This window comes from Scyliorhinus canicula, chromosome 14 (genome assembly GCF_902713615.1).
Source record: "Scyliorhinus canicula chromosome 14, sScyCan1.1, whole genome shotgun sequence".
NCBI lineage: Eukaryota > Metazoa > Chordata > Chondrichthyes > Carcharhiniformes > Scyliorhinidae > Scyliorhinus > Scyliorhinus canicula.
Genome location: NC_052159.1, coordinates 71,907,178 through 72,138,893, shown reverse-complemented (window position 1 = coordinate 72,138,893; position 231,716 = coordinate 71,907,178). Strand labels below are relative to the sequence as shown.

The 231,716-nt window shown below is 49.0% G+C and overlaps 1 protein-coding gene across 1 annotated transcript; it reads left to right on the top strand.

Moving 5' to 3' along the window:
- The first annotated feature begins 10,496 nt into the window (after positions 1-10,496).
- On the top strand, positions 10,497-182,780 carry LOC119977312 (transmembrane protein 182-like). Its single transcript, XM_038818079.1, has 8 exons — positions 10,497-10,942; positions 34,129-34,290; positions 76,502-76,639; positions 85,704-85,800; positions 93,436-93,531; positions 120,437-120,574; positions 129,039-129,221; positions 182,617-182,780. The coding sequence occupies exons 1-8, from the start codon at positions 10,799-10,801 to the stop codon at positions 182,763-182,765; spliced, it is 1,107 nt and encodes a 368-aa protein (XP_038674007.1). The 5' UTR covers positions 10,497-10,798; the 3' UTR covers positions 182,766-182,780.
- Positions 182,781-231,716: the final 48,936 nt, after the last annotated feature.

Sequence of the window (231,716 nt, the reverse complement as noted above, 5' to 3'; positions counted from 1 at the left end):
TAGATGGATATCAAGTGGAAATTAGGAGAGTCTGAGAAATTGAGTTGGAAAGCTAACAAAACATTGCCCAGTTGGAAACCATGGCATTGTTCCCGAGAAGGTGTCTGAACTGAAAGGAAAAAGTGCAAAAATTGTCAATTCTCACAGGCCATCACAAAAGACGTCTACTGGTTGTAAGATTAAAATGTAATAAGCAAGAGATGGTCAGAGAGTGAGAGGCTGAGAGTGGGATAGCGGAGCCATTGCAAATGACTTTGACCGTGAATATGACTGAATCTTGGGAGGCAAAAAGAAATCAGGAATACGTCATCGCACAAGAAGCAAGTGTGCATGTAAGCATTTACTTCATGTTAATCAACATCAAACATAACCAATTTACTCGTATAAACATTAAAAAAAGGCAATTTTTTAACATTTATAAACTCTAACCAATATTTTATACATTGCATATTGGATGTTTTACAAATAAGCGATTTTCATAATTATGATCATTGTTTAATTAATCATGTAGAACATAGAACATACAGTGCAGAAGAAGACCATTCAGCCCATCGAGTCCACACCGACCCACTTAAGCCCTCACTTCCACCCTATCTCCGCAACCCAATAACCCCTCCTAACCTTTTTTGGACATTAAGGTCAATTTATCATGGCCAATCCACCTAACCTGCACATCTTTGGACTGCGGAAGGAAACCGGAGCACCCGGAGGAAACCCACGCAGACACAGGGAGAAAGTGCAGACTCCGCACAGACAGCGACCCAGCGGGGAATTGAACCCGGGATCCTGACGCTGTGAAGCCACAGTTCTAATCACTTGTGCTACCGTGCTGCCCAAATATCTTGGCGATAAAGTTAAAATTAAATAAAGAGGGTTAATGACATTGATGTACCATCAATTGGACTCGAGTTGTGAAGAAGGTCCATATATCAGGCTTTAATCAACTAGTTGTGTGCCCGGCAGTCGACTTACAGAGAAAGGCCGACTGCCGGGTCCTACGGGTTCTTATACCCCGCCTCGTAGGCGGGACTACTTGCCTCTCGGCCAATGGGTGATCAGTCACATGACTAGCCCCAACCAATCAGCAGAGAGGCACATGACCGACCTGAGCCAATGGGCAGCGAGTGCACTGCACCAATGGCAGATAGGTACCGTAAACCTCCTAGTCATACCACCACATTCACCCCTTGTGGAGAAAGAAGCCGGGGGGGGGGCAGGAGTAAGAAGGGGGGGGGGCTGTTAGACTGGTGGTATGACTAGAGAGAGCGAGGTGTACTGAGGTAAATGGTGGCTGCCCACTGGCTCGCGACGACTGTGCAGATACAATGAACAGCAATGAACAGTACACAAAGAGAAAAAAAAAATGAAAAAATGTGCAACTTGTACATTGGAACTCTGAATGACACGAGGAGTCCGACAAAAGGCCTGTGGAACATCAGATCGACGCGATCAGTCTGTCAGGCGCCCTCCATGTTCTGCTGGACCGTCGCAGCGGTGCCGGTGACGTCGGGCCGTTGGCCGTCCTTGACTCCGGGAGCGGCGGTCGTGATCCTGTGTCCGTACCCCTGGTCGGTGCTAGCGAATCTCTGGCTGGGGGAGGGGGTTCCTGTGCGCTGGGTTGCGGGGGCACCAGGGGGTGGTGGAACTGGGCGGAGGGTGTTGATGTGGGGGATTGGGGCCGCACGCCGGCAGGTGCCAGGTCTCGAAGGGAGACTGTGTCCTGCCGACCGTCGGGACACTCCACGTACGCGTACTGCTGGTTAGCGTGGAGTAACTGGACTCATTCCACCGACGGGCCGGACTTGTGCACCCGCATGTGCTTCCGGAGCAAGATGGGCCCGGGTGTGGCCAGTCAAGTCGGGAATGGGGATCCTGAGGACGACTTCCTAGGGAAAACAAGAAGACGTTCATGAGGCGTTTGGTTTGTGGCAGTGCAGAGGAGAGACCGAATTGAATGGAGGGCGTCGGCGATGACCCCTTGCCAGTGGGAGATAGGGAGATCTCTGGACCGTAGGGCCAGTAGGACGGTCTTCCAGACTGTGCCATTCTCCCGCATGACCTGCCCGTTATCCCGAGGGTTATAACTGGTCGTCCTGCTAGAGGCGATGCCCCTGCTGAGCAGGAATTGACGCAGTTCATCGCTCATAAAGGAGGACCCCCGGTCGATGTGGATGTAAGCGGGGTAACCAAACGGAGAAAATGGAGAGGAAGGCCTTGATGACGGTTGTCGTGGTCATGTCGGGGCAGGGGATGGCAAAAGGGAAGCGGGAGTACTCGTCAATCACATTTAAGAAGTAGGTGTTGTGGTTGTTGGAGGGGAGGGGACCCTTGAAGTCCATACTAAGACATTCAAAAGGGCGGGACGCCTTTACCAGATGCGATTGCTCGGGGCAGTAGAAGTGCGGTTTGCACTCTGCGCAAATGTGGCAATCCCTGGTCACGGTCCTGACCTCAATGGAGTAGGGCAGGTTGCGGGTCTTGATAAAGTGATGGAAGCGGGCTACCCCTGGATGGCAGAGGTCCGCGTGGAGGGTGCGGAGGCGGTCACTCTGCGCGCTGGAGCAGGTACCATGGGACAGGGCATCAGGAGGCTCGTTGAGCTTCCCAGGACAATACAAGATATCATAGTTGTACGTGGACAACTCGATCTGCCATCGCAAGATCTTGTCGTTCTTGATCTTGCCCCTCTGTGCATTGTCAAACATGAAGGCCACTGACCGCAGGTCTGTGAGGAGGGTGAACCTCCTGCCGGCCAGATAGTGCCTCCAGTATCGCACAGCTTCAACTATGGCCTGTGCCTCATTTTCCACCGAGGAATGGCAGAGTTCGGAAGCGTGGAGGGTCCGGGAGAAGAAGGCCACGGGTCTGCCCGCTTGGTTGAGGGTGGCCGCCAGAGCTACATCAGACGCATCGCTCTTGACCTGTAATGGGAGGGACTCGTCGATAGCACGCATCGTGGCCCTTGCAATGTCTGCTTTGATGCGGCTAAAGGCCTGGCGGGCCTCCATCGACAGTGGAAAAGTGTTGGATTGGATGAGGGGGCGGGCTTTGTCGGCGTAGTTCGGGACCCACTGGGCGTAATAAGAGAAGAAGCCCAGACAGCGTTTAAGGGATTTGAGGGAGTTGGGGAGAGGGAGTTCCATCAGGGGGCGCATGCTTTCGGGATCGGGGCCTATCACTCCGTTACGCACTACGTAGCCGCGGATGGCTAGACGGTCGGTGCGAAACACGCACTTATCCTTACAAGTGAGGTTAAGGAGTTTTGCGGTACGGAGGAATTTTTGGAGGTTGATGTCATGGTCCTGCTGGTCGTGGCCCCAGATGGTGACGTTATCGAGATACGGGTAGTCGCCTGTAAACCGTATTGGTCAACCATTCGGTCCATCTCCCATTGGAAGACCGAGACCCCATTTGTGACACCGAATGGAACCCTTAGAAAGTGATAGAGGCGCCCATCTGCCTCGAACGCGGTGTACTTGCGGTCACTCGCGCGGATGGGAAGCTGGTGATAGGCGGACTTAAGGTCCACCATGGAGAAGACTTTGTACTTCGCGATCCTGTTATGCAGGTCGGAAATATGAGGGAGAGGGTACGCGTCCAGCTTCATAAACCTGTTGATGGTCTGACTGTAATCAATGACCATTCGGTTTTTCTCCCCAGTCCGAACTACCAGCACTTGGGCTCGCCAGGGACTGTTGCTGGCCTCGATGATTCCTTCCTTTAGTAGCCTCTGGACCTCGGACCTGATGAAGGTCCGGTCCTGGGCACTGTATCGTCTGCTCCTAATGGCGACGGGTTTGCAATCCGGAGTGAGGTTCACAAACAAGGAAGGGGGGTCCACTTTGAGGGACGCGAGGCTGCAGACAGTAAGGGGTGGAATAGGGCCGCCGAATTTAAAGGTCAAGCTCTGCAGGTTGCACTGGAAATCCAGTCCTAAGAGTGCGCAGAGGCGGGGGAGGACGAGGAGTTTGTAATTTAAAAAAACCCTCCCCTGGACCGTGAGGTCCACTACGCAGCACCTGGTGATGTGGATGGAGTGCGAACCTGAGGCTAGAGCTATCTTATGCTTGACTGGGTGAACGGGGAGTGCGCAGCGTCTTACCGTATCGGGGTGGACAAAACTCTCTGTGCTCCCGGAGTCTAGTAGGCAGCTCGTTTCATGTCCATTGAGAAGGATCTGTGTCGTCGCCGTGGAGAGCGTGCGTGGTCGCGACTGGTCGAGAGTCACTGCAGCGAGTCGTGGCAGGTGATCTGGGTTGTCTTCGCTTGCGGAGTAGTCGCTGGTGGGGTCCTCTTATTGGTCCAAAATGGCGGCGCACGTTGGCTGCACGTGGAGTCGGGGCCCCAAGATGGCGGTGCCCATGGCCCGCATGTGGGGTCGGGGCCCCAAGATGGCGGTGCCCGGGATCCATATGTGGCGTCCGGGACCCAAAATGCCGGCGCCCGTGGGTCACTCGTGGTTGCTAGAGGCAGGGGCAAAGAGGTCCGTGGGTCGCTCGTGGTGGCCGGGAGTGGGGACAGAGAGGCCTGTGTGCCGCGTGGGGCCCTGGAGGAGCGTGGGGGGGGGAGGGGGGGGGCGATCCGCAGTCGCTGCGAGGAACAGCAGCGACCGACTTTGATTGGCAGGCCACTGAATAGTGACCTTTCTTACTGCAGCTCTTACATACTGCGGAGCAGGCCGGACAGCACGGGGGTGCTTGGCCAGGCCACAGAAGTAACAGCGGGGCCCAGTGAGCTTATCGGGGCGCCCCGCAGCACAGGCCTGGGGGGGGGGGTTGGAGTCAGCGGGGGACAGGGGGGTTGCGTGCCACGTTGCCCAACGAGCGTTTCGGTCGGCAACCTCCAGAGAGGATGCGAGGGTCCATGCCTCAGCCAGGCTTAAAGTAGCTTTTTCTAATAACCGCTGGCGTATTGAAGAAGGTTGCATGCCTGCAACGAAGGCATCCCGGATTAACAGTTCCGAATGTTCTGCCGCAATAACCTGCGGGCAGGTGCAATTTCTCCCCAAGACAACAAGGGCCCAATAAAAATCATCAAGGGACTCACCGGGGAACTGCTGCCTTGTAGCGAGGAGATGCCGTGCGTAGACTTGGTGAACGGACCTGAGAAAATGTCCTTTCCGAAGATCCATGGCCGCGTCATAGTCTTGTTCATCCTCAATTATCGAGTAGACGGCGGTGCCCACGCACGAGTGGAGGATGTGGAGTTTCTGCTCCTTGGTGGGTTGGCTGCCTGTGGTGGAGAGGTGGCTGTTGAAGCACGCCAGCCAATGTTTAAAAGTTGCTGACGCGTTTGTAGCATGCGGGCTGATGCGGAGGCAGTCTGGTTTGATCCGAAGCTCCATTTCAAAATTCTAGTTGATTAAATTGATGTACCATCAATTGGACTCGAGTTGTGAAGAAGTTCCATATATCAGGCTTTAATCAGCTAGTTGTGTGCCCGGCAGTCGACTTACAGAGAAAGGCCGACTGCCGGGTCCTTCGGGTTCTTATACCCCACCTCGTAGGCGGGACTACTTGCCTCTCGGCCAATGGGTGATCAGTCACATGACTAGCCTCAACCAATCAGCAGAGAGGCACATGACCGACCTGAGCCAATGGGCAGCGAGTGCTCTGCACCAATGGCAGATAGGTACCGTAAACCTCCTAGTCATACCACCACAGACATTAAAGTTTTTTTTTTGTTAAATTAAAATCTGAGGAGTCTGGATGATAAGAAACATTTAAGTTACCCACATTCTAAAATAAAGTGATCTCAGCATAAGGGAAGGAGCTGATTTGTGAGTTGCAGGTGATGTTTATTTATTCATTCTGAGAGGTGAACAGTCAGAGATTGTGGTCTATATTGGTATTAAGAGCATAAGTGGAAGTAGGGATGAGGCGCTCTTGGCAGTTTTTAGGAAGAGAGGAAAGAGACTAAAGATGGAGGACGGGATTCTCTGATCCTGAGGCTAAGTGTTGACGCCGTCGTAAACGCCGTCGCGTTTCACGACAGTGTTAACATGCCCCCTACAGGGGGCCAGCACAGCACTGGAGCGACCCACGCCGCTCCAGCTGCCGATACCGGCGTCAAATGGGCACCGCGGGTCTGTGCACGCGCACTGGGATTTGCAGTGAATTGAGATTCCCACAGATGCATGGTGTCATTGACTGCACTCGCGTGACTCTTAACTCTCCCTGGCAACAAAGAGTCCAGTATGGGAACCGCAAAGGCTTTCGTGCTCTCAATGTTTAGATGGCCTGTGACCATAACAAATGAATCTTGCATGAGCATCCACAACTCATACATCCTCAGCAAGTCTCAGATTCCCAATGCCTTACAGGCAAAACACAGGCTGCAGGGTTGGCCCCTCAGGGACAAGGGCTACCAATGAAGAACATGGCTGATGACTCCCGTATGGCCCTGTTAGTATGTCTTGCTGCGATCTCAACATCCACAGCAGAGACGAAGGCAGTCTGTTGACTGTTACACCCTGTCGGCATGGTGACCTGGATTGGTGTCTTCTGGAAAGCTGAGATCTGGGCGGCTCTGTACTGCTTCTGGGGTCCTGCTTTGCGACAGTACCACCCTCTGCGGCCTGTGGAGCAGGAGCTCATTGGAAGAGGGAATTTGGATGGGCCGGATACTCGCGGAGTCAACTAGGTCAGAGGCAGTTACAAGTCATAGGGCCTTGTTCTCAGCTTCATTTTTGGGCCACCACAGCCTTGATGCCCAAGATGCCCTTGATCCTCGCACACATTCTCTCTTTCCCCCACCCTTCGCACACAGCCTTTTGCTTACCCCACCCATCGCACATACTCCTTCTCCTCCTCCCCTCACACACACTCCCTCATCCCCCTCGCATACATTATCTCTTCCCCCACCCCTCGCACACACTTTCTCTTCTCCCCGCTCTCCCCCCCGCTCACACTAGGTCTCTTTCCCTACCATCACCGGTGGAGTAGTTGGAAATTTTGAGATGCGGGAGCTCCAAGAAAATGTGTTGGTTACATAATTTCTCAATCTTCTATTGCAGTGATGGGCAACCTAGGCTAATGACTGGGCCAAATGAGTTGCCCTCCTTCATCTCAGTGGGCAACAAACTGAAATTGAGCATGTTCACTAACAATGACCCTTGAATAAGTTTGAGTACATTTAATACACACTGAATATTTCATGAAAAGTTGAAGAAAATGCTTAATCATTTATATATTAATAGAACTGTCACCAACATCAAGTGGTAGAAACTTATTTACACTTGATTGGAGACAGAGGGACCACACGGCTTTCATAGTCAATGTTGTGTGCACTCAGCAAGCACCTCACTTCACATGCCCTTGCTTTATGTAAATATCACTTCAGTCATACTGGTCGGAAAAAAGTTAAGCAGATGGAAATCAATGGAATGTGGAGTTAGGAAAACCACGGTAGCTTTAAGGGATTTATATTTGTATTGATAAACATTAGAAATAAGGTGTAAGTTGAAGTGGGTTTAATTTGATGTTTTTGTGGAAGGGTAAAACCTATACTTAGATTCATGCTGCACAAAGATGTTTATATGTGTGGGGGCTGGTTTAGTTCCAAATATATTTCTATTGTACTTAGAGAGGGTTATAGCATGAAGAATAAATAAACTTGCAGTGGTTATTGAGCAACAGGGGTCACTTTTCAGAGGGAAGGGATTCCCTTCGTTCTTAGTTTTAGCTGGATACATTGCAGTTGGGGAGAGGACACCGGGGAGTGAACAGCTCTCAATTCTGCCAGGAGAAGCTGGACAGGACAAGGGAGCAGAAAAGAAGCAAGCTTCCAAGGAACCAGTTAGAGTCCAGATAACCAGGGAATTGGGACAGAAAGAATGCCCTAAGATGACTGAACTTGAGAGAACAAAGACCAAGGTATTATTCAGACGAATTCAAGGAAGTGTTCTGAGTTAAAGAGACAATTACACTAACCCGATTTAAAGTGGGAAAGCAGACATCAGAAGTAAATCAAAAGTTTGATGCCATCTTAATAGAGTCTGGGAATCGAGAGTTAAAACAACTGTTTGTACAGAAATCAAGACAAAGAAAGCTTGAAGGGGAGCTGTAAAACCTGGATATTTGGATTTGCTGTTAAAAGTGGAGTGCAATCTGCAACTTCATGGCCCAGCATATCCCTCCCTCTACCACTACTCCACATCAGGGGAATCATTCTGTTTCAACGAAGAGTGCAGGAGTGCACGCCAGGAGCAACACCAGGCATACCTAAAAACGAGGTGCCAACCTGGTGAAGCTACAACACAAGACTACCTGTCTGCCAAAAAGCATAAGCAGCAAGTAATTGACAGAGCTAAGTGATTCCACAAAGACGCATCAGATATAAGCTCAGCATTCCTGCTACGTCCAGCCGTGAATGGTCGTGGATAATGAAACAACTCACTTAGCTGAGGAGACTTGAAAGATATCATGGAGGTAGTGAAGCTTTTAGAACATAGAACATAGAACAGTACAGCACAGAACAGGCCCTGCGGCCCTCGATGTTGTGCCGAGCAATGATCACCCTACTCAAACCCACGTATCCACCCTATACCCGTAACCCAACAACCCCCCCTCCCCCTTAAACCTTACTTTTTTAGGACACTACGGGCAATTTAGCATGGCCAATCCACCTAACCCGCACATCTTTGGACTGTGGGAGGAAACCGGAGCACCCAGAGGAAACCCACGCACACACGGGGAGGACGTGCAGACTCCGCACAGACAGTGACCCAGCCGGGAACCGAACCTGGGACCCTGGAGCTGTGAAGCATTTATGCTAACCACCATGCTACCGTGCTGCCGGCAAAGGGTTTAGGTTTTACTTTTAGCTGAATTTGTGAGCAGTTGGAGACAGGACCTGGGGGAGTGAACACCTACCAGAAGAAAGACGAGACAGGAAGGGAGCTACAAAGAAGCAGCCTTCCTAAGGAGTCCAGATAACAGGGGAATTGGGACAGAAAGACTATTTAAGACATCTGAAGTTAAGAGAACAGAGATCAAGGCATTGTTTGAAGAATTCAAGGAAGAGTAAATAAAGTGCTCCAAGTTAGAGTCAATTGCAATAACAGATTTAAAGTTATTTTAATATCATTTGGGAATTAAGGGTTAAAGCAATTGTGAGCAGTGTGCACGGCAGTCAAGACAAAGAAGTCCTAAAGGGGTTGGTGTAAAATCCTGGCTGTTACAAATGGAGCAGAAACTTCATTTAAAGTGTAATTTGGAAAATCTGGTCTGGATTTCAGAATACAAACCACTAAACAAAGGCGTAGTTATGAGAGAAGATTCTAAAATGTGGTTTTGGGAGTGGAGTTTGGAAACTCTTAGGTGTCAATCATCCAGGGAGATTCCGAGGAGACATCCACAAACATTAACTTGGGGTTCAGAATGGAGAGTGTATTTGCCCACTGTGATGTTGTGCGCTCAAAAGGGACTTTGTGTGAATGGGACCATTGAAACATACAATGTACTTTGTAATCTGTGTTAATCTTAAAACCTACATGCAATTATTATGGGGAAGTAAAGTAGTATTGTATAATCATCCACCTTCTCATGTTAATAAAAAAATATATATTGTTGTTAAAACTAATTGGCAGCCTTGTTGGGAAACCCACAGGCGGGATGCACTGCCGGAAAAACAGAGGATCCCACCGACGAAGAATCCCGCAGATGGTCTTTTGAGTCAGGGTTCCATTCTGGGATCTTCCCGTCCAGTTACAGCATCAAGTCTGCATTGACCCTCCAAAAGAGCACCCTACCTAGGCCCACTCCCCTACCCTATCCCACAAATCTGTCTAATGTGCACATCTTTAGACACCAAGGTGCAGTTTCGCATGGTCTGTGGGAGGAAACCGGAGTACCCAGAGGAAACCCACATAGACACAAGTGCAAACTCCATACCAAAGGTCAACCAAGTCACTGGTGCTGTGAGGCAGCAATGCTAACCACTGTGCCACCATGCTGCCCTTTCTGCCCCCTGCACTTTAGGTAGGATTTGAAAGCTTCAGAGAAGGTACAGAAAATATCCAGCAGGATGGTTCCATGGATAAGGGATTTCCATCACCTCGATAGATTGGAGAAGATGGCCTCATTCTCCTTAATGAGAAGGTTGAAAACTGATTTGATGGATATGTTCAAAATAGGAGAAGGGGATGGTGGGTGAGACGATGTAAATTTATCCTTCAGTGAGACTGGACATCGAATAACTTCCTTCTGTACTAAAGCAATCCTTATGAGAGTTCTGCAAGTGGACTGGGTAATGTTCCATACAAGCCTCGTCCCTTTTTCATGGAAATTACAGAATACCCTTCGATACCTTTCCTGCCTCATGTACTTATCTAGTTTCCCTTTCAATGATTATCTGCAATTCACCTCAACCGCTTTGCGTGACAGCCAGTCTCCGAATAAGGAAGTTTCTGACGAATAATTCGTGACTTTGGACTCTGAGGTAACATTGTCTCTTGGAATCTGACATAATTCTATGTACCGATTTATTTTGGGACATGAAACTGGGCAGACATATAGCGCTTTATCTTGAATGAGAAATACTTGGAACAGATTTGAATTAAAAAGGGAAATTTTGCTGGAATTTCCCAATAGTTGAACCGGTTTTGGCTGCGTGCAGCGCATTGTCACTAAACTTGATTTCGTGCTGGGAGTTAGTTGCAGGGCTGGGAGTTAGTTGCAGGGTTCAGTTCAAGGACGCCGGCACACCCGTGCAGCCAGTTTCTGGAAGCTGCACATCAGAGCTTCAGGAAGGAGTGAGGAGGGAGACAGTGAGGGACGCTCCGCACAGCGGGAACACCATGCAGCAGCTCACAGTGACTTTGAGTTTTGCCAGGCTCAGCGCTGCCATCGGCCTGCTTCTCTTCTTCTTAACTTCGTGCACCAATTACTGGCTCCACGCGATTACCTACCCGAGGGTGAATGGCACCGAGGTGGCCGAAGTGGTGAGTAGACTCTGAGCGTCCAACGACTGGGACCAAGCCCGGACCCCCCCGCCATGTCAGAGCCCCTCCCCCCATGTCAGAGCCCCTCCCCACCCAAAGTTTCCCCGGACCCCTTCCACCCCGGAACCCTTGTCCTTCCTGCGCCCCCCCCCCCCCCCCCCCCACTTGGACCACCTCAGGTTTTCCCGGATTCCCTCCCCATCGCCCCCCCCCCCCCCCGCCGCTCTCTACCTGGGGGTGGGGGTGACAGGGCTGCTCGCTGTTTACCCACAGTCTGCACATTCGGCGCTCCAGATCTCCAGATAAACACAGTCCCCTGCAAATCCAACTTTCAAACATGGAATGAAATCTTTCTCGAGCGTTTGAACGAGTCGTCCAGGCTTTTTAAAGTGTCTATCAGTTCCTGTAAAAAGAGCACTTTAGTGCTTGTTTTTGCCACCGGATTGGTTTGATGTGGTTTTTCAGAGTTTAATGTTGCTGTAAGATCCCGCACGGCACCTGTGGGGTGGGACGCTTGTTTTGCCCGCGCTCCTTGCCGTGTCCAAGCTCCCCCCCGGGGTGGAGTATCTCAGTTATCCAGTGTATATAAGTGTGGTAGTATGACTAGAGGTATTACGGTACCTTAGAAGTGAGCTGCTATTGGTGCAGAGGACTCGCTGCCCATTGCCTGAGAGGTAGGTAGCTCCGCCTACAAGGTGGGATATAAGAACCCGTGCTTCCCGGCAGTCAGCCATTCTTCTGTACGTCTGCTGCCGGGCACACATCTTGTGCATTAAAGCCTTTTGTTTGGATCTCATCTTCGCCTCGTGTCCAATTGATGGTGCATCAATTTAATGCACAAGTTCTAAAAGATGGAGCTCGTATCAAGCCGGAGTGTCTTCGTCTCAGCCCGCACGCAGCAAATGCAACAGCAGCATTTAAACACTGGCTGGCGTGTTTCAATAGTTACTTGAACACAGCCGTAAACCGCCCGACGAGGGAACAAAACCTGCATATCCTCCACTCGTGCGTTGGCACCGCCATGCACACGCTCATAGAGGACACAACAAACTATGACGCAGCTATGGACTTGCTAAAGGGACATTTCATCCGGCCGGTGAACCAAGTCTACGCACGGCACTTGTTGGCCACGAGACAGCAATTCCCTGGTGAGTCTTTAAACAAATTCTACCAGACCCTCCTTGTTCTGGGGAGAAACTGCGCCTGCCCCCACAAGTTTCTGCGGCCGAACACACCAAACTTTTAATTAGAGACGCTTTTGTTGCGGGTATTCAATCTTCCCAGATCCACCAGAGACTCTTAGAGAAAGAAACTTTAAGCCTCGCTGAGGCACGGGCCCTTGCCCCCTCTCTAGATGTCGCTAATCGCATGGCCCGCGCGTACGCTCCCGACCGTGCGGCGGCCCCCTGGGCAGCATGAAACACGACCCCCCTCACCTCCGCAGACTCAGAACCCTCTCAGGCCTGCGCCACAGGGCGCCCCAATAAACCCATGGGGCCCCACTGCTACTTTTGCGGCCAGGCCAAGCACCCCCGCCAGTGCTGCCCGGCCCCCACCCCAACCTGTAAAAGCTGCGGCAAAAAGGGCCATTTTGCGGCCGTTTGCCAGTCAAAGGCGGTCGCTTCTCGGGACACCGCCCGCGCTCCCCAGGGGCCCCGCGCGGCCCGCAGACATAGTTGCCCCCACCCCCCACCGCCACGAGTGATCACCGGGCACCGTCACTTTGGGCCCTCAACGCCACATGCGATCCACGGGCGCCGCCATTTTGGGCCCCTGATTCCACTTGCGAGCCCCGGGCGCCACCATTTTGTTCACCCTCCACCACGTGCGGCCGACGGGCACCGCAATCTTGGAACGGCACCGAGGACCCCGCAAGTGACCACTCGCTGCCGGATGATGGCTCGGAGTTCCTGCCATGACTCGCCTCAGTAACATTGGATCAGTTACGGCCCCGCACGCTGTCCATGGCGACTACGAAGATCCTTCTCAACGGCCACGAGACGAGCTGCCTGTTGGACTCCGGGAGCACGGAAAGTTTCATCCACGCCGCCACGGTAAGACGCTGTGCACTTCCCATTTTCCCGGTAAAACAAAGAATCGCTCTGGCCTCCGGTTCGCACTCGGTCCAGATCACAGGGTGCTGCGTGGCGGACCTCATGGTCCAGGGGAGGAAGTTTAAAAACTATAAGCTCATCGTCCTTCCCCACCTCTGCGTGGCAGCACTCCTGGAGTTAGATTTCCAGTGCAACCTCCAGAGTTTAACATTCAAATTCGGCGGCCCTATGCCCCCCCTTTCTGTCTGCAGCCTCGTGTCCCTCAAGGTCGATCCCCCATCCTTGTTTGCAAACCTCACCCCGGATTGCAAACCCGTCGCCACCAGGAGCAGGCGGTACAGTGCCCAGGACCGGACCTTCATCAGGTCCGAAGTCCAAAGGCTTCTGAAGGAAGGGGTTATCGAGGCTAGTAACAGCCCCTGGCGAGCACAAGTGCTGGTGGTTAAGACCGGGGAGAAAAATCGGATGGTCATAGACTACAGTCAGACCATCAACAGATTTATGCAGCTGGAAGCGTATCCTCTCCCACGTATCTCCGACCTGGTCAACAGGATCGCGCAGTCCAAGGTTTTTACCACGGTGGACCTTAAGTCCGCCTACCATCAGCTCCCCATCCGCGTGAGTGACCAAAAGTACACTGCGTTCGAGGCGGATGGGCGACTCTACCACTTTTTAAGGATTCCTTTCGGTGTCACGAATGGGGTCTCGGTCTTCCAAAGGGAGATGGACTGAATGGTTGACCAACACGGTTTACGGGCAACCTTCCCGTATCTCGATAATGTCACCATCTGCAGCCACGACCAGCAGGACCACGACACCAACCTCCGCAAATTCCTCCGTACCGCAAAACTCCTTAACCTGACCTACAATAAGGATAAGTGCGTGTTTAGCACCGACCGTCTAGCCATCCTCGGCTACGTAGTGCGTAACGGAGTGTTAGGCCCCGACCCCGAACGCATGCGTCCCCTAATGGAGTTCCCCCTCCCCCACACCCTCAAAGCCCTCAAGGGCTGTTTGGGCTTTTTTTCATGTTACACCCAGTGGGTCCCCAATTACGCCAACAAAGCCCGCCCACCCATCCAGTCCACCATGTTTCCCCTGTCGATGGAGGCCCGCCAGGCCTTTAGCCGCATCAAAGCAGACATTGCAAAGGCTACGATATGCGCTATTGACGAGTCCCTCCCCTTTCAAATCGAGAGTGACGCGTCTGATGTTGCTCTGGCGGCCACCCCCAATCAAGCGGGCAGACCTGTGGCCTTCTTCTCCCGTACCCTGCACACTTCCGAAATCCGCCATTCCTCGGTCGAGATGGAAGCACAGGCCATAGTTGAAGCTGTGCGACATTGGAGGCACTATCTGGCCGGCAGGAGGTTTACCCTCCTCACAGACCAACGGTCAGTGACTTTCATGTTTGATAACACACAGAGGGGCAAGATAAAGAACGATAAGATCTTGCGGTGGAGGATTGAGTTGTCCACGTACAACTACGACATCTTGTATCGTCCTGGGAAGCTAAACGAGCCTCCCGATACCTTGTCCCGCGGCACCTGTGCCAATGCACAAGTGGACTGCCTCCGAACCCTCCACGCGGACCTGTGCCTCCCGGGGGTCACCCGCTTTTTCCATTTCTTAAAGACCCGCAACCTGCCCCACTCCATCGCGGAGGTCAGGACAGTGACCAGGGAATGCCACATCTGCGCGGAGTGCAAGCCGCACTTCTACCGCCCTGAACGAGCGCATCTGATAAAGGCTTCCCGCCCCTTTGAACGTCTCAGCATGGACTTCAAAGGTCCCCTCCCTTCCAACAACCGCAACACGTACTTCCTCATGGTGATTGACGAGTACTCCCGTTTCCCTTTCACCATCCCCTGCCCCGACATGACCACAACCACCATTATCAAAGCCCTGCACACCACCTTCTCCATGTTCGGTTACCCCGCATACATTCATAGCGATCGGGGGGTCCTCATTTATGAGTGACGACATGCGTCAATTCCTGCTCAGCAGGGGCATCGCCTCCAGCAGGACGACCAGTTACAACCCCCGGGGTAAAGGACAGGTCGAGAGGGAGAACGGTACGGTCTGGAAGACCGTCCTGCTGGCCCTCCGGTCCAGAAATCTCCCAGTCCTCCCAGACGCCCTCCACTCAATCCGGTCACTCCTCTGTACCGCCACTAACCAAACGCCCCACGAACATCTTCTTGTTTTTCCCAGGAAGTCTTCCTCAGGGATCCTGCTCCCGACCTGGCTGGCTACCCCCGGGCCCATTCTGCTCAGGAAACACGTGCGGGTGCACAAGTCGGACCCGTTGGTCGAAAAAGTCCAGCTAGTCCCCACGAATCCGCAGTACGCGTATGTGGAATATCCCGACGGCCGACAGGACACGGTCTCCCTCCGGGACCTGGCACCCGCCGGATCTCAGCCACACCCCCCAACACCAGCCCCGCCACAACCCCACCCCCGACCCCCACTGCCCCAGCACCGACGCACCCACAGCTCAGCGGACAGGGACCCCCTCCCCCGGCCTGGCCCCCGCTAGCTCCGACCAGGGGTACGGTTACAGAAACAAGATCGTCGCTCCCGGAGTCACGGATGACCACCGCTCTGACGTCGCTGGCACCGTAGTGCAGGTCAAACAGGACATCGAAGGCGCCCACTTGACTGATTGAATCGATGTGACCTACTGGTGGACTTCTGCCTGTGGATGGACTCTTGTGATTTTCTTTTGATCTTTACCTGTAAACCCATTTCCACCCCCCCCCCCCCCCCCCCCGAATTGTGCACACTGTACATAGTTGTTGTTTTTCCTTTTTGCACATAAATTACTGGTAAGTGGGCAGCCATCGATGCAACGGTAAGGCCTAAACATCTCTAGTCCTACTACCAATCACACGTACTCACGGGACACCACCCCCTCTCCTCATGCCAGCGTCCCCCCCCATCCCCCCCCACTTTTTCAACAAGGGGTGAATATGGTAGTATGACTAGGGGTATTACGGTACCTTAGAAGTGAGCTGCTATTGGTGCAGAGGACTCGCTGCCCATTGGCCCGGGTATGTCATGTGCTTCTCAGCCAATCGGCTGAGAGGTAGGTGGCTCCGCCTACAAGGCGGGTTATAAGAACCCGTGCTTCCCGGCAGTCGGCCATTCTTCTGTACGTCTGCTGCCGGGCACACATCTTGTGCATTAAAACCTTTTGTTTGGATCTTACCTTCGTCTCGTGTCCAATTGATGGTGCATCAATAAGGTTGGTCAGTATACTGATCCATTAGACTGAGGATAACACGGGCTGGAAGTAATATGATTGAAATTAATTTCTCTGAAAACTGTGTTCGCTCCCAACTCGAGAAACAAGGACCATTGTCAGAGACAACGTCAAAAGTTATCCCATGGCGTGCAAAAATTGATTTTGTTGCCTTCACCACCGATCTGGCAGTTGAATCGTTCAGCATCATCACTGCAGGAAAGCTGGAACAATAGTTTATGACTGTCAGGTCGTCAAGACCCTTGAAATAGGATAGTTTCATGCCCACTTTGTTCCATTGACTGGTATCAATTTCCGCCTATTGTATTGTTTCTTTGCTCTGTGAAGACTAATGCATCTGACAAATTGTACATGCTCGAACATATTGGTCAATATCTCTGCTTATTCCCGACAAATACAGCCACTGTCTGTCTCTTCTGCAACACTTTTCATTGCCTTGATGACTCTCGTGAATCTGATGCAGAATTCCTAAACGTAAACTGGCAGGAATCACTCTCCTGTCTCCCTTCAGCAGAACACCATCTACTGTGGATAGATGATCTCTTATATCTCGAAAGGCAGATCGACATGCAGCAGGTCATCCTTCTTTTAGGTATTGTTTCACCTTCTGGGTCATCAAATTCTTTTCAGTTTTGGCTTTTATGGTCTGTAGTTTGCGGTCAGGCACTGGTAGTATCTCGGTGATTTGACAAGCTTGAGATTACACTATTTGGACTATCTTGGGTTCTGATATTTCAGCATTAGTGGTTGCCCTGGACTCTGATATGTCAGCATCATTGGTAGCTTTGGAGAGGTCGTCCACAACACCCAAGTCTATTCTTGACTCTTCATCTTGGTCAGCTGAAGTACTGGTTGAGTGAATCCTTTCAACCAGCTGCAATCTTTCATAAGCATCCACTCCAATTAATGATGATTTCTCACCCTCCACCACCTCGAAGTCGATGGGTATCTCGATGTTCCGATTCTTAAAAACAAGACAGCAGAATCCTCTTGTGACTATCTTGTTATCATTGTAATCTTCAGACTTATGGTGGCGGTGATGTGCTGAGCGGATGTACATCAGGTGGCTCTCCTCCCAATCGGACCCAGAATAGTGAATTTTTAGGATTCTTGGCTCAAAAGGCTACCCAGAACTCCTTAAAACCCAAAAGGCATTAGCAGTGAAGAAGCAGAAGAGAAGATGCCAGCAAACAGTGGTTCAAAGGGCCAGCGAGAAGGCAGAAGCGGCGGTAAGGGGCAGGAGCAACGAGCGGATGACGCGGTGGACCCACAAGGCGAAGCGGAGGCCCAGGCGAACCAAGAGAGGGGGCAACCGGTAACCCGAACAGCAGAACATGAACCGGCAGCAATGCCCCCCACCACACCAGGGGATAGATAGAAGACATTCCGAAAAAAAGAACTGACTGCCATGAGGGAGGCGATTAACATGGAATTCCAGCTGGTGGTGAAAGAAAAGAGGTGGTGAAAATGGTGGCGATGGAGCAATGGCCGCCCTCCAGCACACGATAGACGGCTTGGGAAAAAAGGTGGAAGCCCAGGAAAGGAAGATCCTGGACCTGGAAAGGGCGCCAACCGACCAGAGTGATAGGATCGTGGCTCTGGAGACCAAAGTGAAGAGGTAGGTGGCGGTCCAAGGGAATCTGAGGGAAAGGTAGAGGACCAGGAAAAGACATCCAGATGACAGAATGTCCAAATTGTAGGACTGCCAGAAGGTTGAGGGAAGGGGACCAATGGACTACATTGCCCAATTGCTGGACAACCGAGTCGGGAGGGACAGCTTCCCAAAGCCCCCAGAGCTCAACAGGACACACAGGTCGCTCCGACTGAAACCGAACACTGGGGAGCAGCCAAGAGCGATAATTGCAAAGCTGCACCGGTACCAGGACCAGGAGAAAATATCCGAAGGTGGGCCCAACAGACAAAGTCATGCTCGTGGGAAGGATACAGAATAAGGGTATATCAGGACATTGGGGCGGATCTGTCAAAAAAAAGGGCCGAATTTAATAAGGCAATACCGGCACTCTACAAGAGCGGGGTGAGGTTTGGCATGTTGTTCCCAGCTAGACTCTGGGTAACTTACAAGGGGAAAGAACACTACTTCAGCACCCCGGCGGAGGCCGAAGAGTTTGTGAAAACCAACAATCTAGAGAAGGAACAAACGAGGCAATGGTGGGGGCAGTGTGGAAGAAGACAAAAAGCAGAGGGCGAAACAGGACCAAAACCTATTGTACAGACTCTGTATTTGCAGAGGACTGTGCTGCCTCATTCTCAGATTAAAGTAGGAAGACAGAGAGAGGGGAGCAAGGACAGGGGAAATAGGTGAGGGAGTGAAGAAGGGAGCGGAGGCAGGCAGATAGAACAGGGACAGGGCGAGACCAGCCCAGGACGGAGAGCCACCATAATAGCAGGAAGCGCTAGCATGGGAAGACAAGCAGTAAAGGGGTAAGGGGGCTGCGGCGCACCTCTCAGGGAGAGGGAGCGTCTGGCCGGGGTGGGGGGGGAGGACAGAAAGGATGGTGAATACGGGGGGTGGGTGGGGGGGTGGGGGGGGGGGGGGGGGGTGGGGGGGGGGACAGGGAGGGGAAGGGGGGAACAGGGTGGGCGACTCACAGAACAGGAAAGGGGTAGAAAGATAGGGAAGGATTGACGGCGAGAAAGGAACAGGCCTCGGCGGGCATGGAACAGGCCAAGGATCCAAGATGGTGCCGCAAGCAGCCACTTTGGAGGGTCTCTAAACAAAAAGAGACCCCAGAGTGCAGGGCACAATCATGCGGCATACACACAGTTGGCAGCCATGTTGGGTGCCCCTGGACAAAGGGAAACCCCGGAGCGCAGGGGCCCGGCTTCATGGTGAAAACGGCAACCGTGGCCATTTTGAATGGCCCCTTAACAAAGGGAAACCCTGGAGTGCAGAGGTATGTCCACCAGGTAAGTATGGTTGATCCTGCAGCACTGTGGGGGGGGGGGGGGGGGGGGGGGGGTCAGAAGCCCCCACCAGGATAGTCACCTGGAATTTAAGGGGACTTAACGGTCCAGTAATGAAATTCAGAATCTTCGCGCACCTGAGGAGGCTGAAGGTGGACATATTCTACCTGCAGGAGGCACCTGAGGGTGAAGGACAGATTACTGGAAAGGAAGGGTTGGGTGGGACAGACGTACCACTTATGCTATGGAATGAGGGTGAGGGAAGTAGCCATATTGATTAGTAAGAAGATAAGGCTTACAGAGACGAGGACGGTCACAAACCCAGGGGGACGGTCTGTCATGGTCAGCGGTGCCCTGGAAGGGGCACCAGTAGTCCTGGTGAATGTGTACTTTCCCAACCGGGACGGCACAGACTTTATAAAAAAATCCATGGCGGAAATCCCTGACATTGACACGCACTGACTGATTATGGCGGGGGGGGGGGGCGACTTCAATTGTGTACAGGACCCGCTTACTGACCGATCGAGCCCCAGAATGGGGAAAAAGACAGGCATGGCTGAGGAACAGGGAGCATTTATGGAGCAGATGGGGGCGGTGGACCGTTGAAGGTTCTTACACCCGGGAGAAAAAGAATTCTCATTCTTTTCTCAAGTACACAAGGTATATACCTGAACCAGCTTCTTTGCAATGGGGAAATTGGTGCTTCCAGAAATTATAGGAGCGGAATACTCCATGCTAGTCATCTTTGACCATGCTCTACACTACATGGATGTGAGGTTGGACACAGGCAGTGCCCAGCGCCCCACATGGAGGCTGGATATGGACCTCCTGGCTGACAAGGCCTTCTGCCAGAAATCATCACAGGCCATAGGCGACTATGTGAGTAACAGCCGGAACGGGGATTTCCGGGGTTGGCCACGGAATGAGTTGTCACACACAGGGCAGCTCCTGCTTGAAGACACACAAAGGAGTGGGTGGAATTTTGATGAAAAGACGTAGGTGAATGTTGGAGGAGTAGTTTCCCCCGGGAGTGGTATGTCTGCTGGCTAGCAGACCCGGCAGAAAACAGTGAGAGAACAGGCTAAAGAGTTGGAAGCCTGTTCTGCAGCAACAGCCAGAGTAAGCACAGTGTCAGGGGAAGAGCTGATGCAAGCTGGAAAGCCCCAGATGGAGGAGCTGATGGCTTTCATTAAGGAGGAATACCGCCAGCAGAGGAAGGAAATGCTGGAGGATCGCTCAAAGGACATCGAAGGAGCTTTGGCATCCCTGAAGAGTTCTCGAGAACGGGTGAAGTGTTTGAAGGTGCACAGGTCACAGATTCAGCAGATCGCAGGAGTGATCTTGGACCACAGCGATCATGTGGTGGCTCTGGAGGCGGAGGTGGGCTCCTAGGGGACTGTGTAAAATGTTGAGGGCAAAGGTGGAGAAACAGGAGAACGTCTCGAGAAGGGGAAACCTGTGAATAATGGGCCTGCCTGAAGGAGTGGAAGGTGTGAGTGCCATGACGTACGTCTCGAAGATGCTGGTGGGCTGGTGGCAGAAGAGGTGCTAGATAAGGCGCCTGAAATGGACAGAGCGCATAGGTCCCTGAGGCAGAAGGGGAGCCGATGCGGGCGGTGATCGTGGGACTCCACAAATTTGTGGAGAAAGCGAAGATTCTGCGATGGACCAGGCAGAAGCATACCTGCGACTGGGAGGAGAATAGCATCCAAATTTATCAGGCCAATGGAGCTGTGTCGGCAAAGCAGTGAGCAGGTTTCAACAAGGCCAAGGCGGTGCTGTACCAGCCGCAGATCAGGTTTGGGGTGCTCTACCCGGCAAAATTATGGGTGATTTTCGGAGACCGGGTATTATTTCGAGACCCGAGAAGCGGCCAAAGACTTTATTAAGGAGCATAAACTGTGGGAATGGACAATGTTTGGGAACTGGGGTGCTGGCACTTTATAATGGTTGGAAGCATATTTGAAGTGGGGGTAGGGATTGGGGGATTTTTGCCTTATTTGGGGATGGAGTTTGCTGTTTATTGTTGAGATTGTTTGGGGTTGTAGGGGTGAAGAGTTTATGTGGGGATGGGTGTTCCCATCCCCCCCCACCCCCCCTCCTGTTTTATGGGACTGTTTGTGTTTAACATCGGTTTGTTTGCTTTTGGAGAAGGCTGCCTGGAATTCAGGAGAAGTCCTTGTTTGGGTGGGGGAGGGTAAGGTCAGCAAGGAGCCTTCCTCCTTGAGCTGAGGAGTGCGGGGGAGGGAAGGAGATGTCATTGGGTGGTGCCTTTGGGCAGGGGTGGGTGCGCTAGCAGGTGATGCTGGTGAATGGATGTGAGGTGGTGGGGAGAAGGCCGAGAGGGGTGGCCGGGACAGGGAGGGGGAAGGGAGGGATGGGAGGAGGGGAGAAAGGGGTGGAGGCTGTTGCGACATGGCAGGGGGTGAGAGATGTCAGGGGCAGAGAAAGGGGCCATCCGGAATGAGCTAGGTATAGAGGGGAATTAAGGGGGTGGGAGTTAAGTGGGGAAGATGACAGACAGTAGAGAGGATTAGAGGCATAAGCCTTCGAGAAGGCTGGTAACGTGGAACGTCCGGGGACTGAATGGGCCGGCTAAAAGGTCACGGGTGTTCGTGCACCTCAGGAGCTTCAAAGCGGGGTGATCTTTCTGCAGGAGACGCACCAGGTTAGGTTAAAGAAGGGGTGGGTCGGGCAGGTTTTTCACTCGGGGTTTGATTTGAAATCGAGAGGAGTGGCGATTTTAATAAGCAAAAAAATGGGATTTGTGAGTACCAAGGAGGTGAGGGATCCGGGTGGGAGATATGTGATTGTGAGTGGGGTACTGGAAGGGGCACCGAGAGTGTTGGTAAATGTATATGCCCCAAATTGGGATGATATGGGTTTTATGAGGGGTTTGCTGGCAGCGATCCCGGATTTGACCACGCACCAGTTGATCAGGGGAGGAGATTTTAACTGTGTCCTGGAGCCGAGGGTGGATAGATCGAGCCCGAGGTCGATGGGTAGGGTATGAATGGCGAGGGAGCTGGGGGGGGGGGGGGCTGGTTTATGAAGAGGATGGGTCTGGTGGATCCATGGCGATTCCAGATCCCAGGGGGAAGGGAGCTTTCCTTCTTTTCACACGTCCATAAGGATTGATTACTTTGTAGTGGATCGGGAGACTTTGGTTGGGATGGAGGGGCCGTTAAGATAGTTATCTCGGATCAGGAGCAGGACGAGAGGCCGGGGTGGAGGTTTACCTCGGGGTTGTTGGCGGATGGAGATTTTTGTGATAAGGTGCGGGTGATTAAGGAGTATGTGGAGCTGAATCAGAATGAGGAAGTGTCAGCGGCTATTTTCTGGGAAGCACTGAAGGCAGTGGTCCGGGTGGAAATTATTTGTTTAGGGCCCATGTGGATAGGGAAAGGAGGGAGGAACATGAACGTCTCGTGAGCGAGATAGGGGAGGTGGACAGGGAATATTTAAGGGTGCCCACCATGGAGGGATTGGCAAGGAGGAAAAGTTGCAGGGGCAGTTTGACAGGCTGACAACAGGGAGGGCAGATGGGCAACTGCGTAGGGCAAGAGGGGTGCAATATGAGTATGGAGTGAAGGCAAACCGCATACTGGCGCACCAGCTGCAGAGGCAGGCTGCGTCCAGGGAAATATTGAAGATACGGACTGGGGATGTGGGGTCAGAGCCAGGGAGGATAAATGAGGCGTTTCGGAATTACTACCAGAGACTTTATGAGGGCGGACCCCAGAGGGAGAGGAGGGGGACATGAGGCGGTTTCTGGAAGATAAAGTATGAGTTGAGAGGCGCAACAGGGGGTTTGAGAAAAGGTAGGGGATGTTTGTGACCGTGTTTGAGGAACTGTTCGTCGCAGGGGGCTGGTGGGAGGGGGGAAGTGGGGGAGCGTGAAAAAGGGGAAAAATCTGTACAGACATTATTGTTGATTGTTGGAAAGTATGTTTCCCATGGTGTTTATTTGCTGTAATCTGTTTTGATGCAAGTTTGTCAAAAAAAACAACCAGAACGGGGAGGTCTCTCCCTCCATGTTCTGAGGGGCACTAAAGGCTGTGATCAGAGGGGAAATCATAGCCTACAAGGCATGTAGAGATAGGGAAGAGAAGGAGGCCAGAAAACAGCTGATAGACTCCATCCTGGAAGTCAACAGACAGTACTCCGAGGGCCCCACCATAGAGCTACTGGTGGAGAGGAAAAAGCTACAAATGGACTTTCACCTGCTGTCCACTATGAAAGCAGTACACCAACTCCACCTGACAGGGGAGACCTTTTGCGAACAAGGAGAAAAGGCTGGCCGCCTACTGGCTCACCAGCTGAAAAAGCAGGCAGCCACGAGGGAGATAGCGCAGGTAAAGAATGACAGAAGCAGGATGGCTGCGGAACCAAAAGAGGTCAATCAAGCATTTGAGACCTTCTAACGAGGGCTGTACACCTCCGAACCTCCCGACTGGTTCATGGGGGTGAAACAGTTCCTCGACGGATTGAAAATGCCGGTTGTGGGGAAGGACAGACGGGGGGGTGGGGGGGTGGGGGGGGGGGGGGGGGTGGGGGGGAGCTGGAAGCACCAATAGATCTGGGAGAAATAATGGAGAGCATCAGCTCCATGGAGGCGGGGAAGGCACCGGGACCGGACAGGTTCCCGCCGGACTTCTGCAAAAATTCCCACCAGCCCTGGCCCCACACCTAAGGGACATGTTCGCAACTCGCTAGCAAGGGGCATTTTGCCTCCTACACGAGCGCAGGCCACCATTTCATTGATATCCAACTTAATGTGGATCAAATGAGTGTGGAATTAAAAATACTCGCAAAGATCCTGGCTAAAAGGCTGGAGAACTCTGTACCAGAGGTGGTTGCTGAAGACCAAACGTGCTTTATCAAGGGTAGGCAAATCACTGCGAACATTAGGCGGCTGTTGAATGTAATGATAACACCCCGCCCCCTCCCCTCGGGGCGAGAACACCAGAGGTGATCATCTCCTTGGACACGGAAAAGGCCTTCGACAGAGTTGAATGGAAGTATTCCGAGGTGCTGGAACTGTTTGGGCTAGGAGCGGGATTCACCGTCTGGGTGAACGTTCAAACTAACACCACCAGATCTGAATACTTCCAGCTACAAAGAGGCACAAGGCAAGGATGCCCATTGTCCCCGCTCCTGTTTGCATTAGCAATTGAATCCCCGCCGATAACCTTACGGGATGCAAAGAGGTGACAGAGCACAGAATTTCATTCTATGCAGATGACCTGCTCCCGAACGTCTCAAAGCCACAGGAAGGACTGAAAGCAATCATGCGGATCCTAAGAGAGTTTGGAACATTCTCAGGTTACAAATGCAACCTGGTCAAAAGTGAGGCATCCCAGTGAACCCAACCTGGGGATCCAAATAGCCAAGGACTTGACACAGATCCATAAATGGAATCTGACCAGCCTGGTGGAGGAAGTCAAAAAGGACCTACAGAGGTGGGGCTCACTCCCAGTCTGCCTGGCGGGGAGAGTGTAGATGATCAAGATGAACGTGCTGCCGAGATTCCTCTTCCTGTTTAGGTCCATATCGATCTTCATCCCAAAGCCTTCTTCCAGAACATAGATAGCTTAATTATGGCATTTGTGTGGGAGGCCAAAAATCCAAGAGTCCCCAAATAAACACTGCAAAGGAGCCTTGTATTGCCAAACCCACATAACCACTGGGCAGCAACAGCGGAAAGAGTGAGGGGATGGGTGCAAGTAGAACAACTCAGAGTAGGTGCAGATGGAGGAGGCCTCCTGCAAGGGAACAACCCTCCAGGCCCTGGCCACGACAGCACCACCTCCACCCTTGACGAAATATACATCGAGCCCGCTGGTAGCAGCCACACTGAAAACGTTGGGTCAACTAAGACAGCACTTCGGGCTGACCAAGATGTCCTCCATGGCCCCCATCTGCGATAACCACAGATTCCTGCCAGCCATGCTAGACGCAACGTTTAAAAAATGGAAGCAGCACAAGGGAACGCTGACAGTTAGGGACTTCCCTGTAGAACACAAAGTAGCAACGTTGAACAAACTAACGGAGGAATGGGAACTACCGACAGGGCAGGAAATGAGACACTAACAAATAAAACTCTTCCTCTGCAAAGTGGCAGTAGGATACCCCTGGGCCCCGGAGACCACACAATTAGAGGACCTGAAGACCATGGACAATAAGGAAGGGGGACTCTGTGGTAGAATATACGGACAGCTGCTGGACAGAGCCCGAAGCCCACTGGGCAATACCAAACGGAAATGGGAGGACGAACTGGGGACAGAAGTGGGGTGGGGTCTCTGGAGCAAAGGACTGAGCAGGGCCAACTCCACCTCCCTCTGCGCAAGGCTCAGCCTAATCCAGTTCAAAGTGGTGCACAGAGCACACCTGACCAGCACGGTGATGCGACCATCAATTTTACGAGACAATGAATAGAAGTGAACAGTGGTTTTAATGAGCTAAATCTGTGCCTACCTGCGACTGCTCTGTACTGAGTGCCGCCTACAGGCTACAGATCTATAAAACTCTCCCAAGGGGGCGGAGCCATAGGCGGAGCTCACTAGGGCCCCAACATAATACAATACAATTACAGTGGTGAATGGTAGCAGCAATATGTTCACCACATTCACCCCCAGCGGGGGTGAAGGGCTTACAGGTCAAGTCTGTCCGGCGCCCTGATCGTTCGCTGTGATCGCCTCTGCTCTGGCTTCGCCGCGGGCACGGATGTTGGGCTCGTTGACTCCTGGAGCATGTCGTCCGGAGCTTCATCGTGGTGGGTCGGCGATGGGGTGAGGGGGGTGTGTAGGCAATGTAGTGGCGGGGTGGGGGCGGTGTTCGGTGTAGAATGTGATCGTTTCTGGGGAACCAGAGGGTGCCAGATCCCGGAGGGAGACTGTATCTTGTCGGCCGTCGCGGTACGCCATGTAGGCATACTGAGGGTTGGCATGTAGGAGCTGGACCCTCTTGCCCAGGGTGTCGGACTTATGGCTCCTCACGTGCTTCTGGAGGAGGACAGGCCCCAGTGTCGTCAGCCAGGACGGAAGCGCGACCCCGGAGGTGGATTTTCTGGGGAAGACAAATAGACGGTCGTGAGGGGTCTCGTTCGTGGCTGTACAGAGGAGCGACCGAATCGAGTGGAGCGTGTCGGGGAGGACCTCCTGCCAGAGGGAAACCGGGAGATCTCTAGAACGTAGGGCCAGAAGGACGGCCTTCCATACCATCGCATTCTCCCTCTCCACCTGTCTGTTTCCCCGGGGGTTGTAACTGGTAGTCCTGCTCGAGGCAATGCCCTTACCGAGCAGATGCTGACGCAGCTCGTCGCTCATGAACGAGGAGCCCCAGTCACAGTGGACGTAAGTGGGGAAACCGAACAGGGTGAAGATGCTTTGCAGGGCCTTAATAACCATGGCCACGGTCATGTCGGGGCATGGGATGGCAAAGGGTAAACGGAGTACTCGTCAACGACGTTGAGAAAATACACGTTGCATTCAGTGGAGGGGAGGGGCCCTTTGAAATCGACGCTGAGGCGCTCAAAGGGGCGGGATGCCTTCACCAGGTGGGCCTTGTCTGGCCGTTGGAAGTGCGGCTTGCACTCCACGCAGACTTGGCAGTCCCTGGTCATGGCCCTGATCTCGTCTGTGGAGTAGGGCACGTTGCGGGCCTGGATAAAGTGGAGAAGCCGGGTGACTCCCGGGTGAGAGAGGTCATTGTGGATGGCCTCCATTGAAGTCGGTTATCTTGCGCGCTGGCGCATGTGCCGTGGGACAGGGCGTCTGGGGGCTCATTCAGCTTCCCAGGACGATATACTATATCGTAATTATAGGTGGAGAGTTTGATTCTCCACCGCAAGATTTTATCATTCTTGATCCGCTGTGTGCTGTTGAACATAAAGGCTACCGACTGTTGGTCGGTGACGAGGGTGAACCTCCTACCGGCCAGGTAGTGCCTCCAATGCCGCACAGCTTCCACAATGGCTTGTGCTTCCTTTTCGACAGAGGAGTGTCGAATTTTGGAGGCGTTGAGGGTACGGGGAAAAAAAGCCACAGGCCTGCCTGCCTGGTTAAGGGTAGCTGCCAGGGTGACATCTGACGCGTCACTCTCCACCTGGAAGGGGATGGACCCGTCCACCGTGTGCGCCGCGGCCTTCGTGATGTCTGCGTTGATGCGGCTGAAGGCCAGGCGGGCCTCAGTCGTCAGGGGAAAGATGGTGGCTTTGATAAGTGGGCGGGCTTTGTCCGCATAGTTGGGGACCCACTGGGCATAATATGAAAAGAAACTGAGGCATCTTTTCAGGGCCTTGGGGCAGTGGGGAAGGGGGAGGGAAGGGGGAGTTGCAGGAGAGGGCGCATGTGGTCGGGGTTGGGCCCTCGGACTCCGTTTTCCATGACACAGCCGAGGAAGGCTAGTCGGGTTGTGCGGAAAACCCATTTCTCCTTGTTGTAGGTGAGATTGAGGGCTTGGGCGGTTTGGAGGAACTTCTGAAGGTTGGCGTTGTGGTCCTGCTGATCATGGCCACAGATGGTGACGTTATCCAAGTACGGGAACGTGGCCCGCTGCCCGTACTTGTCAACTATTCGATCCATCGTTCTTTGGAAGACCGATACCCCATTGGTGATGCCGAAGGGGACCCTGAGGAAGTGGAAGAGGCGGCCTCAAAGGCCGTGTAGTGGCGGTCTTCTGGGTGGATCGGGAGCTGGTGGTATGCGGACTTCAGGTCTACCATGGAGAAAACCCGGTGGTGTGCAATCTGATTCACCATGTCCGCTATGCAGGAAAAGGGGTATGCATCGAGTTGCGTGTAACGATTTATGGTCTGGCTGTAGTCCACGACCATCGGTTCTTTTCCCCGGTCCTGATGACCACCACTTGGGCTCTCCAGGGGCTATTACTGGCCTCGATGATCCCCTCCCTCAAGAGCCACTGGACCTCCGACAGTCCTGGGCACTGTACCGCCTGCTTCTGGTGGCGACGGGTTTACAGTCGGAGGTGAGGTTCGTGAAGAGCGAGGGAGGGGCGCCTTAAGGGTTGCGAGGCTACATACGGTGAGAGGGGGTAGGGGTCCACCGAACTTCATGGTCAGGCTTCGGAGGTTGCACTGGAAATTCAGTCCTAACAGGAGAGGAACGCAGAGGTGAGGAGGACATAGAGCTTAAAATCGGCATACTCGGCGCCCTGTATCGCGAGGTTCGCGACACAGTACCCCCGGATCTGCACTGAATGTGATCCAGAAACGAGGGAGATTGTTTGGGATGCGGGGGAAATCTGGAGGAAACAGCGCCTTACCGTGTCTGGATGGATGAAACTCTCCGTGCTCCCAGAGTCAAACAGACAGGACGTTTCGTGCCTATTGACCCGGATGGTCATCATGGAGTTCTTGAGGTGCTTGGGCCGTGACTGGTCGAGGGGTACAGCGCCAAGCTGTGGGTAGCCAGCGTGGTTGGTGGTAGTGGGGTGGTCCCAAGATGGCGGCCCCCATCGGTCACACGTGACGGGCGGTGTTGAAGATGGTGGCCAAGATGGTGGCCTCCGTCGGTTGCATGTGTCGGGTGACGTTGAAGATGGCGGCCAAGATGGCGGCCCCCATGAATCGCACGTGTCGGGTAGAGTTAAGATGGCGGCTCCCATGGGTAGCACGAGGCGAATGACGCGTCAGAAGGGGGCAGTACCGGCAGGCACGCAGCCACGCTGCGGGGTCTGTGGGCATTTGAGTCTGTGAGTCGGGCCTGTGATTTTGCAACTTTGGGTCGGGCCAAGTAGACTTTGGCAAAATGTCCTTTCTTGCCACAGTCGCTGCAGGTTGCATTCTGAGCTGGGCAACGCAGACTGGGGTGCTGGTTCTGACAGCAGAAATAGCAAGGCGGGCTCCGGGTTGGGTGGCCAGCCGCGTAGCACAGGCATGGGACACCCTCGGGTCGGGTGATGGTCACGCCACCGGCACCCACAAGGAAGTCGCGTGGTCGGAGGGGAAAGCATTCAGACTCTGGAAGGCTACCTCTAACGAGGTGGATAGTTTTACCGTCTCTTCTAGGTCAAGGGCGCCCTTTTTGAGCAGGCGCTGTCTGACATAGTTGGACCGGACCCCAGCCACATAGGTGTCCCTGATGACGTGTTCCATGTGCTGCGAGGCCGTGATGTCATTGTAATTACAGTTTTGAGTGAGTACCCTCAGGTCGCGTAGATATTCCTCCAGCGATTCCCCGGGGCGTTGACAACGCGTGGTGAGGAGATGCCGGACGAATACTTAATTCACCGGCCTCACATAGTGTCTTTTCAGGATCGCGACCGCGTCTGCGTACGTGGTCGCGTCTTCGAATAGTACTAAGATTCTGTGGCTCACCTGGGCGTGGAAGAGGCTCAACTTCTGTGCCTCGGTGACGGTGGGCGAGGAGGAGGCGGCGAGCTAGGCCTCAAAGCAGCGGAGCCAGTGCGAAAAGGTTCCTTTAGCTTCAGCTGCCTGTGGGTCGTGTTCCAGTTGATCAGGTTTGAGGGCGGCATCCATTGCGATATCGTAACTTATTAAATTGATGTGACCATTAATTCACACGAGACGATGAGGAGAAGTGAACAGTGGTTTTAATAAGCTAGATCTGTGCCTCCCTGCGACTGCTCTGTACTGAGTGCCGCCTACAGGCTGCAGATATATATACCTCCCCCGAGAGGGCAGTGCCATGGGCGGAGCCCACAGGGCACCAACATAATACAATACAATACAATTACAGTGGTGAATGGTAGCAGCAATATGTTCACCACACACGGTAGCACAGGGCAGCATGGTAGCACAGTGGTTAGCACAGCTCCAGCGTCCCAGGTTTGATTCCCGGCTTGGGTCACTGTTTGTGCGGAGTCTGCCTGTCTGTGCGGAGTCTGCACATTATCATAGAATTTACAGTGCAAAGGAGGCCATTTGGCCCATCGGGTCTGCACCGGCTCTTGGAAAGCGCACCCTACCCAAGCCCACGCCTCCACCCTATCCCCATAACCCAGTAACCACCCCAACACTGAGGGCAATTTTGGACATGAAGGGCAATTTAGCATGGCCAATCCACCTAACCTGCACATCTTTGGACTGTGGGAGGAAACCGGAGCACCCAAAGGAAACCCACGTGGACACGGGGAGAATGTGCAGACTCTGCACAGACAGTGACCCAAGCCGGGAATCGAACCTGGGACCCTGGAGCTGTGAAGCAATTATGCTAACCGCTATGCTACCATGCTGACCCATGCCTGCATCGGTTTCCTCCGGGTGCTCTGGTTTCCTCCCACAGTCCAACATCGTGCAGGTTAGGTGGATTGGCCATGATAAATTGCCCTTAATGTCCAAAAAAGGTTAAATGGGGTTGCTGGGTTACGAGGATAGGGTGGAGGCATGGGCGTAAGTGGGGTGCTCTTTCCAAGAGCCAGTGCAGACTCGATATGCCAAATAGCCTCCTTCTGCACTGTAAATGTTGTGATTCTATGAACCCGAATGAGCAGGTTCTTCCCGGGAGTTGGAAGACAAATGTGAACGATGCCAGAGGAGCCCGGCCAACCACACCCACATGTTCTGGGTTTGTCCCAAACTTGCTGGTTTCTGAATAGCCTTCTATGAGGCAAAGTCCAAGATTGTGGGGATGAGGGTGAAGCCATGCCTAAATGTGGTAATCTTCGGAGTACCAGACCAGCCAGAGCTATACATGGGGAAGAGGACTGACGCCCTAGCTTTCGCTTCCCTATTCGCTCGCCAGAGAATCCTGCTCAGCTGGCGATCAGCAGCATCACCCACAGCTGCAGACTGAATTTCTCCAGCTGGAGATGATCAAATATGTCATCCGAGGTATGGAGGAAGGCTTCCTTGCTGCATGGGGGCAATTCCATAGGTCTGTTCCAAAACCTGTTTGAGGCCAACAGCAGCCAATAGAGAGGGAACTGGAAGGATTATAAAATGGGAAAGAAAAAACAAAAGGCAAGGAGGAACGCCAGTGACACACAACCCAGGGGAGAGGGTGGGGGAAGGAGGCAGAGAGTCTGAGATGGACAACACTGGGGGATGGGAGGGAGAGAGGGGGCAACCCCACCTCATCCAAAAAGAACATGGCTGAAGCCGACAAAGGGAGAAAAGAAAGTTGGGGGAAGGGAGGGGGAGCACACCCCAGATCGACCAGGGAGGACATCAAGCGGGGTGGGTGGGATAAGATGGGGAGGGATTAAGGAAAGGGGGGGCTGGGGGTGTGAACCGGGGGGGAGGGGGGAGAGGGGAACACACTGAACTAGACCTCAACAATTTGTAAATAAAGAAACGGCGTTTTTACATTGTACAATAAATGAAAACGAATGGCAATGTACGTAATTTTGAAAATGCCAATAAAAAGATTTTTTAAAAAATCATTGTAATCTTCGAGCCTACAAGTGAATTGTTTTTTTGTGGTTGTCAATAGCTTGCTTTAAAGATTAATGGATGATAATATTTGTGTGCGCTCCTGTGTCAATTTTAAATGATATTCATTTTCCATTTACTTCTAATGAGAGAGTCTATTCCTTAATGATCATCGAGAGCTCTTTTATTGGCCTTTCATTTCAATCCAGTAAATTAATCCGAGTGACTGTTTCTGTCATGAAAGTATCCAAGAGTGAATACGGTGAGAAATCCTCCCGATCAGTTATGATGTTGGATTTTTTGTCTGCACTCTGCACACTGTGGATCCGTCTGAAATCACTACGGTAGCACACTGTTGCTTCACAGCTCCAGAGTCCTAGGTTCGATTCCCGGCTTGGGTCACTGTCTGTGTGGAGTCCGCACATTTTCCCCATGTCTGTGTGGGTTTCCTCCGGGTACTTCGGTTTCCTCCCACAAGTCCCGAAAGACATGCTGTTAGGTAATTTGGACATTCTGAATTCTCGCTCTGTGTACCCGAACAGGCGCCAGAATGTGGCGACTAGGGACTTGTCACAGTAACTTAATTGCAGTGTTAATGTAAGCCTGCTTGTGAGAATAAAGATTATTATTATTAAAAGACTTTTTAAATTTGGTTACTGGAACAGTTGCTGATAAACGACACTGCTGCAAAGTAGTTAAAGTTTGCAACATTTGGAACATTGTTTGGCTTTCGACGGACAATTCTTTTTCATGTGCGTGTATCCACAGCATGTGCACATCATCACACTCATGACGTCACTTTCAAAATGGCCACCGGCCATTGTACCGAGTTTTCTTTGCTGTGGCGTCTGCCATGTTTCCCGATTTTGCGCTCTTTTCTTTTGCCACCAACTCTACATATTCACTCGATGCCTGTTCGCTGGCCTTGCTCATATTAATAGTGTCTTCAATTGATAAAACCAGTCATCTTCGTATTTTCTCATGCAAACTTTGATCATTTATCCCGAACACAACTTGATCACGCAGCATAGAATCGGAGGTTGGGGAAAAATTACAGGACTGTACTCGCAACTTTAGAACTGTGATGAAGGAATCTACTGACTCTGCTCTTGACTGCAGCTGTTTTCTTAACATGTCGCGATCATTGAATTTTCTCAGGATCAGTAATTTTTGTAGCACCGTGTTGTATTAATTTTGTCCTTGTTGCACTGAACTCAAACAAATTAAAAAGTTCTAATGCTTGTGGTCCAGCCACATTTAATAGGAGTGCTATTTTCCTGTGGTGTGAGGCGTTTTCAAGCACGGAAGCAGAAATGAAAATTTCAAACTGTTGCTTAAAGAAAGCCCAATTCTGGCATTGTTTACTGTGTGTCTTGAAGTGATTAGGCTTCTTGAGACCTCACATCTTCTGATTAGTCTTCGTCGCAATTTTTTTTCTGAGTAGTACCTTCTGGATTGCTTCTTCAATCACCTAATGATATTCTTACCTAATCTAACTGCTGTTTATTACAAGAAATAGACTTCTGGTACCATGTGGTGTTCTTTGTATTGCTTATTTCAGGATGCTTGGCGTAGTGTTCACAAAGACCACAAAATAGCTTTAACCAAAACAAAGCTATGAATTTATTTACACTACTAACTTGGATTCGACTCATACGCCTTAAGATTACATAATTGATTAATAACATCTAAACTACACTCATCAACTGCTAATCTCACTACTGGTTTAAACTGTGGTCCACACACACTTGCACTATTTGCTCTTATGACCTTCACTAGCTAACTCCTGCATATACTCATCCTCTAAGGTTTAGCATCACAGCCTTATATAGTTGTAACTCTCGCTCCCTCTAGTGGCTACTCTCGACACTACATTAACTCATGGAATGCTGATAGTTATGACAATACCACACTTATTTCTCTCAGCAATCTCGGTTGCATCTCATCCAGGCCTGGCGACTTCTCACGCGAATTCAAAATCCAGAAAGGTGGCAACACGTTGCAATATGTGTTTGCGCAGCCTGCCATTCTTTCCTCATGCTTCCTCTTAGCCTTTCTTATTTCGTTGGCTGGTTTAGCTCAGTGGGCGAGACAGCTGGTTTGTGATGCAGAACAAGGGCAGCAGCGTAGGTTTAATTCCCGTTCCAGCTGAGAATTCTGAATTCTTCCTTTATGTACTGGAACAGACGCTGGAATGTGACGACGAGGAGATTTCCACAGTAACCTCATTGCAATGTTAATGGAAGCCTAATTGTGACAATAAAGATTTTGATATTTGATTTCACCCTTAGCCTCTCTGCTCCATTAATCCAGCATACATCATATGCCTCTTTATCTTCCTTATTTTATCTGGGCTTTGTTTCCTCCTTATTTTGGCCTTGCTAATCTGTGGCATAACCTTTAATGTTGTACTTGTACTCTTACCTTTGTTTCTCTACCCCATCTACACTTGCAATTTCCTAATAATACACAATCTCTCTATTCTTTCCATAAATATCTTTTATCTTCATGTTTTTCTGCACTACACTGAATTTAATTTGTCAAATATTTGCTGATTCAGCAATTTTAATATTCTAATTTGTTGCAGCGCTCCAATTCAACCGGACCAAATCAGGAACACTTCAACGGGAAAGAGAATTCAACTGGAGTGAATCAACCGGTGCCTACAACTGAACCAGTTGTCCGTGAACGGCAACAAATTGCAGTTCAAAATAGAGAACTACCCAACTGGGATATAAACTTCTTTTGTGTGAGTCCTACATCTAAACCATTTAAAATTACTTTGTCTTACTTAACCTATTAATTTACTCACCGCTGATGTCAGTAACTTACCTTGTGTTGAGGTTGTTAGGACATATGCATGAACGTCCCAGTTAGCAGCTCCCTTCCCTCACAAGTATACATCCATACTTGTGAGCATGTACCTGGTCTGCTTGTTGCTCAAAAGCATTGACACAACTGAAATCAAGTGGAAAGAGGAACTAAGACCACATCCTATGGTACCTGGACTTCATTATCAAATTACTGCTCACAGGCAATATGATACTGCACAATTGTACTTAACTAGAAATCTCATTAGTAGTGGGAAAGCTTCTAGAAACAATTATTCAGGATAGAATTAGTAGTCACATGGAAAATATGAATTAACTAGGAAGAGGCAACATCGTTTTCTAAAGGGGAAATCATGTTGAGCAAATTTTTTGAAGAGGCAATAGAAAGGGTTGATGAGAGTAATGATGTTGAGTTTCATAAGACATTCGGTACAGTGCCACACTGCAGTTGTGGGATTCTCCAACCCCGCGTTGGGTCGGAGTATCGGCGGGGAAGGGGGGGGGGGGTGTGAGAATCACACGCCGCTCCGACGCCGGTCCACCGATTGTCTGATGACCGGAGAATCAGTGTCATTGGTGCCGGCATGGCCGGCGCGGCGCCGGCCCCTTCCCCCGGCGATTCTCCCCATGCGATGGGCCTAGTGCCCGCCGAGTTAGGCCGAGTCCCGCTGGCGTTGTTCTCTTGTGGTCCTACCCGGCAGGACCTCGCCGTTCTTGCTGTGGGGGCCGGCCTGGTGGGGGGTAGGGGGATCCGACTCTGGGTTGGGGGGGCCTCCACGGTGGCCTGGCCCGCAACCGGGGCCAACCGATCAGCAGGTGGGCTTATCCCGGTGGGGGCCTATGTTCCTTCGTGCCTGGCCTCTGTAGGCCTCCGTCATGTTGCGTCGGGGCGCCGTGGAGAAGGCAACTCACATGCCTGCACGAACCCGCGCCGCCTGTGCTGACGCCCGTATCGGCAGCTGGAGCAGTGTAAGGCTCTCCAGTGCCGTGCTGTCCCCCTGTGCGGCGCAGGATTGCTGATCCTAGGGGTCAGATGATGCCGTCGTAAAATGCTCCGGCGTTTACAACGGCGTCAACACTTAGCCCCAGAATCGGAGAATCCCACCCCAGATTTGTGGATTGATTAGGAAGAGCCAGTGCATAATTTGGAAAATTATTGAGGTAAGGGAGAAAAAGTGTGCTTGTGACAGGGATCAGAAGAGAATATAGTTGAGAACCAAGAGAAATACAAAAGGTTCACAGTTAGAGTCCAGGGGATAGTTTCAAAGCTTGTGAATGACACAAAACTTGGAAGTAATGTAAACTGTGAAGAGGACAGTGTAGAACTTCAAATGGACATGGATAAGTTGGAGTGGGCAGATCGGTGGCAGATAAAGTATAATGCAAAGAAGTGTGAAGTGATGCATTTTGGTGGGAAAAACCTGGAGAGATACTTTAAAATAAGTCGTAAAATTGCCGAAGGGGTGCAGGCGCAGAGGGACTTGGGTGTAAACGTGCATTGATCATTGGAGGTTGCAAGACAGATGGAGAGAGCAATTAAAAAAGCATATAGTATTCTTGGCTTTACAAATAGGGGCTTAGAATACAAAGGAAAAGAGGTCAAGTTCCTTTGGAACCCTTTTTGAAAGTCTGTAATCTGGAGCAGCTTCCTTTAAGACCTTCGGAGTGACCTCCACAGCCTTCTGCTGTAACTGTTCTATAGATATGTGAAGAGAAACAGACTGGTGAAGACAAATGTAGGTCCCTTACAGTGAGAATCAGGTGAATTCATAATAGGCAACAAAGAAATGGCACAACAGTTGAACAAATACTTTGGATTTGTCTTCACTATGGGAGGAACAAATATTTTTCTAGAAAGACTAGGGGACTGAGGGTCTAGCATTAACGAGGAACTAAAGGAAATCCTTATTAGTCAGGAAATTGTATTAGTGAAATTGATGTGATTAAAACCCAATAAGTTCCCAGAGTCTAACGCTCTGCATCCCAGAGTACTTATGGAAGTGGCCGTAGAAGTAGTGGACGCATTGGTGATCATTTTCCAGCATTCTGAACTCTGGAAGAGTTCCTATGGATTGGAGGATAGCTAATGTAACCCTACTTTTTAAAAATGATGGAATGAGAATTATAGATCGGTTAGCTTGACATCGGTGGTGGGAAAATGTTGGAGTCAATTATTAAGGATGAAATAACTGAGCATCTGGAAAGCAGGGACAGGATCGGTCTAAGTCAACATGGATTCACTAAAGGGAAATCATGCTTGACAAATCTTCTGGATTTTTTGAGGATGTGATCAGTAGAGTGGACAAGGCTGAACCAGTGGATGCTGTGTATGTGGACTTTAAAAAGGACTTTGACAAGGTCCCATTCAAGAGATTAGTGAGCTAAATCAAAGCTCATGGAATTGGGGGTAATGTATTGACGTGGATAGAGAACTAGTTGACAGATAGGAAGCAGAGAGTGGGAATAAATGGGTCCTTTTCAGTGTGTGCTGTGAGGAGGATGCAAAGAGGCTGCATGGTGTCTTGGATAGGTTGCCTGAGTGGGCAAATACTTGGTAAATGCAGTATAATGTGGGTAAATGTGAGGTTATCCACTTTCATGGCAAAAACTGGAAGGCAGATTATTATCTGAATGGTGGCAGTTTCGGAAAAGGGGAAGTGCAACAAGACCTGGGTGTCATGGTGGAACAGTCACTGAAGGTTGGCATGCAGGGACAGCAGGTGGTGAGGAAAGCTAATGGGATGCTGGCATTCATAGCAAGTGGATTTGAGTATAGGGGTAGGGATGTCTTACTGCAGTATTACAGGGCCTTGGTGTATTGTGCAGAGTTTTAGTCTCCTAGTTTGAGAAAGAATATTCTTGCGATTAAGGGTGCCCAGCGAAGGTTCACCGGACTAATTCCCGGGATGGCACAACTGACATATGAAGAAAGACTGGATCGATTGGGCTTGTACTCACTGAATGAGAGGGGATCTTATAGAAACATGTAAAATCCTGATGAGACTTGTTAGGCTAGATGCGGGAAGAATGTCCCCCATGTTGGGAATGTCCAGAACTAGGGGACACAGCCTGATAATAAGGGGTAAACCATTCAGGACTGAGATGAGGAAGAGCATCTTCTCTCAGAGATTTGTGAACTTGTGAAATTCTCTACCACAGAAAGCTGTTGGGGCCAGTTCATTGGATATATTCAAGAGGGAGCTGGATGTGGCCCTTGCAGCTAAAGGGATCAAGGGTATAGAGAGAAAGTGGGAGTGGGAAACTGAATTTGCATGGTCAGCCATGATCATATTAAATTTATTTTTAAATTTATTTTATTACCAACATGTATCAAAACAGGTTACAACACATAAACACCTCGGGAAACATACTTTCCAGCAATCAACTATACAGTCTATACAAATGTTTTCCCCCTTTTCAACTGCCCTCCCCACGGTCATAAACATCCCCGCCTTTGCTCAAACCCCTCTGCAGAGCCCCTTAACTCATATTTTATCTTCTCTAATTGCAGGAAATCGTACATGTCACCCAAACAAGCCTCTACTCCCGGTGGAGATGCCGACCACAACTCCAGTAAAACTTGCCACCGTGCAATCAGAGAGGTGAAGGCCATGACATCGACCTTCCTCCTCTCCATGAGCTCACCAAAGGATCAGGGTCCACCTCCTCCTCCACTATCCTGGCTCAGACCGTGAACACTGACGCCCAGAATCTTCCTATCTTTTCACAACCCCAGAAATGTGGGCGTGGTTCGCGGCCTCCTCCCACACCTCTCACACTCAGCTGCTACCCCTTGAAATAACTTACTCATTCTCGCCCCAGTCAAATGCACCCTGTGCACCCTGTGCAGCCCTTAAACTGTATCAGGCTCATCCTTGCACAGGAGGACGTCCCGTTTACCCTACGCAGTGCCTCACTCCATACTCCTCAATTTAGCTCCCCTCCCAACTCCCCTTCCCATTTCTTCTTGATCTTCACCACCTGCCCGCCTCTCTGCTACCACAGCCACTTGTATATATCACCACTTCTTCCCTCCCTTTCCACTACTGGAACCTCAATTACTCCAGCAGCATGTATCGCGGCAATCTAGGGAACCTCCACCAGACCTTTCGCGCAAAGACCCTAGCCTGCAGATACCTGAACTCACTCCTCCTCAGGAGCTTTACCCTCTCCAGACTGGCGAAACCTTCCTCCAAATACAGATCCCTCACCTTGGCCAGCCCCGCTTCCCTCCACCTTCGCAATACACTCCCCTCCCGGCTCAAACTCATGAGTCTCGCACTGCAGCGTTAACATCGATATGCCTTCCATCCTCAAATGCCTCCTCAACTGATTTCATATCTTCACAGTGGACTGCACCACTGGACTCCCTGAATACCTACTCGGAGACATGGGCAAGGCTGCTGACCCATAGCCCTCAAACTAGACCCTTACAAGATTTCTCCTCCATCCTTTTAAAAATATATATTTTTATTGGTATTTTCAATTGATACACAGTATCACTTTACGTTTGACATTTACAGCATGTGTGGTTGTTATATGTGTATTGATATTGTCTGCCATCCTCCCCTCCACCGGCCCCTCCTTGGTACCCCCTTTTCGTTCAGGGTGCACTATCCCATGACTCCTATTCTCCCCATCACCCCCCTTCCCTTTATGTTTTCTGTTGCCTGTCTTGCGGGTTTCCGCCCTCCCTCCATGCTTCTCTCTGTAGTTCTCCTGAGCTCCCCCCTCTCTTCTTCCACCTCTCCTCCCAAAGTTGTGTGTTCCTGCCTGTCTTCTCCCATCTCTCACCGTTCTTCCCCCTCATCCTCCCCCCCACTCGCTGTTGGCTTCGAACAGGCCGACGAACAGCCCCAATGCTTTGAGGAAGCCTTCCCCCGACCCTCGGATAGTGTATTGACCTTCTCCAAATGGAGACATTCCACCAGGTCTGCAGCCAGTCCGCAGCTGTGGGAGGTGCTGCTGATCGCCAGCCGAGCAGGATTCTCCGGCAGGCGATTAGGAAAGCGAAAGCTAGGGCGTCAGCCCTCTTCCTCATGTGTAGCTTTGGCTGTTCTGATACCCCGAAGATTGCCACTCTTGGGCATGGCTCCACCCTCACCCCCACAACCGTGGACATTGCCTTGGAGAAGGCTATCCAGAACCCTGCAAGTTTGGGACAAGCCCAAAACAAGTGGGTGTGGTTGGCCGGGCCTCTCTGACGCTGTTGACATTTATCCTCCACCTCCGGGAAGAACCTGTTCATTCGGGTTCTGGTTAGGTGAGTTCTGTGCACTACCTTGAACTGCATGAGGCTGAGCCTTGCAGAGGAGGAGGTGGAGTTGACCCTGCTCAGTGCTTCATTCCTCGGTCCCCAGCCCATCTCTATCCCTAGTTTGTCTCCCCATTTTCATCTGACTTCATCCAGTGGTAGTCTCGCTGTGTCCAGTAGCTGTCCATCTATTTAACTTCAGTTTCCCCGTTCCTTACTGTCCGTGTTCATCAGGTTCTCTAGTAATGTGGTTCCAGGGGCCCTGGGGTATCCTACTGTCTCCTTGCAGAGAAAGTGCTTCACCCGGAGGTGTCTGAGTTCCTGTCCTGCAGGTAGTTCCAGGTCCTCCGTCAGTTCACTCAGTGTCGCTAGTCTGTCCGCCATGTAAAAGTCCCTGACTGTTAACGTCCCCCCGTCCTGACTCCATTTTTTGAAAGTGGCGTTGAGTATGGCTGGTGGGAACTTATGGTTTTGCAGATGGGGGTCATCTTTGTCAGACCCAAATGTTGCCACATCTGGTTCCAAGTCCTCAGTGTGGCTACCACCACTGGGTGGGATGTGTGTTTTGTTGGGAGGGATGGGAGCGTTGCCATGGCGAGAACCCGGAGGATCATTCCTTCGCAGGGAGACTCCTCCATCCGCACTCATTCTGTGGTCATTATCAGATTCATCAGCTGCCTGATGTACACAGTGAGGTGCCTGCCCTTGACAAAGCCTGTCTGGTCCTCTGCGAACACCTATGGTACGTAGTTCTCCAGTCTCTTGGCTTTTTTGGGTCTTTGTCTTTTTTGGGTATCAGTGATATCATGGCCTGTGTTAGCGTAGGAGGCAGGGTGCCCCTCACCATCGAGTCTGCAAACATGTTCCTTAGATGTGGGGCCAGTGTTGGCGCAAAATTTTAATAGAAGTCCACAGGGAATCCATCGGGGTCCCGGCGCTTTCCCCGCCTGCATGGAGCTAATGCTTTCCATGATTTCTCCCAGATTGATTGCTGCTTCCATCTCCCCCCCCCACCTGTCCTCTCCTACAACTGCCATATCCAGATCATTGAGGGACTGTTTCATCGTGAGGGTCAGAGGTGTACAGTCCTCGGTGGAATGGCTCAAATGCCTGGTTGACCTCTTTTGGTTCAGTTACGAGTCTGCCTCTGCTGTCTTTTATCTGCGCTACTTTCCTCGTGGCTGCCTGCTTTCTCAGCTGGTGAGCCAGTAGGTGGCCAGCCTTTTCTCCGTGCTCGCAGAAGGTCCCCCATGTCTGGCGGGGTTGGTGTCCTACTTTCCTAATGGATAGCAGGTTAAAGTCCATTTGTAATGTTTTCCTCTCCACCAGAAGCTCTACGGTGGGAGCCTCGGAGTACTTTTTAACGACCTCCAGGATGGGGTCAATCAAGTGTTGCCCGGCCACCCTCTCTTCCCTGTCTCTGTGAGCCTTGTAGGCTATAATTTTCTTCATGATCACGTCATTCATTGCCTACCAGAACGTGGAAGGTGAGACTTCCCCGTTCCAGTTGGTATTAATGTAGTTGCCTATGGCCTGTGATGTTTCCTGGCAGAAGGCCTCGTCAGCCAAAATGTCCATGTCCAACCTCCATGTGGGGCGTTGGGCACGGCCCATCTCCAACCTCACATCTATGTGGTGTGGAGCGTGGTCGGAGATGACTAGCGTGGAGTATTCCGCTCTTACTATTCCTGGAAGCATCAATTTCCCCACTGCAAAGAAGTCTATCTGGGTGTATACATTGTGGACCAGTGAGAAGAACAAGAATTCCCTTTCGCCGTGGTGCAGGAACTTCCATGGGTCCATTGCACCCATCTGCTCTATGAATGTTCCCAGTTCCCTAGCCACACCTGTCTTTTTCCCTGTTCTAGGGTTTAATCGGTCAGTCAGCGGGTCCTGTACGCAGTTAAAGTCATCCCCCATGATCAATCGGTGTGTGTCAATGTCAGGGATTTCTGCCATGGTCTTTTTTATAAAGCCCGCGTCATCCCAGTTGTGTGCGTACACATTTACCAGTACTACCGGTGCCCCGTCTAGGACACTGCTGACCATTACGTATCGCCACTCTTGGCCTGTAACCATATTGGTCTCCGTAAACCTCGTCCTCTTGCTAATCAGTATGGCTATTCCCCTAGCCCTCGTCCTGTAGCATGAATAGTACATCTGCCCACCCAGCTCTTTCTTACCAGCAGTCTGTCCTTCTCCCTCAGGTGTGTCTCCTGCAGGAGGATTATGTCGATCTTCAGGCTTCTTAAGTGGGCAAAAACTCTGGATCTTTTCACCAGGCCGTTAAGCCCCCTTACATTTCAAGTGATAATCCTGATGGGGGCTTCTGTCCCACGGTTCCTGTGGGGTCAACCATGGTGGATGCCCCGTTGCACTCCAGGGTTTCCCTTTGTTAGGGGGTCGTCCAAAATGGCCACGGTCACTGTTCTCACCATGAGGTCAGGCTGCTGCGCTCCGGGGTTTCCCTTTGTCCAGGAGACATCCAACATGGAGGCTAACTGTGTGTACGCTGTGTGGGTGCACCCCTCCACTCCGGGGTTTCCCTTTATTTATGGACCCTCCAAAGTGACTGCTTGTAACACCGTCTTGTTTCCTCAGCCTGATCCCGACCTGCCAAAGCCAATACGATTGGCGACTCTTTCTCTCAGTTTATTCCCTGTCTGTTCGGTACTCCCCCTCCCCTTGCCCCCTTCCCTGGGTCCCTCCCTCCCTGTCCCCAACACCCCCTGCATTCACCTTCCCTGCCGTTGTGTCTCCCCCCACCCCTGGCCAGATTCTCCCTCTTTGCTAAGAGGCGCGACGTGCCTTTCTTACTGCCTGTCTTCCCGTGCTAGCCCTCCCTGGTAGTATGGTGGCTCCCTTCCCAGGGCTGGTCTAGCCCTCAGACTGTGCCCTCTGACTGCCTGTTTTTCCTCTCCGCCCCTTCACCTGCTTTTTCTGTCCTTGGTCTCTCCTTTATCCAATCTTTCTGCACTGAACAAGTCAGTGCAGCCCCGCACAAATACGCAGCCAAGACTATATGTCTCTGATTCTATCTGTGTCTTTTAGCGGTCCTTCTCTGCCACGCCTGTTCTTTGTCCAGGCCGTTAGTCCATACAAAGTCATTTGCTTCTGTTAGGGTGTTGATGTAATATTCTTTGCTCTGGTACATGACCCAGATTCTGGCCGGCAACAGCATGTTGAATCGCACTCCACTTTTGCAGAGCGCCGACTTTGCCTTGTTAAACCTGGCCCTTTTCTTTGCCAGGTCTGCCCCAATGTCCTGATAGACCTGGATTCTATGTCCTTCCCATGTGCTTGACTTTGTTTGCCTGGCCCACTGCAGGATTGTTTCCCGATCCTGGTATTGGTACGGCTTCGCTCTCGGCTGCTCCCCTGCCTTGGGCTTCGGTCTGAGTGACCTGTGTGCCCTGTCCAGTTCTGGGGGGTTGGAGAAACTGTCCTTCCCGATGAGGTTGCCCAGCATTTGTGCAATATAGTCTGTCGGGTCTCTGCCCTCGAGGCCTTCCGGCAGGCCGACAATCCTTATATTCTGCTGCCAGGCCCTGTTCTCCTTTACCTCAACCTTTCCCTTCAAGCTCCCCGGGTCGCCACTAACCTTTTCATCTTTGCCTCCAGAGTGATGATCCTGCCACTCTGGTCCATCAAGGCATTCTCTCTCTCTCTCTCTCTCTCTCTCTCTCTCTCTCTCTCTCTCTCTCTCTCTCTCTCTCTCTCTCGAGGTCTTGGATCACCTTTGCTTGCACCTCCACTTTCTTTCCCAGCTCCCCTCCTCTGTCCTCCCCCACAACTGGCATATGCAGACCATCGAGGAACTGTTTTATCCCTGCATCTCCGTCGGGGGGTTCGGAGGAGACCAGCCCTCAGTAGAAGCGCTCAAATGCCCGATTGATCTCTTTTGGTTCAGTTACCAGCCTGCCTCTACTGTCTCTTATCTGCGCTATTTCCCTCGTGGCTGCCTGCTTTCTGAGCTGGTGAGCCAGTTGCCGGCCAGCCTTTTCTCCGTGATTTCCCCCAGATATTTAGGGCATTGATTGTGCATTGTAGGGAGACCAGCGCCTCTATCACCACCACCTTCACCGCCCCCTGAATCTCGATTTTAATCGGCTCCTTCTTTTTCAAGAAGGACCTCCAACTGACCCTTGGTAGGGAAGGGGAGGCTGGTGCTGGTGTCGGTGCCGGTGTTCGGGTCACAGCTCTTCCCCGCTTTAAAAAAAAACATTTAGAGTACCCAATTCATTTTTTCCAATTAAGGGGCAATTTAGTGTGGCCAATCCACCTACCCTGCACATCTTTGGCTTGTTGGGGCGAAACCGACTCAAACACGAGGAGAATATGCAAACTCCACACGGACGGTGACCCAGAGCCGGGATCAAACCTCGGACCTCGGCGCTGTGAGGCAGCAGTGCTAACCAGTGTGCCACCGCGCCACCCTGCTCTCCCCCGCTCTTGGGTGGCCAGAGCCTCCTCCTCACCCCGTGGATCCACCGGCTTGTTTGCCCATTGCTCGTCGCCCTTTCCGCCACTTCTGCCCTCTCGTCAGCCCCTCGAGCTTCCATTTACCAGCATCTTCTCCTCCTTCGCTCTGATGAGGGAAGGGCTGTAGATGCCATATACATGGTCTTCAGTAAGGCATTTGATAAGGTTTCCTATGGTAGGCTGATGGAGAAAGTGAAGTCTCATGGGGTCCAGGGTGTACTAGCTAGATGGATAAAGAACTGGCTAGGCAACAGGATGATGTGGAGATGCCGGCGTTAGACTGGGGTGAGCACAGTAAGAAGTCTTACAACACCAGGTTAAAGTCCAACAGGTTTGATTCAAACACGAGCTTTCGGAGCGCAGCTCCTTCCTCAGGTGAATGGACAGGTATGTTCCAGAAACATTTATATAGACAAAGTCAGAGATGCTGGACAATGCTTGGAATGCAAGCATTTGCAGGTAATCAAATCATTACAGATCCAGAGAAAGGGATAATCACAGGTTAAAGAGGTGTGAATTGTCTCAAGCCAGAACAGTTGGTAGGATTTTGCAAGTCCAGGCCAGATGGTCGGGGGTGGATGTAATGCGACATTAATCCAAGATCCCTGTTGAGGCCGCACTCATGCGTGCGGAACTTAGCTATAAGTTTTTGCTCGGCAATTCTGCGTTGTCGCGTGTCCTGAAGACCGCCTTGGAGAACGCTTACCCGGAGATCAGAGGCTGAATGCCCTTGACTGCTGAAGTGTTCCCCGACTGGAAGGGAACATTCCTGCCTGGTGATTGTCGCACGATGCCCGTTCATTCGTTGTCGCAGTGTCTGCATGGTCTCGCCAATGTACCACGCTTCGGGACATCCTTTCCTGCAGCGTAAGAGGTAGACTACATTGGTCAAGTCGCACGAGTATGTGCCGCGTACCTGGTGGGTGGTGTTACCACGTGTAATGGTGGTGTCCATGTCGATGATCTGGCATGTCTTGCAGAGATTGCCCTGGCAGGGTTGCGTGGTGTCGTGGTCGCTGTTCTGAAGGCTGGGTAATTTGCTGCAAACAATGGTTTGCTTGAGGTTGCGCGGTTGTTTGAAGGCCAGTAGTGGGGGTGTGGGGATGACCTTGGCAAGATGTTCATCTTCATTGATGATGTGTTGAAGGCTGTGAAGAAGATGTCGTAGTTTCTCCGCCCCAGGAAAGTACTGGACGACGAAGGGTATTCACCTGAGGAAGGAGCTGCGCTCCGAAAGCTCGTGTTTGAAACAAACCTGTTGGACTTTAACCTGGTGTTGTAAGACTTCTTACTGTGTTCACCCCAGTCCAACGCCGGCATCTCCACATCATGGCTACCATCGACACCGCAAACTGCCGGCTCAAAGTAGAGAGGATCTCCAGGAAGATCGCGCACATGGACACTGACATTAATTTTCTACAAAGATGCAAAAAAGCAGGCAAGATCCCGAAAGGGCTCCAGATCACAAACCCACTCAAGCCGACCTACAACACAGACTACGCTGAAGACCTCTGCCGCTGCACCTCTGTCACACTCCTCAAACACCTCATACACCAGCTCTACAGCAGTCGACGCAACCTGGAAACCAAGATAGAGGCCATATTCTCAAATTGCGCTCAGGACACAGCAGACCAGCTGCATAACACCGCCAAACAGATGAGACAACGATACTATGCCACCTATATGCACACCAAGAACAGGAAGCTTGAGAAACTCGGCATCACCACCAACTGCAACCAAGCCTCCCCCAGTACCACAGTCGAAAACAATACAGGGAAATCTATTGTCAACTTGTCAGACTACACCCTTCAACCAGATGAAATCGAAGTCCTCAGCAGAGGGCTCAATTTCTGCACCACCACCAAAATGGACCCTATCAGTCTCGCGGCAGACACGGAGGAATTCATCAGGCGAATGAGGCTCCGGGAATTCTTCCACAGACCCCAAGAGGCCGACAGCGAACCCAAGGAGACGACCAATGAACTGGAACAGCAGACCGTGAGACCTGCAGTGCAGCAACCGAAAAGGAGAGTCGAATTGGACCCTTCCGGAAGGCCGCTGCCCTAGACTCGACATGTATGCTGAAGCCGTCAGAAGTCGTGTCAATGCCAGATTCATCAGTCGCATTCACAAGGCAGCCCCGAACGTCACCCAAGTACAACGCAACGCCATCCGCGCTCTCAAAACCAACCGCAACATCGTCATCAAACCAGCAGACAAAGGAGCGGCCACCGTCATACTGAATAGAACGGACTACTGCAAAGAAGTATACCGACAACTCAACAATCAGGAACACTACAGACAGTTACCCGCAGATCCAACCAAGGAACACATCCGCCAACTCAACAGACTGATCAAGACCTTGGATCCAGACCTTCAGAGCACCCTACGTGCTCTCATCCCACGTAATCCCCGCATTGGAGATCTCTACTGCCTCCCGAAAATACACAAGGCCAACGCACCAGGCCGTCCTATCGTTTCAGGCAATGGGACCCTGTGTGAGAATCTCTCTGGCCACATCGAGGGCATCTTGAAACCCATCGTACAAGGTACACCCAGCTTCTGTCGCGACACGACGGACTTCCTACAGAAACTCAGCACCCATGGACCAGTTGAACCAGGAACCAGGAACATTCCTCGTCACAATGGATGTCTCGGCACTCTACACCAGCATCCCCTATGACGACGGCATTGCTGCAACAGCCTCAGTCCTCAACACCGACAACTGCCAATCTCCAGACGCAATACTGCAACTCATCCGCTTCATTCTAGATCACACGTCTTCACCTTCGACAACAAATCCTTCATCCAGATGCATGGAACAGTCATGGGGACCAAATTTGCACCTCAATATGCCAACATCTTCATGCACAAGTTTTAATTAGACTTCCTCACCACACAGGACCTGCAACCGATGTTATCCACCAGATATATTGATGACATTTTTTTCCTTTGGACCCATAGCGAAGGGTGACTAGTGGTGTTCCACAGGGATCCGTGCTCGGACCACTGATGTTTGTGATCTACATAAATGATCTGGATGAAGATATAGGTGGTCTGATTAGCAGGTTTGCAGCTGACACTAAGATTGGTGGAGTAGCAGATAGTGAAGGGGACTGTCAGAGAATACAACGGAATATAGCTAGATTGGAAAGTTGGGCAGAGAAATGGCAGATGGAATTCAATCCAGGCAAATGCGAGGTGATGCATTTTGGAAGATCCAATACAAGAGCGAACTATACGGTAAATGAAAAAGCCCTGGGGAAAATTGATGTACAGAGATCTGGGTGTTCAGGTCCATTGTACCCTGAAGGTGGCCCCCCCCGCCCCGCGCCGCGAAACATGGAGGAGCCACATAGCTCGCCTTTTCCGACTGAGCTAATCCGGTGCTGGTCTCTCTCACAAGTTGACATGCATAGAAAGCTTGCAGACATCATGGCCGGGATTCTCTAAAAATGCGGCTAAGTGTTGACGCCGGCGTAAACACCGGAGGCCCACCGATTCTGCAGCATGAAGGATCATGCAGGTTTTCTGGCAGATTTTTCTGGAAATTTTCCAGGGGGTGGATGTGATTACCAATGCAAAAATTTTGCTTGCAAGCTCTGTGTTTAAAAACAAAATCACAGTATTTTTTCCAGTATTTGATGAAGAAGTGGTCCGTGGTTTCTGCAGGCTGTTGTTGAAATGCCATGAGCTTTAGTCGATGATTTGAGAAGTTTCACCTGATGCTGAACCGGTTTCCAATGTAGTCCACACCTTTGCGGACCATTTAGCCCTTCTGCTGTTAATCCTGACATGTCCAACCGTTGTAGACCTTTATTCTGAATTGCTCGGTGAATTTGCTTGTCTGCTTCAGACTAACCTGAATCAAGAAAGCAGAGCTCTGTACACTGTTTAAACATTTTACATTCAGATAGTAGGTCAGCAGCATCCAAATTCAAACGGGAATTTTATGGACATTTTGACAATATCGCTTTGATGTTAGTTCTCTTATCGTACTGGGATGTGTGGCTGTAGTCACTTTGAAACATGTTTTTGAAGTTCCACCCATTATCAGAACAATCTTCTCTGGCCCGGATTTTATGATAGTTTTCTTGTTTGATTTTGTTGATGCTCCCACACTCGTCAATTCGACCCACAACCTGATCACTCGCCTTTCCCGACTGAGCTAATCCGGTGCTGGTCCCTCTCACAGATTGACATGCATAGAAAGCTTGCAGACATCATGGCCGGGATTCTCTAAAATTGCGGCTAAGTGTTGACGTCGGCATAAACACCGGAGTGTTTCACGCCGGCGTCAACGGGCCACTTGGCCCACCGATCCTGCAGCCCACAGGGGGCCAGCACGGCGCCAGAGGGCACCGCGCAGCTCAAGCTGTCGTATGCAGCCCTGCACTGCTCGCCGCATGTCCACACATGCGCGCGGCGGCCGGCCGGGGTCCGTACATGCGCGCGGCAACCACCCCTGCGCCGCGAAACATAGAGGAGCCAAACAGCGGGCCGGAGCGGAAGGAGGTAGGCCCCCCCAGATCGTACGCAGCCGCCCCTGATTGCAGGCCTGGCTGTCGTGGAGGCCCCCGGAGACTGATCTCCCCCCCCCCCCCCCAACCAGGACAACCACCGCAGCCGCGACGCTGAGCTCCCGCTGTGTGGCATACGTGAACCACGCCGGCGGGAACTCGGTCGGTCGTCCACCGAGAATCGCTGTGGGGGCCTCTTTCAAAGGCCCCCAACCGGCGCTGTGTCGACCGTGTGCGCGCAACTGGCACCGATTCTCGGGAAAATCGCGTCCCGGCGTTGGACCCAATTGTGGTTCTGAGGCCCCATTCTCCGCCCTTGCGCCGAGCTCAATTTCAGCGCGGAGGCTCAGAGAATCCCGTCGAAAACTGTGTTCTATCTACTCAGAGGCAAAGGTAAAACTAAAACTGGATTTGCATGAGCCCTATCGAGGCCGGCGCGGAAGGAAGGAGTGCCCTCATGGCACAGGCCCGCCCGTAGATCGGTGGGCCCCAATTGCAGGCCAGGCCACCATGGGGGCTCCCCTCCAGGGTCAGATTCCCCCGCGCCTTCCTGAGGACTGCACCAGCCAACCTTCCTGCCAAGTCCCGCTGTGTGGGACCATGTCCAATCCAGCCCGGTGGGACTGGCCAGAAACTGACAGCCGCTCAGCCCATCGGGGCCTGGAGAATTGCCGGGGGGGCTGCTGTCAATGGCCCAGGACTGGTGCGGCGTGATCCCCACCCAGAAAACCGGCGCCGGAGAATAAAGCAGCCCGGAGTTGGAGCGGCGGGGCGGGATTCACGACGCATCCCTGGGCATTCTCCGACCCGGCGGGTGGTCGGAGAATCCCGCCCTAGAACTGTATCTATTCAGAGGAAAGGTAAAACTAAAACTGGATTTGCATGACACATGTCCCTTCAAATGATATCATGCTGCTTTATATGAAGGCTAGGTACAGTGTTTCCCACTGTAAATTTGACACAATATCCTTCAGTCTATAGAGCCTAATAGTCTATTTGAGCCCTTCAACTTTCGGCAGCCCTTCCATCCTACCTTTAGTTATATTTCCTGATCTAGATAAGTGTAGAAGAAAGAACAGATTAAATGTGGAACATTATTTTGTTCTCTTGTCAGTGTTTTTGCAAAGTCAGCAAAGACATTCATTTTGACTGCTGCATCTTAGAAAAGTGTGATTCAAATGAATGAAACTTTACAATTATTTAATTTTTTAAAAAAAATAATTTTTATTGAAATTTTTTACAGAAAATATAACAACAAACAATGAAAAGCAACAATAAAACACCTTAATAACTGTAACACCCCCAAGACCGTATCAACGCATGTATCACACCCCCCCCCCCCACCCCCCCAAACCCAGTACACAACCAGAGAACTCAAAAATAAATTAAATTAAAATTAAATTAAATAAGCAAACATAGTCAACCCCCCGGGTTGCTGCTGCTGCTGACCCAGCACCCTATCGCTGAGCCAGAAAGTTGAGGAAAGGTTGCCACCGCCTAAAGAAGCATTGTACCGATCCTCTCAGGGCAAATTTGACCCTCTCCAGTTTGATAAATCCCGCCATGTCATTGATCCAGGTCTCCACGCTTGGGGGTCTCGCATCCTTCCACTGTAGCAAGATCCTCCGCCGGGCTACTAGGGACGCAAAGGCCAGCACACCGGCCTCTTTCGCCTCCTGCACTCCCGGCTCCACCCCAACCCCAAAAATCGCGAGTCCCCAGCCTGGCTTGACCCTGGATCCTACCACCCTCGACACCGTCCTCACCACCCCCTTCCAGAATTCCCCCAGTGCCGGGCATGCCCAGAACATATGGGCATGGTTCGCTGGACTCCCCGAACACTTGACACACCTGTTTCACCTCCAAAGAACCTACTCATCCTAGACCCGGACATGTGGGCCCGGTGCAGCACCTTGAATTGGATGAGGCTAAGCCGCGCACATGAGGAGGAAGAGTTAACCCTCTCCAGGGCATCAGCCCATGTCCCATCTTTGATCTGTTCCCCCAGTTCCCCCTCCCACTTAGCCTTTAGCTCCTCTACTGACGCCTCCTCCACCTCCTGCATTACCTTGTAGATATCAGATGTCTTCCCATCCCCGACCCAGACCCCGAAAGCACCCTGTCACTCACCCCCCTCGCGGGAAGCAAAGGGAATCCTTCTACCTGCCGCCTAGCAAACGCCTTTACCTGTAGGTACCTGAACATGTTCCCCAAGGTGAGCTCAAATTTCTCCTCCAACTCCCCCAGGCTCGCAAACCTCCCATCAATGAACAGGTCCCTTAGCTGTCTGATGCCCGCTCTGTGCCAACCCTGGAACCCCCCATCAATGTTCCCCGGGACAAACCGATGGTTCCCCCTTAGCGGAGCCTCCATTGAGCCCCCCACTTCCCCCCTATGTCACCTCTACTGCCCCCAAATCTTGAGGGTAGCCGCCACCACCGGACTCGTGGTATACCTCGTAGGAGGGAGCGGCCACGGCGCCGTTACCAGGGCCCCCAGGCTTGTGCCACCACAAGACGCCATCTCCAAACGTTTCCATGCTGCCCCCTCCCCCTCCATCACCCACTTGCGCACCATCGACACATTGGCCGCCCAATAATACCCCGAGAGATTGGGTAACGCCAGCCCCCCACCATCTCTACCCCGCTCCAAGAAGACCCTATTCACCCTCGGGGTCCCATGCGCCCAAACAAAGCTCATGATACTGCTAGTCACCCTCCTAAAAAAGGCCCTAGGGATAAAGATGGGCAAACACTGAAAGAGGAACAAGAACCTCGGGAGAATCGTCATTTTGACGGACTGCACTCCACCCGCCAGCGATAGCGGCACCATGTCCCACCTTTTAAATTCCTCCTCCATCTGCTCCACAAGCCTGGTAAAATTAAGCTTATGGAGGGTCCCCAACTCCCAGCCACCTGCACCCCCAGGTATCTGAAACTCTTCACTGCCCTCTTAAACGGGAGCCTCCCAATTCCCTCCTCCTGATCACCCGGGTGTACTACAAATACCTCACTCTTGCCCAGATTTAACTTATAGCCCGAGAAGCTCCCAAACTCAGCCAACAGCACCATCACCCCCGGCATTCCCCCCTCTGGGTCCGCCACATACAACAGCAGGTCATCCACATACAGCGATACCCTATGTTCTTCCCCACCCCGCACCAGGCCCCTCCACCTCCCCGACTCCCTCAGCGCCAAAGCCAAAGGTTCTATCGCCAGTGCAAAAAGCAAAGGGGACAGGGGGCACCCCTGCCTGGTCCCACGGTAGAGCCTGAAGTATTCTGATCTCCTTCCATTGGTAACTACACTCACCATCGGGGCCTCGTAGAGCAACCTCACCCATTTGATGAACCCCTCCCCGAATCCGAACCGCTCCAGCACCTCCCACAGGTACCCCCACTCAACTCTATCAAACGCCTTCTCTGCATCCAGCGCCACCACTATCTCCGCCTCCCCCTCCACCGCTGCCATCATAATAACATTTAACAATCTCCGCACATTCGTGTTAAGCTGTCTACCCTTGGCAAATCCTGTCTGATCCTCGTGTATCACCCCTGGAACACAGTCCTCTATCCTGGTGGCCAGGATCTTCGCCAGCAACTTAGCATCAACATTGAGGAACGAGATTGGCCTGTATGATCCACACTGCAAGGGGTCCTTATCCCGCTTCAGGATCAGAGATATCAGCGCCCGTGGCATCGTCGGGGGCAAAGCCCCCCCTCCCATGCCTCATTGAAGGCTCGCACCAACAGGGGGCCCACCAGATCCGCATACTTTTTATAGAATTCCACCGGGCCTCGTAAAAGTCCCTAAAGACCCCATTCACCTCTGCCCCCTTCTGCACCACATTCCCACCTTTATCCGTCACTCCACCAATTTCCCTAGCCGCATCTCGCCTACGGAGCTGATGCGCCAACATCCTGCTCGCCTTCTCCCCAGACTCATATACTGCGCTTTGCGCCCTCCTCCACTGTGTCTCCGCCTTTCTGGTGGTCAACAAGTCGAACTTGGCCTGCAAACTACGCCGTTCCCCCAGCAGCCCTTCCTCCGGGGCCTCCGCGTACCTCCTATCCACGTCCAGGAGCTCCCCCACCAGTCTCTCCCTCTCCCTCCTCTCCCTCCTTTCCCTATGGGCCCGGATGGAAATCAGCTCCCCCCGGATCACTGCTTTCAGAGCCTCCCAGACCATCCCCACCCGGACCTCCCCCGTGTCGTTGGTCTCAAGATACCCCTCAATACTTCCCCGGACCCTCCTACACACCTCCTCATCAGCCAGCATCCCCACATCCAGGTGCCACAGCAGGCGCTGGTCCCGCGCCTCTCCCATCTACCGTGAGGTGATGATGCAGCTGTACAAAACCTTGGTCAGGCCACATTTGGAGTACTGTGTGCAGTTCTGGGCGCCTCATTTTAGGAAGGATGTGGAAGCTTTGGAAAAGGTGCAAAGGAGATTTACCAGGATGTCGCCTGGAATGGAGAGTAGGTCATACGAGGAAAGGTTGAGGGTGCTAGGCCTTTTCTCATTAGAACGGAGAAGGATGAGGGGCGACTTGATAGAGGTTTATAAGATGATTAGGGGAATAGATAGAGTAGACAGTCAGAGACTTTTTCCCCGGGTGGAACACACCATTACAAGGGGACATAAATTTAAGATAAATGGTGGAAGATATAGAGGGGATGTCAGAGGTAGGTTCTTTACCCAGAGATTAGTGGGGGCATGGAATGCACTGCCTGTGGAAGTAGTTGAGTCGGAAACGTTAGGGACCTTGAAGCGGCTATTGGATAGGTACATGGATTAGGGTAGAATAATGGAGTGTAGGTTAACTTCTTAAGGGCAGCACGGTAGCATTGTGGATAGCACAATTGCTTCACAGCTCCAGGGTCGCAAGTTCGATTTCGACTTGGGTCACTGTCTGTGTGGAGTCTGCACATCCTCCACGTGTGTGCGTGGGTTTCCTCCGGGTACTCCGGTTTCCTCCCACAGTCCAAAGATGTGCAGGTTGGGTGGATTGGCCATGAAAAATTGTCCAAAATTCTATGATTAACCTAGGACAAAAGTTCGGCGAAACATCGTGGGCCGAAGGGCCTGTTCTGTGCTGTATTTCTCTATCTATCTATCTATCTATCTCCAGATCGACCCAATGCGGAGCATGGTCTGAGATTGCTATGGCCGAGTACTCGGCACCCTGCACCTTCGGGATCAATCCCCTGCTCAGGACGAAAAAATCTATTCGGGAGATAACCCTATGTACATGGGAGAAAAAGGAATACTCCCGCGCCCTCGGCCTCCCAAACCTCCAGGGATCCACCCCTCCCATCTGGTCCATAAACCCCCTCAGCACCTTGGCCGCCGCCGGCCTCCTACCCGTCCTTGAACTGGACCGGTCCAGTGGGGGATCTAGCACCGTGTTAAAATCTCCCCCCATGATCAGGCCCCCTGCCTCCAGGTCCGGAATGCGGCCCAACATGCGCCTCATGAAACTTTACAATTATAATGGCCAATTGTAATGATGTTTTATGTACGTAATAACCATCAGGCTGATAACAGCAAAAGTGACTCCATTTGATATATAAATCTCAAAGGATAATATTCCACCATCCAAGTAATCTAATTCCATCGAAACAGTTGGCTGCAGGCCACCCTTTTATATTATGTTTATATAGCCAGCACCATGACAGTCAGACAAACAGTGGGATGCATTTCATGAGGTATTTAAAACAACACAAGTCTAATACCTATCGTTAAAAGGCAACTAAAAGGCAGCATGGTAGCATAGTGGTTCACAGCTCCAGGGACCCAGGTTCGATTCCCGGCTGGGTCACTGTCTGTACGGAGTCTGCATGTTCTCCCCAAGTCTGCGTGGGTTTCCTCCGGGTGCTCTGGTTTCCTCCCACAGTCCAAAGATGTGCGGGTTAGGTGGATTGGCCATACTAAATATCGCCCTTAGTGACCAAAAAACATTAAGTGGGGGTGTCTGGGTTATGGGGACGTGGTAGATATGTCGACTTCAGTAGGAAGCTCTTTGTAAGGGCTGGTGCAGACTCAATGGGCCGAATGGCCTCCTTCTGAACTGTAGATTCTATGATTCCCCCATATTGACTGGGAAACCCTCACAGTAAGGTGTTTGACAAAGTGCCACATGGCAGCCTGGTACAAAAACTAAAATCACACGGGATTCACGGTGGACTGGCTAGATGGATACAGAACTGGCTTTGTTATAGACGACAGAGAGTAGGGGTGCAACCTCACCCATTTGATGAACCCCTCCCCGAATCCGAACCGCTCCAGCACCTCCCACAGGTACCCCCACTCAACTCTATCAAACGCCTTCTCTGCATCCAGCGCCACCACTATCTCCGCCTCCCCCTCCACCGCCGCCATCATAATAACATTTAACAATCTCCGCACATTCGTGTTAAGCTGTCTACCCTTGACAAATCCTTTCTGATCCTCGTGTACCACCCCTGGCACACAGTCCTCTATCCTGGTGGCCAGGATCTTCGCCAGCAACTTAACATCAACATTGAGGAACGAGATTGGCCTGTATGATCCACACTGCAAGGGGTCCTTATCCCGCTTCAGGATCAGAGATATCAGCGCCCGTGGCATCGTCGGGGGCAAAGCCCCCCCCTCCCATGCCTCATTGAAGGCTCGCACCAACAGGGGGCCCACCAGATCCGCATACTTTTTATAGAATTCCACCGGGCCTCGTAAAAGTCCCTAAAGACCCCATTCACCTCTGCCCCCTTCTGCACCACATTCCCACCTTTATCCGTCACTCCACCAATTTCCCTAGCCGCATCTCGCCTACGGAGCTGATGCGCCAACATCCTGCTCGCCTTCTCCCCAGACTCATATACCGCGCTTTGCGCCCTCCTCCACTGTGTCTCCGCCTTTCTGGTGGTCAACAAGTCGAACTTGGCCTGCAAACTACGCCGTTCCCCCAGCAGCCCTTCCTCCGGGGCCTCCGCGTATCTCCTATCCACGTCCAGGAGCTCCCCCACCAGTCTCTCCCTCTCCCTCCTCTCCCTCCTTTCCCTATGGGCCCGGATGGAAATCAGCTCCCCCCGGATCACTGCTTTCAGAGCCTCCCAGACCATTCCCACCTGGACCTCCCCCGTGTCGTTGGTCTCAAGATACCCCTCAATACTTCCCCGGACCCTCCTACACACCTCCTCATCAGCCAGCATCCCCACATCCAGGTGCCACAGCAGGCGCTGGTCCCGCGCCTCTCCCATCTACCGTGAGGTGATGATGCAGCTGTACAAAACCTTGGTCAGGCCACATTTGGAGTACTGTGTGCAGTTCTGGGCGCCTCATTTTAGGAAGGATGTGGAAGCTTTGGAAAAGGTGCAAAGGAGATTTACCAGGATGTCGCCTGGAATGGAGAATAGGTCATACGAGGAAAGGTTGAGGATGCTAGGCCTTTTCTCATTAGAACGGAGAAGGATGAGGGGCGACTTGATAGAGGTTTATAAGATGATTAGGGGAATAGATAGAGTAGACAGTCAGAGACTTTTTCCCCGGGTGGAACACACCATTACAAGGGGACATAAATTTAAGATAAATGGCGGAAGATATAGAGGGGATGTCAGAGGTAGGTTCTTTACCCAGAGATTAGTGGGGGCATGGAATGCACTGCCTGTGGAAGTAGTTGAGTCGGAAACGTTAGGGACCTTGAAGCGGCTATTGGATAGGTACATGGATTAGGGTAGAATAATGGAGTGTAGGTTAACTTCTTAAGGGCAGCACGGTAGCATTGTGGATAGCACAATTGCTTCACAGCTCCAGGGTCCCAAGTTCGATTTCGACTTGGGTCACTGTCTGTGTGGAGTCTGCACATCCTCCACGTGTGTGCGTGGGTTTCCTCCGGGTACTCCGGTTTCCTCCCACAGTCCAAAGATGTGCAGGTTGGGTGGATTGGCCATGAAAAATTGTCCAAAATTCTATGATTAACCTAGGACAAAAGTTCGGCGAAACATCGTGGGCCGAAGGGCCTGTTCTGTGCTGTATTTCTTTATCTATCTATCTCCAGATCGACCCAATGCGGAGCATGGTCTGAGATTGCTATGGCCGAGTACTCGGCACCCTGCACCTTCGGGATCAATCCCCTGCTCAGGACGAAAAAATCTATTCGGGAGATAACCCTATGTACATGGGAGAAAAAGGAATACTCCCGCGCCCTCGGCCTCCCAAACCTCCAGGGATCCACCCCTCCCATCTGGTCCATAAACCCCCTCAGCACCTTGGCCGCCGCCGGCCTCCTACCCGTCCTTGAACTGGACCGGTCCAGTGGGGGATCTAGCACCGTGTTAAAGTCTCCCCCCATGATCAGGCCCCCTGCCTCCAGGTCCGGAATGCAGCCCAACATGTGCCTCATGAAACTTTACAATTATAATGGCCAATTGTAATGATGTTTTATGTACGTAATAACCATCAGGCTGATAACAGCAAAAGTGACTCCATTTGATATATAAATCTCAAAGGATAATATTCCACCATCCAAGTAATCTAATTCCATCGAAACAGTTGGCTGCAGGCCACCCTTTCATATTATGTTTATATAGCCAGCACCATGACAGTCAGACAAACAGTGGGATGCATTTCATGAGGTATTTAAAACAACACAAGACTAATACCTATGGTTAAAAGGCAACTAAAAGGCAGCATGGTAGCATAGTGGTTCACAGCTCCAGGGACCCAGGTTCGATTCCCGGCTGGGTCACTGTCTGTACGGAGTCTGCATGTTCTTCCCGAGTCTGCGTGGGTTTCCTCCGGGTGCTCTGATTTCCTCCCACAGTCCAAAGATGTGCGGGTTAGGTGGATTGGCCATACTAAATATCGCCCTTAGTGACCAAAAACATTAAGTGGGGGTGTCTGGGTTATGGGGACGTGGTAGATATGTGGACTTCAGTAGGAAGCTCTTTGTAAGGGCTGGTGCAGACTCAATGGGCCGAATGGCCTCCTTCTGAACTGTAGATTCTATGATTCCCCCATATTGACTGGGAAACCCTCACAGCCAGGGGCACAGATGGAGATCAATTTATTCGATGTGTCCAGGAGGGCTTTTTGATATATTCACAATCCAATGACAGAGGGGGCCATACTAGACTTGGTATTGGGGGATGTTTCCATGGGGGAGCATTTTGGGCTTAACGCCCATAATTCCGTAAGAATTTGAGTAGTCATGTATCAGGACGAGTATGGCCCATGGTGAGGGTGCTTAATTGGGTGAGCGCCAATTACATTCAAAGTAGAAAGGAACTGGGGAATGTAGATTGGGAGTGGCTATTTCGGGGCAAATCCACGTCTGACATGTGGGAGGCTTTTGAAGGCCACTTGATTGAAGTGAAGAACAGGCATATCCCCGTAAATATGAAGGACTGAAATGGCAAGATTTGGGAAGCGTGGATGACAAGAGAAATTGTAAGCTTTGTGAAAAGGAAAAAGAAAGCTTACAACAGGTCGAGGCATCTAAAAACTGATGGCCCTTGAGCAGTACTTTGAAAGTAGGAAGGAACATAAAAGTGGAATTAAGAGGGCTAAAAAGGGCCATGAAATGTATTTAGCAAGATTAGGAGCAAGAGGGTAGCAAGAGAAAGAGTAGGCCCACTCAAGGATAATGGAGGGAGGTTATGCGTGGAACCACAAGAAGTGGGTGAAATCCATAATGAGTACTTTGAATCAGCATTCATCAGGGAGGACATGACGGATATTGATCAGGGATAGGTGTGTGAATGCTCTTGAGAACAAGATATCAAAGGAGGAAGTGTTGAGTATCCTAAATTGCATTAAGATAGACAAGCCCCCAGGGCCGGATGTGATCTATCCCAGGCTCCTGCCTGAGGCAAAGGGAGAAATAACTGGGGTCTGAACATGCATCTTTGCCCTCTTTGACCACAGGCGAGGTTCCAGACGACTGGAGAACAGCCAATGTTATTCCCCTGTTTAAGAAAGGGAGCAGGGATAATCCTGCAAATTCTAGGTCAATGAGCCTGACAACAGTGGTGGGGAAGCTTTTGGAAAAGATACTGAGGGACAGAATATAGGCACATTTGGAAGAAAATGGACTAGTTAGTGACAGGCAGCATTGTTTTGTACGGGGAAGGTCATGTCTCACCAACTTGAGTTTTTTTGAAGGGGTGAAAAAGAAAATTGATGAGGGAAGTGCAATGGATGTAGTTTATGTGGGCTTTAGTAAGGTGTTTGACAAAGTCCCACATGGCAGCCTGGTACAAAAACTAAAATCACACGGGATTCACGGTGGACTGGCTAGATGGATACAGAACTGGCTTTGTTATAGACGACAGAGAGTAGGGGTGCAACCTCACCCATTTGATGAACCCCTCCCCGAATCCGAACCGCTCCAGCACCTCCCACAGGTACCCCCACTCAACTCTATCAAACGCCTTCTCTGCATCCAGCGCCACCACTATCTCCGCCTCCCCCTCCACCGCCGCCATCATAATAACATTTAACAATCTCCGCACATTCGTGTTAAGCTGTCTACCCTTGACAAATCCTGTCTGATCCTCGTGTATCACCCCTGGCACACAGTCCTCTATCCTGGTGGCCAGGATCTTCGCCAGCAACTTAACATCAACATTGAGGAACGAGATTGGCCTGTATGATCCACACTGCAAGGGGTCCTTATCCCGCTTCAGGATCAGAGATATCAGCGCCCGTGGCATCGTCGGGGGCAAAGCCCCCCCCTCCCATGCCTCATTGAAGGCTCGCACCAACAGGGGGCCCACCAGATCCGCATACTTTTTATAGAATTCCACCGGGCCTCGTAAAAGTCCCTAAAGACCCCATTCACCTCTGCCCCCTTCTGCACCACATTCCCACCTTTATCCGTCACTCCACCAATTTCCCTAGCCGCATCTCGCCTACGGAGCTGATGCGCCAACATCCTGCTCGCCTTCTCCCCAGACTCATATACCGCGCTTTGCGCCCTCCTCCACTGTGTCTCCGCCTTTCTGGTGGTCAACAAGTCGAACTTGGCCTGCAAACTACGCCGTTCCCCCAGCAGCCCTTCCTCCGGGGCCTCCGCGTATCTCCTATCCACGTCCAGGAGCTCCCCCACCAGTCTCTCCCTCTCCCTCCTCTCCCTCCTTTCCCTATGGGCCCGGATGGAAATCAGCTCCCCCCGGATCACTGCTTTCAGAGCCTCCCAGACCATTCCCACCTGGACCTCCCCCGTGTCGTTGGTCTCAAGATACCCCTCAATACTTCCCCGGACCCTCCTACACACCTCCTCATCAGCCAGCATCCCCACATCCAGGTGCCACAGCAGGCGCTGGTCCCGCGCCTCTCCCATCTACCGTGAGGTGATGATGCAGCTGTACAAAACCTTGGTCAGGCCACATTTGGAGTACTGTGTGCAGTTCTGGGCGCCTCATTTTAGGAAGGATGTGGAAGCTTTGGAAAAGGTGCAAAGGAGATTTACCAGGATGTCGCCTGGAATGGAGAATAGGTCATACGAGGAAAGGTTGAGGATGCTAGGCCTTTTCTCATTAGAACGGAGAAGGATGAGGGGCGACTTGATAGAGGTTTATAAGATGATTAGGGGAATAGATAGAGTAGACAGTCAGAGACTTTTTCCCCGGGTGGAACACACCATTACAAGGGGACATAAATTTAAGATAAATGGCGGAAGATATAGAGGGGATGTCAGAGGTAGGTTCTTTACCCAGAGATTAGTGGGGGCATGGAATGCACTGCCTGTGGAAGTAGTTGAGTCGGAAACGTTAGGGACCTTGAAGCGGCTATTGGATAGGTACATGGATTAGGGTAGAATAATGGAGTGTAGGTTAACTTCTTAAGGGCAGCACGGTAGCATTGTGGATAGCACAATTGCTTCACAGCTCCAGGGTCCCAAGTTCGATTTCGACTTGGGTCACTGTCTGTGTGGAGTCTGCACATCCTCCACGTGTGTGCGTGGGTTTCCTCCGGGTACTCCGGTTTCCTCCCACAGTCCAAAGATGTGCAGGTTGGGTGGATTGGCCATGAAAAATTGTCCAAAATTCTATGATTAACCTAGGACAAAAGTTCGGCGAAACATCGTGGGCCGAAGGGCCTGTTCTGTGCTGTATTTCTTTATCTATCTATCTCCAGATCGACCCAATGCGGAGCATGGTCTGAGATTGCTATGGCCGAGTACTCGGCACCCTGCACCTTCGGGATCAATCCCCTGCTCAGGACGAAAAAATCTATTCGGGAGATAACCCTATGTACATGGGAGAAAAAGGAATACTCCCGCGCCCTCGGCCTCCCAAACCTCCAGGGATCCACCCCTCCCATCTGGTCCATAAACCCCCTCAGCACCTTGGCCGCCGCCGGCCTCCTACCCGTCCTTGAACTGGACCGGTCCAGTGGGGGATCTAGCACCGTGTTAAAGTCTCCCCCCATGATCAGGCCCCCTGCCTCCAGGTCCGGAATGCAGCCCAACATGTGCCTCATGAAACTTTACAATTATAATGGCCAATTGTAATGATGTTTTATGTACGTAATAACCATCAGGCTGATAACAGCAAAAGTGACTCCATTTGATATATAAATCTCAAAGGATAATATTCCACCATCCAAGTAATCTAATTCCATCGAAACAGTTGGCTGCAGGCCACCCTTTCATATTATGTTTATATAGCCAGCACCATGACAGTCAGACAAACAGTGGGATGCATTTCATGAGGTATTTAAAACAACACAAGACTAATACCTATGGTTAAAAGGCAACTAAAAGGCAGCATGGTAGCATAGTGGTTCACAGCTCCAGGGACCCAGGTTCGATTCCCGGCTGGGTCACTGTCTGTACGGAGTCTGCATGTTCTTCCCGAGTCTGCGTGGGTTTCCTCCGGGTGCTCTGATTTCCTCCCACAGTCCAAAGATGTGCGGGTTAGGTGGATTGGCCATACTAAATATCGCCCTTAGTGACCAAAAAACATTAAGTGGGGGTGTCTGGGTTATGGGGACGTGGTAGATATGTGGACTTCAGTAGGAAGCTCTTTGTAAGGGCTGGTGCAGACTCAATGGGCCGAATGGCCTCCTTCTGAACTGTAGATTCTATGATTCCCCCATATTGACTGGGAAACCCTCACAGCCAGGGGCACAGATGGAGATCAATTTATTCGATGTGTCCAGGAGGGCTTTTTGATATATTCACAATCCAATGACAGAGGGGGCCATACTAGACTTGGTATTGGGGGATGTTTCCATGGGGGAGCATTTTGGGCTTAACGCCCATAATTCCGTAAGAATTTGAGTAGTCATGTATCAGGACGAGTATGGCCCATGGTGAGGGTGCTTAATTGGGTGAGCGCCAATTACATTCAAAGTAGAAAGGAACTGGGGAATGTAGATTGGGAGTGGCTATTTCGGGGCAAATCCACGTCTGACATGTGGGAGGCTTTTGAAGGCCACTTGATTGAAGTGAAGAACAGGCATATCCCCGTAAATATGAAGGACTGAAATGGCAAGATTTGGGAAGCGTGGATGACAAGAGAAATTGTAAGCTTTGTGAAAAGGAAAAAGAAAGCTTACAACAGGTCGAGGCATCTAAAAACTGATGGCCCTTGAGCAGTACTTTGAAAGTAGGAAGGAACATAAAAGTGGAATTAAGAGGGCTAAAAAGGGCCATGAAATGTATTTAGCAAGATTAGGAGCAAGAGGGTAGCAAGAGAAAGAGTAGGCCCACTCAAGGATAATGGAGGGAGGTTATGCGTGGAACCACAAGAAGTGGGTGAAATCCATAATGAGTACTTTGAATCAGCATTCATCAGGGAGGACATGACGGATATTGATCAGGGATAGGTGTGTGAATGCTCTTGAGAACAAGATATCAAAGGAGGAAGTGTTGAGTATCCTAAATTGCATTAAGATAGACAAGCCCCCAGGGCCGGATGTGATCTATCCCAGGCTCCTGCCTGAGGCAAAGGGAGAAATAACTGGGGTCTGAACATGCATCTTTGCCCTCTTTGACCACAGGCGAGGTTCCAGACGACTGGAGAACAGCCAATGTTATTCCCCTGTTTAAGAAAGGGAGCAGGGATAATCCTGCAAATTCTAGGTCAATGAGCCTGACAACAGTGGTGGGGAAGCTTTTGGAAAAGATACTGAGGGACAGAATATAGGCACATTTGGAAGAAAATGGACTAGTTAGTGACAGGCAGCATTGTTTTGTACGGGGAAGGTCATGTCTCACCAACTTGAGTTTTTTTGAAGGGGTGAAAAAGAAAATTGATGAGGGAAGTGCAATGGATGTAGTTTATGTGGGCTTTAGTAAGGTGTTTGACAAAGTCCCACATGGCAGCCTGGTACAAAAACTAAAATCACACGGGATTCACGGTGGACTGGCTAGATGGATACAGAACTGGCTTTGTTATAGACGACAGAGAGTAGGGGTGCAACCTCACCCATTTGATGAACCCCTCCCCGAATCCGAACCGCTCCAGCACCTCCCACAGGTACCCCCACTCAACTCTATCAAACGCCTTCTCTGCATCCAGCGCCACCACTATCTCCGCCTCCCCCTCCACCGCCGCCATCATAATAACATTTAACAATCTCCGCACATTCGTGTTAAGCTGTCTACCCTTGACAAATCCTGTCTGATCCTCGTGTATCACCCCTGGCACACAGTCCTCTATCCTGGTGGCCAGGATCTTCACCAGCAACTTAACATCAACATTGAGGAACGAGATTGGCCTGTATGATCCACACTGCAAGGGGTCCTTATCCCGCTTCAGGATCAGAGATATCAGCGCCCGTGGCATCGTCGGGGGCAAAGCCCCCCCCTCCCATGCCTCATTGAAGGCTCGCACCAACAGGGGGCCCACCAGATCCGCATACTTTTTATAGAATTCCACCGGGCCTCGTAAAAGTCCCTAAAGACCCCATTCACCTCTGCCCCCTTCTGCACCACATTCCCACCTTTATCCGTCACTCCACCAATTTCCCTAGCCGCATCTCGCCTACGGAGCTGATGCGCCAACATCCTGCTCGCCTTCTCCCCAGACTCATATACTGCGCTTTGCGCCCTCCTCCACTGTGTCTCCGCCTTCCTGGTGGTCAACAAGTCGAACTTGGCCTGCAAACTACGCCGTTCCCCCAGCAGCCCTTCCTCCGGGGCCTCCGCGTACCTCCTATCCACGTCCAGGAGCTCCCCCACCAGTCTCTCCCTCTCCCTCCTCTCCCTCCTTTCCCTATGGGCCCGGATGGAAATCAGCTCCCCCCGGATCACTGCTTTCAGAGCCTCCCAGACCATCCCCACCTGGACCTCCCCCGTGTCGTTGGTCTCAAGATACCCCTCAATACTTCCCCGGACCCTCCTACACACCTCCTCATCAGCCAGCATCCCCACATCCAGGTGCCACAGCAGGCGCTGGTCCCGCGCCTCTCCCATCTACCGTGAGGTGATGATGCAGCTGTACAAAACCTTGGTCAGGCCACATTTGGAGTACTGTGTGCAGTTCTGGGCGCCTCATTTTAGGAAGGATGTGGAAGCTTTGGAAAAGGTGCAAAGGAGATTTACCAGGATGTCGCCTGGAATGGAGAATAGGTCATACGAGGAAAGGTTGAGGATGCTAGGCCTTTTCTCATTAGAACGGAGAAGGATGAGGGGCGACTTGATAGAGGTTTATAAGATGATTAGGGGAATAGATAGAGTAGACAGTCAGAGACTTTTTCCCTGGGTGGAACACACCATTACAAGGGGACATAAATTTAAGATAAATGGCGGAAGATATAAAGGGGATGTCAGAGGTAGGTTCTTTACCCAGAGATTAGTGGGGGCATGGAATGCACTGCCTGTGGAAGTAGTTGAGTCGGAAACGTTAGGGACCTTGAAGCGGCTATTGGATAGGTACATGGATTAGGGTAGAATAATGGAGTGTAGGTTAACTTCTTAAGGGCAGCACGGTAGCATTGTGGATAGCACAATTGCTTCACAGCTCCAGGGTCCCAAGTTCGATTTCGACTTGGGTCACTGTCTGTGTGGAGTCTGCACATCCTCCACGTGTGTGCGTGGGTTTCCTCCGGGTACTCCGGTTTCCTCCCACAGTCCAAAGATGTGCAGGTTGGGTGGATTGGCCATGAAAAATTGTCCAAAATTCTATGATTAACCTAGGACAAAAGTTCGGCGAAACATCGTGGGCCGAAGGGCCTGTTCTGTGCTGTATTTCTTTATCTATCTATCTCCAGATCGACCCAATGCGGAGCATGGTCTGAGATTGCTATGGCCGAGTACTCGGCACCCTGCACCTTCGGGATCAATCCCCTGCTCAGGACGAAAAAATCTATTCGGGAGATAACCCTATGTACATGGGAGAAAAAGGAATACTCCCGCGCCCTCGGCCTCCCAAACCTCCAGGGATCCACCCCTCCCATCTGGTCCATAAACCCCCTCAGCACCTTGACCGCCGCCGGCCTCCTACCCATCCTTGAACTGGACCGGTCCAGTGGGGGATCTAGCACCGTGTTAAAGTCTCCCCCCATGATCAGGCCCCCTGCCTCCAGGTCCGGAATGCGGCCCAACATGCGCCTCATGAAACTTTACAATTATAATGGCCAATTGTAATGATGTTTTATGTACGTAATAACCATCAGGCTGATAACAGCAAAAGTGACTCCATTTGATATATAAATCTCAAAGGATAATATTCCACCATCCAAGTAATCTAATTCCATCGAAACAGTTGGCTGCAGGCCACCCTTTCATATTATGTTTATATAGCCAGCACCATGACAGTCAGACAAACAGTGGGATGCATTTCATGAGGTATTTAAAACAACACAAGACTAATACCTATGGTTAAAAGGCAACTAAAAGGCAGCATGGTAGCATAGTGGTTCACAGCTCCAGGGACCCAGGTTCGATTCCCGGCTGGGTCACTGTCTGTACGGAGTCTGCATGTTCTTCCCGAGTCTGCGTGGGTTTCCTCCGGGTGCTCTGGTTTCCTCCCACAGTCCAAAGATGTGCGGGTTAGGTGGATTGGCCATACTAAATATCGCCCTTAGTGACCAAAAAACATTAAGTGGGGGTGTCTGGGTTATGGGGACGTGGTAGATATGTGGACTTCAGTAGGAAGCTCTTTGTAAGGGCTGGTGCAGACTCAATGGGCCGAATGGCCTCCTTCTGAACTGTAGATTCTATGATTCCCCCATATTGACTGGGAAACCCTCACAGCCAGGGGCACAGATGGAGATCAATTTATTCGATGTGTCCAGGAGGGCTTTTTGATATATTCACAATCCAATGACAGAGGGGGCCATACTAGACTTGGTATTGGGGGATGTTTCCATGGGGGAGCATTTTGGGCTTAACGCCCATAATTCCGTAAGAATTTGAGTAGTCATGTATCAGGACGAGTATGGCCCATGGTGAGGGTGCTTAATTGGGTGAGCGCCAATTACATTCAAAGTAGAAAGGAACTGGGGAATGTAGATTGGGAGTGTCTATTTCAGGGCAAATCCACGTCTGACATGTGGGAGGCTTTTGAAGGCCACTTGATTGAAGTGAAGAACAGGCATATCCCCGTAAATATGAAGGACTGAAATGGCAAGATTTGGGAAGCGTGGATGACAAGAGAAATTGTAAGCTTTGTGAAAAGGAAAAAGAAAGCTTACAACAGGTCGAGGCATCTAAAAATTGATGGCCCTTGAGCAGTACTTTGAAAGTAGGAAGGAACATAAAAGTGGAATTAAGAGGGCTAAAAAGGGCCATGAAATGTATTTAGCAAGATTAGGAGCAAGAGGGTAGCAAGAGAAAGAGTAGGCCCACTCAAGGATAATGGAGGGAGGTTATGCGTGGAACCACAAGAAGTGGGTGAAATCCATAATGAGTACTTTGAATCAGCATTCACCAGGGAGAAGGACATGACGGATATTGAGGTCAGGGATAGGTGTGTGAATGCTCTTGAGAACAAGATATCAAAGGAGGAAGTGTTGAGTATCCTAAATTGCATTAAGATAGACAAGCCCCCAGGGCCGGATGTGATCTATCCCAGGTTCCTGCCTGAGGCAAAGGGAGAAATAACTGGGGCCTGAACATGCATCTTTGCCCTCTTTGACCACAGGCGAGGTTCCAGACGACTGGAGAATAGCCAATGTTATTCCCCTGTTTAAGAAAGGGAGCAGGGATAATCCTGCAAATTCTAGGTCAGTGAGCCTGACAACAGTGGTGGGGAAGCTTTTGGAAAAGATACTGAGGGACAGAATATAGGCACATTTGGAGGAAAATGGACTAGTTAGTGACAGGCAGCATTGTTTTGTACGGGGAAGGTCATGTCTCACCAACTTGAGTTTTTTTGAAGGGGTGAAAAAGAAAATTGATGAGGGAAGTGCAATGGATGTAGTTTATGTGGACTTTAGTAAGGTGTTTGACAAAGTCCCACATGGCAGCCTGGTACAAAAACTAAAATCACACGGGATTCACGGTGGACTGGCTAGATGGATACAGAACTGGCTTTGTTATAGACGACAGAGAGTCGGGGTGGAAGGGTGTTTTTCTGAATGGGGATTTGTAGCTAGTGGTGTTCCGCAGGGAGCAGTGCTGGGACCTCTGTTGTTTGTAGTATATATAAATAATCTGGAGGAAAATGTGGGTGGTCTGATTAGTAAACTTGCGGATGACACGAAGATTGGTGGAGTTGCTGTCAGTGCCGAGGATTGTCAGAGGATGCAACAGGATATAGATAGATTGGAGACTTGGGCACATAAATGGCAGATGGAGTTTAAGAACAACAAAGAACAATACAGCATAGGAACAGGCCCTTCGGCCCTCCAAGCCTGCACTGGTCATGATACCAACCTTTGCCAAATGCCTAAAGGACAAAGAACAATACAGCACAAATATGAGATGATGCATTTTGGAGGTTCAAATCTCGGTCTGAATTTTACTATAAATGGCAGAACCCTTAGGAACATTAACATACAGAGGTACCTGGGCATGCAGGCTGCCATGTGAGACATTGTCAAATGCCTTACTGAAGTCCACAGTTCCCTAAAAGTGGCAAGACAGGTGGCCAAGGTGATTAAGAAGGCTTGCCTTCATCAGCCAGAGCATTGAGTGCAGGAGATGGGAAATCATGTTGCAGCTATATAAAACCTTGGTCAGGCTGCATTTGCAGTTCTGGGGCGAAATTCTCCGACCCCCAGCAGGGTCGGAGAATCGCCTGGGGCTGCCGAAAATCCGGCCCCCGCCGTGGCAGAAATTCTCCGCCACCCGGGAAGTGGCGGTGGCGGGAATCTCGCCACTCCGATCGGCGAGGCCCCTGCGGCGATTCTCCGGCCTGGATGGGCCGAAGTCCCGCCGCTGGGAGGCCTCTCCCGCCGCCGAGGTTTGAACCACCTCTGGTGGCGGCAGGATCAGCGGCGCGAGCGGGCCCCTGGGGTCCTGGGGGCGGCGGGGGGCGATCGGACCCCGGGGGGTGCCCCCACGGTGGCCACGCCCGCGATCGGGGCTCCCCGCTCAGACTCCAGGCCAGTGCCCTGGGTGCACTCTTTCTCTTGCGCGGCCGCCACGGCCTCCGCCATGGCGGAAGCGGAAGAGAAACCCAAATCGCGCATGCGCCGGTGGTGACGTCAGCGGCAGCTGGCCACTGACGTCACCACCGGCGCATGCGCCGACCGGCGAAAGCCTTTCGGCCAGCCCCACTGCCGGGGGCGCCGGTTTTTTGCGCCAGTCTTCTGGTGCCAACCGCTCCGGCGCGGGGCTAACCCCCAAAGGTGCGGAGAATTCCCCACCTTTGGGGAGGCCCGACCCCGGAGTGGTTGGCGCCACTCCCCTACGCCGGGACCCCCCGTCACGCCGGGTAGGGGAGAATCCCGCCCCAGATCACCACAATATCAGAAGGACGTGGAAGCTTTGGAGAGAGCGAATAGAAGGTTCACCAGGATGTTGCCTGGTCTCGAGGGTGTTGGCTATGAGGAGAGGTTGAATAAACTAGGATTGTTTTCATTGGAAAGACAGAGGCTGAGGGGAGACCTAATAGAGGTCTACAAAGAGGCATAGACAGAGTGGATAGTCAGTTGCTTTTTCCAAGGGTGGACGTGTCAATTACAAGGGGGCGCAGGTTGAAGGTGAGGGGAGAAAGTTTAAAGGAGATGTGCAGGGTAGGTTTTTCATGCAGAGAGTGCCGGGAGCCTGGAACACGCTGCCAGAGGATGTGGTGGAAGCAGGCGCATTAGCAACGTGTAAGAGGCATCTGGATGGAGATGTGAATAGGGAGGAAATAGAGGGATAGGGTCCAAGTAAGGGCAGAAAGTTTTTTTAAAATAGGGCAACACAATTGGCACAGGCATGGAGGGCTGAAGGGCCTGTTCCTGTGCTGTACTTTTCTTTGTTCTTGTTATTTGTTCTTGTTCTTTGTTCTTTTCACTCCCCCGGTAGCAAGTTCCACATCCTTATCATACATTGGGAAAGAAGTTTCTTCTGAATTCTTTATTCTATTTCTTGGTGACTGTCAAGTATTAATGGCCACTAGCTATGCTCTTCTCCACAATTGGAATCATTCTGTCTGCCCATTCTGTTAAAACCTTTCATAATTTTAAGTACCATGCAGTATATGGAACAAGGTAAATGAGCTTGTTGCGCACATCGAAATTGGCCGGTACGATGATGTGGGCATCACAGAGATGTGGCTGCAAGGGGATCAGGACTCAATATACAAGGATATGTGCCCTATCGAAAGGACAGGCACATGGGCAAAGGGGGCAGGGTTGCATTATTCGTAAGAGATTAAGTTAAATCGATAGCAAGGAGCGATATAGGATCAGAAGGCATTGAGGGCGGGATTCTCTGATCCAGCGGCTAAAGTGTTGATGCCGTCGTAAAATCCGAAGCGTTTTATCACGGCGTGAATGGGCCGCTGTGAGGAGCGATTCTGGCCTGCAAAAGGGGCTAGGACGGGCCCCCTCCCCCCGAGGTTTAGGGACCACGACCTGGACAAGCTGCTCGATGCCGTGGAGGAGAGGAGGGCGGTCCTGTGCCCCAGACATGGATACCACCACCCACGCAGCACCGTCCGGCGTATCTGGAGGGAGGTGGGCAATGCCGTCAGTGCTGTGGGGCACGCCCCACGTACCGGCAAACAGTGCCGGAAGAAGATGCATGAACGTGCGAGGGCAGGCAGGGTGAGTACACAGTGACGTGCTCCTGGCACCACCCCTGCATATCACCCATATATGTGACAGGTGCCCCCCCCACCACCCCAGGGGGATGGCACAACCCCCAACCTGAACCACATGGGCTGCACCCACCCATACCAGGCACTTTGGGCGGGTGCCCCGTGCTGCCATGCCATCATTTACCCAACATCAGTGCTGCCCACAACCACAGGAGCAGGAGAGAACCGGAGGGTGTAACTCGTACTGTACCCGCTCACCATCCATGAGCAGAAGGCATTGGACCTCGCAGGCGGAGCCGAGCACTGTGAGGCTGCTGGCTGTCAGGTCGGAGGCGAACCAGCAAGTGAGACTTCCCCGCCTGACTCCATCCCCACTGCACCCCCCACACCACTTGCCCCACTGCACCCACTCACCCCATGCCCCACTGCACCCCCTCATCCCATGCATCAGGGCACCCCCTCACCCCATGCCCCACTGCACCCCCTCATCCCATGCCCCACTGCACCCCCTCATCCCATGCATCAGGGCACCCCCCCGCCCATGCCCCACTGCACCCCCTCACCGCCGTCCGCTTGTCTAATGGTACATGCTGTCTTGTGTCTTACAGGACCAGCCGCCGGTGGTCGCGGCCCGTCTGGCATTGCACACCCACGGCCAGTACCAGGTCCAGTAGCACCCAGGGACGCAGACCATGGTGGGAAGGCCGGATGCCATGGAAGCCCTTCCACTGACACAGAGACCCAGGACACTGAGACACAGAGGACGGACACCAGGGACACCAAAAGCCAGGACACAGACACCCAGGACCCAGATGCACACGACACCGAGAACAGTGACACACAGAGGACTGAAAACCCAGGACACTAACTCACAGAGGACTGACACACAGAGGATGGCAACCCAGAGGACTGAAAGACCGGAGAGTGACACACAGACGGGGGCGACTCTGGGCCCATCTGGCCAGCGGTCGACGAGAAAAAACCCCGGACTTGGCTCCGCCGACGACCTCGACGTCTTGGCACTGCTATCTCCCACACCCTCCACCATTGCAGAGACTAGCACCTCGGTTGGGCACTTTAGTGATGAGGCTTCTGGGATACTCACTGGTGCGCACCACACAGCCTACCGGGCACAGTAGGTGGAGGTAGGAGCAGATGAGGGGCTGGACAGTCGGAGGCAGCCCAGTCCCAGCAACCAGCTGCCGCCCAGACCATTCCCGGGTTCCTGGACCTACCAGACCCACCCATACATCCGATGCAGTTAGACACCCAGGGACTAGGCAACGGGATGATGATCGGCTTCCTGCAGCAGCAGATGCAAGTGGAGGAGTCCATCTGCATTCAGGAGCAGGGAGTGGCGCTGGTCATGGCTGCCATCCAGGCCGACACCGCACGGGTGGCGTCCGCGGTGAAGGCAATGGGGGCAACGGTGTCGGCCATGGGTCAGGTTATGCAAGGCGTGGGGCTTCATGTGCAAGAGTCATCCGTGGCCCAGGACAGAGCTGCCCTCTCAGAAGCAGCCATGTGCCCAAGCCAGCTGGACATTTCAGCTGCGCTCCGCAGTCTGGCCAAGTCTGAGCAGGACATCGCTGAGACCCTCGGCTGCATTGACCAGATGATGACTCAGTCTGAGCAGGCCATCGCTGAGAGCATCGGCGGCATTGACCAGATGATGACTCAGTCTGAGCAGGCCATCGCTGAGACCCTCGGCTGCATTGACCAGATGATGACTGAGTCTCAGCAGGCCATCGCTGAGACCCTCGGCTGCATTGACCAGATGATGACTCAGTCTCAGCAGGCCATCGCTGAGACCATCGGCGGCATTGACCAGGTGATGACTCAGTCTGAGCAGGCCATCGCTGAGACCATCGGCGGCATTGACCAGATGATGACTCAGCCTCAGCAGGCCATCGCTGAAACCCTGGGCTGCATTGACCAGATGATGACTCAGTCTGAGCAGGCCATCGCTGAGACCATCGGCGGCATTGACCAGATGATGACTGAGTCTGAGCAGGCCATCGCTGAGACCCTGGGCTGCATTGACCAGATGATGACTCAGTCTGAGCAGGCCATCACTGAGAGCATCGGCGGCATTGACCAGATGATGACTCAGTCTCAGCAGACCATCGCTGAGACGCTCGGCTGGATTGACCAGATGATGACTCAGTCTCAGCAGGCCATCGCTGAGACCATCGGCTGCATTGACCAGATGATGACTCAGTCTGAGCAGGCCATCGCTGAGACCCTCGGCTGCATTGACCAGATGATGACTGAGTCTCAGCAGGCCATCGCTGAGAGCATCGGCAGCCTGGCCCAGATGCTGGATGGCGTTGCACAAGCCCAGGGGGAGGTGGTGCAGTCCCCGACAGGGATGGGCCACTCTCTGAGCTCCATCACTGCTGACGTAAGCACCCTGGACGATACCAAAGCGGGCCTCCAGGGCTGGCAGCGGCAGGTGTCGGTGGTGCCTCGGGGCTTGTCTCCGCTCGCACCCTCGTCCCATAGAGAGGCACCCCGAGGGAGGAGGAGGGGCTGGGGCCCGTGCCGGTAACTCCTGCAGGGGAGGTCCCGGAACACCAGGGCACCTCGGACTCCCCCCGTTCCGTCCCTGGTGCATTCGGTGGGCAGAAGAAGGTGGCACCACGCCATCCAGGACGCCCAAGGAGCAGCCTGGCCTATCCAAGCTCGGCTGCACCAGGAAACGAGCGCGAACAGGGAGCCAAGTCGCAGAGCAGGGGTCTCAGCAGTCCGCCTCCACTCCTGCACCGTCTGGGGAGTCGCAGAGACGTAGTGGTACGGCCCATAAGGCCAGGAAGTTAGGCACCTAGTAAGTTGGCATGGGTGCAGGGCACAGTTTAGTTATAGGGGCTAGGGCACGTGTATATCTGGTGGTCACAGACCACCTGCACGCTCATGGAGTAGGACCCCTTCCTGTTCATGAACACATACCTTTTCTCCACTGGTGGCCGCATGGCGACTTGCATCCCATCGATCGCCCCCTGTACCATGGGTATCCTGGCTACGGCAGCGACTCCCGCTGCCCGGGCATTCTGGTGGGCCCGGTCCACAGGGAACTGGATGTAGCGGGCCGCGATGTCATACAGGGCGTCCATCACTGCAGGGATGTACCTGTGCACCAATGTCTGGGAGATGCCGGACAGGTCCCCACTCGGCGACTGGAACGATCCTGTGGCATAAAGGTTCAGGGCCACCGTCACCTTGACGGCCACCAGGATAGCATGTCCTCCCCCAGTTACACACGGTGCCAGGTGTACCACCAGGTGGCAGATATGGGCGACGGTCTCCCGGCTCATCCGGAGACTCCACCTGCACGCCCTGTCTGGCAGGTCCTCGAAGGACTTGCAGCGTTGGTGGACACGAGGCCACATTGGGTGCCTCCGGCGCCATGGCACCACATCTTCCACCTCCTCCACCCATCCGCATGGCCAGGGGCTTGCACTCAGCCAGTGCCCAGGGTCGGTGCCCATCAGCCTGGCCGTTGTAATGCCGGCTGTGGGTTAGGCACCGCCCTTTCATGGCGGGTCGTTCCAGGCCGGCGGAGCTGTCCTCCCCACGCCCCACCCCCCCCCAAACCTGGAGGCCACCCCCCCATCACCCCCTCGCCCCCCAGCCACAGCCTTGCCTGTCCCGCCACCCGTAGATCCACCCACGCCGACCCCTCACCTCCTGCTTCCGGATCGTGTGCCAGCATGACTGACTCACGATTTTTAAAAGAAGATTAGAACGGCACCAGCGTGACCTGGAGTCATGCCGTCGGGACTTTGGCCCATTCGGGCCTCTGAATCGCCAGGGCCCCGGAGAATCGCTAAACGGACCCCCTCCGGCGATTCTCCCGGCCGCTCGGCGCCGATCACGACCACGGCGGTTTTGCTGCTTGGCAGAATCTGCAAACCGGCGCGGGCAGAGAGAATCCTGCCCAGAATCTTTGTGGGTAGATTTGAGAAATCGCAAAGGTAAAAAGACCCTGATGGGAGTTATGTACAGGCCCCCGAGCAGTAGTCAGGATGTGGGGCAGAAAATAAATCAGGAGATAGAAAAGGCAAGTAAAAAGGGCAATATTACAATAACCATGGGGGACTTCAATATGCAGGTGGACTGGGAAAATCAGGTTGGTAGTGGATCCCAAGGAAAGGAATTTGTGGAAAGTCTCAGAGATGTTCTTTTTTCTTGGAGCAGCTTGTGACAGAGCCTACTAGGGAACAGGCAATTCTGGATTTGGTGATGTGTAATGAGGCAGACCTGATTAAGAAACTTAAGGTGAAGGAACCCTTAGGGAGCAGTGACCACAATATGATAGAATTTACCCTGCAGTGTGAGAGGGAGAAGCTGCAGTCAGATGTAACGGTATTACAATTAAATAAAAGTAACTACAAAGACATGATGGAGGAGCTGGCCAGAGTTGATTGGAAAAGGAGCCTAGCAGGGAAGGCAGCGGAACAGCAATGGCAGGGGTTTCTGGGGGTTATTCGAGAGGCGCAACGGAAATTCATCCCAAGGAGGAGGAAACATGCTAAGGGGGAGGACAAGGCATCCATGGCTGATGAGGGAAGTCAAGGACAGCATAAAAGCTAAAGGAAAAAGCATACAAAGTAGCGAGGATTAGTGGGAAGCCAGAGGATTGGGAAGCCTTTAAAAGTGAGCAGAGGACAACTACAAAAGCAATAAGGGGGCAGAAGATGGAGTATGAGTGCAAGCTAGCTGGTAATATAAAGGAAGATAGGAATAGTTTTTTTCATTCTCTAAAAGGTAAGAGAGAGGCAAAAATAGACATTAGACCACTGGAAAATGTGGCTGGAGAAGTAATAATCGGAAACAAAGAAATGGCAGACGAACTGAATAGTTAGTTTGCATTAGTCTTCATGGTGGAAGACACCAGTGGGATGCCAGAGTTCCAGGAGAACCAGGGGGCAGATGTGAGTGCAGTGACCATTAACAAAGAGAAGGTTCTGGGGAAACTGAAAATCTGAAGGTGGATAAATCACCTGGACCGGATGGACTACACCCCAGGGTTCTAAAAGAAATAGCTCAGGAGATTGTGGAGTCATTGGTGATGACCTTTCAGGGATCACTGGAGGCAGGAAGGGTCCCAGAAGACTGGAAGGTGGCTAATGTAACACCCCTGTTTAAGAAGGGTGAGAGGCAGAAGACGGGAAATTATAGGCCGGTTAGCCTGACTTCAGTCATTGGTAAGATTTTAGAGCCCATTATTAAAGATGAGATCGTGGAGTACTTGGAAGTACATGATAAAATAGGACTGAGTCAGCATGAATTCGTCAAGGGGAGGTCATGTCTGACAAATCTGTTCGAGTTCTTTGAGGAAGTAACAAGGAAGTTAGACAAAGGAGAACCAGTGGACATGATTTATTTAGATTTCCAGAAGGCCTTTGACAAGGTGCTGCATCGGAGACTGTTAAATACGTAAAGAGTCAATGGTGTTAAGGGTAAGATCCTGGCATGGATAGAGGATTGGCTGACTGGCAGAAGGCAGAGAGTGGGTTTAAAAGGGTATTTTTCAGGATGCCAGCCGGTGAGTAGTGGTGTACCTCAGGGGTCGGTGCTGGGACCACAACTTTTCACAATATACATCAGCGATTTGGAGGAAGGAACTGAAGGCACTGCCATTCATTCCTCATGCTTCTTCTTAGCCTTCCTTATTCCATCCTTAGCCCCTCTCCTCCCTTTGAGAAACTCTTTCTGATTTCTATTGGTATTATTATTCCGGCATACATCATATGCCTCTTTTTCTTCCTTCTTTTATCGGGAAATAAACCTAGGGCTTTGTTTGCTTCTTTATTTTGGCCTTGCCAATCTGTGGCATAACCTTTAATGTTGTACTTGCATTCTGACCTTTGTTTCTCTACCCCATCTACACTTGCAATTTCCAAGTAATACATGGGCCGGGATTCTCCCCTACCCAGCAGGGCGGGGGGTCCCGGCGTAGCGGAGTGGCGCCAACCACTCCAGCGTCGGTCCTCCCCAAAGGTGCGGAATTCTCCGCACCTTTGGGGGCTAGGCCCGCGCCGGAGTGGTTGGCGCCACGCCGACTGGCGCCAAAACCGGCGCCAGCAGCCTTTGACGCCCGTCGCCCGGCGCCGGGGCTGGCCGAAAGGCCTTCACCGGTTCGCGCATGCGCCGGTGCGTCAGCTGCCTCTGACGTCACCACCAGCACATGCGCGCTGGGGGATTCTCTTCCGCCTCCGCCATGTTGGAGGCCGTGGCGGTGGCGGAAGAAAAAGAGTGCCCCCACGGCATTGGCCCGCCCACCGATTGGTGGGCCCCGATCGCGGGCCAGGCCACCCTGGGGGCACCCCCGGGGTCCGATCGCCCCGCGCCCCCGCCAGGGCCCCGGGGGCCCGCTCGCGCTGCCAATCGCGCCGGCACCAGAGGTGGTTGAAACCACGGCGGCGGGAGAGGCCTCTCGGCGGCGGGACTTCGGCCCATCGCGGGCCGGAGAATCGCCGCGGGGGGCTCGCTGATCAGCGCGGAGGGCACGCCGATCAGCGGGGCGTGATTCCCGCCCCCGTCAATTCCCGGGTGGCGTAGAATTTCTGCCACGGCGGGGGCGGGATTTTCGCTGGCCCCAGGCGATTCTCCGAGAATTTCGCCCATGATCTCTCTATTCTTCTGACAAAAATGTATTTTCCTCACGCTTTTCTGTATTGAATTGAATTTTTCAAGTATTTGCTGATTCTGCAACTTTATATTGTCCTCTTGTAATTTGTTGCAGTGCTCCAATTCAACTGCGTCAAATCGGGAACACTTCAAAGGGAAAGGGATTTCAACTGTAATGAATCAACCAGTTGTCCGTAAAAAGCGATACGCTCCAGGAAGAGAACTACACAACTGGGATTTACCCTTATTTATGGTGAGTCCTACAATGGAACTATTTAAAATTACTTTATCTTACTTAACCTATTAACTTACTCACTGCTGATGTCCGTAACTTACCTTATGTTGAGGTTGTTGGTAAATATGCATGAACGTCCCAGTTAGCAACTCCCTTCCCTCCCAACTATACGTCCATACTTGTGAGCATGTACCTGGTCTGCTTGTTCCTCAAAAGCATTGACACAACTGAATTCAAGTGGAAAGAGGAACTAAGACCACATCCTATGGTACCTGGACTTCATTATCAAGTTACTGCTCACATGCAATATGATACTGCATAACTGTATTTAACTAAATTCTGAAATCACATTAGTTGTGGGAAAACTTCTGGAAACAATTATTCAGGATAGAATTAGTAGTCACATAGAAAATATGGATTAACTAGGAAGAGGCAACATCATTTTCTAAAGGGGAAGTCATGTTTAGCAAATTTGCTGGAGTTTTTGAGGAGGCAACAGAAAGGGTTGATGAGAGTAATGCTGTTGGTGTTTCATAAGACATTTGATATAGTGCCACACAACAGATTTGTGGATTGATTAGGAAGAGCCAGCGCAGTTTGGAAAATTATTGAGGTAAGGAAGAAAAGATGTGCTTATGACAGGGATCAGGAAGAAAATATAGTTGAGAACCAAGAGAAATACAAAAGGTTCAGAGTTGGAGTACAGGGGATAGTTTCAAAGCTTGTGGATGACACAAAACTTGGAAGTAATGTAAACTTTGAAGAGGACAGTGTAAAACTTCAAAAGGACATGGATAGGTTGATGAAGTGGGCAGATAGGTGGCAGATAAAGTTCAATGCAAAGAAGTGTGAGGTGATGCATTTTGGGAGGAAGAACCTGGAGAGATACTTTAAAATAAGTCGTAAAATTCTTGGGGCAGGGAGACCTGGGTGTAAATGTGCATAGACCATTGGAGGTAGCAAGACAGATGGACAGAGCAATTGAAAAAGCATATAGTATTCTTGGCTTTATTAATAGGGGCACAGAAAGTATGGAAAGGTCAAGTTCCTTTTGAACCCTTTTTGAAAGTCTGTAATCTGGAGCAGCTTCCTTCATGACCTCTCTGGGTGACCTCCACAGCCTTCCGCTGTAACTGCTCTACGGATATGTGCAGAAAAATAGACTGGTGAAGGCAAATGTAGGTCCCTTACAGTGAGAATCAGGTGAATTCATAATGGGTCTCTCTCTCTCTCTCATATAATTCCTCCATATCCATGAGCTCTTATTTTGTATATTAACCTTTCATGTGGCATTTTATCGAGAACCTTTTGAAAATAAAGTTCTCCTTTATTTACCCCACTAGTTAGATTTTCCTTTTGCGATACCACATTGACTTGGTCTGATCATACCATGATTTTATAAGTGTTAAGACTTCCCACATAATGGATTTCAGGATTTTCCAATGACGAATGTCAGGCGAACTGGCCTGTAGTTCCTTATTTTATCTCTGTCTCCTTTCTGGAATAGCAGCTTCAAATCTGTTGGGACCATTTAGAATCTAGAAATTTTGCAAATGAGTGCACCACTGTCTTTGCAGCTACCCCTATTAAAACCATCAAGTTATGGGTATTTGCTGGATGTGTTCAACAGGTGTCTACAATACTTGCTCTCTGCTGACATTAATTACCTGAATTTTCTGACATTCAGCTCCTCAGTTACCCTGTATTTCTGGTAGCTAATTTGTGCGTTTTGCAAGGACAAACACAAAATATATTCAATGTCCCAGTCATTATTTTCATTCCCCTTGATAATTTCTCCTTTCTCTGTTTCGAAGGGAGAAATATTTACTTTATGAGGAGTTACTTTCTTTTTTATATCCTTGTTGTTGAGTGCACAGAAGCAGCCACGTGGGAAGCATTGGGAATGTAAAGGTTTATTTACAGTGGTAAGGCAAACACAGATTCCAGAAGGGATTACCTGCACCCGGTTCACACTCGACTGGGTTTTTATAGTCTGGTTTCCCCTCCTGCTGATGAGAGGGGTCTGCCTCTTAGTGGAGGAGCTTGTTGCTCTCCAAGAGACCCACGGTGAACCTAATTGGTCCGGCCCCGTGGATCCCATGGGGGTTACAACATTCCTCCCCCCCACCCCTAAAAACGCGTCCGGCAAAGGAGGAGGAGGAACTCTGCACCTCTTAATCCATGGCTGTCTCTCTGGCTTTGTCAGTGCAGGGCCAGGCAGCATACAGCGAGCTGGTGACCAACATTAGGGCAGCACAGTAGCATAGAGGGCAGCACAGTAGCACAGTGGTTTACACAATTGCTTCACAGCTCCAGGGTCCCAGGTTCGATTCCCGGCTTGGGTCACTGTCTGTGCGGAGTCTGCACATTCTCCCCGTGTGTGCGTGGGTTTCCTCCAGGTGCTCCGGTTTCCTCCCACAGTCCAAAGATGTGCAGGTTAGGTGGATTGACCATGCTAAATTACCCTTAGTGTCCAAAATTGCCCTTAGTGTTGGGTGGGGTTATTGGGTTATGGGGAGAGGGTGGAGTGTGGCCTTGGGTAGGCTGCTCTTTCCAAGAGCCGGTGCAGACTCATTGGGCTGAATAGCCTCCTTCTGCATTGTAAATTCTATGATTCTATGGTTTCCTCGTTGAGCATTGTGGCGGGACCACCGCTCCCGTCAGAAACATCCGGTGGCAGAAACTCCATGCAGAGTCAGAATCCTCGGCATTTTGCATCAGCATCAAGATCCTCGTGGGACGTTGCTTAATGAGTCGCTGGCGCTGGCCGGCTAGGGGCAGACCCAGCTCCTCCAAAAAGGGGTCTCATATCACAGGGTTCCTACTGGAGACGAGCAAGGTGCCTATTCAATTCCCTGTACTGCACACAAACCCAGTACGACACTGGTCCTGTCTTCCAGCTGATATGCCAGGAACCCACTTGGCTCCATCTCCGAAGTCACCCAGCATGAACCGTCGAGGTGGGGCATGCTCGACATAGCAATGTCCCAGCGGCTCCTGCCCATGGCGTACTTTTCCGCTAATGTCTGGCACACCAGGCTGAGGCGAGTTCAAAGCTGATGTCCCATGAAAAGTTCTGCCCGTGCCATGTCAGTGACGGCATGTCGTACGGAGCGGTAGCAGGAAAGGAATGCGCCAAACCTGTGTCAAGGGACCCCGAGGTCTGTTTGTTCATACCATGCTGGACCGCTCTTTTGGCCAAAATATTTGACGTGCACCTGAAAATTCCGAACTCTGCACTGGTAAACGCTGTCCTATTCTTGTGTACCTCCTGGACACCGTGCGTGCTAAATGAGAGCCTGAGCTTCTCGGTCTTCGCCCTCAAAGTTGTCAATGATATTCGTTGACCAGCACGGTGGCACAGTGGTTAACACTGCTGCCAGGGACACAGGTTCAATTCCAGCCTTTGGTGACTGTCGATGTGGAGTTTGCGCATTCTTCCCGTGTGTGCGTGGGCTTCCTCCAGGTGCTACGGTTTCTTCCCAGTCTAAAGATGTGCAGCTTAGGTCTGGTTACGATGATAGGACTAGGGATTGGATATGGGTATGATGCTCTTTCACAGGGTCAGTGCAGACCTGATTGGCCAACGGCCTCATACTGCACTGTAGAAATTCTATGCTTTATTTTATCATACTAATGTCCAGCCATTTGGAGTGTCTGTCGCTGAGAAGGAACATGGACCACTGAAAAGAACCGGCAAAATTGGCAGGGTCGACCTATGGTCGGCCCAGCCACTCCCAGAGATGAAGCACAGGTGCAAACTTCTGCTGCTCCTGAACACTTTGCACTGTTGGGTGAGCAGCTCAATCTCCATGTCCAACCCCGGCCACCACACGTAACTTTGGGCGGTCACCTTCATCTTAGACATGTCGGGATGTCCGTTATGGAGATCTACCAAGATATGTGCTTGTCCCTTGTGTGGGACCACTGTCTGCATCCCCCAAAGGAGTATAGGGTCCTCTGCACTAAATTCAGTGATCTTCGAGGTAAAAGCTTTCAGTTCACTGGCAAGGGAGTGATGCTGGGCCCCATAGAACACTTGAGGAAAAAGTTTGGATTATAAGGGGTCAGACTGTGTCCATGCATGTGTCCGGGCCGCCGTGACTGACACTGTATCCATAACATGCATCATAGTGATGACCTTGCTGGCTTTGGAGTGCATCAGCAGTATTCTCGGAATCATGAACCTACTCAATGTGTCAGCATTTGCGATTTGCATCCCAGGGTGATATTCCATTGGGTATTAGTACTCTGCTATTAAGAAGGCCCATTTGCATTCTGGCTGACGCTATAGTTGGGATGGCCCTGCCCTCTTCCAACAACCCCAGCAGCAACTTATGATCGATCAATACAGTGGACTGACGCCGGTAGATGTACTGGTGGAACTTCTTTTTGGTGAAGACCACAGCCAGGCCCTCCTTCTCTATCTGAGCATAATTGCACTCAGCCGCAGTCACTGTCCTCGAGGCGAAAGCAATCGGATGTTCCTTGCTGTTGCCCATCCAATGAGAAAGCATTGCACCGATGCCACATGGTGAGGCGTCGCAAGTGACCAAGAGCAGTTTTGCAGGGTCAAAATGGGTCAGCAGCGGAGAAGAAGTGAGCTACCTTTTTACCTCAGCAAATGCGGACTCCTGCGGTGCCCCCCACACCCACTCCTGTTCTTTTTTGAGGAAATTGTGCAGGAGGGCAACATCGTCGCAAGGCCCGGGATGAATTTCCCTTAACAATTTACCAGCCCCAGTGTTGAACGGAGCTCTGGCATGGCTCCTGGCCCGGGGACCTGCCAGATGGCCCACACTTTATCTTCGACCATGTGGATGCCCTCCCGGTCGACGCGATAGCCCAGCTAGGTCACCTCTCGGGCATGAAAAACCGAAGTAGGTCACCTCTCAGGCATGGAAAATGCACTGCTCTCTGTGGAGGCGAACCCAGGCTCCTTCAAAGTGGTGGAGCACCTCATCTAGGTTATATACCGGGCAGGTGGTGGCCTAGTGGTATTATCAGTAGATTAGTTAACTAGAGACCCAGTGTAATGCTGTGGGGATCCAGATTCAAATCTCGCCACTGCAGATGGTGACATTTTTATTCAATAAAACTGTAGAATTAAAAGTCTAATGGTGACCACGAAACCACTGTTGATTGTCATTTTAAAAAAAAATGATCTGGTTCACTGATGTCTTTTAGGGAAGGAAATCTGCCATCCTTATCTGATCTGGCCTACATATGACTCCAGAACCCCAGACCCACAGCAATTGTTACCTCAAGGCAATTACTGCCCTGTCCCATGAATGAACAAAAAATAAATAAATACATAAAAATATAGGTGGACGTGTTCAAATTTTCCCATGACCATGATGTCGTCCAGGCAGACACCACACACGGCAGCCTCTGTACAGTATTCTCCATCAGGCACTGGAAAATGGCAGAGGCTGATGATATGCCAAAGGCACCTCGTAGACCCATACAACCTCCGGTGTGTGTTCACTGTTATGTAGTGACCAGACTCCGGGTCCAGTACCAACTGGAGGTACGCGTGGCTCATTTTGAGTTTGGTGAATGAGTGACCCTTGGCCAACTTGGCATACAGGTCCTCATTCTGTGGCATTGAACACCAGTCCATCTTGGAGGCTCTATTCCCAGTCAATTTATGACTGCCGCAGAGGCAAACCGTGCCACTGGCTTAATTTTGGGGTCGTCCGGTGCTGCCTAATCCGCCAACTTCACAATCCGGATGAGCTCCAGGCCTTCGAGCTCTGCCTCTAACTTAGGCAGTAGCACGTAGGAATATGGGGAGCACAAAAAAGCCTCGGCATGCCGTAGGGTAAACATGCGATGAAACGCAGTTCAACTGCAGATAATCATTCGCGGACAGACCAATCTATCCCGCAACATCTCAGAGAGGGCAGCACCATATTTGCAGAATTCTGCAAGCTTCCTTAGACGCATTTAGAATTCCATATGGACTCGCCAGGGTGCAGGACCGGGGCTGGCGGCCAGTCCTAGTGGATCAGTGGGCGGATGGACCATCCTCCGGTTGCTACTACCTGTGTCCTTTCCAATCGCACTGTCTTCCTCATGAAAATGAAAAAATGAAAATCGCTTATTGTCACAAGTATGCTTCAAGTGAAGTTACTGTGAAAAGCCCCTCGTCGCCACATTCCGGCACCTGTTCGGGGAGGCTGGAACGGGAATTGAACCGTGCTGCTGGCCTGCCTTGGCCTGCTTTAAAAGCCAGCTGTTTAGCCCTGTGCTAAACCAGCTCCAAATGGAGTGGAGTGGAGGTTTGTCTGATTGATGAAGGGCACCCCCTGATGAGCCCATGCTCGTAGGCTTGGTCCAGATTGAAATTTATATAGTCTGCTGCCCGGGCACACATAGTATCTGTCACTGCGCGGATGCACCTGTGGACGGATATCTGAGAGATCCCAGATAGGTCCCGACTGGACCCTGGAAAGATGTCAGGCATAAATGTTAAGGGCACCTGTCACTTTGACGGCTACTGGGAACCGGTATCCTCCATCAGCTGTGCCACCATCTTGCACAAGTGGAGCAGGTCTCCTTCGTTAGCTGAAGTCTTTGGTGGGCTGGCATCTCCTCGAAGGACAGGCACTGACAGTATACACGTGCCTCCTTCGCACTGCTTCCTCGGTCTGCTGGATGGCCGGCACTGAAATCACACTGGCTGGTCCCTGCTCTTCTCTTGTTCAGGGTCCTCCCCGAGCACGCCCTGTGCCATCAGCCTCTGTACATCCTCAAAAGCAGCTATGGCCAGTTAGATAGCAAGCATTCTTGGCTGTACTCCGAAATTCATTCTCTGCAGTGGGGAAAAGAGAAGACATGTTAGCAAGATGATTATTCCCTTGACCATCCAGATCCAACAGGCTACATGGTGCTGCACCTCAGCTTCACCCTCCACAAAACCAACACCCACCCCTCAGCCATTCCCCCGATATGTTGCCTTCCCCACTGCACCCTTGTTCCCAGCATTGAGTGGCACCGGGTAGCCTCTATCCTCACCACCTGTTCCTATCAACAGGGATACCGGTGGCTGCTGCAACCTGTGTCAGCAATAGGCTCTGCAGCCCTCTCCTGTCTCCCCAGTAGGATCGACTGTGGGTGTCCTCATTTGGTGAGCTATGTATTATCCTGCCAGCAGGGTGGCACCTGTTCGTATGGTGGAGAGGGTTACCCTGTGCCACCATTCGCCTCCATGCTTTAGAGGTTTGTGTGTTGTTAGGTCCTACAGATGGGGATGAGGCAGGAAGTGTGCGTCTGCTGGGAGCATAGCTGCAGTGTAATGTGGGTCCTGGGTGTGACACATGGGTTTTGACAATCTGTCCGGGGGAAGGCTGGATGGGAGCAGGTGCACAGGGGGCTGGCAGGGCATGGAGACAATTAGTGGTCCTGCAGAGTGGGTTAGCTAATAGTGCAAGGGTGGCAGTGCCAAGGTCCCCGTGTTCCAGTGGGAGGGCCAGGGGACCACCAAGTGGTGGTCTCTAACCACCAAGAGGCCTCCGATGTGCTGTTCCGCCTGGTCCACTTTTGTGTGGTCGAATACTGAATGGCCCCTGGCTGGAGCCTATCCCGGGAGGCCGGTAGATCCTGGGTGAGCTCACTGAAGTTGGTTTAAAATTAATTTAAGCGAAAGCGACTTGGTCACGCCAATTATGGGCGGGATCCTGACCTACCCAGATCTCGTGAGTGGCTAGAGGGAAGTACGAGGCTTCTCCCGGCATCTACCAGCCACGTCACGCTTCTGTTCAAGCGCAACACGGCAGTTAGATTGTGCTTCTAATCTGAACATTTTCAGTATTCTCCGTTTTTTGTTGGAATTTTCAAGTATCTGCAGTATTATCTGGTTGTAGGAACAGGATAATCCTTTATTTTAAATTTTAGAATACCCAATTATTTTCTTTTCCGATTCATGGGCAATTTAGCACGGCCAATCCACCTACAATGCACATCTTTGGGTTGTGGGGGTGAAACCCATGCAGATACAGGGAGAATGTGCCAACTCTACTTGGATAGTGACCCGGGTCCTGGATTCGAACCCAGGTCCTCAGCGTAGTAGTCCTAGTGCTAACCACTGTGCCACGCCCTGCCCCAGAAAAGGATAATCCTAACAGTGAAAGTGAGGAAGCCTGGTGCTTCATATGATTAATCTACACTCTCTGGCCCTCAGGATTTTAGAATAATATCTTTCAAAGCAGTGAGTGGTTTTAAACTATATTCCTCTCCTGACAGTTTTCTATTTCCTGTTATTTGGCATATTGTTCTGAATCCAGTTGGAAGCTCAAAGGAGAACTGAAGTGATGCCCAAATTTCCACTCTGGATTTGCGAATAATATATGTTCATCATGCAATTGAGTCTATTTTGGAGTATTTGGAGTTTTTAGACAGCACTGCAGTCTAACAGCCCCAAGCCCACGTGATGGAGTTCTCGAGGGCTGTACCCTACTCCCAACATTCATCGCCAGCCTCCCCCACCCCCGCCTTCTCCCCGCCATGTTTGTTCTCTCCCCCCTGCCCACCACACATACATGCACCCTGCCATGGGGATCCCACTAGCATCCAGCCCCAGCACTATCCCCAGCACAACCTGGCAGTGCCAATCTAGCAGTGCCAACTTGGAAGTGCCAACCTGTGCCAGGGGCTATACTTACCTCTGCGCCCCTGGAGGACTCCCCTCAACTGCCTCATGCTTGGCCAAACCTGTTGTAAATGATGCTGTCATGACATCATGCCCACTGAATATTCCATCGGGGGGAGATGTGGAGAATGTGTTTGCAAATGACAAGCAAATGTGTTAAAATGAGGCTCCTGGACTCCTGTCGCACGATTCACAGTACTCCAGTGCAGAGGGAGTAAAAATTCCGAAACCTAATCATGCCAGCGAGAATCACATTTACCGATTCTCTCTGGATTTTTAGTGCCACTGAATTTCTCACTGGCTAGAATCAGAGCTCAAAATTGTCTCCAATTAATAAAATTATGAATGAATATTGTAATTATCTTGCTGAATTTAAGTTGTATATGTGCAAACTAACAGTCTTTTTTTTTGTTTTGGATGGTTTTACAGAGGCAGTTGAGTGTGACTTATCACCATGAGGGTTTCTTCTGGAGATGCTGGTTCACAGACAAATGGATAGAATCTTCAATCACAAAATTTATTTTCAGTGAGTGATAACTTGCTTGTTATATCTCTTCCAGTTGTTAAGGGTATAACTATGCGATCAAAGCTGTACCATGTCAACTTCTGTATTACCATTTGCATGATGTCCTCTCACCTGTTAGAGGAGCTCATGACATTTACTCATTGGGACAGCATGGTTAGTTCAGTGGTTAGCACTGCTGCTTCACAGCATCTGGGTCCCAGGTTCGATTCCCGGTTTGGGTCACTGTCTGTGTGGAGTCTGCACATTCTCCCGGTGTCTGCGTGAGTTTCCTCCGATTGCTACGGTTTCCTCCCACAAGTCCCGAAAGACGTGCTGTTAGGTAATTTGGACATTCTGAATTCTCCCTTTGTGTACCCGAATAGGCACCAGAATGTGGTGACTCGGGGCTTTTCACAGTAACTTCATTGCAGTTTAATATAAGCCTACTTGTGACAATAAAGATTATTATTATTGCATTTCCCCAGTAAATGCTGGGAGCAGTCCAGAGGCAGTATCTCAGGTAAGAGCAGGTAAAAATTTTGCCGGGGGCAAAAATCCTGTCATGGCCGCTAACTCTCGTGCGAGGGCCATAATGGGATTTTCACCCATGTTGAGATCTCAGTTTGAGATCCTCCCCACCCCTCATCTAGAAATATCTAGTTCATGCCCAGAAAGGGCTTGAACCTGATTACCATAAAATTCACTACATTTAAATATTATTCTATGGGTAAACGCTATTACTTCCAGGGGTGTTGAATGATCCTCCCCACCAGCAATATTTCACGCAGATGGGAATCATTACTGGTTTCCAAGCATGGAAACCAGTTGCGATGATCATGCCAGGGGCGCAGAGGTGACTATATTGCTCGGGTAGTGAGGGACATGTCAGTGCAAATCTCGGAGTTGGCAGATAGGCACTGTTAGGGGGCAGTGCCAGGATGAGGCCAGGAATGGGTCCGAGGGGCACGGCTTCCGGAGAACCCCTTTGGGGGGGTGTCCATTATTTGGGGAGGGGGTGATGTGGGTGGGGAGGGTATGGCTGTGTCTGTCTGGCGGCATGGGGCAGCCCCGATGCCGGCAAATATGGTGATGGGTGCGTGGTGTTGGGTCACCCTGATGCCTGTGTGGTGTGGGGAGGGGTATAGGGATCACCCAACCATTGAGTGTTGGGGAGAAGTTGGCCCTCTGTTTGGGGGTTGGGTGTGTTCCCCTTGTCTGCCAGGGATCCCAATGCCCAAGGGGTGGGAGGACGGATGGGAGATCGGGGTACTCTTTCCTGCTGGCGTGTTGCAAGATTTAAAAGTGTGACAATGAGCATTTATGAGATGTAAATTATATTTTTGTCACCCGCCAGAGGGATGAGCGACCCACCATTGGGAGCATTGCAATAGGCAGGTCTCCAACATTTTGGTTCCCACCAGATTCACCATACCGCATTGCAGAATAGTTGGGAGAGTTCTGCCCATTCTGAGTGCTAAGGGCATTGCAGCTCTGGTAAAGCTCAGGCCTCCATGCCTATAATGTCATCCAATACTTATTAGTACAATATATTCAGACTATAATAATAGTGCCTCTTTTATGTTTCTCTTTGGCTGGGTGGAAGAAGAATGGAAAACTTTCTGAGGTGACCAATATTAATCTGAATTTGACAGATCCTTGACTTAAAAGGGAGTCGAAGGCTCTCGGGGATAGACAGGGAAGTAGAGTTGAGGTCAGAATCTGATCAGTTATAATCTTATCTCATAACCATCTCAGGCAGTGGCATCTCCTCTATATCAGTCACCAAAAATTGGTTCTGGTTGCAAAGCTATCTCATTGCTTGTCCACAGTATTTTCTACCTTCACATTTGTTCAGCTTTCACTGATTTTATTTTTCCCGAAGACAGGAAAGATTTCAAATAGGCTCAAATTATTACAGATGTTGGAAAGGTTACAATGTATTTTCTGGGAATCTTTTAAGCGGTTGCAACATTTAAACTGTGGGCTACAGCTATTAAAGGCTGAACATGCACAATACTTTCCACCCATTTATTTGATAGGCTCCACTCTGCATGCCCAAATTATGCTTGACATTAGACAATTCAGTGAAGAAGGTGATATCTAACTAAATTGATTGAACGTTTTGACAAAGTAATAAGGTGAAGGTAGCATATTTGATGCAGTCTACATCGATTTTAGCAATGCATTTGTAAATGTTCCACATGGCAGATTAGTCAGAAACATAAAACTTCACTGTATGTTTTAAAAAGGTTAACTTGAGTTCATAGAATAAACATTGTTTTGCTTTAAAAAATACTTTTCTATTTCTGCTGTACCACACCTGTAGAGTGGGCAGTGTGCTCCTCATACGAAAAATGAAATGAAAAAAAAAGAAAATCGCTTATTGTCACAAGTAGGATTCAAACTAAGTTACTGTGAAAAGCCCCTAGTCACCACATTTCAGCACCTGTTCGGGGAGGCTGGTACGGGAATTGAACCGTGTTACTGGCCTGCCTTGGTCTGCTTTAAAAGCCAGCAATTTAGCCCTGTGCTAAACTAACCCCTCCCACAATCTATTAAAAGTTGTGGGTCAGGTGAACTCCATGATCCACTTTGGGGGTTCTGTAAACCCTGGCTCATAACAATTACTAAAAAATAATTTAACACAATGAAACTTTTAAAACTAATTTCTTATGAAAACAGACATTTCTGTTCTATAACTACTTGGAGCTGTCAATCAAATTGCGCACTTAATAGGCAGCCCATTCTGATATCAGTCATTCTGGCACAACTCCTATGTCAAGACTGATTTTTAAACTTCAGACATATTTTGAATTTAAAGTCCAACAGAGTTAAATCCATTGATAGCTTTAACGGCTTTTTGACTACTTGACAGTTCTTTGACAACTTTAGCAGTTCCAATGAGTTTATGCACAGTCATGTTTACTTTTGCAATCCCAAAAGGTGCTTTATCTCTAAAAGAGTGCCTTATCTCCCACAAAGGAGTCCTGGGCCAGATCCAAAAGGATACCCTGGCTGTCTAAACAATTCCACTAAATTCAAACCAGCTTTAACTTGATCTAATCGGCATATTCCTAATTTCATCCTCCTGGTCAACCAAATTCCCATTTCAGTTTAAATAACTGAGGACGCAAATGGCCAGCTTCTTCTATAAATTGTTTTTGCATGAACCCTCTCCCAACACCAGCCCTGTCCCACAAGAATAGGAAGTGCTGTGTCTGGGGATGTGATATGAGATTTCTGGTCTCGTCTGCCTTCATCATCACAATGAAAAGGTTCTGTTTCCATTCCTTTGAATTTTCCTTTATTTAAAACACTAGATATGGACCCATATTTCTCACTCAAAGTGAGTGTGAAATTCCAACAATTTATGATCAGTTATGCCTCGGCGCCCCTTTATTATGAGGCCTTTCATTAATCCAGCAAAGGGACCTTGATGAACACATGCATAAGCTCCAGAATATGACAGAACAGAAAGATAAGATTGATTAAGAAGGCATACGGGATACCTTTGTAGCTGAGGGAGATCATGCTAGGACTGTATGAAACATTAGTTAGGGCATAGTTCCAGAATTACTGGAGTTACTGGAGTTCTGGTCACTACAGGAAGGATGTGATCTCATGACAGATTGTATAGAGGAAGTTTAAGAGGATGTTAACAGAATTGAAAACCTTCAGCTATGAGGAAATCTTGGATTGACTGAGACGGTTTTCTTTGGAACAGAGGCTGCAGGGAGATTTAATGAGGAGCAGCAGTTTTGATAACTATGAGAATAATTTGTCACTCACTTCACATTTGAGGGGCCCTGATAGAGGAGATAAAAAGGATCTATTGTCCTGAGTTAAAGAGGCCAATAGCAAAGGAGACATTAAGAACAAAAAACAAAGAAAAATACAGCACAGGAACAGGCTTTTCAGCCCTCCAAGCCTGCGCCAACCATGCTGCCCGTCTAAACTAAAATCGTCTGCACTTCTATGGTCCGCATCCCTCTATTCCCATCCTGCTCATGTATTTGTCAAGATACCCCTTAAATGTCACTATCGTCCCTGCTTCCACCACCTCCTCTGGCAGCAAGTTCCAGGCACTCACTACCCTCTGTGTAAAAAAACTTGCCTTGTACATCTCCTCTAAACCTTGCCCCTCGCACCTAAAACCTATGGCCCCTAATAATTGATTCCTCTACCCTGGGAAAAAAGTCTCTGACTATCCACCCTGTCTATGCCTCTCATAATTTTGTAGAGCTCTATCAGGTCGACCCTCAACCTCCTTTGTTCCAGTGAGAACAAATCAAGTTTATTCAACCTCTCCTCATAACTAATGCCCTCCATACCAGGCAACATCCTGGTAAATCTCTTCTTCACTCTCTCAAAAGCCTCCACATCCTTCTGGTAGTGTGGCGACCAGAATTGAACACTATACTTCAAGTGTGGCCTGACTAAGGTTATCATAGATTATCATAGAATTTACAGTGCAGAAGGAGGCCATTCGGCCCATTGAGTCCGCACCGGCTCTTGGAAAGAGCACCCTACCCAAGGTCAACACCTCCACCCTATCCCCATAACCCAGTAACCCCACCCAAGGGCAATTTTGGACACTAAGGGCAATTTATCCTGGCCAATCCACCTAACCTGCACATCTTTGGACTGTGGGAGGAAACCAGAGCATCCGGAGGAAATCCACATACACACGGGGAGGATGTGCAGACTCCACACAGACAGTGATCCAAGCTGGAATCGAACCTGGGACCCTGGAGCTGTGAAGCAATTGTGCTATCCACAATGCTACCGTGCTGATTCTATACAGCTGCAACATGACTTGCCAATTTTTATACTCGATGCCCCGGCCAATGAAGGCAAGCATACCGTATGTCTTCTTGACTACCTTCTCCACCTGTGTTGCCCCTTTCAGTGACCTGTGGACCTGTACACCAAGATCTCTCTGACTGTCAATACTCTTGAGCGTTCTACCATTCAGTGTATATTCCCTACCTGTATTAGACCTTCCAAAATGCATTACCTCACATTTGTCCGGATTAAACTCCATCCGCCATTTTGCCGCCCAAGTCTCCAATCAATCTAAATCCTGCTGTATCCTCTGACAGTCCTCATCACTATCTGCAATTCCACCAACCTTTGTGTTGTCCGCAAACTTACTAATCAGACCAGTTACATTTTCCTCCAAATCATTTATATATACTACGAACAGCAAAGGTCCCAGCACTGAACCCTGCAGAACACCACTAGTCACAGCCCTCCAATCAGAAAAGCACCCTTCCATTGCTACTCTCTGCCTTCTATGACCTAGCCAGTTCTGTATCCACCTTGCCAGCTCACTTCTGATCCCATGTGACTTCACCTTTTGTACCAGTCAAAGGCCTTACTGAAGTCCATATAGACAACATCCACTGCCCTACCTGCATCAATCATCTTTGTGACCTCCTCAAAATTCTCTATCAAGTTAGTGAGACACGATCTCCCATTCATAAAATCGTGCTGCCTCTCGCTAATATGACCCCTTGCTTCCAAATGGGAGTAGATCCTGTCTCGAAGAATTCTCTCCAGTAATTTCCCTGCTACTGACATAAGGCTCACCGGCCTGCAGTTCCCGATTATCCTTGGTACCCTTCCTAAACAAAGGAACAACATTGACTATTCTCCAGTCCTCTGGGACATTACCTGAAGAAAGTGAGGGACCAAAGATTTCTGTTAAGGCTTCAGCAATTTCCTCTCTTGCCTCCATCAGTATTCTTGGGTAGATTCCATCAGGCCCTGGGGACTTATCCACCTTTAATATTTTTCAAGACGCCCAACACCTCGTCTTTTTGGATCTCAATGTGACCCGAGCTATATACACACCCTTCTCCAGATTCAACATCCACCAATTCCTTCTCTTTGGTCAATACTGATGCAAAGTATTCATTTAGTACCTCGCCCATTTCCTCTGGCTCCACACACGGATTCCCCCCCCTGTCCTTCAGTGGGCCAACCCTTTACCTGGCTACCCTCATGCTTTTTATGTATGTGTAAAAAGCCTTGGAATTTTCCTAAACCCTAACTGCCAATGACTTTTCGTGACCCCTTTTAGCCCTCCTGACTCCTTGCTTAAGTTCCTGACTCCTCGTTTAAGTAAATTTGAAGTAATTGTTAGAAGCATTAGAGGGTGATGGGGATCTAGAAGTGTCCAAAAGGGCAGCAGATGCAGAAATCCTCAACACAATTTAAATGTTTGGGTGTGCATTTGAACTGCTATAGGCTATGAACCAAAGGTTGCAAAACGTATTCAACAATTTTGGCTTTTGTGTTTTGCAGTATTTGTCCTTAACTCATTAAAAAAACTTTTACTAATTTTTTTAAATCTTGGCATGGCAATACATGGTGCCTTTAAGAATATTATAGAATTAACCAACATTGTATCGTGAAGGCCGGGCAGATGGTCATAAACTTTTAATACTTTTTTCTTTCTTACCCGCGAGGGATGGAGGGAAACAAAGATAATAGACATTGAGAATGGTGCTATCAGAGGTCTCACGTTGAGGGCCTCCGGTTCAGGCTTACATGTTGTCTTTCTGCAGCATCCTGTATCCCCTTGTCCACTCAAGTATCTAGCAAGGGTTAACAAATGTCACCCGACAAGCTGAAAGACGACCTCAACCAAAATGATGGAAGGGCGAGGTGAACCTTTTCAGTCTCGGTCTTTTGGTGTTTGGCCAGAGCTACTTGAGCAAGTGATTAATGTAGAGTAAACAACCGGCCCCAAAAAATAAAGAATATTAATGGGTGCTCAGGGATTGAAGGGACAGTCCTCATCTGGCAGCTGCTTTCTTGAGATGGACGCACAAGAAAGACTGGAGAAGATTGAGGAAGACCAGGTGGAAGAGCATCCTAACATTTCAGCAAGAGAGCAGAAAACCTCTGCCACAAACTGCAGAGATCACATGCCCTCTGCTTTCCCTATCCTTTTAACTTGCAAATCATTTTGAAATTGTAGCTTCTTAATGGACTACTTTTAAGCCACCTATGACTTTGACCTCAATTTTGAATAATGTGTGACTCTTGAACTCATCCTTCGAGCACCCATAATGCAGATCCCCTTTAAGAAATATCTTGGTACACAGTGAGTTCCAAATGGCTGATTCCACTGGGAGGTAGCTGGTAAAATTAGAAAAGGTTAGCTCCAAAGTTTCCAGCGAGGCAATGAAAAAAACCCTGCTGTTTCTGTCTCTTTCTCAAATCTGAAAATCAATGCTTCGAAATTTTATTGGAAAGATACACCATGTTTCATAGCTTACATTGTTCATGCCTCAGATAAACTTGGAATGGTTAAAGCATAATTTTTGATTCTTCAGCATCGTTGTCAAAAATATATGTATATTCAACAGACAAAAATATTTGTGGCAGGAGTAATTTTCATTGGTTTTTGAGGCTACAATATTGTGCCAATATTTCAGTCAGTGCATCTATGGACTTGCCCTGAATATCAAAGGGATTTTCAGAGTCAAAATTGTTCCCTCCTGTGTTAGCCTTAGAATGTCTAAGAAGGCCTGACCTACCATGTCAAATTCTCAATTCAGTTTTTTAAATTTGATATTCTGCTCATATTACTGATGAATTGTTTGGTTAAATCATATATTGATCTATAATATTTTCTCTGTTTAGTTAACCAACCACCTACAAAATGCTGCATTCATGCCTCTAGTTCTCCGTTTCCAAGCACCAAAGAAAAACCCTCCTCCAAATTTGAATCTCTGATCGGTAAGCACTTTTTGAGTTGAGTTATCATCGTGCATGTTATACCAGGAAAATGTTTTATTAAAACTATCCATTTATAGGTGTTTGACCTCCAATTTGTGGCAAATGGAACTTGTTATGATCTGGCAGGTGGTAATTGGCGGGCTAACTGATTCCTAAAGGAAAACTGAGGCAAGCTATCGCAGTGATTTTCAATTTTAATTTTACTCCAAGAAGATGTGTGTGCTGACGTTAAAAGTCTCAAATTCCAATAACGCTTTTGGAGATTTTGAATAGTAAAATACACAGTTAAAATTAGTTTTGCAGGACATTGCTCCCAAAAGATTCTTACTTAGTTAAACTCACAAACTAACATCCCTTTAGGCAGAAGCTCCTATAGATATTTAATCTTTATGCATTCCATAAATGTTACTACAAGGCCATTGGGAAGATATATCTTCGAGCTTTTCACCACTCACTCTGCTCTGGAGAATTCCAAAAGCTTTAGAACAAGACTCTCCTTTCTGAATGATGTGGAGATGCCGGCGTTGGACTGGGGTGAGCACAGTAAGAAGTCTTACAACACCAGGTTAAAGTCCAACAGGTTTGTTTCAAACACGAGCTTTCGGAGCACGGCTCCTTCTTCAGGTGAATGGAAAGGCTTGTTCCAGAAATGTTTATATAGACACAGTCAGAGATGCCCGGAATGCGAGCACCTGCAGGCAATCAAATCATCAAAGATGCAGAGAGAGAGGTAACTCCAGGTTAAAGAGGTGTGAATTGTCCCAAGCCAGTTCAGTCGGCTTGGGACAATTCACACCTCTTTAACCTGGAGTTACCTCTCTCTCTGCATCTTTGATGATTTGATTGCCTGCAGGTGCTCGCATTCCGGGCATCTCTGACTGTGTCTATATAAACATTTCTGGAACAAGCCTTTCCATTCACCTGAAGAAGGAGCCGTGCTCCGAAAGCTCGTGTTTGAAACAAACCTGTTGGACTTTAACCTGGTGTTGTAAGACTTCTTACTGTGCTCCTTTCTGAAGACAACATAAACAATGCTGGTTGGCTGAAGACTGCTTCACTTTGCTTATTTTCACAGCTACAACAGAGCACATTCAAGGGCACTTCATTTCAACATTGCTCCCAACCTGTCCCTAGATATATTTTTTCTCTTTCTTCTTGGAAACCATTGTTCTTAACATCTCTCTGAACTTAACTGTCTTCCAGATGTAAGAATCTGTCATGTTCTCCATTGCTCCCACTCTTGAGTCAAATACATCTTTCCCAAGTTTACTTCTGACATTTCCCAAGTTATAAAACATTTTAGTTCCCTTTGAAAGTTAACAACTGGAATCCAAATCCCTCAGTCATTCCCCTCAGTTACTCCCCTCACACACGCGTCTCACACACCACGCTCATGCACATACCTTCCAGTGACTCACTCTGATTCTTCCTCAAACCCTGCCTGGCACTTTGACTTCCAGAACACTTTTCTTTGCTCTCTTTAGCTCTCCCTCTACCTCTCTCTGCAATAATTCCACTGTCAATCGCTTCCATTAGCTTTACTAGGCAGGTCTGACAGTCTGTAATTCTGCATGAACTTGGACCTTTCCTTCCAAGCAATCCCTGTGCAGTGACTCAAAATCAGGAATACCTCTTAGCCTAGCTTGTCTCTATGCTCCTCGAACTGCCATTTGGGCATAGGCAGCCTGCCTTCTCACAGACTACTTCCCAGGATAATTTCAAACCCCTGTTACACCTAACAAGCCCCGCCCCCCACCACAGTTTACACCTTAACTTCAAATCCTGTCCTGAGATGCCTACAGACAGACCATTTCCTCAAGATATAGTTAACAAGACTCCACTTGTTTAACTTTTTTATTTTTTCATGGGATGTGGGCATTGCTGGCTAGGCCAGCATTTATTGCCCATCAATAATTGCCCTTGAGAACATAGTGGTGAGATACCTTCTTGCTGCAGCCCGTGTTGTGTAGGTACACCCGCAGTGCTGTTAGGAAAGAATTTCAGGACTTTGACCGAGCGATAGTGAAGGAATGGTGATAGTTCCAAGTCAGAATTGTGTGTGGCTTGCAGGAGAACCTTCATGTGGTGGTGTTCATGGCTTCATTGACATACACGTTGACTCCCTGCACCACCGAGACTAAGTGTTGATGCCAGGTCTGAATAGTGTGCAGTACGAGTTCCCATTTCAGCAATATTTCTGGAGCAATTCAGGACATGCTAATGGGCCAGCACTCTGCTGCCGCATAATTTGAGCAATTCCCGGCCCAGTGAACATTTTAAGTTCTGGAGCTGAAGTTAGGGCCAAAGAGCTTGGCTACTGTAGCTATTTTTAAACGCTGCACTTACCACACACTCACTGCAGCCACCAAGATGGCTCAGAGAAGACATGCCTCCGAGAGTCTGAGGTGGACCCACAGCTCCATGCCAGTGTGGAGTGGAGGGACACCCTCTTCCCCAGCGTGGGCAACAGACTCAAGCCTGCCTCCTGAACACCTCATTATCGCCAATAGCGTGGGACCGAAGCATGGCAGCTGAATTGGCGCTGGGCACAAGCATCGATTTTGGCCATACGCCCGATTCTCCGACCGATATCGTGTTTACGGCGTGGCGAAATGATGAATTTTGCCCAGGGTGTACAATATATAGGATGCGCTGCAGCACATCATCAAACCTCCTTAGATAGCACCTTCCAAACCATGACCTCTATCACTTAAATGTGCAACAGATGTAAAGAATGTGACCATTAGATCCGGTGGTGAGTGAGGAAATGCTGGTTGTGAAAGATTATAGCAGGACATAGACTGTGGGGGGGAATTCATGCACATCTCCGACAACTCCCCGGCAAGTTTCTTGGTAGCTGGAGGTCCAACCGCTGTCAATAGAATTTCAATAGACACCGGGAAGTCAGCAGTGGGGGTTTCCCCGTAGGTGGGACCAGAAATCCTGAGCAAGAACGGCCGGAAAATTCCCCCGTGTAGTTTTGAGCACCATCAAATAGGAAGAATAACAAAGTAATAGAAAATCAGGGCATTATAATTCACCAGAATAGGATGCTGTATGAGGGGTTAGAAACTTGAGACGCTTCGTGTGTGTGCGCATGTGTGTGTGCATGTTTGTGTGTGCATACATGCGCGTGTGCATATGTGTTGTCTGCCAAGGCCAGCCTGGGGTGTGTACCACCAGCGAACGCAAGGTTAGTTTTAGTTAAACCCAAATGCTTGTCTCGCCCCTGGTCCTCCGCCTTTTCCCTGGTGATCAAGACTTGGGGCCCAGTCTGTTCCCCTTTAGCTCTGTTTCTTCAGTGAAAAGGCAACGGGCGGGATTTTCCATTGACCGATGCCTGAATAGGAAAAGCGATTAGGCGGAGAATCAGATCTGATGTCAAAATTGCAACGGGTGCCGATTTCACGCCGAATCGCAATTCTCCATCGCCTTGACAGTGCCGTCAATGCATTCCAGAACGCATATGCAGTAAGTGCCATTGGCATTTCATTAGCAGGCCCGACCCAGTATTCTCCGGGACATCCGCGATTCTCTGTCTCCAATGGGCCAAATTCCCGATGACGAGGTTCACTTGTACTTTTAAAAATTGTGAAGCAGGTGCCTTGGCTGCTGAGGGAGAGAGAGAGGGGATACAGAAAGTGTTGCTGGCGTCAAGGCCCGGCGCGCCGAGAATGACGCGGTCGGCGGCGCCTAATGACGGCAGCCATGCATGCGCAGGTTGGCCGGCGCCAACCCGCGCATGTGCGGTTGCCGTCTTCCCCTCCTCTGCCCCGCAAGATGTGGCGACTTGATCTTGCAGGGCGGCGGAGGGGAAAGAGTGCGTCCCTTGGAGACACCGATTGCGGGCCAGTTCCCTCCCGAGCACGGCCGTGGTGCTCGCTCCCCTCTCCGCCCCCCACAAGCCACAAACTCACCTTTGGCGCCATGTTCACGCCGGCAGTGACCAGGTGTGGTTGCCGCCAGCGTGAACAGGTCAGGAACGGCAGGCCGCTTGGAGAATCGCGGGTCGCCGTGAAAAACGGGGACCCGCAATTCTCCAAGCGGTGTGTCGCAAAACACGACACGCCATTTTGGGGGAGGTGGGAGAATCGCAGGGGGGGCCAGAGCGGCCCTCCCGTGATTCTCCCACCCGGCCTGGGCAGCGGAGAATCGCGCCCTTAGTCTCAGGAATGGAGAATCCGGCCAAAGAGGTTGTATTATTTAGCTCTGCTACTTGACACTTTTGAATGATAAGTTTTGTTAATTATCATTTTTAAAACATCAATTTATTGCTTTGACTCTGTTGTATATGCTTTCTTCATACATTAACGTTTTCAAAAATTCATATTTTCTGTTGTGTCAAACCAGGGGCTGGATTCTCCGGTCGCCAACGCTGAAATCGCATTCAGCGAATGGCCGGAGAATCCAGGTTTTCGGCCAAATCTGGGACTGCGCTGCTTTTGCGATGCTCCGCCCCCTCCAAAGCAGCGTACTCGTACACCGCATGCCGTATCGACAGCCTCAGGCCTGCCTCCAATGTTCTGCCCTCGACCGATCGAGTTCCTGACGCCGTGGGTTTCTCATGGTCTCACGCAATGGGAACTCGGTGTGGCGGCTGCGGACTCAGTCCAGCGCCCCCACAGTAGAGGGAGGGCTGATCCGCGGGCGGGGGGGGACATTATTTGGGGCTGGGGGCACCGTAGAGCGGTGGTTCGGGGCACGCAAATCTGATTATTTTTCACAGGGCTGGTAACAAGGGTTATTTTTGCTGCAATCAAAATGGGAAGTGCTGGAAATGCTCAGCACATCTATTGACATCTATGCAAAGGCAAACAGGGGTCAATGACCCTTTATTCGAGCTTGAGGAAATAAAGCTTTTATAGCAGAAGAATTTTTTGATGTTAATTTACTGGTCGATATTTCCATTTTTAAACTTGGAAGTGAAACCAGGAGTCATGTACCGATAGATTACGTCGTTGTTAGTGTAAGGTATTCTCATTTTGACAAAGAATTTTTGACCACTCATGAGGTTCAATCCTTTGGAAGTTGTCTGGATATTTTAGAGGGCGACGTTCCAGGTAGTGTGTAATTGTCTGACAAATCCTTGGTTGTAAAGGGGAGGAGTGTAGTGGTATTGTCACCAGGCGAGACTCAGGGAAAAGCTCTGGAGACCTGAGTTGGAATCTAACCATGGCAGATGGTGGAATTTGAATTTAATTTACAAAACGCTGGAAGTAAAAGCCTAATGATGGCCATGAAACTATTGTTGGTTCACTAATCTGGTTCATGTATGGCCTTCAGGGAATGAAATCTGCCAACTTTACCTGGTCTGGCCTACACACGACTCCAGGTCCACAACAATGTGGTTGACTTTTAAATACCCTCTGAAATGGATTCGCAAGCCAATCAGATGGATGAAAAGGCGAAAAACATACAACCGAATGCACCATTTGTCATCGGTCTAGGCACCGGAAATGTTAACGGCAAACCTAGCCCTGTTGACCTTGCAAAGTCCTCCTTACTAACATCTGGGGGCTTGTGCCAAAATTGGGACAGCTGTCTCACAGACTAGTCACGCAAAAGCCTGACATAGTCATCCTCACGGAATAATACCTTCCAGATAATGTCCCAGGACACCACCATCAACACCCCTAGGTATGTCCTGCCCCATTAGCAGGTCAAATCCAGTGGAGGTGGTGGCACAGTGTTAAACAGTCAGGATTGAGTGCACTGGGAATCTTCAACTTTGATTCTGGACCCCATGAGGTCTCATGGCACCAGGTCAAATATGGGCAAGGAAGCCTCCTGCTGATTACCACATGGACAAACGTGCTGAACTCCAGAGGTGAGGTGAGAGCGACATCAAGGCAGCATTTGACTAAATGCGGTATCAAGGAGCTCTAGCAAAACTGGAGTCAATGGGAATCAGGAGAAAAACTCTCAGCTGGTTAGAGTCATACCTAGCACAATGATTGTGCTTCTTGGAGATCAATCATTGTAGCTCCAGGACATCACTGCTGAGGTTCCTCAGGGTAGTGTCTTAGGCCCAATCACCTTCAGTTGCTTTCTCAATGACCTTCCTTCATTCCATAAGGTCAGAAGTGGGGATGTTCGCTGATGATTGCACAATGTTCAGCACAATTTGTAACTAATCAGGTATTAAAGGAGTTCATATTCAAATGCAGCAAGACTTGGATAATATCCTGACAAGTGGCAAGTAACAATCGTGCTGCATGGGTGCTAGGCAATGACCATCTGCAACAAGAGACAATCTAACAATCATTGCTTGATATTCAATAGCAGTCCCATTGCTGAATACCCCATCAAAATCCTGGGAGTTACCATTGACCAGAACCTGAACTGGACTAGCCATATAAGGACTGTGATTACAAGAGCAGGTCAGAGGCTAGGAATCCTTCGACCCTTATTGACTGCCCAAAGCCTGTCACCATCTCCAGGAATGTTATGGAATCCTCCTCCCTTACCTGGATCGGTGCAGCTCCAACAACACTCAAGAAACTCAACGCCATCCAGGAAAAAACAGTCTGCTTGATTGACACCCCATTCATAAACATTAATTTCCTCCACCACGGTGCACAGTGGCAGCCGTGTGTACCATCTACAAGATGCACTGCAGGAACTCATGAAGGCTCCTTCGATAACACCCTCCAAATGCATGACTGTTATCATTTAGAAGGACAAGGGCAGCAGACACGTGGGAACACCACCACCGAGAAGTTCTCCTCAAAGTCACTCATCATCCTCACCTGGAAATATATCACATTTCTTCACTGTCACTGGGTCAAAATTCTGGTACATCCTCTGTAAGAGCACTGTGAGTGTCCCTACGGACTGCAGCGATTCAAAACGGCAGCTCACTACCATCATTGCAAGGGCATTTAGGGATGGAAAATTGTCATAACCCTCAAGAAGACCACGGGGAAGCCATCATTAATCTTCTCTTGGGACTCATGGAGTACGGACATACCAGATAGGGGGAAGAGGCCTGGGGCTGGCCCAAACCAGAACCTAGACAGACCAGCCCTCCCAGCAAGGATTGTTCTGGGAGCGAGTTGCTGCTATACGCAAAACCTTGTACATAGTTAAAATAAATTAATCGCCTGCTTCCTCAAGTTACTAAAGAAATAAATGCTGCCCTACCTAGCCAGTGAAACCGACATCCTCTAAATGAATTTTAAAAAAATCATACTGAACCTGAACCTTCAATGTGCTTTATAATAGAAACGCTGCTTACAGAAGCCAAAAGGTTTTACGCAACCTTTAAAAGTCACTTCAGCCCCACTGTGCCAATGGTTTCCAATTGTGGGCACCAACATGATGGAAGGGGAGTGTTAAATGGAGAGTGGGATAAGAAGGCCAGAAGCAGAAGAAGCAGCGGGATCCTCTCCTGGCCTTGATCTCACTATTTTCTGAGCCAGAGCCTATCGAGGGCTTCCTGCCACCATGAACATACACGACATCTCTTTTATTCTGCCTTGGAACCCAGTCTTCCAATGCAGTGTCTGACAGCCAATATGTACACTCTCACCCACAATCAACCATTGTTGATTGCTGCACACCACATTATTCCCAAACATCTAAACACTTCTAGCAGGTACAACGCACACCCTCTTTAAAAAGTTCAAACTAGCTTTAAATAGTGCAATTATTCATGACATTGGGACCCTCTTCTGATGCATGCAGCCAATGAGCATTGCCTGGTGGGTTTGGTGCTTACAGAAATCATGGTAAGGTGTGGGTGGCACAAAGTTGGAATCGTTTCAGTGTTTCAAAGTGGCCGTGAGTTACTCGTGCATTGCGATACCACACACTGAAATTCAAGGGCCTTATCCAATTTAAAACCCTCTCTGTCCATTACTTTTAGCGTATTTAAATTCATGGTCAGACAGTCGGGGATATATACTCATGATGTGTTCATTATGACTGCCCCTCAACAACTTAAGAGTGTAGAGTCAGCCCACAGAAAATATCCGGGGTGGGATTCTCCAATGCCCAACGCCGATATCATAATTTACATTGAAATTGGTGCAAATCTATTATAATGAGGTTCACCCCCACATTGTGACTTTGCCAGTGAGGGATAGGGAAAATCAGGAATTACAATATCTCCAGCGAGAATCGCCTTTCCCAGTTATGTGATTTTCCGCTTGCACTTCTAGTCTTGTGCACGGCTAATGCGGGCTCATATTTGCACCCAATGACTTCCGGGTTTCTGGAAAATCAGGATATTGGCCGGAAAGTTCCAGCCCCCTGTGTTTCAGCAGCGGAGGTGGCTCTCCATCGGCCAGTGGGGGATGCCCAGCACCATGGCTGGCTAACAACACAAATGGCCATTGGCTTCGGCGGCACCCAGAAGAACCCGCTGGCAACCAATGGTGAGCTGCCTCCGCTGCCAGAAAGCCTGCCACCGGGGGTCAGAAAATTCCAGCCATTGTCTTGGGTAGAGTTCAAAGGTTTCATCGTGCCCAACGTAATGTTGGGACAAGGTTGTTGAATCTGCTAGAGGCCTCTCATGAGGTTTGCAACGCTTAAAACACCTCGCGAGATTTAACAGAATCTTGTGAGACGTTGCTGTCTGGGTTTTGCTCGTAATGGCACCTGTTGGGCACAGAACAGGGTACCTGGCACACCATCTGGCTCCCGAGCATTTTGGCACTGCCAGGATTCCAGGCTGGTAGAGTGCTAGGCTAACAGTGTCAGGGTGCCAGGTAAGCCGAGCCAGGGATCAGGCCCTTACCAGATGGAGGGGTTCTCCCCAAAGTAGGGGTTGGGGGGGGGGGAGGGAGATTTGAAACAGAGGGGGGCGGAGCTGAAAGGGATAGGCGCAGCCAGACAAAATGATGCCTCGATCTGAGAGCAGCCTTTCCTGCTGGGCTTGCCAGTGCAGCCTCCGTGGAGAGAAACTCCCCGAGACCAAAAGAAATGGCAAAGTGCTGTGTAATATTTGGTGTCTCATGGCATTGCAACCATTGAGGAACACCCTGCTAAATGTGCCCAAAACCGGGCATTCATTTTTTTCCGTTGAATCGCACCCCTTGTGTATAACAGCAAACAGCAAATGTATTATTCATATGGAATTCCAGAAGGAATTTGATAAATTTCCTGAGAAGAAACTATTTGCTGAAGATAACGCTCTGAAAATTGAGTGCAATTTTATGATCTGGTTAGAAAATTGTCCAACTGGCAGGAGAAAGAGAATTGGGACTGTTGGCAGGTACACTAATTGGAACAATGTGTCTCGTGATTTTCCATGGAAATCTGTGTAATGAGAAGGGAATTCTTGCCAATCTATCTGTACGAGACCCCATGGGGATGAACGACAATAACATGAAATAATTTTTTATCAAGATGGAGAGTGAAGTAGTTGATTCAGAGACTAGGGTGCTGAATCTTAACAAAGGGAACAGTGAGGATATGAGGCACGAGTTGGCCTTGATAGATTGGGGAGAGTTACTTAAAAGGATGACAGTGGATAGACAATGGCAAACATTCAAGGAACGCATGGAGGAACTACAGCAGCAGTTCATTCCTGTCTGACACAAAAGCAAAGGGAGTAAGAGGGCCAATCCACGGCTTACAAAGGAAATTAGAAATCGTATCCGATACAAGGAAGAAGCAGTCAGATTGACCAAGAAAAATAATAGGTCTCTGAGGATTGGGAGCAATTTAGAATTCAGTAAAGAAGGACAAAGGGATTGATTAAGAAGGGGAAAGTACAGTACAAAAGGAAGCTTGCAGGGAACATAAAGACTGACACGAAGAGTTTCTGCAGATATGTGAAGAGAAAGAGATTGGTAAAGAGAAATGTAGGCCCCCTACAGAAATAGGTAATGCATAATAAGGGACAAAGAAATGGCTGAGCAATTGAATACATACTTTGGTTCTGCCTACACAAATGAGGACACAAATCAGATCCCAGAAATGTTGGAGAATGAAAGGTTTAGTGAGAGGGAAGAACTGAGGGAGATCAACATTAGTAGAGAAATGGTGCTGGGAAAACTGATGGGATTGAAGATGGATAAATCCCCAGGGCCTGAGAATCTGCATCCCAGAGTGCTTAAGGAGGTGGCTGTGGAAATAGTGGATGCATTGGCGGTCATCTTCCGGGATTCTATAGACTCTGGAACTGTCCCTGCAGATTGCAGGGTAGCTCACGTCACTCCGATATTCAAAAAGGGAGGTAGAGAGAAAGCAGGGAATTGTCGACCAGTAAGCCTAACATCGGTATTGGGGAAAATGCTTGAATCCATTATCAAGGACTTTATAGCAGAACATATAGAAAGCAGTTGCAGGATCAGAGTCAGAGTCAGCATGCTTGACAAATCTGTTGGAATTCTTTGAAGAGGTAACCAGTACAGTCGACAAGGGGGAGCCAGTCGATGTGGTATATTTGGACTTTCAGAAGGCATTTGACAAAGTCCTGCATAAGAGATAATTGTGCAAAATTAAAGCGCATGGGATTGGGGGAATGTATTGAGGTGGAAAGAAAGCTGGTTGGCAGAGAGGAAACAAAGAATAGGGATTAATGGGTCCTTTTCAAATTGGCAGGCAGTAACCAGTGGGGTACCACAGGGATCGTTGCTGGGAACCCAGCTATTTACATAGAATTTACAGTGCAGAAGGAGGCCATTCGGCCCATCGAGTCTGCACCGGCTCTTGGAAAGAGCACCCTACCCAAGGTCAACACCTCTACCCTATCCCCATAACCCAGTAACCCCACCTAACACTAAGGGCAATTTTGGACACTATGGGCAATTTATCATGGCCAATCCACCTAACCTGCACATCTTTGGACTGTGGGAGGAAACCGGAATATATATTCACAATATATATTAATGATTTGGATGAGGGAACAAAAGGGAACATCTCAAAGTTTACAGATGATAGCAAGTTAGGTGTGAGGGTGAACTGTGACAAGGATGCAGGGATCCTACAGCATGATCTAGACAGGTTGGCAAATCAATGGCAGATGCAGTATAATTTGGATAAGTGTGAGGTTATTCATTTTAGAAGCAAAAACAGGAAGGCAGATTATTACCTGAATGGTTGCACATTGGGAGAGGGGAGTGTGCAGTGGGACCTGGGTGTCCTTGTGCACCATTCGCTGAAGGTAAGCATGCAGGTGCAGCAGGCGGCAAAGAAGGCTAATGGTATGTTGGCCTTCATTGCGAGAGGTTCCAAGTATAAAAGCAGGGATGCGTTGCTGCAATTGTACAGGGCCTTGTTGAGGCCACATTTGGAGTATTGTGTGTAGTTTTGGCCTCCTTCTCTGAGGAAGGATGTTCTTGCTCTCGAGGGAGTGCAGCCAAGGTTTACCAGACTGATTCCAGGGATGGCGGGACTGTCATATAAGGAGAGATTGACGAGGTTGGGATTGTTCTTGCTGGAGTTCAGAAGAATGAGGGGGGATCTCATGGAGACTCATAAAATTCTAACAGGCCTAGACAGGGTCGATGCAGGGAAGATATTACCAATGGTGGGTGCGTCCAGAACCAGGGTTCACAGTCTGAGGATTCAGGGTAAAGTATTTCAGACAGAGATAAGAAGACATTTCTTCACACACAGGGCGCAATTCTCCGCTCCCCACGCCGGGTGGGAGAATCGCGGGAGGGCCGGGCGAATCACGACACACCGCCCTGGCATCCCCCGCGATTCTCCCCCCCCCCCCCCCCCCAAAATGGTGTGTCTCGTTTTGCGACACACCGCTCGGAGAATCGCCGCTCGGCGTTTCTCATGGCGACTGGCGATTCTCCGGCCCGGATGTGCCGAGCGGCCTGCCGAACCCGACCGGTTCACGCCGGCGCCAACCACACCTGGTCGCTGCCGGCGTAAACATTGTGCGACCGGTAAGTGTGGGGCCTGTGGGGGGCGGAGGGAGGATCGAGCACCATGGGCGTGTTCATGAGGTGACTGGCCCGCGATCGGTGCCCACCGATCGTCGGGCCGACGTCTCTAAGAGACGCACTCTTTCCCCTCCGCCGCTCGCAAGATCAAGCCGCCATGTCTTGCGGGGCAGCGGAGGGGAAGACGGCAACTGCGCATGCGCGGGTTGGAGCCGGCTAACCTGCGCATGCGTGGCTGACGTCACTTAGGCGACGCCGGCCGCGTCATTCTCGGCGTGCCGTTTTGACGCAAGCGTCAAGGCCCGGCGCCCGAGATTCGCGCACTGCCGCTCCTAGGGGGGGGGGGGGGGGGGGGGGGAGAGAGAGAATAGGGGGCGAGGAGTGGCCTCCGACGCCGGAGTGAAACACTCCGGTTTTCACGCCGGCGTCGGCTGTTTCTCTCCGTTTCGGAGAATCACGCCCAAAGAGTGGTGAACCTGTGCAATTCATTGCCACAGGAAGTAGTTGATGCTAAAATTTTGAATATATTCAAGAGGCGGCAGGATATAGCACTTGGGGAGAATGGGATCAAAGGCTATGGGGAGAAAGCAGGATTAGGCTATTGAGTTGGATGATCGTGATGAATGGCGGAGCAGGCTCGAAGGGCCAAAAGGCCTCCTCCTGCTTCTATCTTCTATGTATCTGTGTTCGGACTTGGGGTTTTGTATTCAGCAGCCTGGCCATCCTTCAGCTGCAGATGTTCTAGTGGCACCATGTCCTTGTGATTAGAAGCATAAAAGAAAGAGCACACACGCCCTTTATGGTTGTGTGTGATTAATAGTCTTGTTTTCTTTATTCACGCCTGTTGGATGGTCTTATTGTCCTGATCTGGTCAGTAGTATTAGCACATGAAGAATAGGTAACAATCTATATGAGTGAAGGCACAGTAATGACCGCTCCATGTCTAGGAAGGCAATCACAGAGAATGGTTGAGCAATGGTGAGCTGATCTTGGGAAGAGGTCCCATGGGTCTAACATCAGAAGCAAGATTCCTGCTGGAATGTGGTGCGACTGAGCAACTATCGGCCCTTCCTCACGTGTCTTTTCATTCCCCTTGCATCTGGTGCAGGAGCATTAACTTCTGATCTGCCATCACTGCTCCCTTCTCTCAATCCGTGACATTGGCTGGGAAGTGTGGCTCTTCCAGGTCAATGGTTTGCAGTTTCTCCCCTCTCTGCTGCGCAGGGTTACGTGATGACCAGCAGACAACATTAACCCTGGAGACCTTCTGAGACACATATTACAGCTCTACTGGAGTAGTCCTGGCAGCAGAACCTAAATTTATCTGCTTAATCAGCGCCCTGGCTGACCCATGGCATTCATTAGAACGTTATGCAGCTGGAGTTTGGGGCTGCTCCCCCAGCGTCAATGGCCAGTTTTTGAGCGAATAACCCATCACCCAGAATCCAACCATCCTTGAGTGCGGCAGCGCCACTTGGGTGTGATGTAGAATGTAAGCATCATGAGAAAACGCAACTGGAGGAGGCACTTCCTTTAACCATGGATCAATCAGACTGGAATCACTTAATGCGGAAAAATGCTGTAGGCTGATCCTAAGAAGCCTTGACTTCCTCATGTGTGAAATTAATAACGCCCTGCACGTGACAGGGGCCTACTGTGGCCCCAAAATTCCCAGATATTTCAACATGGCTATCAGGTTCCACCTTGTATCACAGCACTTTCTGGTTCTTTTGAAGAGGACATCTGTCACTTCTTTGATGTAGCGATGAGTTTCTTCCTCGGCAATATTCCACATGTCCTCAGTAGAGTGTTGGAAGGACTGCTGGCATAAAGGTTTAACACTGTCGTCATTTTCAAAGCCACAGTCTTGGGGTTGCCTCTAAGTTCCAGGTCACATGTCAGCCTGCAGCAGAGCACACACGTCATTGCCCACTTCTCAAGATATCAACGATCATCACTTGCATTGTCTCTCAGACATTTGGAGGCATTTGAGATAAGACTTGTCTAATCTACGACATGGCAGTGATCATTTTCTGACTGACTCCTTTTTGGTTCCCCCTTGAACATCCTCAGTGTCTGGACCAACGGCAGGTTGAGCCCCTCGATGGCTTCCTGCCATTTGTGCATCTGCACAGAGTTTCAGCCTCCCTCTGCCCTGCTCCTTCTCCGGTCAGTGCTCCAGGAACACTGGGTGGAATGTTCTACAGATGTCAAAACCTGGGCAAGGGTGTGTTTGCCACAAAGAACCATTTAATTCCTGTGGGCAAAGCACTTCTTCCACAGTTGCCAGGCTTCTGCAGGCATGTAAATTTAGCTTATTTCTCCGAGATCAGCCTCCTTTTTGGCACCTTCTCCTCCTCGGCCTGTTGGGCAGCCTGCTCTCCAGTCTGGGTAGCTGCCTCCTTTTCCTCTGGTGCAGGCTCCGCTGCTGCATGCTCCTCCGTGACACACTCTGCTGCCGCAGCTTCCTCCTCTTTGACCAGCTCCAGCTCACACAGCCGCAGGGCATCCCCCAGGGCTGTGGTGACCAGCAGGAAGGACACCATTGCTGGTTGAATTCCAATATCCATTGTTTGAGGGGGTGAAAGGGTGTCATGTCAGCTTAGTGCGTACCCCATGCCCAACCAGGTCCAACGGGCTGCATGGTAGCCCTGGTGGGCACTGCGGGCTCCGCCCCTGCATGACCCCCCCCCCACCCCCCCCCCCCCACCCCCCATTTCTGCATCCCTGGCCCCATCGGTGGAACTGTGGGGGACTCAGGCCCTTGCATGCATTCCTGCTGCTAGGGGTACCGTTGGCTGGCACCGCGCTGAGAACATAGAACAGTACAGCACAGAACAGGTCCTTCGGCCCTCGATGTTGTGCCGAGCATTGTCCGAAACCAAGATCAAGCTGTCCCACTCCCTGTCATTCTAGTGTGCTCCATGTGCCTACCAATAACTGCTTGAAAGTTCCTAAAGTGTCCGACTCCACTATCACAGCAGGCAGTCCCTTCCACACCCTAACCACTCTCTGAGTAAAGAACCTACCTCGGACATCCCTCCTATATCTCCCACCCTGAACCTTATAGTTATGCCCCCTTGTAACAGCTACATCCAACCGAGAAATAGTCTCTGAACGTCCACTCTATCTATCCCCCTCACCATCTTATAAACCTCTATTAAGTCGCCTCTCATCCTCCACCGCTCCAAAGAGAAAAGCCCTAGCTCCCTCAACCTTTGCTCATAAGACCTATCCTGCAAACCAGGCAGCATCCTGGTAAATCTCCTTTGCACCCTTTCCAATGCTTCCACGTCCTTCCTATAGTGAGGTGACCAGAACTGCAGGCAACACTCCAAATGTGGTCTCACCAGGGTCATGTACAGTTGCAGCATAACCCCACGGCTCTTAAACTCAAGCCCCCTGTTAATAAATGCAAACACACAATAGGCCTTCTTCACGGCTCTATCCACTTGAGTGGCAACCTTCAGAGATCTGTGGACATGAACCCCAAGATCTCTCTGTTCCTCCACATTCCTCAGAATCCTGCCGTTGACCCTGTAATCCGCATTCAAATTTTTCCTACCAAAATGAATCACCTCGCACTCATCAGGGTTAAACGCCATTTGCCATTTTCTGGCCCAGCTCTGCATCCTATCAATGTCTCTTTGCAGCCTACACAGCCCTCCACCTGATCCACTACTCCACCAATCTTGGTGTCATCAGCAAATTTAATGACCCACCCTTCAGCCCCCTCCTCCAAGTTATTGATAAAAATCACAAAGAGCAGAGGACCCAGCACTGATCCCTGTGGTACACCGCTGGTAACTGGTCACCAGTTTGAAAATTTTCTATCCACCACCACCCTCTGTCTTCTATGTGATAGCCAGTTACTTATCCAATTGGCCAAATTTCCCTCTATCCCACACCTCCTTACTTTCTTCATGAGCCGACCATGGGGAACATTATCAAACGCCTTACTAAAATCCATGTAAACGACATCACGTGCTCTACCTTCATCTACACACTTAGTTACCTCCTCAAAGAATTCAATCAAATTTGTGAGGCAAGACTTACCCTTCACAAATCCACGTTGAGTATCCCGGATTAAGTTGCATCTTTTCAAATGGTCATAAATCCTATCCTTCAGGACCTTTTCCATTAACTTACCGATCACCGAAGTAAGACTAATCAGCCTATAATTACCAGAGTTGATTCGTGTTGAACTTTGCGACCGTGTCGCTGATGCTGTGATAAGCATATCCGACTGACTCAGCTGTGTCTGAGTAGTATTCTCCGAAAACCAAATCATCCTGGTTGGATTCTTCTACCACGAGTTGATTCGTGTTGAACTTTGCGACCGTGTCGCTGATGCTGTGATAAGCATATCCGACTGACTCAGCCATGTCTGAGTAGTATTCTTTGAAAACCAAATCATCTTGGTTGGATTCATCTACCACGAGTTGGTTCGTGTTGTGCTTTGCGACCGTGTCGCTGATGCTGTGATAAGCATATCCGACTGACCCAGTCAGGTCTGAGAGGTAATCGTCGAAAAACAAATCATCTTTTGTTGTTTCGGAATTCTTTTTGTTCGCTTCACTGTGTGTGGTGAAGGCAGCTTTTTCCAAGGTTTTGTGCAAGTTGTTTTTCACTGTTGGTTTAAGTTCAGGCGTTTTTCTGTGTTCTGAGGCAAGAAAATTTGGTTTTACCACTTTAAGTGTCTTGTTTTCAATTTTCGGGCATTTCCCTTTTAAGTGGGCGTGGTCAGGATTCTCAGACGTCATGACGTCACGCGTAGGAACGACTTGCACATGCGCAAATCGGCTTTCTTTCCTTGTGCGGTTCGGTGTCCATTGCGCATGCGCGGCTTGCGCATACGCATGACGGTCCGCGACGAAGACTTTTTTTGACTGCGCATGCGCGGCTTGCGCATGCGCATAACGATCGGCGCCGTGATCTTTTGTAAACTGCGCATGCGCGACTTCCGGTTCCGGCGCATGCGCGACTTCCGGTTCCGGCGCATGCGCAGACGCGATTTGTAGTTCTTTGCTTACCAGAGACTGCAAAATGTGCTCCGACGCCATTTTATCGCGGATTTCAGCGTTTTTTCTTTCTAAAAGTTGTAAGTTACCTTTTCTTTCCGATCTGGACTGGATTTCAGCGTTTTGGCTTTGTGAAAAATTCATGTTATTTCTTCTTTTTGATCTGTACTGTGCATTCGCGATTTCCTGATCTTTTTGTGATTTTTTAAGTCTTGCATCACTCAGTCTCTGTGCAGGTTGGACTGTGAGCATGCCTTGCTGTTCAAATTTCTCACAGTACTCTTCAAATTTGTTTAGTAACGTTTGTAAGCTGTTCCTGTCTTCACCTTTTGAGTGTTTAAATCCATTATACACTTTCCTATTGACAGGCCCTTCGATGAGAATTGCTATTTTAATTTTGTCTGAGGCTTCTGCTACATCATTAGCTATGAGATAAAAACCGAACATTTGTTTAAACCTTTTCCAGACATTTCTTACATTACCAGTCGTGTCCAGCTGAGGTGGGTATCCATGCCACATCCTCGAATTAGCGATGTCTTCCCCAGTCAAATGTCCAGTAGGAGATTTCCATGCCATTTTGTGCTTTCTGTATCTGCAGCTGAGTTGTCCTGTCGTAAGCGTCCTGAAATCACTGCTGGTACCATGTGTTGTTCCTCGTGTCTTAATAAAGCTCGCAGTCTCAAGTGTGGAGAAGATGCTTTATTGTGAGTTTGTTCAGTTTCCAGAGCTCGACCTAGAACTACCTTCCAGTGCTAACTACCAGCTTTGCTTGCCGTGTGTCCTGCTTACCAGCCCGCCTGCTGTGAAGAGTGTGTCCTCACTTCCTGTCCTGATCTATTTATATGGCTCTCCCGTGCTCCCTCTAGTGGTCGCTCAGTTGTGTTGCATCTGGTTAACTTGTGATCACCACAAGGCAAGACTTACCCTTCACAAATCCACGTTGAGTATCCCGGATTAAGCTGCATCTTTTCAAATGGTCATAAATCCTATCCTTCAGGACCTTTTCCATTAACTTACCGATCACCGAAGTAAGACTAATCAGCCTATAATTACCAGGGTCATTTCTATTCCCTTTCTTGAACAGAGGAACAACATTCGCCACTCTCCAGCCATCTGGCACTATCCCCATGGACAGTGAGGACCCAAAGATCAAAGCCATCAGCTTTCTCATCCCTTGCCTCCCAAAGAATCCTTGGATATATCCCATCTGGCCCAGGGGACATGTCGACCCTAAGGTTTTTCAAAATTGCTAATGCATCCTTCCTCAGAACATCTACCTCCTCCAGCCTACCCACCTGTATCACACTCTCATCCTCAAAAACATGACCCCGCTCTGTGTTGTTCCTCGTGTCTTAATAAAGCTCGCAGTCTCAAGTGTGGAGAAGATGCTTTATTGTGAGTTCGTTCAGTTTCCAGAGCTCGACCTAGAACTACCTTCCAGTGCTAACTACCAGCTTTGCTTGCCGTGTGTCCTGCTTACCAGCCCGCCTGCTGTGAAGAGTGTGTCCTCACTTCCTGTCCTGATCTATTTATATGGCTCTCCCGTGCTCCCTCTAGTGGTCGCTCAGTTGTGTTGCATCTGGTTAACTTGTGATCACCACATCCCCCTTTTTCTCTTAACATATTTTCTGAACATCGTTAAAGAAAATTGTACATCCTGTCCCAGTGTATTTATAGCTCTCCCGCTCGTGTTTGCTCTGTTGTTTTTGTATCTGGTCAATCTACGATCACCACATCCCCCTCTTTCTCATTACATAGTTTCTGTACATCATTAAGGAAAATTATACAAAACAGTAACTTATGATATGCGTATCTATACAAGTGATGATGCTATTGCCTTAGTTAACAAAGCCAATGTATTTATATGTCCAAACTTAATAAACACATTTATGAGTCCAAACTTGATGAATTTGTTCAGAGCTTTTTTTTTTTTCTTTTTGTTGTTGATGACGTGGTGATATTGATATTGCAAGTCCGCTGTGAATGTTGTTGGTGTTCCTTGTTGTCTTAAGTACCCAATGCGTCATCCCGAGGTGTTTGCATGGTCACATCACTGATGTTGACTGGCATGGACTTTTTTTTTTTTTTGTGCTTGTGGTGTTGATTTATTGTCTCATCCGCCTTGGATGCTGGTGTGCTTGCTTGTTCTGGAGCAGACGTGAGTTTGTGCGATTCGTTGTCATCCCATGACATGTTTGTAGTCTTGTTATCGTTTTGCAGTGTGCTGTGGCATCGTCCATCATGTGCCAAGTAGTGCCATTGTGTACAAGTCGTTGTTTCATTGCTGTTGTTTCTGTCGTTCCTGTTTTTGTTGTTTCCGTTGCCGTACTTGTCGCTGTTTTTGTCGTTTCCGTCTTTGTTGTTGTCGCTATCTTTGCTCCTGACTTTGTTGTGTTTGTTGCCATTCTTGTTGTTTCTGCCTCTGTCGTTGTCGCTATCTTTGTGCCTGACGTTGTTGTTTGTCTTGTTGCGCTTCATGTTGCTTTTATTCTTGCTGTTGTCGTTCTCGTTTCTGCTGTGCTTCTTGCTATTGTTGTTTGTCTTGTCGCGCTTCATGTTGCTTTTCTTCTTGCTGTTGTCGTTCTCGTTTCTGCTGTGCTTCTTGGTATTGTTGTTGGTCTTGTCGCGCTTCATGTTGTTTTTGTTCTTGCTGTGTTTCTTTTGACTTTTGTTTTTCTTGTTATACTCTATGAGTGTCCCGAGTGGATAATTTGAGTCATTGAGCATTCCGTCTCGCGAGTGGTGCGAATGATCTGATGTTGCATCGGTGCAGGTGACATCAATCAGTTGTGGAGAATTGGATTCCGCATCTTTGCTTTCTTGGTGCTCGTCTTCCGGAGTCAAAGTCTTCTTGATTACATTTGACGCAGTGTCTGTGGACTCTCGGCGCTCCTCTTCTGGAGTCCAAATCTGCATGATTTCAGTTGACGTGGTTTCTCTAGACTCTTGGTGCTCCGCTTCTGGAGTTAAAATCTTCATGATTTCTGTTGATGTTATCTCACTGGACTCCAGGTGCTCCTCTTCTGGAGTCAAAATCTGCATGGTTTCTTTTTGTTTGATGTCTCTGGACTCCAGGTGCTCCTCTTCTGGAGTCAGAATCTGCATGGTTTCTTTCGGCATTGTCTCTGTGGACTCCAGGTGCTCCTCTTCTGGAGTCAAAATCTGCATGTTTTCTTTTGGCGTTGTCTCTCTGGGCTCCAGGTGCTCCTCTTCTGGAGTCAAAATCTGCATGTTTTCTTTTGGCATCGTCTCTCTGGACTGTTGGGTGGCCCGACTCTGTGCTTCTGTACAGACAAGCTGAGAACTGTCAGTCTCACTGTGATCCTGTACGTCGAGTGCGAGCACCTTGTCACTGTCTTCGCATGCAGTGGGCAGAGGTGCATTGTCTTCTTCTTGTTCCTGTGAGCGTGTTGGACTTTCATAGTCCGTTCTTTCTTCTTGTTCCTGTGAGCGTGTTGGACTTTCATAGTCTGCTCTTTCTTCTTGTTCCTGTGAGCGTGTTGGACTTTCATAGTCTGCTTTTTCTTCTTGTTCCTGTGAGCGTGTTGGACTTTCATAGTCCGCTCTTTCTTCTTGTTCCTGTGAGCTTGGTAGACTTTCATAGTCTGCTTGCGGTTGCTCAGGTACAGCGGGTTTACCTTCATGGTCTTGTTCATGCTTGGTGTCCGCCCGGGAGTGTTTGCTTGCATCCCTGTTGGCGTCTTTCATCACTCGCACTGTGGAGCCTGTCATCGCTCGCTCCGTGGAGTCTTCCTGTGCTCTCTGTGTGGCGTCGTCTTCGTCTTGGGTATTGCTGTCATCCAATGTATCGACGAGCTGCCATGGCACCATGGTGTTGGATTCATCCACCATGAGTAGAGTCGTGTTGAGCTTTGCAACGGTGTCGCTGATGCTGTGATCAGCATGTCCAAATAACTCCTCCATGTCTGAGTAGTATTCTTTGAAACCCATTTCATCTTCGTTGGCTTCTTCTACCACGAGTTGATTCGTGTTGAACTTTGCGACCGTGTCGCTGATGCTGTGATAAGCATATCCGACTGACTCAGCTGTGTCTGAGTAGTATTCTCCGAAAATCAAATCATCCTGGTTGGATTCTTCTACCACGAGTTGATTCGTGTTGAACTTTGCGACCGTGTCGCTGATGCTGTGATAAGCATATCCGACTGACTCAGCCATGTCTGAGTAGTATTCTTTGAAAACCAAATCATCTTGGTTGGATTCATCTACCACGAGTTGGTTCGTGTTGTGCTTTGCGACCGTGTCGCTGATGCTGTGATAAGCATATCCGACTGACCCAGTCAGGTCTGAGAGGTAATCGTCGAAAAACAAATCATCTTTTGTTGTTTCGGAATTCTTTTTGTTCGCTTCACTGTGTGTGGTGAAGGCAGCTTTTTCCAAGGTTTTGTGCAAGTTGTTTTTCACTGTTGGTTTAAGTTCAGGCGTTTTTCTGTGTTCTGAGGCAAGAAAATTGGGTTTTACCACTTTAAGTGTCTTGTTTTCAATTTTCGGGCATTTCCCTTTTAAGTGGGCGTGGTCAGGATTCTCAGACGTCATGACGTCACGCGTAGGAACGACTTGCACATGCGCAAATCGGCTTTCTTTCCTTGTGCGGTTCGGTGTCCATTGCGCATGCGCGGCTTGCGCATGCGCATGACGGTCCGCGACGAAGACTTTTTTTGACTGCGCATGCGCGGCTTGCGCATGTGCATAACGATCGGCGCCGTGATCTTTTGTAAACTGCGCATGCGCGACTTCCGGTTCCGGCGCATGCGCGACTTCCGGTTCCGGCGCATGCGCAGACGCGATTTGTAGTTCTTTGCTTACCAGAGACTGCAAAATGTGCTCCGACGCCATTTTATCGCGGATTTCAGCGTTTTTTCTTTCTAAAAGTTGTAAGTTACCTTTTCTTTCCGATCTGGACTGGATTTCAGCGTTTTGGCTTTGTGAAAAATTCATGTTATTTCTTCTTTTTGATCTGTACTGTGCATTCGCGATTTCCTGATCTTTTTGTGATTTTTTAAGTCTTGCATCACTCAGTCTCTGTGCAGGTTGGACTGTGAGCATGCCTTGCTGTTCAAATTTCTCACAGTACTCTTCAAATTTGTTTAGTAACGTTTGTAAGCTGTTCCTGTCTTCACCTTTTGAGTGTTTAAATCCATTATACACTTTCCTATTGACAGGCCCTTCGATGAGAATTGCTATTTTAATTTTGTCTGAGGCTTCTGCTACATCATTAGCTATGAGATAAAAACCGAACATTTGTTTAAACCTTTTCCAGACATTTCTTACATCACCAGTCGTGTCCAGCTGAGGTGGGTATCCATGCCACATCCTCGAATTAGCGATGTCTTCCCCAGTCAAATGTCCAGTAGGAGATTTCCATGCCATTTTGTGCTTTCTGTATCTGCAGCTGAGTTGTCCTGTCGTAAGCGTCCTGAAATCACTGCTGGTACCATGTGTTGTTCCTCGTGTCTTAATAAAGCTCGCAGTCTCAAGTGTGGAGAAGATGCTTTATTGTGAGTTTGTTCAGTTTCCAGAGCTCGACCTAGAACTACCTTCCAGTGCTAACTACCAGCTTTGCTTGCCGTGTGTCCTGCTTACCAGCCCGCCTGCTGTGAAGAGTGTGTCCTCACTTCCTGTCCTGATCTATTTATATGGCTCTCCCGTGCTCCCTCTAGTGGTCGCTCAGTTGTGTTGCATCTGGTTAACTTGTGATCACCACAAGGCAAGACTTACCCTTCACAAATCCACGTTGAGTATCCCGGATTAAGCTGCATCTTTTCAAATGGTCATAAATCCTATCCTTCAGGACCTTTTCCATTAACTTACCGATCACCGAAGTAAGACTAATCAGCCTATAATTACCAGGGTCATTTCTATTCCCTTTCTTGAACAGAGGAACAACATTCGCCACTCTCCAGCCATCTGGCACTATCCCCATGGACAGTGAGGACCCAAAGATCAAAGCCATCAGCTTTCTCATCCCTTGCCTCCCAAAGAATCCTTGGATATATCCCATCTGGCCCAGGGGACATGTCGACCCTAAGGTTTTTCAAAATTGCTAATGCATCCTTCCTCAGAACATCTACCTCCTCCAGCCTACCCACCTGTATCACACTCTCATCCTCAAAAACATGACCCCGCTCCTTGGTGAACACTGAAGAAAAGTATTAATTCAACGCCACTCCTATTTCTTCTGACTCCATGCACAAGTTCCCACTACTGTCCTTGACCGGCCCTACCTTCATCCTGGTCATTCTTTTATTTCTCATATAAGAGTAAAAAGCCTTGGGGTTTTCCTTGATCCGACTAGCCAAGGACTTCTCATGCCCCCTCCCAGCTCTCCTAAGCCCTTTTATTAGCTCATTCCTTGCTACCTTGTAACCCTCAAGCGACCCAACTGAACCTTGTTTTCTCATCCTTACATACGCTTCCTTTTTCCTCTTGACAAGACATTCAACCTCTTTTGTGAACCATGGTTCCCTCACACGGCCATTTCCTCCCTGTCTGACAGGGACATACCTATCAAGGACACACAGTATTTGTTCCTTGAACAAGCTCCAATTTTCATTTGTGCCTTTCCCTGACAGTTTCTGTTCCCATCTTACGCTCCCTAATTCTTGCTTAATCGCATCATAATTACCCCTCCCCCAATTATAAACCTTGCCCTAACGTATGTCCCTATCCCTCTCCATTGCAATAGTGAAAGACACCGAATTGTGGTCACTATCTCCAAAGTGCTCTCCCACAAACAAATCTAACACTTGCTTAGGTTCATTACCCAGTACCAAATCCAATGTGGCCTCCCCTCTTGTCGGCCTATCCACATATTGTGTCAGGAAACCCTCCTGCACACACTGTACAAAAACTGCCCCATCCGAACTGTTCATCCTATCAATCAGGTTCCAATCAATATTTGGAAAGTTAAAGTCACCCATGACAACTACCCTGAGACCTTCGCACCTATCCATACTCTGTTTTGCAATTTCTTCCTCCACATCTCTATTACTATTTGGGGGCCTGGAGAAAACTCCTAACAATGTGACCGCTCCTTTCCTATTTCGAACTTCGGCCCATATTACCTCAGTAGGCAGACCCCCTTTGAACTGCCTTTCTGCAGCCGTTAAACTATCCTTGATTAATAATGCTACTCCTGCACCTCTTTTACCACCTTCCCTACTCTTACTGAAACATCTATATGCGGGAACTTCCAATAACCATTCCTGTCCCTGTTCTAACAATGTCTCCGTAATGGCCACAACATCATAGTCCTTAGTACCAATCCACACTCCAAGTTCACCTACCTTATTCCGGGTGCTCCTTGCATTGAAGTAGACACACTTCAACCCACCTTTCTATCTGCCGGTACACTCCTGCGACCTTGATACCCTCCTCAGTACCTCACTACTCTCAACACTGGCTTGTGGACTACAGCTTGTTTATCCATCCCCCTGACAAATTAGTTTAAACCCCGCCGAAGAGCCGTGGCAAATTTCTCTCCCAGGATATTGGTGCCCCTCTGGTTCAGGTCCAAACCGTCCTGTCTGTACAGGTTCCACCTTCCCCAGAATGTGCTCCAATTATCCACGTAACTGAAACCCTCCCTCCTACACGATCCCTGCAGCCACGTGTTTATCTGCACTCTCTCCCTGTTCCTCACCTCGCTAGCACGTGGCACCAGCAACAAACCAGAGATGACAACATGGTATGTCCTGGCTCTCAGCTTCCACACTAGCTCCCTAAATTCCTGTTTTAAATCCCCGTCCCTTCTCTTACCTATGTCGTTGGTACCGATGTGTACCACGACTTGTGACTGTTCCCCCTCCCCCTTAAGGATTCTGAAAACACGGTTCGAGACTTCACGGACCCTGGCACCTGGGAGGCAACATACCATCCGTGAGTCTCTTTCGTTGCCACACAACCATCTATCTGTCCCTCTAACTATCGAGTCCCCAATAACTATTGCTCTCCTGCTTTCCCTCCTTCCCTTCTGAGGCACAGGGATGGACTCAGTACTGGAGATCTATTCACCGTGGCTTACCCCTGGTAGGTCATCCCCCTCAACAGTATCCAAAGTGGTATACTTGTTACTGAGGGTACGGACCACAGAGGATCCCTGCACTGACTGCTTCCTCCCAGCCCCTCTCACTGAAACCCATCTATCTTGATTCTTCAGAGTAACTACATCCCTGAAGCTACTATCTATGACCACCTCTGCCTCCCGAATGATCCGAAGTTCATCCAGCTCCAGCTCCAGTTCCCTAACGCGGTTTCTGAGGAGCTGGAGATGGGTGCACTTCCCACAGGTGAAATCAGCAGGGACACTGACGGCGTCCCTCACCTCAAACATTCTGCAGGAGAAACATTGCACTGCCTTCCCTGCCATCTCCTCTCGATAAAACAAGAAAAAGAAAGAAGGAGCTTACCTGTTATTCACTCTACCCCTGAGGTTAGAGGAGGTGGAAGGGTGGGGGACACTACAAGTGTAGAGTCTAGGGTTAGGAACCTCCCAACTTAAATACAGGTAAAAATAAAACCCTTAACCAGCAACCACTGCGCCCCGCACGGGAACAGCAATCAGCTGTTATGGGCCCGTGCAAGCAATTTAAATCGTTACCACTTACCCAGCAGTCACTCTGTCCTCATTCCGACCGGATTCAGCTGGAAACTCCCAACAGTAAGCTTTTTAAAAATTTACTCCCCGTCTCAGCAAGCACTCACTCAGCAACCACTGCACCCTTACTAGTGGTATACTCCGTGGCACCTGACCAGGCCCCCCCTGTAGGGCTACAGTGGCCATTGCCCTGGATGGGCCACCTGATGCCCCTCGGTGGGTGACGGCCGGTTGGGTGATGGAGTATGGCAGAGGATGGGGTGCAGGGACCAGTGCAACTCTGCAGAACCAGGGACCAAGTTGAGTGGTCAGCAGTGGGGTGCACAGCCAGATGGCTGCCTTGCAGGCCGCGACAATGGCGGTCTGTGCCTGGACACCATCCCAATCCCCCTCTACGTCCCTGGCAGGCCGCCCCGACCCGACCCTAGCCAGTCCGGCAGCCCATAGTCGTGCCTCTCTGTGTCCTACCTCCTCTCTCTCCCTCATCAGCCACGCCGCCAGTTTCACGATTTTTAAAAGCACAAGTGAACCGCGTTGTCAGGAACTCGGCCCATCGGATTATCGCGGAGGCCCTGGTGAATACCGGGCAGGCCCGCTAATAATATGCAAACGGTGTTTACTGTACGTGCATTCCGGACTGCATTGACACCACTCTCGAGGTGACGGAGAATTGCGGTTTGGCGTCAAATACGATTTTGGCATCAGAACGTTGGCGTCAGCCAACGGAGAATTTCGCCCCAGATGCCTCAGAGTGGGGTTGGTAGAAAGTGGAAGAGGAATGTGTATCCAAGCCTGCAGGGTCTAACCAGGCAGGATAGATCCAGCAGAAAGTGGAAAGGCATTTATCTCCTGAACATAATAGTCCTATGCCTGAGTTTTGCTGACAGGTTTCCTGAGGCTGGAAGGCACACTGCTTCATATATGATTTAAAGTGGCAACCAGCCACCTTAGAGTGTATTGGTAAGCCACACTCTTTGTCCCATTTCAGTTAAAAACAAAGGCGGGTGGTATGGGAATGGGATTCAGACGTTAACCCTTTAATCCTCCAACTGACCCAAACGCCTCCAATTTGTGGGGTTAAAATTTCCCCCCAAAATTTGTTATTGCAATTTGCAGAGGTTAGCTCCAGCATCTGTGTTGTTCGATAAGTGCCTTATGCGCTGTCAGAATGGGGCTGGTTTAGCTCACACAGGGCTAAATCGCTGGCTTTTAAAGCAGACCAAGCAGGCCAGCAGCACGGTTCGATTCCCGTACCAGCCTCCCTGGACAGGCGCCGGAATGTGGCGACTAGGGGCTTTTCACAGTAACTTCATTGAAGCCTACTCGTGACAAGAAGCGATTTTCATTTTTCATGAGGAGTTATATTTACACATCTGAGAAAAAAATTGCTAAATGTGATCAATTTGTACTCTTTGTTTTTCTAGTTTATCGTCGTTTGTGGAGTGCACTGATGATTGTGGCAGTAATTTTCATTACAATTGGATGCGTATTCATTACTTTTAAAGCGTTTTGTAAGAATTACCGGAGGTATAAAGTTGTTGGTGCCATATTTCTGCTGTCTGGTAAGTCAAACATTTTCGGTCATTGTTTTACTTGCACAATCTGAGTTGCATCTAGCTCCTGCCATGGCAGGAGTTTTGGGGGGTTATTCGGGAGGCACAGCAGAAATTAATGCCAAGGAGGAGGAAACATGCTAATGGGAGGACAAAGCATCCATGCTTGATGAGGGAAGTCTAGGACAGCATAAAAGCAAAAGAAAAAGCAGACAAAGTGGTGAGGAGTAGTGAGAAGCCAGAGGATTGTGAAGACTTTAAAAGCGAGTAGAGGACAAAAGCAATGAGGGGAGGGAAGAGGAAATATGAGTGGAAACTAGCTAATATAAAAGAAGATAGGAAGAGTTTTTTTCAATACGTAAAAAGTAAGAGAGAGGCAAAAATAGACATTGGACCACTGGAAAACATGGCTGGAGAAGAACTAATAGGAAACAAAGCAATGGCAGATGAACTGAATAGTTTATTTGCATCAGTCTTCATGGTGGAAGACACCAGTGGGATGCCAGAGTTCCAGGAGAATAAGGAGCAGAGGTGAGTGCAGTGGCCACCACTAAGGAGAAGGTTCTGGGGAAACTGAAAGGTCTGAAGGTTGATAAGTCACCTGGACCAGATGGACTGCATCCCAAGGTTCTAAAAGAGATAGCTGAGGAGATTGTGGAGGCATTGGTAGTGATTTTTCAGGAATCACTGGAGGCAGGAAGGGTCCCAGAGGATTGGTAAGTAGCTAATGTAACACTGTTTAAGAAGGGAGGGAGGCAGAAGACAGGAAATTATAAGTCAGTTAGCCTGACTTTGGTCACTGGTAAGATTTTAGAGTCTCTTATTAAAGATGAAATTGTGGAATACTTGGAAGTGCATGATAAAATAGGACTGAGTCAGCACGGCTTCGTCAAGGGGAGGTCATGTCTGACAAATCTGTTAGAGTTATTTGAGGAGGTAACAAGGAGGTTAGACAAAGGAGAACCAATGGACTTGATTTATTTAGATTTCCAGAAGGCCTTTGACAAGGTGCCGCAGAGGAGATTGTTAAATAATTTAAGAGCCCACGGTGTTAAGGGTAAGATCCTGGTATGAATAGAGAATTGGCTGACTGGCAGAAGGCAGAGAGTGGGAATAAAGGTGTCTTCTTCGGGATGAGAGCCGGTGGCTAGTGGTGTGCCTCAGGGGTCTGTGCTGGGACCACAAATTTTCACAATATCTGGAAAAGGGAACTGAAGGCACTGTTGCTAAGTTTGCAGATGATACAAAGATCTGTAGAGGGACAGGCAGCATTGAGGAAGCAAAGAGGCTACAGAAGGATTTGGACAGGCTAGGAAAGTGGGCAATGAAGTGGCAGATGAAATACAATGTGGAAAAGTGTGAGTTTATGCACTATGGAAAGAGGAATTTAGGCATAAGATATTTTCGGAATGGGGAAATGGTTAGGAAATCAGAAGCACAAAGGGGCTTAGGAATCCTTGTTCATGATTCTCTTAATGTGGAGATGCCGGCGTTGGACTTGGGTGAGCACAGTTAGAAGTCTTACAACACCAGGTTAAAGTCCAACAGGTTTGTTTCAAACACAATTTTTCGGAGCACTGCTCCTTCCTCAGGTGAATAGATTCACCTGAGGAAGGAGCTGTGCCCCGAAAGCTAGTGTTTGAAACAAACCTGTTGGACTTTAACCTGGTGTTGTAAGACTTCTTACTATGATTCTCTTAAGGTTAACGTGCAGGTTCAGTCAGCAGTTAGGAAGGCAAATGTAATGTTAGCATTCATGTCGAGAGGGCCAGAATACAAGACCAGGGATGTATTTCTGAGGCTGTATAAGGCTCTGGTCAGACCCCAATTGGTGAGCAATTTTGGACCCCGTACCTAAAGGAAGATGTGCTAGCCTTGGAAAGGGTCCAGAGGATGTTCACAAGAATGACTCCTAGAAGGGAGAGCTTGTCATATGAGGAACGGGTGAGGACTCTGGGTTTGTACTCGAAGTTAGAAGGATGAGGGAGGAACATATTGAAACTTACAGGATACTGTGATGCCTGGATAGTGGAGAGGATGTTCCACTTGTAGGAAAAACTAGAAGCAGAGGACACCATCTCAGACTAAATGAACTTTCAAAACAGAGATGAGGAGGACTTTCTTCAGCCAGAGGGTGGTGAATCTGTGGAACTCTTTGCCGCAGGAGGCTGTGGAGGCAAAATCACTGAGTGTCTTTAAGACAGATAGATGGGTTCTTGATTAATAAGTGGATCCATGGGGAGAAGACAGGAGAATGGGGATGAGAAAATATCAGCCATGATTGAATGGCGGAGCAGACTCGATGGGCCGAGTGGCCTAATTCTGCTTCCATGTCTTACGGTGATATGACAGTTTTTCATGGGCTGTGTGGAGTTCATAAAGTCAGGGTGGTGAGGGAACCAACAAGGGGTGGTGAGGGTGTGAGGGACCCTGATTGACCTTGCCCTCTTCACAGATGTCCACAAAAGCATTGGGAGGAGTTGACCATCACACAAAGTCCCATCTTCACACCGGAGATGCTTTTTGTCATGGTGTGTGGCACTACCACTGTGCTAAATGGGATAGATTCAGATTTAGTGGCTCAAAATTGAGCATGGGGTAGTGGGACGATCACAATCTGTACCCCATGTCTCAGCATGTTCCTCACTGCCATTACCACCAAACGAGGGGATTGACCCTGATTCAGTGAGGAGGGAAGCCCAGTGGAACCAAGTAGGCTCGATGGCTGGTTCGCGATGTGAATTGGCAAACCCTAGCGACGGGCTCTGATTCTCACAACAGGTGGCATGGGTAAATGACCATCTCCTTGTTGAATTGCAGCTGTCAGCTGTTTTGGGATGCACACATATGGTAGTGTTGCTGTTGCCACTTCTGTGCTCCTCTAAGTGCCAGTGCACAGTCTTTGCTGCAATTCTTACTCCTTGTCCCAGGCCCGATCTGGTTGGTCCTGCAGCTTTCTGATGTGCAGAAAATTCAGAACCAGCAATTATTGTGAGACTCTTCTTACCCGCCAAACGTTCAGTCTGCAAAAGAATCTTGTCAAAAAACTAAAAACATTCTCGAGGATTGATTTGACTATCTGGATAATTTCCTTAACAGAGACGAGGATCCCTTTAAATTCTACTTCTGGGGGGCAGCATGGTGGCGCAGTGGTTAGCACTGCTGCCTCATGGCGCCGAGGTCCCAGGTTCGATCTCGGCTCTGGGTCACTGTCCGTGTGGAGTTTGCACATTCTCCCCGTGGTGCGTGGGTTTCGCTCCCACAACCCAAAGATGTGCAGGGTAGGTGGATTGGCCACGCTAAATTGCCCCTTAATTGGAAAAAATAAATTGGGTACTCTAAATTCATTTTAAAAAATTCGACTTGAGAAATCTACTGCACAAGACGACATTGTGTTCACCCTCCTCAGCACCTCACCCCATCCTCCAATTTTGGCCCCAGTACCTCCACCCATTTCGCTTTCACTCGCTCCACCGAACTCCACTCCTCCTCCACTATTCACTGGTACATTCCGGAAGTGCTACCCTCCTCCAATCCTGAGCAGGATAGAATCTGCTCCCAACAGGTTGGACGGCCGTGCCATGGGGAAAGCCAGAAAAAACTGCTTAGCCCAGTTCCCCACCGGGAGGCACCTAAACCCATCCACATCCACCAGCCCATATTGACCAGGCTATTTCTAGGCAAATGCATCTGAGGAGCAATGTTAATGACACCTTCTATCACCTTGTTGAAGCTGGGGAGTAGACTAATGGGGCTGTAATTGGCCGGGTTGGATTTGTCCTGCTTTTTGTGTGTGGGTCACACCTGGGCAATTTTCCACATTGCCAGGTATATGCCAGTGTTGCAGATGCACTGAAACAGCTTGGTTAGGGATGCAGCAAGTTTTGGTGCACAAGTTTTCAATACTATTGCCAGGAAATTGTCGGGGCTCATAGCCTTTGCAGTATCTAGTGTCTTTGACCATTTCTTGACATCAAGTGGAGTGAATCGAATGACCTGAAGACTGGCATCTGTGATACTGGGGACCTTTGGAGGAGGCTGAGATGTGGCAGCATGGTCGCACAAGTGGATAGCACTGTGACTTCACAGCGCCAGGGTCCCAGGTTCGATTCCCTGCTGGGTCACTGTCTGCGGAGTCTGCATGTTCTCCCCGTGACTGCGTGGGTTTCCTCCGGGTTCTCTAGTTTCCTCCCACAGTCCAAAGACGTGCAGATTAGGTGGATTGGCCATGCTAAATTGCCCTTATGATCAAAAAGGTTAGGAGGGGTTATTGGGTTCAGGGGATAGGGTGGAAGTGAGGGCTTAAGTGGGTCAGTGCAGACTCGATGGGCCGAATGGCCTCCTTCTGCACTGTATGTTCTGTGTTCTATCCACTTCAGCCCAAACTTGTTGTGTATGCTTCAGCCTTAACTTTTGCACTGAACCTTGCCTCTTCAGTGCTACGACAGGAATTGTCATGACTGAGGTCGTTTGAGGATTAACACTTTGAGGGGCACAGAGTGGGTTAGTGAAGCTGAAGTACAGATTAGTCATGATCAGGGGCTGGTTTAGCACACTGGGCTAAATCACTGGCTTTTAAAGCAGACAAAGGCAGGCCAGCAGTAAGGTTCAATTCCCGTACCAACATCCCCGAACAGGCGCCGGAATGTGGCGACTAGGGGCTTTTCACAGTAACTTCATTGAAGCCTACTCGTGACAATAAGCGATTTTCTTTTCATTTCATTTCATTTCATCTACTGGAATAATACGAAGCTAGAAGAGCTAAATAGTCTCATCCAGATCCTATATTGCTATCCTGCCCTGAGCTTAAATCATTAAATTCCTGGCTTATTGTGAATCGACCAGCCAATCCCAACTCCAGCACCAAAGCTACTATTCACCTTAATATTAGTGGCTTAGCATTAAGCCACTGAGGCTCTACGCTATGGACTTCAAAACTAAACCTCATCTCCTTCTCATTCTCTAAGTTAATTCTTAAACTCAGGGCGTGATCTTCCAGCCTGGTTACGCTATCGCTCAGACGATACGAGGCCGGTGAATAGCGGGAGAGGCCAAGAACGAGAACTGCACCAGGCGCCAGTTTGCGATGCAACCTGCCCGCTCCCGTTGCTAAATCAGAATCTCGCTGTAACGAGGCGAGAAACCAATTAGCACCACTTAAGCCCAATTTCCATACAATTAATGGGAGCCACCCCATATCCAACGGCCTCCTGTCATTCAGCGACCGTCATTACAGTCCGCAAGTGGTCACACTGGCGCCAATTAGTACTCCTTTTGAAAAATATGAACTTGGCGGAAGGGCTTCTGTGGGGAGCCGAGGAGGTGAGCAGCCATCTTTGATCACAGGCAATGAGCCTAGGGACGCTGGGATTGCCGGCCCTGTGATCGGTGTGGGGGACTCTCGGCTGAGGATGGGGGACCCTCCGCACAGCAGGGCCAACATAGGACGATGGGGGAGGGGCACAGGGGAAACCGCGGGGCAACCGCATGCGGTAGCACCGTTTAACTGTTTCAGGGGCAACCCTTTTCCTGCCCGTCTGCCCCAAGCTCTGCCCATAACCCCCACCGACTGCCGAGGCCTCTGGTTGTACGGCTGAAGGCTATTGCAAATAGGGAATTGGCAATCGTGGTTAAGTGAGCACTTCACACATCCCAAGTGGATTCCCTTGAGTGGGGGGGGGGCCATGCAGCAAGTGGGAGTAATTGCCTAGAAGCCCAATCACACCTTGATACCCGGACACTGTGCTTGAACACTGGAGGCAACATCACGCACATAGCAGCCAACACCCGAACACTCAAGGGATGGCACACAGCTCCGGGAGCATGTCCACGGTTGGAGGATGGGTGGATGCCAGAGGAGGGGGAGATGTCTGGAGAAATGGGTCAGGTATTTGGCGGTCAGCTCGCATTGTGGAAGAAAGTTACAGAGGCGGCATAATGGTTGTGCACAAAGGTGTTTCATGTGTTTTACATTCCCCCACTCTCCCGATGGTGCCGCCTTCCCCCCCACCCCTACCTACCCCCCCCCCCCCGGTGCCCTCAGTGATGTTCAACATGCTTGATCCTCCTAGCTCTACCGCCACGTCTAGGTGTCTCCCCAGGATGCACATCTGAAGTGGAGGCAGCCAGCTGCCTACCTTGTCTCGTGGTATTCGATGCCCCTAGCAGGCGTCCCCTGGGGGATCTGAGGCCGGAGGGCCTCAGCGCACTTGGTGGCACATGCTCAGCTGTTGGCCTGTCCCATGTGCTGACTTTGAGATGTGGCCTCATCAGAAGCGTGGAACTCGAGCGAGCTGGTGGCCACTCCATGGGACAGGTCTGGCTTGATACCCAGTGCCCCCTCCTACCGGTCAGTGTCCATAGGGCCCTGGGGTTCACCATGGGATGGAGGGGCAGATGGTTCAAGCCGCAGCTGCTGCTTCATCATCTAGCTCTGCCAGCCCTGGCGGTCCCCCAATATCAGGACCATTGTGTCGATGCCCTCGGCGTTGCTGCTCAGTGACTGGGATATGCTCTTCAGCGCCTTGGCAATGCCCACCTGTGACTGGAATTAGCTCCGCAGTGGCTCGGCCATGCCCACCTAGAGAGCTGGGCATGTCCCGCAGAACCTCATCAAGGTCAGCCTGGTACTGTGTGACACCCCCAGTGAGTCAGACATTCTGCTGAAACCCTCAGCCATGGCCATCACAGACTGTGTGACGCCTTGGACACTTTCACTAATGGTGCTGATGTCATGCACCAGGATTTCCACTGCCACCCTGGCAGTGTTGGCTTCAATGCCACGCATTGCCAGCGCCATGGCCTGCGCCTGTAGGCCGTGGGACTTCTCCAAGCGGCTATGGATCTGCTGGAGTGACGCTGACATCTCCCTCTGAATGTCCTGGCTGCACCCTATCATCTCAATCAGCTACGAGTCACCCTGTTCACAGGCTCAGCATCAGACTGGGACCCGCTGTCCTAGGATCCCTTTGACTGCTGTCTCACCTGGGATCCTGGCTCCACCTGATGTACATCATCAGCAGTGTGGTGCTCACCCCTTGTGCCCCAGAACATGTCCCACCGAGGTGTGTGTTTCTGGGCTGGTGGAGGGTGGGGATGACAGCTGTGCCATGACTATACCTGTTGCATCCTCGGAGCTCTCCTCCGAGGAGTTTTCTTGAAAGGCTGGAGAGGGTGCTGCTCAGGATGGGCTGGCGCCATCGGCTGGAGGACCTGTGGGAGAATGGACATGTGGTCAGTGGGAGAGATGGGTCAGTCAGTAAGACAATAACAACTCACATTTGACAGGTCCTCCAGGTGGAGCCCAGTCCTTCCTCACCTCTGCGGCTTCCATCCAGCCTTCGCGTGGATGTCCACCCTGTCCTCAGCTACCCCAGTAACCTCCAGGGCATGCTCCTTGAAGGAGGTGAGGATTCTTAAGTTTGGCACACGTCCGCCAGTCTGGGCTCTCTCATGAGGATTATGGGAGAGCTTTCCCTGAGGAGACACAAAGGGGTATTATTAGCCACATGCATGGTACACAGTGGTGGGAGTGGGGGTGTGAAGGGAGGGTTGAAGTGGGGGGGTGTGGAGGGGGGATTTTGGGTCACATGGGGAGTTGGTGGGTGAATGTTCCCATGGGAGTGGGGGAGAGGGGGGATGTTGGTGTCTACTCACTCATGCTGCCCGGTGTGGGTTGTTGACCGTCTTATGGCAAGTCCTCCTGGTCACACTCTCCGAGCTCACAGCTAGCGCCACCTCGTCCCAGGCAGCACTGGCTACCCTGTGTCTGACTCTCGGGGGAACAGGACATCCCTCCTGGCCTCCATAGTGTCTAGCAGCCTCCCCAGATCTGCATCCCTGAATCTCCTATTGCGAGCTGGCTGGGGTTGGCTGAGCAAATGCCGCTTAAATGCTGCTCGACCTTGTTAGCGGGGGGCTGGCGAGCACGGTCCTGGCGTATCAGCTGGTGAGCCTTCATTTCTGGCAAGAAGCCCGTGAGGCCTCGTTAAGTGGACCAATTCATGTTGAATTGCGTTGCCGGCCTCGCTGGGCTGAGTGCCGGGAAGCTCGCGGCACACTTAGAAATGTTCCTGGAGAATTGCGTCCCCCATTTCTTCTCCCAAGCTTCGTATCACGTCTGATCTTTGGCTGAGTGCATATTTTTCCATCTGTGCCTGAAAATCTATATAATGCAGGCTGTTGTTCTGCGGAAACAAATTAAAAATAACTTCCTAATATTCTAAATAAACTCTCAGCTGTGTGGCAAAATAATTTATCGGAAATATATTGGACTGATGCAACTTCATAATGAACAGTCTTCATTTTCAATGGAGTTGTCAACTGGATCAGTCAAAATTAGCTACTTAAAATTTTTCTCAAGGCACAAAGCTCTTTTTAAAATCAGAGTAAATATTTTGATTTTTGGAAAGATTTAATACAGGCTAAAAATGCTTCATTTTAATTTATTTCTGCTCTTCACTCTTGTACTTAGGTGCTTTGTATACGCTGTCAATTATCATGTATGCCTGCTGGATATCTGCTGTACGACAAATCATAACTGAACATCAGATGATAATGCAAGACAATATAGATGTACACATTGTCAAGAGTGAAGTGAAATATGGCTGGTCTTTTATGGCAGCTCCTGTTGCAGCAGTCTTCTCTTTGATTGCAGGTTTGTTGTTCATTAAAATATCTGCTTCCAAGGAAGGAAATAGCATCATTTAAATGTATATGCTGCACAACTCAACACAATATGTGAAATGTATCATTGTATTTTATTCTTTCAAAATATTTTTGAAACGCATGAATATGATCATCTGATGTTCGGTGATATTCAATAATTATTCTCACTGCGTTATTTCAGAATTTTAACAGCATCTTCACTTTTTTATATTTTATGAAATGTTTAATGTTGCACAGTTAGTCAATATTAATTTGCATCAAATTTCTTTTGCTGCTTTTAAGATTGTGTATTAAGGGATCATACCAAAGAGTTAATACGATTTCAGTGAGTTATAAAGTGAATTGTAGTCATGAAAACTGCCTCTTTGGCTGTATATATCCACCCCAACCTTTAGCCAACACATCTGCTATTGCTTTCCTCAATGTGTTTTTCCAGAGATGGAGTCGCCACAGCCAATGAGCCAAAGCTGTTTCTTGCTTTCCTGAAACCCTGTACTTTTTTATTAACTGGCAGACACAATGTGCCTGGCCAGCCAAATCTGTATTTTGTTTTTCCCCATTTATTCTTTCATGGCATGTGGGCATTGCTGCTGTGGCCAGATTGCCCATCTTAATTGCTCTTGAACTGTGTATCTTGCTCGGGCCACCTCAGGGGGAAGTTAAGGGTCAACCTATTGCTGTGGCTCTGAAGTCACATGTGCAGAAGGCTGAATAAGGATTGCGGATTTCCCCAGTGAGATTCGCTTTCAATTCCAGATTTAACAACCAAATTTAAATTCCATCAGCTGCTGTGGTGGGATTTGAACCCATGTCCTCAAGAGCATTAGCCTGGGTCTCTGGTTTATTAGTCCAGTGACATTACCACACACAACCATCTCCGCTGGAGAAAGATTCAAGCTGCAGAATCTTTCAAATAGCAATTACAATAGCACACACCTATACACATTTGACAGAGTATGATTTATAAAATTTAAGGATTGACTTTGCTGGTATAAAGGAAATGTTAGAGACAAAAAAAATCTTGACAATAAAGTGGGCTGGTGCAAGTCAAGGGTTATTAGACTGCTTTACAAAAAGGAATGCTTGCTCGAAGAAATTGTTTGGATGACCAAAACAAAGGATATCATGTATTATGATGGGTATATGGAATACGGAAATCCTTTTTTCCTTATTTCGTAATTATATGTGTGTTTTATAAAGTTTTTGTTTACACGGGGAAACTTAATAATATGCCCATTATGTTGTTACGATACGCAGGTGAAATGCATTGTTTAATTAATTATCCAGAGTACTTATAAAGCGAGACTAGACGGAACTTCCTTTTCAGTTTTTTGTAGGAGTTGACCTGTGGCTGCTTGGTGTGAGGAGGGGTGGGGAGGGAGGAGAACCTCCTTGTAAGCCTGCTCTTCAACCTGGCAAAGCTGCCCTTCAATAGGTCCAGAAAGAGAGAAGTGGAGAGGGTCGTATGAGCCGACTGTCTGCTCCTCTACTGCAGCCCGGTTCATGGCTGAGTCACCCTGGAGAGGGAACACGTGGTGCTTACTGGTACGCTTGAGACCAGATTCTGGACTGGTGGGCGTTGCGAGGGCTGGAGTATATCATTGAACTCCAAAATGACGTTTAAATTTGGTTTAAGAAGTTTTCTTGAATATTATTGTATTTTATTACAGCATCATTTTAAAGCTATTTTAATTTCTTTTGTAAATTCAACAACTTGTTTATTGTTTTACCTCAAGAGTTTCAAGAGAGACTGCTGGGACTTGGGGTAGTTGGTAAGCAGCGGACACATGTAACGATATATTCTACAATTAAACCCATTAAAAGAAAAGTGTTTATGTCTGGTTTCATATTTCACCAACTGGTTTAAGCGACTGATGTCGAGCTTGATTGTCATTGCTGCATTCTTTATCATTAATAGATTCATCATCATACTTAAATGCTATTGACATAAACTGCCGGATTCATATTCCTGAATAACATTAACAATAATAAAAGGGAATTGTCATTGCACTAGGCATACATAGCAATTCCTGATGTTTTTTTCCAAGTTAGGATGAAGTAAAATAAAGAATGAATTAGAGTGGGAATTTTTGAGAACACCAGAAAGAGAAAATTTGAAATGTGCAACATTGAGTTCTTTGCCCATCCATTGAGTGCTTTGTGCAATTTACATATTCCAAGGAAAACTTTGGTGAACTACTTATTTTAAACTTTCAGCTAACAGCTGCTCCTGTTGTGATTATATTTTGTGACCTGTTGTCATTTTAGTCATAGAAATTAAAAAGGACAATTCATTGCTGGAAAACTGCCAAAGTGCAAAAGAAGAAAGAGGGGTTGACTATTGGGTGACAGGGGTTGGCCACTGAGGCCATGTCTCATGACGCCAATCCGGAGGCCTCAGACTGACGTGGAGAACAACAACGCCCATGCATCGACCAGGGGTGCCATTGAGCAATGCATCGGCGCCCTGAAGATGTGGTTCAGCTCTGGAGAGCCTGGTCAGCTCTGGAGAGGCCACCAGTATAGCCTAGGAGGGTCTCGCACATCATGGTGGTCCGCTGCATCCTCCATAACATTGCGCAATAGAAGGGCAACATGCTGGAAGAGGAGGACGAACGCCAGGCCTTGTCCGATAGGAGGATGCAGAGGAGGGCCAGATGTGCATGGTGCCCCGGCAGCCACTGGAGGGCGGCACAACGGGACACTCTCATCGCCACCAGGTTCACTAACTAGAGGGCTTGGCCACTAATGGCCCGACTGCCCCTTCCCACTCCCACTCATCCACCACCTTCCCCCATCCAATCATCCACCCTGCCTGCAACCATCCCTCCCACCCCCCGCATGACCTGGCTCTTACATCCTCCTCTGTGCTTCCTACCTGCTGCACGCTTGCACAGGCTACCCCAGGCCCTGGACATCCTGACCCATGGCCGATACCGTTGCACCCAAGGCCTCCACACATGGTCGGCACCACCTCCTGCAGGCAGTTGGACTCCTCTAAATACACTTGCAGGCGGTGGATGGTCACTGACACTCCCTCATGTAATCCTCAGCTCTGCCCCTGCTCCAAATTAACGGGACAGCCCTTTTCAGAAGCCCGAGACCCGTCTGGATGGCAGCTAGTCCCTGGAGTTGGGCCACCCCCTGAACGTCCGCCCCCATTTTTTTTTCACCTGTCCTCTGCAGCAGAACCAACCATGGTGCAACAAATTTGGTTGTTGCTGCTTTCCCCTGAGAGGCCAAACTCCTCAACAGTTTCCAAAGTGGTATATCGGTTTTTCAGGGGAATGGACACAGCAGGCAGGATTCTCTGAGCCTACGCCGGGCTGGAGAATCGCCAGGCCAGGCACGAATTGCGCGATGCCGCCCCGACGCCGGTGCGCTGATTCTCCAGTGAGCGGAATAGCTTCTCCTAGAGGCCTGTTGACGCCGTCGTAAAACGCAACGGCGTTTACGATGGCGTCAACATTTAGCCTCAGGATCAGCGAATCCCACCCAGGGTGTTCCTGCACTGCCTGCCTAATCCTCTTGCTCTGTCTGGTGGTCACGCATTCCATTTCTGCCTGTGGAGTTTTAGCCCGCAGTATGACTACACTGCGACACATGCTATCCATGATACTTACTGCCTTGCGGATCCCCAGCTGGCGCTTCAGCTCTGAATCCCGGGCTTCCAGGAGCTGCAGCTGGAGACAATTCCTGCACACATGCTGTTCCTGGCTTCCCACATGGAGCACTTTAAATTTAACTTTTTGGATGATACTTAAAATCAAATAATATCAATTACATGAGGGCACTTCTTCCCTGATACTCTACATCACATAACATAGCTCTTTCAAACTATAGGCCACAAAATAAAGACCGTACAAACTGGAAGCGATAAAAGACGTAAATATTTAACTAACCGTACTCACCCGATCGCCTGCTTCCACTTTGCCCAGGTCACTTTTGAATCCTGACATCACCTCTGGAGCAGCAAACTCCAAACTTGCACGCCAGTCTCAGTCTCACTCTGTCTCCCACTCTCAGTCTCACTCTGTCTCCCGCTCTCAGTCTCACTCTGTCTCCCGCTCTCAGTCTCACTCTGTCTCCCGCTCTCAGTCTCACTCTGTCTCCCGCTCTCAGTCTCACTCTGTCTCCCGCTCTCAGTCTCACTCTGTCTCCCGCTCTCAGTCTCACTCTGTCTCCCGCTCTGTTACCCTCCCGGCTCCGCTCTCAGTCTCACTCTGTCTCCCGCTCTCAGTCTCACTCTGTCTCCCGCTCTCAGTCTCACTCTGTCTCCCGCTCTCAGTCTCACTCTGTCTCCCGCTCTCAGTCTCACTCTGTCTCCCGCTCTCAGTCTCACTCTGTCTCCCGCTCTCAGTCTCACTCTGTCTCCCGCTCTCAGTCTCACTCTGTCTCCCGCTCTCAGTCTCACTCTGTCTCCCGCTCTCAGTCTCACTCTGTCTCCCGCTCTCAGTCTCACTCTGTCTCCCGCTCTCAGTCTCACTCTGTCTCCCGCTCTGTTACCCTCCCGGCTCCGCTCTCAGTCTCACTCTGTCTCCCGCTCTCAGTCTCGCTCTGTCTCCCGCTCTCAGTCTCACTCTGTCTCCTGCTCTGTTATCCTCCCGGCTCCGCTCTCAGTCTCACTCTGTCTCCCGCTCTCAGTTTCACTGTCTCCCGCTCTGTTATCCTCCCGGCTCCGCTCTCAGTCTCACTCTGTCTCATGCTCTTTATTCTCCCCAGCTCTGCTCTCTGTCTCGCTCATACCCGTGCTCATTTATCTACCTGGCTCCACTCTCAGTCTTGCTCTTTTTTGCCTTCTTTTATCTTCTCAGCTTTGCTCTCAGCCTCACTTTTTCATTTCCCTGGCCCCGCTCTTTTTCACCCTTTTCTATCTCCCTGCCTCCGCTCTCGGTTTTGGTCTTTCACACACCCTTTTATTACTCAGCTCCGCTTTGGACTGTGGTAGGAAACCGGAGCACCTGGAGGAAACCTCTGCAGACACAGGAGAATGTACACACTCCATACCAAAAGTCACCCAAGGTTGGAATCGAACCCGGGTCCCTGATGCTGTGAGGCAGCAGTGCTAACCCCTGTTGCAAATGGAGCATCTTGAGATAGAAAGATAGCGAGAAAGGAAGCATCTTGAAATTGAGCTCCAGAGAAAGAGGGTAGAAAAGAAACAGGAAAAAGAAATGAAAATATATATTTTGTAAACAGAAACAAAATAAGAAATGGAGACTCGAAAGTTTGAGCTCGAGTTTCAAAGAGCGAAAGAAATCAGACAGCATGCATTAGCGAGAGAAATGTTTAGAATGAAGGAAGAAGGGGGAGAGAAAAGTTCAGTGGAGAATTCTGATACCACAAAGCGTTTTGCTTTAACCACAAAACTTTGTTTGGTGCCCAAGTTTACAGAGGATGGAATTCAAAGATATTTCCCCGCATTTGAAAGGATAGCTGTGAAGTTGAAGAGGAAAAAAGATGCTTGGACCTTAATGTTACAGAGTGTCCTGACAGGTACAGCTATGTGTACACCAGCCTGGCTGAAGGGTAGTCTGCAGACTATGACGTGATTAAAAGAGTAATATTCACTGCTTATGAGATTATCATCAAAACATAGAAAATAGAAGAAGGAATAGCCTGCTCCAATATTCAATATGATCATGGCTGATCATCCAACTCAGTAACCTGTTCCTGTTTTCCCTCCATATCTGTTGATCCCATTAACCCCAAGAGCTATATGTAACACCTTCTCGAAAACATACAGGGCAAAATTCTCCTTTTCGGGTATTTTCTCCCGCCGGAGTAGAATTGCAACCAATTTACGATTCCCCCTGGGATGCAAATCGGGAAGAAATTCCGCAACCGGAAGAAGGGATCGGGAGGGGGACATCCGGGGGAAGGGGCTGAAGTACAGGCCAAGGCTACCGTGTAGCCTGTGGGAACTGGTTGGGTATGGGAGTACTCACCATGCTAACATGCCTGCCCCTTTACCCCCTGCAGAAAATGGATTACGGAGCACATCCGGGTGTGGCTGGCATTTGCCTGGCTGCCACAGCCCTGGCAGATGCACTGAGGCTGCAAGTGCAGGAGCTGCTCAGGGAGAATCCCAGAGGAGCAGGATCCAGCCGGTGATGATGGAGAGCCGGCTGCCCAATAGGTCAAGGAGGAAGTGGTTGTGTCAGGCCTCACGTGTACCGGCAGCATCTGTTGTATAAGGAACTGCCAGAGCGGACCGGACGTGCCACCCATGATTGAAGCTCAGCAGGGAGACCATGTGACATCTGTGACGATCATATCACAACTGGAATTGAGGGGATATAGGGTATGCCTCTCCTCGGTGGCAGTCAAGGTGATGGTCGCCCGGGCCCTGTCTGGGATCTCCCATACCTCTGTGCACAGGTGTTTTCGCATCTTAACAGATGCTCCTTATGCCCGGGCCGCACAATACATTACCTCTGATGTGGACCGGGATGTCGCGGGGTTAGGGGACATTAACTGGTTCCTCATCATCTGGTAGTGACCCTGCAAGACAAAAGACAAGACGCATGGTGAGATTGTGCTAGGTGTGGTGTTGTTGGGGGTGTTGGGGGTGTGTGACCCATGTACCATAAGGACATCACAATGCATTGGGGGCTCACTTGGTTGTCCCATGCCGACCTCCACCTCTGCGACTGGCTACTCCTCCATACCGCTGTCTAAGTCCACGCCCTATGCTTCCCGGTCCTCGCGGTGGGTCCCACAGCACTCATGGCCATGTCACCTGTGCCCAAACCCGGTTGACATTGGAAGGTGGCAACCTCCTTTACAACACGGAGAGCAGGGTGTCCCACCTCTCCTGCACAGCACTCAGCATTATTTCAAGCTGTGCATCCGCGAATGTCTGGGCCATTGTCCAGGGTGGCATCTTCTTGGCTGAAATGTGAGTATGTGGGGAGTGGAGAGCTTATATGCAGCTCCAGCTTGTCAGGCTCTCCAATGCCAATCCCACGAAGCAAATTGAACGGAGGCATCAGTTTGAATTGCACTAGATGCAAGTGCTGACCCATATGCATGTCCTGAATTCTCCGGGACCGGCGCCTCCATCGGGACTACGAATCTCAAATGGAGAATCCTGCCCATTGTATTTAATTCCCTCATCTAAATCATTAATTAACAATTGAATTTTAGGACCAGCAGGAAAAAGCCTAATCAGACATTCATTGAATTTGCAGGAGAAAAAGAAATGTTGCGGGATCTGTCGTGATATGCATAAGCACTTGTACATGTAAATATGTTTAACCTCCAACCACTAGGTGGCAGGCAACTTATACCATGTGACACTGTCACCGAGGGGGAGTCTGTAGGAGAAGTTGTTGTGGTTAGTTATGTTGTGATTGTTTCAATTTGTTAGTATTAGTTTACAACCCACAGTTTGTTATAGAATAATAAATTTGACTAGTCTAGAACTAGATTGTTCATTGGTGTACTGACTCAATCATTGTCCAGCACTGGAACATAACTGGATCAATTGTCTCAATCACTGACGTTAGAGAAAAAAATGAGAATGTGAGGGAAATTATGATTACAGAAGAATCCTGAAATAGCATTCTAACAATCATTATTTAAATGAGCGTCAAGTAGCTGGGAGGCAGCAGTTTTGTCTGATATCTATGGCATCTGGCACAGATGTGGTGAAATCATCATGTGGGAATCAATAGGGAAATGGGAGAAATAGAAAATCAGGTCATGGATAAGGTTGGAGGGAACAGAAAAATAATTAAGGCGATAGACTGGACCCGAAAAGTGAGAGGAAGAAATGCTTCCATTGCCATAAAACTGGACATGCTGAAAATTAATTGGGAGACTTATTACAGTAATAGGGATGCCTAAAAAAATCTTTTGGAAAAACTAACTTGGGGAAGGAGACAAGTGACAAAACAGTAGCCATAGTGCAAATGCAAAGTGAAATCTCAAAATCTATCAAAGAGGCAGAGTTAATTCCTCAGAATAGTTAAATGAATTTGACAAAACAAATTCTGGAAAGGTTTAAAGATTTTGTTCACAGAGGAGAGCTGCCATTGATTGGCACCTGATAGTTAACACTTTGGGTGCTGAGCCCCCAAGTATTGGCTTCCATCCACCTGCGGGAGGGTATAGGTGCCCATCAATCACCCCATTCAGCACATGACTGGTAGCAGCACCTCATTCACCTGTGAAATTGGAATGCACGTCAATTGAACACCGTCAACTGTCCCCAGACCTCACCTTTGGTGTGAGGTGGGGGGAGGGGCATGTGGTCCACTGGGGGTTCTGAAGGGTGGAGGCACTTCTGTCAGGTGGATTTGAGAGGGGCAATTATGGGCGATTGGCCACTGTGTGAGAGGGGAGAGAGTGAGGCTCATTGGAAAGCTGCTTGCATGAATGGACGTCCCAGATCGTGAGAGGGTGCGGCTATAAATGTGATGGTAGAAGGATCCAGGAGGTAGAGTTGCAGGAGTCTCAGCACTTGTCCTGGCCCAACAGGTTTGAGATTCTTGCTCCCTGTCCAGATGAGAGCGGGCACTGTGGACAGGATGAGCAAACTGACCACAGCACCATGGTACAGGGAACCATTCAAGTGGGGGGAAAAAAAAGAAATGTCGTCGTAATCGGGGATAATATAAATAGGGGCAGGGTCACTTCTCTGTGACCAGGATCGAGAATAACAAAAGTTGTGTTGCCTACCTGGTGCTCAGGTTTGGGATAACTCATCTGGGTTGCAGAGGAACTTTGAGTGGGAGGATAAATATCTGGTTATCATTGTCCACGTCGGTACCAATTGCTTTGGTAGAATAAGGGTAAAGGTTGTGCTGAAGGAATATGAACAACTAGGGACTAAATTAAAAAGCAGAACCAAAAAGGTAATAATCTCCAGATTACTACTTGAGCCACGAGCTAATTGGCACAGTGTCAATAAGATTAAAGAGGTAAACGCGTGGCTCAAAGATCAGTGTGCAAGAAATCGGTTTGAATTCATGAGATATTGGCACCACTTTAGAGGAAGGATGGAGCTTTTCCGATGGGACGGTCATTATCTGAATCAAGCTGGAACCAGAGTCCTGGCGAATCAGATAACTAGGGCTATAGATAGGGCTTTAAACTAAATAGGAGGGGGAGGAGCGTTCAGTTGTATGGAAAATTATAAAGTTAAAAGAAAAGGTGGGAGTGCAGGTTAATGATGAGGACTTTAAACTAGATAAAGGGGCTGAGAGCTCAGGAGAGGTGAGTAAAGTTTGTAGAACACATCTAAAGCAGAGAGTATAGAAAGCAGAAGGAACCTAACTGCATGCACAATAAAAAAGGGGACAACTATGAGAAGGCGGGCAATCAATGCAGCATTGAGGGTGTTGTACCTAAATGTATGCAGTATACAAAACAAAGTAAATGAGCTTGTTGAGCACATTGAAATAGGTCGGTACGATGTTGTGGGTATCACTGAGAGACATGGCTGCAAGGGGATCAGGGCTGGGATCTAAATATCCAAGGAAATGCGTCCTATCGAAAGGAAAGGCCGATGGGCAGAGGGGGTGGGGTTGCCTTGTTGGTAAGAAATGAAGCTAAATCAACAGCAAGAAGCAATATAGGGGCAGAAGGCATAGAATCTGTGTGGGTAGAGTTGCAGATTCACAAAGGAAAAAAGACCCTGACCCTGATGGGAGTTATGTACAACCCTTAGTAGTAGTTAGGGTGTGGGGCAGAAAATAAATCAGGAGATAGAAAAGGCATGTAAAAAAGGCATGTACAATAATCATGGGATTATTGCAATATGCAGGTGGACTGGGAAAATCAGGTTGGTAGTGGATCCCAAGAAAAAGTATTTGTGGAATGTCTAAGATTTTTTTTGGAGCAGCTTGTGACAGAGCCCACTGGGGAACAAGCAATTCTAGATTTGGTGATGTGTAATGAGGCAGACTTGATAAGGGTACTTAAGGTGAAGAAACCGTTAGGCAGCGGTGACCACAATATGATAGAATTTACCCTGCAGTTTGAGAGGGAGAAGCTGAAATCCGATGCAACAGTGATATAATTAAATAAGGGTAACTACAAAGACATGAGAGAGGAGCCGGCCAGAATTGATTGGAAGGGGAACCTAGCAGGGAAGCAGTGGAACAGCAATGGCAGGAGTTTTGGGGGGTTATTCGGGAGGCACAACGGAAATTCATCCCAAGGTGGAGGACAAGGCATCGGTGGCTGATGAGGGAGGTCAAGAACAGCATAAAGGCAAAGGGAAAAGCACACAAAGTGGTTAGGATTAGTGGGAAGCCAGAGGATTGGGGTGCCTTTAAGAGCAAGCAGAGGACAACTTAAAAAGCAATAAGAGGGAGAGGGTGAAATATGAGCGTAAGCTCACTCGTAATATAAAAGAAGATTGAAAGTGTTTTTTCCGATACATAAAAGGTAAGAGACAGAGGCAAGAATGGACATTGGGCCACTGAAAAATGAGACTGGAGAAGCCATAATAGGAAGCAAAGAAATGACAGAGGAACTGAATAGTTACTTTGCATCAGTCTTCACAGTGGAAGACACCAGTGGCAGACCAGAACTTCAAGAGAGTCAGGCAGCAGAGGTGAATGTAGTGGCCATCACGAAGGAGAAGGTGCTGGGGAAACTGAAAGTTCTGAAGTTGGATAAATCAGGCCGGGTCGACTACATCCCAGGGTTCTGAAGCAGATAGCAGGGGTCAGTGTTGGGACCACAACTATTCATGATATACATTAATGATCTAGAAGAAGCAACTGAGGGCATTGTTGCTGTGTTTGCAGGTGATACAAAGATATGTAGAGGGACAGGTTGTGTCGAGGAAGCAGGAAGGCTGCAAATAAGACAGGCTAGGAGAGTGGGCAAAAAAGTGGCAGATGGAATATGGAAGTGCACTTTGGTCGGAAGATATTTTCTAAATGGGAAAAAGCTTTGGAAATGAGAAGCACAAAGGTACTTAGGAGTCCTCGTTCAGGATTCTCTTAAGATTTGCAAACATGTTCAGTTTGCAGTTAGGAAAGCAAATGCAATGTTCGCATTCATTTAGAGAGGGCTAGAATACAAGAGCAGGGATGTACTGTTGAGGTTGTATAATGCTCTAGTGAGACTCCATTTGTAATATTGTGAGCAGTTTTGGGCCCAAGCAGCTCCCTGGAGGTGACAGGAAATTGTATCAGATTGACACAATTCTTCACTTGTGGTTTCAGGCCAGTTTCAAATTCAAAGAGTGAACGCTTTTGCGAATCATGAATGCAGTTAGCTGGTCCAAGGGGGCTCTAAAGGGCACATAAGTGCAGGAGATGACCACGTGCACTTTAGGGAAATAAACAATGCCCCCAACCCCATCACCTGTCCTCTTCTGAATCCCTCTTCACTCTTCGATGCCTGTAACCATACTCCCACCCGTCACCGACCATTGACTCACCCTTGCCAGTCCAGAACCTCTACCTAGCTGCCATTCTCTGTTCCTCTCCCCTGTACTGGAGACTTCAAAAATGAAAAGTGCTGACCTCAGCCACAATTGCCCAAAGCCGACTGTTGCTCATCACCTTTAAATGAACATGGACCAAATGGTATGAAATTCTCATGTGGTACTGACTTTATCTTGAATGTAGGATGGTTGTACAAAAGGTTTTAAGATAATGAGTATTCATGGAATGAAAATGTGTTACAAGGAAGAACCTGCCACAGGCAGGGGCAAGGGCCAACACACCACAAACACAACACCGACATCATCTCTAAATCTGAACCTGCTGCCGGGAAGTGGGGATTTTGGCTCCCACCTAAATTACGTTCACCATGTTTCCTGCTCCTGCAGGCTCCATAGGATTCTCCCCAATATGTGAGATTTTGAATCCATTAAAGTTTAAAGTTTGATGGATGTGGGCATTGTTGGCTGGGCCGGCATTTATAGTGTCATGTGAGAGTACCTTTAAGAAATGGTTGTTTATAAATGGGTGTGTATATAAATATCTGTAGTGAGGGTACCTTTAAGAAATGGGTGTTTATTACTGCAGTGATGTCAGAGAGTGGGTGGAGCTGGGCTGTCTGTCAGCTTTGTACTTTCATTTTAGGCCGTTTGCTGCAGGGTCTGTTTTAGTTTCTTTTTCAGACCTGGATAGCTGCAGTCACAGCCAGAAGATGTATTAGAGTTTAGCACAGGGCTAAATCGCTGGCTTTGAAAGCAGACCAAGCAGGCCAGCAGCACGGTTCGATTCCCGTAACAGCCTTCCCGAACAGGCGCCGGAATGTGGCGACTAGGGGCTTTTCACAGTAACTTCATTTGAAGCCTACTCGTGACAATAAGCGATTTTCATTTTTTTCTTTTTCTCTCTGTAATCTAAAGACTGTAAATCGATCCTGGTGATTTAAAATTAATAACAGTAGTGACTTTAACCTGATGTGCTTCTGGTAAAAGGTGTTTTAAGTCTTATGGATGTTAAAAGGAAAGCTTAAAGGATTACTTAGTGTTATATTCTTTGGGGGTTGTATTTGAATTAATGGTTACTAAGATGTTCACTGTATGTTTTATAAAGGTGAACTTGAGTTCATAGAATAAACATTGCTTTGCTTTAAAAAATACTTTTCCATTTCTGCTGTATCACACCTGTAGAGTGGGTTGTGTGCTCCCATACCACAATCTACTAAAAGTTGTGGGTCAGATGAACTCCATGATGCACTTTGGGGTTCTCTAAACCCTGGCCCATAACAATAGAATGATAACATTTGCAGTGCAGAAGGAGGCTATTCGGCCCATCGAGTCGGCACCGGCCCTTGGAAAAAGCAACGTAACCCAGTAACCCCACCTAACATTTTGGACACAAAGGGGCAATTTAGCATGGCCAATCCACCAACCTTGTACATCTTTAGATTGTTGGGGGAACCGAAACACTCTGAGGAATCCCACACAGAGATGGGGAGAAAGTGCAAACTCCACACAGACAGTCACCAGAGGCTGGAATTGTACCTGGGTCCCTAGAGCTGCGAGGCAGCAGTGCTAACCACTGTGCCACCGTGCCGCCCATCCCAAACCACATTTGGCTGGATTCTTCGGCCGCGCCCGTTGCAAGATTACCATGGGCGGGATGCGGACCACTTAAAGATCTCTTGACCTTGGGCAGGAATTTCTGGTTGCCGGCGAGGGCGTCGGAGAATCCCACACATTGAGTCAACCACATTGCTGTGCATCTGGAGTCACAGGTAAAGATGGCAGATTTCCTTCCCTGCGGAGCATTAATGAACCAGATGGGTTTTTATGACAAGCAACAATGGTTGTGGTCATCATTCGACTTTATAATTCCAGATTTTTATTGAATTCATATTTCACCATCTGTCATGGCATCATTGGAACCCAGGTCCCAAGTCCTGCCCTGGGTCCTTCGTTCAGTGACAATATCACTGTACCACCGTCTCCCCAGTACAGCAATTCTATTCATGCTATTCATGAAAATGCTCTCAAGTAAATCAAATGTGACCTGAAAAATCAGTAAATTCTATAACTAAACAGGTTCACTAGTTCAAGATTAAGTCACATGGTTGAGCCGGCAAAGAAGAGATATTGTCGTCTTTTTTTCTTGTTCTCTTTCCAATCCTGGCAACAGCTGAGAACTAATCAGAGAGATTTGACTGAGTTGAAAAAATAAAATTGTGGTTGCAGATGAACTTTTGGCAAGTTTGAAGGAATTTTAAAGAGGTTAATTCTGAACCTCGGCAATTATAATTTTTCAACGTGTTCACAACCCTGGCGAACACTGCCATCTACAGTTTGGCTCTGTCAGGTCTGAATACAGCTTCATTCACAGCCTGGCAGTGAAGGATAATTCAGATAGATGCTGACAATTCTGACATTGTTGCCCTAACACGAACAAGTGATGACAGGTTGTCCTCAAGCACACAAATGTTGGTGCAATGTAAAATTACAATCCATCAATTAAACAGTTGCCAGTTGCCAACTGACTTAGCCACTTACGTCCTTCATAATGAAATGGTGACTGACCCAGAAGAAGCCCACTCATAATTTGCTCATCTATTCACTCACCACTACACACAAGCAATACATTCACAACAAACTTAATTTGTGTGCATTAAGCTTGTCAGAAATAATTGTTATGTAGCAAGTTAAAAAGAAAGACTAATTTAGGCCAATCAAGTTTTAATAATTTAACATGCTGTCAATTAACCTTCACGTCTTAAGTCTTTGTGATTAAAGCAAAATATCTTGACAAGGAATTCCCGGAGCAGAGAAATATATGGCTGTGGGTAAAATGGAGAAGAAAATGTGATTTGCAGGTGAGTGAGACTAATAGAAAATTATAAAGTAATGCCGTTGTGCTTTATCACAGCTCAAGAGTCTTGCTCCCATGATAAAGCCAATTCAAGAAGCCCACCAAAAAATAAATACTTTAGTTGTTATGGACTATTCGGTTGTTGTTGGAAAGCAATTTCTTTTTCATTTTGCTCAGAAGAGGAGAAATATAAATATTGAGTTCATTGTTGCAGTAGTGTTAGCAAAGGCAAAATGCTTCAAGTTCAATTTTTAATATGATTTGATCAAAATCTATAGTACGGCCTGGGAATTTTTTTTACAATCTACTTTTGGCCTCAGTATATTTTGAGTTTTATGTTACAAGTGACCAAATCAGGATTTAGATCAGTTTTTGATCATCACTTTTATTTGAACCTGAGAGGCATAAATAAGTTCTCAAAACTCAAGCAGTTAATTTTCAGGTTGGAAAGCAGCTTCCATCAATTTAGATAAACTAAAATTTAACTCTCATCCTTAACAGTGTGTTACATAACAATATACTTTAGCAGCAAATATCAAATTTTACATAGTTTGTGTAGTATCTTTACATTTTGTGAGAATTTCTGATGTGAAATGTTAGTAGCTGTTTTGAAAAGAACATTGGGTTGGATCCTCCGTTTTGGGGACTAAGTCCCCACTTGGTCGTGAAAACGGTGGTCTTTTACGCCAGGAAAACTGGCATCAAAAGGCCACTGATAGATTTGCTGGTGGCTAGCAGGGAGGGGGCATAGAGCTCGCAACTCTAGCTGCCGATACAGCCCCCCGCACGTCCGGTTCAGGGGCCACGCATGCACACGGTAGCGGCCTGTAGCGGCCTGCAGCGGCCGCGCCGTGCTCCAGGGTGAACTCAGCCCGCGGACCTGGACCACCAAAGTAATGCCCCCATCGGCTGCTCGCGCGCCCTAGACCGCACTCCCACAGTGCCCCTAGCCCTGAATGGGGGGGGCCCCGCCCGCCGTTCGGCCCTCCCCAGACTTTGGCAGCCCCGGACTGAGTCCGCAGCCACCTCTCGAAGTTCCGAAACGGCTGGGACCATGAGAGTCCCATGGCATCAGGAATTCGGCCGGTTGGCGATGGAGCATCGCGGGACGGGCCTCAGGCAATGGACTAAGGCGGTGGATAATCGGCGCGGCGTACTCCTCGAGTACGGCGATTTTCAGGGGATTAGAATTGAAAAATCGGTGCTACTCCCAATTTCCGCGCCAAAACAGAATCTCCGCCCCGTCGGCGTACGCAATTTTGGCGTTGTGGGGGTGCAGAATCCAGCCCATGGACTGCATTCATCTTTCTTACTTGGCCATCGTGTGGAAATCATGACACATCCTGATGTGGTCTTTCCAGAGCTTCACTACTGTAAATCTTCTTATGTTCCTTGGACATCCTCTCTCCCACAATCTGCAGTTTAGCAAAAAATTTATTTTTGGATCACACTGAATTTGTGTGGAAGTGACAGGGGTGGTGCAGGAGACATCCCAAGAAAATTCCAGGTACGCATGATTTACCCATCTTTCCTCCCACCCTTTGCAGTCTTAGATAATGGACATTTCTTCAACTAGATTTTTCAATGAAAACCATTGATTAATCTGACTGAATTTTCATCCTAATGTTGAAGTACCACTGTGGAACAAATAAATCTTTCCTTGCGGTCCTTACCTGGTTTGGCCTAGAAAAATCCACTTCCACAACAAAGCGATCGGTTCTTAATTACCCTCTGAAATGGCCTAGTAGTAAGCCACTCATTTAAGGCCAATCAGGTTTTAGCCACAAATGCAGTCCTTGCAAATGGCAGTAGGCCCTATGAATGAATTTAAAAGAAAAGGAGGAATTGTCTATTGTAGCAATTCTGTTTTTGGCCACTGGATGGCACAGGCTGCACATATATACATAAAAAAATGAGGCAAGCCATATATTCAGGCCTAGAAATCTGATTCAACCTAAAAATGGGTGCACAGCAGCAGGGCAAGTGGGGGTGGGTGGGGAAGTCGTAGGGGGATTGGTGTGGATAGTCTAGGATGTATGCTGCACGTGCCACTTCATGTGGACATATAACAGCACTGTGAAATTCACTTGACCAGCTCATTTTCATGAGTCTGACATTCCCTGCTGTTTTGTTGCTCACCTGTTTGAGATATGGGAAATCAAGCTTCACTGTAATTCTTTAAAGGCAGCTATTATCTTTTAATGGAGAAATTTACTCTGGCTGAAGATAGCAGGAACTTCACAATTGGAGAGATGGAGGTTGTTTTCTGATGCAACCTTGGCAGCCCTTGACCAGGCTGTGGACTGGAGTAGATTTCTCAATAAAACAAATTCTTAGTCTGATTCAATTTTCACCCTCATGCTGAAATATGCAGCATAAATAAATATTTACAATGGTTATGCCGTCTTTACGTGGGTTTGGTCTATACCATTTCAGTTCCACAACAAAGTGATTGGCTCTTAATTGCTCTCTGAAATGGCTGAGCAAGCCACTCAGTTATGGCCAATCCATGGTGGAGGGAAACATGCTCAGGCCAACACCATCAACAGTGGGAAGAGGTCACTGGAGAGACCAATATCAAATTCTTAGCTCTCAGCAAATGGCTATAATGCGAGAAAACAATTGAAACAGTCCAATAACTTCACCAGATTTGTAAAGGTAAGAACCTGGGGCGTGATTCTCCGACCCCTACGCCAGGTGGGAGAATCGCGGGAGTGCCGGGAGATTCCCACCACGCCGCCCTGGCACCCGCACCCAATTCTACCACCCCCTCCAAAACGGCATGCCGCTCGGAGAATCACCGCTCGCCATTTCTAACAGGCGAGCGGCGATTCTCCAGCCCGTTGGGCCAAGCGGCCTGCCCAGTCCGACGGGTTCACGCCAGCGCCAACCACACCTGGTCGCTGCCGGCGTGAACAGCGTGCGAATGCTGCGTGTGCGGCCTGTGTGGGGGGGAAAGGAGGATCGAGCACCAGGGGGGTGCTCAGTAGGGGTCTGGCCCGCGATCGGTGCCCACCGATCGGCGGGCCAGTCTCTCTAAAGGACGCACTCTTTTTCCTCCGCTGTCCCGCAAGATCACTCCGACATATCTTGCGGGGCGCCCGTGGGGAGGACAGCAATCACGGGTTGGTGCCGGCCAACCTGCGCATGCACAGGTGACGTCATTTAAGCGCCGCCGGCCGCGTCATTTACACAGCGCCGCTTTGACGTGGCGAAAGGCCCGGCGCACAAAATTGACACGGCGCCGCTCCTAGCTCCCTGGGGGTGGGAGAATAGGGGGGTGAGGAGTGGCCTCCGACGCCGGAGTGAAACACTCCAATTTTCACTCCGGCATCGGCACTTTGTCTCCCATTGGGAGAATTTCGCCCCTGAACTGCATTTCCACCTTCAGCAATCACATTACTCACAGCTCTCCCCTTTCTCACTCCTCTTCACTTTGCTACCAGCATGGCACCACTTTTCATTCTAACCCCTACTCCTCTTACTCACACATTCTCAACTCCCCACTCTCACTACTAGCACTCAGCTCTTCAAATTGTGGATACAGCATATAAATTAAGCAATCATGACAGACTCATTCTCAAAACAGTCCACAGGGTTGTCACAAACACAATCCTCATAGGAGAACGCTGCACATAAGATGAGGTGGTAGGAGAATTCTAGGCCCACCAGTTAAAGAACCATCCGCCAGAAGCTATTTAAATTGCTAACGTGGGATGGTTCTGTCAGTTTAGCGCTGCTAGTTACTCTGAAAAATTAGAAGGAAAAGAGTTGGTTCTATCTCCAGAATAAATGTTTTATACTCTAGATCGAGCCTCGCCGGGAACGTACATGACCCCTCAGCATATCCCCATACGTCTACCCCCGACTCGACACCCCCCTCCTGGTCTGACCCCCCCTCCCCCCAGGTGGGGCACTCAGGCCCCCCTTTGATCTGCCCCCCTTCCTTCTGTCCGAATCCCCCCCCCCCCAGTCCGTTCCATCCCGCCCCTCTGGTCCAACCCCCAAACCCCCCCCAGTGCTGGTCTCACCCCCACTCACCTCTCTGCAACCCAGTTACTCCATGCCGATGCAGCCAGGGGTGTGATTCGCTGCTACTGTCTCACCCCGGCTGAGAGAGGAAGATTGGGTGTGACAGGGGCTTTGTAATTACAGAAAGGGTAAGTCCATTCAGAGTGGCAATCCGCTGAAGCTTGCCACCTCCATGAAGTTCTGCCCATTATTTCCATTCTTAGACTTAGAACAGTACAGCACAGAACAGGCCCTTCGGCCCTCGATGTTGTGCCGAGCAATGATCACCCTACTTAAACCCACGTAACCCGTATAACCCAACAATCCCCCCCATTAACCTTACACTACGGGCAATTTAGCATGGCCAATCCACCTAACCCGCACATCTTTGGACTGTGGGAGGAAACCGGAGCACCCGGAGAAAACCCACGCACACACAGGGAGGACGTGCAGACTCCACACAGACAGTGACCCAGCCGGGAATCGAACCTGGGACCCTGGAGCTGTGAAGCATTGATGCTAACCACCATGCTACCATGAGGCCCATTGTCTGTGGTACTAATTATTAACTATTATCATTACTTCCCTATCTGCTTGGTTTGTAACAAATCTACTGAGGAATCCAAGCAAGTATTTTATAACGATTCTAACTCACTGTATTGTTATCAGTACCAATGTATATATAGGTGTCCTCTAAGTAAGGTCAGCTGTGCTTTTCACCTTGATTTCAATTTCTCACCATAGCACATGTTCTTCAAGTCTGATATTGTTACATTTGTTTGCTGCTGTTCTTGTTTTAAGATATAGGACAATTGCCTCCCATAGCTGCTTGTCTCACTTCTTGACCTGATGGCCCAGCCACACTCTGCACAAAGCCTGTCCCTGCCTTTATACTGTTGACTATGACCTGTAGGTCACTGCTGGTAAATCTGACTTTCACTGCCTCTGCTGTCCTCTCAATGCTCCTGCAATGGTACCACGGGATATACACTCCCAAACAGACAGCTAAGACTTCAGTTTAATGTTTCACTCAAAATGTGGCAACTTTGATAATGCAGTATTGCACTGAAATTTCTGCTTACATTATGTGCTCACCTTCTGTAGTGTTACTTGAATCGATGATATTCTGACTCAGAGGTGAGAGGAGTGCTTCTGAACTAAACTAATATTTAAAATGGCAATATTAGTGTAATGAAAAGGTGCCGGGGACTCGTACGCTGCAAATGTTATGATCCTATTCAAAAGAGGGATAAACCTGGTCAATACAGGCCAGTCGGTTTGACATCAGCAGTGAAACAAATATTAGACCATTATCAAGGAAAAACAACATTTTATTTGAAGAATTTTATAAAAGCAATGAGGGACAAGCAGCAGACAGTTGTTAAAGGACAAACAAGCCTGACTAACCTGATGTGTTTTTTGATGAAGCAACAGAAAGGGTTTTTAAAGGTGGCACAATAGATGTTAAATGTGCAAAATTTGGCATTTGATACAGTACTGCAGAAAACACAGAACTATGAGGGATTATACATTTATTTGGGTGTGTAATTGGCTAAAAAATAGAAAGTAGAGATAAATCATAATCAACTTTTTTTTCTGACTGGAGGGAAGCCTGAGGTGGTATCCATAGGGCTCAGTATTATGACCACGCCTTTCTTGGATTTGAGTGGAGGCAGTACAGTTTTGAAGTTTGTGGATGATACAAAACTTGGCAGTAGTGAGGAAGATGGACAATTATTTCAGAAGGATGTACAGACAGACTGATGAAATTGGAAGACACATAAATTAATTTGATGTGGAAAAATGTGAAAGGGTGCATTTAGATCGAGTGACTAGGAAGAAACTGTTTATGGGACCTGTTTGAACAAGTCAAGAAACTGTACCTCCTTAAGCAATCAGATTGAAGAATCATTATGAGCATTATGGAGTCTGAAGCAGGAACTGTAACAGATTTGAAATAATTGGCAAAAGAACTGGTGAGGAAATGAAGCCAAGATGTATGAAAAGACGGCAGAAGCAGATTCTGTAGGAACTCTTCAAAGACAATTGGACATGCACTTGAGAAAGACTAATTTGCAGGGGTTTGAGGAAAAAGCTCTGGTGCGAGATTAAATTGGATGGCTCTTTCGAAGACCAAGCATCGGCAGAATGGGTCGAATGGCTTTCTCCTGTGCTGATAAGATTTGAAATCATGTGGCATGATCTCCAGGCTTTAATGCTTTAATTATTTATCAAAACAAATGCAAACAAATTACGGGATTATGTAAGACAACATAGGCTGAATTTTCCCCGCAGCATGCTGAAGAGAGATTGGGGCTGGGGGTTGGGAAGGAGAAGGGAAAATATAGGGGAGCCACCGAGAGATGACTCCCCAATGCATTCCCACCACTGAGGAATATTCTTACAGCAGCCTAGGATATGGATCGGATGTCCACAGTTAAGGTCCCAATCGAGTGATTTGGGGCATTGCCAGCGCTTTGTCTGGAGCCAAGTTTTCATGCACCATATGTGGAGATGCCAGCTCAGTGTAGGCAGCCTTTCTGCAGGAATATGGATGGCCATCTGAGCTGGAAGCACCATGTCACAAAGGGGTGACTGCGGTTATAAAAGGCTGCAGTAGTGGCCAATAGAAATCCAGCTGAGGGGATTTCCCCTCCACCCACTCTGACTTACCGGTCTAGATCTCAGTTTGTTATTGATTGTTGCACGGCTCAGTGAGGCCACCACCTCACTGAGGTGTCCTCATGGTCCCCGAACTGCCTCAGTAGCACCTTCCTCATCCCATAGGGCTGCTGAGATTCTTAAGCTGCTCACCTTCTTATTGGCAAGGCAGCGTCGAGAGTTTGCCAGCTGTCCTTGACCAGGACTGTGAGTGCAATGGCAGCCAGTTAGGAGGCCCCATTCAGGATGAGTCCACTGCTGGTCTTGGTCTTCGTAAGGGTGGGCTCAGGAACCCCGTTTACTCTTGATGTCGGGGTCCTGAAACCCACAACAAAATACAGCTCCATATATCTGCATGTTCAATGATCGTTCTGATCATTCTAAGTTTCACAGACTTTCATGAAATGCTTTCCACCAAAATAAGTGCAGCTTGATCTAATAAACTGACCCCAATTGTTATGGGTCAGGGTTTAGAGAATCCCAAAATGTATCATGGTGTTCACCTGACACACAACTTTTAATAGATTGTGGTATGGGGAGCACATGGCTCACTCCACAGGTATGGTACAGCAGAAATGGACCAGTACTTTTTAAAACAAAACAACGTTTATTCCATGAACTCAACTTAACCTTTTTAAAACAAACAGTGAATATCTTAGCAACCATTCATTCAAAGATAACCCCCAAAGAATACAACACTCAGTAATCTTTTAAGCTGTCCTTTTAACATCCAAAAGACTCAACACACCTTTAAACAGGAGCACATTAGGTTCACATTCACTATTGAGAACATTTATAACTCTGAATTGCCCAAATGATCCAGATATAGTCTTTGGATGGCAGAGATCAACAGGACAGCTCTTTGTTTTACTTCAGCTGCAGCTCACTGGAAAAACCCAGACACACCCAAGCTTTTTCTCAAAGTGAAACTAAAAAGCAGAACCAGAGCTCAGCTCCACCCACACTCTGATATCACTGCAGTAACATGAGCAGCTAACCATTTCTTAAAGCGACATTCTCATGACACTTACCTTTACACTGGCATCCTTTAAACCTTAGTATAATAGGTTGTATTTTCACTGAGTTTGGATGACTTGGGAGCCCTGTCAAAATGACAAACCAGGCTGGGATTCCTGACCACATTCTCGGGATTTCTGATTTTTGAGCCCATCTTTTAAAGGTGCTGGCTGGTTAGGAGTTTTTTAATGGTTGAAATGGCAAGCACTTGAAGCCTCTTTACCTTGTGTAAATAAAGATTGCATAATTGACAGCTTAGGTCAAAGCAACAGAGCTATCTATCAAGCAATGTTTCAACTGGATAATGGTTTTTGGGCTCACAGCCAAGCCTCATAGTATATTCTTGACAATAACAATGGCTATTGACTTTCTGCTGATAGTATAGCTACCCCTCACCATCTGAGGAGCCTGCCAGTTTCATGGAAGGCTACAGCAGCCCAGATGATCTTGGGAGACAGAGGCTCCATTGCCAAATGAGAGGCTGTGGGCAGGAAAGGCAGCTGCCACATCCTCAACAATACAATCAGTGGGTTTCCCCTCCATTGGGTGGAGCCTTTTGACCTTGACATTCCTGAATTGATTATTAATATTTCTATTCTATTTCTCGGACAGCAAAGTGGCACAGTGGTTAGCACAGCTGTCTCACAGCGGCAGGAATCCCGGTTCTATTCCAGTCTTGGGTGACCGTCTGTGTGGAGTTTGTACATTCTCCCCGTGCCTGTGGGGACTTCCTCTGGTGCTCCGGTTTCCTCCCACTGTCCAAAGATTTGCAAGTTAGGTAGATTAGCCATGCTAAATTGCCCCTTGGTGTCCAAAGGATTAGATGGGGTTACTGGGTTATCAGGGTCAGGGCCTAGGTGTGATATCTTTCAGAGGGTCAGTGCAGACTCAATGGGCCAAATGGTCTCCTTCTGCACTGTAGGGACTCTATGGTTCTATGGTTCTATTTACCTTTCTGAGGACATCTTCATGTTGATGCGCTCCCCAGTCGCCAATGTGCCTCCGCAGTTCCCGACAGTTACCCCAATGGGACTGGTCGGGCTTCAGAGCTGCCAGCCCTCTGATTGGGTGGTAGAATTGGGAACCTGCCTGCCATCCTTAATAGGACACTGGCCCCAGTAGCAACAAATCAGGAGGCAGCTTACAATAAAATTACCGAGCTGGTCTCATTGTCACAAGTGCGGGCATGGGACCCCCATTTATCCTGCTGATGTTGGGGCCCTCAAGCCCACAGTAAAATTCAATTCATTATGTCTTGAGTGGGAAGTATTGAGGACTGGAAAATCTGCACAAACCACGGGCTGGATTCTCCCCTACCCGGCGTGACGGAGGGTCCCGGCGTAGGGGAGTGGCGCCAACCACTCGGGTCGGGCCTCCCCAAATGTGGGGAATTCTCCCCACCTTTGGGGGCCAGCCCCGCGCCGGAGCGGTTGGCACCAGAAGACTGGCGCAAAAAACCGGCGCCCCCGGCAGCGGGGCTGGCCGAAAGGCTTTCGCCGGTCGGCGCATGCGCCGGCAGTGACGTCAGCTGCCGCTGGCGTCACCACTTGCGCATGCGCGATGTGGGTTTCTCTTCCGCTTCCGCCATGGCGGAGGCCGTGGCGGCTGCGGAAGGAGAAAGAGTGCACCCAGGGCACTGGCCCGGAGTCTGAGCGGGGGGCCCCGGTCGCGGGTCAGGCCACCGTGGGGTCACCCCCGGGGTTCGATCGCCCCCAGCCCCCCCCCCCCCCCAGGACCCCGGGGCCTGCTCACGCCGCTGATCCCGCCGTTACAGAGGTGGTTCAAACCTCGGCGGCAGGAGATGCCTCCCAGCGGCGGGACTTCGGCCCATCCGGGCCGGAGAATCACCGCAGGGGCCTCGCCGATCGGAGTGGTGAGATTCCCGCCACCGCCACTTCCCGGGTGGCGGAGAATCTCTACCACGGCGGGGGTGGGATTTTCGGTGGCCCCAGGCGATTCTCCGACCCTGCTGGGGGTCGGAGAATTTCACCCCACAGGTGTGATTTCTCTTTCTCTGGTATTGCTGACCACTCATACTTCACTTGTATATTGCCATTCACATCAGGATCTCTGGTACCCCAATTCCTGTGTTGTGTTCCTTCAATAATATGAATTAGTAACCATAAAACCCTCTCAGTTTGTGTCTGTGATCTAGTTCGCACACAATTCTTAAGGTTGCTTCAGCAATGGCCATGAGATCAAGGGAACACATATCTTCTGGGGCACCTGGACACCGGCCCTTAATTGTTGGAATGTCAGGGGCAAGCTTTGTCCGAATAGTCAATTGGCAGAACTGCTCAGAGAGGTTTCCTGTCTGTTGTCTGGATTACCTCAATTGCTCCTCTTTCAATTGAACAAACATGCAAAATGCTTTCTAATATACTCTTCAGTCACAACACACTTTTCTAGAAAGGATACATTGGACTGAAAACATCCCATAGATCAGGCGGTAATGTACTTTACAGCAGCTAATGATAATATGTATCTATTTCTCGAGATCTTTTCATTTTTTGACTGGATTTTACTAAACACAAGAGATTTGTGGATTTAATTTATCTGCAAGCAATAACCTATTAAGTATAAGTAATAAATCAGTAGGAATTAGTGCAACACAAAAGATTTGCTCCTAACAGTCTCTAAGTAAATGTGCCAATGTATGATTACAAGCAAGTGATATACACTACGTGTAGCCTTGATTTGGGTTGTCTTACAGTACATATGGGTTGGAGATCAATATTTGCAATATTATATTGAAATTCCATGCACTGTTAATAAACAAACCCAAAATTAGCATGGGATTTTTCATCCTGTCATTGTTACCTGGAATGCGTGGGGCAGAGGTATATTATGCACAGGATAGCCACAGGCTATGGGTATGACTAGAGAGATTAAGCCATGATGCATGCTGATCTGAGAGCTTTTGTCTGCAGTTATATTTATTCAAGTACAAAAACGTAAATATGTCTGATACAGATTTTAACTGCACAAAGAAAATGTTAAATGTTGAAGTGAAATAATCATCGGCATTATTACCAAAAACAACAGAAAAGACCTCCAGAGGTTAATTTCATTTTCTGTTGCTTATTACTTTTGACGCTTGAAAAATGTGAAACAGAGTGGTAATAGCACCTGCTGGAGCCACCGTGAATTAACACACACAACTGGAATGACAAATTATTAAGGATTGGGTTCATGACTGTGTCCACTGATCTGAATTTAGTTTTCTCACTCTATCTAATTCAATATATATTCCCCAGACAATTCCCTGAATGCCTTCATCAGGACAGGATGTTATACAGTATTGCTTTGAAAATCTAGCGTATTACAGGAGCAATTCCCTCCTGTTTATAGCACTTTTACGTAGAGAACAAACAAGAGGCTATATTTTTATTAATGAACCAGGTTGTGAAATGCTGAAAAGTACTTTTCTTTGATGGAAAAACAAGTTTCATCTGCCTTCCTGATCCCATGCCAGTTTTATGTGGCATTTTTATGGCAAACACACATGCACTTCCTTCGAGGTAGGGGTCCCCATTGTCCCATAGAATCAATAGGATCCCTACAGTGCGGAAGGAGGCCATTCACCCCTTCGAATCTGCACCGACCCTCCAAAAGAGCCTAACAAGGCTCACTCCCCGCCCTATCACCATTAACACCCCCATTGATCATGGCCAATCCATTTAATCAGCACACTTTGTGGGAGGAAACCGGAGCACTTGGGGGAAATCCACACTGATATGGGGAGACAATACTCCACACAGTCACCCAAGGCTGGAATCAAACTAGGTCCCTGGCACTGTATGGCAACAATGCTAACGGCTGTGCCATTGTGCTGCTTTTGTGAGGACAAGAGGAAAATTGTATTTCATCCCAAACACTATTTTGTCTGTGCATGTGGGTTTTGGATACAATAAAACCCCTGTCTTTTGGTGAGTTTGTGAGCACTGGGGTAAGCCTGCTGAGGATTTGGGAAAATTCATAAAAGTAAGTGTAACATGGGCAGCAGGGTAGCATGGTGGTTAGCATAAATGCTTCACAGCTCCAGGGTCCCAGGTTTGATTCCCGACTGGGTCACTGTCTGTGTGGAGTCTGCACGTCCTCCCACTGTGTGCGTGGGTTTCCTCCGGGTTCTCCGGTTTCCTCCCACAGTCCAAAGATGTGCGGGTTAGGTGGATTGGCCATGCTAAATTGCCCGTAGTGTCCTAATAAAAAAGTAAGGTTAAGGGGGGGGTTGTTAGGTTACGGGTATAGAGTGGATACGTGGGTTTGAGTAGGGTGATCATGGCTCGGCACAACATTGAGGGCCGAAGGGCCTGTTCTGTGCTGTACTGTTCTATGTTCTATGTTCTATGTTTTGATACCTTCAGATATCACTATTAGTGGCTGTATTGTAATGTAGATGTATTTTTGGCGTGGAGATTCATCACAGGCATCTGTCCTGAAAAGGTCAGTTGATCCTTATATTGACCACCATTGTGCAGGTGTTGCCATGCTTCATGCTACTTTTTCCATTGGAGAAAATGCCACCTGCCTAAACATGTAAGAAAATGTCCTGTTAGCTTTTGCTGTCATGTTTTGTGCTGTGATTTACATCAATTGACAGCACCGGCCGTCAACAAATCCTGTTTTTGAAAGTTAAAAAAATCTCTGCACCTGATGCCCTCCATTGATTGACAGACATACAGCTTTGAAATGGAGATAGGATATCATTATGTTCTGTCAGCTTCAGCCAATGTAGCTGGAAGCTTTTGTTATGACAGCTGTGGCCATTGTGAATGTTTACCTGTGTTTCACAAGCTATTAATTATACCAGCTCAGTTGGTGGTCTATTGATCCAAGAGCAAATGAAACAATTGGTAGGGTATAATAAGAGAATATGCCTCTGGTGTTCAGAAATCTAATAGTTACTTAAAGGTTTACATTTTTTTGTACAGGAGTAGTATTTGTTTCTTTCCACTGTCAATGATAGTGTGTTTGAATTTAGGGTTTAGTAGACTGTCAGAAGTTTAATATTTTTTGAATGATTTTTAAATAATTCCTCCTGCTCCTGAGGACGGAATATAGTTATACTGGGTGAGTGGCTCTGGGGGATATATAGGGGAATAGAGGTGCCATGGGTAATCTGAAGGGGAGCATGGGGTGGGTGAGGGGTGAGGTTTAGCGGATCTTTAAACAACTGTGGGGAGCTGGGCTGCTGTTTCAGAGAACTGAGGCTGGCTCTAATTGGCTTGCCTCCACACCCACACTCCTCACACACTCCTCTGGGGCTCTCAAAATGGGCTTCAAACCCAATCCTTGGGTGAAAAGCCCATAAATCCAGACAAAGTCACACATGGGTGAGGTGTGCATTTTAGAAGGCACAAAAGTGTTGTAGCTTGGATTTTTTTTTACCCAGACAAAGACCTGGTCCAAGGTGTCCTATTTACAGTGTACTCATAGGTTGACTTCCCCTTTCCTTTAATGGAGGGAAAGTAATTCATTGCATGCATTATCTCACAGGGCGAAATTCTCCGCGGACCGACGTGACGCCCATTTCCGGCGGGAAAAAGCGGTGTGCATGACTCCGGCGTCCGGGCCTTCTTTTAAGCTGGCAATCTCCGTTCCCGGAAGGGCCAGCAGCGGACTGACGCGATAGGCGTCAGTTTCTCCAGCTGCGGAGGTGGCGAGTCCCGGCGTTTGTGTGGTGGGGAGAGAGAGAGACCCAGTGGGGTGGGGGGGGGAAGAGCGACCCGGCATGGGGTGGGGGGTGGGGGTTGGAAGGTGGGGGGTGGGAGGTGGGGGGGTGGGGGGGGTGGGGGGGGTGGGGGGGTGGGGGGTGGGGTGGGGGGGGTGTGGGGGGGGTGGGGGGTGGGGGGGTGGGGGGGAGGGGGGTGTGGGGGGGGAAGAGCGACCCGGCATGGGATGGGTTGGGGGGGGGGAAGAGCGACCCAGCATGGGATGGGAAGGGGGGGGAAGAGCGACCCGGCATGGCGGGGGGGGGGGGGGAAGAGCGACCCGGCATTGGGGGGGGGGGGAAAGAGCGACCCGGCATTGGGGGGAGGGGGGAGAAGAGCGACCCGGCATTGGGGGGGGGGGGAGGGGGGGGGAGAAGAGCGACCCGGCCTGGGGGGGGGGGAGAAGAGCGACCCGGCATTGGGGGGGGGGGAGAAGAGCGACCCGGGGGGGGGGGGGAAGAGCGACCCGGCATTGGGGGGGGGGGGGAGAAGAGCGACCCGGCATTGGGGGGGGGGGGGGGGGGGGGAGGGGGGGGAGAAGAGCGACCCGGCATGGGGGGGGGGGAGAAGAGCGACCCGGCATTGGGGGGGGGGGGGGAGAAGAGCGACCCGGCATTGGGGGGGGGGGGGAGAGAAGAGCGACCCGGCATCGGGGGGGGGGTTACGGCATCGGGGGGGGGGGTTGGGGGCAGCGGCGTGCAGAGAGGGGGGGCGACGGATGCCCGGGGCCCCCCCCCCTCTGTACGCCGCTACCCCCTACCCCAACCACCCCCCCTCACCACCCCTACCTCCCTCCAACGCCCCTACCCCCTTCCCCACCCCCCCCTACCCCCCTCCAACGCCGCCCCCCCTACCCCCCTCCAACGCCGCCCCCCCCACCCCCCTCCAACGCCGCCCCCCCATCTCTCACAACGCCGCAACCCCCCCCCTCTCAACGCCGGGTCCCCCCCCCCCTCAACGCCGGTACCCACACCCCGTCCCCCTCCCTCTGAAGGCCGGTACCCACACCCCCCCTCCCTCTGAAGGCCAGTACCCACACCCCCCCCTTCCTCCTCCCCCCTTCCTTCCTCCTCCCCCCCTTCCTTCCTCATTAGTGGGGGGGGGTGCGCGGCGTTAGTGGGGTTGGGGGGGTGCGGCATTGGAGGGGGGTAGGGGTGGTGAAGGGGGGGTTGGGGTAGGGGCAGCGGCGTGCAGAGGGGGGGCGACGGATGCCCGGGGCCAACGCACCGTCGTCCCCCCTCTGCACGCCACTGCCCCTACCCCAACCCCCTCCCCTCACCACCCCTACCCCCTTCACCACCCCTACCCCACTCCAACGCCGCACACCCCCCCCCCCCACTAACGGAGGAAGGAAGGGGGGAGGAGGAAGGAAGGGGGACGAGGAAGGAGGGGGGGGGAGGAAGGAAGGGGGGGAGGAGGAGAGAGGGGGGGGTGTGTGGGTACCGGCGTTGGGGGGGGGACCCGGCGATGAGGGTGGGGGGTTGCGGCGTTGCGAGAGATGAGGGGGCGGCGTTGGAGGGGGGATGGGGGGGTGGCGTTGGGAGGGGGGTAGGGGTGGTGGGGAGGGGGGTAGGGGTGGTGGGGAGGGGGGTAGGGGTGGTGGGGAGGGGGGTAGGGGTGGTGGGGAGGGGGGTAGGGGCGTTGGAGGGAGGTAGGGGTGGTGAGGGGGGGTGGTTGGGGTAGGGTGGCAGCGGCGTACAGAGGGGGGGGCGACGGTGCATTGGCCCCGGGCATCGTCGCCCCCCCCTCTCTGCACGCCGCTGCCCCCAACCCCCCCCCGATGCCGCAACCCACCCCCCCCGATGCCGCAACCCCCCCCGATGCCGCAAACCCCCCCCCCGATGCCGCAACCCACCCTCCCCGATGCCGCAACCCCCCCCGATGCCGCAACCCCCCCCGATGCCGCAAACCCCCCCCCCATGCCGCAACCCACCCCCCCCATCCATCCCCCCCAATCTACCAGCACTAAAGTAATTGATTGATCTCTCTCTCTTAACAAACACCTCCCCCCCAATCTACCGGCACTCGAGGTAAGTGATTGATCTCTCTATTCCCAACACCCCCAACCCACTACCCCCCCCCCCACCCTACCCCATCCCCCCTACCTCCCCACCCCTCTCTCCCCCCTACCTCCTCCCCATCCCCTATCCCCCCACCGCCCCCCCACCGCTCCCCACCGCGCTCCAATGCCTCCAATGCCTCCTCTACCGTGCCCCCCACCGCTCCCCACCGCGCTCCAATGCCTCCAATGCCTCCTCTACCGCGCCCCCCCACCGCTCCCCCCACCGTGCTCCAATGCCTCCTCCACCGCTCCCCCCACCGCGCTCCAATGCCTCCTCCACCGCTCCCCCCACCGCGCTCCAATGCCGCTACCCACCCCACGCGCATTCGCCCCCCGTCACTGAACGGCGTCAACCATCATCAATGGTTGACGCCGTTTTAAAGCAACTTTGACTTCGGCCCATACGGGCCGGAGATTTGTGGACACTAAAAAAAAAATGAAATCCCGCCGGCGCCAGCTGTTTTCAGAGGCTGCCGGCGGGATTTGCACAACGCCGGTTTTTGGCCGGTGGGAGATTTAAAAACCCTGCGGGAGCGGGAATAACGCCGCTGCCGGCCGATTCTCCGACACTGCGTGGGGTCGGAGAATCCCGCCCACAGTGTCAATTGGCAATGGGATATTTGTTTAAATTGTTCTGTAATGCTCTAAATGTCATCACAAGCTCGGAGAAAAATATTTTTGTCTTCTTGCAGTACATATTATGAATAAGAACACTTATTTGAAGAGGACATATACTGTGGTGATGATTCAATTCTCAACTATTCTGCAATTTTTTTTGAGTATCATTGACTAAGTGTATATATTGCAGGCATTTACGTGCCTATAGGACAACACCAATAGTATTTTTCTGAATCCATTCCATGTATATACACTAGAGGGTGATGTTGTATGTATTTCACAGCAGCAACAGTCTTTCTACTCACAATTCTCTGAAATTAATAATGATTATGTAGGATGGACAATTATAGCATCTATCAAAGAGGAGAAGGAGTCCAGTGCTAATTGGGATTGGACTGTACACAAGTTATAGTCCAAGAGAAAAAGCAATGGCGCATTTAACAAAATAACCCAGGATTAGTCCAAATGTTATAAGCAATCTTGGGTTTGGGTTTGCAATGTATTACTGTTAATTGAAAACCCACATTAAAAAGCATAATTTAGTCTGTCAATGATTAATTCTTCAAATGTTCAATTGTGTTTACTTAATAGCCAACAGCTGGATGTAGGAAATATTTTTCTTTTTGCTTATCACAGCCAAGGTCTTGTGGTGGGGGTGGTTCTGATTAACAGTGTTAATATAACCAAGAGCAGACTGGGAGTTGCTGGAAAAATGCATTCAACAGTATATGCACTTCTCTCAGGTCAGACCTGCCTGCAAATGGAAGTGACTAACTGAGGAATCAGACTGGAGTTCATAACATCAGCTTTCTTTTAATTTTGGGAATGCAGGCTTGATCTTTTTGGGAAAATCTACCTGAGATGAAACATTTTATGAGTGATCAGAAATCTTTTTCGGGCTGTTGGAAAATCATTGGCCTTTAATGTAACTGATAATGTACTGAGGAATAAGGGGCAGGATTCTCCGACCCCCCGCCGGGTCGGCAGGCCGGTCGGCGGGCCCCCACCCCCCAGCGATTCTCCGGCCCGCAACGGGCCGAAGTCCCGCCGCTGAACCTTCTCCCGCCGTGGATCAATCCACCTACCTTACTGGCGGGATAGGTGGCGCGGGTGGGCTCTGGGGTCCTGGGGGGGGGGGGGGGGCACGGGGCGATCTGGCCCTGGGGCGTACCCCCACAGTGGCCTGGCCCGCGATCGGGGCCCACCGATCGGCGGGTGGGCCTGTTCCATGGGGGCACTCTTCTCCTTCCGCCTTCGTCATGTTCTTGACATGGCGAAGGCGGAAGCGACCCCCTTCCTGCGCATGCGCCGGGATGACGTCAGCAGCCGCTGATGCTCCGGCGCATGCGCGGACTTACGTCGGTCGGCGAAGTCCTTTTGGCCCCGGCTGGCGAGGCGCCAAAGGCTGTCCACGCCAGCTGGCGGAGCGCCAACCATTCCGGCGCGGGCCTAGCCCCTCAAGGTGAGGGCTTGGCCCCTAAAGCTGCAGAGACTTCTGCGCCTTTGGGGCGGCCCGACGCCAGAGCGGTTCACGCCACTCCATCATGCCGGGACCCCCCGCCCCGCCGGGTAGGGAAGAATTCCTGCAAAGGTTAGAGAAGTCCGACTTCATCCTTGTTCTTTGGCTTGTAGTGTCACCATTCCCTGGGCCAGTGCACGGTGATTTCCAGCCCCTTGTACCCGAGTTGCAACTCAGGTAAAATTTGGATTTTATTTTTAAAACCCGAGGTCCTTGCCGGAGCCCAATAAACTGCAGTCACCAGGTTTATAACGTTGACTCAAGTAACCTTTTATTATGTACAGTATTATAGTTAAACTGACCGGAAAATGTAACTGAGTATCTACCACCCCTTTCCCAACCCCCTTCCCTTCCTAACTGCCCCTACTCTCTACACAGACACACACACAAACTACACAGAGGTGAAAGGGTGGCTTATAGGTGAAGAAAATATTAATGAAACTAAAGGGTAATGATCTTTGATGAACTGGGGTGATTTTAGGTTAGTGTTTTTCCGAAGTTCAGTTTTCGTTTTGATACTCCTTTCTTTTAGGTGTGCGAGGGCTTTCTCTGGCTACCTTCTCGGCAGATGCCACATCATTTAAAGTTCACAGCAAAGATCGTCCAGGCACTCACTGGTTTTAGAACAATAGAGCAGTTCTTTCACTTCAGCATGCAGGAGCGAGAGAGACAATTACTTTCACTTGCAAGGTTTAAACGCTTCTGCCCAGTTCTCTCAGAAAGCATCATGCAGGAACCAATCACTGATCATTGTCAGGCACAACACTGTCACTGGCTAGCCCAGCGGTTGCCAGTTAACCTTTTGAACCAACTTCCTCCAAAACAGGTTCCGAAGACTCACCCAGTGCTCAGGAGTTTGGCCTCCCTCTCCAAAAACAAAACCTGGAACAGTATCTGGCAAGCAGCCGCTCTCAACTGAGTCTTCTGCTGAAAGACACATCCCGATTACGGATTCACAGACCAAGATAATAAAGTAAAAGAAATGTGAACAAAGGGAATAAGCAGGAAGGATTCAGCCACAGTGGGTAGGACCCTTGGTTATGATGATGGTGGATGGGAGGGGCGGGGGGGAGGGCAGTGAGAGATCCCCAGTCAGAATAGGTGAAAGGTGAAGAGATTGGGGGGTCCGGCGAAGGGGTCGAAGGTGTTTGTGTATTTAAAGAGCCTAATGGCTAATGTGGTGATGCTGCAGGAGAACCACCTGAGGGTGAAGGATAAAGTGAGGCTCAGGAAGGTTCCATTCGGGGTTTGATAGTAGGGCCCGGGGCGTAGTGGTGTTGGTGGGTTAGAGGGTGAGGTTTCAGATGGAGTAGGTGGTGGCAGTGCCGGGGGGGGGGGGCAGGTAATTGATTGTGATGGGGGTCTTAGGGGGGAGGCTGGTGGCACTGGCGAGTGTATATGGCCCCAACTGGGACAACATAGGGTTTGCGAAGAGGGTGCTGAGTGCCATCCTGGACTTGGACGCCCATGTGTTAATAGGGGGGCACGATTGGAATATGGTACAACAGCCAAGGATGGACAGGTTGCAGCCGAGCTCGGTGGCCCAGTCAGGGAGGGGTGAAGGTGCTGACTGGACTCATGAGAGAGATGGGAGGAGTGGAAAATACTCCTGGAGGATAGACTTTTTGTGGTAGGGAAGGCATTACCGACTGGACTCAGGGGATCGGAGTATTCTGTGACAGTGATCGCGTATCATGCGCCGCATTGGGTGGGTGTGGTCTTGGAGAAGGGGGCAGCCCAGAGGCTGGGGTGGAGAACGGATCTGGGGTTGTTGGGGGACTGAAAGTCTTGTGATAAAATTGCGAAGGTGATTGAGGAATATGTGGGATTCAATTGTAAGGGGGAAGTTTCGCAGGCGGTAGTGTGGGAGGCTCTGAATGCAGTAGTGAGGGGGCAGCAGATCTTGTTTGAGGCTAAGGTGGACAAGGAGGAGAGGGAGCACCACTAAAAGTTGATAGAGGAGGTGTTGGAGGTGGACAGGAGGTATGGAGCGGATGCTGACCCGGCCCTCCTGGACAAGAGGAAGGAGATTCAGGCAAAGCTGGACCGGTTGTCTACAGGGAAGGTGGTGTGCCAACTGTGAGGGGAGCAGCTTACGAATATGGGCAGAAGGTATGTTGGCTGGTCAGCTCCGGAGGGAGGCAGCGGCGAGGGAGATGGCCCAGGTGCAGGATAGGATGGGAAAGATACTGGTGGCTCCGGAGCAGATTAATAAAGTTTTTGAGTTTTATGAGAAGTTGTGTTGGTCGGAGCCACCGGGAGAGGAGTGAGAGATGAGGGAGCTGGAGTACCCAAGGTTGGAGGAGGAAGATAGGGCAGGTCTGGAGGGCTCGTGTTCGAGCAGGTGGTAAAAGAGGCAATCGGGAGGATGCAGTCAGGGAAGGCAGCAGGGATGGATGGGTTCCCAGTGGAGTATTGTAATAAGTTTCAGGACAAGCTGGTGCCGCTAACGGTGGGAATGTTTGAGGAGGCGATAGGCAGGGGCAGTTTGCCATAGACATTAGGATTTCCCTGCTGTTAAAAAAGGACAAGGACCCGGTGGAGTGTGGGTCGTACAGGCCCATAATCCCTATTAAATGTGGATGCCATGATACTGGTAAAGGTGCTGGAAGCAAGATTGGCGGGGTGCCTCCCGAAGAGAGGATCAGACATGGTTTGTGAAGGGGCAGGCAGCTGTTCTCGAATGTTAGATGGTCGTTAAATGTGACAAATATGCACACGGAGAGAATGTGCAAACTCCAGACGGACAGTGACCCGGGGCCATGATCGAACTTGGGTCCTCGGCGCCATGAGGCTGATTTGTGCATTGATAACTGTGTACATTATTAACATGTCATTATTTTTCCAGGAAGGCTTTATGTATGAAAAATCATTCAATTGCATTTTGATTAAGAGAAGAACATGAACAAAGATGCAAGCTCTCTAGTCCTTTAAACGTCTGCACAGCAGCCAGGAAGCTAACTTGAAAAGGAAATTAGCCCTCCATTTTGATTTCATTGTTGTTAAGGTAACATGTCCCTATGCACTCCTTTTCTTAAATCAGTAATTTTTAAGGCTCTAGTATTTCATGTGACAAGAAATTGCCTTATTGTGAATTCCACTTTCAATTCCAATGTATAGGGATATCCGTGGCCAAGAAAAATTTAAGTGAGAGTGAGAGGCTCTGCTGAACAATATGGCCTGGATTTTCACCATGACAGAGAATGGAGGAAGAAGCTTAAATCCAGTAGTCCTACCTCAAACACGGTTCCGACCATTTTCATAGGGGTGAGAATAGGTTTAGGTCAGTCTTCCATCATACACATTTCATGAAGGTAGCTGCTCATGGAGATCAGCAGCAGTCTCCACTCATGTGATTTTGGTGTGAGAGGTGTCTGAACCCTTAAATGCACAGATTCAACCTTGTAGGAGCAGGTCTGACCTTTGCAGATTCATTTGGATAATCAGGGTTACTCTTTTGGAAAAGTAATGTCGCCCTTTGGATATGGTCCTTAAATTCCCTTTGTGAGAGGTATTTTGGAAGAGGTCAGATGCACATTGGGATTTCAAAAATTAGGTATGAATGTGCACAAAAAGTGCATAAACTCATTCCTGGGGCGGCATTCTCCTCTACCCAGCCGTGACGGAGGGTGCCGGAGTAGGGGAGTGGCGCCAACCACTCAGGGGTCGCGCCTCCCCAAAGGTGGGAATTCTCTCCACCTTTGGGGGCCAGCCCCGCGCCGGAGCGGTTTGCACCAGAAGACTGGCGCAAACACCCGGCGCTGCCGGCAGCGAGGCTGGCCGAAAGGCTTTCGCCGGTCGGCGCATACGCCGGCAGTGACGTCAGCGGCAGCTGGCCGCTGACGTCACAGCTGGCGCATGCGCAATGTGGTGTTCCCTTCCGCTTCCGCCATGGCGGAGGCCCTGGCGGTCGCGGAGGAACATAGTGCACCCAGGGCACTGGCCCGGCCCCTGATCGGGGGGGCCACGGGGTTAGATCGCCCCCCCAGGGACCCCGGGGGCCTGCTTGCGCCGCTGAGCCCGCCGTTCCAGAGGTGGTTTAAACCTCGGCGGCGGGAGAGGCCTCCCAGCGGCGGGACCTCGGCCCATCCGGGCCGGAGAATTGCCGCAGGGGCCTATCCGATTGGCGGGGCGAGATTCCTGCCCCGCCACTTCCCGGGTGGCGGAGAATCTCTGCCATGGCGGGGGCGGGATTTTAGGCGCCCCCAGGTGATTCTCTGACCCTGCTGGGGGTCGGAGAATTTCGCCCATGGTAAGTGTAAAGCTCATTTGAAACATCTGACAAATATGTCAAAATGAACGGTTGAGGGGAACTTTCAAACTGTTAAGTCATTTAAAACTCCTGCCCTTTAATTCTTTGGAGAAAAAAATCTGGCGTGTTAGAAGGCAAAATGCTTAAATTTCACTCTTTCTCTTGACATAAAACTTGGATTTCCACTGCTGGATTGGTGCTGCATGACAGATTTCATAACCAGGCATTACCACAGTACAGTGCCTGACAGTTCACAAATGGAAATGGACTTTTTGAACTGGGGCTATGAATTCCAATGTTTGTTTTTATTAGGCATTGGGTAATTGAATTAAATGTTTATTGTTATAATGGATAATTTGATTGAAGGAATGTAAAGATAGTAAATGGGTTTCTATGCATAATAATGAAAAAAAGTCTGCAATTGACATTTGGAAATTTGTTTTCTTAAATCTCAATCTCAGTCCAGGGGCACAATTCTCCCCTACCCGGCGGGGCGGGGGATCCCGGCATAGTGGAGTGGCGCCAACCGCTCGGAATTCTCCGCACCTTTAGGGGCTAGGCTCACGCCGGAGTGGCTCCCGCTCCGCCGATGGCATCAAAACTGGCGCCGGGGCTGGCCGAAAGGCCTTCGCCGGTCCGCGCATGTGCCGACTGTCAGTGGCCGCTGACGTCACCACCGGCGCATGCGCGGTGGAGGGGGTCTCTTCTGCCTCCACCATGGTGGAGGCCGTGGCGGCGGTGGAAGAAAAAGAGTGCCCCCACGACACTGGCCCACCCGCCAACCGGTGGACCCCGATCGCGGGCCAGGCCGCCGTGGGGGCACCCCCGGGGTCCGATCGCCCCGTGCCCCACCAGGACCCTGGGGGCCTGCTCGCGCCGCCAATCCCGCTGGCACAGAGGTGGTTTAAACCACGTCGGCGGGATTGGCCTGTCAGTGGCGGGATTTTGCCCCATCGCGTGCCGGAGAATCCCCGCCGGGGGCAAGCCAATCGCCGGGGCGTGATTCCCGCTCCCGCTGATTCCCGGGTGGCGGAGAATTCCGGCCACGGTGGGGGCGGGATATACGCCGGCGCCGAGCGATTCCCCGACCCTGCGGGGGGTCGGAGAATTCCGCCCCTGATGTCTGCTAATGGTGGATACTGTGTGCATTGGCATAGTGGATGTGAGGAAAAAGAACTAAGGAAAATTCCCATGCATATGATCAAAAAATTGAATTGATACCATGACAATTTTTAAAGATCTTGTTAGCTTTTTAATTGCAGAGAAACAATTCAATAAAAATTGGGAATTCTGAGTCTGATGCCGCTTGCCAGAAATATTTTGAATCTTAGAACAATTTACTACATGCAGGAATGAGTCTCAACAGATTCCATTACTCACGTTCAGCGTATGAAAGGATTTTTGGTATTGCATTCAAAATTATCACATTATTAAAGGGTTAGTTAGGCTGTTAATTGTGGTAAGCTGTTTGAAGTTAGCTGATGAAAAGATCCCAATGCAATATGCTACAGCTTGGCTAACTGCAACTGCACACTGGATTTCAGAATGGGAAAATATCTTATTTTAATATTTTCATCAATCTATTTAAGGCTGATGTTTCTTGATGTGCACCAGCCCTGGTAACACAGACACATATCACTTAATTCTACTGAGAATTGTGAGAGATGCTATGCATTATATGTACTAATGTATTTGCTACTCAGCCTGCCAGCTTCCAGGAACTAAATGTTGATTCGGGGCATGTTTTGCTTTATATAAGTGGTTAATGGCTGACCGAATCTTTGGAAATCTGCGATAGAATAGGCACAGCTGTAAATTGAATTTTACAGAAACATAAGAAGTAAATAACTATCAATAAATAAAATTGAATATAGGCGGATTTGAAATATAACCAAGAAAAAGAACAATGATTCCAAAACAACATGGGGTGGCAGACAGCAGTAGTATGCTCATACTTGCGTATCCGAGTTGGTGCAAACTTCCAATATTTGACTATTTCAACAGCAATTTGCATTTATAAATTACCATTAATGGCAAAAAATATCTCAAGGTATTTCACAGCGACATAAGGGAAAGTGCACACAAAACAGAAGAGAAAGATATTAGGAAAAGTGACCTCCTGGTTAAAGAGGCATGTTTGAAGAAGGTTCCTAAGAGGATGAGTAGGTGGAGAGTTTAGGGAGGTTTCACGCTGTCTTATCTGTTCTAAATCTATATAACATCCTTTCTCCTCCACTCCGTGTGTATAAAACAAGGCACATAATTTCACGGTCCCTTGCAGGCAGGGGCCCCCATAAAATTCCCAAGTGTCCTTCACATCACCCTCCTGCCCTCTATTTTACAGGAGGCTTCCTGTAAGAGTGGGGGGTGGAGGTGTGGGGAGGGGGTGGAGATGAGAAAAGCCCAGTAGGTTATCCTGTTTGGGCTTCCAGTGGGAAAGGGGGGGTGGGGTGATGCCTACCTCACAGGCCGCCCTTCCTTATTGGGCCATTCCCCAAATGTGCCCTCATGTGTGTGCTCTCCTTACCCCACCAGCCTGTCTGTACACAACAGCTCTCCCCCCCCCCCCCCCCCCCCCCCCCCCCACCCCCCCCCCCCCCCCCCCCACTACTCCCCCACTTCAAAACCCAAAATGCACCATATGGGCAGCATGGTAGCACAGTGGCTGGCACTGTGGCTTCACAGCGCCATGGTCCCAGCTATAATTCCCTGCTGGGTCACTGTCCGTGCGGCGTCTGCACGTTCTCCCCGTGTCTGCGTGGGTTTCCTCCATGTGTTCCAGTTTCCTCCCACAGTCCAAAGACGTGCAGGTGAGGTGGATTGGCCATGCTAAATTGCCCTTAGTGTCCAAAAAGGTTGGGAGGTGTTATTGGGTTACCAGGATGGGGTGGAAGTGAGGGCTTAGGTGGGTCGGTGCAGACTCAATGGGCTGAATGGCCTCCTTCTGCACTGTATGTTCTATGTTCTATATCCGCTTAGCCCCACCGGCACTTACCTCCACCTGGCTCTGAGCTTTTGTTCCTTTATGTTTTTATTCACAAACTGTCACTGGGTGAGCCAACATTTATTGCCCATTCCTTATTGCCTTTGTTCAGAGGGATTTAAGAATTAACCACGTTGCAGTGGATATGGAGTCACAGGTAGGCCAGACCAGGTAAGGATGACAGATTTCCATCCCCAAAGGACATTAGTAAATTGGTTTTTATGGCAATTGACAAAGATTTCATTGTCATCATTAGACTTTTAATTCCAATTTTTATTGAAAGACTTACAATCCGGAATTAGCTAACAGATCTCTGACAGAGGACATCCTCCCAAGTGAGACTCAGAGATATCGTCTCCAGCCAATTAACCGTCTCGGAGCGTGGAATGTTTTCTCCGACAACACCTTGAGTGAAAGGATGGGAAGCCCATCAAACATAAAATTTTATCCCAGCAGTAGGAAATGCCACCAATAACTGAATTACTGATTATCAATAGTAGTCCTGCATGACTCAGAATTTACTTTCCTACCAATAGTCACAAACTGCATTGTCGCAGTCTGAAACCTAGTCAGTCACCAGTTGCTTATATGTTTCTATTTCCTGAAGGGGAGTGGGTGGCGTATTGTTACTGGACGAGTAATCAAATGACCACGGTGATACACTGGGGACCCTGATTTGAATCCCACAATGGCAGATAGTAGCATTTGAATTCAGTAAAAACAAGAATCAACAGTTGAATGATAACAATTAAACTATTGTTGATTGTTGTAAAAACTCATCTGGTTCACGGTTGTCTTTTAGAGATGGAAATCTGCTATTCTCACCTGGTCTGGCCTACATGTGACTCCAGATCCACGACGATGTGATTGACTGTTAAATGGCCAAGGAGGCCACTCATCTGCATCAAAGTCTAAAAGGAATGGAACCAGACTCACCACCTGGCATCGACCTAGGCACAGGAAATGACAATGGCAAAGCTAGTTCTGCTGACCTTGCAAAGTCCTCCTCAGTAACATCTGGGAATTTGTGCCAAATTTGGGAGATCTGTTTCACTCAAAGAACAGCCTGCCATAGTCATACTCACAAAATCATACTTTACAGATAATGTCCCAAATACCACCATCACTATTTCTGGTTCTGCCCTGTCCCACCTACAGGACAGACCCAGAGAGGGAGTGATACAGTGATGTACAGTTGAGGGGAGTTGCCCTTTGAGTCCTCAAAATTAACCTGAAAATCATGAAGTCTCATGGCACCAGGTCAAACTTGGACAGGAATCCTCCTGCAGATGATCAAGTACCTCCCCCCTCAGCCAATGAATTAGTACTCCTCCATGTTGAACATCACTTGACGGAAGCACTGAGGGTGGACAGGGCTCAGAATGTTCTCTGGGTGGGGGACTTCAATGTCCATCACTAAGACTAGCTGGATTGCATCACCACAGACCGAGCTGGCCAAGCTCTAAAGGACACTGCTGCTAGACTGGGTCTGCGGCAAGTGATGAGGGAACTAACAGGAGGCAAAATCATACTTGACTTCATCCTCACCAACCTGCCTGCCACAGGTGCATTTGTCCATGACAATTTTAGTAAGAGTCACCACCCACTGTCCTTGTGGAGACAGTCACAATTTCACATTGAGGATAACCTCCATAGTGTAGTATGGCACTACCACCGTGCTTCCACCAGACTTTGAACAGACCTAGCAACCAAGACTGCTCATCCATGAGGTGCTGTGGGCATCAGCAGCAGCAGAATTGTACTCAAGTACAATCTGTAGGCTCATGGCTTGACATATGACCCACTCTGCCATTAACACCAAGCCAGGGAATCAACCTGGTTCAATGAAGAGTATGTCAGGAATAGCACCAGGCATACATAAAAATGAGATGTCAACCTGGTGAAGCTGCAACACAGGACTACTTGGGTGCTAAACAGCATCAGCAGCAAGTAATAGACAGAGCTAAGTAACCAATGAATTAGATGTTAATGCTACAGTACTGACAAATCCAGCCATGAATAGTGGTGAACAATTAAATAACTCACCAGAGGAGAAGGCAACACAAACATCACCATTCTCAATGATGGAGGAGCCCAGCACAACAGCGCAAAAGATAACGATGGAGCATTTGCAGTAATCTTGAGCCAGAAGTACTGAATGGATGATCTATCTTGGCCTCTTCCTGAGATCCCCAGCATCAGAGATGTCAATATTCATCCAATCCAATTCACTCCATGTGATATCAAGAAAGAGCTGGAGGCACTGGATACTACAATGGCTATGGGCCCTGGCAATATTTCAGCGACTTGGACTCCAGAACTTGACCCTAACCAAGCTGTTCCCATACAGCTACCACACTATCATCTACCCGGCAATGTGGAAGATTGATCAGGTATGTCATGCATAGAAAAAGCACGGCAAATAAAACCTGGCCAATTACGACCCCATCAGTCTACTTTCAAACCTCAATAAAGTGATGGAAAGTGTAATTAACAGTGTTATTCAGCAACACTTGCTCAGTTTCGGTTTCACCAGGATCACTCAGCTCCATACATGGACAAAAGAGTGAACTTCAGAGGTCAGGTGAGAGTGAGTGTCATTGACATCAAAGCAGCATTTGACCAAGTGTAGCATTAAGGAACCCTGGCAAAATTGGAGTCAATGGGAATCATGGGGAAGACTTTCTGCTTGTTGGAGTCACACCTGGCACAAAGGAAGATGGTTATGGTTGTTGGAGGTCCATCATCTCATTTCCAGGACATCACTGCACGGGCTCCTCAGGGTAGTGTCCTGGCTCCAACCATCTTCAGCTGCTTCATGAATGATCTTCATTCCATCATAAAGTCAGAAGTGGGGATGTTCACTGATAATTTCACAATGTTTAGCACCATTCACAGCTCCTCAGATATTGAAGCAGTCCATATCCAAATATAGCAAGTCATGGATAATATTCAGGTTTAGGCTGAAAAGTGACTAGTAACATGCACGCCACACAATCTCCAGCAAGAGAGAATCTAACCGTTGATCCTTGACATTGAAGACAGTACCATTGCTGAATCTCAAACTGTCAACATCTTGAAGGTTGCCATTGACTAGAAACTGAATTGGACTAGCCACAGCATTATAAATACTGTGGCTACCAGAGCAGATCAGAGGCTAGGAATCCTGCGGTGAGTACCTAACCTCCTGACTACCCAAAGTCTGTCCACCATCGGCAAGGGACAAGTCAGGAGTGTGATGGAATACTCCCCACTTGCTTGCATGAGTGCAGCTCAGGAACCAAAGAACCAGTAGACCCCATTGAGTGTCTACTGACCCTAGGCCAACTCCACTACCCTATCTTCATAACCACCGAACCTACACATCCTTGGATACTAAGGGGCAATTTAGCATGGCCAATCCACCTAACCTGCACGTCATTCAACTTTGGGAGGAAACTGGAACACCCAGAGAAAACCCACACAGACATGGACAGAATGTGCAAATTCCAGACAGACAGTCACCCAAGGATGGAATTGAACCCGAGTCCCTGGTGCTGTGAGGCAGTAGAACTAACCACTGTGCCACCGTGCCATCCCGACGCCCCTGCCATTGCCCCTATTCTGACCTTATGATGGATGGAAGGTCATTCTTGAAGCAGCTGAAGGTGGTTGGGCCCAGGACACAACATTCAAGAAGCTAGACACCATCCAGGATAAAGCAGCCTGCTTAATTGACAAAACAGTCACTCCTTCCAACACTAAAGAACTGTGGCAGCAGTATGTACCATCAACAAGATGCACTGCACCAAGATTCGTTAGGCAGCACCTCCCAAATACATGGCCACCACCATCTACATCTAGAAGGACAAGGTTAATAGACACATGGGATCACCGCCACCTAGTGTGTAGGTTCAGTTAGCAGTGAGGAAGACAAATGCAATGTTAGCATTCATGACGAAAAGGTTAGGATACAAGAGCAGATGTATTTTTGAGGCTGTATAAGACTCTGGTCACACCCCATTTAGAGCATTGTGAACAGTTTTTGGCCCGTATCTAAGGAAGGATGTGCTGCCTTGGAAAAGGTTCAGAGGAGGTTCACAAGAATGATCCCTGGAATGAAGAGCTTGTCATATGAGGAACGGTTGAGGACTCTGGGTCTGTACTCATTGGAGTTTAGAAGGGCGGCACAGTAGCACAGTAGTTAGCACAGTTGCTTCACGGCTCCAGGGTCCCAGGTTCGATTCCCAGCTTGGGACACTCTCTATGCGGAGTCTTCACATTCTCACCATGTCTACATGGGTTTCCTCCGGGTGCTCCGGTTTCCTCCCACAATCCAAAGATGGGCAGGTTAGGTGGCTAGGTCATGCTAAATTGCCCTTAGAGTCCACAAACGCTAGGTGGGGTTACTGGGTTATGGGGAGAGGATGGTGGTGTGGGCTTAGGTAGGGTGCTCTTTCCAAGGGCCGGTGCAGACACGATGGGCCGAATGGCCTAATTCTGCTCCTATGTCTTATGGTCTTATTCCCCTCCAAGTCACTCACCATCCTGACTCGGAAATATATTGCTGTTCTTTCACTGTCGCTGTGTCAAAATCCGAGAGTGCCCTCACTAACAGCACTGTAGATGTACCTACACCACATGCACTGCAGTGGTTTAAGAAGGCAGCTCACCAACATCTGCTCAAAGGCATTTAGGTAGGGACAATAAATGCTGGCCCAGCCAGCAATGTTCACATCCCATAAATTAATTTTTAAAAATAAATATTTTTATCAGCTTTTTCAAAAGGTTTTACAGTTTGGTAAGTAGCCTTGTATGCCATAGTCAGGAATAACTCTCCTACCTTTCTATAAACTAATGCTTCTGAAGAAGTTTTGATTGGAAAATCGCGCCGAATGATGGCGGGCAGGATTCTCCGCACCCCGACGACGAAGTCGCAGCCACGCGCTGGGGCGGAGAATCCATTTTCCTGCACGGAATGGGAACGGCCCCGATTTCCCGATTCTGCGGGCCCCGAAAAGCGACGTACCCGGAGAGTACGCCGCACCGCCTACCTCCTACTTCCTACCTGGGGCCATTGCCGAAGGCCCGCTCCGCCATTCTCCGTCATTTGGATTAGCTCTGTCCAAGTAGTACTGGTATTATCAAGCAAAAAGGTGGTCTCTGTGAATAGTCTCCATATTTTACACAACAAAATTTCATCAATAATTCAGTTACATGCAGTCATCTGCCTTTACCAGCAGAGTTTTCCACTTGATCGTTGATCATTGCCCAATTTAATTTGAGGAATGTCAAATTCAGCATTGTCTGGATTCACCTCTTCTCCCTGAGTCACAACGGCCAGCACTTCCTCCTTCTTTCCTTCTCTATCAAAATAACCTTTTAGCATATAACCTGACACACTGGTGTTCTTATGAAATACTTCACCGACTCAGTTTCTTTTTGATCTGAAAGGGACCACTAAATCTTGCTTTTAATGGTTCCTTCAATGCAGGAATGGGTATTAAAAGAGATGGTTTGATTACAGCCTGAGGGTTCCGTATTACCTGACATGTGTGACAGGTACAGCAAAATTCAACTGCATCCTTATGCAGTCCAAGCCAATAAAAATGCCTTCGCATTTTTGCTTGAGTCGTCCTCACCCCTAAAAGGCCCCCTACTGGATCCTCATGCGCTTTTTGCAAAACCTCCTTTCTGTAACCCTCCGTTCATACCACTTGATGAACTTCTGCCTATTTATCATCTGCTTGAATATGTGTCTTAAATTTCTCATTACTGCATTACTTCAATGTGATAAAATCCCGGTATACACTCAGGTTTCAATTCCGGATATGCTTTCCGGTATAACTTCTTTATCTTCCAATCTCTTTGTTATAATTCAAACAACTTGCGTGAACTAAAGACATCTGCTTCATCCACCACCTGTTCTGGTGCTGTCCTAACTATCTGATCAAATGTAGGCCCGCGCTAGAGTGGTCACAACTCCACCGGCTGGCGTGAACGGCGTTTGGCGCCACGGCAGCCAGGGCCGAAAGGACTTCGCCGGTCGGCGTAAGTCCGCGCATGCGACGGAGTGTCAGTGGCTGCTGACGTCATACCGGCGCATGCGCAGGGGAGGGGGTCTCTTCCGCCTCCGTCATGGTGAAGACCATGGCGAAGGCAGAAGAAAAAGGGTGGCCCCACGGCACAGGCCCGCCCGCCGATCGGTGGGCCCCGATCGCGGGCCAGGCCACCGTGGGGGCACCCCCCGGGGTCAGATCGCCCCGCGCCCCCCCCCCCCAGGACCCCGGCGCCCGCCCGCGCCCCCAATCCCACCGATAAGAGAGGTGGTTTAATTCACGCCGGCTAGAGAGGCTAGTCAGTGGCGGGACTTCGGCCCATCGTGGGCCGGAGAATTAGCGCGGGGGGCCCGCCGACCAGTGCGAGGGGCCCGCCGACCGGCACACCACGATTCCCGACCCCGCCGAATCTCGGGGGGTGGAGAATTCGGGACACAGCTTGACGCCGGCCTCGGGCGATTCTCCGACCCGGTGGGGGATTGGAGAATCCCGCCCCTGGTTCCTGACAATTCAATCTCAGACTGCCTATTGGCACTCCTCCTGTCTCGGCTTTGTGATTGTGTTACCACATAATCAGGAAACACTCCCTTATATACTTCTTGCAACACCTCTGATGTTTGACTTTCCACTGGCTTTTCAAACACAGTAGGCTGCAGTCCCACCTATGATCCAGCTATATCATTACCAAGGGTAAATTGTACCTCTGGCAATGGTATTTCTTCTATTATTCCTACTACCACTTCACCACTTTTCAATGGATCCTCTAATCGTACCTTATATAGGGACAAACTATTGATCTCACCACCAATCCTACATATTGCCACCTTTTCTGACATGTTGCCATCAAAGCCACACGTCTCCTTATCTCTCACCATTAAAGATTGACTTGCTTCTGTGTCCTGTAAGATCTCATTTCTGGACCCAATTTCCTAATATCTCCCTCGTGTAACAGAGTGTCAGCCTTGATTTTCATGCTCAAGTCCTGGAGTGGGACTTGATACCAGAACCTTATTGACCCAGAGGTGAGAGTGCTATCAATTGACACACACAACCTTCAACACTGACAAATACAAAGTCTTACATAAAATAAGGTGCACTTTCGAGCATGACATTCTTTATTTTCCAATATGGAGAGGCTCAATAAAAGTCAATGGGCAAAGTTGATAAGATCAGAATTCATGTTCGAACCCAAATACTATTCCTGCTATCCATTGTGCTGCAAAGGAGAAAACAAATAGTGAGAAGTCACCTTCCTTTTAATCAAAAGTCATCGCCTCCCAAAAATGCATTCTCATCTGTTATTTTTTTTACTCATACTAAATAAAATAATAAACTGCCAAAGAAGGACAGCAGAAATAAAAAAAATGTTTGGTGTGATAGAGAACTGAAGAATATGCAATAATCAAAACTGGATATGAGTATCTTGTGGAATATAATCAATAAAGAGCAGTGTTTGTAAGTAACATTTTGTGTGCCATACAACTGTATTGTTATTACTTTTTAAAAATGTATATTTTTCTTATTTTCTGAAATGGACAGTTGACACAATGACAAAAATGGATTGCAGTTCCCGGCAAGTTTACAAATCATGGATTATAAGGCGTTTGTCAAATTTGTTTCACTAACGAACTGTTGTTTTAATCTGTTCTGTCAGATTTCCTAGTTGCTCTTTAACCTGCAAGAAATAATCAGAATAAATTGATATTTTTAAGGTACCAGTTAATGAATAATCTGATTTATTCAATCAACTCTTCAGGTACAACGTTATCAGTCTTTGGCAGATTCATTACTATAGAGGCATCTAGTGCATTTTATATAAAGTTCTTTAATTTTTTCCCTTGTACACTTTCAGTATCTGACTGTCTTAGAATCTAATTCTATGTCCCTGAAACTCTTCTGTCCATTGCAATTACTGACTGCACCTGTAATCTGCATGAGCCAAGGCATTTTAATCTTTTCCTTGTGGAAAAAATGTCATTAAATGTACACTCTGTTTTAAAATGTACATTGTCATTTGCTTTAGGCTCACAGCTTGAGCTAGTTTCCTACTTTGATAATGAAATAAATCTGGGGATGGGAATGAAATTTATTTGAGCAATGGCTCTTCTTCTACATCTGGGTGCATTCTGCAATTGATTCTAGTCATATGCATTCATATTCATTATTAAAGTTGTATTTCCAAAACACAGTGTGAGTATATAGACCTCAGGGGCCCAATTAATAATACAAATAAAAGATGGGTATCTGTGAATCCAAAAAGAACTGAAAAAAAAGTTTAGTTTTCCAATAACCATAGGCTACCCATGATATAATTCAAGCCATTGACAAAGCAATGTACTAAAGTACGTGACACAGGAAAAATAAATCTTATGGTTTGAATTCTACTTTTAATTCTGGCTCCCTGTGGCGTGTTTTGCAGCGGTGGAGGAGGCTTGCTAAAGGCCACCGGTGGGACTTTTCACTCCAGCTGAAGGCTACGCCATTTTGTGTGGCTCACCCATCCCGCTGCTGGGACACCTGGTGAAGGAGGGTCACCTTTGGCGGGGACAGATGATCCTGCCATTAGGAAGGGCTGCAAAATCCCGCCCTAAGTAAATAGAAGGAAAGAAAAATGATTTTGTTATCATCCATCAGTTGTTAGATCTTTTTATGATTCAACCCACATTTATTAACAAACACACTAAAACAGTTATCCTCCCAAAAGACTGCAAACAGACTTTGCCCAAGAATCTAATACTACCCGTGCCAATGAACTTGATTGAACTGCGTGTCCAATACTCTGAGCCTCCATCATCTCAGGGCCCTTACCTGTGAAGATGGGTCTCACATCCCTCTCCCAACCGTCCTCTGGTCCGCTTTGAATCTTCTCTGTTGCCTCTGCGTCGAATCTTCACTCACTAGATCATAATTGTGCAGTATTGAATCAATACTACTACCTATAAGATGCACTGCAGGAACTTACCAAGGTTCCAAAGGTTCCAAGGTTCCAAAGCATTTTCCAAACACACGACCACTACTATCTAGGGCAAGAGCAGCAGATACCTGGAGCGCCACCACCTGCAGATTCCCCTCCAAGTCACTCACCATCCTGGGTTGGAAATATATTGCAGTTCCTTCACTGTCGCTGGGTCAAAATCCTGGAATTCTCTCCCAAGCAGCACTGTGGGTATACCTCCACCATAGGGACTGCAGTGGTTCAAGAAGAAAGCTCTCCACTACCTTCTTAAGGGCAGCCAGGGATGGGCGTCAATATCCATATATCATAAATTAGTATACAAAAACATATTTAAAATTAAGAGTGTAGAGATTTTGATTAAATATAGCCTGACCTGAATAAATGCTGGATTTGACCCTCCTTTCAAATTATTCTAGGGACGTGGGTATTCCTGGAAAAGCCAGAATTGTTGTCTATTCCTGACTACATTGAGAAGATGAAAGTGTGCCTTCTTCTTCAACCAATGGAGTCTATTGTGGTTAGGGTACTGCCACAATGCTGCCAGGGAGGAAATTGCAGGATTTTGACTCAATTATGCTAAATGTGTCTCAGTGTTGTTGACAGCTAGAATTTATAGGACGATTATGTTTTAAACTATGTATTTCGATTACTTTTAACTGTTGTTTTTCAGACAAGAGGAAGGTACACAGTGGGATTTGCCACCGGTCTGGCCATGGATCACTGTGTTTCTTGATATATGTTAATTGTCTCGACTTGTGTGTACAGGACACAATTGCAGAATTTGCAGATCACATGCAACTATTGAAAACTGTGAGGCCACAAGTGATAGACTTCAAGCGGCCACACACAGGGGGTAGAATAGTTGTACATGTGGCAGATGAAATTTAATGAGAAATTTGATTGTACATTTTGGCAGAAATAATGGACAAAGGCACTATAATATAAAATCATTTAGATTGTCAGGACAGGTTGAGAAAGTGGGTGAATAAGGCAAATGTTATCCTGGGCTTTATAAATAAGAAAGTGGAGTTCAAAGTAGGGTAATCATGGTGAACATTTATAAAAGACTGATTCAGCCTTAACTGGAATATTGTGTGTTATTCTGGGTACCACACTTTTGGAAGGATGTGAAAGCATCAGAGAGGTTGTAGAAAAAATTCCAAAAATGTTTCCATGGATGAGGGGCATCAGTCAGGTGGTTAGATTGGAGAAGTTGAGGAACTTCTCCTTCGAGAAGAGAAGTCTAGGAGGAGATGAGATAGATGTATTCAAAACCATGAGGGCTCTGGACAAAGTAGTAGAGGGAAAGTGTTGGTGGAAGGGGTGATAACCAGAGGATACACAATTTGAGGTGATTGATAAAAGAGGTGATAGTGCCATGAGGAAAAACATTTGATGCAGGATCTGGAATGCAATGCCTGAGTATGTGGCAGAGGCAGATTCAATTGTCCCTTTAAAAAGAGAACTGGATAATTATCTGAAGAGCACCAATTTGTAGGCCCATGGGGCAAAGGCAGAGAAGAGGCTAAATGAACTGCTCTTGCAGAGAGCACAGATATGAGAAGTTGAACGGTTTCCATCAGTGCTGTGACGTTCTATGCGCTGGATTTTACATGCCCTGAGTGTTTTTGGTCGGGGGATTGGTGGCGGGGGTGGGGGGGTGGATGCATGTCAAATAGATTGTGCGGCTAGCCCGCATCCTCCCATCCACTCCTGAGCTGACCCCTGTATTACGCTAGAAGAGCAGGTGTTGAAATTGGCAGCCTGCCTCTATATGTAAATAAATAATAAAGGCTCATTTAGGCTTCTCTTGCCGAGGGGGCAACACAGTGATCAGGGTGGCAAAGAAGTACGTAGTACTCTGATCCAGGGATTTATTTGCCCCACGCAACATCTCTCTCACTATTTTTATCTGCTGTTAATACTCCAACCACACATAGATGTCTCCTGATGTCTAGTAGTAGTCATCCAGCAGTATGTCCCCAATGACCACCCAGTGGCTCCAGCCACTTGTTTTCTCTCAAATGAAATACCTTATGTTGCTGTTGTTATGTCCCAATGATAAAGATATGACATATGTAAGGGTCTAAAACTGCTCACACGATTTTACAAACATTCATGCATTTGACTTAATTGTGTCATGAGCGCAATGCAAGTGAATCAAAGAGATTCTACTGTCCCTGCACTGTCCTCATACCAGAGTTTCTTTCAGCTGCTTCCTATGTGGCTGAAGCAGTTGTGGAGCCAGGCTGCTCAGGGTGGTGCCCTGGCTGTTAAAATTATTTTGGCACCAATTCTAATGCTTGTGGTGCCTTGCCTCAGCTGCATCTGTGAAAGGGTAGGAACAGTCATAGAGGCTTGAGGAATCATCAGCTGGATTCTCCGTCGGGGGGGGGGGGATCCTCCGCTTCACGGGAGTGCACTCACGCCCACGGATTTCCCAACAGCGTGGGGGTACCACAATGGGAAACCCCATTGGCCGGCTGCTGGGATGGAGGATCCCACTGCCAGTGGGGGAACGCCGCACCAGAAAAAGGGTATAACAGGAAGGAGAATCCTGCCTCATGTGTTTGTCCATTAGAAGGGTCGACCCTACCTGAAAATATGGGGATCGCACCACAAGATGGGACCCCTTCAGGAAAGGCACAAACTACATCATCCCTGCCTGCCTCAGCCCTGTCATGGTCCACATGCATACCTGCATGGTCCAGGTGTGGGAGAGCCCAGGTTGCCGACCCAACTATCTATGTACCATCACTGTAACAGAGCAGTCAATGTTGACAAGTGTTTAATATATTTTGTTCATGCTGGTTCACTGGTCCTGAACCTATCCAATGGACTGATATATATGACTCTCTATGAGGTCAGCCAATGGAGGAGCTCTTGTGCCTGAGACATTGTGGTGCCGATGACAAGGGTGGCCTGTTCCATTCTGTGCCCAAGTCCGAAATGCCTCAGAGACATGGGAAATAAAAGGAGAATGGGGTTGGCCTTGGATTGCTCGATCAAATTGCCAGCACAGACATAATTGGCCAAATGACCTGATTCTGGTTCTGCGAAGTCGAGCTGCAAAGACATTGGAGCAACTGCTTTGTTTTTGTACCTCCAGTCTCACATCCACACTGATTATCATCATGTTTCTTTCATCAGAATGTTCAGTTAAGCACTTGTCACTCCTTCCTGGCCATTGATCAGACACATTTGCCATCCCCCATTGTCTTATTTTCACAACCTTGTTAACGCAGCCTGTCAGCATAATAATGTTCTGATTGCACTTTCTCTTCTTGCTCACTGCACCTTGCAGCAGGTTAATGTAGAGTGAGGACACCAAGAAGAAGCTGTTAAATATGTCATTAACACTGTCCCTGAAGCAAATGAAACACTGCCATTGGGATTATTTGATACGTTATATTTTATGTGATGAACTTTGTCACTCACTGCTGGTCTGCTCTATACAGTATGAAACTCATATACCTTTATTTTCACCAAGACTTTCTCATCTTTCAAAAGGAATTTTCTAGCTGCTTCAAGGAATAGCGATTACTAGAAATATATTCTCTCAGGCTATTAATGTAAATTCAGCGAGCCTTTTAAAAATCTATAAAGTACAACTCACTCTGTATTTCTGAGTGGTAATTACATTAGAAATCGAGTACACTGAGGACTACCATCTGATGATTACTCACATGCTGGTTTTGTCAAACGACACAAAAAGTTCTTACGTTTTGTATTTTCAGGAAAAGATTAACAAAGCATACTTGGAGTGGGATTTTTTTTTTAAATTTAGAGTACCCAATTTCTTTTCCAATTAAGGGGCAATTTAGCATGGCCAATCCATCTACCCTGCACATCTTTGGGTTGTAGGGTGAGGCCCACATAAACACGGGGAAAATGTGCAAACTCCACACGGAAAGTGACCCAGGGCTGGGATTGAACCCGGGTCCTCAGCGCCTTGAGGCAGCAGTGTTAACCACTGCATCACTGTGCTGCCGTTGGGGTGGGATTTACCGGCTATTCACACGTCAGGAAATTTTGATGCCACGCCAGAGCACGGGTTTCCCAGTGACAAGGGGTGCTGTCAATGTGAAATCCCGTTGACAGTAGTGGGACCGGTAGATCCCGCTGGCAGGCGGCCTCCCCTGCCGCAAAACACACGACGGGGTGTTCGGTAAATCCAACCTTGATGTGTGAGCAGGACACCTTTGAAAGTCATTGTCTGTTTCTTAATTGCTCATTATTGTAATGGCCCCAGTTGATATTATAATTTGACGGGAAGAAATAGATCCTGGTCCAAAAGACTGTAAATTTTACTTTTTTTTAAAACGTGAAGGAGCAGAGTCACAGGGCTGCTAATTAGTTTTAGCATAAGAAAAAAAACATTTATTAAATTAGGAAAAATTGGATTATAATACAATACTCATTTACGACCCCCTTACGATAACAAATACACACAGATTTAAAGATTAACATAGATTACGAAGTATATCTTAAACTACAACGGTCCCATTCCCCTCCAAGTCGCTCACCATCCTGATTTTGAAATATAGCGCCGTTCCGTCACTGTCGCTGGGTTAAAAATTCGGGAACTCCCTCCCGAACAGCACAGTGGCTGTATCTACACCACATGAACTGCAGCGATTCAAGAAGGCAGCACACTATCACCTTCTCATTGAAATTAGGGACGGACAACAAATGCTGATGCAGCCAGTGAATACCACATCCCGTAAAAATTAATTAAAAAAATTAAATAACAAAAAGTCCCTCTTAAGTGGTAAGACATATTCCTCTCTGAAACCAAATGAATATCTGTGGGTTTTGCTTCAAAATCCCCTCATTTGATTCTTATACCACGAGCCAACCTGTCTCACTGAATGCCACCTTCCGCATGTAGGAGCGTTTTCAAGACCTGTGTATTGAGTCAACTTTCACGTGGGTTTCTTCCCTGTGGCTCAACTCAGTACAGAGAGCAACAGACACATCAACAATCTTGATAAGACGGCTATTTATTATCTCAAGTTTGGTTTTGTGTACACGGAGATGGACCTGGATAATGCCGATCTGCTCAACGCTGATAAAAACACATCAATTATACAATTTCCTAAAATCAATAGCCCACCCCAGTTGGACTCGATCCAATCCCAGAAGCTGTCACGTTGAAACTTTATCCAATAAAATTGCGATCAACCCATGATTGAGTCTCATCCTGTCACTTGCTGTTTACCGAAAGTTTTAAGTTCAGTCTAAGTTGTTTTCCCCATTCTAACATCCTGCTCACCCATTGTTCCTTAGGGTCAAGATGGCAGAACTGGCATCCTCTTTATTCCATGGATTGTTTCAGAGGGACACGATATCAGAAGTGGCGTCCTTTTCACTTCATAGATTGTTCCAGAGGATATTGGAAGCCACTGATAAAACTTGCTTCCTATGTAATCTGCTAACCACACAGTTTGTGTGTCTCAAAAACATGGACAAGTCAGCTGGCCTAAATCCCATTGTGGCCACTGGTTGTAGACAGAGTTTGATTGCTTATTACTGCTATGTTCTAAAAATACAGGTTTAGTGGTTAATAATGATTACCTAGTACACTTTCTATAATTAATCTCAATCCTTAATAAACTAATTTATGTTAAACTACTCTAGTGGCGTCCTAGCTATTCAGTTTTAAGAGGTCTCATTGCTGGACACCCGCTTCACCGCACAAGTGATTTCAAGTTCCACATTCAAAAGTCACACTTTTAAATGTTCTTTGAAATTATGCTTTTCCTCCAATGTTTTCATCAAGTTTCTGCTTTCAGATTTTACAAATCTCCTTTCAGGCTTCATTTGTCTTAAACTCCGAAGTCCAGCCATCAATTTCCACAATTATTTCAAATAATGTTTCCCAAACTGTAGTAATTTCTGATAAACCTTAGCACTATTGCAGATATCTTTCTGGCCTCTCACTATCCAATGCCTTTTCAACTCTTGGGGAAAGCTAATTACAACATTATTAAACGGGAACTGAAGAATTTAGATTGGGGCAGTTGTTTGAGGGTAAATCAACATCTGGGGCGGGATTCTCCGCTCACTGGCGGGGCGGGCCGTACTGGCGCCAAGGAGCAGCGTGAACCACTCCGGCGTCAAGCCACCCCGAAGGTGCGGAATCCTCCGCACCTTCGGGGGCTAGGCCGGCGCTGGAGGAGTTGGCGCCACGCCAACCGGCGCCAAAGGGCCTCCGCCAGCCGGCGCGAGTTGGCGCATGCGCGGGAGTGCCAGCGTGTTGTGGCGCCTGCGCCAAACCGCTGCCGTGATCCCAGCGCATGCACAGGGGGTTTCTTCTTTGCGCCGGCCATCGCGGAGGTTCACAGCGGCCTGCGCGGAGGGAAAGAGTGCCCCCAGGGCACAGGCCCGCCCGCAGATCGGTGGGCCCCAATCGCGGGCCAGGCCACCGTGGAGGCCCCCCCGGATCCTGATCCACCGCACTCCACCCGAGGACTCCGCAGGCCGCCCGCAGAGCCATGTCCCGCCGGTAATTTACGCTGGCGGGGCTGGCCAAAAATGGGCAGCCGCTCGGCTGAATCGTGGGGCGGAGAATCACCGGGGGGGCCGCTGCCAACGGGCGCCGACTAGCACGATTCCCGCCCCCGCCAAAGCCCCGGTGCCCGAGAATGTATCAGCCGGCGTTGGGGCAGGTTTCATGCCGCCCTCCGGCGACTCTCCAACCCAGCGGAGGGTTGGAGAATCCCGCCCCTGACATGTGGGAGTCTTTCAAACGTCATTTGATTAGAATTTAGGACTGGCAGGTTCCTGTGAAGATGAAGGAACAATATGGCAAATTTCGGGTACCTTCAATGACGAGAGATATTGTGAGCTGAGTGAAAAAGAAAAAAGCAGCATTTGTGAGGTCCAGAAGGCTGAGAATAGAAGAATATAAAAGAAATAGGAGGGAACTTAAGCAAGGAGGGCTCAAAGAGGTCATGAAAAGTCCTTGGCAAACAGGATAAATGAGAATCCCAAAGCATTTTCTATGTTTATGAAGAGCAGGAGCATGGCCAGGAAAGGGTTGGCCCACTCAAGGACAGAGGACATAATCTATGTGTGGAGCCAGAGGAAATGGGTGAGGGACTAAATGAGTACTTTTTTTTTGTTGTTCATGGGGTGTGGGCGTTGCAGGCTCTGCCAGCATTTATTGCCTATCTCTTGAGGGGGCAGTTAAGAGTCAACCACGCTGCTGTGGTCCTGGAGTTACATGTAGGCCTGACCGGGTAAGGATGACAGATTTCCTTCCCTATAGGACCTTAGTGAACCAGATTAATTTTTATGACAATTGACAATGGGTTTTATTGTCATCATTAGACTTTTAATTCCAGAGTTTTTTATTGAATTCAAATTTCACCATCTGCAGTGGCGGGATTTGAATCTAGGTCTACAGAGCATTACTCTGTGTCTCAGGATTACTAGTCCAGTGACAATATCACTACGCCACCACCTCCCACATCAGTATTCATCAAAGAGAAGGACTTGATGGATGATGAATCGAGGGTAGGGTGTGTAGATATTCTGGGTCATGTCGATATCAAAAGGGAGGAAGTGTTCAAAATCTCCAAAGTCAGAGGCCTGGCTATCAGATATGGCGAGCTTTCTTGGTCTGGAGAAGATTAAGTTTGCTTTGTGAGGGTCACTGTATGGGTTCGCCCAGAGGTGGCAAGCATTTATCGACTTCTTCGCGGAAAATGAATCATCAGCAGGAGTGGGAGGATTTGGGGGGGGGGGGGGGGGGGGGGGTGTAGGGTAACGTTGGTTAGGGGGGCAGTTAGGCTGGTCCTTGTGGGGAGGGGAGTTGGTTTTCTTGCACTATAATGACTGTTTTTTGCACACTGTTTTATATTATTGTTATTTATTGTGCTGAAATGTCTTAATAAAATTGTTTATCAAAAAAAAGGAGGAGGTGTTGGCCGTCTTAAAAAGCATTCAGGTAGATAGGTCCCCAGGGCCTGATGGGACCTACCTCAGAATACTGAGGGAGGCAAGGGAGGAAATTGTTGGGGCCTTGACAGAAATCTTTGTACCCTTATTGGCTACAGGTGAGGTTCCAGAGGACTGGAGAATAGCCAGGGTTGTTCCGTTGTTTAAGAAGGGTAGCAGGGTTAATCCAGGAAATTATAGGCCGGTGAGCTGTAAGTGGTAGAGAAATTATTGGAGAAGGTTCTTAGGGACAGGATTTACATACATTTGTCCAACATCCAACACTTGATGATCAGTAATTTATTCTAGTAAATATTAGGAAGAAAGAACATTTCCACAAACATCATTCGTTAACCCCCAACCCCATCCCTTCCCTGACATTTATCTGAGGCTGAACTAGGCTGTTTATAAACTTGATGTCTTATTGACTCCAAAAGGAGATTTTGGCGAAGCGACGGCACCATCACTAAGGCTGTCTATTTCCACTCTTGATCACTATCTGTCCGAGCCAACATATCTGTTCATTCCATTTGATTCCCAAAAACTAGTGTTGGGTTTACTATCGGGCATCAGGTTGAAGTTGGGAACAAATGGGTCTTGAGCCCATAGTTTCTGGCAGCCAGACTGGCAACACAATCTTCCCAGAAGGGGATTACTAATTGACCGCCTCTGCCTCCGAAGGCTTGTAGTTATGTAGCCTTGGTAATACACCAGGGGAAGTAAACATTGTTGAGGCATGTCAGGGACAATGAGTGGGCATCAATGTGAAGGTTTCCTTAAAAACATTGATAGAAATAGAAAATTTAAGCCTTTAGGCCCCTCAAATTGGGGAGAAGACCTCAGAATGCATTGTTTGCATCATAGGTGCTGGCTTTTCTGACCATAGAGCCTTCTGCTCTCGTGGCTTCCTTGGTCTGCCTCCATTGAGCTTGAGATCTCCGCAATTGGTGGGGGGAGGTTCAGCTCTATTGGTGGCAAAAAGTCAGTCAAGCATACATTCTCCCCTAACTGAGCCCTTAATTAAGTTAATTGACTATCCACCTCCATGGAATGGCAGTGGGTAGCTGATCCTATTCCCAATCTTAATCTTTATTATTGTCACAAGTAGGCATACATTAACACTGTAATGAAGTTACTGTGAAAAACCCCTAGTCACTTTATTCCGGCGCCTGTTCGGGTACACTGAGGGAGAATTCAGAATGTTCCATTCATCTAACAAGCATATCGTTCGGGACTTGTGGGGGGAAACTGGAGCACCCGGCGGAAAACCATGCAGACATGGGGAGAACGTGCAGACTCCGCACAATGACCCTAAGCAGGAATCAAACCTGGCACCCTGGTGCTGTGAAGCAACAGTGCTAACCACTGTGCTACTGTGCCATGCTAACCCACCTCTGGAAAGTTTCCTCGACTGCTGAAATGCGCTGTGTAGCCTGCCAAATGTGGCTTTCCTCTGTTTTCTGGTCTCCTGCCTCCAAGCCCATCATCATGGGACCTGGCAAATTCAGTTTGTAGAATGAAGCAGAATTCCTTTGTTCAAATTCCATGTTTCATCTATCTTTGTTTTACCTTGAAAACATGTTGATCCATCAACCATTCTCTGTTTCTATGGTTCATTATGACTACATTACATAACTTATTATTAACTCCCAACCCTCCGATTGGTGCAACGCCTCTTTAAAATATTATGACTCTTTCCTGAATAGCCAAGGTATTGTCTGCAATATCAGCTGGCTTCCTGCTTTTGAATGCAACACTGAATGACTGATCCACAGGGCCAAAGCTCATTTAAACAGACCTGCTTGGAGTGGGAAGGCATTAACAATTGAAGTAAGCTTTGCTGTGGATATTTAACTCAGCCAGTTTTGGAATTGGGCATCCTGCTTGCCCAGAGAGGGTAGGTGGGGTGATGGCTGCCCCTGCCAAAAGAAGGATTTCTCGGCGTCAGCATACCTGAACTGTACATTGGTTCCTATTGTTTCAGTAAGTACAGGAACCGAAAGGAGATCCAAAAAGGCTGCACCACCCTTCCTGTGCCCCTCTTCACCCCGTGTTGCACCCCAAGGTCTTGAATGCCAATTGGAGAGTCCTGCTGTGGGATCTCAGGCACCGGGCTGAAGATGGCCAAGGAAGAGAAGCAGGCTCCAGCTGCTCGAACCATGCATGCATAGATGGAAGTGGCCCAGAAGTCAGCAATAGGTGTGTGTCTCCAAACTGGATACAATGCCTCTAGAGGGCTTCAGGAGGGTAGGAAAGTGAGTTGCAAAACATTTTTCAGTGTCCTGCCAGGTAAGCCTAAATCTCCTGAGGGACTGCTACTCACAGAAGTTGGTCCACCCCATCCTCCCTGCCCATGGTGCCTATTGTGGGCGACTTGCTTCCTTCCAGCTGAATCTCGGTGTCCATCCCTCTACCCATCAGCAGGGTCATGGTTTTCACCTCTATGAATAATAACCGCATCATTTTATCTCATCAGTTTTTGAGTCAGTATCAGGCACAAAATTTGAATTGGTCAAAGTTACATTCAAATGATGTCATATGCAACCCCTCCTGTCTGAACTGAAAATCATGGCTGCCCCTCCCAGTCCTAGCCACTAAAATCTTGTGGGTTTCTGTCTGTTAATTTTTGAAGCAATCAAGGAACTGGAGATCACTGAATAACATAAGATCCGATTTACCATGAGCATTTTCAAGTTCTCCAACACAGCTTTTGTTGCTTTACAACCTTTTACTTAGCCTTCTGTACTTACTATGGGAGCTTTTATTGTTTCATGGTTCTGGATGCAGCAAGACTCAAGAAGGTGCATAAGTGGCCAAGTATCTCAGAGGATATCAGGTTAATAGTAAGGGATGACATTGGTGCTATGGAGGATGAGGCTGAATCCATTTGGGTAGAAATCAGGAATAGTAAGGCAAAAAAGTCACTGATAGGTGTAGTCTATAGGCCACCAAATAGTAACATTATGGTGGGGCAGGCAATAAACAAAGAAATAACGGATGCATGTGGAAATGGTACAGCAGTTATCATGGGGGATTTTAATCTACAGGTCGGTAAGGCAGCCTTGAGGAGGAATTTATAGAATGTATCCACAATAGTTTCCTAGAACAGTATGTAATGGAACCTATGAGGGAACAAGCGGTCTTAGATCTGGTCCTGTGTAATGAGACAGGATTGATTAATGATCTCATAGTTAGGGATCCTCTCGGAAGGAGCGATCACAATATTGTGGAATTTAAAATACAGATGGAGGGTGAGAAGGTAAAATCAAACACTAGTGTTTTGTGTTTAAACAAAGGGGATTACAATGGGATGAGAGAAGAGCTAGCTAAGGTAGACTGGGAGCAAAGACTTTATGGTGAAATAGTTGAGGAACAGTGGGGAACCTTCCAAGCGATTTTTCACAGTGCTCCGAGCGAAGGTTTATACCAACAAAAAGGAAGGACGGTAGAAAGAGGGAAAATCGACCGTGGATATCTAAGGAAATAAGGGAGAGTATCAAATTGAAGGAAAAAGCATACAAAGTGACAAAGATAAGTGGGAGACTGGAGGACTGGGAAATCTTTAGGGAGCAACAGAAAGCTACTAAAAAAGCTATAAGGAAGAGAAAGATAGGTTATGAGAGTAAACTTTCTCAGAATATAAAAACAGATAGTAAAAGTTTCTACTAATATATAAAACAAAAAGAGTGGCTACGGTAAATATTGGTCCTTTACAGGATGAGAAGGGTGATTTAATAATGGGAGATGAGGAAATGGCTGAGGAACTGAACAGGCTTTTTGGGTCAGTCTTCTTAGTGGAAGACACAAATAACATGCCAGTGACTGATGGAAATGAGGCTATGACAGGTGAGGACCTTGAGATGATTGTTATCACTAAGGAGGTAGTGATGAGCAAGCTATTGGGGCTAAAGGTAGATAGGTCTCTTGGCCCTGATGGAATGCATCCCAGAGTGCTAAAAGAGATGGCTAGGGAAATTACAAATGCACTAGTGATAATTTACCAAAATTCACTAGACTCTGAGGTGGTCCCTGCGGATTGGAAATTAGCAAACGTGACACCACTGTTTAAAAAAGGAGATAGACAGAAAGCGGGTAATTATAGGCCAGTGAGCTTAACTTTGGTAGTTGGGAAGATGCTAGAATCCATCATCAATGAAGAAATAGCAAGGCATCTGGATGGAAATTGTCCCATTGAGCAGACCAGCATGGGTTCATAAAGGGCAGGTCATGCCGAACTAATTTAGTGGAATTTTTTGAGGACATTACCAGAGCGGTAGATAACGGCGAGCCAATGGATGTGGTATATCTGGATTTCCAGAAAGCCTTTGACAAGGTGCCACACAAAAGGTTGCTGCATAAGATAAAGACGCATGGCATTAAGGGTAAAGTAGTAGCATGGATAGAGGATTAGTTAATTAATAGATAGCAAAGAGTGGGGATTAATGCGTGTTTTTCTGGTTGGCAATCAGTAGCTAGTGGTGTCCTTCAGGGATCAGTGTTGGGCCCACAATTGTTCACAATTTACATAGATGATTTGGAGTTGTGGACCAAAGGCAATGTGTCCAAGTTTGCAAACGACACTAAGATGAGTGGTAAAGCAAAAAGTGCAGAGGATACTGGAAGTCTGCAGAGGGATTTGGATAGGTTAAGTGAATGGGCTAGGGTCTGGCAGATGGAATACAATGTTGAAAAATGTGAGGATATCCATTTTGGTAGGAATAACAGCAAAAGAGATTATTATTTAAATGATAAAATATTAAAACATGCTGCGGTGCAGAGAGACCTGGGTGTGCTGGTGCATGAGTCGCAAACAGTTGGTTTACAGGTGCAACAGGTGATTAAGAAGGTGAATGGAATTTTGTCCTTCAATGCTAGGAGGATTGAGTTTAAGACTAGGGAGGCTATGCTGCAATTGCATAAGGTGTTAGTGACACCATACCTGGAGTATTGTGTTCAGTTTTGGTCTCCTTACCTGAGAAAGGATGTACTGGCACTGGAGGGTGTGCAGAGGAGATTCACTAGGTTAATTCCAGAGCTGAAGAGGTTGAATTATGAGGAGAGGTTGAGTAGACTGGGACTGTACTCGTTGGAATTTAGGTGGATGAGGAGGGATCTTATAGAAACATATAAAATTATGAAGGGAATAGATAGGATAGATGTGGGCAGATTGTTTCCACTGGTGGGTGAAAGCAGAACTAAGGGGCATAGCCTAAAAATAAAGGGAAGTAGATTTAGGACTGAGCTCAGGAGGAACTTCTTCATCCAAAGGGTTGTGAATCTATGGAATTCCTTGCCCAGTGAAGCAGTTGAGGCTCCTTCAATTAATTTTTTTTAAGATAAAGATAGATAGTTTTTTGAAGAATAAAGGGATTAAGGGTTATGGTGTTCAGGCAGGAAAGTGGAGCTGAGTCCACAAAAGATCAGCCATGATCTCATTGAATGGTGGAGCAGGCTCGAGGGGTCAGATGGCCTACTCCTGCTCCTAGTTCTTATGTTCTTATGTTCTTATATAGCAGGGTAGCATGGTGGTTAGCATCAATGCTTCACAGCTCCAGGGTCCCAGGTTCGATTCCCGGCTGGGTCACTGTCTGTGTGGAGTCTGCACGTCCTCCCCCTGTGTGCGTGGGTTTCCTCCGGGTGCTCCGGTTTCCTCCCACAGTCCAAAGATGTGCGGGTTAGGTGGATTGGCCATGCTAAATTGCCCGTAGTGTCCTAAAAAGTAAGGTTAAGGGGGGGTTGTTGGGTTACGGGTATAGGGTGGATACGTGGGTTTGAGTAGGGTGATCATGGCTCGGCACAACATCGAGGGCCGAAGGGCCTGTTCTGTGCTGTACTGTTCTATGTTCTATGTTCTATATTAAGCCTGCGGGATGTGTGTGATTGTGGGATGCACATAGAGGACAAACCCAGTGCACAGTGTCCAATGTCTACTCTTGGGCATATCTGAGGCACATTGCAGGGGGAGACTCCTCTTTTCCAAGGAAGCTGTGACAGATTCTGCACTCCAGCAACATCACTTGCCGCCTGCGAGGCAAGGGAATTTGCCAGACCAGCGGCCTTTCAAGCCACCACAGCCCTAAATATTTTACCATTGACTCTTTCAGACTGTAGGAGAAAAATACGCTGCAAAAAACAATCTGCAGCTCACAGCTTCATTTAAAAGGTGACTGATGCTCTGTTCACCAGAGTTTAAAGGGTTAAATTATGAAAGTTGCATAAATTTGGCTCTTGCTCCCTGGAGTTTAGAAAGTTGAGATTTAATTGATGCAAATTAAATTGATTTTTTTCAGAAGATAATATTTTGGGATCCAGTATTTGAGTAATTTGAGATATGATATATGGTGAGGAGGGTCTGTTGTTAGCTAATTGATGACTAATTGAATTAAGTTAATTGCTATTATTAGTCAACCACTCCGCTATTGCTATTGCTATCATGCAACTACCAGGAAAAGGTAAATTACGATGCCTTGGGAACACTTTGGATCAGTGCGCAAGCATGACATCAACTTATTTTGTCACTTCCCAATTCAACTCAGCAGCCTGTTCCCATTCTCACCGACCCATCCTTGGCCTGCTGCAATGTTCCAGTTAAGCCCAACACTAACTGGAGGAACAACACCTCAATTTCTGATTATGCACTTCGCAGCTTTCTGGCCTCAATGTTCAGTTCAATAACATTGGACTGCAGTCTTTCTCCTCCAGCTTGACCCCATTTTTTGTTTTTTTTGATTTCTTTGCTTGCCCCAATGCAACCTTTTTTCCAGAGGTCCATCTGTCACTTGTTCTTCAGAATCGTAGAATTTAGAGTGCAGAAGGAGGCCATTCGGCTCATTGGGTGGGATTCTCCCCTACCCGGTGGGGCGGGGGGGGGGGTCCCGGCGCTGAGGAGTGGCGTGAACCACTCCGGAGTCGGGCCGCCCCAAAGGTGCGGAATCCTCCACACTTTCAGGGGCTAGGCCGGCCCCAAAGTGGTTAGCGCCGTGCTGGCCGGCAGGGAACGGGCTTGACGCCATGCCAACCAGTGCCGAAGGGCCTCCGCCGGCCAGCGCGAGTTGGTGCATGCGCAGGAGCGCCAGCGTGTGCTGGCATTATCCCAGCGCATGTACGGGGGGGGGGTTCATCTCCGCGTCGGCCATCGAGGTGGACCACAGCGGCCGACGCAGAACAACAGAGTGCCCCCATGGCACAGGCCCGCCTGTGGGTCACGATAGATGGGCCACGATCGTGGGCCAGGCCACTGTGGGGGCACTCCCCGAGGCCAGATCCCCCCGCGCCCCCCCGAGGACCCGGGAGGCCATCACGCAGCCAGGTCCCGCCGGCAAATACCTGGTGTTATATATGCCGGCGGGACTGGCCGAAAATGGGCGGCCACTCGGCCCATCGCGGGCCGGAGAATCGCCGGGAGGACCGCTGTCAGCGGTCCCGCACCGGCGCAGCGCGATTCCCTCCCCCGCCAAATCCCCAGCACCGGAGAATTCGGCAGCCGGCGGGGGTGGGATTCACGCCGCCCATCGGCGATTCTCCGACCCGGCGGGGGGTTGGAGAATCCCACCCACTGACTCTACACCAACCCACTAAATGAGCACCATACTCAAGCCCACACCTCCAACCTATCCCCATAACCCAGCAACCCCACCTAACCTGCTGGACACTAAGGGGCTATTTAGCACGGCCAATCTACCTAATCTGCACATCTGTGGACAGTGGGAGCACCCAAAGGAAACCCACGCAGACAGAGGGAGATAATGCAAACTCCACACAGATAGTCACCCGAGGCCGGAATTGAACCCGGGTCCTTGAAGCTGTGAGACAGCAGTGCTAACCACTGTGCCACCATGCCGCTTTGTTTTCACTGAGCACTGACCTTAGTTCCCCTGTTAATACATATTTCTATCTCGTTTTTATGCAACTATCAGCACCTGCTTTAGCCCTTAATGTCACCATTAACACTCCCGTTGTCTTGTATTCATAACATCTTTGTCAATATCTCCTTAGTTCTGACACAACCCTCACCTTCTCCTTTGCTCCACCTTCTCCACCGAACTCTCCAACTATAATCCATTACATTTCTACCCCTCTAATAAAAGTAAAATACTGGAGGTGCTGGAAATCTGATATAAAAAGAGAAAATGCTAGATAAACTCAGCAAGTCTGCCAGCATCAGTGAAGAGAAACAAAGTCAATGGGCTGGAATCTCCGATTTTGAGGCTATGTTCGGAGGAAGTGCCTAGTTTTACAATGAAAATGTTGGCCCTGCCCCCGCACCGATGCTCTGCCCGGTTGGGGACTAGCAGCTGTGCCACGTGAAACTCCCAGCATTCCTGACATAAACGGCCGGAGAATTGTCGGGTCCATGGCTGCGCATACGCACGGCGACGACCTGCAGCGGCCGTGCCGTACAACATGGCGCCGGCTGCGCACAGACCCGGCTAGTCAAATAGTGTCCCCCTGGACTCCCCCCCTCGCCACCCCCAGACCACCCCTCACTAGTCCCCCCAGCCCTCGCTGCAACCCCCCCTGCCAGCAGCATGGCTCGCGCTTGACTGTGGTGGCGCTGGGCAGAGTCTGCAGCTGCCACGCTAGGTTTTTGAAAATTCAGACCACACCCGACCTGCACAGTCTGGAACTCGGCCCATAGGGGGGCGGAGCATCGGGGGAAGGCCTCAAAGCGATCCGCTGATGCCGTCGAATAGGTGATGCCGATTCGGAGGGGAGGAGCATCCACAAAACGGTGCCGGCCTCGATTTGGTCGCAAACAGTGATTCTCTGCCCGATTGCTGAATGCAATTTCGGAGTCAGGCAACAGGGAATCCCGCCCAATATCTTGAGTCCATATTTCTCTTTTTTTTGAACTGAAGAGGGCTAGATGTGTAATGATTATAAAGTTGTGAGCCCTGCTTCAGTCAACTTTTTCGTGCTTCAGTAACTCTGAAGTGCTCTGACCACATTGCTTATAAACTTCACTTCAGCAAGAGTTAAATGCTGTCAATTTCCAGCTGAGCACTTCAAAATCACTCAAGCATGTAAGGGGTGACTGTAATGTACCTAACTTTCTTTGAAGTAGATGATGTTTGTAATCATTGTGGCTAGAGCACTTCAGAGTTACTGAACCATGAAGGAAGATACATGAAGCAAGGCACACAGCTGTGCGTGTGTGTGGAAGCTGTCAATCACAGTCCAATGAGGGAAGTGAATTAATGGCTTGCAGCTCAAGGATTTGAAGGGTTTAAACACAGGTCACTGCTTCTCTTTCCAGGAATTGACACGTGGTGCTTCCTCTGTCTGAGCGAGTATATGAATGCCCAGGTGAGTGTTACAACAGTAATGTTTTTCACTGCCTCTGTTTGGACTGCTTTCTAGATTCCAGACAGGGGGCTCTTTCCCGGGGGATCTCCTGACAGGGTTCTCATTTCTGGGGGGCCTGTGAGGGAGTGCCCCCTATTTAGGGGGCCTCTGGGGAGGTCTTCCCTATTTAGGGGTGTTTGGAAGGGGTCCCCTTATTTAGGGAAAATCTGGGTGCGCCCCCCTGTTTAGGGGGTCTTGCCCCCCCCCCTACTTAGGGGTCTCTGGAGGGCACTCCCCTATTTAAGGGCTATCTGGGTAGGTCCCCCTATTTAGTAGGTCCCTGGGTGGCACTTCCAGGATGCCGGGTGGCACCTCTAGGGTGCCAGGCTGGCAGTGCCAAGGTGCCTGTGTGCTATATTAGCACTGCTGTGGGGCCCTTGCCCATAAGAGGTAGGGCGAGGGGGGCTTTGAGAGGACAATGAAAGATTGGGGCAGTGAAGGGGGGTTCTGAAAGTGGTGGGGGGGGGGGGGGTGCTGAAAATGGGGGGGATGTAGGGATCGGCGCACCCTGCTTTGAGCTGATCCTGCTGCGAGTTCAGCTCGCCAGTGCAGGTAAAGTGCTTAAATGTGGCCTTGATGGAGAGAACCTCACCAAGGCCCAAAAAAGCAGCAAAGTGCCGTTGAATAGCAGGGTTGATTGCAGCAATGCAGCCGCCGAGAAATACCCCGCCTAACGCACCCGAAAGCGGTCTTAATTAGTCATCAATTTTTTTCTGCTGAATTGCACCCATGTGTTTCTCAAGGCCAACAGAAAGCTCAAAGTGCTTTACAGAGATGCAGTACTTTTGAAGAGTAGTCATTGTTGTAATGTAGAAAATGCAGTAGGCAATATGTGTATGAGTTAGAAATGAATGAAACCAGGGTCGGAGAATCGTCGGAGGGGGTGGGGGCGGCATGAATCCCGCCCCATCGCTCCGACGCCGGCTGCCAAATTCTCCTGCGCCGGTTTTTTTGGCGGGTGTGGGGATCACATCGTGCCGGTCGGGGGTCTTTGGCAGTGGCCCCCCTGGCGATTCTCCGGGCCCCGATGGGCCGAGTGGCTGCCCGTTTTCAGCCGGTCCCGCCAGCGTGAAATACACAAGGCCCATACTGGTGGGACTTGGCTCTGAGGGCGGCCTGTGGAGTTCTCGGCAGGGGGGGGGGGGGGGGGGGGGATCCGGCCCCGGGCCTGTGCCGTGGGGGCACTCTTTCCCTCCGTGCCGGCCTCTGTAAAGCTGTGCCATGGCCGGTGCGGAGAAGAAACCCCCTGCGCATGCGCAGGGATCACGCCAGCGGTTCTGCGCATGTGCCAGAACATGCTGGCGCTCCCACGCATGCGCCAACTCGCGCCGGCCGGCTGAGGCCCTTTGGCGGCAGTTGGCACGGCGCCAACCACTCCAGCGCCGGCCTAGCCCCCGGAATTGTGGAGGATTTTGCAACTTCCGGGCGGCCCGACGCTGGAATGGTTCACGACACTCTTTGGCGCCAGTATGGCCCGCCCGCCGGTTAGGGGAGAATCCTGGCCCAGGTTTTCCACTGTCCCTCACTGAGCATCCTTGAAATATCCAGCACAGTCAAAAAAGATGCTTGCAAAATGTGTCGTGGAGCAAACTTGTCATTTTTACCTCTCATCATTATTCACCAATTGTGCATTTTTAAACAAACATGGTCACCTTCTGCTCAACCCTACAGCCTGCATATTATGATATACTGGATCACAGTAAAGCTGTCAAATTACATCAGAATAAATCTGGTAGAATGAAATAGCAGAAAGATTGGAATAGATTGGGAACAGAATGGTAGGTCTTTGGGAGGAAGTTATTATGAGGTATAAGCACAATGAAGTGATTCAGACCACACTGTAAAACACACAAGTAGGGCTGCACTATATTAATTTGAATGATTAATATTTGGCAATATTTCAATGAAATGGTATAATTATAAAATTTCCAGTTATTTAATGTATATTTTTGCATTAAGATGCTAATTTAATTATTATTTGGTCTCAAGCAGTTTGGAGTTTGGTTTTACTGCACGAACACAATACCCATTTGAGCCAGATAAACCTTTGGAAATAATTTTCTGACTGTTCATTACTTGTTAGAGGTTGAGTTTTCAAGGATTCAGGGTGAATCTGTGGCGGGTTCAACAGGGCAGTTGTGATCTGGCTGTGGAAGTCCCACCCTTATCCTCACTGTTTTCAATATTCACAGTTGTGTGAAAGGCGATCACAAATTTTTGAGCCGGTACCTCAGGTTTGTGGTCGACGACTGGGTGACAAATGCTATCCATTGAGGAGATAACTGCTTACTTCATTGCTCAAGCGGAGACACTGCCAGAACAGCATTATAACAGCAGTCATCATCAAAGCAGAAAACCATCAAGCAAGCCGTTGGCCTTTTCAAAACGCATTTCTTATGCCTTGACTGCAATAATCTCCTGAGAGAGTGTCAAGGATAGTGGTAGCCTGCTGCATGCTGCATTTTATAGTGCAATGAAGAGGCATGCATAGACAAGATCCAGAGCCTGGTCAAGTAGACAACGAACGAAGAGGTGGAGGAAGATCTGGCACTATCTGCCTCAGATGAAGGTAGAACCAAGGATAGTGAGCATGAGGATGGTGAAGATATTGGGAGAAATGATGAGAGGCGTGTCCGGGTACCCAGAGCCAGCTAAACATTGTAAACATGGAGGACTGAGTAAAGAGGTGCTTCTCCTAAGCAACATTGAGAATGTAAGTACATCCTTAGAAGTAAGTGGCTGTCCAGCTTCTAGGTGAGCACCTTTGCTCCTGAGAATGGGACGTTTCGGCGTGGCCAATTCGGAGTTTTAATAAAGGTTTTTAAACTAAGTTTTAAAAATATTTTAAAAAGTGATGCCGAAATTTCCTGATGCCTAAACGGCCACGCCGAATCAGCCAATTATTTCCCTGATGCCGAATCGGCCACACCGAATCGGCCACGCCAAATGGGCTACGCCAAAACGTACCAAACCCATGTTAATAGCATGGAAACACTCCCTTCGGCCCAGCTTGTCCATGCCGACCAGTTTCTATCACTAAGCTAGTCCCACTTGTCCGTATTTGGCCCATATCCCTAGCCATCCTGCCCATATAACTGTCTAACTGTTTTTTTAAAGGAAACAATTGTACCCGCCTCTGTCACTGCCTCTGGCAACCCGTTCCAGATGCTCACCACCCTCTGCATGAAAATATTTCCCTTCTGGTCTTTTTTGTAACTCTCCCCTCTCACTTTAAACCTATACCCTCTAGTTCTAAACTCCTCTACCTTTGGGAAAAGATATTGACCATCTACCTTATCTATGTTCCTCATTATTTTATAGATGCAGTCTTCAGTGACACTGGTAACACTACATCACTCAAAGGATCATGAATCTGTGAAATTCTCCAACCCAGAGCGCAGTGGATGTCAGAACACTAATCAAATTTGAGGAGATAGATATGTTTTTAATTAGGAGTGGAATGAAGGGTTATGGGAAGAGGGCAGAAAGGTGGAGATGAAGCTGAGATGAGAGCAGCCATGACTAGATTGAATGGTGGAGCAGGCTCAGAATTGCCTACTCCTGCTCCTAATTCTTATGTTCTTATCATGTATTTGTATGTTCACCCAGTTACTGTGTGTGCCACATCGCAAGTATATTCGTGAGATGCCCCCCCTGCCACCAAACCTGGCTGTTGGTTTTGGAGGAGGTGGAGGCAGGCTGCCTCTCACCTTGCAATGTCTGTCATGCATTGAGGACCGAGTGGCCAACCTCTTAATAAAGGTACCCAATGGGGACCAACATGAGGCTGTGGGATCTGCAATTCTGCGGGGGCAACTGTGGTCACTGAAGTATGTGCAACAGATGGAGTTTTTGGTGGAAGGGCCGGGGAAGCTGTGTAAAATGAGTGTGTAGAACTGTTCACAGCAGCATCTCCTCTGCAACCTCCTCAGCCCTGGGTTGGCTTTCTGGAGGGTTGGATGGTGTGAGCAGTTGGGCCCAGCAGTCATCCATTTCCATTGTGTCACCAGCGAGAATGTATTCACATGGGGATGCAGCTCCTTATGTGTTCCATAAAGGATAGCGCTAATGCTCTATATGGACTGCTCCAGCCCACTGAGTGAACCTTGTCCCATTTGCAGGAATTCATGCGGCTCTTGCACCCACTGGAGGTGACGATGCCTGTGATTCTCCATGGGATTGGGCAGTCTCTCATGGTTGCAGCTCAAGCGAATGAGCCCCCAAGATAAGGTTGAGCTCATCGCTGCGATGGAATCCTCCAAATGCAATACATAAGTTGTGAACTGCCTCAGGTAACTCCACCAGATATCTACACATCTGCCGCTGTTTCATTCTGGATCTGTGCCCCAAAGGGGATTCTTGATCATCATCATCACTGCCCTCTGTCCTCTGATGGGGTCTGTTCACAGATGTGTCTGACTCTGACACCTCCTCCTTTACTTCAGTACATAATTTATATAAGAAACCTATTCTTATAAGTCTGTATTCAATACTGATTGGACACAGATGCATGAAGGTTCGGCGCTTTTGCAAACTAAAATAACTGTATAATTTGATTCAAAATTGAATTGTCTAAATAGACTGGTGCTGTGCCCTTCAACATCTGGAACTGACTCTAAACATGCTACATCCCGCTGCAGTGCTAGGACGTGTGTTGGTGGATTGTGGGTGGCCAGATGGGACTGAGCTTCCTCAGACTCCTCTTCATCCTCCTGATGCACAAGGGTGGCATGTGGTGAAAAGATCTCTGTGAGACACAACGGGAGATGTTTAGTGTAAGTCTTGCTCAGCATGCTTGCAGTTAAAGGTAATCATTACTAACCTTCTGAGCAGAACCGGAACGAGGCATGGTGGCACAGTGGTTAGCAGTTCTGCCTCACAGCTCCAGGGTCTCAGGTTCAATTCTGGCATCGGCTGACTGTCTATGTGGAGTTTGCACTTTTGCCCCGTGTCTGCGTGGGTTTCCTCCGGGTGCTCCGGTTTCCTCCCACAGTCCAAAGATGTGCAGTTAGGTGGAATGGCCATGCTAAATAACCGCTTTGTGCCCAGGAGGTCAGGTGGAGTTACAGGGAAGGGATGGAGGCGTGGGCTTGAGTAGGAAAGTCTTTCAGTGGGTTGGTGCAGACTCAATGGGCTGCACTGTAAATTCTGTGATTCTATAACTCATTTGTGCCATACCATGCGCCAACTGCTCATTATGCTCAATCCACCTCCTCAATGCTGAACAACCATCACCAACATAAAACCATGGAAAAGTTACAGTGGTGAAAGAGACCATTCAACCCATCATGCCTGTACTGGCCAGAAAAGAAGGAAAAAAGGAAACGAGCCACTCATTTTAATCCCACTTTCCAGCACCTGGTGCGTAACCTTGTAGGTTAGAGTTCTTCAGATAGAGATCCAACTACCTTTTAAATGAGTTGAGCGTTTCAGTCCCAACTACCAATTTGGGCAGTGAATTCTAGATACCCACCACTCTCTGTGTGAAAAAGATTTTCACAATCAACTTAAATCTGTGCCTCCTGGTAAATGAGCCCTCAACGAGGAGAAGTATGTATTTCCTGTTTATCCTATATAGGCACCTCATAATTGTGTACACCTCAATTAGGTCACCCCTCAGCCTATCTTTGAAGAAAAATAACCCAAATCTATCTAATTTCTCCTCATAGCTGCAACTTTCAAGCCCAGGCACCATTTCTGTAAATCTCCTCTGCACTTTCTCCAGAGCAATTGTCTTTCCTCTAAATGGTGGCCGGAACTGTACACAAAACTCCAGCATTTTATACAGTTCCTTCGTTGTATCTCTGCTTTGTATTCAATATCTCGTCCAATAATGGAAACCTTAGCTACCTGCCCTGCCACCTTAAGGAACCTATGGGCATGCACTCTAAGATCCCTCACTTCCTCCACCACTCTCAATATCCTTTCATTTATTGAGTATACTCTTGCTTTGTTCGCCCTCCCCAGATGCATTACCTCATGATTTTCTGGATTGAATTCCACTTGCCCCTTTTCCACCCACTCAACCAAAGCATTGATATAATTCTGGAGAAAACAACTATCACCACCAGTAAGGCCATGATGGATGTGCCGTTGGCACCTGCTATGGGTAATTCACCAATTCATACACTGTCCTGGGCATGGCCCTCTCCATTGGATGAATGAATCTCAGGTTTGCATGCTCACTCCCCTGTCCAGGCCATTGCCTAGCATTTTCTCTCTTCTCCTGCTGGTGAACAATAAAGACAATGGGTGGGATTCTCCCATACCCGGCGGGGCGGGCGTCCCGGCGGGACAGAGTGTCGTGAACCGCTCCGGCGCGGCCCGCCCTAAATGTGCGGAATCCTCTGCACTCCGGCGCCGGAGTGGTTTGCACCCTGCCGGTTGGCATGGAAGGCCTTTGGCGCCACGCCAGCCAGGGCCAAAGGGACTCCGCCGGCTGGAGTGAGTCCGCGCATGCATGTGAGCATCAGCGGCTGCTGATGTCATCCGTGCACATGTGCAGCGGGGGGCTCACCTATGCGTCGGCCATCGCGGAGGCTGATACGGCCGACGTTTAGGAAACGAGTGCCCCACGGCACAGGCCTGCCCACGGATCGGTGGGTCCCGATCGCCTGCCGGGCCACCGTGGGGACACCCCCCGGGGCCAGATCGGCCCATGCCCCCCAGGACTGCAGAGCCTGCCTGCGCCGCGTCCTGCCGGTAAGGGACCTAGTCCAATATACGCTGGCGGGACTGGCATAGAACCAGCGGGACTTCAGCCCATCGCGAGCCAGAGAATCGCCAGGGGGGCCACTGCCCATCGCGGTGCCGGAGAATTCGGCGGACGGCGGGGGTCGGATTCACGCCGCCCCAGGGCGATTCTCCGACCCGGCGTGTCAGCCTCAGCGTTAGCCGACGGGTGGGTGAAACCCCCCCCCCCCCCACGCATGTGCGGGGATGACGTCAGCAGCCACTGATGCTGCCGCGCATGCGCGGACTCGCGCCGGCTGGCATAGTCCCTTCGGCCCCGGCTGGCGTGGTACCAAAGGCCTTCCAAGCCACCCAGCGGGGCGCAAACCACTCCGGCTCCGGCTTAGAGCCTGAAGGTGCGGAGGATTCACGCCACTCCATCCCGCCGGGACACCCTGCCCCACCCGGTACGGGAGAATCCCGCCCAATGGCAGGGATTCCCCATTTGGGGGACTATGTTCTCCCACCGGAGATGAATTGCATTGGATTGCACAAACCAGGAAGCGATTTCCAATCCTTCGCAATGCAAATTTATACATGATGTGGATATGCCAGCGTTGGGCTGGGGTGAGCACAGTAAGAAGTCTTACAACACCAGGTTAAAGTCCAACAGGTTTGTTTCAAACACGAGGTTTCGGAGCACTGCTCCTTCCTCAGGTGAATGGAGAGGTATGTTCCAGAGACATTTATCTCGACAAAGTCAGAGATGCCAGACAATGCTTGGAATGCGAGCATTTGCGGGTAATCAAATCATTACAGATCCTGTGATAGGGGGTGATCCCAGGTTAAAGAGGTGTGAATTGTCTCAAGCCAGGACAGTTGGTAGGATTTTGCAAGTCCTGGCCAGATGGTGGGGGGGTGGATGTAATGCGACATGAATCCAAGATCCCGGTTGAGGCCGCACTCATGCGTGCGGAACTTAGCTATAAGTTTTTGCTCGGCAATTCTGCGTTGTCGTGTGTCCTGAAGACCGCCTTGGAGAACGCTTACCCAGAGATCAGAGGCTGAACGCCCTTGACTGCTGAAGTGTTCCCCGACTGGAAGGGAACATTCCTGCCTGGTGATTGTCGCACGATGCCCGTTCATTCGTTGTCGCAGTGTCTGCATGGTCTCGCCAATGTATCACGCTTCGAGACATCCTTTCCTGCAGCGTAAGAGGTAGACTACATTGGTCGAGTCGCATGAGTATGTGCCGCGTACCTGGTGGGTGGTGTTACCACGTGTAATGGTGGTATCCAAGTCGATGATCTGGCATGTCTTGCAGAGATTGCCCTGGCAGGGTTGTGTGGTGTCGTGGTCGCTGATCTGAAGGCTGGGTAATTTGCTGCAAACAATGGTTTGTTTGAGGTTGCGCGGTTGTTTGAAGGCAAGTAGTGGGGGTGTGGGGATGACCTTGGCAAGATGTTCATCTTCATTGATGATGTGTTGAAGGCTGCGAAGAAGATGTCGTAGTTTCTCCGCCGCAGGAAAGTACTGGATGACGAAGTTTCCCGTGTTTATCTTCTGAGGAGGTCGGTGCGGTTTTTTGCTGTGGCGTGTTGGAACTGTCGATCGATGAGTCGAGTGCCATATCCCGTTCGTACGAGGGCATCTTTCAGTGTCTGTAGATGTCTGTTATGCTCCTCCTCATCTGAGCAGATCCTGTGTATACGGAGGGCTTGTCCATAGGGGATGGTTTCTTTAATGTGTTTCGGGTGAAAGCTGGAGAAGTGGAGCATCGTGAGGTTATCTGTGGGCTTGCGGTAAAGCAAAGTGCTGAGGTGACCGCCCTTGATGGAGATGAGTGTGTCCAAGAATGCAACTGAATTTGGTGAATAGTCCATGGTGAGTCTGATGGTGGGATGGAATTTATTGATCTCATCGTGTAGTCGTTTCAGTGATTCTACGCTGTGGGTCCAAAGGAAAAAAATGTCATCGATGTATCTGGTGTCTAACGTCGGTACCAATTTGTACCAAATTTATACATGGTAAGGATTGTGAGCAATTCCCAATTCTTTCCTTCATTTAGAGGACTGTGATTGACAACTTCCACACACACTTCCACATTGACTCATTCATCCTTTTTCATTGTTTACATTTCATTTTTTTCTGGGGGGTTTCCAGATTGGGGTCTCACTACAGGGGAATGTGTGGGGACTCTTCCTATTTGACGGGGTTTCTGTGGGGGGTCCTCCTATTTTACGAATCTCTGGGGTTGTCTCTTTATTCAGGAAGTCTCTAGGCATGTCTCTTTATTTAGGGGGTCCCTGGTCGGGCCGTGGAGGGCAGGTCTGGTTGGGGTGAGTTGGGCCGGTCTGGCATTGTGGGGGGTGGAGGGGACCCTCGAATGGACTTTGGCCCACCGCGAGGTCCAGCATGTCAGGGGCACCCTGGGAAATACCAGTTGTAATCCCCACTTGATTCCTGGCCCAGAGGATGGAGAATCACAAGGACCTGGAAAGTATGGTGATGGGCCCGCTAAGTGGAGACCAATTTGTATCCATTTGCATCCTCTCGCTGGTGCGTGGGCACGGATCCCAATAATACCATCAACAGGGGGCCGGAGCATTGCAAAGGGGCCGCTGACCCCGTTTTCCTCCCTGGAAGCACGATTCTCTGCCACATCGGAAACCCCGCTACCAGCGGTGGGTGGTGGAGAATCCAGGTGAATTTTTTAAACTTGAATCCTGCATCACTGAGGATCATGATGAAGGTGGTTGCATGGCAAATTGGGCATTCAGAAGCTTGGACATATGGAAGTGTAATTTCCATTCACCCATCCTTATTGATGGTGAGGTACATGGAAATTGTGGCAAATTTGTTGTTTCAGTCATCTGGACCCAAAACGGAGGCAAGTGTGTGATTTGCTCAAACAGCTCACCTTGCCTGAGCACAGTAGGTCGTGTTAGTACTTACAGCACTGAATCCATGTTCGGACATTGGCCCCTGATGTGCTCACCAATACAGCAATAGCCTGCGACGGTATTTTTGTGACTGATAGAGCGTTTCTTCTACCTGCTGGATACAGGCTATTCGTCCAGCCTTCAATCTCCTGCACCAGGGTCACCCAGTGCTGCTCACAGAGCGTGAGTGCATTTAATCCATGAGAGGGCATTGTGCCATGACAATGAGAAAGCACATGGATGAGTCATGATTCTCTCTTTATGCCATGCTACCTAATATCCATGGGCAACCACCTGCTGGAACGTTGTTTTCAAGTTGTGCAGAGACTGAGGTTGCTGGGGGAAATCATTTATGGATTGTGTGTGAGCCACCCCAAAATGTTATGGTGTGATCTGAAGCTTATAGGATCCTGCTGGAATTCTCCCATGGAGTTAAACATACCTGCAAGAAGAGAATGCTGATGCCATGGTCATGACCAAGGAATGTCTGAATGCTCACATTTGGAAATGTGCGAGATGACACAGCATGTGGCTACACATGAAGCACCTGTAGCCTGAGGTGCCACACTCTTTTCACTTCTTTCAAACTGTTGTATCTGCAACAATGCGCATATCTCCATGGTTGTGCGCAGTGAATATTTGTTAATAGTAAATGAATACTCTGTGGTGTAAGGAGTCAATTTTATTGAATATTTATATTATCAATTATAATTGTCATATTATTACTCTTGTAATCTTTATTCAATATTCAATAAAATTGTTGTCTTAACATGATACTTATGTCATAGCCACTTATTCTTGCTACGCCCAGAGTACAGCTTTGAACCATAGAGCCACTACAGTGCAGAACGGGGTCATTTGGCCCATCGAGTCTGCACCTAACCAGGCACACGCCCTATCCCTGCAACCCCATAACCCCACCTAATCTGCACATCCCTGGACACTAAAGGCAATTTATCATGGCCAATCCACCCTAACCTGCACATCTTTGGATTGTGGGAGGAAACCAGAGGAAACCCACACAGCCTGTTGCCTTTTTTTACCTACTGTAAATATGGCAGTCAGTGAGGTTGCCCTCATTCCTTTGGATATCAATGTTCTACTGAACAGAGTCGCCAGGTATCAAATGATACCACCACAGGGTTCAACCGGCTATCGATCAAAGAGCCAAACACCAGTTAGTTAGTTCAAGGTCAAGGGTACTTTATTTACACACACAATTAATCATGCAACATAAACACTACTAGTTAAACTACATCTATCGATTATGACAACCTGTACTTAACTTCAGGCACCCGGCTTAGGACAGTGGCCATTGGTCGATTCTGGATCTATTGGGTCTTCTAGCTATCATTAGAAGTAACTGCTGCTCAGCTAGGCTCATCTGTCTGGTAGCGGGCGTTGAACTTGAACTTGCTTCTGCTGGTGCTGTACTTGGAAGCAGACGTTGCCGGGACGCCAGGTCTAAGAGAGACCGAACACATGGTGGACTCTCTTTTTATGCTTGGGGGTTTTCGCGCTCTTTTGGGCGGTCCTTCAGTTTGGTCCTCACTAATTGGGTGATCCCTGATCGCTATGCTCAATTGAAACCAATAAATGGGCGGGTGCCTTGATGGCTGGGCGTGTCGCAAGTGGTCATTGACCCTGTTGTTTACATTTCCCTAGTACAGGGAGTGGTACCGAAATGTCTGGGACTGTACCGGTCGCCCAAGTACCAGTCCTTTGTCTGGCGAAGATGGGCCATCAAATGCTAATCGGTCCATCAATTGCGAATCGGTTGGGGTTTCGATACCGTCTGGATTCCTCACTCGCAAATATACATTTCAGGCTCTGAGCCTGCCTGAATCTCTCATTGTCCATTTTTCCCACTATGCTTTGCAACCTTCCCTGTTCCTGGTTGCAAGTGGCCATCCCAGATGGCTACAAGACGCAGGGAGATGGTACAAATTCAGCACAGACAGTCACCTAAGGCTGGAATTGAACCCGGGTCCCTGGTGCTGTGAGCTGTTAACCGCTGTGCCGTTGTGCTGTGCCTTGAACCTAAGTGATACTCTGAAAGGGTCATGACTCCTTAAAGAGGACACTCATAACACATTTGTAAAAGGCAAACTTCAGCATCTAAAGTTTCCTCCTATGTGCCTCATTTTACAGCAAATATAACCAATTGATCAACATTGAAAACTTATACTCACATGACCATGCAATGATGTCTCCTTCCACGCAAACCTATGACCCCCTCACAACTTACTTTCTGCCATTGAGCGATTTCCAGGATGTCCCTTTATATAAGCCTGAGTCATGGTAAGCCCATCTCCTAAATCAGTCCCACCTCTGTCTCCAAAGTTTTTCTGGGGTGGACTCAACTGACTTCAGCCTGACTTGCTACCTGGCAATGAAGATGATGCTGCCTGAGCCACTTTCTCAGGAGATGGGCGTGTGACACTGGGAATTTACCCAGCTCCCACTAGCCACCTTGAGGATGAAACTTCGGCACTATGTCTCATGAAATACTAGTACAGAAAATAGCTTCACATCTTCTAAAGAAATGACTGCTCTGTACACCTGGATTCTCAACCTAATGTATTTCTGGAAGCACGTTTTCCATTGAGGGTACAGTTTGATGACCAGCACTTGCAAACACGTTTACTGCATGAAAAAACATGGGGTATTCTTCAAGTAAAATGTTGATTTGTTTTCTTCTTGCAAAGCTTGCATTAGTAGAAGCTTGTCAGATTTACACAGGATTTGCCGCTAGCAGTAACAACATTCTTCACAGGAGAAAACTTAAAAGAAAACAATTTGACTCTTGTGCTAATATAAATGGCAAAATACAATAAACCAGCTTAAAGGGATTCAATCTTTTTGATGGATATTTGAGAGTTAGAGGCATCACATATGCCTGCCTACTTCGCTTTCTGACAGATTAAGCACTGGTGCTGGCAAAGGCAAATCAATCAATGTGTTGGTGCCAGGCAATTATTCCAAAATATCCCTTTCCCTTCTGGGCAGCACATTGATTTTTAAAATTCAATAGTCAACAGCATTTTCTTTATAATATTGGGGTGGAATTAATTATCAAAGTCATTTTTAAGAATTTTTGGTGTGTTACAGATTATTGCAAAAATTCCCAAGATTGACCAACCAACCAACTTTTTTGCTGCGAGCAACATCATCCAGTAACAGAAACAACTCACATTAATAGGGCACCTTCATATCGGGAGGAGTTTCCCATTCCTGAGACGAGGTTTGGTGGTAGATGAGAAAACCAGCGTGATTCCTGCGAGGTGGCAGCGTGGATTTTCCCGCCTGATTTTCTGCTTTTCAGCTAATTAATTATGCATCAAAGAGGAATTCATGGAATCTCACAGTAGGGTCGACCCTGCCATTACCTCATGGGGTTGAAGGGCCTGCTGCCATATTTAAACAGTACGGACATTCACTCACTGCAGGCTAATTGTGGGCTGAACACCTACATAACCATGCTAGCCAGATGCAGAAAACCCCTGGCTCTGTGGTTCAGTGAGGCCTCCCTGGGGATTCTCCTCCAGGTAAGGCAGGAGGTCCTCCTTCCAAGGGATGGGAGCAGGTGGTCCTCCCACCTGACCATGCCAGCCAGGGAGGAGGTCACCAGGGAGGTCAACATATGTGGAGCCCAAAAAAGAATCGCCCTGCAGAGCAGGAAACAAACAGATGATCTGATGCGCTCCGCCAGGGTGCGTGAAACTTATACTCACTCAAAGCTTACTCCCATAAGGCCATCCGACAGTCTAAAGGGTTAGAATCCACAGGGATGACACACACCACCAGCATGTGGGGCAGCAGAACTGATTGTCTGCCAGCCACTTTAAGCTCACCATCTCATGGTACAATCCTGCACAAACTATCTCTTGTTGGGGAGGGCTCAGCACTCACACCAGGCATGCACGGTTCTTTAATTGCTCTTTAATCCAATAAGCTCACAGTCAATCCACCTGGCTATATGTAGGGCAAGATTGCTCACATTCAATGGAAGAGCCAAGACCAGAGGGCAACCCCAGAACTCAGGACACGCTTCTTCCATGAGGAACAAGAAACGGAGCTTGTTGGAAATAATAATGGTCCTGTGTGAAAGGCGAGATCCACTATCCCCAAGAATCCAGGGAGGGGCCATCCATTATATATCAGCCACATGTGGAAAGTGACAGTGAGTGACCCAGTGTAAGAATTTGCCTACGTTTTGCTGGATTTGTACTTGAACCTGCACATTCTCACTCAAGCCATGGGTGTGTTCCAGCAGTGTCTAAACGAGGGGATGACGGGGCAACTCAACCTCCCTCCGGGTGCCCCTTCCCTCAAGGAGTCAGGAAGGGGCCCTCGGGCAGCCAAACAGAGGAAGAGTGGCAATCAGACACCCTGGGGGCATCCACCCTGGACACCTCAAGGGTGTCCTGTCACTCTAAATCTCCTCTGCCTGTGATCCCATCAACTTGAATAGGGCCAAGGAGAGTGCACCTGCCCCAGAGCAAGAGGCCCTTATCAGCCTGGGGCCCTCAATGCCTTGGGTCTCTAGAGGATGTATGCCAAAATAAACTCAGGCAACAGTGCATAGCACTCAGCAAGCTGCCTCTGCCTCTGCTGTAGATGTAGGGCTGCACCGAGATTTAGCGGCAGAGTTAGGAAAATTAAGAAGTTTTCAATGCACCCTGATGGCATGGGTGTTTGTTCACTCCATTGCAATAGCATTTATTTTGAGACTGAGAAATTTTGGTTAGAATTCTTTTAATTGGCAGTATTTTTGCATTAACAAGGAGGGGAGGGGCAGCAAGGAAGGAACCTAGGGAAATATTAGAATGGGACATGGGAAAAGGGTGAGGAGGGGGGCAGAGAGCACCCCCTCTGATCGAAGCCATCGGGGCAACACTAATAAACATATTGAGTATTCTTGCCTTTCATGCCTCCCTGAAATATGTCTATTGTCCTCATGTTTGAGACAGAATATTTTTGTTTATTAGTCCCCACTCTTCCCATGTATCATGCAGAGCAATGGAAATTGGTTCCACCCGGTGACATTTGAAATGCCTGAGTGTTTGTGATCAGTGGTGCGTGCTCATCATGAACCCATATACTTAGCTGTGAGGATCATAGATTGTCCCTGAGTGGCTGCCTGGCGGTGCTTCATTAAATTTCTCTGAGGTCACAGAACACAAATCAATATGGAATTCACTGCATGACTGTGCACTCATTGACTTAGGGTAGTTAGAAACGATTGGCCTTTGTGAGGTGGACAATGTCGAAGACGATACTGTATTAAATGTGGTGGCTTGAGACGATACACTTGAGCTTTCCAGTAACAGCAAAGGGGGTTTATTAACAATCGGCAAAGATAACTAGGTACAGCCACAGAGCAATGATAACTGGGTCTTAACTCTCTGGCTCCGGGATCCACCATCTTAGGGCTGTGGGAGTGAAACCCACGCAGACACGGGGAGAATATGCAAACTCCACATGGACAGTGACCCGGGACTGGGATTGAAGCCGGGTCCTGGGAACCGTGAGGCAGAACCGTGCCGCCCACATGAAATCCTTTTCTATTAATGAATTTCACAGGCTGCTGCCAGGGAGCTCTCATGGCCACAAGTGTGCAGTCAATGGCACCTTGCACTTGTGGAAAGCCTAAGATCACAACAAAACGGGACTCCCAGTGGCGGTCATGGACTGAGTGGTCGCTTATTTGGTAGTTCCCGCTCCTGGTGGACTTTTGAGACCTTTTTTCCCCGACTTATGAGGGATTGGATCGACAAAATAGGAGATTGGTGAGGGAGTGGAGAAGAATTCCCCACCAGTGTATGGATTTGTGGACCAGAAGTGGTGTGAAAAGGAGAGATTGTTGGGTGAAGAAGGGTGTGAAGGCGGCGGAGTTGGAGCTGATGAGCGACCACCAGAAAAGGCTGCAAGAGAAAGTGGAGGATTTGGAGGCCCTGAAGATCGTTGGCCTTCTGGAGGGCAGCGAGGGATCGGATGCAGGGGCATATGTGGCATGTATGTTCGAGAAACTGCTGAGGGAAGGTGCATTTACTCTGCCCTTGGAGGTGGACTGGGCGCACAGAGTGCTTGTGAGGAAGCTATGGATGAATGAGCTGCCGAGGGCTATGGTGCTATGAATGCACTGGTTCCTGGACAAGGAACAGATCTTGAGGTGGGCCAGGCAGACGAGGAGCTGCAAATGGGAAGATAACAAGCTGCGCATTTACCAGGACATGGGTACGGAACTGGCCAAAAGAAGGGCGAGCTTCAATAAAGTTAAATCGGCCCTCTTTAAGAAGGGGGTGAAGTTCGGCATGCTGCATCCAGCTCGTTTGAGGGTCACTTACAAGGGCCAAGAAGTTTATTTTGGATTGCCGGATCAGGCAATGAACTTTGTTTAGGACAGGGGACTGGCAGGTGATGGAGGACATTGAAGTTGGGGGCGAGTAGTTCTTGTTCCTATGCTGCTAAATTTCTTTTCTTTTTGAGCTGTGTATGAAGTCTTTTTGTACTAAGTTTTTGGGTTGCTCAGTTTTGTATGCGGGTGAACATTGTTCTTAATGGGGGATGATGGGTAGCATTTTCTTCTTTGTGTTTTGTGGGGATTGTTATGTTTTGCATATGTATGTTCGAGCAGGGATGAGGGAGATCAGTAGGTTGCTTGGCACCATGGACGGGGGCTACCAGGCTAGCTGGGTGGGCTAGCTCACGGAAGAGGAGTGGGGGGCGAGCAGGTGATAAGTTTGTTGTGGGGCATTGGGATTGCTATTTTGTTATGGGGGGAGGGGGAGGGTGGGGGTAATTGTTCTGCTGACAGGGGAGGGACTGGTGCTTGGAGACAAATTGGAGATCGATAACGGTGGATGCCGAGGGTGGGCCTGAGGAGGCGTGGGATGCGTGCGGGAGGCTGGCTTAAGAAGGGTGGTGGTTGATCGGAGTGGGGGGGGGGTGCCCCCCGATCAGGCTGATCACGTCGAACATGAGAGGGCTGAATTCGCCGGTCAAGAGGGCTCGCGCATTTGAAGAGTTTGAAGGCAGACATGGCAAGGCAACAGGAGACACACCTGAGGGTAGTGGATCATACTAGGCTGAGGAAGGGGTAGGCCAGGCAGGTATTCAATTCAGGGCTAGACTCTAAAGCTAGGGGCGTTGTGATCTTAATCGATAAACGGATGTCATTTGAGATCGGGAGTACAGTGGCGGACTCGGGGTGGGGTAGGTATGTTATGGTGAGTGGGAAGCTGGAGGGGATGCCGGTGGTATTAGTAAATATATACGCACCAAACTGGGACAATGCAAAGTTTAGGAGGCGGGTGTTAGAGAAGATCCTGGACCTGAACCCGCATAAGCTGATCAGGCGGGGGGGGGGGGGGGGGGGGGGGGGACTTTAATACGGGCATTGATCCGAGGTTGGATCGGTCAAGTTCAAGAACAGACAGGGTGCCAGCCATGGCGAAGGAACTAAAAGGGTTTATGGAGCAGATGGGAGGGGTAGATCTTGGAGGTTCGGACGGCCAAGGGCAAGGGAGTTTTCTTTTTTCTCCCAAGTTCACAAAGTGTACTCCCGGATTGATTTTTTCATTTTGAACAGGGCTTTGCTGGCGGGGGTGGTGGATGCCGAGTATTCGGCGATTGTTGTGTCGGACCATGCCCCACATTGGGTGGATCTACTGGTGAGCAAGGAGGAGGGTCAGCGCATGCAATGGAGATTGGATGTAGGACTGTTAGCGGATGAGGAAGTGTGTAGGCGGGTGAGGGAGGCCATCAGAATTATTCAGAGATAAATAACACGGGGGAGGTTTCGGCAGCAACGGTGTGGGAGGCACTGAAGGAAGGAGTTAGCGGGGAGCTGAGTTTAATACAGGCTTATAGAGAGCAGGTCGAGTGACAGGCTGGTTAAGGAGATTCTCCAGGTGGACAGAAGGTACTCTGAAGTCCCAGAGGCAGGGCTGTTGAAGGAGTGGCAGAAGCTGAAGATGGAGTTTGGTTTGATATCTACAGGGAAGACGGTGGGGCAGTAGAGGAAGTCGAGAGCGGCATTATCTGACTGTGGGGAGAAGGCCAGTAGGATGCTAGCACCCCATCTCAGAAAAAGGGAGACAGCCAAGGAGATAGGAAGAGTGAAAGACAGAGGGCAGAACACAGTTTTGGACCCAGCGGGGGTGAACGGGGTGTTCAAGGAGTTTTATAGCCGGTTGTATGAGTCAGAGCCCTCAACTGGGGTGCAGGGATGAAGCGGTTTTTGGAGGGTTTGGAGTTTCCGAAGGTGGACGAAGAGTTGGTGGAGGGGTTGGGAGCCCTGATCGGGATTGTAGAAGTAGTAGAGGTATTGGAGGCCATTCAGCCGGGCAAGGCCCCAGGACTGGACGGCTACCCAGTGCAATTTTACAAGAGGTTTTCTGGGATGCTGGGCCTGCTGCTGGTGAGGGAATTTAACAAGGCAAGGGAGCGGGGTGTTCTTCCCCCAACAATGTCACAGGCTTCAATTTCACTGATTCTGAAGCAGGAGAAGTTCCCAGAATAATGCGGGTCAGACAGACCAATCTTCCTGAATTCTGCTGAATGTAGACGCCAAATTGCTGGCCAAAATTCTGGCCTCGAGGATAGAGGACTGTGTTCCGGGGGTAATAGGGGAAGACCAGATGGGGTTTGTCAAACTCTGGCGGTTAACGGCCAACATTAGAAGTCTCTTGAATGTAATCAGGATGCCCTCCGAGGGGAGGGAGGTGGAGGTAGTGTTCGCTATAGATGCGGAGAAGGCCTTTGACCGGGTGGAGTGGAATTATCTGTGAGAGGTCCTGGGACAGTTTGTGTTTGGGCAGGGCTTTGTTGGCTGAGTTCGGCTGCTGTACAAGGCACCGGTGGCGAGTGTGCGGACGAACTGGGTGAGCATGGACTACTTTAGACTGCACCGAGGGGTAAGGCAGGGATGCCCCCTCTCCCCACTGTTGTTTACCTTGGCTATGGAGCAATTGGCGATGACCCTGTGGGCGTCAAAGGACTGGAAGAGGGTAGTCCGGGGTGGGGTGGAACACAAGGTCTCGTTACATGCAGCCGACCTACTCCTGTATATTTCTGACCAGTTTGGGGGGATGGGAGAGATTATGTGGATCTTAGGGGAATTTGCCCTGTTTTCAGGGTACAAGTTGAACATTGGCAAGAGCGAGGATTTTGCGATCCAGGCGCGGGGACAGGAGAGGAGACTGGGGGAGTTATCGTTTAAAATGGTGGGAGGGAGTTTTTGTTACTTGGGTATTGGGTGTCACGGGGATGGGAGCAGCTACACAAATTAAATTTGGCCCGGTTAGTTGAGCAAATGAAGGAGAACATTCGGAGGTGGTCCCGTTGTCACTGGCGGGGAGGGTACACAACGTAAAGATGAGGGTTCTCCCAAGATTTTTGTTTGTTTTCTAGTGCCTCCTTTTTTTATACCAAAGGCCTTTTTTAAGCGGGTGAATGCAGTGATCTCTGGGTTTGTGTGGGCGGGTTCAACTCTGCAAGTAAAGAAAGTGCTGTTGGAGTGGGGCCGAGGGGGGGAGGGTTGACACTGCCGAACTTTAGGAACTATTACTGGGTGGCAAATATAGCCATGATTAGGAAGTGGGTAATGGGGGAGGGGTCTGTGTGGGAGCGGTTAGAGGCAGCCTCTTGTAAAGGCATAAGTTTGGGGGGATTGGTAACCGCTCCTCTGCCATTCTCACCGGCCCGAAACTCCACAAGCCTGCTGGTAGTGGCGGCTCTGAGAGTTAGGGGACAGTGGCGGAAGCATTGGGAGTGGAGGGAGCATCGGTGTGGGCTCCAATTTGTGGTAATCACCTGTTTGTCCCAGGGAGGTTGGAAGGGGGGTTTCAGAGGTGGCAGAGAGCAGGGATTGAGAGGCTGGGGGATCTGTTTATTGATGGGAGCTTTCCCTGTTTGAAAGATCTGGAAGAGGAGTTTGAATTGCCGGGAGGGAATGGATTTCATTATCTGTAGCTGAGGGATTTTGTGCGAAGGCAGGTTTTGACCTTTCCACTTCTACCGCCTCAGGGGATATAGGTTAAGATAGTCTTTCGAATGGGAGTTGGCCGGGTTTGCTGATGTCATGTCCACGGTATTAAAGTCAAGGGTAATACCAAGTCCAGAGGTGGCGATATTTGGAGTATCGGAAGACCTGGGAGTCTAGGGGACAAGAGAGGCTGGTGTTTTGGCGACGGATCTTATTAGCATGGAGGGGCTCGGAGCCCCCAAAAGCGGGGGTATGGGTTAGCAACATGGCTGGGTTTCTCAGGCTTGAGAAAATTAAGTTCACCTTGAGGCGATCAGTGTTAGGGTCGTCCGGAGGTGGCAGCCGTTTATCGACTTCTTCGGGGAAAACTAGACTGTCAGCAGATTCAATAAGGGGGGCGGGGTTGGGGATTAAAAGAGGCAGGGGAAGTTAACTTAGTTTTTAGTAAGCTAACAGTGAGAAGAGATGGACTGGGGTGATACGCACAGAATTATGGTTACATTTGTATTTGTATCTTTTGTTGTTATAACGGTCCCCAGGAGCCCTGGAAGGATCTGCAGGCAGAATAGTTTAATGCAGTGGTAACCTTCAGAGAAACCAGCATTGGATGCCTTCCCTCTCCATGTGGCATGGGTTTCTCATGGAGAATGTGGAAAATACGAGCTACGACTGCTCCAGACAAGTGGAAGCATCTGCGGCCTTGTCTTTCATCTCCATGCATGAGCTGCTTCTTCTGTAGACCCATGGTTGTGCCCAATGTCTTCATGGATTTGGCCCCTGCATGTCAGATTCAGGTTCTTCTTGGGGCACCACTGGCTCTCGATCCTCAGGACGATATTCTTCATTGAGTTGTGTCTATTGCCTGGGGCCGTTTTTATCCTCATTCTAATCACAGCTTTTAACATGGCAGCATTGTCTGTGACCTGTATTCTCCATTCCTCCTTGTATCTATGAACTAATACAATTGAGCAATCAACGGTAGTATCCTTGGAATGGTCTTCCTCCATGTACAAGGCAGGAACATAGTCCCCAGCACTTAGTCTTCACATCACATAGAAAGCACCCCCCCCCCCCCCCCGCAGGATAATATCCCCCTAGAAGACACCACTTGGCAAAATTATTCCCTCAGACGTGACTACGCATTTAAAATGATAGTTGTCATTTAGGTTAAAAGACCCAAGTCCGAGCAACCACAGCCTGCCTTGTGTTGGTTGTCGTCCAATGATCTTGACAATAACTATGGATGCTCAATCCTTTCACTTGTGTGCTAACAGCCAAAGTGGTGCCTTGGATATCATGACCAATGTGCTAGGAACATGGAGGCTTGTCAGGCCCATGCTGCCTCTGTGTAGCAGAGGTGGCCATTGATTCTTGAAACCTACATCCATCCTGACATGCCTCTGTAAGTATCAGTTGCCAATTAAAGCCAAATGCGCTGCAGCACCGAAGCTAAATGGATTCTCACCTGAATGCTCACCATTAATAAAGGGGCCGAGCTCACTTATTGTGCATTAGATTCTCAAGTCCAGAAATCAGCTGAACCATACTCTCTATGATTTGAGCAGGACAGTTGTAGGATGCCCCATCAATTGGCCAAGATTTGCAGTGCTGAACTCCTCCCACATGCCATCCATTTTCCTGGACAAGAGCAGCTTATCAATCAAATATCAATCAAATTAAATCAAAGCTCCACCAACACTCAAGAGATTTGACACTACCCGTTAATAAGACGTCTGTTTGATTGGCACGCTATCCACAAACTTTCAGTCCCTCTACCACCGATTTGATTTGATTTATTATTTTCACATGTATTAGTATACAGTGAAAAGTATTGTTTGTTGCATGCTGTACAAACAATGCATACCGTACATAGGGAAGGAAGGAGGGACTGCAGAATATAATGTTACAGTTATAGCAAGGTGTAGAGAAAAGATCAACTTAATACGAGGTAGGTCCATTCAAAAGTCTGATGGCAGTAGGGAAGAAGCTGTTCTTGAGTCGGTTGGTACGTGACCTCAAACTTTGGTATCTTTTTCCTTACCCAAGAAGGTGGAAGAGAGTATGTCCAGGGTGCGTAGGGTCCTTAATTATGCTGGCTGCCTTTCCGAGGCAGCGGGAATTGTAGACAAAGTCGATGGATGGGAGGCTGGTTTGCATGATGGACTGGCCTACATTCACGACCTTTTGTAAGTTCCTGCGGTTTTGGGCAGAGCAGGATCCATACCAAACTGTGATACAACCAGAAAGAATGCTTTCTATGGTGCATCTATAGAAGTTGGTGACAGTCGTAGGTGACGTGCCAAATTTCCTTAGTCTTCTGAGAAAGTAGGGTCGTCGGTGGGCTTTCCTAACTGTAGTGTGGGCATGGGGGGACCAGGACAGGTTTTTAGTGATCTGGACACCTAAAAACGTGAAGCTCTCGACCCTTTCTACTTCGTTCCCATTGATGTAGACAGGGGCATGTTCGCCACCAGCTTCCTGAAGTCGATGATAATCGCCTTCATTTTGTTGACATTGAGGGAGAGATTATTGTTGTCGCACCAGTTCACGAGATTCTCTATCTCATTCCTGTGCTCTGTCTCATCGTTTGAAATCCGACCCACAATTGTGGTGTCATCAGCGAATTTTAAAATCGAGTTGGAGGGTAATTTGTCCACATAGTCATAGGTGTACAAGGAGTATAGTAGGGGGCTGAGGACACAGCCTTATGGGGCACCGGTGTTGAGGATGAACGTGGAGGAGGTGTTGTTGCCTATCCTTACTGATTGTTGCCTGTGGGTTAGAAAGTTCAGGATCCAGTCGCAGAGGGAGGAGCCGAGGCCCAGGCCATGGAGTTTGGAGATGAGTTTCGTAGGAATGATAGTGTTGAAGGCTGAGCTGTAGTTGATAAATAGGTGTCTGACATAGGTGTCTTTGTTATCTAGGTGTTCCAGGGTAGAGTGCAGGGCCATGAAGATGGTGTCTGCTGTGGACCTGTTGCAGCGGTAGGCGAACTGTAATGGATCAAGGCAATCCGGGAGGCTGGAGTTGATTCGTGCCATGACTAACCTTTCGAAGCACTTAGAACATAGAACATAGAACAGTACAGCACAGAACAGGCCCTTCGGCCCTCAATGTTGTGCCGAGCCATGATCACCCTACTCAAACCCACGTATCCACCCTATACCCGTAACCCAACAACCCCCCACTTAACCTTACTTTTTGTAGGACACTACGGGCAATTTAGCATGGCCAATCCACCTAACCCGCACATCTTTGGACTGTGGGAGGAAACCGGAGCACCCGGAGGAAACCCACGCACACAGGGGGAGGACGTGCAGACTCCACACAGACAGTGACCCAGCCGGGAATCGAACCTGGGACCCTGGAGCTGTGAAGCATTTATGCTAACCACCATGCTACCCTGCTGCCACTTCATGATGATGGATGTCAGAGCCACTGGACGATAGTCATTAAGGCACGCTGCTTGGCTTTTTTTGGAACAGGGATGATGGTCATCTTCTTGAAGCAGATAGGGACCTCAGATTGTTGTAAAGAGAGGTTGAAGATGTCTACGAATACCCCCGCCAGTTGATCCGGGGGTCAGTGTGGCTAGCCTGGGACTTGAGCTTGGTCCCGTACTGTCTTTTGGCATCTTTGATGGATCTTCTTAGATCATATCTGGCTTTCTTGTATATGTCAGGGTCGCCTGACTTGAACGCATCAAACTTAGACTTCAGCAAGCAGTGGATATCCCTGTTCATCCAGGGTTTCCGGTTGGGAAACACGAGGATTTGTTTCTTTGGCACACATTCTTCTACACACTTACTAATGAAGTCAGTTACTGTTGTGGCGTACTCGTTCAGGCTGGTCACAGAGTTTTTAAATACTGACCAGTCCACTGACTCTAAGCAGTCCCGTAGGAGATCATCCAATTCTTCAGACCAACAATGCCCATCTTTCTTTGACGGATTCTCCAGCTTCAGTTTTTGCTTATAAGCTGGGAGCAGGAGTACAGATTGCTGTTTGGGCCTCTGGTGGAACAGGTGATGTGTTAGTGGTAATTTGGTAGTACACTCTTGAACTTGGCCTGATTGGAGGCCCCAGCTGCAATGAACAAGGCCTTTGGATGTTTCGTTTCAAGGCTATTTGTGGTGTGAATATTTTGTCCAGTGCGAGTTTCACGTTCGCATGGGGTGGGATGTAAACTTCTGTCAGGATAACGGAGCTGAACTCTCGCGGAAGGTAGTAGGCACTGACGAACAGTGGCAGCAGTTTGTGCATTTTACAAAATGCACTGCAGGAACTCCACAGCATCTTTCAAACTCACGACAACTACCATGTAGAAGGATAAGGGTAGTAGACACATGGGAACACCACCACCTGGATGTTTCCCTCCAAGCCACACCCTATCCTGACATGGCAATGTGTCACTGTTCTTTCACTGTCACTCGACCAAAATCCTGGAACTGCCTTCCTCACAGCACTGTGGCTGTACCTACATCACATGGGCTGCAGCGGTTCAAGATGGAAGCTCACCACCACCTTCTGAAGGAAAATTAGGGATGGGCAATAAATGTTGGCCTAGTCAGCGATGCCCACATCCATGAATGAATGATTTAAAAAAAAATGAAAGCTGTTGATATCCGCAGAGCCTCTAAAGTGGTTATTTATCAGCTGAAGAGTATCCATGGGAGAATTGATGTGACTTTGCACTGAGCTAAGATGCAGTTCAAGACTCAGTTATTCACAATCTCTATCAATGATTTGGATGTAGGGATTAAAGGTAATGGGCGGGATTCTCCCGCACCCATCGGGGTGGGGGGTCCCGGCGGGATGGAGTGGCATGAACCACTCTGGTGTCGGCCCGCCCCAAAGGTATGGATCCTCCGCACCTTCAGGGGCTTGGCCGGCACCGGAGTGGTTTGCGCCCCGGTCGGCGTGGAAGGCCTTTGGCAGTCGGCGTGGAAGGGGCTCCGCTGGCTGGCGCGGGTCCGCACATGCGCGGGAGCGTCAGCAGCTGCTGACATCATCCCCGCGCATGCGCGGGGTGGTTCACCTACACATCGGTCATCGTGGAGTCGCCAGGTACACCCATTTGTACAGCCGACTCTGGCAAGCAAGTTCATGGATAATAAAACCTAATGTTCACTCCTTCTCACGGTCTCACAGTGAATTGACGGTATAACACAGGTACAGCAAGTAATTAAGAAGGCAAATGGTATGTTGGCCTTAATTGCCAGAGGATTTGAGTGCAGCAATTAATATATTTTAATGCAATCATATAAAACATTATATAGAGTATTATGTGCAGTTTTAGTCTCTTTACCGAAGATAAGACTTGCCGTTGAGGGAGTGCAATGAAGGTTACTAAAATTAATTCCTGAGTTGGGGGCTGTCCTGTGACGAATAACTAAATAAATCCACTAGAGTTAGAGGAAAGAGGTGATCTCATTCAAACATACAGGGCGGGATTCTCCGCCCCGCCGCACCCGTTATCTGGTGCCGCGCGCCCCTGCCAGCAGCGGGAAGCGCTGTCCCACCAGCCTGCCAATGGGGTTTCCACGCCGTCGGGAAATCTGGGAATGTGAGTGCACTGCCGGTGAAATGAAGGACGCCGCCGACGGAGAATCCAGCCCACAATATTCCTACAGGGCTCAACAAAGCAAGAAGGATGTTTCCCTTGGCTGGCGGAGCCGCACGACACAGTCTCAGAATAAAGGGCAGGTCATTGAGGGAATCATTGGAATTCTTTGCCCCAGAGGGCTATAGAGTCTGAGTCATTGAGTACATTAAAGACAAGGCTGATCAATTTCTACACAGTAACAACATGAAGTGGCGATAGTGCAGGAAAAAGATGTTGAACTAGAAGATCAGCCAAGATCTCATTGAATGGCAAATTGGGCTCAAAGGACTGAGTGTCCTACTCCTGCTCCTATTTCTTATGTTCTTAAGTTCTCAGATCAAGCAAACATCAAAAGCACTCAACAAATGTCAGCGCACTTGGCAACCTGGAACCAGCGGTAAGCAGTTGTTACTTCAATCATGCATGGTGAGCCTGATATATCACCACAACCACAGACAAATACACACAACCAGAGAAGATGCTTGCAGCAGACAGCTGATGAGAAAGAGTGGAATTCACCAACAAGGAACGGAATGAGCATCAATCCCAACCATCACCTGCTGCCCAACAACGGTTGCCAGGGCAGCAGTATTCCCAGGAGAGGCAACATCACCCCAGGAACTAGCAGACACCAGACGAACAACCAACAACAACCCGCATGCGTACTGAGAAGACTTGAATGCTTCAGGAATTATGTGTGCAATGATGTGCAGAAACAGACAAAAGTGAGACAGACTAGAATGAATAGTTTTTTGTTTGCGCATGATGACTTTATTTATAGGCTGTGCCTGTGGGTAACCTATAACTACAATGATTGTGCATGCTTTGGCGTGATTTAATGGCCTCATTGCGCCCGACTTGGTGACATGGCGAGACCGTTGAATGTTGCGAGAAATCTCTCGCATGACTCATTTAACAAAACCTCGCGAGACGTCGCGATCTGGAGCGAGGTCCAGAATAATATACTTAAGTGAGCCACAAGGCCCATTGAAATATGTGTACACTGGATTCTCCCGGTATCTGGGAAGTAATGACCTTGCCAGGGAGACCTCGCCATGGTGTGGTTTAGTACTGGTTTCCACAAATGTGGACTGGTTGCAACGGCACCTGGGGGGATGATCCAGGTCATTAGAGACCACCAGATGGTCGCGCTCTGGGCAGGGTGGTACCCTTGAACTCCCGCTGACATCTGGGCACCTTGGCACTGCCAGAGTGCCAGGCTGTCAGTGCCAAGATGCCCAGGTGCCAGGTTGCCTGTGCCAGGGATCAGATCTTGGGGTACCTTGCCATTAAGTGGTGGTGTGAGGGGCGTTTGAGTACCCCTTAATGGTAAGTTGGGTGTGATGGGGTGGTCCAGAGGCTGTGCTGTGATGCCTGAGGGGGGTTGAAAGATTGGGGCGGCATTTAAAAATGGTGTCCCAATCTGTGAATACTCTTCCTGTACTGGTGAGCTGAGCCCACCAGTGCAGGAAATGATGTAAATACAGCTTCACCCGGGCAGAGACAAAAAAGGCTGAGTGCCGTTAAATGGTGGTGTTGTTCTCGTTTCTGCAGATGTCAAGAAACACTCCGCTAAACCCGCCCAGAGTGAAACTCTGTTTCTGTCCCATTAAATCGTGCCCAATGTGTTTTCTCTCTTTTGATCAAAAAGGGAGATGTTTGGAAAAATGTTTTTGTACACAGTTTCCTGTTGCGTACTGTGGCTTGACATTGTCATGTGGCCTCTATCATTCCTTTGTGATTGAATGATTCATGCAGAAGCCATTTTAACCACCACCTTCAACAACCACCACCTGCAAGCTTGCCTCCAAGCCACACACAATCCTGACTTGGAACTTCACTGTCACTGGGTCAAAAACCTGGGACTTCCTCCCTAACACCACCTACACCACATGGTCAGCAGTGGTTCACCATTATCTTAAGGGCAATTAAGGTTGGGCAATAAATGATACCCAGTGAGGCCTGCATCCCATGAAAGAAAAGAATGGTAGCGAAGCTGAGAGTTTTAGGGAAGGGCGGAATTCCAAGCTTTGAGTCTTAGGCAGCAGACATTGGTGGCACACTTAAAATCAGGAATGTCCAAGAGGCCAGAATTGGAGGGTCACAGGGACATTGAAAGGTTATAGGCTGGAGCAGATTGTTAGGTGAATTGGACATTCTGAATTCTCGCTAAGTGTACCCGAACAGGAGCCGGAGTGTGGCAACTCGAGGATTTTCACAGTAACTTAATTGCAGTGTTACTGTAAGCCTACTTGTGATTCTAATAAAGATTATATTATATTATATTATATTAAATTATAGTATATTTTTATTTTTTGTATTATATTGTATTATACTATATTATATTAAATTATATTGTATTATATTATATTGATGGGGTGTTGGTGAAGCCAAGGAGGCGTTTCAAAGCAAAGATCAGAATTTAAGATAGATACACATAAAGTATAAAGTACATTTCATATTTTCAGAAAGTGAAATTTTACTTAGCAACTGAGTTGTCAAATGTATAATACTAATTAAAACTTTTGGCAGATTTAAGGGTCATTAAAACTCAGATATTAATGCATGGAGAAATATTGTCTACTTCTTTTTCCTTGCATGAAATCTTCCACGAGACAGTCTCTGACTAAGGTGCCCTGTAAAATTTCTCACTAACCTAATTAAGTTCTATCGCACGTATCACAAAGGATACAGTCAAATGAATAATAATTCCAGTTTTGAAATTCTGGTGTGTACTATTGACAAACACAGTACAGGCTAAAATAAATGGGTTGTAGGCTTTGCTAAAATAATAGTTCTGTTTTACTGAGTCCTTTTCAAATTGGTATTGCATCTAAAGGGCTAAAAGAACTGAAATGCTGAAACGCAGGTCAGCCAGTATCTGTGGAGCGAGAAGCAGAGCTTGGGTTTCAGGTTAGAGGTGGAAAATGTTCGAGATGTAGCAGCTTTTAAATAAATACAGAGACAGAGAAAGGGAGAGAGGCAAAAAAAATCAAAATGAGAGGTCTATGACAGTGGGGAAGGCAAGTTAGATTCCGTGACAAAAGCAATGATGGCCCAAGTAAAACTAGATGGTAATGGGACAAGTAAAGACATAAAAGATGGTATAAAAGAGAATTGCAGAATTATCACCAACAGCTTGTAGCCACCTGGGGTGACCACTGCCCAAACACAAAATGGAAGATTGCAAGGAATGCAGGGAAAATGGACATGTTGTAAAAAGCAAGCAGCTTGCAAAGCGCTTGTATATTTGGACTGCTGCAGAAACCAGTTTTGGCTGTTGCTGAAACCAGACAACGCTATGAAAAGAAACAGTTAGCATATTAATGAGGCGATACCGGGCGATCCCCAGGCACAAAAGAAACAAGTTAACACTAATCGATACATTCAATGGAAGGTCAGGCTTTTCGGCGCCAAAGAAGCCCAAAACAATGAGTCCCAAGAACCGCCCCAGTGATCGAGATACTGTCCCGTTATTGGGGAATTCAAATCAATCGATTGGGAAGAGACCCAATCGATTGCGAGAGTATAGAGGGTCTGCCCAGGTGGGCGCAAGACCCTGAGAGGAGTATAAGACAGAGACCCCGACCCCAGCTCGCTCTCTCTGCCAGCCTCTCCTTGACCAGCTAGCCCTCCCAGCAAAACACCATTGCAGCAGAAGAACCTTGTGGAGGAGAGGTCTGGACAGCAGCCGCCAACAAGTAAGTGTCACAATGCACGCTACGGGAATAGACACTCCTGACCCCTTTAGACCATAACTACTGGAAGCCTGCGGACCCAGGACAAAGCTAGAAGCCGTTGTTCCCTGATCCGGCAGTCCCCTTTTTCAGATAAGTATTTGGCCTATTAGTGGTAAGATTAGCCTAGTCTTATAGTTTTATATGCATGATTAGTAGATTACTGTAATATAATAAACGTGTCTTGTTTGAACTTACTAATTGGTGTATGGTTTTATTGCTTTGAACTTGACCTTGAAACTTGTGGCGGTATCTTAACGATACCTGGCGACTCCAAAGCTAAGTAACGAAACAGAGCCAAATTGAGTGTTAAGCACACTCACCCAGAACGAGCAACATTTAGTGGCGACTCCGCCGGGACTCGATTAGAAGTGGCCCCCTCAAAACATGGAGGCAGAAGTTATGGGGCTGGATTCTCCGATTGCCAACACCAAAATCACATTCGGCGATTGACCGGAGAAGCCGTTTTGATGTCGAAATCAGGGCGGCGTCTGTTTTCAGATGCTCCGCCCCCTCTAAAATGGCATAATTGGTGAGTACGCCATACGCCGTTGGGACAGCCTCAGGACTTCACCTGAAGGCCCTCCCCCGATGCTGTGCCCCCGATGGGCTGACCTCCTGACGGCGTGGATCATTTGTTATCCGAGGTTTAGTCAACCTCGCGTGGCGGCTGCAGACTGTGTCCAGCATCGCAACAGTCTGCGGGGTGGGGGGTAGCCGTTCCGCTGGCCGGTGGGGGGGGGGGGCTTAGGCGGGGGCTGAGGGAACTGGTGGGGGGTGGTTCGAGGGTGGCGATGGGGATTACAGGGGGGCACTATCTGGCAGGCCGGGTCCGCACGCAGCTGGCGCAATATTGTACGGCGCGACTGCTGCAGGGCGCTGCCTTGCGCATGCGCGGCCTCGGACCCGCCAATTCTCCGTCCGTATCTGCAGGTAAAGCCAGGGGCTTTATGTGGCACGGGTGCTAGCCCCCCTAATGGGCGGAGCATCTGTGCGGGGGCGCCGACGACTTTTTGTCTTAACAATAGACACATGCTTTGGACAGAGCCTCAAAATCGGTGAATACAGCCCATGATCTCAGATTGTTCAATTCAACGTAGTTTCTGAAAGACTGCAGAGGCTGTTTCTGGAGCTTACTTTGAGCTTCGCTGGAATGATGTTGAGGTCAGAGGGCAGAGGTCAGAGTGGTAATTGTGCAGAATATTAAAATGACAAGGGACCAGAAACTCAGGATCACTCTTATTAACTGAACAGACTTATTCTGTAAAGCACTCACCCATTTAGCATTTGGTTTCTGCAATGTAGAAGAGATCACACTGTAGCTGTGATTAAAACAGTAGATTATTATGCATGATGTGCAGATGAGTCATTGAATCACTGTTTCACTGGAGGAGAGTGTTTAGGATCCTGGATGCTGGGAAGGAAGGTAAAAGGGCAGGTGCTTCCTCTCCTGTGCTTTCATGGGAAGTACCATGTATATTCTCCACATCTATGTTAATGCAGCCCAGCTGTTAAAATAGATCGAGCTTCCTGCATCACCATCCTGGAAGCAGTCAGATTACTTGAGAATTAAAATTTGCCCTTTTATGATTAAAATTTATTTGAAATCCAATAAGGTTATTCGAAATATATGTCATTAATTTACAGAAATAACTGGGTTGGATTCTCCATAGCTTGGTGATCAGTTGGAGAATAGATTCTGAAGCCGCAATCGGGGCCATAAGACCATAAGATATAGGAGCAGAGTTAGGCCACTCGGCCCATCGACTCTGCTCCGCCATTCAATCATGGCTGATATTTTCTCATCCCCATTCTCCTACCTTCTCCCCATAACCTCTAATCCTCTTACTAATCAAGAACCTATCTATCTCGGTCTTAAAACCACTCAATGATGTGGCCTCCACAGCCTTCTGCAGCAAAGAGTTCCACAGATTCACCACCTTCTGGCTGAAGAAATTCTTCCTCATCTCTGTTTGAAAGGGTTGTCCCTTTAGTCTGATATTGTGTCCTCTGGTTCTAATTTTTCCGACAACTGGAAACATCCTCTCCACATCCTCTCTATCCAGGTAGTATCCTGTAAGTTTCAGTAAGATGCCCCCTCATCCTTCTACAGTCCAACGAGTACAGACCCAGAGTCCTCAACCGTTCATTATACGACAAGTTGTTAATTCCGGGGATCATTCTTGTGAACCTCCTCTGGAGCCTTTCCAAGGCCAGCACATCCTTCCTTCGATACGAGGCCCAAAACTGCTCACAATACTCCAAATGGGGTTGGACCAGAGCCTTATATAGCCTCAGAAGTACATCCCTGGTCTTGAATTCTATCCCACTTGACATGAATGCTGACGTTTGCCTTCTTAACTGCTGACTGAACCTCCACATTAACCTTAAGAGAATCGTGAACAAGGATTCCCAAGTCCTTTGTGCTTCTGATTTCCTAAGCATTTCCCCATTTAGAAAATAGTCTATGCCTAAATTCCTCCTTTCAAAGTGCATAACCTCACACTTTTCCACATTGTATTTCATTTGCCACTTCATTGCCCACTCCCCTAGCTTGTCCAAATCCTTCTGCAGCTCCCTTACTTCCTCAATACTACCTGTCCCTCTGCATATCTTTGTATCATCTGCAAACTTAGCAACAGTGCCTTCAATTCCTTCTTCCAGATCAAAAGTTGTGGTCCCAGCACAGACCCCTGAGGCACACCACTAGTCACCATCACTAGTCACACCACGGCTGCCATCCTGATGCTGATCCGCTTTGCTCCGCCCCCTCCAAACCAGCATCATCGTGACGTGTGCCACGCACCGTTGCATGCGTCATTGGCCAGCCCAGCTGTGGCGTGGGCCACGTGTGGTACCAGTGGTCAGGAACGTGGGGTGCTGGCTACGGACAGTGTCCAGAATCACCACACTTATCCGAGATCTGTGCCGCTGACCGGGGGGTCTTCTGCTAGGGCTGGGGGGGACTGGTGGGGGTGGCCAGGGGGAGGGCGGTGAGGTCAGGGTTGGCAGGTTAGGGTTCAAACACAGCCAGCGCCATGATTTACAGCGTAACTGGTACAGGTCAACAGCTCTGCGCATGCGCGGCTGGGGACCCGCCAATTCTCCGGCCATTTTTGGTGCGATCACTGGGAGTTTCACGCGGTGTTGGTGCTAGCCCCTCACTGGTACTGGAATCGGTGGGTGGTTCACGCTGATTTTCCTGGCATGATCCTCCCACGGATTCTTTATAACGCTGGCACTTAGCCTCAGAAACAGAGAATCCAGCCCAGATCAAAGACAGTTAATACTCTCTTCCTCTGTGTCTTTCACTGCCACACAATTGTTCACATCTCCAGGCACCCTGGTTCGATTCCCGGCTTGGATCACTGTCTGTGGGAAGTCTGCACGTTCTCCCCATGTCCGCATGGGTTTCCTCCAGGTGCTCCGGTTTCCTCCCACAGTCCTGAAAGACGTGCGTGTTAGGTGAGTTGGACATTCAAAATTCTCCCTCAGTGTCCCCAAATAGGTGTCGAAGTGTGACGACTGAGGGATTTTCACAGTAACTTCATTGCAGTGTTAATGTGAGCTTGTGACACTAATAAAGATTATTATTATTACTGTACTTTGTCATACTGGGCATCCAAGCCAATCATGTCTCATGTCAGGTTGTGATCAAAAATACTAATTGAGGAGCACAAGTGCAAATCATCAGGTTCAAATGTGGCCATTCTGGCTGTAATGGAATGTCCAATTGAATTGATGACTAAATTAGCTGAAGGAAGAATTCTCAACCCATAAGTTGATGTTATGTTAAAGCTCATTAATGTTGTCTCTACTGAGACACTCTTATTTGGTTAGATTAGGATTTTATGCAGGAAAAACAGAAAATACTGGATAAAACCATCAGATGTGGAGCATTTATTTTTTTATCTGTGGAGAGAAATAGAATTAACATTTTGGATCTAATGATCCTGCTCCAGATTTTAAGCAGCCACAATATTTTGCTGTTATGAGGATTGTTATAGTTTAATCAGAGCGGAGAATGACACATTCTTTGTGCCTTTGGTTCCTTTCCTAGGGTACGGTGGCACAGTGGTTAGAACTCCAACTTCACAGCGCCAGGGACCCTGGTTCAATTCTGGCCTCGGGTGACTGTTTGCATGTCTTCCCTTTGTCTGCGTGGGTTTCCTCCGGGTGCTCCGGTTTCCTCCCACAGTCCAAAGATGTGCAGGTTAGGTGGATTGGCCATGCTAAAATGCTCTTTAGTGTCCAAAGGTTAGGTCAGGTTACAGAGGGTGAGCCTAGATAGGGTGCTCTTTCTGAGGGTTGATGCAGATTCGACGGGCTGAATGGCTTCCTTCTGCACTGTAGCTTTGTTTATAACTTTGATTACATTGGAAAAAGGGGCAAAGACATACTTAACTATTCATATAGTTTGTTCACATTTTTAAGTTTAAATGATTCCTCAGAGATCATGGGCTGGATTCTCTGTGTTTGGGACGCTGTCGTGAAAACTGTGGTCTTTTAAGCCAGGAAAACTGGCGTCAAAAGACCACAGATTCATAGCCTTGCAGGGGGATAGCAGGCAGCTGTTGTGGAGCAGGTCCAGCTGCCGATACGGCACCCCGCAATTCCGGGTCAGAGGCCGTACATGCACACGGCGGCGGCCTCCAGCGGCTGCGCTGTGCTCCATGGTGGACTCAGACCGCGGACCTGGACTGCGGAAATAGTTCCTCCGATTGGCCGCTCTCCCGACCCAGACCACCCGCCCGTCCCGAATGAGGCCCCTCCTTCCCTCCGATCGGCCCTCCCCCGACTCTGCCGGCCTCGGACTGAGTCCGCAGCTGCCACGCCGGTATCACGGACGGTGGGACCATGAGTGGTCCACGCCGTCGGGAATTCAGCCGGTCGGGGACAGAGAATAGCGGGGCGGGTCTCAGACAATGGCCTGAGGTGGTGGATAACTAGTGCGGCGTACTCTCTGAGCGTTTTGGGGCACGGAGAATCGTGGAACTGGTGCCCGATTTCGTGCAGGAAACTGGATTCTCTGCCCGTCGCCGAACATGATTTTGGCGTCAGGGTGCGGAGAATCCGGCCCCCTTTCTGAAAGCAATTATTTCATTTTGAATAGGAATAATCTTAACTTTAAACATTGTATTTTGCTAATTATAAAAGACAGCAGGAAAGTGTTATATACTCTGTAGTCTTGTGGACATGAGCACCAAGAACTATTATAGTAATGGATTGGACATATTTTTGTCAATTCAGAGTTTGAACTATCTATTCAAACCTAATATCTATAACAAGTTTCTTAACATTTGGATCTATAGGTAACATGCAATCTGTAGTTTAGCTTGAATTTTATGTTGTCTGTTGACCTATGCAAAATTTTTCTGAATCTCAATATCCAAATCTAATTTTACTGACTTACATGTTATAAAATGTAGACGATGAAGACAAAAGTATTGAATGCCCTCTGTCCCCAAGTACAATTATCCTTTTGCAACGGGCTACGTTTTCCCATTGCAAAGTGGTAATGCCACTGTAAAGTGGCCAACAATTCTACCAGTGGCTGTGTTGAAAAACAATGAATTACTGTCACAGTGTCAGCACTCAAACCTTTCCTCAGTAACAACGCTGACCTGCATTCAATGGGAATTGTGAAAATATGTATGTATTCATCAATGTGACAGTCAGAATTTTTCAGTGTCTTTAAGCTGATATAATATTTGCTGCATTGTGTCATCTTAGGTGACCTCAACAAATAAAATCCACGTTTTATTTAACATAATAAACCTATTATTAGACATTTCTCATCACAGTGTTGTCTTCTGGGCTGAAGGCTGGTGAATATATCTTGATTTTATTTAATGTGGCAGCAACATATTGACAGAAATATAAACAGAGTACTCAAGCCTTTTTATGACTTCAGGTGGAGGGAAGCTCTTAAAATCCTTTCTTTTGCCATAAAAATACTCTGTACTGGGAAGTGTGTATTAAGGGTTAACCAATTGAGCATTATTGAGTGACAGTGTGATCAAGTAGGGAGAGCGCCAAGGTCATTCAATTATAGTAAACTCTCAGCTCAACTTGAAATTGTTATATTCTTCTTTTATTTTGCCAATTTTCTTTTTTCCTGAAGTTATCAGCTCCTGTGGGCAAAGCGTTGGGTATGTCTCACCAAGAAGTCATTCTTCATCAATGAACCTGGACAGTGAGTGTCACTGGGCTATTCAACTGTTGGTGGCATCGTAGTTGAGCCAAATTGCACTTTTCAGCAAGGATCCCTGAGCAGTGCTTTGAAGTTGGATATTTTATACCCCTTCGTACATAAAGTTGAAGCTCACACTGCCTATACCAAGTAACTTATTGAGGTAGATCATTGTTTAATTCTTGGTTGTAATTATAAGAATATTTCCAACACTTACCTCAAGAAACTTACATTTAATGTAGCCTTACACCATTATGGTCTCCAAATAGAAATAATCCTGAATCTACTTTTCTTTAACTGCGTTGAAATGAATGTGTAATTAACTGAACCAGTCATTAGATGGACATCTATTTGGAAATTTCAGACAGATAATTGAGTTTATAAGATTAACTTCTTATTGTCCTTTTTGGTTCAATAATGAAAAAGTAGCGCAGCTTTCAGTATACAGAGGTGGAAATTCTACTGTAGCTTGAGTTAAGTTCCATTTAGTTAGTTGTGAAGTAGGATATAATAGAATGTTTCAGAATATTTGTCATTAGAAATAAATTTCACCATATAAAGATTCACAATTGTTTCTTGTGTATTCATTTTGCTGACTGTCTCTTGTGGTCTTTTGAATTGTTTGGTGCAGTACTGTTATAGTTTCATAATATACTTTTAGTCATTTCATTATATTTTGCCACATTTTGAAACCTCTAGTATCATTGTGATTATTTTAATATTTTTATTGACAGACTTCATTGTTCATCAGGAAGAAGGAAAGAAGTTTCTTCAGAAGGAAGAGTCTCTCAATGTATAATCTGCTCAATGCAAGCAAGTGAAAATAACACAACTATCCCACTGTTCAATCAAGAGTGTTTGTTGATTTGAGTTGAGTTTCTGTGCTGTGAAATGGGAAAAAGAAAGAAAACCAAATTTCTTCAGCAATCTTGCTGTTCCTGCTTCAGGTGCTAGGCCATTTCACTAAAGCAGCTCATACGAGAATGTCATTAGTTCCTAAGCCCCAGGTGAATTTGCCACCGTTCCACATGATTAAGCCAGATAATTGTGTGTTGATAGCGAATGTGGCCTGTGAAATACAATTTCTGGGACCTTCCTAAACAAACACAATGTTGAAGAAGTCAAAGTGCTGTCATTACAGTCCTCTATCACAGCCTTCACACTTTTATACATCACTGCTATGGCTGGTTGTACTTTTCCATTGTACTCGGCTGCTCCAGAATATGGCCAGACAAACCCAATTATGTCCAGCATTTATTAAACTGTACCTGTTGCCGTGTTCCATAGCAACGATGCAACCTAATACTGCACAATGTATCTGGGAAATCTATTGAAAATATTCTTTTTGAACTGATGGTTCGTAATTATCAACAACATATTGGTCTCCCTCTGGTGCTGGTACTCTGGGAATGAAGATTGGTCCTTATCATAAGAGAGGGAAGAGGGATGTAATTTTCAGTGATATCTGTGACAAAATTAATCTGATTGAAATTGCTTATGATTATTTTGCTGAATACTGAGTGGTGGTACAATCACTTAAGCCCCCCCCTTTTTTCCTTGACTAGCCTCTTTAGATGAAAGCTAATTAGAGATCTTCCGAAAGTACTGATGTAGAGCAGTAAGGAAATAGTTTAGATAGCTGAGTACACTGCCAGCTAATTGGGTTTCATGATTACAGAGATTGCTGTTATTGAGAATGAATAAACTGTCTCTCCCACAAAGCTCCTCATCAAGAGGAAGGTAAAAATAGACATTGGATTTGCTATACACCTAATTATCGTTTACTGTTTTCATTTACACCAACCACGTCACACCTACTGAATTCCGTGATTGTATTTTGGTTGTGTTTTGATGTTGAGTATACAGTAAATTGTGAAGTGCTACTTCTGTACATAGGACTACCTTACAGTCTTATAATTATGTGCAGCTAGTGGAGCCTTAGGACTAAGTCAGCCAAACT

Bases quoted from the DNA above. Each gene is read 5' to 3' on its own strand.
- LOC119977312 (XM_038818079.1), top strand. From the start codon at position 10,799: ATGCAGCAGCTCACAGTGACTTTGAGTTTTGCCAGGCTCAGCGCTGCC. The intron at 10,943-34,128 runs GTGAGTAGACTC...AATTTGTTGCAG, and splicing joins GCACCGAGGTGGCCGAAGTG to CGCTCCAATTCAACCGGACC. The intron at 129,222-182,616 runs GTTTGTTGTTCA...ATTGTTCCTTAG, and splicing joins AGTCTTCTCTTTGATTGCAG to GGTCAAGATGGCAGAACTGG.